Consider the following 234,978-nt stretch of genomic DNA (forward strand, 5'->3'; position numbering starts at 1 on the left):
GTTTCAGGCAGACGGCGGCACAGTAGCGCTGACGTCATCAAGGATCTGCGCGCGGCAACTGATCTCGCGCTGATGGTTACTAAGCGCTCTGCTCAGCCGTTTCATGGGGCTCATGGTCGTCCTTACAGGCACCTATGGCTTACCCTAGCTGTCCTGGAAGACGTGGACCGTAGGACGCTCCTGAACGTTCTAGTTGCTCCCTCCGGCCTCTTTGGTGACGTCATGGAGCTTTTCTCAGAGACGCAGAAAGCGCGCCAAGGCGATGAGCCACGTGATACCCCGTCGCTCACTCCAGTCTTCATCTGCGAGGTTCCGCTCTTAAGCACCTCGTCAGGCTCTAAGATGTTCAAATGCATTATGTCCCCCATGTTCCTTCGGGCGACGATTGCTATGTCTGTTTAAATGCTGTTTGTGTGAGTTCCACAATAGAAGCATGTACACAATCAACAAAAGAGCTTTTCTTTCTCTTACACTCAACACTGTGTCACTCGCCCTGTCTCATAGCAGCGCTGAGCCACAACCCATGATTAAAATGGCCTCGCGAGGGAGCGAGAGTGCCAACACCAAAAAAAACACGGGGTCACCCTCCATGTTCAGATGCATTATGTCCCCCATGTTCCTTCGGGCGACGATTGCTATGTCTGTTTAAATGCTGTTTGTGTGAGTTCCAAAATAAAAGCATGTATACAATCAACAAAAGAGCTTTACTTCCTCTTACACTCATCACTGTGTCACTCGCCCTGTCTCATAGCAGCGCTGAGCCACAACCCATGATTATAATGGCCTCGCGAGGGAGCGAGAGTGCCAACACCACAAAAACACGGTGTCACCCTCCATGTTCAGATGCATTATGTCCCCCATGTTCCTTCGGGCGACGATTGCTATGTCTGTTTAAATGCTGTTTGTGTGAGTTCCACAATAAAAGCATGTATACAATCAACAAAAGAGCTTTACTTCCTCTTACACTCATCACTGTGTCACTCGCCCTGTCTCATAGCAGCGCTGAGCCACAACCTATGATTATAATGGCCTCGCGAGGGAGCGAGAGTGCTAACACCACAAAAACACATGCATCGTGTCCCCCATGATGTTTGTGTGAGTAAAAATTGTGTCACTCGCCCTGTCTCTAACAGCGCAGAGCCACAAACCCATGATTATAATGGCCTCTCGATGGCGCAAGAGTGTCACACCATTACACGACGCGATCCGCCCTCCCGCCAGTGCTTCCAGCCTCGCGGGGGCGGGGCCCTGGTCATAATAAGCCATCCGTGGCTGTAGAGGTAACGCGTCTGCGGTGTCATTTCATGGACGGTAGAAAGGCTATCCCGCGCGTTTCACTGTGGATACTGGGAATATTCACGATGGATATTCTCTCTAATTCAAACGCAGACCTCCCCGCTTCAATGGCGTGGTCCCGTCACTGACTTGCCCCAGAACCGTCCTGTTCTGCGACAGGAAGTTCTCAGTCTGCTCGATAGGGAGCGATAGAGCGAAATTTCCCCTCAGATCGAGCGGAATGCGCATGTTGAATTATTTGGACGATTGGCTGATTTTAGCCCACTCAAGAGATGTGCTATCAGTCACGTGAAAACAATGCTTCACCATTTGGATACGCTGGGACTGCGTGCGAATAAGCAGAAGAGCATGTTTTTACGAGTCAGACTGTAACATATCTGGGAATATGTTTGGACTCGATGGCGATGCGAGCCCATCTCTCTCTAGAGCATTTCATCGACTCTGCGCTGTTTCAGGCCGGGCAGGTCGTTTTACACTGAGGGAATTTCAGAGGCTTCTGGGACTAAATGGCGGCGGCTTCTTCAGTGCGCCATCTGGGTCTGCTACATTGCGGCCGCTACTGTTTTGGTTGTAACTCGAGTTCCGCCGAGGGCGTGGTCTTCGGTCCACAAACACATACGGTCATTCACAGTTGCGTCAGCACTCTGAGACCGTGGAACAGCCCGGATATGTTCAGCCCAGGAGCTCTTTTCTCTACGAACGCGTCTACTTCAGGCTGGGGAGCAGTGCGTCTGGGCGTACCTGCCTCAGGCCTGTGGTCGGAGTCACAGAGAAGGTGGCACATACACCGTTTGGAATTGGAAGCGGTGTCCTTAGCCCTGCAATCCGTTCGGTCGAAATTGGAGCGGTAACTTGTACTGATACAAACCGACAACACGTCTGTGGTCTCGTACATAAATCGCCAGGGCGGCGTGCGCTCCAGAGCTCTATTCAAACAGGCAGCGAGTCTCCTGTTGTGGGCGGACCGACACTTAATCTCCATAAGAGCGTCGCACATCCCCGGTACTTTGAACCGTGGAGTGAGCATGCTTTCGAGGAACGGGATTCCTCAAGGAGATGGAGGCTTCACCCAGGATCAGATCTAATGATTTGGGATGGAGGAAGTGGATTTGTTTGCCACGAGCGAGAACACACGCTGTAAGACGTTTTTCTCGCTATCTCACTCCCCCCTGCCAGGAGATGCTCTGACATCGCGTTGGCCGGAAGCCAGGCCTCAACGTTCCCTCCGGTGAAGATTCTGCCTGTGTTGTGCAAAATCAGGGAGGAGAGAGCGTCAGTTAAACTCGTGGCCCCGAACTGGCTGAATCAGCCCTAGTTCACGGACCTGAGAGAGTTAGTGATGGCTCCCCCATGGCGAATCCCCCTCAGGCAGGACCTGCTGTCTCAGGCGAACGGCACAATATGGCACCCCAGCGCCGAGCTGTGGAACCTTCATGTGTGGCCGCGGCGTGGACCATAATAAGCGGGACGCTCTGCACTCACGAGTGCTAAACACACTTACGGAGACGCGAGCACCATCAAACATTCGCTGCTACGCGCAGAAGTGGGGAGTTTTCACAAAATGGTGCAAGGACATTTATGTTGACCCGGGGACCTGTTCCGTGTCGGATGTTTTGCGCTTTCTACAGCACAGTATGGATAGCGGGAGTTGAAACCATCCACGCTGAAGGTGTATGTGACCGCTAGTGCCGCTTTTCATTCCCCGGTTGACGGGCAAGCGATCGGTAAGCACGCTCTGGTAATCAGTTTTCTCAGGGGAGCAAGGAGATTGTGTACTTCATGGCCGCCCTCCGTGCCGCCGTGGGATTTAGCTCTAGTTTTGAGGGCTCTATCTCTTACTACCGTTCGAGCCCTTAACTTCGATTGCGGTTAAGGAGCTTCCCTGAAGTCTGCCTTGCGTTTGGTGAACGATATTGCATCGGTTTCGGACCTGGCGACTGTAACGTCACTCTCCGGCCGAGACCGGGTTTCGTTCCGAAGACACTCAATACACCGTTTTGTTTCCTGCCCGCCTTATCTGTTGAGCCGTCAGCCTTGCGTGACGCTGATACTAAGAGCGCCGAGACCCTGTTAGGGTTTTACGGATGTATATGAATCGCTCGGCCGCTTTTCGTCAGTCGGACCAGCTGTTCGTTTGCTTGGTGGATGAATTAAGGGACGTGCTGTTTCTAAACAGAGACTTTCTCACTGGATCGTGGACGCTATCGAATGCCAGGGAAGGGTTATCCCCTCAACATCAGAGCTCATTCTGCGAGGACAATATAAATGCTTCCTGATGGGCCTGGTCTAGAGGTATGTCGGTCCAGTATTTATGTTTTGCTGCTGGCTGGTCTTCCCAGAACACATTCGCCAGGTTTTACAAGCTGGATGTACCCTCTGTAGCGTCACATGTACTTTCGGTGAGTTAAGTTTTATTCATTCTGTTATAACCAGCTATACAGTACTTACCATGGCTGCCAACTCTGTGTTATGGTTTAAATGGTTTATGCAGTTGTCACCGCTAAGCTGTCGACTCTGTGTTTACTCTCAAGCTTGAGTGCTTTTGTGTTGTGTCTGCCCTGTTTAGTGCGGGCTTCACATTTATTGCATGAAGATATGCTAATTTCGTTAGGGTCGGAGCTGATGTCTCATTGGTCTAGTTCCGCCTATCAGATGCAAGCACTCTTAGCGACACGGCCATTGGCTAGAACTGTCCTGCTTATGTGTGGGGGTGATTGACTCCGTTCAAGGCTTATCTTCACTGCTCTCACGGCGGGATTTTATACAGTTCCCATATACGTCTTTAGCTGACGTAATGTTGAGTTCCCGCCTCGAGAGGGAACGTCTCCGGTTACTATCGTAACCTCGGTTCCCTGAGAGGCGGGAACGAGACATTACGTTAGCCGCCGTGGTCGCTGTTTGATCAGCTGTGCTAGCGTTCAGTCGTGATTCTGACGTAATTTTCGCGCCCATGCAATTTATACTGCCCGCGAACCTGTCAGTATTTGCATGCTTCGCGTCAATAGCCAGCTGCCCCCAGCTGGCGTTAGCCAATAAGATTTCAGCAAAAGTGGAGAAGGGAGGAGTTCCCATATATACGTCTTTAGCTGACGTAATGTTGAGTTCCCGCCTCTCAGGGAACCGAGGTTATGATAGTAACCGTAGACGTTTTACTACAAATGAAAAACCAAAAAACCATGGTTACTATAGTTAAACCATGGTAACCACAAATTAACCATGGTTTTGCTAAATTAACCATAGTTTAACCATGGTATTTGTAGTAAATCTGTGGTTATACAAATGGTAGTCAACGCACCAAAAAACCATGGGTTACTACAGTTTTACTATAATAGAACCATGGTTATTTTTCGTAAGGGTTTTAGCTTAGCTTAGCATACATCATTGAATCTAATTAGAACGTTAGCATCTTACTCAAAAATGACCAAAGAGTTTCTATATTTTTTCTTTTTAAATTTGACTCTTCTGTGGTTACATCGTGTACTAAGACCGTTTGAAAATAAAAAATTTCTAGGCCGATATGGCTAGGAACTATACTCACATTCTGGCATAATAATCAAGGAACTTTGCTGCCGTACCATGGGTCCCCAGCTGGTTTGTGTAGTTGAAGTTGATTTTTCATCTCTTCAGCGAAGCTCACGCATCGCTGGATCACGGAGGAAGCAAGCGCCGTCTGAAAAAGCATATCAGCAGGACGAGCCATTCTGAAGCTGCTGGCATCGCCGCCTTCCACTGCCGTTCCTGCTGCGCTATCCGGCACCCATATCCTTTATATCCTTATATCCATTTATATCCTGTGTGTGTGTTCGCCCTGCGACGCACACTCACAAAAAGAGCTGCGTCTTTTTAAAGATGCCCTGGTGCGGCTCGTGCAGAGCCCCGCTCAGCGAAGGAGATCGTCACGTCATCTGCGTCTCCTGTCTGGGTGAGGACCATGCAGCGATCTGCCCTCATTGCGAGCTACTGCCTATGGTGACTCTGAGGACTCGCCTGGCATCCTTCTCGAAGCCTGCATCATCCGCTGCGCCGCAGCGCTGTAAGAAGCGCCTACCAGAACCGCCTCAAGCTCGGCCGAGCTCGCCGGTTCCCTCTGCTTCGCCGGCCTCCCCTGCATCGCTTCCCGATGTTCAGCGTCCGCTGCTTGCCGACGCGTCATCTGAGGAAGTGGATCTCAGGCCCGCGTCGGAGGAAGAAGACACGTGCTCTCTGCTTGCTTCGGGCAGTGAGGGTTGGGCGAGCTCCGTGGGTCACTTCTTGCCGAAGCGCTCCAGTTCTGCAGCTAGCCACTCTAGACCGGCCCCACAGAGCTCTCAGTCACGCCCACCGCCTCATGCTGCGTCATCGCGACAGCGTCAGCAACGCAGCTCGGGACCCCGTTCTCGCTCTTCAAGCTGTCGCCCCGCGCCGCGGGAGCCGCGGCAGAGGATTGCGGTGAAGCCAGAAGCCCCGAAAGCATCCTAGCACTGCTGGGAAAGCGCCGGTGTTCGAGTTCCGCTGCGGCCGAGCTCTCACCCAAGCATGCCGCTGTTGCAGTTCCAAGAGTTGTGACTGCCTTTGTGTCCTCTGCAATGCGCAAGCCTGCACGAGTGCCCGCTTGCCTGCACACAAAAGCCGTTATCACGGCTACCCAGATGTTTCACGAAAAGAGTGTTTTTTCTGGTGTTCCGGCCACGGCCGATGGTGCTATAAATGTAGTGACGATGCCCACTCCTCAGAGCCCATCTCCACATGTAAGCACAGCCCTGCACACAGGGCCTGCGCCCATAATTACGACTCAAGTCGGTCGCGCACACTGCATATGTCACCCCGTGGCCGGTGCCGTTGAGGAGGGACCTCCTTTCGCAGGCCAGGGGCTCGATTTGGCACCCTCAACCGGAGTTGTGGTCCCTCCATGTGTGGGCGCTCAACGGTTACCCGCTGATCTCGCAGTGGGAGTGCTAAATACCATCACTCAGGCTAGAGCTCCGTCGACACGACGTCTGTATGCCTCGAAGTGGTCGGTGTTCTCCAGCTGGTGCACAGCTCGAGGTTATTCACCCCTTAGTTGTGAGGTGACGGAGGTCCTCTCCTTCCTAGAGGAGCTGTTGGATAAGGGCAGAGCCCCATCCACGCTCATAGTTTATGTGGCGGCCATCGCGGCGTTTTCTGAAATGGCGCTCGGTCAGTCAATAGGAAGGAATGATTTAGTCATCCGGTTCCTCAGAGGAGCTAGGAGGCTGAATCCTCCCAGACCTCTGTCAGTCCCTATGTGGGACCTCGCGGCGGTTTTGGAGGCTTTGAAGGGTCCCCCTTTTGAGCCTATCCAATCGGTTAGCCTTCAGCATCTGTCGTTTAAGACAGTATTCTTGTTGACTCTCGCTTCGGTGAAGCGTGTGGGTGATTTGCACGCACTCTCGGTGAGCCAGTAGTGCTTGGAGTTTGGGCCCAATGACTCAAGGGTCATACTCAAACCTAAGCACGGTTATGTGCCGAAATCCCTCAACACACCGTTTCGGGCTCAGGTTATTGCCCTGTCTGCCCTGCCGGTGTCAGGGGAGGATAGAGACTCGAGTCTTCTTTGCCCTGTCAGGGTTTTAAGAGCTTATGTATCTCGCTCTGCTGCCTTTCGGCAGACGGAGCAGCTGTTTGTCTCGTTCGGTGGACGTTCTAATGGGAATGGCTGTTTCAAGACAGACTCTATCCAGATGGATAGTTGACGCCATAGCGTTAGCTTACGCTTCCAGGGGCCTTCAGTGCCCGTTGGGCGTCAGAGCACACTCCACAAGAGGCGTCGCCTCGTCGTGGGCATGGTCTACTGGGATCTCCTTGCAGGATATATGTATGGCGGCAGGTTGGGCCTCGCCGTCTACATTTATCAGGTTCTATAACCTGGAGGTTCCCGCCTTGCAAGCAAGGCTGCTGTCGGTATAGTCGAATCAGGGCCCTGAGGGGAATTCTGAGTTCACGAGCGCTATGCGCTGCCGACTGTTATATGGGCAGTATTGCGTAAGACCCGCATTGCCACATTGGTCAGGCCTTGCTTCGGCTGTGTGATGTTATATGGCCGCATCTACGGATGCTGCTAGATATGGGACGGAGGACTTTTTCCCTTTTCTGTCCTGGACTCTCTGTGAGTCCCTCAGGTGACTGTGCACTGTAAATCCTGGGCGTTGCTTCAGGTTTATTGGTGTGTGATCCCTGCGCGCACAGCGTTTTACATTTTGGATCTCCTTTTATAGGTTGGGCCACACCCGTTTCGGCGGGAAGTGGCAAGTGCGAGAGAGCTCTTGTAAGAGAACGTACTCGGTTACTAAACGTAACCTCGGTTCTCTCTAGAAGAGCGAACGAGTACTGCGTTCTCTGCCGTGCGTACGATTTACTCTGGTTCGCTTCGGCGATGAAATAAATCAGGTGAGTAAATCAGGTGAAATAAATCAGGTGAGAGATGTTGCATCAGCCTGCGCTCGATAGGCTGTGCAGTTGCCGCAGAACAAGCCAATGAGCGGAGGAGCCGTCTCGCCTATGGCTGTGTACTGCTGCAAATGCGCTTTACAAAAATACAAAATTAAGGATAATTTTTTGCTTCAGTATTTCGTGAAAAGAGACTTTTCCCGTAGCGTCTTAGCTAAGACGCAGTACTCTTTCGCTCTTCTAGAGAGAACCGAGGTTACATTTAGTAACCGAGTACGTTATAATACATTATAATTCTATTCTATTAATTGTAACACCTTTAAAAAGTATAACGACAAGCAATCAATTTTTAGATGTCACAAGGAATCTTCAAATATTATAATCCATTTTATCTTTGGTTACAGCTAAAAATAGACTATAATGTGCATTCTGGGTATAGTTCTGAACTCGTGTTCCATGACGGCTGTCATCACAGCGCGTGATGGGCATTCAGCGCGCAGCGAGTTCTTTCCGCTGCGGCGCGACCGTGTAATGCACATCATAAATCATGAAACTGAATTTTCTTTGAAGTTCAAAGGAAGTGTGAATGAAAGAAAAAATGTACATGGCAATTAGGCAAAAAACTGTCATCTAAAACTGATAAAATGGCCGAATAAGGGAAAAACAACATGTTTTAAAAACGAAACTGCATAAACTACTGTATACAGTATGAGAACACATATTAACCCCCATGGTTATAAGCCATGTAAGCAATATACGTTTTATGCATTACATCACTGCAAGTGTGTAAAAGGTCTATGTGATGGATACAACCTCAATATTCCCCATTCAGTAATCATGACATCCATATGAAGCAGATACAAACCGTCCAAGTCATTGAACAAGTCAAAGCCTTGCGGTTTAATATGTGCGGACATACCATAATCCATGTTAGAATGATTCATAAACCACCCTCTGAAACTGACCAGCCTGCTGCAGGGGTTCTGCTTCTAAAATCTGGCAAAGCTTTCACAGAACGTCACGTTCATGTTATTTAACCTCTCCACTGACACAGCAATTTCTGTTAAGAGCTCTAACAGATGGATTGAGTCACTGGCTGGATGATAATTCAAACATCATATTATAAAAGTACAGCGCATGCAGGTTACTGAATGGAAATGTACAGTGTAGGTGTAGAGAACATATAGTTTGAGAATGTGCCTCTTTCAGAAATCAAATGACGAATGTGCCTAGATTATGTTGTTTATGATACTATTGAGCAGTGTGGGAATTACACAATCGCTTTCAAGGGGGTCGACTTTAAAAATTAAGGGCACAATCCACAGTCCAAACAAAACCATAAAGTCATAAATGACAGCATTAACAACACAATCTCATGGAAATTCATAACTATTTAAGTTTTGGCAAATTGTACATTTTTATACAATCAGCTAATTCCCCGGTGACAGTTATGTTTAGGAGCTGACCTTAAAGGGTTACTCCACCCCAAAATTAACATTTTGTCATTAATCACCTACCCCCATCCAAACCCGTAAAAGCTGTGTTCAGTTCATATAACCCAGATTGCACATCTGATGCTAGATGGAGTATTCTGAGGACGACACTGTTATTTACTTGGCAGTCTATGAGACAGTCTCAAGCCTCCAGGTTTTCATCTAGAATATCTTAAATTGTGTTCTGAAGACAAACACTGCTTTTATGGGTTTAGAACGACATGAGGGTAAGTGATTAATGACAAAAAATTATTTTAGGGTGGAGTATCCCTTTAATATTTTATTTTTCGGTTGGTAATAATGTTTTGTCAATGTTGCTCTGGTGACCTCCTCAAATGAACATGAACATGAGTAAAAAATAAGAAAAGTACATTGCAACTTTTTATCTCACAATTCAGACTTTCTCCCTTGCAATTCTAAGTTATGCCTTACAATTTTTTTTTTAATTTTTCAATTTTACCAAATAGTTAGATGCTAGATATAAACTTGCAATTATAAAAACTAATATATAAATTGTGAAATATTAACTCTCACTCTTGAGAAAAAAAGGTCAGCATAGTGTGATAAAAAATTGCAATTGCCATTTTTACTTTATATATAAAAAAACAATAATAATAAAAATAAAAAATAATTATGAGATGTAAACTCTGAATTTTGAGAAAAAAACAAGTCAGAATTGCAATACATTAACTTGCAATTCTGAGAAGAAAAGTCTGAACTGTGAAATATACATTTTCAATCGTAAGAGAAATAAGGCAAATTGTGTGATTAAAAAAACTGCAATTAAAAAAAAAAGAATTGAAAAGACAAAAAAACAGAGTTGCATGATATAAACTCAGAATTAAAAATTGTGAGATGTAAACTTGTGTAAACTCTGAACCGTGATATCTTGCCATTCTGACTTTTTTTCTCAGAATTACGAATTTATATCCTGTAAATCTGTGTTTATATCACATAGGCAAGAATGATTTTAGCAATGTAATCTTACATTATACAAGGGCAAGTTGATGTATCATAGGAGTTTGTAGTTTTTAGGATTGTGCTCTGCCTGTACTTAATGCTCATATATCACATTCCTGCTTGTACTTTACAGAGTTAAAGCGGTATGTGTCGGTTATGTTTTGTTATTTACTTGAAATGTTACATTCAAGTCACAAATAAGCTTCTCTGGAGCCAGGAGTCCAATAATGTGGAGTCAACGCTCTATACAAAAAAAAGCGTATTAAAGCAAGATTTGAGGTAATGAAGTCACATGCGGGACCCCACCAGGCCTCTAAGCAAATCACAGCCAGGGGACCCAATTAAAAACACATGTTGCCGACTCATGCTGTTTCTTCATCTCTTCACTTTTGTCCCACTCAGTGATTTCTACATGTATTTCATTAGATTCTAATGCCATTTCCAAATCTTTTATATTTTATTATTAAGTGTTTGGTTTCTCTATTCTTCCCTATCAGTCTTCAGGGATCCTCTGAACAACAGTCTTTTCTGGATTTTAATGAAGAGAGTGTGCGTAATTGACTAAAAACCAACGAAGATGTATCATCCATGGAGAAAAGATTTTCTGCAAGTGACTGAGTTCGATTCACTGTGGTTTTAAAGAGATGAATCCAAGACGTGTCTTGGCACCACAGATGTCCAAAAACAACCCCTCACAGAGTGGGATATGTGTCTCTAAGGGAGAGGAAACATCTGAAATTCAATTTCACATTGTTATTAATACTTTGAAGTGCACAGTCCTGTGTAAGTGACAAAAAAAATCTTAAAAGAAGAGGATCATATTTAAGACATTGCTTTTATTTAGATGCATTCCTTGTGGCAATGCTGATTTTGCAACATGTTTGGATTATGAATTGTTTGTGAAACGTTTTGCAATGTTTCTGCTTTGTGCATCAATTAAAGAAATAATTGATTACTGAAAGTCAATCAAATTCGTTTTTTTACAGTAACATATTCTTATTTAAGAACTACTGGAGATAGCCTTTTGTCGAATCCTGCTTGGATGGAAGTTGGTAATGCGGTCTCACAAACCCAAAACATCTACCTTAACTATTATAGACTGATCTTCCAGTATGTAAATGATCTTTCTCAACCTCCTGCTGTCATTTTCTTTGGAAGTTTATTTATTTACCTTTGCTTGTGCTTTCTTTTGGCCTCAAGACGATATTTTCAGAGGAGATGGTAACCATAACCCTTTGACATCCCAATCATCCCAGCCCAATCATCACTGATCTTTCCTCCAGATTCGGCTCATCTCTAATTCGTATTAATACATTTCTTATAGATATATGACATTAGCTATAACATGCAGTCATAGGAACACAGATCTCTAGAGTTCATTCATCATGCATAGTCCAGCTTCCAAAAGAATCCAGACATTGATATACAACTTTAGCTAACGGTTCTGGACTTTGAATATAGGCTGCTTGCCAAATGTAATCTATAGCTCTGCTCCAGAACTGATCTCACTATGTCTTCTGCCTAGAGAGGAAACTACCTTCATCCTAACCGTCATTAACCTTAAAGATTTAGAAGTTTTCCAAAACACTAATATGCATAAAATACTGTACATACAACAGACATAAATAATACATTTCTATGGCCTTTTCTGTTAAGGATACTTGTAAAGCTGCCTTTAAAACAGCTAAAATGTGTGTGTGTGTGTGTGTGTGAGAGAGAGAGAGAGAGAGAGAGAGAGAGAGACTGAAATGACACACCTCAAATGCTATTTCAGGAATACTCTTCACAAGAATTTAAAGTGAGATGCAGTTTAAGAGCTTATCACTCTAAAATGTACACAGATTTTAAATATTCATCTAATCTATTATACATTTTTGTCACATTAACATCTGCACCAACTGTCACACTGCGTGCTTGTTCCAGACTGGAGTTTATTTGATCTAAAAATGGCATGTTTCGTCACTCACAATCAAAGTCAACGAGCTTCAAGATGCCACAACAGTGCATAGCCTCTGGTTGTAAAAACCACCGAAAATTCAATTCCTGAAGAAATTGGATAAACTCTCAATTAGGAATGTGTTGGTTTGTGTTTTTAATATGTATTAACTCAACAGTCTTAAACTGTTGTACCTTTTAAATGTCGTGTTAGCTAACGGCTTCGTGTTGTTGTATTTAAGTCTATTACAGATATATATATTCACATACGCGTAAAACTAGGGTTGCAGACATACAGTCAGCTTGCTCTTGAGTAATCACAGGCCTGCTGTGATCATTCCAATATGGCAGAAGCCTTATGTATAGCTGCCCATAGAAACAGCCGCTAATAGGGCATCTATGACATAACAGTCTGCTAATACTCTGAGTTGGTTTACATGCTTTGGCAAAGTTACTTACAATAAGTAGAATTCCTAAGTGGACTATTGAAATGAAGTGTAAGCTATAGTTTACATTTAACCAATATCATGACATGTTGTCAGTTTCACTGCTCCAAAATTCTGCTCACTGAGTTATGAAAAGTAACAGCGAGTTTATGTATATGTAATTAGTAGTCTCTTCACCTAGTGCTGAAACATTTGAATCATCGTTCCTTTTATCCCAAAGGAGAATTACTTTTCATAACTCATTGGGTAATATTGATCTATGCACCAATGGGATGAAAAAAGTCCTGTTCCTCATCACTGTACATTAAACATAAAATACATTGTGATTGGCAGTGACTGTGTCACGTTGCACAGATGTTTTGTATTCAGTGTGGACAGATAAATTGGTTGACTCTGGAATCTTGCCGCATCACACTTGGTCATGATCGTGTCAGTAGGGTCTCTATGCTGACTGGGTGAGGCCAAACAAAAATTTGTCTGCCAAGATAACTCAAGGAGAAGATTCCAGACAGAATACTGTTCTCCCAAAGGTCTTGTTCATGTTATCCCAGCTCATTTAAATGGCATAATTTACTTGCACACATACTTGTGTTTGTAATGTGTATTTGGTACATATGGTGGTTGTATTTGTTTTGGAGCCAGTTCAGTGTGTCTTCAGTCTGTTGGGTAGGATTGAACATGGATATGTTTTGGCAAAGCTGCTGTGTCTACTCAAGGGTGCTGAAGCACCATCATATCATTTTTAAGGGCTATTACGCTGTGTTCAGGCATATAGCAGCAATCTGAGGTTTAACCCATGTGTGTACTCTATCTGATTTGCGAAGAACATGAAAAACTCTTTTAAAGTAAGGAGGAAAATGGGTTTTTAAAATCAAATTCCCAAAATCCTGAACCTAATACCAACGTTTTAAAGTGTGACTCATCCAAAAGTTTTAGCCTACACCCAACAAACATGGACAGACATTCAGCCTAGTTTGACTTGATTTTTCGCAATTGGCACATGCAACTTACGTGGCAATCAAGGAAAATATTTTTATTGGTTCATTCATTCCTTGGGTGTACAACAATTCACAATAAAGCCCTATATACATGCATCATTCATTCATTTATTCAACAGAAGAAAGAAACTCATACAGGTTTGTGGGTGAGTAAATGATGACAGAATTTAATTTTTGGATGAACTATCACTTTAATTGACTCAGTAACATCAATAATTCATTTACACCTATAAGTGTTTGAGATGCAAAGTAAGTAATGGAAATAAATGCTGCCATAATAATTCTAATTATTTATTTATGGAAACAAAAACATCAGTTTGCATGATATCAAACTCTAAAAAAAAATCAGGAAAATATATATTCCTTCCTTCATTAGTCCGTAAAGGGTAGTAGATTTAGTGAAACTCTTCATCTCTATCTCTAAAGAAACTATTTCAGCTTTGGATAAATGTCAACTAACATTAATCTGCAACAAATTGATATTATTTCAGTATTTAGTCAGTTTAAAACTCTTGAAAAAAAAAAAAAAAGAATCACAACATGAATTACAATAACAAATCGTCCTCTTGGAATTATAAGGTTCTATCTGCATTCTGAGTAGTTTTTTTGCGATATTGAGCTTAAAAGTTTTTGCATTCCATTCGACTGTGTAGATAGAACCTTATTGTTTTTTAAATAAAAATATAAAAACATAATGTAAACAATGTAAATAAGTTGTCACAGAATAACAATATGGGAATAACTCAATTTTGACAAAAATGTCACATAGAACCTTATAATTCCAAGGGGACGAAATATTAAGATTTTATCCAGTGTATGTTCACAAATATTAATACAATTCCTAAAGTCAACATGAATTGCTGTTTGCAATCCTACATATTTCAGTGTGAAAAACTATATTCAACAAGATAAATTCTACCATCCCAGAATATATGAATATGAAATGTGTTTGCTAAAACAACACTTTAATAGATTTAGCTACTCACATTATCCATTAGCTCACAATTGGTAACTGGTAGGGGTGTAACGGTTCACAAAATGCACGGTTCGGTTCGATACAATACACTGGTGTCACGGTTCGGTTCGGTACGTTTTAGAGACAGCAAAAAGAAAAAGTTGGCAGATAAATTTCCTTGATTTTTAAAAAATGTTTTATTCATTAAAACTAACAAAGTATGTTTTTTTTTTTTTTTTTTTTTTTTACATTGAACAATGATGGAGCTATTCTTTACCCATCTTCTATGGTGTTTTCTTAGCAGCATACTGTATAAAACAAAAGCAGCTCCTTATAAAAAAAAATGAAAATGTTATATTAGTTATGAACAAATACAAAGATTTAACTTTTTATATGGAACTCTATAACTCTTTATATTGAGTGTGTTTTTACTCAATTGGTTCTCTATAGGGCTTATGTTTTTTGGAACAAAGCAGGAATTACGGTCTGTCTGAAATGGGCTCGTGAATGAATATTGTAACGGGGCTCAATTACATTAAGCATGTTCTTAAAACCTACGTTTTCCACTACAGAGTAAGGCGCTCGCTCACTCAGTAGGTACGCGCTGACCAGAAATAGAAGATCCTCCAATAACCAACAGGTCTGGTGTTTGGGTGCACTTTGTATTCCCTGTAAGCTATAATGGTGATGATAGAATCAATGGTAAATATTAAGGTCTCATATCTGCGGCTATAACGTAAATGTAGCCTACCAATCGCCGTGGTGATGTCTTTTGCCCTTTTTGAATCCGTTGGAAATGTCTGTCTAAATGCTGCGGGGATAGTTTGTTGCATGTATGTTTCTCCTTTTTTCCGTCTTTTCCCAGATACTGATTTTTTTTTTGTATTCCCGCTGGTGTAGCTACCCTAGATGCCACATATCGTTGTTTTTTTTATCCACCACTCTCTTGCCATCACCATTATAGCTTACAGGGAATACAAAGTGCACCCAAACACCAGACCTGTTGGTTATTGGAGGATCTTCTATTTCTGGTCTGTTAAACGCATTGGCCATTTTGCAACGAGCCTTCAGCGCGTACTGAGTGAGCGAGCGCCTGACTGAGTAGCCTAACATAAACATATAAGTTGGTGTTTTTTTCTTCTTCGGGGGTGTCAGGGGCGTTGCCTGTTACGTCGTTTGGGTTATTGGGCTACCTAGTTGAAAGCATATCATTATATTTCACAATTTGTTTTATTTTCCAAATATAATTAATTATAATTAATATAATTAAGTCCAACGAACCGTTCAGTCCATAATGCGTACCGTGTACCGAACCGAAAGCCTCGTACCGAACGGTTCAATACGAATACGCATATCGTTACACCCCTAGTAACTGGATATCAAAATTCTTTGGAACGACATAATCAGATGAATCTTTATATATATCTATATATATATATGAATGTCTTTGAAAAATCGGCTCTCCCAGTTCCTTCACTGTACATTCCAGTATTTAAAAAAAAAAAATAATAAAATAACAACAGCAGTATGTTCATTTGAAGAGGACTAAACCCTCCAGCATTCAATAAAAAGAAAATAGACATTCGTCCCTCAGGAGAAACAACACTAACATAAGCCATGTTCATGTCACAGAGGTCATGTGCACATGTGCACACCTTCATTTAGCATGTAATTGGGCAGATATTTATACAGCTGCCTGGAAGTGCATTTGAAATCAGATGAACTAAAAACATAAGAAAAAAAAATACTTTCAAAATAAATAGGACTTTGGCTCAGAGACCCCAACACATGGAAAATAAAATTGTAACAAACCATGGAAATACAAATGTGTTTTTTGAGTCTACACACATCTAGGGACCTTGAGGCACCTTGCTGAGCTGAAAGCCCTTATGGGCCCTTAGGGGTGCGAGAGCTAAATAAACCCTACAAGATGCTGACATGCATCCTGACTGGATTATGCTGTCAACTCAAGTAAATAAACAGAGGAACTCAACACTGTGAAGCAAAACAAGAAACATCTGTGGAGATACTTCTGTTTGATTTTTGGATGTTGAGAATTTCAACTAAAATTGGGCTTTTCAAACTATTATTAACATATTTTTGTCTTTTTTGTCACAAAAAAACACTACTTTTTCAATATTTAATGACAGAATGAAATGCTACAATGTAAAGGCCAACTGTTTCATGTCAGACATCCCATCATAAACTGCTTCAATTCTTTAAAAATCAATAAATATTCTCATTTTGAATAAAGTCATCCAAAAAAGGCTCAAGTGAAGAATCAAAGTGGCCAGTTTATCAGAGAGAAAGCATTAAAGCATAAATACCTCAGAGAGACCTCTGTGTATAATATGATCGTGGCAAACAGGTCAGGGCCGAGAGTCATTGGAATGGAGCGAGGCCGGTGGCGTGAGGGCTAATGAGCGGTCTCAAGTCTCACAGAGGAACTATATGAAGAGATATAAAAAGAAGTGATGCCAGTGGAGCGAGAGAGAGGACCAGGCCTGGGACACTTCATGTTTTGTATGTGGTGCAATCGGCCATGAAGTGGCTGCCACTTGTTTAATTTCTAAATTAATGGACGTTCAATGTGAGCACATTGTGTTCAGTACTAATTTTGTGGGTATGTTTGAGTCATTGTCTAATTTAATTCCTTCACTGGCACCAAAACAACACTGGCAAAAGTTATATTACTAATTCGCCCCACTGCATTTAAAAAAAAATCATGATTAGTGTCCAGAAGCACGATAATCTTCAGAAGCCAAACCACAGTAACTTCATCAACACTGAAGCAGAAAAAAATGATTGCATTCTGATTGATTTGAGATATAATTTCACCCTCTGTTCTCTCTGAATCTAAACATTATAGAGCCAAAACCATTTGTCACAGGGCAGAACTTATTGTAAGAGACCCAATGTGTCTTTGCATGACAAAATAATTATTACTATAAATAGATAAAAGGCTTCAATCTGAGTCACTGTTACTGTACAACATAACTAGTATTCATCCATGGAGAAAAAGGGACAAACTTTGCCTTAAGACATGAAAGCCCACCCCAGCGCATGAAACACAGCTCTGAAACAGATACCAGTGGAACGAATTTCTTTCACCGCCATTGTTCTGCGGTTCTCTAGAACTTTGGAGAGGTCCTCTGTGTTATTCAAGGAGACATTGATCAACATTTCTGACACGCAAGTTCCTGCGGCCAAAGAACAGTGTGTACCAAGATCTGTTTTGCCATTCCATTTACACATTCGTATCCCCAGTGGTGAATGATTTCATCTGCTGATTATTAGAGGCACTTCTTGATGCTTTTGGTCCTTTTGTGAAATCAATCCAGCTTAATTATTTTATATGATGTAACAGTTCACGTGATTTGATGAAAGTGCTAAATGTAGTATGATATTATTGCTGTCAACATGATATTGGCTCTTGCTGTATACTGAGAGCGCAGAGGAGCTGGCAGTAAAATTCAAGGGTTTCTCAAACATGGGTTAGTGGGTTAACGTGGCAATAAGACATACCCATCTGGCTTTTGATCATCAGAACAAGCATCACAGATATGTGGTGGCCTCGCGGTTCTCACGTTCTTTGGCCTGCGCCACAGCCACATTGATGCACTGCAGCCACTCTTCCGCATTCTTCTCATCTTGAGCTTTCAGCACATAGGTTTTGTTGTCAGTGAAGATCTCGAAGGCTCTGGGCAGCCTGCGGTCACGCCTTTTCTTTGCAACCACCTTAACACTTTGCACTTTGCTAAGTTCAATTGTGCTGTTGTCCAGTTCATCCTTCTGTGAGTAACAAGAGGGAAAAGGCGCCGTCAATCAAAGCTAACACTTTATACTCTAACATTCAGGAAGCTTTTCATGGACCACAGCCATGTGCACTGAGCCAGTAGTTTAAATCAGACCCTACACCTCGTCTACAGCTTGGAAATAATCCATGTCTCACTGGCGGTCGCCACAGATCTGCTCTGAATTTTTACACACTTTAGTCCGAGGTTCACCTGACTCCATCAGACCTCGTGGAAAACAAGTACACTTTAGCAGAGTGCTTATTATAGAAATAATATACTTTAAAAGAATGTACTTAAGTGCAACATAATTTAGTGTTGTTGGACTAATTGCATGTTTATTTAAATGAAAACAATTTAAAACATTGTAAATGCAATGAATGAATTTAAGAGTGCTTTTTCGACCCCCTGAAGTAGGACTTAAAGGGTTAGTTGAACTAAACCTTTTAGTACATCTTTATTTGTAAATTAATAATTGCTTCTATTGTCTTTGAAATATAGTACTGCAGAATGTTCTGAAAAGCACTTATTGTGAACTAAAATATACTTGAATGTCATTTCTGTTTAAACTTGAATGTTGTGTATTTAAATATATTTATAATTAAACATTTGTAAAGATGATGTTTCAGTTTAGTACATTTTTAAAATATATTAATAAGCTGCAGTTAAAATTATAATCAGGTCCTTTACATGTGTCAACACATCAAAGTAAGTGTACTTCTTTAAAGCCCGACATACATTTTTCATCATGATTTTAAGATGCTTTAAAGTAAAATGTCATTTTCTCAACGGTTAGGGTGCGTTCACATAATACACAGCTTGCGATGACTAGTCAACTAGTCAACCACTAATCTCTGATGGGATGGGGTCAAGGTTATGGGGTTTTCAGTTGGAGGATCAAAGCATGCATGTCCTCTCTTAATGGTTCCAGTTCTCCTGCTATATTGTTCTGCCAGTCTCTCAACTTGTTTTTAAAGTTTGCCAAAAATGAGGCTTATCGTTGTTTGTGTCCACTGATGAGAATAAGCACCATTAAAAAAAAACACTTACAGAATTGCAGGCAAATTAAAAGCATAATAAAAACAAGATATTGTGAAAAGAGGCCAAATTGTCCTCAAGATCATATTGAAAGAGTTTGTCATGCCTTATAAAATTAAGACTCTGTCAAGAGTTTGCAAAATAAAATGACTATGCATCCGTTTTCCAGCTTAAAATTTACAATAAATCAAGATTTAATATGCTTACATTTTTACAAAAAAGCTTTTGCTGGCTTTCTGTCAGAATACTGTGAGACTGATTGATCTTAGCTTTTTAGTCACTGTTTGCATGTCATGGTTTTGGTTATAAATTCTCTTTTCCACAATCCTACATGGCTCCAAGTTATATAGATGCATAGTAAACTGGCTCTTTGCTTTGTTTAAACACAACAGAGAGATTTTGACAAACCATTTTAGTTTTATTTAGTTCATGTAAATTCCTTCAGGGAATTTTTTGGTGAATCTCAAGATTAAGTGATGGGTTTTTCTAAAGAACTGATCATCTTCCAGAAAACAGGACTCTAGTCTAGACTAATAACATTTCTGGTGAGCAATTAGCTCCTAGAATAAAACATCTAACAGCTAAATACTTTTTATTTTATTTTTTTATTTTATTGCCAGATTACAGAATCAGTTATTATAGATCATGCTCACAATCTATTGCAATAGGTCAAGATTCACAAAAGTTGTCCCGATATTGTTTTTTGAGGATTATTTCATGATTTAAGTAACATGTTACATTCATTTGGGTTATCTGCTGTTTATTCTATTAATGTTTCAGGAATTGATAAAGCATCATTTATTTACACCCAAACAGAATGATGCTGAATAGAGTTCCAGGAAACACTGGCATGTCATTATCTAATGTTACCCCAAGAGATTATATCTGACAAAACCATAAACAAACACACATAGGGCCCTATCATACACCTGGCGCAATGCGACGCAAGGCGCAGTGCAAGTGTGTTTCCTATAGCTTCAGTCCGGCGACGTTCGCATTTTCGCGTCCAGCGCCATGTTGTTTAATTAGCAAATGCATTTGCGCCCATTTGTGCGCCCATGGGCGTGCTGGTCTAAAAAATAGGTGTGTTCAGGCACATTGCTGGTGCATTGCTATTTTAAGGAGTTGAAAATAGACTACACCATAGACCAAATCAAACCTGGTCTAAAGTCTAAAGTCAATGGTGCAGTATTTTTTTGTTATTTAGAGAGCGAGTTGGTAGAAAATGCGCCTCTGAGTGGGTCCACAGTGTGCACTGACTTTGCTTATTACACACAGGGATGAGCATCATACAAACATGCCAAATATTAAAAACAAAAGGAATACAGTGTAAAATAATATTATTGTGTAGGCTACATAAATATAAAAATGTAATGATGGATAGTCATTGCGTGTATTAGAATTAGGCTACCTATTTGCAATTCAGCCTATTACTACTTATAATGATGAATGAAATTGGCTAATTAATTGAACAATCATGCCAATACTGTCACGGTTGGTAAACCGTGATCTCAGGGTTTTTCACTATGTGGGTGAAGTCTGTGTGTAACGCGTCAGCACTGATTGGTTTGTGGGCGTCTCCGCTAATTGTCATCAGCAACAGCTGTCACTCATTACTCATCCCTATATATTGGCCTGTCTAGCGTCTTGTGTTTGTGAGAGCGTTGTTTCATGTAATTCATCTGATGTTTGCTTTCTTGTGTGTTTCTGCTTTGGATGTCCGTGTCTCCCTGGAACCCCATCCACTCTTCGCACATCACCAACAGCATCATCACTTACCTTCAGCTCACTTCCCCGCAGTTCCTGTGTCACCTTCTCCTGCTGCCAACTCATCTCCGCCATTCGGATCCTTCACTCACCTGCATCTTCCTGGACTGTGTATTCCTTCAGCATCATCCGTGTTTCCTCTTTATGTACTGTATCATTCATTTTCATTAAATATTATTAACTCGCACTTGCTTCCTGCCACTCCTTTCACCCAGTCGTTACAGAACGCTCTCACCGCAAAACATGGAAGCAGCGAGCACCACTTCACTCTCAGAATTCATCCACCACAGCGTCAACCGCATGGATCAGCAGCAGGAGAGCATTGTGAACACCGGACGCGCGATCCAAGCGCTGGTGAAACAGGTGTCCGAGCTCACCCAGCAGATCCATCAACTCACATCTCCCGCTGCGCCCACTGCACCGCCTGCGCCGTCCGTCCCCCGGGAGGTCTCCCAGGACCACTTCCGACCAGAGCCGCGACTTCCGGCGCCAGACAGTTACTCCGGTGAGTCTAACTTTTGCAAGACTTTCCTTAACAAATGTTCCATGCACTTTGCATTGCAGCCCCGCACATTCACGACGGAAGAGTCCAAGGTCGCGTTTGCTCTTACTCTACTCTCTGGCAGGGCCGCCTTATGGGGGACGGCGGTGTGGAACAATCGACATCCGTGTTGCACCTCATTCCACACCCTCTCCGAAGAGATGAAAAGAGTATTCGATCGAGCCGCGGCTGGCAGGGAGGCCGCACACCAACTCCCGGACCTCCGACAAGGGAAATCGTCGGTGGCGGATTACTCCATCCAATTCCGCACCCTGGCGGCCGCGTGCCAGTGGTACGAGGAGGCGCAGTGGGATCGATTCCTGCATGGGCTGGCTGACCGTGTTCATAAGGAGATCTACCTCCTCGAGTTGCCCCCAACACTCAACGGTCTCATCGACCTGGCGCTCCGGGTGGACGCCCGGATTAATTGCCTTGGTAAACAAACCAGTCCATCACGCCTCCACGTCTCTCCGGAGTGGAGCCACTTGAGTCGAGAGAACATGGTCGGTCCCGTCTACGATCACGAACCCATGCAGGTGGGTAGATCTCGGCTTTCCCAGAAGGAGAGAGAGAGGCGGAGGTCCCAAGGACTATGTTTGTATTGAGGTGGCTCGGGTCATTCCCTCCATTCATGCCCGTAAAAGAGCCAGCCCGGTAGTAAGTTTGAGGCTAATATCGGGTGGGATCTCCACCGGGAAGTCCTCAACTACATCTTCGACTCTCCTTCCAGTAAAACTGCGGTGGGAGAACCACACTGACGACTGTCACGCCCTTCTGGACTCTGGAGCCGAAGGTAATTTCATTGACTCTCTCCTTGCATGTCACATGAACCTTCCTGTCCTTCCGGTGTCTCATCCCATCCATGTCACCGTACTCAATGGCCAGGAACTCACACACGTCACTCACTACACCGAAGCCATAACTCTGCTCACCTCAGGCAACCACATCGAAACCATATCCTTTTACCTCATGGACTCCCCTGTCGCTCCCATTGTTTTAGGTCACCCTTGGTTGGTCAAACATAATCCACGAGTGGATTGGGGTTCCAACACAGTCATTTTGTGGAGTGAAAGTTGTCATGAGTCTTGTCTGGTTTCTGCGTGTCCTGTTGTGCCTATTTCTGTCTTTCAGGAGGAGACCATGGTATTATCAAACGTGCCCGCAGAGTACATGGACCTGAAGGAGGTGTTCAGTAAGTCCCATGCTGCTTCTCTTCCTCCGCATCATCCCTATGACTGTGCTATAGACTTAGTTCCAGGTAAGTCTGTTTGGGCTCTCCAACTCGCCAGGAGTTTTCCAAGCACTCGTTAATGACGTGTTGAGAGACATGGTAGATAAGTTTATATATGTTTACCTGGATGACATACTGATTTTTTGTTGCATGAGGAACATGTGCAACACGTCAGACGAGTGCTCCAGAGATTACTTGAGAATGGTCTTTTTGTCAAGGCGGAGAAATGCGTATTCCATGCACAGTCTGTTCCCTTCCTAGGGTATATCGTCTCGTCCGAGGGAATACGTATGGATCCTGACAAAGTTAAGGCTTTGATAGATTGGCCATCTCCAGATTCCCATAAGGCCCTTCAGTGGTTTCTGGGGTTCGCCAATTTTTATCGACGTTTTATTCGTAATTTCAGTCAACTAGTCTCACCTATGACCGCCTTGACCTCCCCCAGTACTCCGTTCAGGTGGTCTAATGCAGCCGAAGCTGCATTTACCAACCTCAAGAACCGCTTCATTTCGGCTCCCATCCTAGTAGCCCCTGATCCCACACGGCAGTTCGTGGTGGAGGTCGATGCATCTGAGGTGGGAGTAGGTGCAGTTCTTTCCCAACGTGCTGCCTCGGACGATAAGATGCATCCCTGTGCGTTTTTTTCACATCGTTTATCTCCTGCTGAACGCAATTATGACATTGGTAACAGAGAATTAGCTTTAGAGGAGTGGCGTCACTGGTTGGAAGGGTCATGAGTACCTTTCATTGTTTGGACCAATCACAAGAATTTAGAGTACATTAGAACTGCCAAAAGACTCAATTCCAGGCAGGCTTGGTGGGCACTTTTTTTTGGCCGCTTTGATTTTACTCTGTCGTACCGCCAGGGTTCCAAAAATGTTAAACCAGATTCTTTGTCACGTCTTTTTGATCCTTCCGAATGCCTGGTGACTCCCGAGTGTATTTTACCTGAGAAAATAGTCGTCTCAGCACTCATATGGGAGGTCGAATCAAAGGTCAAGACGGCCTTAGAAGGGGTAACGCCTCCGCCCGGATGCCCACCAAATCGTTTATTTGTGCCGGAAGAGTCACGGTTCGAGGTTATTCAGTGGGGTCAATGTTCTAATGTTGCTTGTCATCCAGGGATAAGCCGAACCAAGGGTTTAGTTAAGCAACGATTCTGGTGGCCACTTATGGCTCGCGACGTCCATGATTTTGTTTTGGCTTGCTCAAGTTTGCGCCAGTGGTAAGTCATCTAACCTCCAGATGGGCTTCTTCAACCGCTGTCTGTCCCTTCGAGACCCTGGTCACATATCGCTCTAGATTTGGTTACCGCCCTCCCGCCCTCTAATGGCATGACGGTCGTTTTGACCGTAGTGGACCGGTTCTCGAAGGCGGCACATTTCATGCCCTTGCCCAAATTACCTACAGCCAAGGAGACAGCGATCACTGTCATTGATCATGTCTTTTGGTTACATGGCCTCCCGGTAGACGTGGTTCTTGACAGGGGATCCCAATTTATATCCAAATTTTGGAAAGAGTTTTGTAAATTGTTAGGAGCGACGGTTAGTCTGTCTTCGGGTAATCATCCCCAGAGTAACGGGCAGTCTGATTGAGCCAACCAAGGTTTAGAGAGAACGTTGCGATGTTTAGTCTCCAAGAATCCTTTTTCCTGGAGCCAACAACTCTCTATGGTGGAGTATGCTCACAACTCGTTACCAGTGTCAGCCACGGGCCTCTCTCTGTTTCAGGGCAGCTTAGGTTACCAGCCACCGGTTTTTCCTAGTCTGGAGTCTGAAGTCATGGTCCCCTCCGCTCACGCATTTGTCCAGAGGTGCCACCGCACCTGGACCAGAGCCCGCGAGACTCTGCTCCGGATGAGGGAGCGCACTAAGGCCAAGGCCGATCGCCACCGGTTGAAGCCTCCCGTATATGTCGTGGGTCAAAAAGTGTGGCTTTCTACTAACAACATTCCACTCCACTCCGTTTCTAATAAATTAGCTCCCAAATTTATTGGCCCGTTTCCTGTCACCAAGATTATTAGTCCGGTGACAGTCCGCCTCAAACTACCTCCAGCGTACAGGAGAATTCATCCCGCCTTCCATGTGTCCAAAATTAAACCCGTGTTTTATTCCAGTATTTATCCCCCCACCGCCGCGACTCATAGATGGGGAACCAACTTATTCGGTAAATCGTATTCTGGACTCGAGACGGAGGGGACGAGGATTCCAGTACTTGGTGGACTGGGAAGGTTACGGTCCGGAGGAGAGGAGTTGGGTACCTGATGATTACAATCAAGGCGTACAATCAAGGGTACCTGCTGATTACAATCAAGGCGTTCCTAGAGGGGGGGGGGGGGGGGTACTGTCACGGTTGGCAAACCGTGATTTCAGGGTTTTTCACTATGTGGGTGAAGTCTGTGTGTTACGCGTCAGCACTGATTGGTTTTGTGGCCGTCTCTGCTAATTGTCATCAGCAACAGCTGTCATTCATTACTCATCCCTATATATTGGCCTGTCTAGCGTCTTGTGTTTGTGAGAGCGTTGTTCCTCAGTTCCTGTGTCACCCTCTCCTGCTGAACTCATCTCCGCCATTGGGATCCTTCATTCACCTGCATCTTCCTGGACTGTGTATTCCTTCAGCATCATCCGTGTTTCCTCTTTATGTACTGTATCATTCATTTTCATTAAATATTATTAACTCGCACTTGCTTCCTGCCACTCCTTTCACCCAGTCGTTACAAATACACACATATATTAACTGACTCATCGCGTGGAGCTATTTGAAAGCCTGCATCCAAAGCAGAGGACTGAAAGATTGACCGGCCACTTAACAGGTTATTTCAGCAAAACATCACTCGTTGAACTCCTCAGTTTAATCAGTGTGTTTAATAAGTCAGTGTATTCCTGCTTGTTCCCAGGGGCGCCCCCAAGGGGTGGCCAGGGGTGGCCACGGCCACCACTGAATAAACTCTGGCCGACCCTGTGGCCACCCCTAGGATGATTTTCAGTGTGTAACCTACTATAAATTTAAATGCAGAATGTAAATTCGTAATAGTTTAAGAAGTGGGGGAAAAGATAAATAAAAATGCAGCACATGCTGCAGCCACCAAAAAAGATCGCAGATTGGCAGCACCGGAGAAGTCCTCCTCCCGTCGCCCTCCCCCGTCCAAACAAATCACAGAGTGTGCACATACGTCTAAATGGTCTAGACTGGTTCGCATACGCATTTGTAGTGCGTTCTTTCACTGGAAATTTAGAATTATCCCATTTTTCAAGATATGGGGCAGAAAATTTATAGATCTATATAGTTTATATAATTTCATATAGTTATTATCACACAAAGAGTTACATGCTTGTTCCGTAGATGATCTACTCGCGCGCTTTAACTTTGCACACGAGCAGATCGTATGCTTCGCTTGAGAAGTGTTCAGCTTTTCTGCCAACAAATTCTGCCTTGTAAATAGCGATCCGCCGTGGCACGAGCGCATCTCGCTCTTAAAGGGAATGGGAGATGAACGTTACGCCCATTACTCATTAAGAGAATAGGGACAACCCATTCCAAAACTGCGCCCCGGCGCACGGACCGTTTTTCCGTCATTAAAATATGAAAATTGGATTTGGACACGTCCTGAGTGCACCTGCATCGTGTGCTTTACACTTTCCGTTTAGATCATTAAAATAGGGCCCATAGTGTGCATAGTTTTCCTTACAGCAAATAAAAAAAATATTTAGTCACAGCCTGAAGCTCAGGAACATTAGGGAGACAAATATACATATCAAAATACAGTAAAAACAGTAATAAACTGTTTTTTTGCAGCTTAATATTTTTGTGAAAATTGTGATATTTTTATGCCAGAATTCTTTGATAAATAGAAATTTCAATTAATAGAATCGATTTGAAATAATATTTGAAATATTATAACATTATAAATGTCTATACTGTAACCTTTGATCATTTTAAGGTGTCCCTACTGAATAAAAGTATTATTTATTTATCTATTTATTTTTTAAATCTTACCCAAACTTCTGAAACGTATAGGGAATACTTGTTTCCACAAAAATATTAAACAGCAAATGAGGGTAAGTAAATTATTTCAAAATGATCACTTTGGTTTCTCTTGATGGTAAGGAATGCATTAACAATACATTCTGTGCATGAGACACTTACCGATTTTCCTCTTCGAAAGAGAAGCTGGTTGCCGGCAAGGGTGAAATAACGTGTTTTCCACCTTTTGATGAACTTCCAGCGCACTTGTTTCTCCTTCAGCTTCCCCTCAATGAGTGGCTGGCCATCCTGGTTAACAACTGAGCACAAAGAGTCAAAATGAAATGTTCAGACAATGTGCTTTCATGATGTTTTCATCAGCCCTGCTTCATTGTATAGACTGAGCAGCATTAACACATTAACACAAGTAAAATATTCTTCTTTTACTGCTCCATCAAGGAAAGTCAGACATGTCAAGTCAAACACTGATATGTTTAGAATGATACGAGGGTGAATACATGAAGAATTTAAATTTTGGTTGGACAAGCCCTATAACATTAGCCCCTTTCACACAGTAATGCCAGCGAATTATCATAAAATTACCCAAATAAATTTCGGTGAAATACACAAAATCTGCTGTTCACAAAAGTAATGTTTCCATGCAAGGGCTAAAGGCTGTAACTTGTTAGGGTTTTTGTCAAAAATTAGTTATTGAGATTTTTGGGACATTTCCCTTATCAAGTGCATAAGAATCTTGAGTCAGTTTTTGTTTTTGTTTTTAGAAAATAAGTTTAGCTATCTTTCCAATTTGATAATATGCTATTTCTGCTATTTCTACGCCACACAATAGTATCCAACTGCAGAGCCCCAGTGCTGATGAATGGAAAAGAGGGCAGGAAAGCACAACACAACTATCAAAGACATCCAAATAACACATTTTCATGGAAAAACTGTAAAAAAAAAAAAAAGCGAACAGCAGAGCGAACAGTACACAGCCTGGAATAATAAGATCATTATGATTGACCCAAAGCAGACTTCTTCTGTCAGAGGCCAGACCTTATATGGAGTCATTCCAGTAATCTTATTTATTTGTTCACAGATAGCATCTAGTTATTTACTGGTAATTTTACAATGGTATTTCTGAAAAGGTCCTTTTCACACACTATCTCTAAAGCGTCATTTACCGGAAAAGATAGCGTGCTATATTCTGCCCAAAGGAAACAGAAATAGTGAATACTCTTCGCTCACACAGCCATCATCTTCTGGACCTACTCCATGTTTACACACATAACCTAACATTTCACAGACAAGGCTTAAGCCTAGTCCCGGACTAAAATGCATGTCTGGGCTGTTTTAACTGAAAAAAAAACTTATTTCAAGATTCACACCAGTAATTTTTTTTTCTAATGCATCTTTATTAAAGCTACTTAGAGGTCCTAACTGAACTATGGCTTAATCCTAACTTAATCTAAGTCCTGTCCGTGAAACCAGGCCACAGAGAGTTATGGGTAAAGTTTTCTCATTAGACGAACAAAAGAGCATTGCTTAGTACTTAGAACCACACTGAAATGTCTGGTGTAGTCTCAGGCACGGTGAATATTTTGTCTCCTGCCTGTGTTTGCTGGGTCTGTCTGAACTACACAATACATTTAACAGATCTCTCTCATGGGTCTATTTCAGTTAAACAGGAAGCTGTGTTATAGCCCTTTCAAGATGGTACAAAGCAACCCATTGTTTGAGTTTCCCTTTTTTCTGCAAGGAAAACAGATGCGAATCTGCAGCGTTTTGATAGCCTGCTTAATTTTAAGCAAGACTGATCTTTGATAATCACCTAATAATTTAATTCTAGGATATAAAATGCACATTCTGGGAATAGGTTAAAAAAAGTGCCTGAAACTCTAAATAATTATATTTTTCTTTTTCAACAAGCTTTCACTAAAAGAATGCACCTATCCCCCAGAAAATGTTGTTCTGTTATTAAAAAAAAAAAAAAAACATAAAACACACTGAATACTAATTCAACAGATTATGTCAAAACTGATGTATTGGGTGTCAGATACACTTGGTACAGTGGTACAGCGAAATCATGTCTGCATTACAGTGCTGGTAATGAGTGATAATTGCATTTGTGTGTTTATATCCCATGAGCAACATAATAATATTGATTATGAATTCCAAATAAATTATTTCCTTGCTCTCTCTGCCTTTCTCTGGCATGCATGAATCAAAGCACCTATATATATGTGTGTGTGTGTGTGTGAGAGAGAACATGAGCAAAGCAAACATAAAATGAATGTTTTGTAAATCCCAGAACATTAAAAACATCTGTGCTGCATTCTGCATTACATTCGTTTGGCTAAAATGATTTCTGTTCTCAGTTTATTTTACTGTGTATATGATACTGTATATGAAAAATGAGTTTGTCTGTTTGTGGTCATGAAAGTAAAACATACACAATGATAAGAGCAGAGGCCAAATCTGATACTCGGCAAGTCCAAAGTAAGAGAGATCCTCAATTGTTTGAGGAATTCTGGTCTTCCTGAAATCATACAATGTCCCAAATCATTGTAGCTGTTTGTGACACACTCAAATGTGCTCTCCGATCACAAGTGAAGTACAAACCTGCAGTAAACAGTATATAACACTAATTTGGATGCAACCCATGTGGAAATCTGGATTTTGACAGTTCCAATTCACACGTAGCACAGAAAGCAACAGCAGCCAATGGGAAAAGAGTTTGGAGCGCTATGTTACCAATACATCAATATATCTTTTGAGGTAAGTATTGTTTATTCCAGTTATCCTACAATTGTAAATTCATGCAACGAGGGTATTGCTAGTAACTGTGGGGGAAGGAAAGCCAGTGTTTATTTTTTGACTGGTTGATGTATGTTATAGATTTTTCTCTGGGCTTTGGCCAGCGCTCTGCTTTACTGTTGATTTAGAGTAACTAAAGAAAGAAACTCTGATAGTCAGACAGGATTCCAGCAACCCCTGCTGAGAACGTGGATTCACTTCTGTAGACTTTACTGGACAGGGTTTCACATATCTTAGCAAAGTTGGAGTCCATCCAACTCCATGTCGAAAACAACACACAGGATAAAGGTTCGAGATTTTATGGGGCTTTGAAAAGGTTAAATATAGGCTATAGTGATATAATATGTAGTGAAAAGGTCACTACATGTTCATGAGGTTTAAATAATTTGGGTTAACATTTTACAAAATAAAACATATGTAAGTTTACAAAATTAGCATTAACATTAGTAATAGCTGTAGAAATAATATTAAACAAAGGTGAAGTTGGGGAGGCGGAGGGTGTGAACTGAGTAGCTATTAACTATATACAGGTCCTTCTCAAAAAAGTAGCATATTGTGATAAAGTTCATTATTTTCCATAATGTAATGATAAAAATTAAACTTTCATATATTTTAGGTTCATTGCACACCAACTGAAATATTTCAGGTCTTTTATTGTTTTTAATACTGATGATTTTGGCATACAGCTCATGAAAACCCAAAATTCCTATCTCAAAAAATTAGCATATCATGAAAGGGTTCTCTAAACAAGCTATTAACCTAATCATCTGAATCAACTAATTAACTCTAAACACCTGCAAAAGATTCCTGAGGCTTTTAAAAACTCCCAGCCTGGTTCATTACTCAAAACCGCAATCATGGGTAAGACTGCTGACCAGAAGGCCATCACTGACACCCTCAAGCGAGAGGGTAAGACACAGAAAGAAATTTCTGAACGAATAGGCTGTTCCCAGAGTGCTGTATCAAGGCACCTCAGTGGGAAGTCTGTGGGAAGAAAAAAGTGTGGCTCCACAAACGCTGCACAACGAGAAGAGGTGACCGGACCCTGAGGAAGATTGTGGAGAAGGACCGATTCCAGACCTTGGGGGACCTGCGGAAGCAGTGGACTGAGTCTGGAGTAGAAGCATCCAGAGCCACCGTGCACAGGCGTGTGCAGGAAATGGGCTACAGGTGCCGCATTCCCCAGGTCAAGCCACTTTTGAATCAGAAACAGCGGCAGAAGCGCCTGACCTGGGCTACAGAGAAGCAGCACTGGTCTTTTGGACAAATTTTGCATGTCATTTGGAAATCAAGGTGCCAGAGTCTGGAGGACGACTGGGGAGAAGGAAATGCCAAAATACCTGAAGTCCAGTGTCAAGTACCCACAGTCAGTGATGGTTTGGGGTGCCATGTCAGCTGCTGGTGTTGGTCCACTGTGTTTTATCAAGGGCAGGGTCAATGCAGCTAGCTATCAGGAGATTTTGGAGCACTTCATGCTTCCATCTGCTGAAAAGCTTTATGGAGATGAAGATTTCGTTTTTCAGCACGACCTAGCACCTGCTCACAGTGCCAAAACCACTGGTAAATGGTTTACTGACCATGATATTACTGTGCTCAATTGGCCTGCCAACTCTCCTGACCTGAACCCCATAGAGAATCTGTGGGATATTGTGAAGAGAAAGTTGAGAGACGCAAGACCCAACACTCTGGATGAGCTTAAGGCCGCTATCGAAGCATCCTGGGCCTCCATAACACCTCAGCAGTGCCACAGGCTGATTGCCTCCATGCCACGCCGCATTGAAGCAGTCATTTCTGCAAAAGGATTCCCGACCAAGTATTGAGTGCATAACTGAACATAATTATTTGAAGGTTTACTTTTTTGTATTAAAAACACTTTTATTGGTCGGATGAAATATGCTAATTTTTTGAGACAGGCATTTTGGGTTTTCATGAGCTATATGCCAAAATCATCAGTATTGAAACAATAAAAGACCTGGGGTGCGTTCTCCGATAACGTTGTCTCTTAGCGCGCTACGAATACTCAAAAGGTACACCTTAACTACAGGTATACCTTTGCTACGTGTGTTCTCCGAACTATACCTTAGGATGTAGCTTAAGGTAAACCTTCTTAAGTTCGACCTTAGCAGTTGCTGTCCATGGTGGAGGCGCTGAATAGGTTGATATCGACGCCTCGATGATCGATTGTGCGCTCTTTCCTTCACAGCGGTATAGGTAAAGTATTGAGAAAACAATGTTCTTTATAAAGAAGCGTTTTAGAAATAGTACAAACTGCATTTATCGGGGCTTATTGAAATACGTACATGCAGAAATAAATATGAGTATGTGTTTATAATTTAGCAAGTGTACAATCCCAAACCCTCACGGCCATAAGTGTGTTAATGTTCTCCACAACGTATGCTGATTATCCACCAGCCGTATCACATTATTGGCGTAAATCGCTCATTTGTGTAATTGGATGATTTCCTCAATAAAAGCGCAAACATGAGAGACATACCGACATTCACTATGTCGGGGAAAAAAGTCCGCAAAATGAGATCGCCCAGCCACACTGAGGTCTTACTCAGCCCATATCCATCCCCAACAACCTCCAGAAAACTCCCCACAGCATAAAAACGAAGAGCCGCCAGCAGCTGAATTTCGGGGCTGAGGGGGTAGCTCCGTCGAGTTTGTCTTGACAAATCTGGGCCAACAAGATGCAAGAGCTGCAGAATTTGCTCCCGTGGCAGGCAAATTTTTTTTACAATGGTCTCTTCTGACATGGTAGTCAGTGGACTAAAATGTTCTCTTATAAAGTAGTTGACATACACTAACTGGCTCCGCGGACGCCGCCGTCTTTGATTTAAAACAAGTACTCGCTGTCTCGCTGCCATAGCTATAAAGTTTGTGTAAACTCATCTTTCTTTATATAGACTCCTAAGCCTTTTCTGTCAAATGGTTCGCCAGCTGATGTGCCTTAGGATAGTAATTAAAAAAGCTAACAACCATTAGTGTATGGAAACTTTATTAATGAAAACACTTCCATACACTGGGTGTAGGCTATAACAACTTAAGTATTTTATGTGTATAATTTTAAAGTAAAGTAAAAATGTAATTTTAATTCTAAATCAGATTTTATATTAAAAGTTCATATAAAATTTTCTATGTGTAATTAAACTGCGATGTAAAAAATCTTTTTGCGTAGTGGTGGCCACTAGCGGTATGAACCGTAAGCAGCGATAAGGTATAGCTAAGAGCGCTCCAGACCAACCTTACGAACGCATGACTTACAGAAGGTATACTTAACTAAGAAGGTTTCGGAAACCACGTATTAACGATAAGGTACTTCTTAAGGTACAACTTAAGAACGACGTAGCGTTAAGGTAGTTTCGGAGAACGCACCCCTGAAATATTTCAGTTGGTGTACAATGAATCTAAAATATATGAAAGTGTAATTTTTATCATTGCATTATGGAAAATAATGAACTTTATCACAATATGCTAATTTTTTGAGAAGGACCTGTATATACACATTGGCAGGAAGAGATAAACATAATTCTTACAAACAATCATTTCGAACTCCATTAAAAGGTGGATTCAGAATAGTTTTCAGGAAGGTTTGTACATAATTCCATTTAACCATGAAATTTCATAGACTACTAAAATTATATCTTCCAGAGTTTCCAAACAACAGTTTGGAGGCAATAAATGACACCCAAACTCTTTTTAGTTCAGTGTTCTAAAGACAATGCTTAAAGATAAATTTGACACAGTTTTTTAAGTAAAATAAAATTTCAATTAAAATCTTTTGAAATGAACAAATTAGACAGGACAGTGAGAGAAAAAGCAACCAACAGCCAGGATGCAACTCACTGCAGACATTTCTGCAGCAAGGTCAGCAGCATCATATTGGTAGTTTTGAAGCTGTATCACTGCGTTCTGTTTGAATTTCTTATTAACTCTGGAGTGCTCTCAAAGCACATAATGTGCTTCACGAGCTGACGACACACCAGACTTCTGTCAGACCATAACACTGCCAAAGTATGTGCTGCCTGTCCAAGCTTATCCTTCCCCAAGTCCTTTTTTCTGTAAACATTCACCTTGCTCTATTAAAAATCAATATGGCTCCCTGCTAATTGAAACTGCACTCAAAAAAATGATTTTTCAGTTTTGTTCACTTTACCTGAACAATTCATGTTGAATTAATGTCATTTTGGCTATTTTTCAGTTCCCACAACATGATTGTGTCATGTTAAACTGACTTAAAACTGTCACTCGTTGGTTTAACATAAAGTTTTCATTTTGAAAGAACATGTTTCAATCAAGTACCTCAAAATAAGTTTTACACTTCCTATCATGCTTTGCACAGGACTGGATATGGGGAAAGAAAATGTTGAAATAAAGTGTTATTTTATGCAGTTTTTAGTAAAATGTGATAATAAGGAGACTTTTTCATGTTTAATGCTCTATTATGTGGGCATTTTAAAAGACTTTATATTGGTGTATTTTGTGCGAGTTACAATTGTGGTGAAGTGTGGAGTTTGTGGTTGGGTTGAGGACCTGCCAAGTTAGCTAAAATTATCCATCCATCCATCCATCCATCTTCTTCTGCTTATCCGGGGCCGGGTCGCGGGGGCAGCAGTCTAAGCAGAGAACCCCAGACTTCCCTCTCCCTAGACACTTCCTCCAGCTCTTCTGGGGGGACACCGAGGCGTTCCCAGGCCAGCCGGGAGACATAGTCTCTCCAGCATGTCCTAGGTCTTCCCCGGGGTCTCCTCCCAGTGGGACGCGCCCGGAACACCTTCCCGGGAAGGCGTCCAGGAGGCATCTGGAACAGATGCCCGAGCCACCTCAACTGACCCCTCTCTATGTGGAGGAGCAGCGGCTCTACTCTGAGCTCCTCCCGGGTGACTGAGCTTCTCACCCTATCTCTAAGGGATCGCCCAGCCACCCTGCGGAGAAAGCTCATTTCGGCCGCCTGTATCCAGGATCTTGCCTTCTCCAAATCCACAAAGCACATGTGGACTGGTTGGGCAAACTCCCATGAACCCTCCAGCACCCTGTAGAGGGTATAGAGCTGGTCCAGTGTTCCACGGCCTGGACGAAAACCACACTGTTCCTCCTGAATCCGAGGTTCTACTATTGGCCGGATTCTCCTCTCCAGTACCCTGGCATAGACTTTCCCAGGGAGGCTGAGAAGTGTGATCCCCCTGTAGTTGGAACACACCCTCCGGTCCCCCTTCTTAAAAAGAGGGACCACCACCCCGGTCTGCCATCCCAGAGGCACCGTCCCCGACTGCCACGCGATGCTGCAGAGGCGTGTCAGCCAAGACAGCCCCACAACATCCAGAGACTTGAGGTACTCAGGGCGGATCTCATCCACCCCCGGTGCCTTGCCACCAAGGAGTTTCTTGACTACCTCGGTGACTTCAGCTTGGGTGATGAACGAGTCCACATCTGAGCCCTCAGCCTCTGCTTCAGCCTCTGCAAGACGTGACAGCGGGATTGAGGAGATCCTCGAAGTATTCCTTCCACAGTCCAACGACATCCCCAGTTGAGGTCAACAGCTCCCCACCTCTACTGTAAACAGCGTTGGAAGGGCACTGCTTCCCTCTCCTGAGGCGCCGGACGGTTTGCCAGAATCTCTTCGAGGCCGACCGATAGTCCTTCTCCATGGCCTCACCGAACTCCTCCCAGGCCCGAGTTTTTGCCTCCCCAACCACCCGGGCTGCAGTCCGCTTGGCCTGCCGATACCTGTCAGCTGCCTCAGGAGTCCCACAAGCCAACCAGGCCCGATAGGACTCCTTTTTCAGCTTGACGGCATCCCTTACTTCCGGTGTAGATAATTTTATCTAGTAGGCAGGACAAAAATGTATATTGTTGACATGGCTTTGTTAGATATATTAGACACAATTAAATGTAGTTAACAGGGCATTATTTTTTAGAGTTGGCAAAATTAAACCTAGTTAACCTGAAAAGATTTTCTCTATTAGGGATGGCAAAACTTTATCTAGTAGGAATAACACATTTTTTTGAAGTCTTGACTAAATGAATTCAGGTTCATACAACAAGATTACAACAAATCATATCAAACAAATTAGATATTGTTGGAACAATGTAATTCAATTTCGTGGAAAACCTTTCCTTAATTTAATTAAGTTCGTTCAACAAAATTTTTTTTTGAGTGTGTCCCACATTCCAAATAAGGTGAAAGGAGCTAGAATGTGTGCTACAACCCTCAGTTAATGAGCGACATTTGCTATTGAGGTTTCAATGAGTTTATTCGCACCTTGGCTGCTGGATAGTGGTGTGTAAAAACATTTCCTGTCTCATTAAAGTGTCTCTTTGTGGCCTAAACATTTGCTCTCTGAAGTAAAGTGGCATCATCAAAATTTAAAGTAGTGTAGCAATCCAATACTCCACCAAACAGCAGTGAACAATTTTAACATCCAACTCCGGGGGTGTAAAATATTCAAAGTAGAAAAACATGAAGAATAACAACCAAAAAGCAAAGTAAAGACCCAAAGCCTAGAAATACTGTCTATTGAGCATAAAATAAGATAATAGAAATACTGATAAATTAGCAGGTTGGTGGGATGAGAATTTGTAACATTACCGTTACATTACATTAGCATTACATAACAATACATAACAAAATTGGCTACTGATTAATTAAGATATAAGCCAGTCATTTAACCACAGATAAGGGATCATCTTAGACACACATTTAAAAAATAAAAATGTTCAATGAACTCAATTAACCTGATCTAAATTGATTAAAAAGTAATAGCTTTCTGTTGTTTGTGTAAAGTCGAATGATCTGACATTTCAATCTCGAAAAAAGATTAATTAGACAAATGATACATTTTAACCAATGTGGTTCACACATTGGAGGGGTGAACATGTTGCTGTGGTTTCGGTAAAATAACAAGTTAGTTAACTAGTTTCTCCAGTGTTGCACACTATGGTGGTTCAGCAGCAAGTTACATCATTGTACTGTACAGGAAACGCACCCCTGTTTGTATTCGTCTCTATATGAATTTCCATACTGGCTATGAGGAACTAAAATGATCCAAACAGATTAATTACATTTCCATTAAAGAAATGTAAATTGATTAAATTTAATAAAATATCATTGTGAAAAAAAGGAATTGTGTTGTATTGCATTTAGCTAGTAGCCACGCAGATCTTTGCTAGTGAAACTAGTCAAACTGCATTGACCTTCTGATGAAACCTATGAAGCAATTAAGCTATCGGCTTACAAGAACACATTGTTTTAGACCTCACTACGCAAACTGCACCTATGGCAATGCTGAGAACTGAGACTTTAAATGCCTATAAATGATCTCAGATGAAACAGACATGCTCCATGTGCACCAATTTACAATACGTTTTATTGTTTTTGGTAAACTTTCAGGCCAGAGACAAAAACCTTCTTCATGCTATCTAATTTTTGTGGAAAGATCCTACTAAAAAGCACATCTGTATGTCTGGAGAAGATTCAAAACAAAGCAACAGTAATTCTAGATGCACTTGAATGGGATCAGAAGCCTCTTTGTCTAAATGATGAACATCTTAATGCTGGACTGATGTAAACGATCTCAGCTACAGAAATGAGACAAACTACCTTCTCCTCTACTTTTTTTTTTCATTCTTCCCATTGAAAGCAGATTTCAGCAATCATAACAGAGGACTGAAGTTGTATGGGACATCTGGAGTCCTGATGTGCTTTTGTAAAATCGTGTAGATGCCAATCATTTAAGTCAGAGAAAGATCAGCTGTAACTCTTTTAAAATCATGACTGTTATTCACTGATAATCTTGCCCTCCAGTAAGCTGTTAACAGCTGTGACCGGATCCAGTCAAGCAAGTTCATTCAGAATCATTCAGACAATTTTTGTGAAACGCATCAACTGATTCATTGAAAAGACTCACCATTACTTCTCTCACACATCAGGGACAAAGTTTGGTTATTTACAACTGTATTACAATTAATTTTCAGATTTTTTCCTGCAACAGTAATAATTTTGGTATATTGTCACAGGTTTGAAAGGGAGTCATTTATTATGTGCATATGTTTAAACAAGGTCTTATTTACCTGTGGCTTTCTCAGGGTTACTGCACATGAAACAAAGCCAGCCACCCTCCTCTTCACTGTAGCTGAACAGGTCAAAGAAACGGACCTCTTCCAGATACATCTGCAAACTGTCCACATCCTGAGAATGAATACAGAGAAGGAGTGAGGAAATCTAGCAGATGAAGCTATTCCACAGCACTGAAGATAGAAAGAGTCATTAGCTACCTGCTCACACAACCGATCTGCTCCAAAACCCAGACCGTGTAATAATGCTTCCTACAAAAATATCTCATTTTGGCTGTATTCTAAGACACTAACAGGTAACCTTTACAAAGTATGCCAGAATGCAAATTCAAAAAGAATCATCCAGAATCTAAAAATCAATGCTTACTGTACTTACTTGTACTATTTGACTCAATAGTTATGTGTGCTTTATGCCGTTTGTTTATTTATTTCATTATTTTTAATGCTGTTAGCTTAGAAAAATGTTAATGCCAAACTACTGGAATTAACTGTAAGCAAGTCACATTTATTGTGCACAAATTTATGTAAAACGATAGTTCCGGTCCTTGATTCTGATTGGTTGAGCCGCGTTCAAAGTTGTTGTAAATTCCACTAAAAACATACACCTTTGTTTACTTCTGTGTAGCTGTTTCTGAGGAACTACATTGTTTGGTGGGAGAATATTGTTTTTATTTATATCATTACAATTGATTTGCTCTGTTTTATTCTGTGGATCCTTACTATATATATGGAATAACCATTTTATAAGAGCAATAAGACCCCTAAAACCGTGGTTTACAGTGATTTTATAACAGCTAAGGGGGTTTTAGGCATGACAGAACACCCCTTAGCTCAGGGGTGTCAAACTCAGTTTATGTTGAGGGCCGGATCGGAGAAAATGTCCCCTTGTGCTGGCTGAATTACCTTTTGTTAAACCCTAGTTTGGTCACAGTTACATTAATATTTACCATACAAACTACAATATAATTTACAAAAAACCTAGGAAAACTTTATTCAAAGATGATGCTAGGTTATTTTAGGAGTGTGCAATAAAATGTCTTTGTCTTTGTTTTTGTTTTGTTGATAGTGATAATTGCCATATTTTGCAGAGTGTGTTTTTGAGATTGCAACTTGGTTGGTTTAAGCCTGTCGTGGTTAAATAAATATGACACTAAAGCCGCCAGTAGGTGGCAGCAAGTCTCCTTCTAAATGAGTAATCCATTGACTCATTCAAAACTGCTGATTCATTTAGAAATGAAGCTAGTGATTGTCTTTATGAACGGGCCACTGAATCATTATCTCTGTTATTGGGCGCGCCAGAAAACACGTCAGCAGCGTTATACGTCATCAGCGCCGTGAACGCCCTCACAACAGACTCGGAAGAGAAGACAATGCTGAATAAAGTCGTAATCTTTTTTATTTTTGGACCAAAATGTATTTCTGATGCTTCAACAAATTCTAACTGACCCTCTGATGTCACATGGACTACTTTGATGATATTTTTCTTACCTTTCTGGACATGGACAGTATACCGTACACACATTTTCAATGGAGGGACAGAAAGCTCTCGGACTAAATCTAAAATATCTTAAACTGTGTTCCAAAGATAAACGGAGGACTTACGGGTTTGGAACAACATGAGGGTGAGTTATTAATGACATAATTTTAATATTTGGGTGAACTAACCCTTTAACTATCATGATATAAATATTAAAAACATAATTTCTTACAGGGCATTTTTGCCCCCATTTCTTGAATTATATTGCATTCATCCAGCACAAAATCTCTCATAATGTGTTTTTGTTTGTTTTTTGCAAAGTTGCAAAATGTCAGCTTGCACATCATTAAAACAACAGTTAAAACAACATATCGCACACTGCTAGCTTATTTACTTTTTTCTTTACTTAGCTGTCATCGCAGTGTCGTTATTTATTACACACATTTACCACAGCCACGAGTTGGGCAGCGGTTCTCAATTCCAGTCCTCGCACTCCCCTGCTCTACATATTTGATATGTTTCTCTTATGGCTTCAGATGTTTGTTCTATTCAAACGTAAGTGCCCTGTGAAGTGGATATCACAGGGTATTCCGCCATGATTCCAGTTCGAAGCGAACGTATATGTTTCATTCAAAGTGGCTAATATTTATGACAGAAGTGCTACTTTGTGAATGTTAAAAGTAACAGCAAGGCAGCTTATTAGGTTTTGGAACTTGGCCAACATGTACACTACACTGATTTAAATATGAAGATTTACATTGTGGAGAGATTCTTGTAGTAAACCACAAGCTAGATTTGAGAGAGTTGTGATAAACTGTGGTTAGCCACTCAAGGCCACGAGTTTTCAAGATTAATTAAGTCTCATAAGTCTTGAAGCGTCTGGACCAATCAGACACACCATTTTTCATTTGATTTAACATTATATTGCATTACATTACTACATTTTCCATAGGAAAGACACATAATGCTCAGCAAAATGGACCCTTCTCTAATCAATTCATAGGAAGACCTTTCTTTGAATGAACACATATACTTTAGGGCATTGTGTATGTTGTTACTGTTTTTGTATATTGTCTTTTGTGTATTGTATATGTTTTATGCATGCTTATGATAGATCACTAGTTAATATAACTTCATCTATACGATGTTTGGTATCTATGAGTTTGTTTTTTCATGATCTAAATGAGATATGTTGATACCTATAAAACACATTAGTATTATAAGAATCTTGAAGGTTTTTCTCTTGAACACCCAATAGTAGCATTTGCACTGTCGAGCTTAAACCGGGCGTGCTAGTGCGTGCCAGGGCCAGTCGCGTTTCCACTGTCACTTCCGGGGCTTGATCGTGCCTTGATCGGGGCTTCCTCGGGGGCAACGGCCAGGGTTTTTTGGCCCGACGAAAACCTTGGGCCAAAGCGGGCCAGCTGGGGCTAGAGGAGTGGTTATGAACAAAGGCGGAGTTTCTCTGCGTCTGGAGAGCATCAGGGCCGCACATCATTTCAGAAAGATAACAGCTTTAACACCAGTATTAAAGACGTTTTAAAATAAGTTGAGTTCAAAAATCACCCTTACTCAGTAGTGAGTGTTTGAAATAACTTGATCCGATGTGGATTATAATTATCTGTCATAAGTCTCGTCTCGAGAGTTTAGCTCCACGTTGCCTATCATAAAAATATAATAATGTTTTTTGTTCGGGAGCTTTTATAAAAATAGAGATATTTTCATTAATTCTAAATGTGATGGATAGGTGTGGCTACAAATAAACAGAAAGACTCGACTGAATAAGCAGGCTATTTTCATAAGCGTTAAAAATAATAAATAAAATAGAAATAAATGTATTTCTATGTGATTAATTTTGAGCCCTGATAAATTAATTATTTATGATCAATGTATCACGTATTCTATAGTAAAACATCAATGCTTTTGAATTTGAATATTTACCAAAGCATGCAAACAAACGGCCGCTTTTATCATGTTCATGTGTGATCACGCATGTTCCAGTGATTTATTTCTTATTAGTTTTCTGATAACTTCTCTTTGTTGGTGAAATGATGGGGTTGCGTGACATTGTTCGTGAGAGGTGTGTAAAGGGCGTGTTTTAGTGATGAGCAGCAGAGCTTCAGGCTCGACTGTGGAAACCCTGCACTATTATGGCCTCTGTGCTACTGGCCCAAGGCTATTAGCCCCACCTGGCCCGCTTTAAGCCCTGGCTCGCACTGGCCCGACAGTGGAAATGTGGCTAATGTAATTTCATATGCAAAAAACCATGCTACAGACAAAGAGTCATAACATTTCCCTCCAAAGTTACCATTCCTCATTGGCTCACTCAAATCCCAGAGGAGTGAACTCGACAGAAGATAAAGGCCTCACATCAGTGACTCGGCTAAATTTGCGGTTCGTATAGATCCTAAGAGGATGAAGAGGATGAGCTAGAACTCTCTTGGATCCCTAAGCACGTGACTCTTTTCATAGCTTAATTTTCAGTTTTTTCTCTAATTGCTTCATTCATCGACGTTACTCTCCTTTTGTATGTACGCATGAGTGTATGAATGTTTGTTTGTTTGTTAGACTAGTTTGTGTTAGTGTTTAGTTAATAAAACTCTTGTGCATAAATAACATGAGTTTCAGATTCTGCCGTGCACATTAATTGTCCCTTTACGATTTGATCCTTGCTACATGCTCTAATGCAGCGGTCCCCAACCTTTTTAGCGCCAAGGACCGGTTTAATGTCAGACAATATTTTCACGGACCGGGCTTTAAGGTATGACGGATAAATAAAAAAAATAAATAAAAAAAAATGATACGACTGGCATAAAAACTGTTATATTGTAAATATAATAATAAACATGTATCCACTGTGTATTCGTAGGCAACTTTATTAGCAGCGTCCTTGTAACATCCCGCCAACAACATAACATGAATAACATTTTCTCTGCCCCCTAACCTAACGCTCACTGACTCTGGTCGCTATGGTGACGTTTAAACATGCCTTAAAAATAATGCTGCATTCCAGGCAGGTTTTTGAGCCCATAAGTCACGGTTTCAAACCACGACTAACGACTTTGTACCGTTCCAGGCAAGTCACGCCAAACTTCCTGAGCGCAAGGAATTGTAGCTAGATTATTAATTTAATTGCAACGTTACACTGTCCTAAAATCTATTTTTCAACGTGTTCAGCTTACATAAACATTGCATCCGTAGGCAATATTATTCGTAGGGGCTGCCATCGTTGTTTCGTGTGCTGTGTGATGTCAGAGCTCGGAACTCGGAGTACATCGATCTAGTACGAGTTCACGGGTGGGAAATCACGGGTTTGACTGCCGTTCCAGTTTACTTTCACGGGTTTAAGGTTGGAAAAACACGGGTTACGGGTTGCCTGGAACACGGCATAAGGTACCGCAAAAATCCTGGTCCTTGAACTTTTAGTCCAATCAGCGCAGGGCTGTGCCACAGTGTTTTGTGTTGAAAATGTAAAATATATATATATAATGAGCGAGTACATCTTGAATCTATTTTCCAAACCGTGTTTTGTTTTGTCACTACGATACACCTATATTAAGTGTTTATATTCAGACTATTTTAGCCTGGTTGGGGTCGGCAATGCTGCAGAGTAGCACAGTACCTGCGTGACTCTCAATAGATGTAAACAGAGAGAAGTAACTCTGGCTACAATGTTCTTCCGCCAGACGCGAGCGCCAAAAGTTACCGACTGCAGCTTTAATGTAAGTTATTTATTCTTTCTTGTACGGCTCGGTACCCAATGACGCACGGTCCGGGCCCGGGGGTTGGGGACCGTTGCTCTAATGCATTATTGGGCTACGGCAAGAAGGTTGTTTTCTGTAGCCATGAAAATATAATTTTTTAAGGTTTATATGAAATTACACTAAATGTTCACTGGACATACAGATTAGCTGATTGCAATTTAATTCTACTACTGTTACTACTGGCAGCTCATATAAATTATAGTAATTAATCATAATTACTTGTAATTCTTTATATACATTTCCCTTTTGAGGATAATTTACTAAAGTCTTCAAGCCAAAGAAACGTTTGATCTGGAGTTATCCTAACATCTGTCTCAAGTCTTGGACTGAATGGACTGAAACAGAATAATGGGATTTACTTGCGTATTATAGAGTCAACAGCACAGCTAGACACCAATGAGAGTCAACATCTAAATGTGCTTACTGACTAGAATTTCCATTGAATGTGAGGGTGTGTGGCCTTTAGCAAGAGCAATCTGCCAAAATGAAGACATACAATGATATTTGAAAATGATGTTTTTACAGGGAAGTGACTATTATACTGAGCTAAGGTATTCTGAAAACAGACGATAACAAACATCACACAGACGAGTTGGGAGAGTTTTTTTTCTCAAAGTTCTTTCCAAAAAATTACAATCATTGGCTTGTGCATTGCCTCCACCCTTAAAAGGAGAGTTCACCCAAAAATGAAAATTCTGACATCAATTTCCCTCATGTCATTCCAAACCCATATGGTATTCATTAATCTCTCTAACACAGATAATGATATTTGTAATGAAACCTAAATAAAAAAAGTCTTGCATTAAGCAAGTTGTCAGGTGGCAGTGGTTGTAGGAAAGGCGCACGATGGAGTGGAACAAAATGATTCCTTTAAAAAACTTCAACACACATACACCATTTTAAATAACATTAATTAAGGACAAGAACAGGCACAAACTCAAATAGGGCAGATAACGAGGGGCAGACAGGTGCTTAGGATAACTAAAAACCAGGAACAGGTGATCTAAATGAACGAAGATGAGAACAGGAAATGAACCAAATGAGGACAGATGGGAACAAACCAACCTCCAGGGAGGCCCGTCCCTTCCCGTGCCGTAACAGGAACATCAGGGAGGGAAGGCAGGTGCCCTGTAGGCTGGTGTAGGACATGAACAGGGCGGAGACAATGAGATCCTCCAGGGCAGATCAGGGAGCTCCGAGTGCCATGGCGGAGCAGGAGACTCAGGCCATGTCAGTATTTGCCCCACCAATTTTCTTGCAGACCTATGAAATTTGGTGGGCACACTGAAGGAGCTGACAAGGGAGACTCTGGGGTGATGATAGATGCAGAGAAACCAGAGGGTAATGCCATATTCATGAACTCTGAATTGCAGGCTGGAGCCGACACTGTAGTGAGCTCTTGGGCTTGGAGCCGATACTGGAGCGAGCTCTCGGGCTCGAGCCGACACTGGAGCGAGCTCTGGGAGGTGCTTACGAGGAGCGGACACTGGAGGGTGCTCTGGAAGGCGCTTATGAGGAGCCGACAGTGGAGCGAGTTTTGGGGGTCTGGAGCCGACAGTGGAGCAAGCTCTGGATCTAAAGCAGACCGCCTTCTCCTCCTTAGCTTCCTCATCTGGCTTAGGGTGAAGGGCGTGGTCAGCGGGCAGGAGTGATAAACATTCTGCGGGTTTGCCACATTAATGTCCAGCGGGCTTGCCAAATAAAAGCTTGGCAGGCTTGACTCCTGATCGGCCAGCTGTCTTTGAAGTGGCCAGCGCTCTACGGATCAGAACCAGCCGCCTTCTCCAATACCGTTCGTCCCCAGCCATCACAGTCTTCTGCAATTTGGTCTTGGATTCTGTCAGGTGGTAGTGGTTGTAGGATAGGTGCATGATGGAGTGGAAGGAAAATTATTCCTTTAATAAGCTTCAACACACGTATACCATTTGAAATAACATTAATCAAAGACAAGGGAGAACAGAACAGGCTCAAACTCAGATAGGGCAGATAACGAGGGGCAGACAGATGATGAGGATAACTAAAAAAAACAGGATCAGGTGATCTAAATGTACAAAGATTAACTAATGATGAGAACTGGAAATAAACCAAATGAGGACAGACGGGGACAAATGGAAACCAACACGTGACACAAGTATGGTTGAGCTGCCGTTGACCATATTTAATGTACATTGATCATTGTTTATATAAGCTATAATTAAATTTGTTTATCAAATAAAGTGACCCTGTCTTTCTAGAAGACTTCATATGGATTACTTTTACTATGACTTTATGAAATTTTGGTTGAATGGACTTTAAGAGGAGGGATAGAAACATCTCATGTTTCATTAAAAATATCTTCAAATATCGTCATCATTCCAAAGATGAAAGAATGTCTTATGGGGTTCATACAACATGAGGTTGAGAAATTGGGATAAATAAAACTTATTGTATCACACAAAGCTATGCATAAAATCCTTCTGTGGAAAACAAAAGATACTAAAAAAAACAACAAATCCCTACAAAGAAAGTCAATGATAAACAAAACCACCATTCATAAAAAAAAATAATAATAATAATAAAATATATATATTGTGTTCTGCAGATGAGTCATGCATGACGAGTAACTGATCTCATGTGAGATATCCCTTTAAGATTATAAAGCTCGAGTCATACAAAGCATTTTTTTCAATTATTTATTTAATTATTCAGAGCTTGGGGGAACTATTCCATTAAGAAGATTTTCTATTTTCTGTGTTATACTCCGTTCACTTCAAACAAATAATACCAGAGTGTAACCATCAGAGTATTCGCTGTCCTGTTGAAGTTTGTCCCTCTGCAGCTACGGTAGTCCTCTGACGTCACCCAGCTAGCCGTGAGTGGCTAAACAACTCATTTGCGTCTAGGTCAGTTCCTATAAAATAGTCTGCACTGTTGGGCTTAGAGAGATTCTCTGGTGTTCAGATACATTTTGTTACTGCTTGGGTATGTGGTTTTCCTGTGCAACGAAGGTATGGTAAATGTTTATATGATGTAGCAAGCTAAGCATTTATATTGTATCTAAGACTGGGCTATTGGAAAATAGGTGTTTGACTGATTGCCAGATGCTTCCGGGTAATCGTGCTGTGTATTACTGAAGGTATTATTTGTGCATTTTACTGATAATCATAACGTGGGTGTCATTGCTGGGACATGCATTTTAATGAGCACATTTGCGCACAGGTCTTGGGCAATGCACCTGCCAGGTCGCTGTACCGCAACTAAGCAGCAACATTAAGAAGGTAAATGTTTGTTTATTGTGTTACGGGTAGATCCAGTGTGTTAGGACTAAAAGCATTGAACGCATGTAAAAGGAGTCTGATTGTGTTGCCCGGACGTAATGCATGACTGTGTTTTATTGTCAACTCTTAATATAAATGTATTTGATGAATATGCTGTGTGTAACAACTGTTATGTAGGATTGTGAAGACTGGCGCAAAGGGCTGTTTTTCCGCTGTGTCAGTTCGTATGTCTACATTGAGGTAAAAGAAAATAATGTTTTTATGAAATGTTTGCGATGCTACAGGACTATTTGTGCATTGTGTATATCAAGCACTAAATTTAATGATTTTGTGTTTGTAGACAGATTGCTCCTGCTGCTTTGCCTTGCCCAAATTAAGTTTTATAGATATCTTTTCTTTTCTTTTTTATTGTGGTTATTTTGCTGTAGCCTCCGTCTACATATCTGTCCGACTGATATGGTATTGGCTGTACTAGTGGTGTATAGTTTTACATTCTCGATCCACTCTGGTAGTGATAACTTTCTTGTAATTTTCTTTCTTTTTCTAGAGTACTAGAGTAGCTGCTCATAAGAGAGGTTCCTGGTTCCGTCCTCGCGCACTGCACCACGTATTGTAGTGGTAATCTGCACTTCACAATATTGATTGAATCATTGGCTTGTAGTGGTTGTGCCTGCCTGTGTGTGTGTGTGCGTGTGTGTGTGTGTGCACGTGATCGTGGGCTACAGTATCCAGAGCACGGGCGGTGAACGTCACTCGTATCCCGGACAGGTAACCTGCCTTGACAGTGAATCAGTATTTTCTAATTAAATTGTTAATCGTATTGTCTCTTGTAACAGCCAATACCAGGTCTAGTCTCTCGTTTTAATACTGTGCCTCCAGTATGACGATGTGACTCTTGTATTATACTATTGTACAATAAAGTTTTGTTACTATTTTTATATTGAAAGCACGTCTCTGTTCAGTTCATCTTTGGTGTATTGCTACGAACCTGCTTGCCTTTAATTAGATAATTAGCAGTTAAGGTGCAAAGTATATCCTGGTGTGAGAGGCACCAGGTGGCGTAGTCAAGAACCTTTAAATCTAGATCTGGTCAAAGATATATCGGGCCACAAAGTGGCGTAGTCGGCAGGGTCCTTGCACACAGAGACGTGTCTTTTTTTTCTTCTCTTTCTTTTTTCCTTTTTTTTTGTCTATGTATACCTTGATTTTCAAGGCATAGTAATAGGTTAAGGGCAAAGCAGCAGTGAGCACGGCGTGGGACTTAAAGGAGCAGTGGGAGGGCCACTGACTACCCCCCGCCTCTCCTGTAACGTGGGCATTACTCTGCAGAAGTAATGGATGAAGTTGAACAGCTGAGAGAACAGATCCGTCAGCTGCAGGCAGACAACGGCCGCCTGCAGCAGCAACCACCGCCGCCTCAGCCGGACAATTCTGCCAACCCAGCTTCCCACGAACGGTTGATTTATCTTCCTAGGGAACGGAAGTGTCCTGTATTTCGGGGTAGGGTGGGTATTGACATTGTTGAGTGGGTGGAAGAGGTGGAGGTTTGTGCGCGTACTAGACATTTGGGTGCACTCGACAAAGCTTACTTTATGTTTGATCATCTGGATGGGGAGGCTAAAGATGAGATTCGCTATAGGGCAAGGGCAGATCGGGAAAACCCAGAAAGGATTGCAAATATTCTCAAAGAACTTTATGGGTGTTCCCAGTCTTATGTTGCCTTACAAGAGTTTTTTTTCTAGAAAACAATTAGATGGTGAATCTTTACAAGAATACTCACATGCTCTCTTTTCTTTGATGGATAAAGTTAAACAGGTCTCCCCTGACTCAGTACCCCAGTTTGACATGCTGCTCCGTGACCAGTTTGCAGAGCATGTTATTGACTCGGATCTTCGCAGGGAATTGAAGAGACTTGTCCGTCAGACCCCAGGGATGTCCATGCTGGAAGTGCGTGCTGCTGCCATCCGGTGGGAGTGTGAGGGCAGGCCCAGTGACTTTAATAGGGGTAGGAGTCATTCAGTTCCCTCTCTTTGTGCTCTGCAGTACTCCAAAACTCAGCCAGGCAGAGCCTCATCGCCCGTTAGTATGGCAAGTTCAGAAATGGCAGAGCTGCGCTCCATGTTGCTGAAGCAACAAGAACAGATCAACCACTTAACTAGTGCCTTAACTACTTTACAGGGAGTAGCTCGCCCAGCCTACCCCAGTCACCCCCCTCTAGTTAGTCGGCCGTCAACTGTCATTTGTAGGCGATGCTTAAAGCCTGGTCACTACGCTCAAGAGTGTAACAATGAGAGAGTAGTAGCTCCTAATCGCATCCCCCAAGCTCAGGCTAATGTTGTCTCAGTTTCTCAGTCGGAAAACTAGCTCCCTTCAATGTGCAGAGCCACACGCTGAGAGGGGATGGTAGCGGCTCTCAGAATCAGGACAATTTTAGTCACCCTGTAACCTCCCTTGTCGCTCAGTGCCCGAAGGTAGCTGTGAGAGTAGGGGGAGTAGTTGTCAGTTGTCTTTTAGACACAGGGTCTATGGTATCTACCTTGGTGGAGAGTTTCTTTGTGCAACATTTCAAGGATAAACTTCAACAGTGTAATTGGTTGCAGCTTCGGGCTGCAAATGGTCTAGACCTACCCTATATCGGGTATGCTGAGCTAACAGTTGAAGTATTAGGGAAGGTAATCCCCCAAAGAGGTTGGCTAGTGGTTAAAGATCCCCCAGGTCAGCCAACCCCTCCACTTGTGCCGGGTGTGCTTGGAATGAATGTTATTCAAGAATGTTATGCTGAACTGTTTGGCCAACATGGTTCTTCTTTGTTTGATCTCCCACCGGTAGTTCATGCTTCACTCCCATGGCGGCACGCCTTGCAGCATTGTCATCGGGTCCAGCTCAGCTCTCTCCCACCCAAAATGGGTGTAGCTAAAGTTAGAGGTAGAAGGCCCATTCATATACCAGGAGGCACTGTAAAATTGGTGGCAGCCACCTGCTCCCCTCACTTTTGTGATGCTCCTGCTGTCCTGTTGGAACCGACTAGCGGCTCTTTACCTGGTGGTCTCCTAGTTTCGCCTGCGCTAGTGCGCGTAGAACAAGGTACAGCTTTTATCCCTGTAGTCAATGTGGGGTTTACACGTGCTATATTATACCCCCGCCAGTCACTAGGGTTACTGGTTCACGCTACTGTTGAGGGCCTTCCTGTGGGCATTTCTGAAGACCAACCGGAAATAGAGGCTGTTGTGGCTAGCATGCAGGTTCCTAATGGGGAAGTCAGGCCTAAGTCAGTGAGGGAGCAGATACAGGCCCTTGATTTGTCAGTGCTAGTGGAGGCTGAGCAAGAACAGATAAGGGCATTCTTGTTAAAACATGAGTCAGTGTTCTCTGCTTTTGAGGGTGACCTTGGCTGTACTAATCTTATCTCTCATGATATAACTCTGCTAGATGACCAACCAGTTAGGCAACGTTACAGGCGTCTCCCCCCTTCTGATTATGATGCTGTTAAGGCCCACCTGCGACAGTTACTAGACAGCCAGGTCATACGAGAAAGTAGTAGCCCCTATGCCTCTCCCATTGTGATTGTGCGGAAGAAATGTGGTGGCCTGCGTATGTGTGTTGATTACAGACAGCTCAACAGCAGGACCAGAAAGGATGCCTTCCCCCTCCCCCGCATCGAGGAGTCTTTGGATGCACTATCGGGGGCTCAGTGGTTCTCCACGCTGGACCTGGCTAGCGGGTATAACCAGGTACCTGTGACCGAACAAGACCGTCCAAAGACTGCCTTTTGTACGCCTTTTGGGTTATTTGAATTTAACCGTATGGCCTTTGGACTGTGTAACGCTCCAAGCACTTTTCAACGACTGATGGAGAGAATGTTTGGAGCACAGCATTGCCAGTCCCTTTTACTATATCTGGACGATATAATTGTTTTTTCTTCTAGTGTCGAAGATCATATACACCGTCTGGATCTAGTGTTGAGCCGTCTACGGAAAGAAGGTCTGAAAGCAAAGCTGGAGAAATGCTGTTTTTTCCAGAAGGAAGTCCAGTATCTGGGCCACCTTGTCTCCCGCGAAGGTGTATCCACTGACCCAGCCAAGGTGTCCGCAGTGGCTAAGTGGCCCCGTCCCACCACCGTGTCCGACTTGAGGTCTTTCCTTGGTTTTGCGGGTTATTACAGGCGATTTGTGGAGGGCTTTTCCAAGCTGGCAGCTCCTTTAAACCACCTGGGGGCACAGCTTGGCGGTACTAAGACCCGGAAGGGCCAAGGGCCACGGCTTGATGGAGTGTGGACAGATGTCTGTGAGAACAGCTTCCAGGCCTTGAAGCAGAGGTTGGTGAGTGCCCCCACTTTGGCGTTCGCTGATTTTAACTTACCTTTTATTCTAGAGGTGGATGCTAGCCACATTGGTCTCGGAGCAGTTCTCTCGCAGGAGCAGCAAGGAAAGATCCGGCCAATCGCCTATGCTAGTCGTAGTCTCAGTCCATCAGAAAAGAACTACAGTTCGATGAAGCTGGAGTTCGTAGGAATGAAGTGGGCCATGACCGACAAGTTTCGGGAATATCTGTGGGGCCAACAATGCACTGTTTGGACGGACAATAATCCCCTGAGCCATCTGGGGACTGCCAAGCTGGGAGCGACTGAACAGCGGTGGGAGGCCGAGCTGGCTGCTTTCAACTACACCATCCGTTATAGGCCTGGTCGTACTAACAGGAATGCAGATGCCCTCTCCCGACAACCTGCAGCGCCACTGGGACAGACCATAGAGTCCTCCACACTAGGGACAGCTATACCAGTTCTTGTACAACAAACGACCAGATGTCAAGATCCACCCCTGGCAATCCAGATGGCTGTCTCGGCCTTCCCCTCCCGCACCCTCGAGGAGTTAAGAAGGTTACAAGCAGCAGACCCCACTATCGGGGCCTTTCTGCCATTTTGGTTGGCACAGGGTCTGCCCGACCCGACAGTGCGTAGGAAATTGCCGGGCCCTATCCGTGTGCTGCTGCAACAATGGGACCGTGTTGTGGGAGCTGATGGACTGCTCTATCGCCGAACATTCCGTCCAGATGGGGGTGAAGAGGTGCGTCAGCTCTTGTTGCCTGCATGCCTAAAGGAGGAAGTCCTACAGCAGCTCCACAACGACCATGGCCACCAGGGAGTTGAACGTACCACAGAGCTGATAAGATTGCGGTGCTATTGGCCAGGAATGGGGGAAGATATAAAGCAGTGGTGTCAGAACTGCGAGCGGTGTACCCTTGCGAAGTCTTCGCAACTCCGACCCCATGCACCCATGGGGCACCTCCTGGCATCTCGTCCAAACCAGATATTGGCTGTGGATTTCACCTTCCTGGAGCCTGCAATGGATGGTAGAGAGCAAGTGTTGATCATGACGGATGTTTTTACTAAATTCACACAGGCCGTGCCCACTAGGGACCAGAAGGCAACAACTGTGGCCAATGTGCTCATCCGGGAGTGGTTCTTTCGTTTTGGGGTCCCAGCTCGCCTACATTCTGATCAGGGACGCAGCTTTGAGAATGCCATCATCTACCAGTTGTGTGCCCTGTACGGTATCCAGAAGACCCGGACCACCCCTTATCACCCTCAGGGCAACGGCCAGTGTGAGCGTTTCAACCGCACGATGCACGATCTGCTCCGTACTCTGCCCATGGATTTGAAGCGCCGCTGGCCAGAGCACCTACCCCAATTAGTGTTTAGTTACAACACTGCTGTTCATCAGACAACTGGCGACTCACCGTATTACCTTATGTTCGGGCAAGACCCCCAGTTACCGGTGGACTTCCTGCTTGGCAGGGTACAAGAGCCTGGGCACGGGCATGTGTGTGAATGGGTCCAAGAGCACCAGCGGCGCCTTAATGTGGCCTTCCAGAATGCCAAGGAGCGTATGCAAGCTGCTGCTTCCAAGAGAAAAGAACTGCATGACCAGAAAATCCGGAGTGAGCCACTGGTAGAAGGACAGCACGTCTACATCAGAGACCATACAACGAGGGGCCGTTCGAAGATCCAAGATGCCTGGGGCGCCACAATACATCAGGTCATCCGTGCACCCCCACTTGGTGGGGTGGTATATTCCGTGGCCCCAACACAGGACCTAAGCAAAGTACGACAAGTACATCGAACCATGCTAAAGCCTGCCCACTTGGATCAGGACCCACAAACACCCAACAGGCCGGTGGAACTGCAGGGGGAAACAAGCCAGTAAGCAGATGGTGACACCCCTGGCCGATGGGTTCTTGTCCGCTCTCGGGAAGAGGTTCCACCTATCCAGCTTGCCACCACTCTTCCAGTGGATGCCCCCAGGCTGGCTTTGCCTGATTCCCCGCATGTCGCCCCCATCACGGACGAGACACTAGCTGGCTCAGTGGCACCCCGGAGAACAGCTCGGACTACTGCAGGAAGACACGCCAACCTACACCACCTCCCAGTGCCAGTGGTGAGTAGGGCAGATGGGGCTACTAACTCTCAAGTACTTGGGTCTAGCGGTAAAGTGACAACGGTTTTCCGTCCTTGGTATTAGGTTACCCCCTTGCATTTTGTTTATCTTGTATTCTTTTTATTAAAGAAAGGCAGAGTTATGACCTATTGAGCTTATCGGCGGGACGCCGATAACAAATCGGGGGGGTAGAGTGTAACCGTCAGAGTATTCGCTGTCCTGTTGAAGTTTGTCCCTCTGCAGCTACGGTAGTCCTCTGACGTCACCCAGCTAGCCGTGAGTGGCTAAACAACTCATTTGCGTCTAGGTCAGTTCCTATAAAATAGTCTACACTGTTGGGCTTAGAGAGATTCTCTGGTGTTCAGATACATTTTGTTACTGCTTGGGTATGTGGTTTTCCTGTGCAACGAAGGTATGGTAAATGTTTATATGATGTAGCAAGCTAAGCATTTATATTGTATCTAAGACTGGGCTATTGGAAAATAGGTGTTTGACTGATTGCCAGATGCTTCCGGGTAATCGTGCTGTGTATTACTGAAGGTATTATTTGTGCATTTTACTGATAATCATAACGTGGGTGTCATTGCTGGGACATGCATTTTAATGAGCACATTTGCACACAGGTCTTGGGCAATGCACCTGCCAGGTCGCTGTACCGCAACTAAGCAGCAACATTAAGAAGGTAAATGTTTGTTTGTGTTACGGGTAGATCCAGTGTGTTAGGACTAAAAGCATTGAACACATGTAAAAGGAGTCTGATTGTGTTGCCCGGACGTAATGCATGACTGTGTTTTATTGTCAACTCTTAATATAAATGTATTTGATGAATATGCTGTGTGTAACAACTGTTATGTAGGATTGTGAAGACTGGCGCAAAGGGCTGTTTTTCCGCTGTGTCAGTTCGTATGTCTACATTGAGGTAAAAGAAAATAATGTTTTTATGAAATGTTTGCGATGCTACAGGACTATTTGTGCATTGTGTATATCAAGCACTAAATTTAATGATTTTGTGTTTGTAGACAGATTGCTCCTGCTGCTTTGCCTTGCCCAAATTAAGTTTTATAGATATCTTTTCTTTTCTTTTTTATTGTGGTTATTTTGCTGTAGCCTCCGTCTACATATCTGTCCGACTGATATGGTATTGGCTGTACTAGTGGTGTATAGTTTTACATTCTCGATCCACTCTGGTAGTGATAACTTTCTTGTAATTTTCTTTCTTTTTCTAGAGTACTAGAGTAGCTGCTCATAAGAGAGGTTCCTGGTTCCGTCCTCGCGCACTGCACCACGTATTGTAGTGGTAATCTGCACTTCACAATATTGATTGAATCATTGGCTTGTAGTGGTTGTGCCTGCCTGTGTGTGTGTGTGCACGTGATCGTGGGCTACAGTATCCAGAGCACGGGCGGTGAACGTCACTCGTATCCCGGACAGGTAACCTGCCTTGACAGTGAATCAGTATTTTCTAATTAAATTGTTAATCGTATTGTCTCTTGTAACAGCCAATACCAGGTCTAGTCTCTCGTTTTAATACTGTGCCTCCAGTATGACGATGTGACTCTTGTATTATACTATTGTACAATAAAGTTTTGTTACTATTTTTATTGAAAGCACGTCTCTGTTCAGTTCATCTTTGGTGTATTGCTACGAACCTGCTTGCCTTCGATTAGATAATTAGCAGTTAAGGTGCAAAGTATATCCTGGTGTGAGAGGCACCAGGTGGCGTAGTCAAGAACCTTTAAATCTAGATCTGGTCAAAGATATATCGGGTCACAAGGTCATCAGTCATTCCAGTTTTCTCAGACCTGAGGCTCAGAGAGATGAATGGAAAGAGTTTTCTTCATCTCCTTCAGCATGGCAGCACATTACTTAGATCAGCTGTTCTCAATTCCAGTCCTCGAACCCCTGCTCTGCACATGTTGTATGTTTCCCTTATAGATTCAGACGTTTGTTCTATTCGAACGCAAGTGCCCTGCAAAGTGGACATAACGGTATTCCGCCATAATTCCAGTTTCGAAGCGAACGTATAGGTTTCATTCAAAGTGCACTGAAGTGTGTGACATGAATTTAAATTGTATTTATTTACAGAGGTATATGATGTCACACTTGTCCGTGTGTGAAGAAGTTGCACAGCGCAAATCCATGACTGAATGCTCCGAAGTGAAGTAAACTTATTTGCAGGGGGTCGTGAGGACTGGAATTGAGAACCGCTGACTTAGATTAAGGTGGGGGACACAGTAAAGCTAACTTCCCCCAGACAATAGACCAACAACAAATGTTTTAGAGAAGAAATTGCTTCAAGAAACCTGTTTCAAATTATAGTAGAGTGGTCAAGAAGAAAACTAAAGCCCAAACAACTTCATGAACTACATGATACAAGTTGTTGGGGACCAAAGAGTAATCCAACACAAGGGGTGGACAAGAAATTTTCACCTTTCCTGTGAATGAATATTTATCTAAGTTTAGAGCAAAAGGAGATGAAACACCATCCATCCTACATCTTATGTTTAAATTCCTGTTCATGCTTGTCTGTAGATAGATGCAGGTCATTATCGAACCCCTGTGGACAGCCTCTCTGGCTAAGAACAGTCGAGTCATCTTACTAGTGCTTTGCCATCACTTATTTCACGCCAACTAAATCAGTGTAAGAATCGAGCAAGAAATTGAATGTGCATTTGATTATTTGTAACAGGGAAACCTTTTTAAATAGTACAAATGGTATCTGATGTATTTTTTTTACAGATGAGTCAAGTACATAGATCTAAATAAGGGCCATGTGTGTATGTGTACATGTTCTCACATGTGGAGTTCAGTAGTGGGTATTTGTGCTGGGGGTTATGTTCCTTATTAAAAGCCAGGCTCAAAAAATCTGAGCTGAAGAGCATTTGCCCAAATCAAGGTAGTGGTCTTGACCTGGTGGTTAACCTAAAATTAGGTTGCAGGTGTCAGGGTTTTTGTCACTTCAGTTGGTCTTATTCTTAGTTTAGTGACTAAGAGCTCATATAGCGTCTTGTCTTTGGTCACGTTCACACAGCAGCAGAATACGGTTGCCAGTCTTTTATTTGAGTCCTTAAAGGGGTCATATGATGCTATTTAAAAATGTCCTTTCTCTTTGGAGTGTTGCAAGCTCTTGATGCATAAAGAAGATCTGTAAAGTTCCAAAGACTAAAGTCTCAAATCCAAAGAGATATTCTCTATAAAAGTTAAGAGTTAACCACGCCTACCTAAACTGGCTCATTCTAACATGCACTGACATGTCTACGTCACGATGTGGGAAGATTACGTTGTCCAAATGTTCACGAAAAGAAGGCATAACTTTTATTCTCGCTGTTAGCCCTGGTGCCATGTCGTGGAGATGCTGTGTTTTTCGTTGCGAAAGCGGAACTACTTTGTTTGGCCTTCCAAAAGAGGACACAACTATAAATCATTGTTTAAGTTGTATCTACAACACTGTTCCAGAACAGTTCAAACTAAATATTCAGATGTGTGCAGCACTATTTTTTTTTAGACTGGCCATAAATCAAAGTCTGTTACATAAAAATGTAGACTGGTCTAATTTGAATGGAAAAAAGACAACCCATTAGCCCTTGGTAACTGCTTGTTGTTCAGACTAGTTCTTAAGTCATTGGGCCCTATCATACACCTGGCACAATTCGACGCCAGGCGCGGCATAAGTGTTATTTGCAAGTTTCAGCCCAAAGCAGTTGTCATTTTTCATGTCCAGTGCCATGTTGGTTAAATAGAAAATGCGCTTGTGTCCACCTGTTTGCCCATGGGTGTGCTAGTCTGAAAACGAGTTGTGTTCAGGCACATTCTTGGCATGTTGCTATATTGAGGCAACTAATAAAAACTTGGTCTAAAACCAATGGCGCAGTATTTATTTATTTAATTTAAAAGATGCTTCAGTAATTTGCACCTATAGAGACCCACATTTAGGCCACGCCTACACCTGGGGGAAAACAATACACTCCTTGTCATTTCTGAATCATAACAAAAAACAGAACCATGTCTAAAAGCTGCTATGTGACAAGATGTAAAGTAAACCAGCTAAAAAACCCAGAAGTACGTTTTTATATACTGTTGACAACCTCACAAATCTGAAGCTGGTTCGCTGATGGTTTAAAGTTTTAAGGAAAAAACAATAATCACATACATTTTTTAAAGTGTAGCTTTATGCTAATTGTATCTCTAATTTTATTTTAATATGTCTTATTGTAAGCATTATAGATAGTTTGTGTTGATTTATCTATTGAATTTTTATAATTTAATATTGTGTCTTGTGTATTTATTGCATATACAAAACACATAAGAAAAATACATTGTTGGTCGGTGCCACATAATGTGCAGGTGTGAATTAGCAGAAGGCAATCAATCGTAACCCTAAAGCCCTTTCGCATCACTGTTGTGTTGCCTGGTTTTGTCCTTTCCTGCCCCATTGCAGATCCAGTGTTTTTGTTCTTATTTTTTACTTTATTAATAAATACACCCTGCACTTCAATCATTAAAACACTCCTTGAGTCCAAACCCGCCCATTACAGCAGGTCTGTTCGGGTAAGGGTTAGGATAACGGTTAAAAGTTCAATAATACATTTTGAGGACTGTGTTACCTTCGAACAATAAACACGTCTGGTTAAACACTTGTCTAAGGCAAAATCTCAGCCTTGGCTGTTTGTCACAGTTGGAAAAATGCTTATAACAGAGACGTTTACAGCAGGAACAGACATCTGTATCAATATAAATATATATTAGATTGTGGACAGGCCATGAGCTGGTGACGTATTTGCACATGTAGACTTTCAAAGATACTCTCAAGATTCCACAATCAGTAGAACACTTGACAAATTGAGTGTAAATGGTAGTTAAAGCTGATGTGTGTTATTGCTTGGATGGTAAAATACTTTTGCCTATATCTCAGTTTAATGTGCAGTGACAACTTTAAGTAGCCATTTCTTAGGTTGATTTCCCACAAGAGTGTAAACACTGTCTCTGCAATGTAATAAAAAAATCTCTATTTATATGAGCAGCTTAGTATGTTGCTTACATAAATGACATCGTACAGCAACATCATTCAGATGGCCAGCTGGAAAGTGTGTGGTTCACTTATAACATACTTTGTGAACTCAAAGCATTCTTCACAAATTAAAGTATTTTTAATTAAACTTAAGAGATTTATGTCCTTACACTGAAAGACCATTACAACAAAACATTGACACTTCAAAAAGTTAATAAAGAATGAATGCACAAACCTACTTGCTTCACATGCAAGAATCAGTGAGGTTTGCTCTAGTGTCTCAGTGGTTGGGCTCCCATTGAAAATATTTGATGTGCTCCATGTTTATGTGTATTGATAAATGTGCATTTTATGTGTTCATTTGCATTTTTCTGTCTTAGAAACTCTGAGAGTTTAGCATGGTAATATACATGACAATGTCAATGTGTTTGGTCTTGACGGAATACATCTGCGAAGATGATGCTGCTGCAGCAGAGCAAATACCGAGATTTACATCCACAGACATGTTGCTGTGACCATGTAAGAAATACTGCTGCACATATAACATATATGAAATAACCTCTATATATAACATACATGAAATTACCCCATAGCAGATCTATACAGGTGGGACTGGGGAAGTGGAGGGTTTCTGAAGTTACCTTGAAGCTAAAGTATTTGAGGGTTTAGCAAGCTCACTGGCTGCTGATATGAAAAGACACCAATCGGCTATGATAGTAACCATATAGTTTCATTACAGAACTTTGTATATATGAGAATACAATCCTAAACCATTTAAAGTGAAAGTATGTCTTCAAATAGCTTAATTAAACTGCTCAATTAGTATGTATTTCTTTTACAATGTTTTATGAACTTTTTAGCATCACAGTTGTGGTGGAATGGACTTTCAATGAAGGAACTGAAATCTTTGTTGAGTCATTCATAAAACAAGAATGGATCATAAAATTGGTTTAATGACATGCCTTTGACTAATACAGAAATTGAACTGTTAAGAAGTCACAAAATTATTTACGAACACTTTCACAAACTCAATCTGTAAACTGACTCAAGATGACTTGAGTGACACAAAGGAAATGATGAGTCAGTCCAGTGAATCACAGAGAAATATAACGCTTTGAGGGTGGTTGGATAATTAACAGAGAGGTCCCCGACAGCGTTTAACAGGCCTTGAAGTTCATTTTCACTATTTTCACTATTCTAATTCAAAATGTTGGGCAATCTGGGCCAGCAAACTGCCAGTGTTGAGAAACAGAGCTGAACAATGAGATTACGCTAAAAGAAACACGTCAACACCAACCTTGACTCTCAAAACCCCATTGAACATGTGCACCGAAAACACTAAGCCCCAGATGTGCAAAAGCGTCAGGGGAGGACAGCCAAAACCATGGGCCCTACTACATACTAGCAAACATGTCATCATTATCCTGTGGAGACTGGAAAAGTAATAGAGGTCCTTCTGTTTGTAATGGATACTATTGCAACACTCTTCCCAGTGTCCTTTTATAAAGCCTCGGTCTGCCTAACACACAACACATGCACATGTACACACACAAGGATGGTAAAGTCAGTAAAACACAGTGATGTGAGGCAAAGGCGCTTTTCTATATTAATAGGTGCAAAGGCAAATTGCTGGTGAGTTTATCTCTCTCTCTCTCAACCCTGCGTGGCATATGACCCGGTGCCTTCTAGCATTTAATCTAATTTCCACTGTCCACTTTGATCCACTAAAACAGGTTTAAACATGATTTTTTTGGCACCAGTCCTCCCACCTTCTATTAAAGCTTACGTTACACTAGCTGACTTGAATTTTTTACCTTAAAGAATGGAAACAAACTGATAAGGGAAGTCGTGGTCTAATGGTTAGAGAGTCGGACTCACAATCGAAAGGTTGTGAGTTCGAGTCTTGGGCCGGCAGGAATTGTAGGTGGGGGAAGTGCATGTACAGTTCTCTCTCCACCTTCAATACACGACTTAGGTGCCCCTGAGCAAGGCATCGAACCCACAACTGCTCCCCGGGCGCCGCAGCATAAATGGCTGCCCACTGCTCCAGGTGTGTGTGCACTTTGGATGGGTTAAAAGCAGAGCACGAATTCTGAGTATGGGTCACCATACTTGGCTGTATGTCACGTCACTTTCACTTTTCATGAAACAAATGATTCTGTTGTGTATTTGGGGAACTGTACAGTTAGCACTCAAACATGATCATATTACTTCCTGGTTCTTGGCCCATTTCGAGTTGGACATGATCGAACACTGGACCGAGTGAGTAGTCCAGGCATTTTTACAGAATTTACAAATTATTCATTCATTAAAATGAAGAATGTAAACCTATGGTCTGTCTACAATACATGCCAGAAATTTGTCTTCGTTCCCTGAGCATATTTTTTTTTTAAAAGCTCGGCAAGCTTCACGGACTTTAATGTATATATTGTATATGAATGGGATGGGTTTTCTTTTTATTATCTTGTACAGTTTTGTAAAAATGATCAAATCAATTCAAATTCCAACCTTGTTCGAACACTGTGGAATACAATGCACAATGTTAAAGTACAATGCTATAGTAAAAACCTGCTAATTTGATTAACAGTAAGATCCCTTACTGTATACAGAGCTAACTGACTAAAATACACAGATTATCAAAGTGAAAAAGAACAAGCCATCTTATAATGAACAGTGAAAAAACGTAAATTGACATTCCCAGATTCCCTATGTGACTTCACATTTGATGGTTTTCGATAATCATGTTTCTTATTTTTTAGTACTTTGTAATATTAACACTGTATGAGTTATTAAAATATTTGTGCTCAATCCATAAAGCTAAAAATGTTGCTATGATATATTTTTAATACTATATTTGTAAATCAACTGTTAATTTGATTTTTTTTTTAAATAATGTACAGTAGTAGTCTGTCATACATATTGAGATGCATCAAAACTGACTGTTACATTATAGCCAGTTTGTGATTTTCTTTAAATCTTCTTTTATTTTTAACTTGTATAAACCAGGGGCTAGTTTCACATTTTACTCTAGTGCATATTTGTCAGGGTAGATTATTTTTCCCCTAAAGTCAAACTCTGTATAGACTCAAACCTTAAAATCATAACCCAAAAAAAAAAAAAAACACACTTCTACCGTTACTAGCCAAGAAAAAAAGACACCTTTTGCAAAGCCCCAATACACATTTGTCTCACTACATGGGGTCACATATGTCTACAGTGTGTCCATCCAGTTTTTTATATGAACTTTTCAATGTTGGCAAAAGCTCTCTTTAAATGTATGCCAGAGAGCAAATCAAAGGAAATGTCAGGGGTTAGGGCATCATTTGGGGGATGTTTACGAGTGCATTCAAGATGGGTTTGCTAGTGTCCTGTCTCGTATTCTTTGCATGTGCAGATGTGCACAACATAAACAGATTCCATATGTGTTAAGTACGCGCAAAGTTCTTCACTGGACGATAAATGACCTCAGATTTAGAAATGGCAGGAAGAAAAGGAAGACAGCATAAAGACACCAGCTGTACTATGTAATTATTCAAAAAATGACATTTACAATGTTTGATAAGATCATCCAAGCACTTGGATTCACATGGCACCATAAAGAGGAAATGACCTAACGTAAACATCCCCATCTCAGCAGCTATCATGACCTCTGACCATCACAGTTTCCATGACATGGCTGTTTTCCACTATGGACGTGGCTGTAACGTAGGGCATATGTTGGGTTCTGCGATGTTAAATATCGACACTGTTAAAAATAGTTTCCAAAATAGTTCTTTTTGCAGTAATGCCATAGAAGAACTATTTTTTTGGCTTCTTCGAAAAACCTTTCAGAAAACAGTTCTTAAAAGGACAGATTTTTTCTTAGTGTGAAGAACATTTTATTTAATGTACCTTTTGTGCAGTGCAAAGGTTCCATCAATATTAAAGGTTATTTATGGAACTGTAAATGCCAATAAAAACCTTTATTTTTAAGTGTGTACTTTATTTTAGGTCACAAAAGAAACGGTTGAGGACTTTACCTTCTTGTGAGGAACAGTTGCCTGGGTCATGGCCAGTTCAAAGCTGTGAGCTCCCGTCAGCTGTGTTTTCTCCCAAAGTTTCCTCAGCTGCTTAACACACTCATCCTGACAGCACAACGCCTCGCTCACTTTACTCTGCACACAGACATAATACACTGCTAGCTTGCCAAGATACTTGCTACTCATAATTATTAGTGTTTGCTAAGGCAAGCATCACACTGACTGCTGCTCATGGTAAGATAAGATTAACCACAAAGCCAAAGTAATACAATAAAGAACAAAGGAACACATTATAATTCAAGTGAGAGAGCTTTTAGTATGCATTTACACTCAGAGACTTAATGCACAGATCTATTTACTGAAGTCCCGTCCGTTGTTATGCCGTCTATTTCAATCATCACAATTTCTGATTCATTCACAATTTGAATACAGCTGTCATTCCCCAAACTCTGCAATGTGAACATAGCAGCATGGAAAATAAAGCCTTTATTGATTTAAAGCTTTGAAATGGTTCTTTTCTCTCATTATTAACCACTAGATTTGAATATATAAACAAAATTCAGACGAATTAAATACCTGTCCTTACTAGTTGGCTGTCACGATATTTTATTATAATGTATATTTAATTTATTAAATATGTCCGATTGTTACCTGCAGTGCCAGTAGCATGATTTGGATCCAGAGGTGTGGCTGGTGGCTACACAGAGAGAAACAGGACTTCCCGTAGAGGCAGTAGTGTCCTTTCAGTGGACAGGAGAAGGACAACTTAGCTACACAGCCACGATGTGAGTCTGGAGCACAAACACACATAAACACAGCAGCATGAATAGCTTATAAGTTCCTTTGCCAGAAATGGAACCTATTTCCCAAAAACACAAAATATCCTAAAATAAACTCCCAGCAGCTAGACTGTAGAGTATTTATCAGGGCATTTCTGTCAGGCACAGTATCGTCAAAATTATAGATACTTAGCATACAGTTTGGTTTGGTGGTATGGTTCTGTTCTGGGCAAAAAACTCCCTGCCCATTCATACAGCCTGTCATTAATGAGCAGGGAGAGTAGCAATAATACCCCGCCCAGGGTAAACAGAACAGATACCATTAATGTACTTAATGATATTTAAGTGTGACATTATTCAAGATAAAGGAGTCTGATTCAACAAGGAATATCAGAAAGCCAAGTCCTGACTATGGCGAAAGGTGGCGTTGGGGATGGAGGAGGGTAATTTGCTCCCGAGAAAGCAAGAAAGCTGCTGAATAATACTGAAAATAGAGCGTATATAGGAATAGGTGTCGTATTCCTATAGGTAGATGTGATCAGCTGAGAGTCAGCCAATGTATGCTTGACTCACATGACCTGCCAGAACTAATGCTTACACGCTTCATTTTTAGACCTGTAGATCATTTGCTTTGTTCTGAAACAATGCTACATTTAGTCGATCTCGGGCTGATTGCCATGTTCATGAATGCCACAATGAACCAAACTAAGGGAAAAAATGCAGTAGGTCCCTAAACAGACAGTCCAAACAAGCCTGATGTCAAAACATCCTTAGTAAATTATGATTAATTATTTTGTCTCATTTGCTATCATTATATTGTTCAACATATATACTAGCATTCCCATCGGTATTGTGAAGCCTATATCGGTAAACTGCTACTCATAACTGTGTCGTTTTGTTCTGTCTATTGATTATACAAATGACTTAAAATCAACCTCTCTATAAACATAATTAATCATCCATTCACTTTGGCCTTCACTGACACTATATGAGTGAGGGAGAAGAAGAGTGAAGAGTTATGTATTTGGGTTTGTATATGCGACCCTGCCAGTGTAGCATCAGCCTGAATGTCCCTCGACTCTCCATATGTGTTTATGAAACTTCACTTGGAGCATAATTATGCTTTAGTTTCATACCATTTTTTATTTTAACTTTACTCAATGACATGTGGATTATGCATCAACTGTTTAATGTAATCAGCGTAAAAAGAAAAAAAAGAGAAGAAGAGAGAAACAACAGTTGGGCTTCTTGGAATAACTAAATCCTGATGGGCTGCAGATAAATGAGTGTATTCTTGTAAAAGAAAATAAGTTCATGGACCAGGAAAGATAGAAAAGACCAGCTTCTTCAAGTCAGAGTAGAATGTGGACAAGCGAATGATACTTCTCGAATTGTGTTGATGTTAGTTTCATCTTAATGACTCAAATCTTTTGACTTTGTTCATTAAAAAGGTTCAGTCAGATTAGTTTATCGACATCCCAGCAGGTGGCAACCAGTGAATGTATTCTTATGAGCAAGTCATTGAATTACTTAATCAACAGTTTTGTTCAAGTCTTTTTTTTTTATTTTATTTACATGTCTACAGATCAAAGGAGAGACTCTAAAATGAGTGTTTATAAACATTATAAACTTTTTCTCCACAATAAAGCAGTGACAATAAAGTCGATGCAATTTGTCCTTTTTGTTGGACAAAAAACTCAAAACACTTTCTGAAGTAGTGAAGAGGCATATTTGTTCAGTGGTTCCAGCCAATGAAATGCTTTTTCACATTTTGTACACTAGTTGTACACTTCAAAAGGGACAGACTAAATGCTAAAAATATATAATAAAGGACTAGCACAGAAGACAAGAGATCTGCTCTCATAATTGGACACTGTTCAACAAATCTTTCCCGAAATCCTTTCTGACAGCTTCACCACTGACTATGACATTAGCTGATCCTCCATGATGTGGTGAGTATGACTGCACTGATTCCCTCACACCGACACAAACATAAACGCACTCACATTTATTCTGCCAGTTCACCAGGTTGCAGACTGATCGATTACCTTACAGTTTATCAGTGGGAGAGCTGTTGAATAATGTGAAGAGGCCCAGGCCAGTGCAGGAGATATGACTTAAATAGCTTTGCATCTGGATACCAGAGCCAAGCTGCCCCTCAATCTGTCTGTCACCCACAGCTGAACTCTAGCGTATCACACATTGCACTGATAAATGATAATGAGTGGTGTTTGCAAAGGCAGGTATCACTCTAACTATCGTTCATGCTAACAGATTTGAACAAAAGCTTTATGAATTTAACTTAAACATGTAACTCATCCTGCACTGCACTATTGACATGAATGATATATCATGCGACTTTTTGATAAGAGGTGTGCTTTCATGCTTTCCTTTGTTTGATTCCCTGCCACTCTTTAGTACATGGTTATCATTAGTTAGTTTGGTTCAGATGTGCACTCCTCATTATCTCAAATATATATTCAGAAACAATGGCCCTCTTGTTGTGATATTAGTCAACTATTCTGGAGTTTTTCTGGAGCAAGCAACACTTTCCTACAATGTGACTGGTAATATTATAACTATAATCATGTTTTACCTGGTAATTCAAACAATGCAATATCTCCCATCAAGCAATTTAATGAAAAACAACAAGTTAAATTTTGTAAATCTAAATATAATATAGAAAAAATTCCAAAATTCCACACTTTTCCAGACTCAAATTTCCAAAATTCTCAGTAGATTTTCAGACCATTTTTAACATAAATGGTTCACAGGAACATTAATTACAGCTTCATATTTGGTATATACAGTGTTGGGGAAAGTTACTTTTAAAAGTAATGCCTTACACTATTGCGTTACTCCCTAAAAAAGTAACTAAATACGTTACTTAGTTACTTTTTATGGAAAGTAATGTGTTACATTACTTTTGCGTTACTTTCACGTTACTTTTTAAATATGAGCAGGGCTTGATTGTTTTTAATATAATAAGTTCTATTTATAGCAAATGTAAAAGCCCTTTCACACCAAAAAGTGTAATGAATAAACCTCAGGCTGAAGGAAAAGTAAATTCACGTCTGTACGGTAGAACACAGGAGAAGAAGGTTCAACACTCTTCAGCAATAAAAAAAAAACAATGAAGCACAATTGTTAGTTTATCTAAAGTCATTTTTTAATTATTAGTATGGTTGAACTGGATCATTAAAGGTCAGCAGCAAAGACACTGTTAATAAAATGGTAATAGATACATTTGTGTTATTTAATATATTTAGTTATAGCAGGTTTGCGTCATATTCTGAGTTTGCATTTCACTGTTTTGATTAATTTTGATGAATACTAAATCTGTTTTGTTTTTTGTTTTTTTGTGAGTGGGATGAATTAATGCACATTCACATTTAGCCTAGAACTACAGTAACATCATGTTCACACAGCGCACACAACGCCTCCATACTTCCGATTTCTCCCAATATGGGAACAGGAGGCTTGTCAGTCAAAAAATGGGAATACAAAGTAACTGGCGTTACTTTTTTGAAAAAGTAACTCAGATATTTTCTTGTAAATTAAAAAGTAATGCGTTACTTTACTAGTTACTTGAAAAAAGTAATCTGATTACGTAACTCGCGTTACTTGTAATCCATTACCCCCAACACTGGGTATATAGTACAGTCATCAGTAAATACTTTTATTTTCTCAAGGGTTTATCCATTGATTTCCTCAAAGTGACAACATACAGAGACACTTAAAAGGAAAAACTGATTTTTGCATTCAGACCAGAAACTAACAGAGCATCTTCTGTTGCAATGGAGAAACAATGACACAAAATGAGCTGATGGCACAATACGGCTGTGTGCACTGTCCTATTTGACAAGTTCAAGGGTCCATAAAGAAGACTGGTACTGTAAAAGAAAGTGTTAAAAATGTGTCATTCTTTAAGGCATTAAGTCATTTTTCAAGGCCTTATGTCTGCTTTAATGCATACTCTGTGGTGGCCAAAAAACGCACCGCGAAATAGGCTGATGGTGCAATAGGTGGCTCAGTGAGCATCATCCTATATACTAAGTTTAATGGTTTCTCGTACGCACATGAAAGCCTGTGTTTTTCTTAATTTTGCAGAGGCTCTGTAATACGGTGCTAAGAATGCTGTGAGAAGAAACCAAAAGTGTCCATAACATGCACTTTTACATTTTTAAAAGTGTTTGACAATCACTAAAGAATCAATAAACAGCTGACATGAAAACACACTTCTTGTATGATAAATTTATTTTCATGAAAAAAATATTTTATAGAAAACTAAATGGGGCAAAAGTCTGGAAATGCTAATATTTTTCCATATTCTGCTTTCTTTTTTTAATTTCCAGACCTGGAAATTACTCAAATTAAATTCCATACTCTCCCAAACTGCAAAGAAACTCTGTAGATAACTTGGCATGGCATCCCAATATGTAATTGGTGTTACATTTCTAACATATTTCAAAATAAGCCAGGAAAATGTTCTCCTCATGTGGCTAAAACAACAACAAAAAACTGAACTAGAAGCTGACCTGAAATTCAGTCTTGTATAAACACATTCATGTTCAAATTCATTCCCATGTCTAAAGTAATTTCTGGATGAGAGTGTGGTAAAACTTGCAGATGTGAGTTCTCCTCCAGCGCTCCTCAAAAATGCAAGGTAATTTTTAACGTGTTGCTGTGTGAATTGCTCTTAGATTTGACAGGTTACCTTCAATGACACAGTGCTCAGGTATGGGGATTTGTTTGATCATTTCCACACAGAAGTTTTTGATTTCTTCCATGTTGTCTCTTAGATGGATCCAGAGTCTATCTCCCTCCTGGGGGTCTCCAACCAGCACCTTTTGCCCCTCAATGTTTGGAGATGTGTCAGGTTGAGTCTCTGTGAGTTTGTGGCTCTCCTGCAGGGTCTTGAGGGCAGGACGGGTCTCTGGGCTGGGACTGGCCTCACAGACACAGAGTTCTGCGCTCAGATCCACCCCTTCTCCCTCTGGACTGCTGTCAGAGTTAATGGATCGTGTGCGTACAGCGTGAAGAGCCAGACTCTTTGACCTGAACATGAGAGAACAGCACGCAAAAAATAAATAAATCTCAGAGTCATTTCATTTATTTTAGGTAACTGTGAGTTATTAAAAAGTGGCATACTCTACTAGAAAATGTAGAATGTATTTTTGCAGTGTTGTATTTAGCTAAATTAAATTTAAAACTTGAAGAAATGCATAACTAAAATTAATACCATACGTGCATACAGAGCAAATTAATGGCAAGTCATTCAAATTCCATACATTCTACTATTGCTTTCCATGTGCAAACATAAAAACGTTTTGCTTTTGGACATCAGAGATAGTCATTTATCTATCGTAAGCTCCATTTCAGCAATTTTGAACTTTTAATATATTTCTAACACAGCCTACCTGTTGAACCTCATCTCTCTGCGCTCGTCTTGTGCTGCCTGACACAGACTGTGGCGTCTCTGAGGACCAGGGGAAGCACCCTCTCCCTCAAACTCCTCCACCTCATCGCCCATCTTCTGCTCGAAAGCCTGGATCTTCACCTGCAGACGCTGGTTCTCAGCAAACATGTCAGAACTAGACTCGGCCTCACATGGCCTGGACAAATCCTGCACCTTCTCCTCCTCTCTGATTAACAAAGATAAAAGCCAAGGGCAAAATGGAAATACAACTGCACTGCTTAGTGTATACCGAACAGTATGTAGTATACTTTTTAAAAACAGTATTTGAAATAGTATTAAAGGTAACACTTCACTTACATCTAACATGTACTGTACTTACAATAGTAATAACAGTTATACATAATTACACAATTACGCATAATTACAAGCAACTAACCCTAATGGTGCATTCAGACAGGGCATCGGCGTTAATGCTTCTCATTTACTTTGAACGGGTGACGTCAAGCGTGGCTGAATTGAATTGTGTGTCCATTGCAATTGCCGTTGCTTGTGGCAGAAATTAAAAAAATTGTCAACTTTTCAAGTGCCAACAGAGGTGTCAGCCAATCAGATCGTCTTCATGCAAATACCTTAGCACAGACAGTAGACAATCATGTTCATGCAACACTGGAAAAGCGATGTGATCACTTTGAGCTTCAGACCTGCCCCCGATGCCCCAGTGAATGCACCATAACACTACACAGTGAAACATTATAATTTTTAACTATGAAAATGCTACAGTAAACACCTGTTAATTGGTTAACGGTAAGTTAACTTACTATATATAGTGAAAATTTGTAAAATCTAACAGGACATTTTAATGTAATTTACAGTGAAAAATTAAAAGGGAAGTTGTGGCCTAATGGTTAGAGATTCGGACTCATAATCCAAAAATTTCATCAACGAAAAATGCTTGTTGACTTGCTTTTTTCCCATGACTAAGACGAGTCGATGACCAGACAACAATAATATCAATAAATGATAACTGTGACTATATCAACATGCAAAATCATTGACAAAAAAGACGAGACTAAAATCTTTTTATATTTTTTTCAAAACTATATCAAAATTTATTTAAATTCTCGTCAAAAAAAAGGAAACAAAATATTATTGTGGACTGATGTACACGCCTCTACTACATGAGCTTACATGTGTGCGGTTGCCAGATATGAAGCAACTTTGTTGGTTGCAATACAATTTCCCATTGCCAACCAACTAAGTTGCAAACAGGTTAGCAACTATGCTTTTGGGAAACGCACCCCAGAGGTTCTCCGTTGAAAGGATACATTTTCTGTGTTTTATTTATTTTTTTGCAATCTGGCAACATTGCGCACAAGCTATATAAGACACATATAAGACATTCAGCTTAAATGAAAGTGTCATTCAGCCAGTCTGTGTTCTGTCATGGGATCTCGACTATTTTGTTTGTGATTGTGGTTGCCGAATAAATGCACTTATTCAAAAGCTGTTGTTTTAAAAGAAACATTGGAATTATTGGAATAGCGTTTATGAATATTACTGTAACAATATTTTTGGTTTGTTTTTGCCAGTTTTCATAATGTAGACAGAGAGAGTGTATATCCAAGTATTTGATATTAATTTATATATTGAATAGCCTTTGATAAATCAGTACACTATTAGAGGTAAAATAAACCGCGTGGATCAATCCATTTTCTATTGATTTGTGCTTATTGGTGAAAATGCATAAATGTAAAAATATATTTTTCAAATAACAATCTTTTCGATTATAATTTTCTAGCACAAAATGTTTTTTTTTTTTATCAGTTTAAGTATTATACAGCATGACGAAAATGTGATTAAATTTCATTGACTAAAACTAGACTAAACAAAAACAGGACAGGGTTGACTTATGTATAGCCTACATGTTGAATACGTGTAACAGTGTTACGTAATCAGGATACAAAAATCTAGTGAAACAAAGTATTCAGATTACGGTTACATTTTGTAAAAAGTCAGGATTACATTTATATCATTTAAAATAAAAAAAATTAGTATTTTGACATAACGCTATATATTTAGGGCTGCATAGTTCCTGGTTCTGTTGACACATGTATGCTTCGAAACCTTAGCACTGCTGGTGCAAGCGCAAATCTACAATTATTCTCCTCAAACGCTGGATGATTTCCTGCTGTGAAAAACGTGTTCATGTCGGGAAATTTCACAGCTATTTAGTTTTCAAAAAGAATAAAGGAAATAACATAGATGTAACCTACAGCGTAATATATGCATGAAGACTCTTTCTTTAACAGAGGCTACTCAGCCAACCTGAATATTTACAGGTACGAGTCCGACTAGCATGGAAATTATCATGTTAGCTAAAATTTATTGTTCGTTTGTGATTTAAAATTCCATGGCGTTCCATGCATGACTGCAGTTGTAAGTTTTCTAAGTGGAAAATGAAGCTGAAAATCTCCACACCCCAGATCAGTCAATGAAATAAAGAAAGATTATAGCATTTCACATGCATTTCGACATGTAGGCTTATTTTAAAATAGACTAATATTTATATGGAATGTATAAACTATATTTATTTTTGCTAGTACATGTTAAAGAAAAAAAAAAAAAAAAACTGTAATACTACACTGTATAGCCACTAGATATCTATATAAATATACGGCCTGTAATATCTAGATGTTGATTTTTATACGTTTCAAATAGTTTTACTATAGTTTTTATTAGTTTTAATTTTAAAGTGATAGTTAAATAAAAGTACTCAGATATTGCTTTTTTTGACTTAGTTACATATTGTGAGCCGTGTCCCGGGCACCTATCAGCGTCGCCCTGGCAACGGAGGAGATCCACCTGCACTCAATCACCGCGGGCTGATCGGCCGTGTGATTCTTCACCACTCCAGTTACTCACCGTTTTTTTTGTTTTGTTCCCTTCTCTGTGTTTCGTCAGGCGGTGACTCCTCCCCCAGCCATGGAGGAACTCCTTAAACACCTGACGGAGGTCAGTATTCGACAGCAGCAAATTGTGGAACATATGGCTACTCGGCAGGGAGAGAGGGAGCGTGAAGTCGCCGCTCTCCGCTTCGCGGCTGCCCAGCGGGTCCCGCTGCCGGATCCCCGCGCTCAAGCCACCCAGCTCCTGCCGAAGATGACCGTCCACGACGACATGGAACTTTTTCTGGGCATGTTAGAGTCCGTAGCCACTCGGGAGGACTGGCCCCGCGAAAGTTGGGCACGGATACTGGCCCCGTTGCTGACAGGGGAACCCCAGCAGGCCTATTTCTCCATGCCAGCGAGCCAAAGAGAATCGTACGACGAAACTACGGAAGGAAATCCTGGCCCGTGTAGGGCTGTCTCCCATCGCTGCGGCCCAATTGTTCCGGACATGGGAATATAACAGCCGGTTGCCAGCCCGTGCCCAAGCCGCCGAACTCAACCGCCTCGCCCATCACTGGTTGCTCACCGGGAACCCCAGCACTGCCCAAGTGGCCGAACGCATCGTCGTGGACCGGTATCTGCATGCCCTGCCACGCCCCCTTCGGCAGGCAGCCGGAATGAGGAACCCGCGGACCGTAGGAGATCTCATCGAGGCAGTCGAGCTAGCGGAAGCGACGTTACGACGAGAGGCTGGGGAGCGAGCACCGCCGTTTCCCCGGAGGGTGTACCAGGAGCAACGCACGCCAGAGGGCAGCCAGCGCGCAGTCAGCAGGCCGGCGGTTCCCGGCGTACAGGAGGAGCCAATGCCAACTGAGCCACCACCCTCACCCAATCACCCCTGGCTGGCAGGCTGTGCAGTTCATCTGGAACCACCGCGACGGCCGACCGTTTACGGCTTTGTTAGACTCCAGGAGCGCCATAAGCCTGGTCCAGTCCTTTATATTTCCCCCACGGGCGGGAACCAAAGCTCGCATATCCATCACATGCATCCACGGTGACACCCAGAGTGTACCTACACGAGTGGTGACCATCTCCACGAAGACTGGCACCGGGCCCCTGGAAGTGGGCGTGGTCAAGGACTTGCCGGTACCCGTGCTGCTGCGCAGAGACTGGCCAGGCTTTGATCAGCTACTCCGCCGAGTCACCCAGCCTGCCAGCCCGGCCGGGAACCGCCCGAAGAAAAAGGACCTCCGCCGAGCTCCCCGACTGTGTCGCGCAGCGGAGAGGGGAGGAGGTGAAACTGCTGGTGGTCCCACACACAAGGACACAGATGGTTATTGAGCTCGCCCATTCCCATCCGATGGCTGGCCACCTGGGGGCGCAGAATACTACCCAACGGATCCGAGACAGATTCCACTGGCCTGGCATGGAGGCGGAGATCAAACGATTCTGTCAAGCTTGTCCAGACTGCCAACGGACGTCGCCTCATACTCCTCCCCCAGCTCCGCTAATTCCGCTGCCCATCATCGAGGTGCCCTTAATTAGCGAATAGCAGGATTAATTTCGTCCGCAGGAGGGAAAAGTAGCCGCCATCCTCTCGGCCCCGAGGCCCACCTCCAAGAAGCAGGTACGGGCCTTTTTGGGATTGGCGGGGTACTATAGGTGCTTTATACCTAACTTCTCACTAGCGACAGCACTGACAGACCTCACCAAGAAGGGACAGCCGGAGAGAGTGAGATGGGGACCCCCGGAAGAGGAGGCGTTCAAGGGGATAAAAGCGGCGCTCACGTCTGAACCGGTATTGCGCGCCCCTAACTTTAACTGTCCCTTCTTGTTGCAGATGGACGCATCCGACACCGGGTTGGGAGCCGTGTTATCCCAAATACTTCGGTGGTCTACATCAGCCAAAAGCTGTCCACAACGGAACAACGGTACGCGGCGGTGGAGAAGGAGGCGTTCGCCGTCAAGTGGGCAGTCCTGGAGCTGAAATATTATGTCCTGGGACGGAAATTCACCCTCATCACCGATCACGCTCCTTTGCAATGGATGGCCCGGGCTAAGGATACCAATGCCCGGGTGACACGGTGGTTCCCAGCCGTTCCAGGACTTCCACTTTGACGTGCAACATCGAGCTGGAACCGCCAACGCCAATGCGGATGGATTCTCCCGCCTGTGGACAGCTTTCGCAGGTCTGTCAGGTATGACTTCCCCCCCAGCCCCCACTTCCCCACTCGCCCGAGGGACCAGGAAGACACTTAGGGGGGGTGAGCCGTGTCCAGGGCACCTATCAGCGTCCTGCTGATAGGTGCCCTGGACACGGCTTCCCCCCCCCCCCCCAATAGAGGAGATCCACCTGCACTCAATCACTGCGGGCTGATCGGTCCCAGCTGAAAGTGCTCAGACGAGGACTACAAAAGCTGTACCCGAGAAGACACGGGTGAGAAAGCTCTCCAGAAGATCGCCAGCTATTGTTGTGTCTCTTATCTCCCCAGAAAGCGAGAGACCGACCAGCCTGCCACCTGAGCACCGGACACCGATTCCCCTTGCACTCAGCCGGCCGGCAAACAGGATCACGCGGCACCGAGGACGAGCACCGGACACTTCTGGCACTTTCACGTTCACAACCACTAATAAATACACCCTCAGGGGCTTTAAACTTTCGCTACAGCCTGCCGTGTGATTCTTCAGCCCGCGACAATATGTAACTAAAAAGTAACAAAAGTAATCCAAAAGTAATCAAAATACATTATTTTTATATTGTGGTACTTGGATTATGTTACTGAATACTTTTTTAATGAATAATTTGTAACTCTAAAGGAATACACTTTAAAAGTAACCCTCCTAACCCTGAAAATGACAAAATTAACACTACCTGACACTTCACATTTGATTTTGTTTAAATAATTGTTTTTCAACAGTTTTTGATTGATTCGCCATTGAATCAAGTATTCAGAATCAAGAATTCCAGAAAGCCATGTACTGTAATAACAATGGTCTATTCCAAACATAAAAACAATTTCTATATAGTTAAAATAAACATAACTGTCATTTTGGAAAAGAAGATGAGTGAGAACAAAGAGAGAAATACGAGATAAAGTAGAAAACTAACAGTTCTATCATGTCCCTTCTATTAGATTTCTGTAGATTTCTCTTTATTCGCCATCTTTCCTACGAAACCTATTTCCCTCATTAGAAAACAAATTAAGTCTCAGAAACAGAGAAATGAACAAAATATTTATATCTGGAGTACATCATTACCTCATTATTCTTTTAGCAATGAAACTGCCAAGACACTGATTAGATGAAATATTTTGCAATGGTTAAGGGTGACATTCAGACAAAGGCCTGCGGATCAGGGAGCTTTTAAACAGAAGTTATTCCATCATAATGAAATGTCAATTACTTCAATGAAACTAATAACAAATACTAAAAACTAAATACAAATACTAAAAACAAATACTGGAACATGTCAAGGCTATTGCAAGACTGAAGCAAGTGGGAAATTATCGGGGCAAGCATAGCCTAATGGTTTGAGAGTCAGATCTGTAACCCAAAGGTTGCGGGTTCGAGCCTTGGTACAGGTAGGGATTGTAGGTGGGGGGAGTGATTGACCAGCAATCACTTTCACTTCCAAAATATGTGTGTGTGTGTGTGTCTGTGTGTGAATACCTGCTAAGTGTACTGTCATCTTCCAGCTTGCGTCCCAACAGTCGCGCAATGGCGGTGAAACTGTTGCTCATGCGGTAGATGTCTTTTACTCCACCTCCCAGGATGGAGGTGTAGCGATCGGTCAGGCAGCGGATTTCCAGCAGTAGTGTGTGATGGGCACTGTGCTCCATACTTGCTAACAGAGACACCAGATACTGCAGCGCCCCGTGAGCCTGGACCTGCACACGAGAGGTAAAATGTGTGTGAATGGAGTGACACCGAAGACTGAAGTAATGGCTGTTGAAAATTTAGCTTTGCCGTCACAGGAAAATTAAATCAGATATTTAAAAGTGTAATTATATGTGATGCGATCTGGGAAAACTGGTCGGATGTCACGCTGAGATGTTTTCAGGAAATTAGAAAAATAGGTTGTATGTAATTTTTTTTGTCAAAAATAGGGTTTCACTCATTTATTATTCTATAACATCTTGTCTATTATCTCTGAAAATATCTTGGCAAAATTCACTTGTTTAGTGCAAAAAAATAGCGATTTATTGCCACAAGCAGAAAAGACTATCTTTCTCTCACACCAGAACATGCTGTGGAGATGCGTTTGCTTGACACCACAAAAACAGTTAACCTATCAACATAAATCACGTGACATTTATAATAACGGTACGGAGCACCGCACATGACATGCAGGAAAAAAATAGTAGGCTAAATCATGTGCACGATTTACTAATTCATTCCCTCATGTACTAAAACATGCACACGACTACGATTCCGTTCCCCCAATTTACTATTTAGTTCACTCGATTTATAAATTGTGTTACTAACAATTTAGTAAATCGTGCACACAATTTATTTATTTTTTCTTGCATGTCATGTGCAGGGCTCCATATAAAGTTGTGTCAATGCACATTTCCTGCCAGTCCTGTGTAAACTACGATCTTGCTCTTTGCAGTCTGCTCAATTGTGGTGATGTCAGTGCCCTAAAAGATGTTATAAAGTACTATTTCACATCCAGAGATGAAGGATCGGATGATGTTACTAAAGAGGAGGAATCCGATGACAGTCTTGTTATGTGCACAGGTGCGCTGCAGTCACTTTTCTTGCCACAAGGTACACTATTCGTCCTATCCAAACATACAAGGGGTGATCAAAAGTTCAGAGACTAGGCCCATCATGATAAACAACGAAAACAGTCCTCTTCAGGGTAACGTTAGTCTGTTTGTGTAATGATGCTGACAGCGATTGTAAAGTAGAAGTGAAAGTGAAACCCGTCTCACTTTAAAACCATTTTTCTCAAAATTCCATTCCTGGAAATCATAAACCTAAGAAGGTAAAATTTCACGTGTTGTGTTTTCCTAGATCGCATCACAAACTTCACAATATTTACTGTATTTTTTATTAAATAAATCCAGTCTTGGTGAGCATAAGAGAGCACATTTTTTACATTTTAAGGACCCCAAACATTTGAACGGTAGTGAATACAAATAAGTAGTTTCATTTTTAACAAAATGAATTCACATTAAATAATAAGATGTTAAAGGTGCTGTATGTATGAACTAGGTATTGCAGTCCAAATTCAAAATATTGGAGATGTTTTTTTTCAAGCGGTAACCTCCCGCTCTCTCTCATGACTTAAACTGTATTGCGTGGACTGTCCACTAGAGGCTGGCCGCAAAAGAGAGTCAATCCCATAGACGTGCAATGTTAAAATTCCCAAGTTATTTTAGTCTATATAGCTAAATTTGACCTTCATGACAACTGTGAGGGGTGTTTTTTTTTTTTTTTTTAATAACTCATCCATTAAAATTATATTAAGCCTTAAAGTTCTGCATAATTAAGGGCTTGGCCAATTGAGTGACAGGTAGATTGCTGCTGCTGTCACCGCCGTCGCGCTAGGTGGGCGTGTTTTCAGCAACCAGCTCCCGCCTTTTTGCCCATTTTCGATTATCCGGGAGATAAAAGATGACAACGGCCACTTCCGACCACTTTAAGCTTCAAAACCGCTATTCGGAAGCTTACGGTGACGTCGTGAACACTACGTCCATGTTTTTATACAGTCTATGTTTTCTTTTCACCCGGACCCTCCTCTTCACACTTAACGCACATGCAGGTTGCCAGATTGAAGACACAAACAGGAACAAGCGCACTTGATGATGAATGAAATTAAATACGCTGTGTCTTCTGCCAACTGGCAACCCGGGGTGCTGAAGAACAATTGGGTAAACTGGCAGTGGGTGGGTTTCACAAACCAAAACAAAGATCGACATTCTGGCCGGAACACACATTTTCAAAGGAGAATAACTGACTGTATGTTAACTTAGCATGTTTCTTGAATATGTGCAAACATATTATAGTATTTTTATGATTCAGTAGAGTCAAAGTCTTACATACAGCACCTTCATTAAATTATATAAATTGTACTTTGTAATGTTAATTAGTTACTGATTGTTATAATCAATAAGTATTCATAAATATTTAAAAAGTTTTAAGAATTTACACTTTATAATAGGTTATAATTTATACTTTTTCAATTTTGAATATAATTAATTAACCCTTTTCAAAAAGTACTATGGTAAAATAGTGCAGTGATCGTACTGAATGATTAACAAATATCTCAAAGTATACTATGTAACATGGTACATTTGAGAAAAATAACATATTTTTTAAACAAACAGTTCATGAATGGCTTACAAAGTACAAGAAAACTGGTAAAAACATTTTTTTGAAGAATTACAGGACATGTATCGCAATAAAACTATATTTCAAAATATGAAGAAAGGTCCAGAAATAGAGTAAGATGACAGAATGATGACTTCCGCGAAAGGAAGTTTCTATAAACGTACACAACAGGGACTACATTACGTCTTGCACAATGGGTGTGTGTCTGGCCGTGACTGTAAGCATATCGAAACACTATTTTCCATTCCTATTTTAAACTAATATGGGGATCTGATTCAAAACATGTTTTTGCCCAAGTCACAGTGGTGACTCAAAGGAAAAACTAAATCAAACTGAAAGAGGGGGATAATAAATGATCATATTGGCATCAGCAATTAAATTCCCCTTTGAAAACATAAGATTTGTATATCATGATGTACTACTAATGTGTCAGAATCTGGATGTGATAGTTTAAAAACAACCATCATCATCATGATATCATATAATTCTTGATATTTGTACTTTTTGATTCTTTAACATCTTGCAATTCTGTTATTCTTTTCCAGGCCATGTAATAAAACATGAAAAAAAAAAAATTTTCTTAGAATTGCAAGAAACAAGTCCAAAATAATTTAATAAATACATACATACAGTAAATACCCCCCCCCCCCCCCCCCCCCATTACATCTATCTCCACATTTAAATAAATATGCAATAATCTCAATCCAGTGAACCTTACATGGTCAAAATAAAATCATCAGAAACATCAACCAGGAAATTCCCCTGCAGAATTCTCTCAACTGGATATAATCCCAACTTCTACAAACATTTCAAGTTGGCGCTTAGGTGGTGATGACTACATGATTATTGCCTTTGATGTCAGGTTCAAGTGTTAGATTTTGCTGAATTAGGTAAGACAGTGGTCGTTACTTATTATTCATGTTGGCTGCCATGCAAATGGAAAACCAAAGCACGCCTACGGTATATGTTCTTGATCCATTTAAATAATTATCAATATGATGTAATTTAGCCTGCTGGTATGTGATAGTGGCTCTCTAAATGGGGGTTTCTACAGTCCTAATGCCAAAAGTGTTATGCAGTCAGATGTGCACACTGAACAAAATTCCTTTATTAAAAAATGAGACGTCACTCATTACATTGATTTCTTAAAGGCACAAAAATGCCTTTTGGTCATTCTTTACATAAACTTAATGTTGAAAAAACTAAATTTAAACACAAAAGGTACAATTTCAACAGTAAAGTGTATCAGGAGAGAGCAATCACAGAATGACAAGATGTTACTTGTAACAATAAAAAAAATATATATAAAAAATTCTAAATGATGAAGCGCAGTTTCTGTTTAAATCAAATGAGGGATTCAAATTTTTGGCATACACACGTAAATTTTACTGGTTGAGTGCATATGTAAACATCTGGTTGTGTTTAAATCTGATACGAGCTTTGGGACAGAGATCAAGTCAAGAGTGCTGTAGACATCAGGCTGAGCTCTGGCTCAATAAACCAACACACTCCATCTTACTGTAATCTCTGTTTACCAACACCACAAATTTGTGTTCGGCCTAATGAGATCACTTTCATCAAAATTATTTTAAACTTATCAGACAAATTTCATACAACAATACCTTGCACAGTTTTCAGTTAAACAGGACTTAAATTTGAGAAAATTGGAAATGGCTTTAGCATGTTCACATGCACAAATATAGTATGTACTGTATGTTTTGTCTGAAAGCAGCCGAAGGCAATGAACTGAATAAGCTCCAATGATAATGGAGAAAGACTGGTATTGTTGCATTTGATATCCATACTGCTTATGATGCTGCCTTAGAAAGTAACTCCCTATTTTAAAAAAAAAAATAATAATAATAACATGCAAACCCTTAAATCTGATTTTTCTTATTTGGATTAAAAAATACTGCATGTGTTTACATACACTGCTGTAGGATTTACATTGAAGCAATTTTCACTCACAAATGATTACAAAGAAATTGCCATTCACACTTAATCAAGTAGTAGCCTGTAGTAGTATTTTATTGCAAAACAAATCAAATAACCTTTGTTTCGTGTACAAATGTTTATTTTGCATCTTATGACGTGGTCAGTAAGAGACTAAATATAACTAAATATTTGATAAAAAGCTCTTCTTACATGCCATCTTTCATTTTAGGTATGTCATTAAGGTAAACAAAATGCTCGCAATAGCTCTGGTGATGTTATTGTTGTGGCTTTCTCTGGATCTAAACACGTGCTGAATTTCTATATTTATAGAAATATGTGAATAGGATTGCAACCTTCATTGCTCATGTGAACAGAACTGGACTGTATTCACTGTGAAAATGAGTGCATTTAAACATATTATTGTAGAACAACAAGAAACAATGCTTGTTTAAGGAGAGCAGCGTGAGTGATGAAGGCAGAGGAGATCTGCCTCAGCACTGTTCTGTAATTACCAGGCGAAGGCGTTTGGTCTGTAAATAAAAGTGATTGATTTGTTCCTCTGTGTGACTCAGTTAAGAGTCAGTTGAAATTTAAACTGAGAACAACAACCTTTTCCCCTTGATGGAGCACAAACTATTCAGCCTGCTTTACACCTCATACTGTATCATCATGCATCTCAAAAGCATAGCTCATCCAAAAACTAATAAGCCATAATTTATGTCTTCCTCGTGTGGTTCAAAACCTGTATGACTTTAGTTCTTGTGTGGAAACATTATGTTTTTCAGAATATTCACTGTGCCCTTTTTAAACAATAACATAGAAAAAAAGCAGTGCAGACATTCTGCAATATATTTTGGGACATGCTGCACAGAATGACATGAGGGTGAAGTAATGATGAGAACTTTTTGGGAGGAACTATTCAGCATCAGTGCATACATGCATTTTGTTTTTAAGCATACCAAAAATATAGTGTAAAAACTTGTGTGCATTTATACATTATTATTTTTTGGTACAGAAATGAAGAAACACTTCAGGAGTTTTGTCACCTGATTGTATTCTACAGGATTTCTGGAGGACTTGTGTGGAAACAAAGCTGTCATGATGCTAAACCCCTTCATGGAAGAAGAAAGCTGTCATGTTTACAACTCTGACAATTGCTTCAACCAAAAGCTGGATTTTCAGAAGTATGCAAAGTTCACAGCATTGACTCTGTGGAAGTAAACTTGCACAATGTTCTTGAATGAATGATTTATTGCACAACAGTAGGGACAATAGCCCCTTTCACACAGTAATACCATTAAATTGGTGTAAAACTACCGGAACGACTTTACTGGTAAGTTCAAAAACGTGCTGTTTGCACAGGCAACAACGTTCCATCTTTTTTTCTGGTAAAGCGCCATTCACACATCAATTTGAATTTAAATTGGCTGGTGCTCCTGGTGTTGTGTTTGTAAACATGGAGGGGTATGTATGCGGTCAATGTTTTTGTTGATGTGTTTACTTTTGTGCCAAACGTTCACATTCATGCAGCTGCTTTTCCCCCCCACAGACATCGTATTATATGACTTTAGACATTTCTTTGACTTCCATAAACAGTGCAGAGTAAATGCGTCATCTGCATCAGAATGTTATGATTGGCCCACAGTAGACGTCTTTTTCCAGCGTGTTCTAAGTATGCGATCATACAGGTTATCTTGTGCTGTGTTCACACAGAGTGTAATTTACTGGCAATGTTACAAATTCCAAATTGCCAGGACTTAATTTACTGTTATTTTAAAAAAAGGTCCTGTTTTTTCACAGATTTTCTCTTAATGGTAATTTACTGGTAATTTACCAGTAAAGACTGTATGTGTGAAAGGTCTGACGCTGAACAAATCAAACTGTGACTGGTTGCTTTACATTTCTGTCAGATGGCCTCTTGGGCGGATCTTAACCAATGAAAGGTGCGATGGACCATCAGTCTGAAGATCTGGTTAAATGACACTAGGATTATGCTATTGCATTCTTAAAAGAGTAATATAATTGTAGTGTGCAATTTCTACATAAGTGGCACCAAATTCAATTGGAATCTGTTTGTTTGGGTGGATAGACTGGCTCAGACATAAAATCATTTGCTCAACCATTCGTGTGAGTCTGGTATGGAATACTGTAGGGCTGGGTATCGATTTATATACCAAATTTTTCATACCTAAGGGGTTAATCAAGGATAAACACTAGCGTTAGGTGTGTTCAACTTAACATAGCGCCGTACAAAGTACATTTGTTTTGAACGGTGCAGTCTGCACTCTATAGCTCTCATGGTACTTTTGATTACATACACCAATTGGTCTGCAAAAGTTTTTTTTCTTTTTAAAGCTAAAGTGGAAAATTAAAGTTACGTTTCAGAAAAGATCTCTGTCCACACTACACGACTGAAAACCACAGTCGAGTTGAGTGTTTGTAATAACTTTTGCAATCAAAGGAAAGTATTTTATGCCCATTTTAAATAAATCAATTCAATGATAAAAATGAAAATGTTCTAAAAAAAATTGTTCTAAAGACGCCAGCAGAATGCACTTTTTTGTACCCATTTTAAACTCTTTTTCATATTGTTACATTTACATTTTTAAAAAAGTGGTCACTAGATTTACATTTTCGTTGGTGGTTTTTTTTTCAATCACTGTTTATGGATAAGATAGGAATTAATGAGAAGTCCCTTAAGCTGAATCCCACCTGTCGCAAAAAGTCATTGACTTCCCTTATGAAACTGAATTTTTTGCAGTGTAAACTCTAAAAAGTGAAATCCAAAAGTATTGTTTATTGTAAACAGCCAGTTTAGTTTTGCTTTGCTTTTTTGTTTTCATTTTCTCTTTATGTAATGCTAATGGTATGAGTGCTTTATTTTCTTTCTTTCTTTCTTTCTTTCTTTCTTTCTTTCTTTCTTTCTTTCTTTCTTTCTTTCTTTCTTTCTTTCTTTCTTTCTTTCTCTATTTCATTTCACAGTGTTTGCAAACTTTCTGTTATTTATTAGTTTATATATAATGCTGCATGATGTATATGCCATGCCTTGTCTTAATCGTTTTTGACATTATATGAGCTAGTTTGTCATTGTAGCCTACTGCTTTTCATTAAGAATAACAATGAATCCATCTTTCAAGCATCAGTTTTAATCTTAAAAAGTGAGAGATGTATAGATTTAAGCACAACAGTCAATAATTTTTTCTTGTAAAGTGTGACACCAGATTACAAATTCGAAGGCAAATGTCAAAGCATCCAAAGCTTGTCTTACAACTTAGCAAAAGAGGAACCCCCGTTCATAATATTCAAATTACAAATAATACTGATGAAAAACAACGGGTTGAATATTAATCTTACTAATGCCACTATCTATCTTATGTTTGATGGTGATACAAACATCTCCACCAAAGAATGTGAGATTATCTATGTCTGTATCATTGTGTAGATGTCATTCAAAAGTTGTCAGGTTTATTGGCTTTAAATGGTCATGATATTGTGACTTTTCTCTGGTTATGAACAGCATGCCACAGATACTCTCCAAAAAGCTTAAACTTTATTTATCCTAGAATATCCCTTTTTGAAGAAATCACATGTGGTTTCATTAATGTATATGCATGTATGCTTTATAAAGTGTCATTGAGGTGCAGTAACATATTTTATTAGTTTACTTTGTTTTATTTTTCCTCATATCAGAGCTGGCTTGAACTAATAAGCAATATTAGTGGTTGCATGGGGCCCCTTGGCCAACAGGGGACCCCATGTCAGGGTTCAGATGTTAATACTCGTTAATAATAACTTAATCAAATTTCAGTCACTTGTGTTAATGTTTGAAACTGAAGTGGCGGCACTATAAAACTGGTACTGCAGAGTAGTAGAAAAAGAGAAACGAAATTAAACAAGATAAGGGTAAGTGTTGGATTCTGAAAGAAGTTGATTTTAATTATAACAATAATGAAGAACAATCACGTACTTAACTTTAAAGAAAAACCAAACAGACAGGGCTTATAAACACCTGAAACGTAATCAGGGAGAACAGAAACAGGTGGGGAGTAATCAATTAACTAAACAAGAAAAGGAACATGGCCAAATAAGGAAACTCAGAAAGAACAGAAGTCCATAACTGTGACATTACTCCCAGCAGGAGAGCCATTGCAGTGCAGGGAGTTTGGGTGGCCATGGTGGATCGGGAGACTTGGGTGGCCCTGGAGACTCGGGCGGCCCTGGAGACTCGGGCGGCCATGGCGGAGCAGCCTCCGAGGCCGCAGCCCCCGCCTTGGCCTCTACACCTGGATCCCAACTGCCCCCCCTCCCAAAAAAAATACTTGGGAAAACTTACAGGGCTGAACTCGAGGCCTGGAGCAGACACTGGAGCGAGCTCTGGGGCTGGAGCCGACACTGGAGCGAGCTCTGGGGTTCAGGAGCCCTCCCTGGGTTTGACCGTGAAACTGGAGCCCATCCTAGGCTAAACTGGGGATCGGGGGCCCCTCCTGGGCTTAACTGGGGATTTGGAGCCATTCCTAGGCTATATTCGGGAACAGAAGCCCCTCCTGGGCTTAACCGGGGACTGGGAGCCCCTCCTGGGCTGAGCTGGGGATCGGGAGCCCATTCTGGGCTTAACTCAGGAACAGGAGAACATACTGGGGTTAACTCGGGAACAGGAGCCTCTCCTGGGCTTAACAGGAGATCGGGAGCACATCCAGGGTGCTCTGGAGGAGTGGGTGGTTTAATGTATATGGGCTTGCCATATTCAACACTTGCGGGCTTGCCACAAGAGTCGCCGGCACTTATGTCTCTGGTGCGGCGAGAGCGGGGCTCGAGGACGGCGGCCCTGGATTTGCTGCATGCGGCAGCCTTGACCTCGCCGCTGGCTGCCGCACTGATGGGCTAAGGGAAACATTAGAGATTGGGGGAAAACTGGCGTGGTTGGGTTTGGGTAGGAGGAAGCAGCTGTTGGAGAGGTATGTGGAGGTTCCCGGCACGGGGTGAGCAGGCGAAACACGGCCCGTTCCTGAGGAGACAGGACGAGGAAATTCAGGTTGCACATTGACTTCGTCCACTTCAATGTCTGAACTGTTTAACCAAAGGACAAGAGCAGATTGTATCCTCGTCCAGCCCCAGCAGAAAACAAGTGCCCAGGAACGATTCGTGACAGCTCACCCGGATAGCGAGCTTAACTAAATCCTCCGTATATTGCTCCAACCTCCGACCGCTCTGCCGCAAACACCTCAGCGCATCCTCAGCCTTCATCTTCTGTGATCGGTCGGTTCTTCTGTAACAATATGTGTCTACTGAGAGAGGACCACACGGAATTCCAAAGAAGTTGATTTTAATTATAACAATAACGAAGAACAATCACGTACATAACTTTAAGAACCCACAAAGAAAAAAACAAACAGACAGGGTTTATAAACACCTAAAACGTAAACAGGGAGAACAGAAACAGGTGGGGAGTAATCTTACTAAACAAGAAAAGGAACATGACCAAATAAGGAAACTCAGAAAGAACACGAGAACAGAAGTCCATAACTGTGACACCCACACATTGGTGGTGGTTTGTTGCATTTTGTAGCTTGTCACTTCTGGAGTTGACAAACAAATTGCCTGTTGCTGATATTATTGAATTGTGCCAGGTTAGCATTCCATTTTGACTAGTTTCTAGGAAAAATTTAAAACAATTAACTGACAAACTGTTTTTGGAAGCTGCTGTAGCATGTTATAAAACACACTTGGTGATTGTGCTTGAGTCATTACAGCAAATAATCTACTTGTGCTTGAGTCATTAGGACGTAAGCAGATGTTAAAAAACATCACTCTTAGGGAAAACATGCAAAGCCAAATCAAAGCTGACAATTGAGCCTTTAACTGGCATGGATAAAAACAGGCACTGTTCAGTAATATTTGCTTGATGCCCCACACTGTGGTTTGCATATGGACTAGCTGCCATGGTTCATCATTCAGACTCGTGTAAATAACCTTCAATTCTAAGAAACGTCCCAAAAGAATTATACAGAGGGCATGAACAAGAGGCAAGCTTGCATGATGGACCCTATACCAAGAGAATGACACACACACACACACACACACACACCATTGTAACAAAGTTCCAAGTTATTCCCTCAGAATTTACATAAAACATACCAGTCATGGAATTAGAGTGTCTTCCATAACCAACTTATTTTAATAACCTTAAAACCTAATATTTAGCTGTGCCCCCTTACAAAAAATAAACATGACTTAAAGGGTTAGTTCACCCAAAAATGAAAATTAGGCCATAAAATACCCTCAGTGTATACAGTATGTATGTATGTATGATACAGGTGTATATGACTTTCATCTTTCAGCTGAATCCAGTCGGAGTTATATTAAAAACGGTCTTTGATCTTTCCAGCTGTTTAATGCCACTCGACGGGTGTTGCAGTGCTTCAGTCCAAAAAGAAGTGAAATAAAAAGTGCCCATCCATGATGGATGATGAACAAATGAAATGAAAGAGTTTGAAAGATCAAAGACGGGGGAACTAACCCTTTAACATTTTCACATAGAGGAGTAACATAATTTGGACTCTTTCCTCAGCATGATGGGGAGTCAAATTAAATGTTTGATTCTATTTTCTTAATATTTACATAAATGTAATGTTGAGAGCATTTATTAACATTAACTATTCAGTCATGTTACCAGAAAAATGTATCAAACAAATCATTCCAATCGCAACACTTAGGAGGACATCTGCAAATAAACAAGCAGACAGGAGGAAAGTACACAGCTAAACATGTCATGTAAAGTTTATGTAGGAATATACAATGATGTGTTGCATCAAAAAACGTCATGTATTTTGCAGTTGTTGAGCAGCCGTGGGACCAATCTGTATGTGTTTTCTGTTGTTTATGCGGATTTAACAGACATGTCACACATCACCAAAAGGGCCAGGGATAAATTTAAATAAAATTAATCTCTTATAAAAGATGTGATAATTTCTTCAAGGTTTGTTGGGAAAGTACAGAAAGTAATCAAAACCAAAAATAAAGTACACAACGACCCTTTCAAGAAGTACTGTGTCTTTATCCTATGGCAATACCACACTGACCACCATATTTATATTCTATGGTTTGGGTGAATCATACAAAAACTGTCAAGCAATGTCACATTTCACCCTGAAAATTAAATGAAAGAAAATTTTTATTTTATTTTACTTTATTTTATATTTTACGGAGCCCCGCACATGACACGCAGGAAAAAATGCGAAAGTGAAAAAGTGAAAGTGACATTCAGCCAAGTATGGTGATACTCAGAATTTGTGCTCTGCATTTAACCCATCCGAAGTGCCCACACACAGAGCAGTGAACACACACCCACACTGTGAGCACACACCCGGAGCAGTGGGCAGCCATTTATGCTGCGGCGCCCGGGGAGCAGTTCGGGGTTCGATGCCTTGCTCAAGGGCACCTAAGTCGTGGTATTGAGGGTGGAGAGAGAACTGTACATGCACTCCCCCCACCCACAGTTCCTGCCAGCCCGGGACTCGAACCCACAACCCTTCGATTGGGAGTCCGACTCTCTAACCGTTAGGCCACGACTTCCCGTAAATAAGGCTAAATCGTGTGCATGATTACTATAGCGTTCCCTCGATTTACTATTCACTCAAATTATAAATTGTGCACACGATTTACTAATTTGTTCCCTCAATTTGCTAAATCGTGCGCACGATTTATCAAATCGAGCGAACACAATAGTAAATCGAGGGAACGCAATAGTAATCGTGTGCACGTTTTAGTAAATTGAGGGAATGAATTAGTAAATCGTGCACACAATTTATTTATTTTTTCTTGCATGTCATGTGCGGGGCTCCGTAATATTTTGCACAATAAATTAAATATATTTTCTCAATTGGGCCCTCAAAAAGGACATGGTTGTGGGCTCTACTCAGTCTCTGGGCCCTATGCACTTTGTCCCCCTTTTTCCCCAGGCTGTGACACCCCTGGCTTTTGTCTACTGGACATGAAATAAGACAAAACAGAAGCTGAATATATTTAGAAAATGTGCTTTCAAAATTCAAAGAAAAACACTATAAATGTAAATGTGGTTGACTGCGGTATATAAAAGAGTAGTATAATTAACTTCTGTGTTTTTGTTTTTTTACTTTCTTGACTTTAATTCAATCCAGCCTTTTTTATCTTTACCTACAACATTTATTTATTTATTCCAGAAGGAGCAGGAACACTTTGAGAAATGCAGATTCGCAGCATGTGGTGCTACGCAGAAAAAAGGGAGCAATTTGGCCTGTCTTGAGCAATTATCTGAGATTTCCCATCCAAAAACAGTCTGATCTATTTTCCATGGTGGTTGAGCATGTGTGTGCGCGCATGCATTTGCACATGAGTTCGTTTTTGTGTGAAATGTTGAGTGGATCACGTTTCAGTGGCGCCTTTCTAAAGCCATGTTAACACTTCTTTTTGGTATTTTTATTCTGCTGTCTACTTTAATTGCCCCTCCACAAATATAAAAGGAAGAATCAACCTTTTCAGCATTCAGCAATTTGGCACATATCCATGTGACTGTTCAATGAGCCAACACTGTCACACAAAACTTTGTAAAAGCAGGGATGTTGACCACATGAAACCAGTTTAGTAAAAAAAATGTCCATTTCCTCAACAGACCTAACCAGAAATCTTATATGCTGTATATATCATGGTCATTAAGAAGTAAAAGCTGAAGACGGTGCCATATTTCCTTGAATATTTTGCTGCTAAGGCATGGGAGCTCTGAGCAGGTCCACTCAAAAAGTAACTGAATTTAAACTTCCTTCAGCGTGAGCCATTTTATCTCCACATGACCCTCATCACAACTGGTCAGACTGTGGTCCATCTCCAAAGCAAACACATTAGGCAACATTGAAAAACAGCCAAGTACGCTGCAGGTATGGGTTTACCAAACAGATAGAGAACAAAAGGATGAATGCTAGAGCTCTTGATGACGTGTTAAAATGATTCCTCGTCCCTCAGCACAGCAAGCAGGTTTGGAACACCTCAGGGATGAGCAAAGCTTAGTAATGCTGACACACCCAGAACTGTGTCAACACTTTCAGGCTACTTAATTAACAAGAAAATGATGACACATAAAGAGAGTATAGCCATTAGTGATTAAATTACTGCTAACAAATCCTGAAGTAGCTGGAAGTGGAACAAAAGCATTATTTACTGCAGGGGAACAACAACAAAAATGAAGTAATTGGTGCCGACAGCCTCGTGGGCAGTGTGCTGACATATAATGTGTGCTTCGGTGTCCCAAGTTCGAGTCCTGGCTTATGGACTTTTCCCGATCCAGTCCCCCTCTCTATTCCCGCTTCTCTTGATAAAGTCAAAAATGCCAAAAGATAAATATATTACAACAGAAAATGAACTACCTCTCAACAACTTCATCTGAGTTTAGATTTAATAGAGTTAGAGATTTGTTAATAAATCCCTATGTAATAGTTTAGGTTGTAGTACTAAATAATTAGTAAAAATTCATGAGTGTAAAAAACCACTTGAGTGATACAGGTATATGTGATATATGCAAAAGAACACAAGAAAGGCAACTGTGGAATAAAAGGGAAAATTAGAAAAGGAACTGAAAATGTTGAGAAATGTAAGGAGAGAAAGAAAAACTGAAATAAATAGAAATAAATAGAAAATATAAGGACAGTGACAGAAACAGAGATTTTAAGAGAGAAGGATAAAAGCTGCAAAAAGAGGAAGTCTAGTGAAAATGTATACTAAAACAGACCGAAAAAAGCAAAGTTCATAGTTTATGCTAATCCTAATTGTTCTAATAATATTGGTATTGTTGATGTTGTTTTGCTGCGTGTTCCCTTTGCCATCATGGATTATCATCTTCTTGGATTTGATTAAACTCTTGTGTAGATGACCTTCGTCTTCGTGTGCCTTTCCTCCATGTTGTGTGACAGTCTTGCTCCATTCTGAATGCATTATTTTTTAGTACTGGCCTTGTAAAATGCGCTAGACTTTTTTTTCAGCATCTCACGCCATGATGGTTTGTTGCTAATTTTAAACGTTTTACACATTAAGAAATTAATTGTTTTTGTAAAGAATCATCTGACTGGTGTACACATGCTAAAATTATGTGACCTGCAATGTTTCACTGAATCAAATATTTTTTAAGGGAATTAATTATTGTGCAGAGTGCTTTCTAAAACTCACTTGTGGTATTTGCACTTAAAAACATGAAGAACAGTGATGCGTCCATTAGAGGGCTACTGAATGCCCCTTTAAAACAAAGTGACAAATAAAAATCATTTTTGACATACAGGAAGTCACAATTGTTTTGTTTTAAAACACTGGAGCAGTCTGATTAATCTTGGGGCAGAATCAGCACTCTGACATACAGTATGACCAAGCGCATTCAGTGTTTAGCTGGATTTGATGCATGAACATGTATTGTGATTTAAATTCCCACCTCACTAGTCAGACCCACTGCCCCATGGATCTTAGCGATGTGTCCCAACAACCAAGGGTTCTTCTGACCCACATTTCTTAGGGTGGACAGGAAGGAAACGAGAGAGGCAGGGTTTGCCTGAGCCATGTTCACCAACACACCCAAGGCAGTGTCACTGAGATCACTGTCACTGATGTAACCAATTAACGATGGCACCAAAGACGACAATACCTGAGGAGACAAAAAGACAAAGCTAAAGTTGAACCCTCATAATGCATTCCAAACACATTTTGACCCGAAATGACTTTATTTTTTATAAAACTTAATATTTTTCTACTAAATCCATATTGTATCTGAAGAGCAGCTTCTGATTAATGAGTGAATGTGAAAAGTTTTTACTGCATTTACCACTTTTTTATTAATTAAAAACTTATTTGAGATTTAAAATTACACATAAACCTCACCAAAAAAGTGATATATATATATATATATATATATTATTTTTATTTTTTATGTTGCATTGGTTTGTCAATAGGTGCACATATTCATGTTTACCAACAAAATTCAGTCCCATGAGTGTGTGAGATATGGAGAAAAGGCAAGAAATATTCTACAAATGTTCCTGACACTAATCTAAATTCACAGATTATATAACAAAAAGTTTTTTTGACACCTAATGGTACGCCATACATAGCCAGGTTTAAAATGACTTTTGAAAAAATTGTTACATTTCAAAAACTATTCCTGTGGCTCAGTGGTAGCACATTGGGTTAGCAGTGCAAAATTTTGTGGGTTCATTTCCCAGGGAACACACATGCTGGTTAAAAAAAATGTACTGTAAGTTGCTTTGAATAAAAGTGTCTGCTAAATGTAAATGTATATATAAACATATTTTGAGGGTATTAAAGCACTTCTACAGTTCTCTGTTGTTCTTGGAAGCACATAAGGACATGTTATCTGGAATCTTCACAGTGGGGATGTAATAAGAATAATAAAAAAACACCACAAACACACTCATTTGGCCCTGAACTTTTCTTTCATCAAAGGTCGCATATGGTTGTAATCGTGCATTGTAAAGTACCACAGCACTCTGGTTGGTGGATTTCAGTGCCGCCCACCCATTAACCAGAGTCCCTGGTTCCTATACAAGTTCACAGAGAAAAACTGGTGAAGACAGTAACAGGAAGAAAAAATGTGGAGCAGAAGGAAACTCATAATCATTCTCCTACTATGGATAGTTTATCTAGATTTATCTGTCTGTTATAGCAAAGCAGGGATGACCTTTAAAATGAACAGTGACTCATAGAAGAACTACAGATCATCAGTGAAATCTTGTGTGTTGGTTGACATTCATGACAAACTGCAGTGATGACTAGAGGCAAATGAGCCACATGGGTTACATGAGCTCTTTTCTCCAGCATGAAATAAATCCAACTACAACCCGAATTCCGGAAAAGTTGGGACGTTTTTTACATTTTAATAAAATGAAAACTAAAAGACTTTCAAATCACATGAGCCAATATTTTATTCACAATAGAACATAGATAACGTAGCAAATGTTTAAACTGAGAAAGTTTACAATTTTATGCACAAAATGAGCTCATTTCAATTTTGATTTCTGCTACAGGTCTCAAAATAGTTGGGACGGGGCATGTTTACCATGGTGTAGCATCTCCTTTTCTTTTCAAAACAGTTTGAAGACGTCTGGGCATTGAGGCTATGAGTTGCTGGAGTTTTGCTGTTGGAATTTGGTCCCATTCTTGCCTTATATAGATTTCCAGCTGCTGAAGAGTTCGTGGTCGTCTTTGACGTATTTTTCGTTTAATGATGCGCCAAATGTTCTCTATAGGTGAAAGATCTGGACTGCAGGCAGGCCAGGTTAGCACCCGGACTCTTCTACGATGAAGCCATGCTGTTGTTATAGCTGCAGTATGTGGTTTTGCATTGTCCTGCTGAAATAAACAAGGCCTTGCCTGAAATAGACGTTGTTTGGAGGGAAGCATATGTTGCTCTAAAACCTTTATATACCTTTCAGCATTCACAGAGCCTTCCAAAAAATGCAAGCTGACCATACCGTATGCACTTATGCACCCCCATACCATCAGAGATGCTGGCTTTTGAACTGAACGCTGATAACATGCTGGAAGGTCTCCCTCCTCTTTAGCCCGGAGGACACGGCGTCCGTGATTTCCAACAAGAATGTCAAATTTGGACTCGTCTGACCATAAAACACTATTCCACTTTGAAATAGTCCATTTTAAATGAGCCTTGGCCCACAGGACACGACGGCACACTGGACCATGTTCACATATTGCTTCCTTTTTGCATGATAGAGCTTTAGTTGGCATCTTCTGATGGCACGGCGGATTGTGTTTACCGACAGTGGTTTCTAAAAGTATTCCTGGGCCCATTTAGTAATGTCATTGACACAATCATGCCGATGAGTGATGCAGTGTCGTCTGAGAGCCCGAAGACTACGGGCATCCAATAAAGGTCTCCGGCCTTGTCCCTTACGCACAGAGATTTCTCCAGTTTCTCTGAATCTTTTGATGATGTTATGCACTGTAGATGATGAGATTTGCAAAGCCTTTGCAGTTTGACGTTGAGGAACATTGTTTTTAAAGTTTTTCACAAATTGGAGAGCCTCTGCCCATCTTTACTTCTGAGAGACTCTGCTTCTCTAAGACAAAGCTTTTATAGCTAATCATGTTACAGACCTGATATCAATTAACTTAATTAATCACTAGATGTTCTCCCAGCTGAATCTTTTCAAAACTGCTTGCTTTTTTAGCCATTTGTTGCCCCCCGTGCCAACTTTTTTGAGACCTGTAGCAGGCATTAAATTTTAAATGAGCTAATTAAGTGGATAAAAGTGTAAAATTTCTAAGTTTAAACATTTGCTATGTTATCTATGTTCTATTGTGAATAAAATATTGGCTCATGTGATTTGAAAGTCTTTTAGTTTTCATTTTATTAAAATTTAAAAAACGTCCCAACTTTTCCGGAATTCGGGTTGTACACCCTTTTAGTGAGGATTTGCTTAATTCTCTCATTTTTCCTCGTAAGAGACTTCACCTTTGAATTGGCAGTGGTTAAGAGGACGGAGAGAGGATCTGGTGTAGCTGGGAGGGCAGCTGACAGGACGTCCTGTGAGAAGCAGGATTCCCAGCCTCTGTCAGGATGTGAAAACCACTGACTAGTCTTTATTAATACTGTTTGCTTCCAAATCACTCCATAAACTAGCAACACTGGGACAGCGAGAGCCTGGGGCATCTCCTCTCCCAAATGATTTCTGATTTACTATAGAAGGAAAGTTATTGATGAACCTGTCTTATTTGTTTATCTATTAATCCATTAATTAAAAAAAAAATCTTTCATGAATTTTTATGCTCCTCTATGCTGGGTGCTGGTTCAGTGTTGTTTGAATAACTGGTATGAGTCATATAGTTCGCCAGCAGAACTTAGCTGGTGAAGCAGAAATATATGACCACGTACACTCACCTAAAGGATTATTAGGAACACCTGTTCAATTTCTCATTAATGCAATTATCTAATCAACCAATCACATGGCAGTTGCTTCAATGCATTTAGGGGTGTGGTCCTGGTCAAGACAATCTACTGAACTCCAAACTGAATGTCAGAATGGGAAAGAAAGGTGATTTAAGCAATTTTGAGCGTGGCATGTTTGTTGGTGCCAGACGGGCCGGTCTGAGTATTTCACAATCTGCTCAGTTACTGGGATTTTCACGCACAACCATTTCTAGGGTTTACAAAGAATGGTGTGAAAAGGGAAAAACATCCAGTATGCGGCAGTCCTGTGGGCCAAAATGCCTTGTTGATGCTAGAGGTCAGAGGAGAATGGGCCGACTGATTTAAGCTGATAGAAGAGCAACTTTGACTGAAATAACCACTCGTTACAACCGAGGTATGCAGCAAAGCATTTGTGAAGCCACAACATGCACAACCTTGAGGCGGATGGGCTACAACAGCAGAAGACCCCACCGGGTACCACTCATCTACACTACAAAAAGGGAAAAGAGGCTACAATTTGCACGAGCTCACCAAAATTGGACAGTTGAAGACTGGAAAAATGTTGCCTGGTCTGATGAGTTTCGATTTCTGTTGAGACATTCAGATGGTAGAGTCAGAATTTGGCGTAAACAGAATGACATGGATCCATCATGCCTTGTTACCACTGTGTAGGCTGGTGGTGCTGGTGTAATGGTGTTGGGGATGTTTTCTTGGCACACTTTAGGCCCCTTAGTGTCAATTGGGCATCGTTTAAATGCCACGGCCTACCTGAGCATTGTTTCTGACCATGCCATCCCTTTATGACCACCATGTACCCATCCTCTGATGGCTACTTCCAGCAGGATAATGCACCATGTCACAAAGCTCGAATCATTTCAAATTGGTTTCTTGAACATGACAATGTTCAAGAAAGTCTTCACTGTACTAAAATGGCCCCCACAGTCACCAGATCTCAACCCAGTAGAGCATCTTAGGGATGTGGTGGAATGGGAGCTTCATGCCCTGGATGTGCATCCGACAAATCTGAATCAACTGCAAGATGCTATCCTTTCAATATGGGCCAACATTTCTAAAGAATGCTTTCAGCACCTTGTTGAATCAATGCCACATAGAATTAAGGCAGTTCTGAAGGCGAAAGGGGGTCAAACACAGTATTAGTATGGTGTTCCTAATAATCCTTTAGGTGAGTGTATATACCGTACTGTTGGATTAAAATATACTGCGTATCATGGGTCTAAATTTCATTTAACAGTTGGGGAGGGAACAATAAACAAACTTTCTTAGGAGCAATTTTTTGAAGGGGACACAAATAATACAGCCATTAAGTTTAAAATAATGACTTTATTCAACAATTTCTTATCTTCCGTGCCAGTCGATGTGCATTCACGAGAGTACCATGACCCATGTGTTCTCAGGGTACATACAGTAATCATGCAGTTCAATTCAATACCTTTTAAGATTTTTTTTAAGACCTCATCGCCACTCCAAGTTTTAACTGGTTACATCGGCGACACTTTAACTTACACTTACTATATATTGATCGTAAGATAGCACAACTAAACAGAATTACTTGTGATAACTCCTTATCAATACAACATAATTCAGAAGTGGGGAACGAAGCACAAGAGAATTAACTGAGTGACTAACCCAATGCAGCCCAAGAAACTAGAAGTAGAACAATAAACAAAACAACTGACAAAACTTACTGAGGGGAGAAAATAAAGTTCTCCTTGCTAACGGGGCAATGAGTTCAGTACAGTATATTCAAAAGATGTATTTGTAACATCAACACATAACTTTCTGACAAACATCTGACTTACGTCTGACATCTGACTTACGGAGTGCTTGATTTGTGGCAGACTTGACAGAGTTTCAGTAATACTGCACCTGATCGTGTCTGAATGATCATGGAAGGTAAATTGATCACACCTATTACATAATTTTAATTGTGCATCAAAAGCCCATGCCATTAAAAAAAGCATGTAAATTTCCAAAATATTAAAATGTCAGTTCTATCCCTAAAATACATATTTTACACTCACTGTTATGCACATTTATCATAAACACAGCTCAAATGCTTCCTACTAGTGAGGCCAAAACATTTAGCACAGTTTTATTACCAGTAGAATGCAAAATGTTTTAGTGCAAGCATTTCAACCAAAAAACTGTGAGCACTCATTTAAAGGGAGTGTTGATAGCAGCGCCCTGATGCATGAAAATTATACACAATATTAGAATGTTTGCGGGAGCAGATAAAAAAAACTGCGGGAGTGGATGGGAGCATGCGGTTATGCTCAGAGATTCAGCAAGAGCGGGATCAACAAGCCCCATGCTATAACGCAGCAGCACAGTCACTCAGTGAGCTCTGCAACAGATGACGTAATTCTTGCAAGATTCCATAAATTAACTACACAGAACGCCACTGTTCAGACAAAAGTACATAATGAAAAAATGATACAAAACTTAATACCTTGGAAAATAGCATTTAAGAATTTTGTTATATTTTTTAAGGGCCTTAACTTTCTCTGAATTGATTTATCAACTTTTAATATTTTTTAAGACCTCGCGGACACCCTGGCTCTGACATACAGTAGGACCCGGTGCACTGTCTTGTTTACACGCAGAGGAATGCATACGCATGTGTCGTGGTACTGTTGTGAAAATGTGTGTCAAAGACTAACATGCAAGAGAAGAAATTGTTAAATAAAACTGTTATTTTTGTTTTCTTTGTGCACAAACAGTATTCTTATAGCTTCATGAAATTAAGGTTGAACCACTGATGTCACATGAACTATTTTAACAATGTCCTTACTACCTTTCTGGGCCTTGAACGTGGTAGCTGCGTTGCTGTCTATGCAGGGACAGAAAGCTCTCGGATTTCATCAAAAATATCTTAAGTTGTGTTCCGAAAATGAATGAAGGTTTTACAGGTTTGGAATGAAATAAGGGTGAGTAATTAATGACAGAATATTCATTTTCGGATGAATTATCACCGTAAAGATTAAATAAAAAATCCTATTTTATGATAGCCTCTCAGTGTCTATGATGGAAATGGCTTCAGACTTTGGCATCTCGGAATGACAATATTAATACCTGAAAATAGTACAATTTTTCATTGAACTGTAATTTCTTATTTCGGTAAATGTGAATGAATAATGTCTAAAATAATGCCTCATAATCTTACCTAATCTTACTACTATTCAAGCATCCAATGTTTTCACTGATGAGCTGAGTGATAAGCATGTGCTTATTACCCAATGCAAAATTGGCTGCCCCTCAACCCCCCTCAAAAAGCATTTCAGATTTCTGTTTCTGCCAAAACTGTGGTTTCCTCTTCTCTTTTCCAGTAAATTTGTCTTCAGTCAGAGCCAGGGGGAGCCAGCAGTTTAGGATGTGCTTTCTGATATTTCCCCATCTATTTGGCGGCAGCTCAACTATACTATCGCTAGAGGTGTCAACCATCAAACTGTTTAACCGTGTTTGACCTTGTACTGCAGCTGTCTGCTTTAAAATAAATGCTGAATCACTCACTCCATATTCATTTATGTACCCACCCCTCCACTCCCTTGGTGACCTTCGAATTCTTTTAAGGTTCCCCAGAATAACTCACCTTGACCAGACTTCATCATCAAACACCACATTCATTGTTTTGCACACTCATTTGTCTCTCCTTCACTCACCAAGGGGTGATGCTCAGAGATCATCTGCAGTAGTCTGAGCAGGTGCTGTCTGCCGGACTGGTCCAACTGGGACATCATCGCCGTCAGTTCACGGATGTGTTGATGGATGGGCTCTGGCTGTCGTGGATACACAGATGGCAGCACTCTCAGCAGCATGGCATTACCTATCAAAATCAATAATTAATCAATATAGTGCACTTCTCATGTACAAAAGTGATCATTGTATGAAATAAGTGTGTGAACAGGAAGTGAAAAGACACCATGATGCCAGATCATGTAGTTGAGGGGCGAATGGAGGGCACCACTACCAAAAAAAAAAATCACAGCAGAGAGTTTCAAGCAGCAGACAGTTATAACAAAATGGGGCAGTCCAAAATCCACTTGAAAAACAAACTAGATTTGCATGCAGAGGAAAACGATCATTTACAGTACACCTAAATTTATCAATAAAAGATTGTATAACATTTCAAAATTTCCCCTTAGATGTTATGCAAATGGCCCTTTGAAAAGTTTACTGGAAGATTATGGTAAACAGACTTTGATTAATTAGTGTACCGATTTCCATGACCCAACTGTTACTAACACCCTGATTTAATGTCATGAGCAATTTTTACAGATCATCCTGTTGACTGCAAAAAAACCACAACAAAAAATATGGTAGGAAACTCCAATCCAACATCAACAACAAATCTAATCTCTGCTCGGGCAAGCCATCTAAGTCAGGGTGTTCGGTTAGCAGACATAATTATGTAAATGAGATGTTTTCCATGGCTCAGGGGGACATTCAGGATTGCAGAAGACCTGCCCACCTGTTTCTACACACAGCGGGCGATGGTAATGAAGGATTAGTGTTATACATAACCTCTCATAATGAGACAGCTGGGGAAACGTTGCTGGCCCTAGACAGTTAACAAGAAATATCGACAATCTTTTCTTTGCCAGGTGTTTTGGCAGAAGCTATCTCTAGATACCTTTTAAGAGAAATATTATCCACTAACAAGCACAACTAAAAGCTAGTAACCATAAGTTATGCAAGATATAGCTGTTTTCCTAGAGTTTTTCAACATACTGTACACATGAATGAGATCTTTTCCTTCAGTCATAAGTGCTTGAATCAAAACAGAAAAACACAGCTGATCTGACAATATGTTATTATAATTAATGTCTGATGTAGTTGTAGATCACTATAGTTTTTTAATAGTTTTTATATACAGTATATAATACATGAAGACATTACAGTATATTATTGTGCCAGATGAGTAAAGTATTGAATACGTATTAGATTTTTTATTAAGTTATGGTTTGTTTTATTTCCATATCACTGAATCCATCACTATCAATTCATAACACCCATTTTTATAGCTGACTAAAGATTAACCAAGTAACCAAAAGTAAGAATCCCCCTTGAAAAGCAATCCATTCTCAAAAGGATGCCTTAAACCACTTCACAGTTGTTTTTAACTGTATAATTCTTGTCTGCACAGCATCTGTTGTAAATGTATCATTGCATCCAGCATGAAATCTTCCTTCAAATCAGCAGTAAGCATTTTGTTTAGTACGACAAATAAAGTGCATTCCAATTGATTTCAAGGGAATGATAAATCTACAGGTGTTTATATTAATATTTCCTTCCTGCTCAACCCACTTGTTGGGTGTAGGTGTCATCCTAAAGCTGACCTTCCACTGTTAGGGTAAGTTTGTATTGTCCAGTAACCTTGCCCTGAGTTCACATTCAGATATGCATCAATACTTTTTGCACCAGTCATCAAGAAGTAGACACCCTCAGTGGGGAACCACATTACTGTGGTTGATCATCATCTGAGGTATGAAAATTCATGCTGAACAGAAAATGCGATTGGAAATTCTGGACTGATGACTAATGTAAAGCTCACATTCTGGGAAGATTTGTTGGCATGCTGATGTTGTCGCAAACCTGGCTCACATAAGCAAAAAAATTAATGTCGACCTCACAAAGGGTACGTCATGGGACCTTTCTGTTTCCATAGAGAAAATAAAGTTCTCCTTGCTAACGGGGCAATGAGTTCAGTACAGTATATTCAAAAGATGTATTTGTAACATCAACACTTATAACTTTCTGACAAACATCTGACTTACGTCTGACATCTGACTTACGGAGTGCTTGATTTGTGGCAGACTTGACAGAGTTTCAGTAATACTGCACCTGATCGTGTCTGAATGATCATGGAAGGTAAATTGATCACACCTATTACATAATTTTAATTGTGCATCAAAAGCCCATGCCATTAAAAAAAGCATGTAAATTTCCAAAATATTAAAATGTCAGTTCTATCCCTAAAATACATATTTTACACTCACTGTTATGCACATTTATCATAAACACAGCTCAAATGCTTCCTACTAGTGAGGCCAAAACATTTAGCACCGTTTTATTACCAGTAGAATGCAAAATGGGTGTGGAGTCTTTGTTTCTGAGGAAATGTGCGTGACTGTGAAATTGGCGCCTTTTATTAGCACCAAAATTACAGCAAATTTCTGACTCAAACCCCAGCACCCCACAGGAAGCAAAAAACAGAATCTCAGCCTTTCTGACAAGACATGTTTTCTTTATGATTTGTCGTCCTTAATACTCTGTTATCACAAACAAAGCTTGTGGACACATTATTTCTACCCAGTACAAACCCAAAACAATAGATGAAATATTTAAATGTACAGTAAAGCACATTATTCAATAATAAGATTAAATAAGAGAACATGTGAATGAAGAAGAGGATTTCTGTTGCTTATAAAAAGTCCAATCAACTAATCAGGATTTTAGGGTTAGGTTTTTAAAAAGTGGGTCCTATTAAGCAGATCCTAATTGAGAACCAGAAGCATGTCTGGTTTTCCAAGACTGGGATATGGACTGGAGAAAGGGAGTGGATATTAAGGCTTGGATTAATTACTGTTATAAACATGAGCCACGTCTAAAAGGCAAAGGTGGAGGTGTTGCTTCAATTTATAACAACGTTTTCAGGATTTCTCAGAGGGCAGGCTACAAGTATAACTCGTTTGAAGTAATGGTACTTCATATAACATTATCCAAAGAAACAAATGTTAATGATAAATCCCCTGTTATGTTTGTACTGGCTACTGTATACAGGCCACCAGGGCACCATACAGACTTTATTAAAGAGTTTGGTGATTTTACATCTGAGTTAGTTCTGGCTGCAGATAAAGTTTTAATAGTTGGTGATTTTAATATCCATGTTGATAATGAAAACGATGCATTGGGATCAGCATTTACAGTTGTGTTCAAAATTATTCAACCCCCTAGAGACTGCAGTACTTTACAAATACAAGCTTTTCTGAAGATCCAGGATCTAATAAAACTTGCATCTATAACAGTTCACTGGCATATTAAAAGTGATATTGTCAATATATAATGTAATATATTTGAGTTATAAGATTTTTTTATGATACTGCTATGTCATAATTATTCAACCCCTATTCAACATTGCTGTTTTTAAATCACTTATTTGCATGGTGGGGAATAAAACCGTCTCAAAACACAATTAAGCCTTTAGAAACTCTATTAAAAACAGAATTAGCTTGAGCTGTTACACATACAGTTTGGCCCATGCATGTATTGAAGTTCAGTAGCAAAAATGTCAACAGAGATCTCACAAAAGCTAAAGAGAATAAATATCGTAGTACTTTAGAAAGGCTAAGGCTATATGAAGATTTCCAAGACATTGAAAGTTCCTAGAGACACAGCTCTCAGCCTTATTCCTTAGCCTAAAGTGTGTTTTACCAGAAAATCTTTGAGGTTGTGGAAGAAAAAGCACAATATCATAAAATGTTTAATCAGAGCAACTGAGAAAAAACCTGCAATGTACAGCCAAAGACTTGCAAGATGACCCGATGAAAGGAGGAAAACAATTTCAATGCAGTGTGTAAGAAAAACACTAGACAAGTATGGCCTTCATGTTGAGACATCTTGATAAATACCACTCTTGATCAAGAAGAACAAAAAGTCAACTTGAACTTGATAAAATTCATTTGTGTGGACCTGTGGAGCTCTGGAGGAATGTTTTATGGAGTGATGTGACCAAACTGGAACTTTTTGGACCAATGGATCAGCGGTATGTCTGCTGCAAAAAAAGACAAGGCTCATAAGCAGAAGAACACCATCTCCATCCTCAAACTTGGAGGTGGATCAGTCCTGTTATGGGGTTTCTTTACTGTAGAAGGAAGTGGAAATCATGACTGTATGAAGGACATCATGGATTCTTTAAAGTGTCAGGCCATTTTGACAAGAATTGTGATGCCTTTGGTGCAAAAACTGAAGCTGATGATCAATGGACTTTCCTGCAGGCAGTCATACCAAAGTCCACATCCAAATCTACTACTGCTTGGTTCAGGGATCAGTCAAAGAATGTACTTGAGTGACCTGTTTAGTCTCCAGGCTTAATTCTCATTTCAAATATCTGGTTGAATTTGAAGAAAGCAGTGGCAATATGAAAACCAAAGACTATCAGTGATCTGAAAGCTTTTTCAGGTGTGGAATGGGCCAAAACTGTAGTAGAGAGGTGACAGAAGCTTCTAAACACTTACAGACAGCGTTTATAGGTAATTTTAAAGAATAAAAGATTCTGCACAAAGGGGGTTGAATAATTTTGAACATGAATGTTTAGAGCCAATTCGAATTTTATCATGATTCATCAATGTTCCATTCTCAGAATCACTCAAAAGTCTATTAACAAACTTTCTCTAATACTTTACTGATGCCTTTGTTAAATTGATTTCATAAAATGTTGTCCTCCACAGCAAATTGTCTTGCAAGTCAAGGGGGTTGAATAATTTTGAACACAACTGTATAGACATTCTGAAGTCTATTGGTGTTAGACAACACGTTTCAGGACTTACTCATTGTCGAAATCATACTCTAGATTTAATACTGTCACATGGAATTGATGTTGATGGTGTTGAAATTATTCAGCCAAGTGATGATATCTCAGATCATTATTTAGTTCTTTGCAAAATTCATATAGCCAAAATTGTAAATTCTACTTACAAGTATGGAAGAACCATCACTTCTAACACAAAAGACTGCTTTTTAAGTTATCTTCCTGATGTATCCAAATTCCTTAGCATATCCAAAACCTCAGAACAACTTGATGATGTAACAGAAACTATGGACTCTCTCTTTTCTAGCACTTTAAATAAAGTTGCTCCTTTACGCTTAAGGAAGGTTAAGGAAAACAGTTTGACACCATGGTATAATGAGCATACTCGCACCCTAAAGAGAGCAGCCCGAAAAATGGAGCGCAGCTGGAGGAAAACAAAACTAGAGGTATTTCATATTGCTTGGCGGGAAAGTAACATATCCTACAGAAAAGCATTAAAAACTTCTAGATCCGATTACTTTTCTTCTCTTTTAGAAGAAAACAAACATAACCCCAGGTATTTATTCAATACAGTGGCTAAATTAACGAAAAATAAAGCCTCAACAAGTGTTGACATTTCCCAACACCACAGCAGTAATGAGTTTATGAACTACTTTACTTCTAAAATCGATACTATTAGAGATAAAATTGCAACCATTCAGCTGTCAGCTACAGTATCACATCAGACAGTGCACTATAGACCCCCTGAGGAACAGTTCCACTCATTCTCTACCATAGGAGAGGAAGAATTGTATAAACTTGTTAAATCATCTAAACCAACAACATGTATGTTAGACCCTATACCATCTAAGCTCCTGAAAGAGGTGCTTCCAGAAGTCATAGATCCTCTTCTGACTATTATTAATTCCTCATTGTCATTAGGACATGTCCCCAAAACCTTCAAACTGGCTGTTATTAAGCCTCTCATCAAAAAACCACAACTTGACCCCAAAGAACTAGTTAATTATAGACCAATCTTGAATCTCCCTTTTCTGTCCAAAATACTAGAAAAGGTGGTATCCACACAATTATATTCCTTCTTAGAGAAAAATGGTATATGTGAGGATTTCCAGTCAGGATTTAGACCGTATCATAGTACTGAGACTGCTCTTCTTAGAGTTACAAATGATCTGCTCTTATCATCTGATCGTGGGTGTATCTCTCTATTAGTTTTATTGGATCTTAGTGCTGCGTTTGACACAATTGACCACAACATTCTTTTGCATAGACTTGAATACTTTGTTGGCATCAGTGGAAGTGCATTAGCATGGTTTAAATTGTACTTATATGACCGCCATCAGTTCGTAGCAGTGAATGAAGATGTATCCTATCGATCACAAGTGCAGTATGGAGTACCTCAAGGCTCAGTACTAGGGCCGCTACTCTTCACGCTTTATATGTTACCCTTGGGAGATATCATCAGGAAACATGGTGTTAGCTTTCACTGTTATGCTGATGATACTCAGCTCTATATTTCTTCGCAGCCCGGTGAAACACACCAATTTGAAAAACTAATGGATTGCATAGTCGATATAAAAAACTGGATGACGAGTAATTTCTTACTGCTAAATTCTGAAAAAACAGAGGTGTTAATTATAGGACCTAAAAACTCTGCTTGTAATAACCTAGAACACTGTCTAAGACTTGATGGTTGCTCTGTCAATTCTTCGTCATCAGTTAGGAACCTAGGTGTGCTATTTGATCGCAATCTTTGATTAGAAAGCCACGTTTCTAGCATTTGTAAAACTGCATTTTTCCATCTCAAGAATATACCTAAATTACGGCCTATGCTCTCAATGTCAAATGCAGAAATGTTAATCCATGCATTTATGACCTCAAGGTTAGATTATTGTAATGCTTTATTGGGTGGTTGTTCTGCATGCTTAGTAAACAAACTACAGCTAGTCCAAAATGCAGCAGCAAGAGTTCTTACTAGAACCAGGAAGTATGACCATATTAGCCCGGTCCTGTCAACACTGCACTGGCTCCCTATCAAGCATCGCATAGATTTTAAAATATTGCTTATTACATATAAAGCCCTGAATGGTTTAGCACCTCAGTATTTGAATGAGCTCCTTTTACATTATAATCCTCTACGTCCGCTACGTTCTCAAAACTCAGGCAATTTGATAATACCTAGAATATCAAAATCAACTGCAGGCGGCAGATCCTTTTCCTATTTGGCGCCCAAACTCTGGAATAACCTACCTAACATTGTTCGGGAGGCAGACACACTCTTGCAGTTTAAATCTAGATTAAAGATCCATCTCTTTAACCTGGCATACACATAACATACTAATATGCTTTTATTATCCAAATCCGTTAAAGGATTTTTAGGCTGCATTAATTAGGTAAACCGGAACCGGAAACACTTCCCATAACAACCTATGTACTTGCTACATCATTAGAAGAATGGCATCTACGCTAATATTTGTCTGTTTCTCTCTCGTTCCGAGGTCACCGTGGCCACCAGATCCAGTCTGTGTCCAGATCAGAGGGTCACTGCAGTCACCCGGATCCAGTACGTATCCAGACCAGATGCTGGATCAGCACCTAGAAAGGACCTCTACATCCCTGAAAGACAGCGGAGACCAGGAAAACTAGAGCCCCAGATACAGATCCCCTGTAAAGACCTTGTCTCAGAGGAGCACCAGGACAAGACCACAGGAAACAGATGATTCTTCTGCACAATCTGACTTTGCTGCAGCCTGGAATTGAACTACTGGTTTCGTCTGGTCAGAGGAGAACTGGCCCCCCAACTGAGCCTGGTTTCTCCCAAGGTTTTTTTCTCCATTCTGTCACCGATTGAGTTTCGGTTCCTTGCCGCTGTCGCCTCTGGCTTGCTTAGTTGGGGACACTTCATCTACAGCGATATCGTTGACTTGATTGCAAATAAATGCACAGACACTATTTAACTGAACAGAGATGACATAACTGAATCCAATGATGAACTGCCTTTAACTATCATTTTTGCATTATTGACACTGTTTTCCTAATGAATGTTGTTCAGTTGCTTTGACGCAATGTATTTTGTTTAAAGCGCTATATAAATAAAGGTGACATTAATTACTGGTGGTCATAAGTTCACTGTACTTACAGTAGTTGCTTATAAGTGCTTCTGTCACTGGATAACCTGACATCACTGGTGAGCTGCCTAACTGGCCCTAGCTTTTGAAAATCTGATGACAAATGAGAAGCACTGCAGGTAAAGACAAGAGATTCTGTCGCACAAGAGATTATCGTATGCTCAACCAAACACTCTTTTTGGTAGTTGCAATTTTAGGTATTTCCTAACTTTCAACTTCATCAGAAATATGACAACAAAAGTAAGGGTTAGGGGTAGGTCTGAAAGATTAAGGTACAAGTTAGATGAAGGAAAAGGGGCCGCAGGCAATGTTTACAGAGATGGGAAGTGACAATGTGTACTTGCACTTAAGTAGATTTTTTTCTGGTAACAGTACTTTAACAGTAATTTATTATTTCTGACAACTTTTTATTAAAATTTTTGCACAGATATCTGTACTTTCTAGTTCTTACATTTTCAAAACAGGCTCGCTACATTAGTTTTTATCTGTATTATCGCCATTCGATATCTAATAAATCATGAATCGGTTAGTCTTGACTGGCAACGCTCCGATTTTTTCTGCCAAAAGGTTGTGATCAGTAATCAGTGCGAGAATCGAGAATGGAAAAGCAGAGAAGCAAAACTTCTGATCTGTTCAGGCCTTTCTTCATCTGTAAATAGGCTACTGTAGTTTTGTCTTTGTTTAGCTCCTTAGTACAAATTTTGAAACTGGATTATGCGTATTGCGCATAATTCTACACATAATAAAACCATGGTTTATTTTAATAAGGGAAAAATGTGACTCATGATAATGCAATAACATATTCAATATTAGAATTTTTCTATAAAGATATTGTCATGGTGTAGTTATTGTTGTACTAATTTGAAATAAAAAAAATATTTAAAAATATAGTTATTTTGCACGGATTTAAGGATTTTAAACTTTGATGCGATGGCCATACAAAATCATAGTGTCCATGGTTTCAGAATTTGTTGTGGGTGTATGGGATGATATTTTTCACGGCCTGAAATTTCCTCCCATTCTATAATAATAATAATAACTCATTACATTAATATAGCACTTTTCAGCTTTTTTCTGGATGATGCAACGGCAGCCATAGTGCTCCAGAAAGCCCACCACACACCAGATTATTGGTGGAGAGGAGCCAGAGTGATGAAGCCAATCAGTAGATATGGGGATTGTTAGGAGGCCATGATGGTCGGAGGCCAATGGGCGAATTCTGCCAGGATGTTGAGGTCACACCTTTATGCTTTTCGAAAGACATCCTGAGATTTTTAATGACCACAGAGAGTCAGGACCTCGGTTTAACGTCTCATCTGAAGGACGGTGCTTTAGTGTCCTCATCACTATACTGGGGTGTTAGGACCCACACAGACCACAGGGTGAGCACCCCCTGCTGGCCTCACTAGCACCTCTTCCAACAGCAACCTATAGTTTTCCCAGGAGGTCTCCCATCCATGTACTGACCAGGCTCAACCCTGCTTAGCTTCAGTGGGCTGCAGGGCGATATGACTGCTGGCTTCTGGCCCTGTGGTTGTTCAGCCTGGATACATTCATTAGCTAACAAAATTTGAAATGTAAGTATTATTTAGTATTAATGTATTAATATGATGTTTGACACTAAACAGGTAGTATTGGCTACTTTTTACTTAAGTACATGTCAGAGCCCATACTTCTATACTTTAACTTGAGTAAAAAAAGTGTAATCAGTACTTCAGTTTTTACCAGAGTATTTTTAAAACATGAGTATATCTGAACTTTCTACTTGAATGAAGGATATGTGTACTTTTGCCATCGCTTAATATTTATAACAGACATTAAGTGTCAAGGTTAAAACTAAGGGTGGGATTTAGGATTTGGGATAGAGACTAAGTGTTTGATTAGTGTTAAGCTCTTGAATAATATTTAATCATCAATTTCCCTCTGATTTTAGTGAAAAGTTATAGTAAAGATTTACTTTAACTTTTAAAAAATTCCAGGACATTATTTAAATATTTACTGGTTCTTCCCCTCTTTCCCAACATCCTCCCAATATCTCTCTCTCTCTCTCTTTGCCTGAGTTGCAGGAGCAGTACAAAAATTAGACTACCCATACCTACAATGAAGAATTTCTCACTGGAGCTAACTCTCTCTCCCCCACCTCTTTCTCTCTCTCTTTCTGAGCACAATGTTTATATAGACCACAGAGCTCCTCTATCAGGCTCAGTTCCCTTTCAGCTGCAGTTCACCAAACAAGCAGGAGTCCAGCCAACCGATTGCTCAGCATCCAACAAGGAGGGCCACCAGAGAGAAAAGAGACTATTATACACAAACATTGAGCCTTGTTCATATTCCCACATGGCCAGCACGTCCAAGCGGACATTCCTCCAGGCCATGTGTCTGGTGGTTTTACTGTCCACAGCAGTACCTGCGAATTATGGGCATGATATCAAGGTAAGCTTTGGAGAAGGTTATTTCAACGAGATAACTGACGAGGACCAGCTGGTAGGTGAGTAACCGACAATAAATAAAAAAAATGTATGATTGTGATCATTACTATTAGCTGTGAGTTACAGAGACATGCAAGTGTTGTCAGGACTAATACATTAAGAGTGTATGTGGGGACATGCCTTTCAGACAGGAGTTATATTAGCAAGGAAAAAAACAAAGTAAACAATGTGACTCACTGGGATCTTGTGAATGCACAAATTAAATGAGAGCTGATCATTATTTTTAAATTGAGTCTTCTACATTAGGAGTGAACATTTTCTCATGAACGACCCAAGGTTATAAATAAATGTCATGTTTTGAAGATATGTTTCAGAGCGTTCAAAATATATATATATTTTAATCATGTGAATTCCTCTTCATCATCCTGCAAATCATCCTGCAAATCATCCTGCGTTCCTCTTCTTTCCCTTGATTTCTCTCTCAGAGGCGACCCCAACACCTTCCCCTGAACCCTGCAGAAGTCCAGTCTTCACTAAGTGGGATAAGCTCTTCACAATGCTGGAAAATTCCCAAATGAAAGAGAACATGCTCCTGCAGTATGCCGATGATATCATCAAGGTTGAGCTGCAGAGTCTGAGAGGAGAGCTGTTGCAGTTTGTGGCTCAGTACGGCGGCTCTTGCACATCTGCGGTTGAGAGTATGGTTCAACGGGCTGGGATTCAAACAGAGACGCGTCTGCAGAACGCGATGGACCGTGTGCGAGAGGTCTCAGCTGATCAGTACGTGCAGCATGATGCAGCCCTGCAGCAGCTACTTGCTGCCAGCGTTAACCAGGCTACACGAATGGAGCGACTGGAGAGCAGCTGCTTGAAACTGGGGGCAGCCAAGAGCTTCCAGGCCCGACATCTCATGCAAGATGTGACTGAGACAGAGAACGGAGGAAGGCTGCACAAGACTCTATCAACCATCTCCAGCGAGCTGCAAACCATCCGGGAACAGCTCATTCTTTACACCAGATCAGTCTTTGCCAATAGCCTTCCATCAGGTGAGACATCCAAGTTATAAAAAGCAAAAGTTGTCAATATTTTTGCCACATTATTAAGAGCAAAATTATTATACTAGAATTCAAACTGGGAAGGGTGAAACACACATTTAGATAGGGCTGGGTGATAAAACAATAACGATAATTATAGCAATATAAATTTCCTCGATAAAACTATGATAAAAGTTTGATACACGAGAAGTGCTGTGAGATCCAGTGTGAAGTGCTTGAATTCAGCAAAGAACATAAATGACTCTGTGAGTTAAACTAGTTTAAAGCCAGATGAAACAAACAGGAGAAACACTGTGCACAACGATACAGACAGAAGGCTTTTCAATATACAAATTTACCATGGATTTACTGTAGTAACACTAACTGCACCATGGTTTTGTGGCAGAAATGTGGGACATTAATAACAAATTTTATTATATAAATAATGTAGATATGTATTAAATGTTAAAAAGGAGTAATGGAATACTACAGTATGTTTTGTGATTAAGCTAAAGCATTTGTGCATTCATACTAAATGTATTTAGAGTACTGTTTTTCATACAAATACCTAGAACATTTTTACCATAGTATTTTAACCATGGTTATCATGAACTAAATGTATGCTACTTGCGAAGACCAATGGTTAATTTTAATCAAACTCAAACAGTCAGAATAATTACATTTCACCATATAAAAATGAGGTTGTTTCAATTTTTACAGATGTTACTGTTTGTGACAATGAACATACTTTTTCATCTGCATCCTAACTCAAGCTACTGTAAAATGAGCATTTCTAAGAGATACAACTGTCATTAATACTGCAGCCTGCACTGCAAACTGTGCTGAAGATGTGCATTCTCAAAGTCAAGCAACAAAAATCTGATTCATGATTTGAAACAGTTTCACTCATTAGAAAATGCAAAAACTAAGAAATTAATTTTTCTGTTATTTATTTTGTTAAAATAACTGGAAATAATTATGAAGCACTTAGGATTTTTGGCCATATCGCCCAGTCCTATATGTAGATTTATGTCATAGTTTCTAAACAACAAAACATCATGCACCAATTCCAACACCCCTTGCAAGTATGTAGTTTTATATAAGTTAATCATCTGAGCTCAGTCTAGATAGGACTAAAACAGACCGCCAAGGTGACGATTCTGGTTTGGTGCTGTAAATTTTGAGCTGTAAATCTGCGTTTTATGCAAAACACATTTTACGATCAAACCATTAGCCAACTTAGCTGACACAAACACAAAGCATGTCAACTCACACAACCTCTGAGCAGACCACCATCACCCCAAGGTAGGAGGTTGATACCCCCAAAATCTGATAAATGTTTAACCCCCCAAGACATTCCCCAAGTTCCTACTGAGTTGGGAAACAAACTTTGTTTGCATCAAGAGAGCTTTCACCTTGTCAGTAAGCCGGATACAGTTTCTAGTCAGCTTAAGATAAAAATGATTTAATCTGTGAATGCCCATACCTCCTGCATTAAATAACTTTGTAGAGGTAGAGTAAATGAAAGACAGAGGGAAGTACTGCATAATTAGAAACAGGCGACCACACCAAAGGCTCCAGGGGGGAAATAGAACCAGATTAAACTGTTTAGAGAATGACTTACACTCCTTCCATCCTTCCAAAGCAGGAAACCCAAGATAAATGTAATGGAAATAATGTAAGCTACAGTAGGAAAGGAGAGCCATGGCCTGTCATAGCAAAGCAATCACCCACTGAAGAGAGAATGTACCAATCTCAATAACCAAGTCCCCTTCAATCGATTTGTTTACAATCCTTCCACTGAAATTCAGTTTCTTCTGGTCGAAGGTCCTCTCAATTGCACAAAACTGACCCTCCGTATAAAACATGTTCATTAAAGCATGAACTTACAAAAGACTTCTGCACTGGGATGAGCATAGTTGGGTTCTACCTGACTAAATTCTCCTCGTATTTAACAGTGAATAAATAATAATTTAAAAAAGCACAAGGAAAATTAGTCTCTTGATTTTTGTCACTCTTTTGCAAGGCTCAGCAGAAGTAAACCCTGGACAGGATTCAAAATGACTAAATGTTTACATTGTAACTCATTACTTTGAAAGCCCCCAATAAAATATAAAGTATGCGCTGAAAAATGACATCACAAAACACTGACCTTTAAATCATTTATATATTTTTTTACACTTTGTGATGAACCCTCCTAGAAAGATTTGTGTGAAGGTTATTCAAATACAATCATAAGCCTTCAGTGATTCATTCGTATGCATCTATTGATGGGTGGAGGGGTCTAGTGGTTCTCCCTCTGAGGGTAACAGACATCATAACAGATTAATTCTGTTCCTTTTAACAATTGATAAAGTTTGTTAACACGTTCCCTTTCCCTCTCTCAATTCTTCTGCCTTTCCAGGCTGCGACACTGGGCTGCTCTTCCCCACACGTTCATCTACAGCTCATGTTGAAGTCTCACCCAAGACACCCTTCCAGAACAATGCGGTCACCATTTGCCTGTGGGCGAAACCAACTCAGGTGCTCAACAAGACCATCCTCTTCTCTTACAGTACGACTGGCAATGCCTACGAACTCCAGCTGGTGTTGAATGGACAGAGTGTGTTCTTTACAGTTGACGGTGAAACCCATTTGGTGGAAGCTTCAGGGGCAGCCCAAGAGGGTCAGTGGGTGCACATCTGTGCAGTCTGGAGCTCACAACAGGGCTTGGCTTCACTGTGGGTCAATGGTCAACAGGCTGCAAGCTCTCCTGGAGTGGCTGAAGGTCATGAGCTACGCAGCAAAGGAAGCATACTACTGGGTCAAGAGTATGGACGTTCCTTCAGGCATCTCAGTATCCCAGACACTTTTGATGCGGACCTGGCCTTTACAGGGAAGATGACTGGAGTGAACATGTGGGACCGTGTTTTGAATTCAAAGGAGATATCTCAGCAAGCACGGCTAGATGGGAGTGGTTGTGGCATCCGTGGTAATGTGGTGGAATGGGGCGTCTCTGACATTGAGCCAAAAGGGGGTGTCAAGTTAATATACTAAATTTCTATACTGTCTTAAGCACCTGAGCCCTGTAGACCAATCAGCTGAGCTCCTACGAGCACATATTAAGAACCTGCTTTGCTACACCTGCACACAACAATAATTTTTCTTCTCTTAGATGTGCAAAAAATGTTATTTAGGGCGAACTGGCTTTAGTCAAACAAGTTAAAATAGTTACACTGCTGCCATTGGAGGGACATCATATATATCATTTTTATTACAAACTGTTCTGTTTTACAATGTTTTCAATTAAAACTAAGTGGAAGTAATTTTTGTTAAAAATATATATATTATGTATTGTCAAACTATTTATCTTGATTGGTAATGTTTACATTCAGATTTAATGTTTAATCTATTTAGTCCATTGTTCTTTTTTTTCTTATGGATTTTTCAAACTGTAGGCTCTGTTACATATCTTGTGATGGACATTTTAAAATATGTTGTTATATGAGTTCTGCGAATAATAACTTTTATGTCTTTGGTTTGTTGTTTTACCAAAGGATGCTTGCTATGTTTTGATAATGGAACTGTGGAAAATGTTTACAAATTGTGACTTTATTTTTATGTTTCCGCTGATGTGATAAAATGTATTATAATGTTGTTGTTTTTTATTTTACTTTTTTTTTTTTGTTAGGCTAAGATGAATGTATAATGTACATAGATATTTTTCCGAGGGTTGCGAAAAAACAAACCATAATAAAAATGTAAAACTAAAATGACAAAAACATTGTCATCCAGGATCTGCTGAGTGAAAAAGAGATTGATAGTGTAGATAGAGTGTTTTAGTTCATAGCACATAACCATTAATTGTAATAAATACTGTATGTCGTTATTCCATACATTATGATGGATCATGATTCCATAACCAATGGCTAAACCTTTCTTAAATTAAAACTGTGCAAAGAGTTTATCAATGAGACTGTGAAAAAAATGTCAGTAAGAGATTGTGGCCTTGTCCCAAATGACAAATAAAGTTTACTTGTGATGACTGTTCCATAACCGTAAAGTCAGCGTGACTGTAGGTTGCTCCATTAATCATTTTAAGTTACAGAAGGGTGCTCACAAGCAACCCTTTGCAGCCACTATGAAAGTGAGGACTCACAACAGTTTAAAGGTATGGTCACATCCACTGTTTTTACACAACTGATTAAAGTTAGTCATGTAGATTAAACTGCAAAGACCAACAAAAAGTTAGTTGGTTTGAAAGTGATTCACTCCTGTGAGCTGTGCTTCATTCACTGCTACACTACTGACAACATACAATGGACCTTTTTTGCTTGCACAATTCTGCTGAAATTTTGGTAACGTGACTGCACCATATCATTTGAAACAGGGTTAGTGAATCTGGTATATCGGTTTTTTCCTCAACACTAAACAACATTCAAAACCCACTTTACTTCCACACTGTGACATATTCAAATGAAATGCTAAATTAAAAGAAGAAAAATACACATTAACAAAAGGTAAGTCACTTTTCTTTGAAAAAATATGCACAATGATAATGATGAGACTCGTACAATAAGATTGTATATTTAAAAAAATCAAGTAAATCGGTTAATTGAAAACGAGACAAAACAGTACGGGCCACATTGAGTGTCTGGTATTTTACACGTATAACATGCAACATAACCAAGGATCTGGATGACACTGGTCACGGGTCAGTGTGAAAGAGAAACAAATCATTAGCTTAGCAAAAGCACTCAGGCCACAGACCGATTAGTGGATCCAGATGGTGGTTTAGGAGACTGCATTCTTGAAGGGATATTTCTAATAATGAGCATTGCTGGAGGGAGTCTGGGAGCCATTCAAAAGCTTTAATGATTCAAAGATGCTCTTTTACACCTCTACTTTTCCTGCTCCTGAAGTGAGTGTGCACACCAGGGGAGCGGTGTCTCTAACACACTCCAGACCACTACAAACACTCATCGTACCTCCAACATGACTTCAACATGAGACCCCTGTGTCTACATACTAAAGAAACATGAGAGCTCATGGTGAAACACCTACATAGCTCAGCAAAGCATTTTAAAGAGTAAATGCTTGTAAACGTTGTTGCCTGTCCTGCTGAAAAGAGCAACATACAGCATGATTTGTTATGGTGGTGGTGTCCCAACTAGCCTTCTACTCTAATCAAGTCAAAATGGTATTTTGAGTAGGGTAGGGTTACTCACCACCAATAGCCAATAAGCCAATGGTCATGGTCTTCTTTTTCTTTACTTAACATTGTAAATGTTTGATTTTCAAAAAACCATTTGACATGCCTGAGCATCAATAGACCATGAAAATTGTAATCTAATTGTTGCACCAATGAAGTAGTTGTTGGATCTACCCTTCCTTCTGCACCCGATGGTACCCCACAAAACCTAACCTGAACCCCATTAACTCACCCCACTTCCTGCTTCCTGCTTCAAGGACTGTGAAGAGGTTGCATGTGATTGGTTTTCTGAGAACCCATGGGAAGTAGGAGCAGGGTGGTATTAATGAGAGAAGGGGAAAGGAAATTGATTAGGAGGACAGACCCCAAAGGGAAGCTTGAGGATGGACATGTCTGATCTATTCAATTCTATTAATCCAGTTAGCTGGTCATCTGTAGTTGCTCTGCTGTAATGCATGAAATATGCAGAAACCACAAAACCTAATATGCTTATACTGGAAATAAAGACTGGGACTGACTATTACTGTAAGTTAAATAACTGTCATGCTGAATTTCGGCAAGCAAATGTAGGCCACTAAATTCCTTGAGAGCTGAATATCCTGATGTTGTCTTTCTTGTCCTGTGTTGTGTTATGTAGCTTCTGAGAAATGGTGAATTGGGTAAGTGCTCTGTTTTCTATCTCTAGTGCGCGCTGGATTCATTCCAGAGGTTCTGCTAACTCACGTATCGGCTTTCTTCTCCCACTCAGCCCTCTAGAGTGGTGTGATGGTACAAGATGTAATCAAAGGAGGCCTGAGAGTATATGCATAGGGCATACGGAAACCCAAACATAACAATGCAAGCTGCTTCACTGTAGAGGTCAGCCAATTGTTGACTGTACCTCGGGCTCCAAAAACCTGGGCAACTGTTGAGAGGAAATTGAGTTGTCATAACAGTTTCAGAGATTTCGGCATGTGGACTACAGTATGTTATATTATTTGATAACTGTAACCTCAATTTTAACAATGTAATTAATTATGGTAGTTTATTGGCATTAATTGAAAGATCGGTGTTTGCATTACCTTTGTGTTTTTATTTTTTGTTTTGTGAAAGAGCTGTTGCATAAATAATTATCTGTCTATAAGCAGCGCAATATTTTTACGATTTATTTTGCATTATAAGATATTATATTAGACATTATATTAACAAATATTTAAAGTAATGAATTAGTTGTATCTTTTTACAGCTTTGTTTTTGTTATTATTTAAAAAATATGCTTGATGCAAAGTTAATTTAAATATGTTATGAAAACTGATGTATGTACACAATAATAATAACGTATGTGCAATATAATAATAATAATATATATATATATATATATATATATATATATATATATATATATATATATATATATATATATATATATAAACATTTGAGAAATATATAATTTACACACTTACATAATTGGTAATGGGAAAAAAGACATTGTGTAACTAGATGTGTGTACACAACATGAGTTTTACTTACATTTCGTGAACAGTAGGGATTACGGTATTTTATTCATTCACAGACACAAACATAGCCTATGTAAGTTTCAAATGCTCTGGCTCAGTTAACATTTAAAGTATAGTAATAATAGCAGTGTAGATCTTATTTGAATTTGAAGTGATATTATAAATTCTGTAAACATGTATAGAAGGTAATATATGGATTTCTGTATGTTCTCTGCACTGGCGTATAACACAACCAGAAGTAGAGATGGCGGAGATATGCAACTAGCCCATTTTGGAATTGTTGCAGAATATATCCAATTTATATCCTTATCTCTAACATGATCAAGTTACACCAACAATACATAACATTTCAGTGTTTCAGTATTTATTCTGTGGTTCGTTTAGAAGGCATCTGCAATATTGTTGTCCTCTGGTGGACCCAAACTGTATAAAAATGAGCTGAGGTCAATGTAAACTTGACCACACTATTCCCTAATGAAGCCATATGTGTTCTTTGCCTCTGATGACTCCCAGGCTGACCCTGCCTTAATGACAGAACTTTAACACAATAAGTAGAACCACACCAATGAGATCTTTATCTTCTATGGGCAACGATTTGTGTGAGTTGAGTGTTTGAACAGCTGAGTGTATTTTGGCACATACACAATGTTAAATATACCATCCATTCCTCGTATGACAGACCAACTCTTGTTGGTGCAAAAAAAATGCAAATCTTTCATTCAAAAACACTCAATAACATGTACTTCAATCAATTTAGAACAGCAATGGATTTAATAAAGTTTGCTTCATATCCCAATATCTGGATATCTCAAGTGACCCATTTAACTGTGTGGTTTTGGGACCAGAAACCAGAACCCAACACTGTGGGTCAAGAAAACCACACGTCATCTACACAACGCCGAGGCTGTGGGTGGCACGCTAGCACTATGGAAACTAAACAGTCACTGGTCTCTGTGTGTGGATATTCTTGTAAAGACACAAAGGGACCGCTTCTCGAATTACCACAAAGGCAATGAGGTGCACAGTCTGGAAAGCACTGAATCATGAGAATATGATGGTTTTATACCTTCCATGACTCACCATACTATTCTATTGCGTAATCGAATACAGCACAAAGTGATGGTGACATTGCCAAGTAGGATGTGTTCCTGGATCAACATCTGTTATAGGTCCTGGAACAATATTCTTGTCAAACAATCAGCCATAATTAAGCCTAACAATGAACTACCCCAGCCTAAAAACCCAATTCTATACCTAACAATGATTTCTAAATATGATCAATGCAACAAGTTCATCTGTCTGGAATAAATGTGAAACGAGTGTACCATGACACACAACCCATCAGAAAATATTTCATGTTCATTCGGGGCCTTCTCACTCCCTTCTAACTTGTCACATATTTACGCTTGGTCAGGATCCCTCGGCATCACTAGCCCTCAGGCTACCCCTTCAGTGAAGCATGTAATTATTGCATGTGTAAAAGTGTAAATTTAAAGTGTATAAATATTCATATTTTCATAGATATTGTGCATCTAACCCCACTCCTACCCTAAACCTATCCACTTCTTAACAACATAAACACTTAACAGGTGTGTATTGTATACATATTTATTTACAAGTATTCTTTAATACATCAATATGTAATTTCATCATGGTCATATTAAAATGCCTGTGTATGATGCCAAAGGTTTCTCATTGAAAGCAACAGAGCATCCTGCTCAACTCTGCAGGACAGTGGCCCTCCAGGACTGAAGTTACACAGCCCTGGTCTATGGCATGTTAGTGATCTATCCTAATGCCTCCTATCCCCCCTGGACCCCATGTTGCCCCTACCTCCCAGCACGCTGCGGGTGATGGCCTCTGTGTGTTGGGCCAGGAGTTCAGCTTTAGCAATGGCAGCCAGTGACAAGTAGCTGGACATGTTTCTGCTCAGCTCTTGGTTCCCCTGCTGCAAGAACCGCACTGCCACAGGAACCGCTAACGCCATCACTGGAGGCCTGTTGTAATTCTGAAAAAAAAAAACACAATAAAATCAAACCAAACCAACTTTAGACCTGTATCTCAGATCACAGATTCTTTCAATTAACTGTAACCTGTTTACTAGTTACGACCAATACAAACTCTGAAGCCTGAATTGAGAAGTTACCAGCGTGTGCAAATTTTGACCAGTGTACGCCAAGACCAGACAATACCGATCTTAATAGATTCAGAGAGTGATCACATAAGGACTAGCTGGCTGCTTAGTTAATTTAATAAAAATAATAAGAGATACTATATAAGGCATGGAAGGCAGCAGTTAACATTTCAAACGACTGAACACGGAAAGCAGGTTATGTGAAATGTTCTGCTGCCCCCTAGAGTGGAAGATGTGAACATGTCAGGTTGAAACATGGAAAATCAGATGGATATCAAAAGAAATGGAAAGTTGTTTTATCATGAAGAATTAAGTTTTACACTACTATAAAATTTGATACATGTGCCCAAAATAAAATAATTCATTTTATGTTTAGTGCCATAATTAAGGAATTCCTAAAAAAAAAAAAATGTACACAACATGAGCATGATTTACAATTCTTCTTCAGCGAATGTAAAGATTTTCCTTTACTGTAAAAAGCACGGTCATTTACATTCTTGCCTAAAGGGAAAAGGTCCTTGAATATCAGAACTAAAACTTTAAAAGGCAAACAACTTCCAAGAACCCAAGCTAGTTATATAACACCCACTTGAATATGTGACTGCTGCTCAGATCAAAGAGCCCTTCCACAAATAGTTCTGAAGAACTCAGGCATAAGACTGTTCAAGCTGCAGTCCTCTAATGAATACTGATTTTCACCACTACCCAGCATGCTTCACTCTAGCACAGCCTCTCTCTAAAGCCCTGCTCTAAGATTCATGTGCAGCTTATTATATAAGTGTGTGTGTGTGTGTGTGAGAGAGAGAGAGAGAGAGAGAGAGAGAGAGAGAGAGAGAGAGAGAGAGAGAGAGAGAGAGAGAGAGAGAGGAGTCATTAAATGGAATGATGTGATAAATGCACTGGAAGGAGAGTGAAGCAAATATCCAAAGAAGGAGGAGAAACTGTGTCATGCCTATTTAAAATCTTTCTGAAACAGTAATAATTAAAAAGAGATTATGGCTCGTCTGCCTGAGACTGAGCATTACTGTTGCTTCAGAATTTACAAATATGGGCCCTTTCACAATTCTGGGGTTCTCAGAAGCAGAGCTCATCATAATTGTAGACCCAGCCTCAGAAGTCAGCACGAGCGATGCATAAGACACACAAAATGACTTTGGGAGTTTTGAAGTCATCGTCTGATGGGTTGATTTTTACAGAATGTCCAGGAGATGTGCTCGTCACATTCTGACAAATAGTTTCTGTTATTTCAGAGACATCGACTTGACATTTTTACACCCCTAAACATGAAGCTGAACAAAACAAACTGTGCCAATGAAAGTTGAGATGGAGTCCAGACCTTCTGCCGTTAGTCGGAAAATCTGGGTGTGTGAAAGTGTCATAAGTGGGTAAATATTTAGAGCAGTGAACGGGAGACAACAGCAAATATGAGTTTTGCATTTTGCAATTGCTCCAATGGCAAAAGAAGAAAAGGTTGGATTTTGACCATGCCTATTACCATGAGGAATCCGGTTATGTTTATAAATTTAGGGAAATCATTCAGGGTCATTTGTGTTACTCCTACCTGCAAGATGCAGCTGGTGATGTCGGAGGCGATCTTGGCATGGGGTGTGTCTTCATCTTTGCCCTGCGGCTGGAGGTTATGCTCGAGACAAGACTCCCACAGGGACACAAGAGCTGCTCCGTGCCTCTCAATCGAACCTGTTTCCCTAATGGCTGTAGTGATGCGCGTGATGCAGATCTCCACCACCGCTTGGTCATTGTCATTGGTCAAATAGTCCTGCAACCAATCACAAATCACATCACAACTGAATGAAAGAAATGTGCATGAAATCTGTGCCATATACATTGTGTGACAGCAGAAATCAAACGGTAGAAATTCTATAATGCTATTTATACTGAAGGTATATATGCATGTCTAAAAGAAAAATATAGTTGACTCTGCAAACTGCTTTGATTAAATATGGCTCATTCAAACAGATTTATAATGTATTACTGTTTTTACCTCTTTATTATACAACATGAAGTTATTTTTCTCTGATGCAAGATTTATCATTCATTTACTATAAATATTATGTTTTGGTTTGCATCCATAATGTTTAAATAAAAAATAAATAAAAAAAAAAATCTAATAAGATAAAGTTTCCTCCTATATTTCAAAATTCAGTGAATAGCTCTTCTTACATGGTTATGTAATATATAAAACATTAATGGACTGCCATCCATCCACTGACTGTTAAGCTACAGAGTATTTACATGCAAACAGCTTTATTCAGAGTTCTGAAAGCACACACAGTATCTTTAAACTAGAAAGTTATGTAGGAAATATTTTCTTTGTGGTGTGGCATGTTTGGAATAATAATGTTATGCCAGTGACTGTGGAAAGGAGGACACTGTAGGCCCTGGAGAGAGAAATACAAGAGAAGAGAGAATGAGAGAAGGCTACCCCTGAGACGTTGGATGAGCCCAAATCTGTTTACAAAAGCCAGCCAGAACAAAGAAACCCAATGAGGCAAGAGGAACTGGCTTTATCACGCTCAGTGACACCAACATTCCTTCTGAAGCTCTCTCATTTAATTTGAAAATACACTAAGTGTGGAAATGAGGGGTCACCTTATTCAAATGATTCAGATTTGCAGTGCTGAAGAGTCAGTGATCAGCCAGAACATGCCATATACTCTCTAACTTCACTTTAACAGCATAACATCAACAAGGCATTTGATCGGCAAAGGACAGACAGGAAGGAATGTTACTTCCCCCCACTGAATATGACTATTTTTGTTAGGGATTTGGATTTTTTGGCCAGTAGTGTTTTTCCTTTTTTGTGTGTCTGAGAGTTACTATGCATTCCTCTCTGTGGCTAATTACTGAATATGGATCACCTGCTGACAATCAGTTTTAGCCTGTGTTCTGCTCTTGCGTCCAAACAGCAATAATATTATTATTTTTATTAGCTTTATTAAATACATCTATAATTGACTGTAATTAAATTCTAATGTTGCATTTTAAAATTGTTAAAACATAAGCTCTGGTCATTTTTAATCAATATGGATTATTCTAACAGACTATCACACAACATAAGTAAATGCAACAACAGCCAGTCAGTGCATGTCCATTATAACCCTTACGGAAAAGAAGTTTATTCAAGTGTGCTATTAGTATACTTCTTTTAAACTAAAAATAAGAGTTTGTATGTGAGATTTCTCCTAAGAAATATACTTAAAATGATATTTAAGTATACTTGACTTACAAAAATTCTAAATATATTTGAGCTATACTCCTAGAATCCGTGTTTTCATTATTATATGGTAGAGGGCGCTAGTACACATCTTCTGCACAGAATTTCCACAAAAAAAACACAAGTGAAGAAGAAACAAGAAACACCAGATACTAACACATGTAATCTAACACGATCATCCTACATGAAACATCATCAAAACTGTAACGTTATGGAATAAATTGTCGACCGCTGAAGAGGTAATAATTACAGTCAAGCTTTGGGGTGTTGATCGACTCCATCTACATTTTGATTATCTTTCTGAAACCAATTCATAGTCTTTTTTCAGCTTTTTGTTCATAATGTTATTTCTTTATTTTTTATGAAACTTACCCACATTAAAGTGTTTAAAAAATAACACATGAAGCTAGAATAAAGTGTTTTTGTTTATAAGCAGATACCCTGTTCTTTCTTTGGATCTTTTGTATGTTCAGATATTCAAATAACAAAATATATACAAATTCAAACCTAAATAGGAACATAGTAGTATACTTAAAGTATGATGTAAAGTTCACTTAAAGAGAACTTATGAGTTTGCTTGCAGTATAAAACTACTAAACTAGTAGTTTACTGAGACTATACTTCAAAGTGTACAAAGCATTTAATTAGTAAACTATCAGTATACCTATAAGTTCACTTTTAGTTTAATTGCAATACAAACTACAAACATAGAGGTAAACTAGTTGTTTACTCAAAGTTTGCTACTGTTATACTTAAAAGTACACTTAAAAGTATACTTTTATATACTAGAAAGTGGGCCAATTTAGTCCCAAGGAGTATTGAAACAGTACACTTACAAGTATACTACTAGAACACTGATATTTGTATACTTGCTACATAAAGTATATTATACTTGAACTTTACTTAAGTATAATTACTAAAATAAACTTGAAGTGTTAATGTTAAAGGAGCTGTATGTAAGAAATCTATTTCAATTAATCATAAAATGGCCCTGATGTGTCACTAAACATTAAGAAATCATGTTCATTTCAAATACTTATATCACTGACAACAGTAGTCCGGCCAGGATATTGTCATTTAAAAAGTGGACTTGCAGCCCTCAACTGATGTTGATGTTGTCATTTTGTGTTTTGCCCTGACGCGCCTCCCTCCACCTATCTACCAATCATGAAGTCAGTAGTGTTTCGGGTTCCGTGTTGCCAGCTTTGCTGTAACCTACCCTAACTCCAGTCGGATAAAAATGTCTAATGTTACTAAATCAAAAAGACCTCGTTATAATTCAGAAATTCATCATGACAAAGTCCGAAATAAAACCAGAATTTGTATTAGAGATGCTTTTGAAAGATGGAGACGGCTGAAAATGGAGAAGAATTTGAACACAGACGCCAACGTTGCTAATTTTCTCCTGGACAGGTAAGATTCATCTATGCTTGGCTAACTTGTACTTGATGTCAATGGACATTTCATATATTCATGACAGTCGAACAAAGCTATGCATGTTTGTGCAAAGTAACATAACGTTAGCTGACATGGACATATGCTAACATTAGCAATGCATTATAGGAGCCCGTTTCTCTGTCATTATGCTGAGACGCAGAGGAAAACAACATTAGCACGCCCATTATGGCAATTTGAAACGTAATTGAGACAGTAGCCTAATGTTACCTCAGTAAAAATTATTCGTCATTTGTTCTTCACGTATATCGTGGACTAAGTTACACATGCTGCAAGTTGACCTGTATGACCATTGCTAATAATGTAATTTAGTTACTCTAACAATATTTTCTGATGGAACTGATGACAGATACATAACGTTACAAGTTAGACTAACCGCTACCGTTCTGTCTGTCACGTACGAGCATACATCTTTACGATTATACTGTCACATACGAGCATAAATCTTTACGATTATACTGTCACATACAAGCATACATCTTTACGATTATACTGTCACATACAAGCATACATCTTTACGATTATACTGTCACATACGAGCATACATTTTTACGATTACACTGTCACATACAAGCATAAATATTTACTATTATAGTTAACTAATGACAATTAGTACATTTTTTGAATACATAATTACTTATCAAAATATCTCTCATGAAGCATAAACATAATTAACAGAAAAAAAAATTACTGTGTACATCTGTTCGTCACTTGCCATTGGAAGCTCATTGAAGCTGCCTACGTTTCTGCTGAATCCTGCAGCTTATCTGGCAACCTCGAGACAGGGGGTAGGGGGAGGGGATACACACTGCTCTACAGTATTTTTATAGTGATTGCAGTACCAGTTTTGGCCACAATCCTACATACAGCTCCTTTAACGTTAATGGTTTTTTTCAGCATCCTAATATATGAGGTCAGTCCATATGAACTTCATTTCCACAGCTGTTCTGAGATTCACTTCACAAGCTTTCCCCCATTTAATAATAACAAAATAAAAATAAAAACTACCATCAAATACACACAGAAACTCAAAGATCTTTACACAAAGTGCCTAAATAAAAGTTCGGTTTAACTTGAAATTATGACAGAAGTATATTTCTATTGCCTACTAAAATGCACTTCTTATTGTTATTATTATTATATAATTATAATTATTTTTTAAGGAATATCTGTCACATTGATAATGAAGGATCCAAAAGCAGAGATGAAAAATAAACAGTCTTTAATGGAATAATCTTAACAAAGGCAGTCTGTCGTATAAGCACACAGAACTGGATCTTGAAATTATGAGCAGACTCCTGTCTGAGGATTAACAAAGCAGGGCTTCCTTGAAGCAGGCAGTAGCAGCACAGGAGTTGAACTCAGTCAGGTGAGCACCGCAGGTTCACTCACTCATCGGTACAGCAGGAAACAGAGACTACAGGAAAACTTGACTGTTCCAGACAAACAAGACAGAATAAACATGAGTACAATTCTTAATACAAGCTAGCAGCAATACGAACGTGTGACATACAACAATAATCCGACAGAGAAACAACTAAAAATAAAACCAGATAAAGGGTGAACACTCAGAGCAAAGTAGGAACAGGTGTCAAAGCAAATCAGCGCGAGCGCTAATAGTAATGACTACCAGGGGAATAATGAGGTGTGTGTGAGTGTGTTTGTGTGTGCGTGTGTGCGCGAGTGTGTGCGTGTATGTGTGTGTGCGCGAGTATGCGTGAGAGAGAAGAGACAACCTGACTCATGACAGTACCCCTCCCTCAACGAGCGTCACTAGACGCTCGAAGAAGGGGCCTGGCGGGACCGATAAAAGTCATCAATCAGCGAGCGGTCCAGGACGTCCCGGGCTGGAATCCACCGCCTCTCCTCCGGACCGTACTCCTCCCAATCCACCAGAAACTGGTGGCCACGCCCCCAAGGGTGAACATCGAGGAGCTTGCGGACTCTGTAAATAGAGTCCCCCTCATCAATAGGAGGAGGGGGAAGGACGGGACGAGCGGGAGCACGAATAACGGGCTTAATACAGGACACATGAAAGACCGGGTGAACACGACGCAACTGACCGGTCAATCTAAGCTTAACCGCGACTGGACTGATGACCTTAACGATAGAAAAAGGTTCTACGAAACGAGGCATGAGCTTGCGAGACGTCTCCTGAATAGGGAGATTGCGGGTGGACAACCACACCCTCTGACCGCAAATATATCTGGGAGATCTAATTCTGCGGCGATTAGCGGCCCTACGAGTACGCTCCCTGGTCTGACATAAAGCAGCTCTCACCCTCCAGGTACGCTTGCACCTCTGAATGAAAGCCTTGACGGACGGAACTGAAACCAGCAACTCTTGTGCTGAAAAAACAGGCGGCTGGTAACCGACACAACTCTCAAACGGGGATAACCCAGTGGCAGACGAAGGAAGAGAATTATGGGCATATTCAGCCCAGGGCAATTGATCGCACCAAGACGCGGAATTCTGAGCGGTGAGACTACGCAACATGCGACCAAGAATCTGATTGGTCCTCTCGGCTTGCCCATTGGTCTGTGGGTGGAACCGTGATGACAGACTGGGGGAAGCCCCAATCTGACGATAGAATTCCCTCCAGAACTGAGAGGTGAATTGAGAACCTCTGTCAGACACAATGTCCAAGGGAAGACCATGGATCTTAAAAACGTGATTCACCATAACCTGCGCAGTCTCCTGAGCCGACGGTAATTTAGGAATCAGAATAAAGCGCGCAGCTTTAGAGAAACGATCCACGACGGTGAGGATGACCGTATTACCAGCTGACGGGGGAAGCCCCATGACGAAATCCAACGCAATATGAGACCAGGGACGCGAGGGAATGAGAAGTGGTCTGAGGAGACCCGCCGGGGGACTGTTATTAGACTTGGTCTGGGCGCAAATGGGACAAGCCGCAACAAACCGACGAATATCGCAAGCGTACCTCTAACCCCGGGGTGGGCGACTAATTTAGAAGAGTGACCCCAGCGAAGCACCGTCGAACGCGCTACTTCTGGGACATACAACGTTCCCTCCGGAGCGCGGGGTGGTCTCGAGATGCGCGGAAGTGCACGCTTTACCGCTTGTTCCACTCCCCAGACAGCTGTCCCGACCACACAGTGCCGAGGCAAAATCACCTCATCGGTCGAGGAGCCCTCTGAGGAGTCGAACTGCCGAGAAAGAGCGTCAGGTTTGAGATTCTTGGAGCCAGGTCTAAATGAAATAGAAAAAATCAAAGCGATCAAAAAATAAAGCCCAGCGGGCCTGACGGGAGTTCAAACGTTTTGCATAGCGAATGTACTCCAGATTGCGATGATCCGTCCAGACGATGAATGGAACACTCGCTCCCTCTAGCCAGTGTCGCCATTCACCGAGCGCCAGACGGATCGCCAAGAGCTCCCGGTTACCAACGTCGTAGTTGCGCTCCACGGGCGACAGACGGTGGGAGTAAAAAGCGCACGGATGAACCTTGTCATCCTGGGAAGAGCGTTGCGACAAGACAGCTCCTATCCCAATGTCGGAGGCGTCGACCTCAACAATAAATTGACGTTCAGGATCAGGAGTGATCAGGATGGGTGCGGAGGTAAAAAGCCTCTTAAGGTGATCAAACGCATCCTGAGCAGCCTCTGACTAAGCAAATCGAATCTTGGACGAGGTGAGAGCGGTAAGAGGAGCGGCAACCTGACTAAAATTACGAATAAAGCGCCCGTTAAAATTTGCAAATCCCAGAAACCTCTGGAGCGTGAGTCGAGACTCAGGAACCGCCCAATCGAGAACTGCCCGGACCTTATCAGGGTCCATACTAATCCCCTCCGCAGACACGACCGAACCGAGAAACGTAACCGACTGCGCATGAAAGACGCACTTCTCAGCCTTAACATAAAGGCGATTCTCTAAAAGACGCTGCAAGACACGACGAACGTGTTGAACATGTACCTGGAGAGATGGAGAGAAAATTAAAATGTCATCCAGGTACACAAACACGAAAACATTTATCATGTCTCTCAAGACATCGTTCACTAACGCTTGAAACACAGAGGGGGCGTTGACCAACCCGAACGGAAGGACCCGATATTCAAAGTGACCGACAGGGGTGTTGAACGCGGTCTTCCACTCGTCCCCCTCTTTGATGCGCACTAAATGGTAGGCGTTGCGCAGATCTAACTTAGTAAAGATCTTTGCGCCCTGTATGATCTCGAAAGCCGACGACATAAGGGGCAAGGGATAACGATTCTTGACCGTTATGTCATTCAGCCTTCGATAATCGATACAAGGACGCAAAGACCCATCCTTCTTTTTGACAAAGAAGAACCCTGCGCCGGCGGGAGACGAAGAAGGAACAATGATTCCCGCATCAAGAGACTCCGTTAGATATTTCTCCAGAGCCTCTCGTTCGGGCGGCGCAAGGGAGTACAGTCTACCGCGCGGGGGCGTGGTGCCGGGAAGGAGATCGATCGCGCAATCGTACGGACGGTGAGGCGGTAGAGAAACCGCCTGGGAACGGCTGAAGACCGCCCGCAGATCATGGTACTCCTCCGGGACCCCAGACAAATCATCAGGTTCCTCCTGAAAAACAGAAATAGAAGACACGGGAGTAACAGCAGAAACCAAACAATTAGAATGACAAGATAATTTCCATGAATGAATAGACCCCTTAACCCAATCTATCTGTGGATTATGAAGAATAAGCCAGGGATGTCCTAAAACAATGGGGGTGAAGGGAGATTGAAAAGCATAAAAAGAAACAGTCTCCTGATGATTACCGGATACCGTCAAACTAACCGGACTGGTGACACGACGAACTGAGGTGAGCTCTCTATCATCCAGGGCAAAGACAGATGTTACATCAGTGAGATCGATCAGAGGGATCTTGTGTTCACGAGCCCACCTCTCATCTATAAAATTGCCCTCTGCCCCGGAGTCAATAATCGCGAGTCCAGTAACAGAGTGACCAGCCCAACGAAGAATAGCAGAAACTGTGGTTCGAGACCTTAACGATGAGGAGATGACAGAAGCGCTCACCAGTACTCCTCTGTCTACTGGCGAGCCTTGGCTTTTAAACCGCAGCGGAAGCAAAGTGGCCGGCCATACCACAGTAAAGGCACAAACGGTTCACTATACGGCGCTGACGCTCCTCCGGAGAAATGCGCACGCTCCCCAGCTGCATGGGCTCCGCGTCAGGCTGGTTTCGGACGGGAGTTGCAGCAGAAAAGGTCTCACCAGAAGTGGGGAAAGAGCGAACTCGCCGTCTTTGCTCAAAACATTTATCCAAATGGATGGCCTGGTCGATAAGCTGATCGAGGTCCGTAGGCGCCTCTCGCGCGTAAATCTCCTCCTTCAGGTCTAAATTCAGTCCCTCCAGGAAGCGAGCGATTAAAGCAGGTTCAATCCATTCACTAGTGGAGGCAAGGGTGCGAAACTCAATCGCAAAGTCAGCTACAGATCTTCTGCCCTGGCAAAGAACAGCAAGCAGACGAGAAGCCTCACTGCCGAAGACGGATCTGTCGAAGACCTTCAACATCTCCTCCTTAAAAAGACGGTACTTCTTGCAACATGCAGACTCAGCCTCCCAGACCGACGTTCCCCACTTGCGTGCTCGTCCCGTGAGGAGAGAGAGAACATAAGCAATGCGAGCCCGGTCCTCCGCGTACGTCTGGGGCTGAAGTGAGAAGACAACCTCACATTGAATGAGAAACGCTCTACATTCCGTTGGCTCACCCGCATAACAGGACGGACTGTTGACCCGTGGTTCCGATGCCTGTTGACGACTCTGAGACGCGGCTGATTCCTCGTAAAGATGATGTAAACGAGCAGACAGATCGGAAACCTGGGCTGAAAGGCTCTTCATCGCCTCATGAGCGGCAACCAGCTGCTCCTCATGTCTGCCAAGCAAGCTCCCCTGTATCTCGACCGCTGTTCGGACCTCCTCTGCTGGATCCATGCTTTGGTCGGATTATTCTGTCACTTTGATAATGAAGGATCCAAAAGCAGAGATGAAAAATAAACAGTCTTTAATGGAATAATCTTAACAAAGGCAGTCTGTCGTATAAGCACACAGAACTGGATCTTGAAATTATGAGCAGACTCCTGTCTGAGGATTAACAAAGCAGGGCTTCCTTGAAGCAGGCAGTAGCAGCACAGGAGTTGAACTCAGTCAGGTGAGCACCGCAGGTTCACTCACTCATTGGTACAGCAGGAAACAGAGACTACAGGAAAACTCGACTGTTCCAGACAAACAAGACAGAATAAACGTGAGTACAATTCTTAATACAAGCTAGCAGCAATACGAACGTGTGACATACAACAATAATCCAACAGAGAAACTACTAAAACCAACACCAGATAAAGGGTGAACACTCAGAGCAAAGTAGGAACAGGTGTCAAAGCAAATCAGCGCGAGCGCTAATAGTAATGACTACCAGGTGAATAATGAGGTGTGTGTGGGTGTGTGTGTGTGTGTGTGTGCGTGTGTGCGCGAGTGTGTGCGTGTATGTGTGTGTGCGCGAGTATGCGTGAGAGAGAAGAGACAACCTGACTCATGACAATATCATACAACCAAGATATTCTTCATCCATGTTTAAATTTATACAGTTCTTTTGTGCAGTACCTTATTTGAGAAATCAAAAATACAATGTTTTGTTGTAAATTAATTGTTATATTTTCATTTGATTACATTTGAAAAGAGTTAATTGTTTAAGTTTTATTACATTATTTCATTAGACACCGTTTTGATGATAAATTTGTATTAAATCATAAAACATAGAAGAAAATGGAAAAAATGGAAAACAGAATTTATGGAAAATTACATGGATTTCATGGAGACTCAAATTAAAGGTCCAGCCCTAGATATAAGGGACCCAACTCACAGTGCTTGCAAAGATCTGCTGGCTTGTAAAAGAACACAGTGCCACACTTTACTGAGAAATATGTGCATCAGTAAATATATTTAAATGCAGCCTTTGGGATTTGATAAGTGCACTAAGCCATATTACATTCTCACAAACATGTATGTTACCGGCCAGCCATTTCATATGCTTGCCAGCGCCGATGTTCACTGACGCTTAGCAAGTGTTCATTTTTGGATTATTTAAATTAACTGTAATCTACAATGTGTACATTGTAGTATTTGCTTCATTAAATTAAATTTATCTCTCGTTCTCTTATTCTCTCTATGAATGTGGCTGGGGGGGGCGTGGTTTAGCGAAATCTGCAGCGGGAGAGAGAATCAGGAGACGAGCGGTAAGTGAGTGGTTTGGGCAAAAATTATCATCACCTGTTTCTTGTTCTAGTAATTGGCGTGGAGAGAGTATAAAACGCCAGGAGAGTCGGAAAGCAAGCGAGAGAGAGATGGACTGCTGACCCAAGCCGGAAACGGAAACCAGAAGGAGTGAAACGAAACGAAACGAAACTAGTGTTGACGTGTCAGAATAAGAGTCACCATTTGGGTGTTTGTAACTTTTTAGTTCTTTTTGTTTATAATAAACCTGTCAGCAGTCCAGCCGACCCCTTTGTCCTCTTCCTTCCATCCCACGAACTTTGCTACACTGGTGCCGAAACCCGGGAGGAAGTAGGACCGTCGCCGCCGCCATGCAAAGTCCGGCCGCCACGCCGCTTGCGGATATCATCGCCTCCCTCGCGGTCCTTCACCGCGAACAACACCAGGCCCTGCTGGACCTAAGGACGGATCAGGAGAGGCGTTTCCAGGCCATTGTCCAGGCCCAGCAGGAGGACCGCGAGAGGTTCCGGAGCAGGATTGATCGGGAGGTTCGCGCCGAGGCCGCCGGGCCGCCCGCCGCACCCATGCACCTACCGCTGCACAAGATGGGGCCCCAGGATGATCCGGAGGCCTTCCTGGAGCTATTTGAAAAGTCGGCAGAGGCCTGCGGGTGGCCCCGAGAGCAGTGGCCGGTGCGCCTCATTCCCCTGCTCTCTGGAGAGGCCCAGGTGGCTGCCCAACAACTTCCGGTGGCGAACCTCCTGGTCTTCGACGACCTAAAGAGGGCCGTCATCCAGCGGGTTGGCCGGTCGTCCGAACAACACCGCCAGCGGTTACGGTCCCTGGACTTGGGCGAAGCCGGTCGACCCTTCGCGATGGCCCAACAGCTCCGGGACTCCTGCCGCAAGTGGGTACTAGCCGAGGGAAGCAACGTGGAGCATGTCGTCGACCTGGTGGTGCTGGAGCAGTTCATCGCTCGGCTTCCCAAAAAGACGGCCGAGTGGGTCCAGTGCCACCGGCCCACGTCGCTGGACTCGGTCATCCACCTGGCGGAGGACCACATGGTGGCGTGCCCAGGGGTCGGCGCACCCCCACCTACTAACTCTCTCCTTCTCTCTCTCTCCCCCCTCTCTCTCTCTCTCGCCCTGTCCCTCTCCCTAGGTCCCGTCCACCCGGCCCTCCTGGGGCCACTGGGGCGGCGGGCGGGTCTGGGCTGGCCTGTTGGCGTTGCGGGGACCCGGAGCATTTCGTGGACAGGTGTCCAGTGATGGAGGTGGGGACAATGATCCGGGTCCCGGACGTCCCACAGGTCACCCCCGGTCAGGCTGGCAAGTACCAAATACCAGTGAGTATCAAGGGGGGTACATATCCGGCCTTGGTGGATTCAGGATGTAACCAAACCTCAATCCATCAAAGCCTGATTCAACCGGGGGCATTGGATACAAGCCGCGTGGTTAAGGTGTGGTGCGTACACGGGGATGTGGTGGAGTATCCAGTTGTCCCAATTATGATTCAAATTCGGGGACAAAAGCATAGTGTGGAGGTGGCGGTTAGTCCCCACCTCCGGCATCCGATAATCTTGGGAACGAATTGGCCCGCGTTTACGGTTTTATTGGGGTCCTTATGTGTGGATGCCTCTTGGGGAAATAAGGCGCGGAAGGAGACCGCGCGGGTACAGGTGGGGGAATCTGAGCCAGGACCGCTGAGTTCTGCTTCAGGGGAACCGAACGAAATCGGGAGACTGATTCTCTCGGAGCGTGATGACTTTCCTCTGGAGCAGTCTCAGGATGAGACCCTAAAACATGCGTTTCAACAGGTCCGCCAGTCTCTCGATGGCCAGTCTCTCCAACCTGCCCTCCCGCTCTCCTATCCGTATTTTGCAATTTTAAAAGACCGGTTGTATCGAGTGACCCAAGACGCTCGGACAAAATTGAATACAACCCAATTGTTAATTCCAAAGGGCCGCAGGGAAATGCTTTTCCAAGCGGCTCATTCTAATCCTATGGCGGGCCATTTGGGACAGGCAGCAACACTAAATCACCTCATGGCCCGTTTCTTTTGGCTGGGCATTCATGACAATGTGCGCAGGTGGTGCGCGTCTTGTCCGGAATGTCAGTTGGTAAACCCACCGGCCGCCCCAAAAGCGCCTTTGCGCCCTCTTCCCTTAATGCAGGTCCCCTTCGAGAGAATTGGTATGGACCTCATCGGGCCATTAGAGCGATCGGCACGAGGACATCGATTTGCATTAGTCATAGTTGATTATGCAACACGATATCCTGAAGCGGTGGCCCTCCGCAACATTTCCGCTAAAAGTGTTGCGGATACCCTGTTTCGTCTTATCTCCCGGGTGGGGGTTCCAAAAGAAATCCTCACCGATCAGGGCACGGCGTTTATGTCACTTACGCTACGCGAACTGTATGGATTGTTGGGCATTAAGTCGATTCGAACTAGCGTCTATCACCCACAAACCGACGGCCTGGTCGAACGATTTAATCGCACACTTAAATCCATGATCCGTAAGTTCGTTCACGAAGACGCCAAAAATTGGGATAGGTGGCTAGAGCCCTTGTTATTCGCTGTGGGAGAGGTCCCGCAAGCCTCCACGGGGTTTTCCCCCTTCAAGCTTCTCTATGGACGCCAGCCCCGGGGGGTGCTCGATGTACTGAGAGAAACTTGGGAGGAGGGACCATCTCAGGGCAAAAACGAAATTCAGTATGTACTGGACTTGAGAACAAAACTCCACATCAAGGGAGAATTTGTTACAAGCCCAGGACTGCCAGAGCCAGCTGTATAACAGGGGAACTAGGTTACGCAAATTTGCACCGGGAGAGAAAGTACTTGTATTACTCCCAACATCGAGCTCCAAATTAATGGCTAAGTGGCAGGGACCGTTTGAGGTCGCACGACAGGTCGGAGATCTCAATTATGAGGTAATACGGTCCGATAGGAACGGGTCCCGTCAGATCTACCACCTCAATCTCCTTAAAAAATGGAATGAGGCGGAATCAGGGATGTTGGCAACGGTGATTGGCGGAGAGGATGATCTCGGGCCAGAGGCGAATATCAAACCACAATCCCTCGCCCTGGCTCCAGGTGGAGATCACCTCTCGCCGTCCCAACTCACTGATTTAACGAAATTGCAGGCAGACTTTGCCGACGTCTTCTCGGCCCTACCGGGCCGTACTAACCTGATTCAGCACCATATCGGGACCGAGCCAGGCGTGGTAGTTCGCAGCCGGCCGTATCGTTTACCGGAGCACAAGAAAAAAGTAGTTCAGGCTGAATTAGGCGCTATGCTCGACATGGGGGTAATAGAAGAATCTAATAGTAACTGGGCGAGCCCGATAGTTTTAGTTCCGACAACGGACGGCTCAGTCCGGTTCTGTGTAGATTACCACAAGGTGAATGCGGTGTCGAAATTCGACGTGTATCCAATGCCGCGGGTTGGCGAGTTGCTTGATCGGCTAGGCACGGCTCGCTTTTGTTCAACATTGGACTTAACAAAGGGGTATTGGCAGATCCCCTTGTCTCCATTTTCCAGAGAAAAGACAGCTTTCACAACGCCGTTTGGTTTACACCAATTTGTTACCCTTCCGTTTGGCTTGTTCGGGGCCCCAGCTACCTTTCAGCGCCTCATGGATAGGATTCTGCGGCCCCATGCTGCGTATGCGGCTGCCTACCTGGATGATATCATTATATTTAGTAATGATTGGCAGCGGCATATGCAGCATCTGAGGGCTGTCCTGAGGTCGCTGAGGGGAGCGGGGCTCACGGCCAACCCAAAGAAGTGTGCGATTGGGCGTGTGGAAGTAAGGTATCTGGGCTTCCACTTGGGGCATGGGCAGGTGCGTCCCCAAATTGATAAGACAGCCGCTATTGCGACCTGCCCACGTCCCAAGACCAAAAAGGAGGTAAGGCAGTTCTTGGAGCTGGCGGGATATTATAGACGGTTTATTCCTAATTATTCGGACCTCACCAGCCCTTTGACTGACCTTACTAAAAAGGAGGTGCCAGATACGGTCCAGTGGACAGAGCCGTGTCAGCAGGCCTTTACTCAGGTCAAGGCTGCTCTGTGTGGCGGGCCATTGTTACACTCTCCTGATTTTTCTCTCCCTTTTCTGTTGCAGACAGACGCGTCGGACAGGGGGCTGGGGGCAGTCCTGTCCCAGGAGATAGAAGGGGAGGAACGGCCGGTGCTGTACATTAGCCGGAAGCTCTCGAAGAGAGAGGCTAAGTACAGCACCATCGAGAAAGAGTGCCTTGCCATCAGATAGGCCGTCCTCACCCTCCGCTATTATCTCCTTGGACGGGAGTTCACCCTCTGTTCGGACTATGCTCCGCTGCAGTGGCTCCACCGCATGAAGGATAACAACGCGCGGATCACTCGTTGGTATCAAGCTCTTCAGCCTTTTAAGTTCAAGGTGATCCACAGGCCGGTTGTTCAGATGGCGGTGGCCGACTTCCTCTCCAGAAATTGGCAGGGGGGGGGGGGGGATGGGGAGCTGCAGGCCGGATGGCTCCCCGCCTGAGTCGGGCGGTGGGGGTATGTGGCAGGGGGGGCGTGGTTTAGCGAAGTCTGCAGCGGGAGAAAGAATCAGGAGACGAGCGGTAAGTGAGTAGTTTGGGCAAAATTATCATCACCTGTTTCTTGTTCTAGTAATTGGCGTGGAGAGAGTATAAAACGCCAGGAGAGTCGGAAGCAAGCGAGAGAGAGACGGACTGCTGACCCAAACCGTAAACGGAAACCGGAAGGAGTGAAACGAAACGAAACTAGTGTTGACGTGTCAGAATAAGAGTCACCATTTGGGTGTTTGTAACTTTTTAGTTATTTTTGTTTATAATAAACCTGTCAGCAGTCCAGCCGACCCCTTTGTCCTCTTCCTTCCATCCCACGAACTTTGCTACAATGAATTTAATAACAGTGTTTTGATGGAATCGTTATTGTATGACAGTAAGTATAGTTTTTTGTATAATAGTAACAGGAATTTTGAGGGGAATGTGCTTTCATCGTCATAATACCACAATACAAAAACAAATTCATTTATTTTTGTTTAACTTCTCAATTACTTTAGTGTCTTGAATTAACTTTTTCAGTTATTTCATGTAGAGCAGCACAGTTCTGGATACATTTAGAACGAAAATGTGTCATTTAAAATAAAGATCGCAATTCTGAATAGACAACTAAACCAAGTAACATGTAATTTACTAGAGATTCAGATATAATGTAAATGTAGAAATAGCCAAATAATTTGGGCATTTGAATCTAAATTGCAATCTTTTACTGGTTAATCCTGCAACTCTACCATGTCACCAAAAATGGTTTCCTGTAAAAATGATATCTGGACCATAAAACCCAGAGGAATGACGTGATGAAACAGACAGAGGGTCTGATTTACTTCTTTTGCTTTGGGTCTTCTTTGCTCTTATTCCTGTGAGTCTTAACACACTCTGACTGCTCTGGCCAGCAGGTGCACTGGTTGCTCTAGCTCTGGCCTCTCGGTTGTCTTGATGAGAAGGTCCAGGCTGGTCATCATGTCTGGATATCTCTCTAAGTGATAGTGGAGGTGACCGAAAGGAGAGGATATCATGTGAAGAGTCAGTCTGGTGGTCTGATCTGCTCCTTTTCCATTCTCTGCTTTCTGATCTTCCGGAAGTCTTCTTTTTTCGTTTATCACCCTGCGTCAACACATCCTGGCTGCTCTCTTGTTCTCTTGACCCTCCAGCTTCGGCCTCTCTTTTGTCTCGTTGAGAAAATGCAAGCTGGTCAACATCAGTGGACGTGCCTCCAAGTGATTCCCCAGAGATGAGGGAATCATGAGAAGAATCAGTCTGGTGGTCTGATCTCCTCCTTTTCCATTCTGTGCTCTCTGACCTGCCAGAAGACTTCCTTTTTCTTTTACCGCCCTGTCTAATCTCATCCTGACTGACTGAGCTTTGCAGGTCTGCAGGTGCCCTGGATCCTCCAGGACTGGCCTCATGGTTCACCTGATGAGAAGGTCCAGGCTGTTCGTCATCCATAAGTATCTCCCCACGTGGTGCTGGTGGGTTATTAGTATACAAAGGGTAAAACCCAAGGGTTGAGGACTCACGCAGCATGCACAGTGATGGCCCAGACATCTGTTTGCCAGGTCAGCATGGACACCAAGGGGTTGTATTCAGTGTCAGGTCTCCATAGATACAGTAAGAGTTCCCTGAGAGCTCTTTGGGTGCGCAGCAAACCAATACTTGGGTTAAATGCGGTCATGTAGAATAGAATATACTTTATTGTCCCCTAGGGGAAATTTGTCATGGACTCAAAAATGCATAGTGCATAGAAGCAGCTGCCATTACAGGAATTAAAAAATACACATAAACACACCAAGTTATTGCACACTTCTTAGACCTATCTTTTGCAAATCATAAAAATCTAATTGAAATTTTGATTTAAAATTTTGATGGAGACTGGTACGAAGGAAAATTTAAAACGATTCAGCTTAGTTTTAGGTATTCTATATCTTCTGCCAGAAGGCAAGAGCTCATATTCTATATTGAGGATTTGGGACGGGTCCAGCAATACTCTCCGCGCCTGCCTAAGTACAGATTGCTCGTAGATGGACTGAAGGGAGAGCTTTTCAGTCCTCCCCATCACCTTCATAGCAGTCTGTACCAGGCACTGCGACTTTGACTTAGACTGTGTGGAGAGATTGCCGTACCTAATAACACTCTCCATCATTGCTTGATAGAAAATAAACATAATGTTCTGGCTGACACCAAACACTCTTAATCTGCGTAAAAAATACAGTCTTTGCTGTAAACGGGAAGAAACATAATCTACATGGTCACTCCAGCTTAAAAGGTTATCCAGGTGGATACCCAGATACCTGTATGAGGTGACCTGTTTGATCTCCTTCCTATGAATAGACAAGGGGGTATGATCCCCCACCGACAGAGGGTCAAACACCATCTCCTCAGTTTTATTAATGTTAATGGTGAGATTGTTCTCGTCACACCACCTAACAAATTGTTTAACCTCTGAAAAATACAGTGATGAGTCTGAATTCTGGTGAAGCAAACTAAGAATGGCAGTGTCGTCAGAAAATTTAAAAAACAGGTTTCCCGGAAGACTATTAGTACAGTCATTAGTATAAAGAGTGAACAGAACTGGTGAACTAACACAACCTTGTGGTGCCCCCATACTGATACATTTTGATTCAGAAGATGTATCGTTAATCCTAACATTTTGGAGTATATCTGTTAGGAAAGAATAAAACCATTTAATAATAGACGGATTAACATTCATCTTAGTCATTTTCTGTAAGAGCAGATGAGGCCGTAGAGTATTAAAAGCCGAACTAAAATCAATAAACAGAAGGCGTGCATAGGCCTTCGGGTCTTCCAAGTGTTTGTGAGTTAGGTGAGTGATGCTATTAATTGCATCATCTGTACTCCTCCCTTGCCTATAAGCGAATTGGAGTGGATCTAGTTCAGTGTTGACTTCAGATTTCAATATGGATACTATGTATTTTTCAAAGCATTTCATGACAAAAGAAGTTAAAGCCACTGGTCTGTAATCATTGTTTTCTGTAGGACAGGATTTCTTTGGAATGGGAATAATGGTCGATTTCTTCCAGAGGGCCGGTACCAGATGGGAGTCTACAGACTTCTGAAACACCGGGCACCATGCAGGGGTTAGCTCTGCAGCAAAGGTTTTAAGGAGAAAAGCAGATATGCCATCCGGACCTGCAGCTTTCTTTTTACATACCTGGCTGAAAAGTGACTGAATTTTGAAGGGATCAACCACTAGCCTAGGGCAGGGGTCAGTTGTAAGTGACTGTAGAACATTATTGCATTCCAAAGAATAATCCTGTGTATCAAACCTCATAAAGAAATTATTAAGTTCATCTGCTTTACTCTGCTCATCATGTGTTGCGAGACCCTTTTTAAGTGTTGTCATGTTTGTAACAGATTTCATGGAGACCCAGAGTTTTTTAGAGTCCAAAGAGGCAAAATTCTGTTCAATAACATCCTTATGTTTCCTTCTTGCATCCCTTAACAACTTATTAAACTCCCTTTGATTTCCCTTTGATTTCAACCCCAACCTATCGCCATTCCTAAAAGCCATTTTTTTCCGGTTAATACACTCTTTTAACTGTCTGGTGATGTACAGTATGGCTTATTATTAGGGTAGATTGTAATAACCTTCTTGGTGGCCACGCAATCCTTACATAATTTAATATAATCCGTAATAGTGTCAGTGGCCTCATCAATGCCCAAACTGTGGAAAACGTTCCAGTCTGTACAGAGAAATGAACCCTTCAGTGTTTCAATACTGTCATTAGACCACACAGTCACTGTCTTGGTTACTGGTTTACTACTCTTCAAAACAGTCTTATATGTAGGTATTAGATGGAGTGTATTATGGTCAGAGTTTGACAAAGGGGGCTTTGAACTGGCCCTGAAAGCATGTTTTATATTACCGTAACATTTGTCCAACACTTTGTTATCTCGGGTGCCACACTTAACGTATTGTTCGAATCCCGGAAGGGAAAGTTCCAATTTAAAGTGGTTAAAATCCCCAAGAATAAAAACCGGGGCTCCCGGAGTGCATTGCAGTTGATCGTGAACACAGTCTGCAACACGAGCTGCAGCTCGGGCCGCATTCCCGCTGGGTGGCACATACGCTGAGCAGATTATAATATTGCAGAATTCTCTCGGGAGGTAAAAGAGTCTTAAGAGAAATACACAGAAATTCAATATCAGGGCTGCACACAGTCTCTCTCACAGAATAATTCCTGCACCAGCTGTCATTCACAAACACACAGATACCTCCTCCTCGACTTTTCCCCGAAGTTATATCCCTGTCTGCACGGACAAGGGAGAACCCCTCCAGCTCAATCAAGGAGTTGGGGGTATCTTTGTGGAGCCAGGTCTCCGTTAATACCAGCAAGCCCACCTCACGGTATTCAAAACATACTTTCATGTTGATACGGAGCTCCTACATTTTATTTCTAAGAGAGCGAACATTGCTCAGAATCATACTGGGCAGCGGAGGTCTGCTGAGTCCCCCCATGTAACGTGGTAAGCGTACTTCTAGGTGCATTAACAGGCCATGCTCGTCTTCGAACTCTACTATAAACACAATTCCTGGAAAATCATCCCTATTAATATCATCCTCCCCATCGTGACCGACAGGAGGTTCAAACAGTAGGATGTGTAGCTGATGGAAGATATTATTAATGTCACCTTGATCCATGTGAACTAGACACTAAACGGTTACTGTGTAATGTGAACTAGTATTTTAACTTCAGGTGTCTGAATAGAATATCCAATACAATTTAATGCTGATATGAGCCTCTGAAGTTCATCTGCTCAATGTATCGCTTGTGCTTGGAATTCTTGCTATTGTGATGACAATTCTGAGAATTCTAAAATCTCTTGTGGCGAGTGGGGCAGGGCAGAGGGATGTGGGAACAAGGAGGGAGGCCGGCAATGATTGGGAAATCAGTGACACCTGCGACCCACTGCCGGTCTCGAGTCCCACGTAGGAGATGGAAGGATATAAAACTGAAGCGACGACAGTGAAGGATGAGAGAGGACCAGGCCTGGGCTTTTAGTTTTGGTTTTATTTTGTGCGCATCAGTCCTCCGTGAGGGGCTGGTGCGCTGTTTTGTGTTTATTTTGTGATTATTAAAGTTTCAGTTGATTGTCCGCCGGTTCCCGCCTCCTTCTTCCGGATGAATACGAAGGTTTTATGCATTACATCTCTGTTTAAAAAACAGCAAGATCTGTACAGATATATTCTCCCACAATTCTGAATATACATGCCAAATAACATGACATTTACTAAAGAGATTTACTAGAAGTTCTATCTTCTAAAATAATGTATTTTTTTATCCTTAGTCCAGTTTGGTTTATGTTTCTTGTTTTTAGTTTTTTTAGTCTATACATAATGTGTCCTGCAATCTAAGGTGAAAACAATGAGAACATTAACAATGATTCAGTACAAATATATTGTAATGATTCAGTACAAATATAATGTAACTGGCATGACAGGAACCTGTAACAGAGTAATGCAAAAAACTTTGGCAAAAAAGAAAATGATCACATGAATTATGATTAAAATACTAAACAGACAAAAATAAGAATGTACTATTTTGGGATCAGAGTACTCACTGGTGAACAGGATATGACTTTGATTTCCTCCAGGGCTTGGGACAGACAGTCTTCAATCTCGCTGTGATCCAGAGAGAAGAGGTCTCCTGCACGGGACAGGTCTCTCTGTCCCAGCACTAGACGGAACAGCTGGTGCATTCTGGGACAGGCTCAAACTTGAGCAGGCTGCCCCTGCCCGGTGTTACCACGATGACTTGACATGCTCCTGAAATACACCCGATATACATGCATCAGACTAACACCTACAAACTGGATCGAAGTAGAGAAGAAAGACAACTATGAGAAAGATGAATTAAGGGAAAAAAGGAGACAAGAAGAAAAAGACATCATTGCATTTAAAGTTCACTGATCTTTGTAAATTTTTATTTAGGGCAGTAGAGTTATACTTAGACTTACAAAACCAAAATGATATTCTTTAAAGTGCCTCTATTATGCCATTTTTTAAGGTTCCTGATATTGTATTGATATTTGTTTCTACAAAAGGATTACATGCATGCAATGTCAAAATCGCTTTTAGTTCAGTATTTTGAACACTCTATAGAAAATACAAACATCTATTATTTATAATACTTACAGGTTGTGATTCAGTGGAACCAGCTGGTCCAAATAAATTGGGTACTGAGCTATCTTTAAAAAACAAGCGTTTTGTGAGTCCTGCACTGAACTCCCTGAGATTAGATCTGTAAAATGATGGGAACACACACAAAAAATTGGTACAGTTGAAAAAATGTATTATGACCACTGATTCTTTCCTGCCTCATATGTTAGAAGTGAAAATAAAATGAGTGTATTTTCAAGATGATGTTAAGCACAAAAACAAGCTACAGTGTTTGAGGTCGGGTCAAGTTGTTAGCAGCCTTCTGGCCAACGCAGAACATAGACGGGCATGATGGAAATGTGTTACCCTGTGACATGTAGCCATCATGGAAGTAGGATTCAAATTACTGACGACTTGTTTTGGCTGTTCAGAGTCAATTCTTTCTTTTGGGAGACAATAACTTTATTTATAGCACCTTTGGCTTTACAACTTCGCAGATCGTTTACATTCACATACAGCTACATAACACAATGCATGAAAGGTAATATTTGAAATGGCATAATAGAGGCATTTTAAAACTATAACATTTAAATAAAAAAATAAAAAAATTGTTCACCAAATAATTATATTTTTAAATTATGTGTTTTTTTATTGCAAATATTTGATTATATGATATTTTTATTAAAATATTTTAGCAAATATTAAAAAAAATTAAAAACACTTGTTAATTGAAATAAAATAACATTTAACTTAAATAAAATAAAATATAATAAAAAAAATTGTAAGAAATTTTATTTAAAAAGGAATCCAGAAAATTTTAAATAGGGAAAAAAGGTGATCAAAAAAAAATTAAACAGAATAAAATAAATGTATTTGGGAAATAAAATTATAATACTAATACAGATACATACAGATACTAATACATAGGGCCCTGGAATGGACAATTGGCATTCCAAGAGTACTTCTATGTAGTCCAACAACGCTAGGACATTTCACTGTTATATAACAGCTCACCTGTGATTCGGCCAAAGTCATGAGACTGCATGTAATCACAGCTGTCCTGATATTTAGAACAACATCACGACTGTGAGTGATATGATGTGTCCACTCCCCGCCAGAAGCAACAAATGAACACTTCTCTCTTTCAAATACTTATCACTTAAAGGCTACCTTAAAAAAAATTTAAATACAGCATAACAAGGTAAATAAGATGAATAAGTGAAATCAGTACTTTCATTTGAACTATTCTTTTAAAATATTATGAATGCATAAAAAAATCATTTAGGACTCTAGATTGAGCCTGGATGGAATTCCAGGCTGTCAAGCTTCCTGTTAGAAAAATGTTCTCAGAAAACAATTCTGCCAGTGTTTTCCTCGGAGTTAATCTGTAATGTGTTAAACCCATAACTGCCGGACTCCATCACTCATTAAAGAGTGTAAAATGTCACACGTTCAGTCCCAAACTCTTGAACATGTGAACATGGATCACTGCGAGAACGGATGTGTTCAGTCATGTCTCAGGAAGGGCTATAGTATCGATTTTTACGGATTGATCGGTCATTAATTTATCTTGGTAATATCTCAAGGTTACAAAATCATGCAGCTTTCCTTAACGGATTTATCCGTAGAAATATTTTTTCTGGGTTTCTTATGTACAGAACTGAATGTGGAAGTGTAATGGACGTTTGTCATAGGAGATGGGGGGATATGAACACGTTATATGACTGACAGTCATACTGACTGACAGCCATCAGAGAGGCTAAGAGACATCACTCCAGGAGGATAGCCCATCAATTCAGTGACAGCAGAGACACTAGTAGCCTGTGGCAGGGGATACAGACAATTACAGACTACAAGCCCCCACCACGGACCTGTGACAACAACATCTCTCTGCTGAATGAGCTGAATACCTTCTTCGCTCGCTTTGAGCAACAAAACAGCACCACTCCACAGAAGACTTCACCTCCTCCCGGCGACCAGGTGATGACGCTGACCCCAGACAGAGTGAGGAGATCCTTCAGCAGGATCAATGTACGCAAAGCTCCGGGTCCTGACAACATCCCTGGGCGTGTACTGAGAGACTGTGCAGCAGAACTCACTGATGTCTTCACAGACATTTTCAACATCTCACTTAGTCAGGCTGTTGTTCCCACATGTTTCAAAACTACCACCATCATTCCAGTTCCGAAGAAGCCATCTCCATCCTGCTTCAATGACTACCGTCCTGTTGCACTTACCCCAATCCTCATGAAGAGCTTTGAACGGCTAGTCATGCTCCACATCAAGTATTGACAGAAATATTACACTTGAAAAACACTTTAGGTTTACAATTTTTTTATATTTTAAAATGAAACAATATGTTATTTGAACAATTACACTTTCTTGAGCCATCAATGTGGCAATATTTGATTTTTATTAATTAATTAGAATTCCAAGCACCACAGAAGTGCTCGTCCCTCAGTCATGTACAGAGGGAAAATGCTTTATTTTGAGGTCAAAAACAGTGTTTTCTTCCATTTAAAATACAACAATGTGTCCATAACTATCAAATATATGATGTAAATTACATTAAAAACAAAATGCTAAATAAATATTATAAAATATATAATGAAAGTAGTGGTCCCCTGGAGTTGTGTCACTGGTGTTACCGTTTAACAAAAAGGCTCTTATTTTGAAATAACAATCACACTGATGACATCACTCGACTTCCTTCTTCCAATTTCCTGGAGATCTATGAAGAGAAGCCCATGGTAAGTCCACTGTCTCTTTTCAATTATCAGAAATCTTCTCATTTATCTCATGATTTCATATGAAGCTTTTAGTTGAAGTCACTGGTATGACATCTTTTATTGTTTGGGCATTGTAAAAAACTAGAATACAAATGGATTAAACTACTAAATTTAGTGAGTATACCATGATTGACAACATGTGGTTTGATACCTTGCAGCAGCCATTTTGTAAAATGCAGTTTATATGAAAATTTCACTGGTGTTACTGTCACTGGTGTCACCTCCCTTATGGGTAAATACATGCACACAAAAAATAAAAAATCATTAAGCTGTAATTTATGTGTACTCATAAAGTCAAAGGGTAATCTAATAATGTGGTCTAAGTTTAAATGTTAGAAAAAGAAATCAATTTTAAGAGATCTTGCCATACCAAATGTGGACGTTTCTGTAGATGACACGACTGTGGTGCGTCTCATTAGCAAAAGAGATGAGACAAACTACAAGAGCGAGGTGAGCCACCTGGCTAGGTGGTGCAGTAACAACAATCTCTCTCTGAACGTGGAGAAGATGGAGATTGTTGTTGACTTCAGTAGAGCACACACTCAGCATGTTCCTCTGACCATCAATGGTGCGACTGTGGAGAGAGTAAGCAGCACCAAGTTCCTGGGTGTGCATATCACAGAGGTGTGTCTCTGCCCTCCCTCCAGGACATTTATGGAATCCGTCTCACTCGCAAAGCCCTCTACATCGCAGGTGATCCCACCCACCCGTCACACAGCTTCTTCAGTCTGCTGCCCTCAGGGAGGAGACTGCGGAGTCTCCAGGCCAGGATCAGCAAACTGAAGGACAGCTTCATCCACCAGGCTGTCAGGAAGCTGAACTTGCTCCCGAACTTGCCCCACCCTGTCCCTCTTCTGCCCCAGGCACCACTGAACTTTGAAACCCCCCGCCAGATCCCACATCCCCAGATCCTTCTACCCTCTCCCCCCACTAACATACAACCCGAATTCCGGAAAAGTTGGGACGTTTTTTAAATTTTAATAAAATGAAAACTAAAAGACTTTCAAATCACATGAGCCAATATTTCACAATAGAACATAGATAACATAGCAAATGTTTAAACTGAGAAAGTTTACAATTTTATGCACAAAATGAGCTCATTTCAATTTTGATTTCTGCTACAGGTCTCAAAATAGTTGGGACAGGGCATGTTTACCATGGTGTAGCATCTCCTTTTCTTTTCAAAACAGTTTGAAGACGTCTGGGCATTGAGGCTATGAGTTGCTGGAGTTTTGCTGTTGGAATTTGGTCCCATTCTTGCCTTATATAGATTTCCAGCTGCTGAAGAGTTTGTGGTCGTCTTTGACGTATTTTTCGTTTAATGATGCGCCAAATGTTCTCTATAGGTGAAAGATCTGGACTGCAGGCAGGCCAGGTTAGCACCCGGACTCTTCTACGACGAAGCCATGCTGTTGTTATAGCTGCAGTATGTGGTTTTGCATTGTCCTGCTGAAATAAACAAGGCCTTCCCTGAAATAGACGTTGTTTGGAGGGAAGCATATGTTGCTCTAAAACCTTTATATACCTTTCAGAATTCACAGAGCCTTCCAAAACATGCAAGCTGCCCATAACGTATGGACTTATGCACCCCCATACCATCAGAGATGCTGGCTTTTGAACTGAATGCTGATAACATGCTGGAAGGTCTCCCTCCTCTTTAGCCCGGAGGACACGGCGTCCGTGATTTCCAACAAGAATGTCAAATTTGGACTCGTCTGACCATAGAACACTATTCCACTTTGAAATAGTCCATTTTAAATGAGCCTTGGCCCACAGGACACGACGGCGCTTCTGGACCATGTTCACATATGGCTTCCTTTTTGCATGATAGAGCTTTAGTTGGCATCTGCTGATGGCACGGCGGATTGTGTTTACCGACAGTGGTTTCTGAAAGTATTCCTGGGCCCATTTAGTAATGTCATTGACACAATCATGCCGATGAGTGATGCAGTGTCGTCTAAGAGCCCGAAGACCACGGGCATCCAATAAAGGTCTCCGGCCTTGTCCCTTACGCACAGAGATTTCTCCAGTTTCTCTGAATCTTTTGATGATGTTATGCACTGTAGATGATGAGATTTGCAAAGCCTTTGCAATTTGACGTTGAGGAACATTGTTTTTAAAGTTTTCCACAATTTTTTTACGCAGTCTTTCACAGATTGGAGAGCCTCTGCCCATCTTTACTTCTGAGAGACTCTGCTTCTCTAGGACAAAGCTTTTATAGCTAATCATGTTACAGACCTGATATCAATTAACTTAATTAATCACTAGATGTTCTCCCAGCTGAATCTTTTCAAAACTGCTTGCTTTTTTAGCCATTTGTTGCCCCCCTGCCAACTTTTTTGAGACCTGTAGCAGGCATTAAATTTTAAATGAGCTAATTTAGTGGATAAAAGTGTAAAATTTCTCAGTTTAAACATTTGCTACGTTATCTATGTTCTATTGTGAATAAAATATTGGCTCATGTGATTTGAAATTCCTTTAGTTTTCATTTTATTAAAATTTAAAAAACGTCCCAACTTTTCCGGAATTCGGGTTGTATGATGACATGCACCAGTCACTTTGTGCAGCATTGGTCTGCTCACTACCTCATTCAGCATGGAACTGACGTCATTCTACCACCTCTTCAGTCAGTTAAATAAAATAACTGCTCTTGAGCCCTTTGTCAATTTAATCAGACTGAATAAGCTTCTTTTTTACACAAAAAATCTTTTATCTGCACTGTATGTTCATTTCACTGATTTGCACTCTATCTGTCATGTGCCTTGCACTGCTCTATTTAAATTTATTTTTAATTTTATTATATGTCTTTTTTACATTCCCTTATTGTATAGTTGTATCTACATTTTATATTTGATCTAGATTTTTTGGCTCTACTGTTAATGTTATCTGTATGCACCGGGGGTCTGAGAGTAACGCAATTTTGATTCTCTGTATGTATGTACTGTACATGTGGAAGAACTGACAATAAAGCAGACTTGACTTGACATATGAGCAGCAAATGAGTTTCCTCTGAGTCAGAACAGTGATTGCGGAAGAAAAAACACAGGCAGACAGCGCTGAAAGCAGCTAATGCTTATCAGTAAATCAGTGGGAAATTCATAGAAATCATTGAATAGTATCGATACTGATAGTATCAAACTCAAGGTATCGGTATCGTATTGATATCATAACTGTATCGATAATTAACATTTTTAATGATACTCAGCCCAAGGCAAGACTCAGCAATGAACAACAATCTGGCAAAAATAAATAAAAAATAATTTTTGGAAGAAAAATGCCTGTCTTGGGCCTCTTGTATGTTCTTTCACAAGTCAGTGATCCAAACGGATCATAGGTCCTGCCAATCAGAAGGCATTATGAGTCGCTGAGGAGGTGACAACACAGATGCACTTTACACCTGTCCTCGCGTTCCAGAGCTGAGCTTCGCTAGGATACCACAGCAAGAACACTCAGGGACCATTCGGAGGTCTGACCAAACCACTAATACTCAAATATAATCTGAGCAAGCACAACAGGCTCCTGGTCTGTCAGCCTCTATTTAAAACAGAGAAAATACATTGTCCAACTGCTGATGCAGCAATTACACTTGTCTCCCTCCACAAAAATGCTTTTAATCCACTTGTACATGTTTTATTTGTAAGTCGAGTTATATAATGGTACAAATGTGACAGTAAAAATGTGACAACTGACAGATATTCATAGTGCCCTTGTATAATTTTTTTTTTTAATTTTCTGAATTCTGTTTCGATGAACTTACACGTTGGTAATCAAAAAGCATCTCTAATTAACTGCAATAATTAATCTTACACAATTTAACAACTATTAATTAAAAGTAACAAAAAAATTACATTTTACGGCCTTATGAAATGTTTAATTTTTTCCCCCAAATTCAGTATTTCTGTTTTAATTGTTCTGGATTCCATTTTAATGGTTGAATTACATTTTAATAAGCAAAAAAAAATATTGACAGCAAATCAGAATTCACCCAACCTTTAAGAGCTTGTGCATTTAAAGCAGCAGATGACCAAACTGAAGCATGTTTATAATAAACATAATGTTACTGTGCTTTGGTGTGTATGCTAATATAGTAAAAGTTGTTGTTCTTGGTGTTAATGGGTCTTTAATCTTTGATTGGTTTTCATTAGTCTGTAATGATTGGTCTAATTTTCATAAGAGTAAAAACTATAAAAATCTAACTTTAGTCTAAATGCACAAACACATGAGGACATCCTGGTTTGTAAATGGATAGCTCTGTTTGTGTTGGACAGAAAGCAGGTCACTGGGTCTGGTCTCTTAAACAATCACCCAGTCACAACCCAGTTACAATTAATCTCCAGGTTACGGCTCAGCAATCTCAGGAATGCAGTCTTTAAAAACATGCTGGCATACACACGCTTCAGTGCACACATGCATGCACTATGATACAATGGCAACACATGCAAATTGCTAGAAGGAAAAGCAAAGCACTTCAACACATGGCTGTTCAGACTGATGCACAACAAATATTTCAAAGTTGACTTGTGTACTTTTTTAACCCTGCTAAGCATGACATAAAATAATAGTCAGAATTTTATTTTATTATTTATTTTATTTTATTTATTTGTATGTTGTTTGTTATTTGTTTTTAATGGAAAAATGTATCGAACCTTTAGACCAAAATACTGCAGCTATATATATATATACAGTACAGACCAAAAGTTTGGACACACCTTCTCATTCAAAGAGTTTTCTTTATTTTCATGACTATGAAAATTGTAGATTCACACTGAAGGCATCAAGGGCTATTTGACCAAGAAGGAGAATGATGGGGTGCTGCGCCAGATGACCTGGCCTCCACAGTCACCGGACCTGAACCCAATCGAGATGGTTTAGGGGTGAGCTGGACCGCAGACAGAAGGCAAAAGGGCCAACAAGTGCTGAGCATCTCTCGGGGAACTCCTTCAAGACTGTTGGAAGACCATTTCAGGTGACTACCTCTTGAAGCTCATCAAGAGAATGCCAAGAGTGTGCAAAGCAGTAATCAAAGCAAAAGGTGGCTACTTTGAAGAACCAAGATTTTGACATATTTTCAGTTGTTTCACACTTTTTTGTTATGTATATAATTCCATATATAATTCCACATGTGTTAATTCATAGTTTTGATGCCTTCAGTGTGACTCTACAATTTTCCTAGTCATGAAAATAAAGAAAACTCTTTGAATGAGAAGGTGTGTCCAAACTTTTGGTCTGTACTGTATATATATGTGTGTGTGTGTGTGTGTATGTAAAAGTAGCATATTTTTTAAGTATCATAGTTGATACATTAAAAAACTGACAATTACTTACCCAAAAGTCGATTTTCCCAAAAAAATCACTGCTTCTTTACGCATTCCAATATTTTAAAAGTTCTTACATTGGAACATAACGTCCACACTAGAGACTTTTATAGCTAGTTTATCATTTGTGTGAATTGTGTCATTTGTGAATTTATGCACAGTATTTAATCATTACTTTTCTAATAGGTATTTATGTAAATAACATTTAGAATATGTAATGAATAGCAGTATGTAAATACTGATACAAGAAAAAACATAAGTAATTATATTGATTTATTAAGATATTTAGCTAAATTTCATGGTGCAAAGAATGTCCATTAATGTCGCAACCAGGCTAAGTTGTAGCTTTCGCACAGCTGGTGCAACTGGCCCTTGGAAACAATGCCGAACACCCTAACTACCACCTAGCAACTACCTAGCAAGTTGACGCCCACTCAGCATAGCCCAGAGGAAAATTCCTTATACTTCGGGTAGAAAGGCAGAGCATGTCATGTTTATGACCATTGATTGCTTGGGAGTTTGACCTTTATAAAGATCACTAACTAAATGTAACCAGTCGGGGAGAGAGACTGCCTAACACTGAGTCTTTTGTATTCTTGTCCCCCTCCTCTACTGCAGTAATGGGCACCTGCTGATCACCTTATGGAGATGCTCAGGCTGCCGGGAGCAGATAGAAGAACATCCTTATGATCATCCCATTATACCAATTCACCCAGTCTCTCTCCATCAGACCCACACACCACAGAGTCTGATCACAACACACGGTTTGTGTATGCCGTCCCAGACAGGGTGGGAGTGGGTTTCCCTCCAGGCTCCTGGTCAAAGAGAGGCTTTGTGTGGCAGGGCTGAGGGTGGGAGCACAGTGCCCATTCATACATTCCTTCACCATCGCAATTAAACCAATGCAGCCTGCCAGATAATTGTCCTTGAAATTGTACCCCTCAAGGTCAGGTATTTGAAGCAGAGCCAAAACCAGAACTGATTTCTGCTTTGGTTGTTTTTGTTGATTTGTTTGGAGAAAAGAGGATGAGGATTAAAGTAAAATGTAAGCTAGTAATGTAAGAAACAACTAATAACTTTTTAGTTTTCTAAGTTGGGTGTTTTCTGTTTGTGTTCTTCACATTTTAATGGTTTAATTATTTTTTCTACAATCGAAATCAGTGTCTAATCAGTTTAGACATTTTTTTTTTTTGGAAAACTTTAACAATTTAACAACTTACCAGTATTGTAACATTAATAGGGCCCTGAAACGGGTTTTTGAAATTGAAATGTGTTTTATTTTTTCATAAATTCAGTTATTTTTTTATTTTTCTGGATCCTGTGATTTATGATTTAATAGAAGATTTTTATCAAAAAATGGTGGTAATCAAATAAATGCATACAACTTTAACAATATTTTTTTACTGAATTTAATCTTTTATTAAATTTAAAATTAAAAATTCCTTAATTTTTTTGGCAAACAAAACGCTGCACAACAGAAGCTTATTCTTAAATTCAAAACACTGAGGAGGTTAATAACTGCATTATTATTTGTATTATTACTTTGAGATGTACATTCGACTGTATAATAGTATGGCATTTCTGTCATAATTTATTAAAGTTAAACCAAACTTTTATTTTGGTGTTTGTGAAGACCTTTTAAGTTTCTGGGCCCTATTTTAACGATCTGAAACGCAAGTGTCAAAGCGCGAAGCGCAAATAACTTTGTGGGCGGGTCTCGGCGCTGTTGCTATTTTCCCGGTGGGATAAATGGCTCTTGCGCTCGGTGCAAATCTAAAATGGGTTGGTCTGAAGTAGCTTCATTATTCATAGGTGTGGTTTGGGCGTAACGTGAAATGAACCAATCAGAGCGTCATCCAACATTCCCTTTAAAAGCAGGTGCGCAAGTTCCATTATGGAGTCGATTTTTTTTTCCTGGTTCTTGACGGACAAACCAATTTGTCAGATGTCCTTATATACATATATGTCTTGCCACTATTGGGCAAACAGGTCTGATCCTTAATTACTACAATTAGCCAGAATAATTTGTAAGCTAGATTTATGCCTATTTTTTCACATCTTCGTGCCACACCACAATGATTTCCGTCATCTCATGTGTTAATCTTTTTTTATTGTAACAATTTATGATTTGCAAAAATAACTGTTGCATCTGTGTAGATTACATGAGCAAAGTGTATGCGCGTTGTGCACGCTATACATTATGGTCAAGCATGCGCCCTTAAAATAGCATAATGAACAACGCGCAACGCGCCACTGACTTTAGATTAGGTTTTTTCTGGTCAGTGGCGCAATTGTTTAATGGAACAGCAAAATAGCACCAGGGATTGTTTGCGCCGGAACACGCCTCCTTTTTTGCGCTGAACCGCCCAGGGAGCGCAAGTTCATTCACTAGTTTAGCGACGTGCTTCTGTGGAGGGAAAAGCGCGCTTTGCGCGGGTGCAAAATAGGAATGACACATGCGTCGGTGTACAAAGTCAATTGCGCTGGGTGCAAGATAGGGCCCTCTTTGTGTATAATTGCCACAGTCCCAGCTCTGGAGATGAAGTTTATATGTTCATGTCTGAAGCTGAACTTTCCTCCCGTTTGCTTTCGATTTGCACGGACCAACCATCACACAGAATACACACGATCATGCAGCATACAAATGCACACTTCACAAGATCTCACAACTGGATTTGACCAGTCTGCAAGGTTTGTGAAATTAAATGTTTATTAGACAGTTAAAGATTTAAAGGGCTCATCGGATGAAAGTTTTATTTTTTCCATTTTAAGTGCTATAAATGAGTGTCTGGTGCATCTACCAACATAAAAAAAGATCCCAGTAAATTTGGTTTTGTAAACCTTCAGATTTCTCTTCCCTTCTGACGTAGGAAGGTGTTCTTATTATAATATTAGCGCCCACAGCTGCTGACTGGCACTGCCATATTAGCAAAGACCCCGCACTGAGTGAGCCGCACACAATCCGTCATGTTTATCTTCCCGCTAGAGCATTTAAAAGTAGCATTCAAGTTAGAAATGTCTTCTTATTAAAGCTATAAAAGTTATTGGGTCAAGAGCAGTGATTGATTTTCTGTTTTTATTTTATTGTTTGGGTCATATAACAGCATAGACAGCAGAAGGTGCTGCATATTATGCTGCTGTCACTAATTTTAATTTTTAAAATCTAATCTAATCTAATTTTAATCTAATTTTAACATGCAATTTCTTTCCCAGTTTTTTTACCTTAACAGAACTGACTGTTTTTGTAGCGTTTTTAACATAACTTTGTGTGTATTTGACTGTTTAAGCACAATGAGACATGAAAGAGAACTTAGTTTAGTACTCACATGTGTGACAGCTAGGGCTGTAGCTATCGAATATTTCAGTAATCGAGTATTCTACCAAAAATTCCATCGATTAATCGAGTAATCGGATAAAATGTGTTTTTGCTTAATTAAAGTGCAATATTAATTATGCAGGATAAAATAAGACTCCTGGGTCTTGTGACGGTCATGGAGGGACCACACGTTCAACATGGACGTTAATACACACACATACGCACAAACACACACCAAGACTGTTTGGTGATACAAGAGTTTATTGTAATTATTGATCAGAGAGTGAATGAAATACCTGTAAACTATGTGTTTTGTTCCCGTGTATCGTTTGTCCCGTGATTTTTAGAGTCCTGGCAAGAAACAATGGCAGGAATTATTGGTTCTGCTTAGGGTGGGAATCTACCATGTATTAATTGAGCGTGGGGGTTTCAGGGGCAACGTGGCCGAGTTGATGCTGTTATTTCCTGTTTAATGTGAACGAATTAATAACATCAAAGTAGATTTATTAAGTAGAACATCAAGCCAATATGTTTGTTTCAGACTCTGTATATTTAAGGGAACATGTGTAAAGTGTTTTCTGTGAGTTTGTCCCTCCACATGTGGTAATGGTGCTGGCCACCAGTATAAATGTGAATGTCTTTGTAATGGAAGGTAGTCTGTGTTTGTTTCTGCAGTGGAGAGTGTGGCCTGAGGGTTGCAGGTATTTTATTCACTCTCTGATCAATAATTACAATAAACTCTTGTATCACCAAACAGTCTCGGTGTGTGTTTGTGCTTATTAACGTCCATGTTGAACGTGCGGTCCCTCCGTGACCATCACAGGCCTCTTAAAATGAACAACTAAGTTTCCTTTTTTAGAAATTTTTTTTTTTAAATGCATAGATTGCAATGCATACATCATAAATAAACATTTAATTCCGTGCCATTCCGCGTTAAACTGTAAATTCCGTTTTTATGACTGGATTCCGCAATTCCTTCCGCGTTTTCTGCATCGCGGAAATCACAGGGCCCTAGTTGTGGTATGCCAGCTCTATCTTGCAATGGACACACGTCACGACGTTCTCTTTACGTTTGCCTGCGCCCTCAAATCAAAACACTGCTGACTCCTTGCAGTATGCGATTTCGGACGCAGCGCTTGTGTCTCCTTCTGCTTTGTGGGTGACGTAAACGCGTTGTGTCACATTAAAAAAATCATTGCGAAAGAACCTGACGTGAGATTTAAAATAAATTAAAAGAGGCTTCGAGGCAGAGGAATTTGCCTTGATCAATTTTTGTAATCGAGTTACTCGAGTTACTTGAGTAATCGTTTCAGCTCTAGTGACAGCCACTTTCTGTACGTGTGCTTGGATGTGTGTGCTCAGAAAACACCTTTGATATGGCTTTAAAACACATGATTTCAGCACGATATACATGAAAATCAAAACCAAACAGATGTTGTTTGGCAAGAGGATTAAAGGCACAGCCCAATTCTGGAAAAAGGGGCTGCAAGATACATGCACAACAGTGTGTTTCTGCTTCCACTCAAAATAGGCATTTTCAAAATGATATAATAAGTTATCAGTGAGGTATTTTGAGCTGAAACTTTATAGCCATTTTCTGGGGACACCTGAGACTCATATTACATCTTGTAAAAAGGGGTATTGGTGCCCTTTAAATGATATAAATGTGTAGTTGCTGAATGATGACCGTAAATGAGAAAGTATTATAATGTTTGCTTTTCTAATACTATTAATACAAAAGCAATCATTACAATACTTTTTATCTCTTTATTTAACAGTTCTATCTGATTATTAGACAGTGTTTTATCCATATATAAACACTATTGTGATATATATATATATATTACAAACAAAAATACAAAAGCATTAATAAAAGGCAATACAACATTGAAATGTAATTAGAACACATATATTTGGCTCACAGTACAGTATAAGCAGGGCCGCTGCTGGCCAAATGGGTGCCCTAAGCAGGACTGTATTGTTGTGCCCCCCTTCCTCAAATATGATGATGGGAAAAAAACACCTACTATAGGGGTGAAAATAGAACTTTAATCAAATAAAAAAGTAAATTAATACAACAATTGTATCTCTCGACATTTACCTATTGCTATTACTTTATCATGACTCTAATTTATTTTATAGTATTCAGGAATCATACAAAAGGAAATTAAGCAATTTTACTATGATAAAACCATGGGTTGTAATATGCATGTTTTTGTTGAAGAAATTATAAAGGCTGTGTCAATGAAAGATTAAGTGAATATTTGAATTAAATGTTTGGTCAGTAGCCAAAACAAGGATCTGATTGTCCTGTAAGTGTAACAGCAGCAATTACATGGCATTTGGCTCCCTTTGCAGCTTTTTGTAATAACATGTACATACATTGTTTATTTTGTATTTGCCTACATTATGTATTGTGTTATTATTAACCAATAATTATTGCCTCATGTTTTTATATATATATATATATATATATATATATATATATATATATATATATATATATATATATATAATGCATTTTAAGTCATTTTAAAGGCTATTGATGGCTGAGGTCTGTTTTTATAGCAACAACAACAACAAAATATTACAGTATATTAATACTTCTTGTAAATTATTATTTGAAGTAACAAAACATGGTAAATTTGCAGTTACCATGGCTACAAGAACGATGAATTGTGGTGTTATTGTTAAAACCATGGGTAATTTTTGTAAGGGAACCTGAAAAAAAAAGAAAGAAAGAAAAACCTTTCACAGGAATGTGCCTGAAAGTGATAAACGGGCCTAGTATTTACCTAAATGATTTATAATTTAATTTAATATATATAAAAATGTATAAGGTGTGCATTGTAGCTGACACCTAAATGAACACATTACAATTGTTTTATGACTGCAAGTCTTTCTCCTCAAATGCTATTGAGCTTAAAATTTGCGTTTGAGCTCATGTGAAAAAGTAGCATAATTTACATGTGATTTACAGTTTATTTGAATAAATATCAACATTCAATTCAATTGTGCTTTATAGCTGACACCTAGATGTCCCTAAATTTGAGACTCTCAAATGTCCAACGTCAAGCCAACTTTATGCCTGCCTCAGTTATGAACATTCAGCCGCAAACATGAGGTGCGAGCTGTTGCGAGCGCAGACGGGAGAATGGCGCATGTTTTTTTTTGTTGTTGTTTTTTTTAGCAATTGGGATGTTGCCCCCTCTGGGAGTTGGTGCCCTATGCAGACTGCGTACGTGCAGGGAGCGGCGGTATTAAGTATAAGTTTAATTAGGATAATGCTAATAATGTTAAAAAGTATCCTAAAATAGGCTTTATTTAATATTTAATCAAATTATACTTCTTATAATAATAAGATTCTTATAAAAAATAATTTCTAATTTCTGTGCAGAATAAACAGAAGGCAGATAGGCACATGTTGATTCTTACCCTTTGACACATTTTTGTTGCAAAGTGGATCACAAATGAAAGAAAAACACTACTACACTGAACTACACAGGAGCTCCACAAAAAAAGAGAACATTATAATTTGCTAAAGATGCTCGTGAAGGAATCAGCATGAACAGCTAGCAGAGATGTTGCATCATTTATGGCCCGCAGTACTGCAGCTGCTGTGCAGGAGTGAATGACACAAACAATGCTGGAAGCTGTCAGCTACTTGTATACTACACATGTAGTAAAGATACTCACACACATTCCTCGCAGTGGCCTCATTCCTGCACACACACATCCACACAACACTACCATGGCTAAACAGACAAGTTCCAGCTTTGGCATGGGAACAAATATGGGAAAATATGATATTCCAAGAAAACACATCTCAGAATTGTCTAAGGCTACATGAGCACTGCAGGTAAATATGGATGCCACTTCTGTCCTGAGTGTTTCCTCTCATTCTGCACACACAAAGTTTGTTAAGTTGTAGAGAACTTAAGTGTGTAGAGAATTTAAGTGTTTTGGCCTAGGTTCAATCCATCAGACCAGCAGAGTACTGTGAATGCACCGATATACTTTAAGCAAAACTGAAGATAGGCATCATTTAAACAAAATCTGACCAAAACAAAGTCCATTTGGAATTCATTTTCGGACAAACAGCTTGCAAAGTAAACAGTTTCTTCTGTTCAGTTCGTCTGGGGGAACTGCGAGAAAAAACATGAACACACTGGAGTACTGTTTTATGGTAGAAACTGACATTGTAATCCTAATTGAAAGCGACAGACACTTTTTGTCATGGGTAATATTGTAAAGATGCTTGCTGTAAAGTAGTGTTGGGCGATATGGTCATTTTTCAAATCGTCATATCGTCAGCCCGTGAGATCGACGATACACAATATTATCGAGCATGGGTGGAGTAAGAGAGAGACTCTTTGTTCTTGTCATAGCATAACTATTGGGTGTTTTAAACCATGCAGGTGCGCGAGAGAGAGCCTATGGAGTCACCAATAAAATAAAAAAAATACTTTCAAACATACTGACTGATTTAACTAACGTTAAATATAAAAATACTGTATTTAAAACAGCTAGTTCATACATAGTCGTATATCGGACACATCGGACGCAACTGTCATATCGCACGTCCGCATCTGCGCAGGGAAGTTATCAGATTAAATGTTCTGCAAAATCAGTCAACGGTGAAAATCAATAGCAGATTTCATTTAAAGTCCAACAGTTAAACACTAATATTGGGCATAAACGAACATTTAAATATAAAGTATTTAAAACAGGTAAGTTGATATATTTGTAGTATAGTTGAATTGAACTGATGCATTAGTCATACAGCGCTCCGGACCGCGCGCCTCATGATGACTCTGACGCACCGTCACAGAAACAAGAGATGCATTCTAACATAACTGTGGCATTAAACTCAGTTAGTGAGGGCTCGTTTAATATATTGCGCATACAGTATATAGGCCGTTTAGATTACTTGTTAAAGTGCAATGAAATACCTTATATCTGCAGATGATGTACGTCTGTTTGTGGATGGAGACTTTGTAACGGCCAAAACTATGTATTTTGCATGCATCACATTATAGTGCGGTGTGCATGAAAATAATAACAAGGCGGCAGATTGAATTTATTATCCATAGTGGTTCTCACGTAGTCCTTCTACGTCATCACCACATAGTGTGTTTTATAAGTTAAGTGATCAGTCTTTAAGAAAAGGACTACGTGAGAACCATGCACTATGGATGATAAATTCGCTCTGCCGCCTTGTTAATTATTTTGTCTTTACTTTATTTGTGACACCAAGAAAGAGTTAATCTCTCATGTATGAGAAGAGCGTGTTGCCGTATACCAGCCATTAAATGTGTGGGACACTAACTCCTCGTTTTCTATCTCTTTCATTTCATGGATTTAACGAATTATCCGAGTCAAAGCGTTACAACTTCACCGACTACATGCTCTATTCCTCCTGCGCGTGCGAGGTGTGTGTGTGAAATGCGGGCAGTGAAATTAAGTGAAATAGCTGGGCAGTTTAAAAGCCGAATTATAATAAGCAGCCTAATAAAAATAAAAATAATAGTTATTATTATTATAATCTAATATATTAATAGGAAAATGAGCCTAATATTGTCTTGATTATCGACAGAGAATTCTGCTTATGTCGATATCTCTGACGATCGTCGATACACGATACTATCGTCTATCGGCACAACCCTACTGTAAAGCATAAAGTATAACATTGTGAAGTATTGATAGCTATCCACTAGGGGTGTAACGGTACGCAAAAATCACGGTTCGGTACGTACCTCGGTTTTAAAGTCACGGTTCGGTTCATTTTCGGTACAGTAAGGGAAAGAAATGCAAACATAAATATAAAGCCTACTGATAAAGGACACCGTCAACAGTATTGAAGGCAAAATAGACTATGTTTGACTGGTGCAATATTTGAAAATCAATAATTATTCATTTATATTTTAAATTACATTTATATCTGAATTTATGTCAACCTATAGACTTTCAAACATCAAAGTGTCATGAATTAATATGTATTTGTGTACAAAATGACATATAAACATATTTTCCTATTATATTTTGCCTGGAAACGCTTCCAACACACTTGCGTGTCGCGTGAAAAATAGGCGTCGGTTCTATTTCTAGCATGCACGCGTTTTTTTCGCGGCTCGAGCCGCGCCTAAGATGCGCGTCTCACGCAGGCAGTCTGCAAGCTCTAAACTGTTAACATGGGAGCCGAATTAAAAACGGACACGCCACGCAGCTGAGACGCTTGCGCGACGCATCCAGTGTGTCGCCAGCCTTAGAATCAGCTGCATTAGAATTCCTCCACTTAATATGTTCGTTTGGAAACATGAAAATGTACTTATGTTTCGCGCACAAAATATTGCATTCCGTCATTCGGTACACACGTGCACCGTACCGAAAGCCCTGTACCGAAACGGTCCGGTACAAATACATGTTCCGTTACACCCCTACTATCCACCTTATGTTCCCCAGAGAGGGCACTGCCATTTGTAAAGTCATCCAGTGTCATCCACTTCCAGCTATATTTAGCCATAAAAAACAACTTGTTTTGCCGTTTCGATGTAACGATTAACCGCAAAAAAACGTTGAAAATCGATTCAAATATGTGATGATTCAAATCCGTTGAGATCCTAAACAAATTGCAATTCAATTATTGGTAGGAGTTTATATAAATGTATGTCTGGGGAACTTACTGTCTTTAGAAAAGTTTACGGTAGATGGTATTCTTTTTTTCATCTTTTCTCTGTATAATGCATATTAAAGTTCATAAGAGCAACACTGCTTTGTTTACAGCGGAAACCAAGGAAACGCTCTAAGCACCACCTGCTGGCAGAGAGTGAATCTGCGTCTCGTTCAGATCGCCTGCTGTTTCTGTTTCATACAGACATTTTATGTATAGTTTCACAAAACTGAAGTCAAACCATTCTGTTTTGCTTCAAATTTCGAAATTATACATCTTATACAAATTATACAATTATATATCTAATTTAGATTAAAAACTGTTCGTGTTGCATGTATGCAGCATCTTTGTTTGGATCATGATTAAATTGCAGTGGTTGCCTCTCATTTTAAATGGAAAGAGCAGAGACAAAGCCTTATTTTGTTTATATGAAGAGATCTATTTTGTGATATTTATTTTATTTGGGGCTTTTTTATTTCAATTTAGTTTTATTTACATTTACATTATATTTAAATTTTGTTATTTAACAGATACTTTTATCTAAAGCGACTTACAAATGAGGAAAGTAGAAGCAATCAAAACCAACAAAAGAGCAATAATATGCAAGTGCTATATTAGTATTCCAAGCAATAATAAAGGACACATTTAATTTATAATTTGTCTTAAATCTCATTTTGTAAAAAAAAAAAAAAAAAAAAAAGTGTGAATCGAATCGTGAGTTGAGTGAATCGTTACATCCCTAGCCGGTACATTATAAAGGAATACTAAATTCTACTTCCAACCCTCTACATTGCGAGTAAATCACTCACATATGCGACTAAATCTTCCCTCTGGGCGACTAAATGATGTCTAACATTAGCCAATGGCTAATACAGTAGATTTAACTCACCAGTGTGTGAATTGGAGGATAAGTTTAGCACAGATATATTTTCACTCTTCAAACTCTCTGAGCACATCAGAGTTTCTCTCTCCGTCAAGTAGGGCTGTCACGATTATGAAATTTGGCTTATGATTTAGTCACCACTATTGCGATTAATTGGCTGTAGTAGGGCTTTGGCAATTATCACGATTAATTGTCTGTTTTTAATGTCTTTCTTTCATTTCAGTTATGTTATCTTTTAATCTTTTTTGAGTTATTATTTTGCAGTGTAAGATTACATGGAGTATTCCAGATTCTAAGGTTGGCCAATACTGACCCAACACCAGCTCTATTTTTTTTTTCATATCAACACTGTGTTTGTGGAACTAATGTTTTTTTTTTTTTTTTTTTTTTTACCTTTTGTTAAACAATTAACTAAATACTCACTTCCTCATTACAGAGAAAATGTACATTTGAATAAAAATATATAAGATGTGAAATTAATCTAGCTGACGGTTTAATTTTGCAGCAAAAACAATATATTGAAAAAAATCTTCGGTGTACATTATACAATTTAAACATGCTGATTCTGTATAACTATTTGTATTCTTATAAAATACATTCATGAAAATAAGACAGAAATCATAAATCAAGATGTGAAATCAAGTTAAAATGACAAATATGCATTCATACATGATTACAAAGTACTAATTCTAATTACTAAAGTTGTATTATTAAAAAGCTTGATTATCATGATATATTATAATGCTTGACTGATTTTAAGTGTATACTTTCAGAAATGGAAAAGGCTGCGGCATTTCACAAACATAAGTTTCATATAACTTTACTCCAGTTAGTTGTAATGTTATTAACTTCTACTTTGCTTTTCTTCGTGAAAACGCGAAGAACTGTTCGAGAATTCGGTTACAGTCTTATTAGAAAAGAGCTAAGTGTGGCTCGAACACATTCCCTCCGATGATCAACTCAGGGCTGATCGGTTTAATCGATTCAGTGAAAAAGCCAGACTCGATTCACGAACTGTTTCCAAGGCGACGATCGCTGGAATGCGCGCGGAAACCTTGCAACATCAATTACAATTCAAGATCACACCGTGCTTTATCATCCTTCAGGACTGACGTTACACAGCACAGTGTGCACCGCTAAATGTAGCATTAACGCCATAATGATGCACACTTTATTTAGGCTAGTATTAATTTTGCATCGAGATCCTTTGCACGTGATCGTGTATTCAGAGTGAACGCGACCACAACAGTAAGCCCTAGTCTAATTCTGAGCACAACGACATAACGTTACATAAATACACTGAACCATGATTGCAGGCATAAGGATGTGGTGTTTCTCGCACCCCTCTGATCAACTTTTCCCGGGACGAGCTGATGTCAAAACACGTCCTCAAGCCTCATATGAGCAAATACAGGCTCTCAAAATACTCAAGGTCACTCACCCGGTTTCTGTCCACCAGTGCGTGTCTTTGCAGCGGATATAAAATCGAGAATGGGAATGTTGTTTTTCGGAACCGTCCAAAGCGAGATGCTCGCTGTTTCTACACACTTCTCCCGCAGGACGCAGGTTTATTCGCAGCCGTTTCTCCGCCGTGTGGACAGATGCTGAAACGTTTAGCAACAGGTGCATTTCTGAGGTCCCCCAGGGGACTGTGTGCGCCACATTCATCTTTCCCCCGAAAATCTTGAATATTTCCACAAGTTTAACTATTCATTGCATTACTGTGTTAACCTAACTGAGACTTGTTATAGCACTTATATATCATTGCTCTTTTTGTTGTTTTTGATTGCTTCCACTGTCCTCATTTGTAAGTCGCTTTTAAGCGTCTGCTAAATGAATAAATGTAAATGTAATGCGTTGTGTTTAATAACATTATGTGGTGGGGATTACAATGATTCCTTTTTCTTGACTCGATGTTTCCTAAACAGTCATTTAATATTCTTCTTTTTTTTTTTGCATAATTTCACAAAATTATAATATAGGCTGTTAACCCTGACTTTTCCTTGTTAACACATAGCATTGTATTTTATACAATCTCAGTCGAGATGTTTCCTTGGTGAACAAGTTCACTAAAACCTTGAGGAACATATCGACACGTTTTTATTGGTTTATCTTTGTTCAGGTCGTTTTTACATCAGTTTTAGACATGCAATAATTCATTTGAGTGGGAAAAATAAAGGCATACTTAAAAAGTTTTAAAAATCCATTTAATATAATTATTTTCTTTTAAAACGCACTGGTTTAAATATCCATATTTATTAAACGAAATTGTTATGACTCAGTCTAAACATGTCAGTGTGAGAAAACAAATTTTGAATGATTGATTCATGATTATAAAACCTTTGCAAAAGTAAGAGTAAATATACAGTTATTCTTGGTTTGTTACTCTTAATCTATTAATTATAACTATTTATTATTCTTGAATTAATCCTATTTATTGAAAAACGTTTAGTTTCGCAGGATTTTCACAAACTTTTGACAGGACTGGAAGAGCTGAACAATGCACTTTGATTTTGTTGATCACAAAATACGCATAGGTCAAATACTGTTGTTGCATTTCTGCTGTATTTATATTTAGCTTTATTGTAAATTTATTTCAAATATGCAAATGTGTACTCTTAAATCTCCTATAGCGATGGTATTCACTTAGCAAGTAATTCTCAGTAACATGTCAGACACAATTGCAATGGAAAAGTACTGGATCATGGATTTATTCGTTATGTTTCTTCCCAATGAAACCTTTGCATGAATGATAATACACACAGACACCCCAGCTTTCCGTTGGATGTTTCTGTGTACTTGAAGCAGGACAGAAATCAAGATGTCTGGCGCCCTCCTGTGACAGTGAAAGGTAACGCAACCACTTCCCACCAGTCGATGACGTTTAGGAATTAAATTATACATTTCAATAAAACTGAACAAACATATTACTTAACACAAGTGACCCCGACTGTCGTGTTAATTAAACTTCATTATTGTGAGTGACTACAGCTACATTTAAGTGCTCCAGTTAGCTTTTCTTGTGTGTTAACTTACACCTGCTACAAAATATAAAATGGCTCTTTAACGTTTCAAAGCAAATAAATTAAGACTGCCATAAAATTATTATTAACACTTGTCTTTATATTATTTCCTGATGTTTTTGCTGCCATTTTAAACGCACATCCGAGACGATGTAGCCCACATGGAAGCAAATAATCAGCACAAATACTGCCAGTGAACTGCATTCACACATCTGCGTAATATCTAGAACTAGCAAAATTGAGATATTTCATCAGGGTACTTTATATAATAGACTTTTATAGTATCTTACACTTCACTGACTGAAGGAAACTACTCATTTGTTAATTTTGGACTTTACCCAACACAGACTGGAGCTTGGTCAGTAAAAGGACAGACTGAGTCAAACAATTACTTTATTTATGTTCAGGTAAAAACATGAACCTGATGCAGTAAATTATTGCAGATCTTAGAAACCAGCACATGAACAATGAGGACAGGAGCGCGCACAGCAGCACCACCTCCTGGCCACGGACTGAAGTGCACACCACGGTTTGTTCCAAGCCAGCAGTGCCAAAATAAACTACAGCAAGAGAAAAAACAAAAGAAAATAAAAAATAAAAATAAAAAAGGGCAGGCAATCCCACCTCAAACCGGGTGTGAAAGCTGCATATAAACTTTATTTTATTTAATGAACTTTTTTGAATTATTATTTTGAAATGCTATCTGGCTATGAAACCATAAAATAAGACCAGCCAATTCTTTTAAATGAATTTCTTGTGCTCAGCTACATTACGGGATTAAAGCCTGGCTTCACCAGCCAAGCAACTTCAGCAGGCCCATCATTAAGACCTCCAGTCCCCAGAAGTCCAGCAGAGGCACACTAACCATAGAGGAGTCTATTTATCCAACACAATCGATACATCTTTTTCAACATGGAGCTGACACTTTAGGTGAGATGTCGGCCGGAAAACAATTTCAACTTGGGTTAAAAAAACAAAAACAAATAATAATAATTATAATAATAATATAATAAAGATACTACACTTCCAACTCTACCCGCATTCAACCAACTTGAACTCTCTTACACGTTCAAAATTCTCTCAAATGAAAAGGAAAAAAGTGACAAGAGGAGAGAGAGAAATTAGAGTGGAACCAAAATGTAACCAGACTTCGGGGGGGTATAATACAGAACAGAGGGGAAACTGGGCAGGAGAGCACACAGCTATTCTATCAAATCTGTCAAATAAGCAAAATCTGCAAATGTTTGTCTGTACAAATGATCTTTGGAGCTATAGGAACCCTCGCCGTCTTGATGGATGCCCCCACCCCAACAGGAACACACAGTGATGATGTCATTCACCAGGAGAGAAAAATACAACATCCCTTTTTTTCTTAATACATCAGACAGCAACGCAAGTTTTAAAATATCACCCAGGTTTTCTCCTCTTTTTTTTTTTTCCGGCTTGAACATCTCTCACTTACTGATATAATTTTATAATGCATTTATTTTTTTACATTTTTCTTTAAAAAAAATGTTTTCTCTCTCTCTCTCTCTCACACTCTTTTTTTTTTTTTTATCTGATGAGTCACATAACACCCTTTCCCTCCTGGTCAGGAGTCAAAAGGAAGTCTCTTATGTTCTATCGTTTAGTTTCTGCAAGCTGCTTTTATTTAAACAAGTAGGCTGTACATATTTTGCCTCAATGTGGGTGTTTTAAAAAAAGAAAAGAAACAGGGCAGGGGGGAAAAAATGAAAGAGGAAGTCTAAAGGAAGAAGTCACGAATTGTGTGGTTCTGCAGTGAGTTGATTGAAGGCCATTTTGAGTGAGAGGGTGCGGGAGGAGAGATCAAGACAGATGGAAAGACTGCTGGCCCTCGCGCGCAGCAATCAACAGTTTCTCGCGCATGATCTCGATGCTGGAGTAATCCGGCAGTTTCAGGTAGTTCACACACGTCATCACCGACGGGAGGAAGTCGTCCGGGTTCTCTGTCGACTCGAACGTCTTCCGAACGATAGTGAGGGGAGGGTTTAAACTCCGGAATCCTGAGAAGAAAACAGATGGAAGACACGTTACATGAGAACATCTTCCTGAAGGCTGATACTCCGTGGATAGAAATGGTTTCTCACCTCCGACAGGAAGTCTGGGGCTGCCCGTGACAAACTGCAGGAAAAGTCTCTGCTGCTCTGCATCAAAACTGCTCAGCACCTCAAACAGGAACCGCACTGCACGGCTACAGACACACAACAAGATTTCTGAAAGAGTTTATGCGACTATAATTCATGTTGTGATTAAGCATCTATTGGTTTTGTTTAGGCTGGAATACAGTACACAACATGAAAATATGTTCAGATTTTAAAACACAAGGCATCAAACACTTGGTTACAGAGAAAAACTGCTCAACGTACACCAAGGCTCACACACTACTCCAGATCAAGACACACAGAGAAACACTGCTAGGAGGTACGTGACAGATAAGTGCTATAATTGGCTCAAAATATGAAGCATAATTGCTAAACTGGGCAGACTGAGGGTTAATATTTGTTTTTAATGCCTCTGAACACGACAGAAAAGTCCTAGCATGTAGCCCTATGGTTTCGGGATTTTTCTGTACAAAATCTTTTGTTTGTATTTTTTTCTCAGAAAAGTGAATAACTATATTAACACTTCCAAACATTTTTACGATTTTAACTAGTCAACTTGAAAATGTATGATTCAAATAACTTTTTTTTTCATTAACCTTATAGTTTAGAAAAATTTATATTCCAAGTGCACCACACATGAAGTTGATGTAAATGTTAAATCGCTTTTTAAATATCTTTAAATATAAAAAGATGCATGCACCTACATTTACATCCTGTACAATCTTGTCTTACATGCATGTTCAAAAATACATGAAATGTCATACCTGCATACATTTTTTCATTCGATTGTACTGCTTTTCCATTGTTTACTGTATGTAAACATGGACGTGTTTGACTGTTGCGCTCGCGTCTCTTTCACGAAACGGCATTCTAAAACCGAGGTGCACTAGTTAAAAGTAGTTAAACCCCCATCTTCCTGCATTTTTTCCTATTCCACTGCCCGTGTCGCATCTTTGTCAACACAAAAGCGCACTCTCTGTGAATGGCACCTAAGCCCCTTTCACACTGCACGTCGGACCCGGCATATTTCCGGAACATTGCCGGGTCGCCTTCTGTGTGAATGCAAACACGTCCCGGGATTGATTCCGGCATTGAACCCGGGTCGGGGACCTAGTAACATTGCCGGGTTCAACCTGGGACGAGCGATGTGTGAACAAAAGCCAGATCTAATGCCATGTCGAAGTGCTGACGCACGTTATCGCGCGGCTGTTTTGAAGGAAGATCAACGTTCGCGACGAATAAAATATGTGCAAACTGTAATGAAACAGAGATCAGTTAGTTCCTCACTTTCCGCGCTGACGCCGAGATCGTTCGCTTGCTTCAGTGAAAGTATAATGTGCCTAACGTTTTCGACTCGTACATTACACGTCACACCCTGATGTCACGTGTCATTACAGGATCTTTACGGGTTGTGTGTGAAAGCACGCACATATCCCGGGTAATCACTGGCAGTGTGAAAGTGCAAAATCTAGCAACCCGGGAACAATTGCCGGAACACTTTACCGTGTATTTGCCGGAATGGCAGTGTGAAAGGGGCTCTAGTGATATATTCTACTTATGGTCCTTCACTGAGCGCGTCGCGAGCGAGCGGTTAATGACGTGCGATGACATGCGGCTGGATCATTCTTTTGTCTTTACTATTAACATTGGCATACTGTCAGAGTGTCTAATTCTAACGTTTGATAATATTTCTATTCAAAATTAATATAGTAGTAGTAATTTTCTGGCCAATATCTGCAGACTGGCTTTGACTTTGGTCAACCAGCATCAGCTAGCGTCGACTCCTTCAGACTGCAAATCAGGGCAAAGGTCCTGTAGTGTATTCCAGCCGCTGCAGGCATGACTTTGTACCTGTCATGTGTGTAGCCGTGGTCCGGTCTGCAGCACTCCATTAGTGTCTTCACATCCCAGGACTCTGACTTACTGCCACATAACAACTGATCCAGCTGGAAAGGGAGAGCACATGGAAATAATATTTTTTTATAATTGAACTAAATACAAACTTCATTGCAAAACCACCAGTTAAAAAAGTCACAAACTGCTTGGGGTTTTTTATTTCCTGAGGTGATCTTGCAATGTTAGTAGGATTTTTACATTGGTGTTTCATTCATGTCAGTTCTCTAAACTTGTACACTCTTTAAATGGGTGCATCTCCTTCAAGATTTCAGTGTAAATTCTGACTGGTGTTTTCGTATAACATGTATTAAATATTTCAGGTGGAACTCTTTTGAAAACGTTCACAATGTCTTTACTATCACAGCTGTTGTTGTCCCATTGCATAAAAGGTTGCAGCACAACGTTATAGCAAAAAAACATTTCTGCAAAGACATCGCAGAGAATTTCCTACCAATATTTCTTTTGAAGTTTTAGATATTTATTTTAGATCTTTTTCAATTATAGCCACTGTTTTTGTTTTTACCTTGAAATATCAATTAGTTCATTAGTTAATATATATTCACATAGCTAGAAATATGAGATAATGTTCTTGTTAACGTTTACTAATGAACTTACTAAACAATCTTAATCATTAACATATGATTATTTCATGTAAATTGAAATGCTTACAAATGTCAGTAAACTTAGTTCATATGATCTTCATTTGTTACTCTTTTGTTTGTTGTGTAGAGCTCAATTTATACATCTTAACAAATGATCTATTAATTATTTGTTCATGTTTTGGCAGGACTCAATCAAAAGTAGAAACTATTCATCATGTGTAAATGTTATTGAACGAATACTAATTTAGTATCTTTATGGACTTTTAGCTACTGTAACAAGGTTTGTGTCAAGGGTGGCTGCTTGAAATTAGCTAAAAGCTTGCTCAAGACATAACAGATTGTAATTTTTGTGCAAAAAAAAAAAAAATTGCCTCAACACATATTAATACATTTAAAAAGGATATTCCTTGAATCATAAACAAATGGGAAAACAATTCATAAAAAATAAATACTTGTTCATTTATCAAAACAATATAATATAAACAGATTGAACTGTGTTCCCTTATAGTAATCAAACTGACCCCTGTACGCTTGAACCAGCCCTTAAACCCCCCCATACCACCAATCCTGTCCCTAACTTTACCCGTATCACACCTCAATAGCAGCTAAAGTGTTGTGCAATAACACAAGCTTTTAATCATTTTATAACATCTGTAAAAATCATTTGTAGATTTTCAATAAGTGCTTGATCATATGGAATAGAAAGTTTAATGACTTTTGTATTTTAACTTATATGAAATAATTATTTGTTTGAACATTTCTAATAAGTTTATTAGCAAACATTGACAAGCACATTATCTCACATTTCTAACTCTTTGAATATGTATTAGCTAATGATCATTATATAGCATTATATAATGTTTGTTAATTACTTATTAATGAAAGTTATTATGAAGTGTTGCCAAAATGACTGACAGCTCCAGTGATTATAAGGGGGGAGCATTCTTTGATTGCTTTCTGTATATAAATTAATCAGATTAATTGCATGTGATTTTACTGAAAATAAGAACAGTGTGAAGTTGACAGCTGTCACTTGCTTGATTTACTGACTCAAACAGCAATACATGACAAGTGTACAGTACACAGTCATTACATATCAAAACAATGTCTACTTGTGTGTCAAAAGAAGCGGGAAATTCTGATTTCTTTTAGTTCATGTTCCCTTTGGCACATCATTTAAAACAAGGGCTGGGTATCGATTCAGATGTTCCAGATCGATTCGATTTCGATTCACAAGCTCTCAAATCGAATTGATTTCGATTCTCGATTCAAGTCAATGAATATAGATTTAATACAAATACTATGTATAAAAAAGAACAGTGAACATAAGTTTACAATTGGGTAATAAAAAGAAATTAAGAGCCACAAACCTGTATATTAAACTCTATTATTTTATGTACACTTGGGTACATTAAAACAGAACCCATCTCTAATTTTCTAATGCATTATGTTAAATAAATACAAGTTTGACGCAAGATGAAAAATGCTTTGTTCTTGTCCACAACACTATCGTCGTCGTCTTGCTTACGAAATCTAAAATGCTTCCATACCTCTGACTTTTTATCTGAAGGTGGCATCAACGTCGACAAAGCACCTGAAACCCTTTAAGTCAGTGGTTCTCAACCTTTTTTCCCACCGGGCCGCATTATGGTCCAAGTACAAGTCTCGCGGGGCGCACAAACATTACGTCACCAATACAAACCAACCTGATTTATAATATTATAGCCTAAATATTATGATATCTAATCGATTAGATTCATTGAAATAAATAATTCTACTCCCCATAAATAACACACCTGATTCTGTTGGGAGCTGAACAAATTTGTGAAATTCGGCTAGATGTAGTAACAGCACAATGAAGCTGCGATTGTAAAGCCTGTGTTATAGTTTCCGCATGAGCAATCCAGACGTGTACACGGTAAGCGTGGACACGGACTTCTTCCATTTATACTTCCAAAATCGTACGCTGATGCTCTGCAACAAACATGTGAACTAACAATTCCCCAGAATCATTGCACATCGCTGTCTTTATATTCTTTATTGACAGATTGCACCGGTTCGATTGGCAATGGGCTTCTTCACACTGCCTGAACATGTGCAATTGTGCTTTTGAAGACTACTGATCACTCGCACCTGTCCGCGCGGTCGTCTGCTCAGAGCCTCGGCACACACTCTACGATGGCGATTTTAACTTCACGCCTACCTAGCGGTCCATAGCGGACGCAGAAAGTATATAAGAGGCTTTAAGATGCAGAATATGGAAAAAAATCGATTCATGGTCTTTGATTCGACCACATTTTAAAAAACGATTAATCGAAAAAGAGATTTTTTTTCCCCAGCCCTATTTAAAACCTGTACTACAACTGTGCAATTAGAAGAATAAAGCCAACAAATGCAGCAGGTATCTGATGGCTGTTAAACTGAACGACTAAACTGATCAAAGGAGAGTAAGTGCTCACCTCTTCAGGATAGAAGCACTGCAGATGTTGCAGAGGGAAGACCGACTCAAATCCTTCCCTAAATGACTCAAACTGCCGAGACACACCTTCATTGAGCGTCCAGTAGACCACCAACTACACACAGATCGAACAAGAGGTGATGAAGTTAGAGCGGTTTGTTCAGGTTACATTAATGATGGCGTGTCAGGTTATTCAGTCCCCTACTCTGAGGTATTCCTCCAGGTTGTGAATGGTGACTGGCACGTCTTTGCCCCCTTTCTTCAACTCGATGTTTGGGAATCCAGGCAGAGTGAAGTCCAGGCCCAGATCTTCCACCGAGCAGCCGTTCATGTTGAGACTCTCCAAGGCCTGCTGTAGGGTCTCCCGTGTCTGACAAATACAGATAGTTACAATACAACACAAAAAAACTTTCCAGATGTCGGTTGGTTTTGAGATGTTTTTGTTTGGGGTTTCATGTCTCTGAAGGGTCAGTGGCTTACATGTGATCTGTCCTGCTCTATTCTCTTCTTCTGGCGGATGATGTCCTCCAGGTGATGGATGGATTTGGCGACACCAGGATCAATGTTGACCAGATCATGGGAGCTGATGGAGGATTCATGCCTCAGCATCCACTTATAGAATGGCAAGCCTAGAGGCAAGTCCAACTAGAGACAAAAACACATCTAAATTAACAAGTGTCAATGACTTGATTCGGGTATAAAGCAAAAATAAATCCTGAGCCTGAACTTTTTTCAGACAAAGCATAAAATCACTGTGGCAACTTTAACATTTGAAAGGATACTATGGCAAAGTTATTGCTTTCTTCATTCAGACTGATTTTCTTTTTCATGAATATATGGTTCTGTGCAAACAAAAACCAGAGTTGGAGCTGATGCTGGGTAAGTGTGTGTGTGTGTGTGTGTGTGTTGCAGTGATGATGTTAGTTAATGTATTACTGTTTTACCAGCAGAAGAGGAAGGTATGGAGTCATATTTTCACTACTAGGGCTGTCACTTTTAGTTCGAAAATCGATTGCACAATCGATCGGACCAACCAAAAAAAGTTTCGAAAATGAAAATAGGGGAATCGATTTTAACCAAATATGTACACTATTAATTTTAAAAGAATTAAACAATTAAAAAATTTAGATGTAACAAAACTCACAAACAAGCAGAAAAAGAAAATAAAGAATTCCGAAAGTGCAGTATGCCTTGCGAAAGTTAGACCGAAAATACCAGCAATTTTACGCGCCTATAAGACTCAGTGACGTCGAAAGTGACCTCTTATGCTGCGTTCACGCCGAACGCGAATAGAGCGTCTGGCGCGAATGATTTCAATGTTAAGTCAATGTAAAGACGCGTTTACGCGCATCTGGATGTCTCGCAGCACGGTAGACGCGAATTCGCCTCATTCGCGCATCTAGTTACAGGAGATTCTGAGTTCTGAAAAGGACCATTGCAAGCTGACAGCGACCGGCTTTTGTGGTGGAAAATTAGCAGTAATACCCCCACCTTGCGCAGCTGTACCCGAGTGTCGCTGGGACATCAGTGCGGTCGGAGCGCATCTTCTCAACAGCTGGACATATAGTGAATAAAAAACGCTCTGCTCTGGACCCCGAAAATGTTGATCCACTTGTTTTCCTGTCCAATAAATTTGTAATGGCCCTAGGCTTTTTGCACATTTCATTATGCCTGCCTAGTGCCGCCTAGCCTAAGTGTCGGTTACGTTCAATAAAAAAAACACACATGGCCTGTTCTCAAGTCCATTTAAAGTTTCATTTTTTGACCAGTTGTTTGAAATGGATTGAATCATTATTTAAAATAATCTTGGAGATTTTTGAATTGCCTAAATCATAAATGCAGCCGGGTTGAAGTTCTTTTATGGCAGCCGTCCCCTCTGCATATATATTTTTTCGAGAATGTTGCACTCCTGTTGCTGTTTGTTATTCTGCACAAAACTAGAGCCAATAAACAAGAAATATTGCTGACTTCTGCGTTTCCAGCGCTCTCTTTACGTTCGTCCGTTATTTGATGTTGAAAAAGGAAACGTCTTTTTTTTTGGCATAGAAAATCGATTTTACAATCAATTCAATGAACATGTATGTCTTAAAAATCGAAAATGATTTTTTCACAAAAGTGACAGAAAACATTGTCACTTTTCACTACACTATTATCATCTAAAAAAGACTTCACAATAATGATACTATTCCTTTATCTATAAAAGTTTGAAAAAATAAGTTCACTCAAATTCCTCTTAAACTTTTATCACACTTGAAATACAAATGTAAGAAGGCAGAGAATGAGTTTGTAACTATAACTTTGTGATGACCGGCCACCTTTTTACAGAATCCCAAAAACGTTCACACTGACAAGCCAACTTTTTTCAGGAGCGGGTGTCTTTTACAACCATCATTTACTCTGATGTGATATTGTTTGGCAGTTAAAGCTACACACTAGGTGGTCTTCTTTCCGTTTTATAATGGTGGCAACCATCATGTGTAGTTTTTACATATCAATATTTAAATTTTTAATACCATGTCTTTGTCTTTGATAGTGATATATTGCAACACCCCTGATTTAAATAAATCAATGTAAAAAATATTCTGAGATTGTAATGAACAAAAACTTTAAAGTGCCCCTGTTATGCCATTTCCAATACTGCCTTTCATGCAGTGTGTAATGTAGCTGTATGTGAATGTAAATGATCTGCAAAGGTTTAAAGCTGAAAGTGCACGATAAATAAAGTTACTTTCTCCCAAAATAAACTTTTTTTTTTTTTTTTACAGCTGAAACGAGTCGTTAAGAGTCGAATCCCACCTCCATGACGGCTACACGTCATGGGGTAACACATTTGCATAATGCGCGCCTATGTTCTATGTTGGCCAGCCGCAAACAACTGGATCCCACCCACAAACACGTCATTCTACTGACAACTTGCTTCTCTAATCTCTGAGAGTTCAATGCGGGATTTACAAAATGCCTGATGTTGAAAGATGGATCAGAATTCTGTTTATTTGGACCAGCTGCTCAACTGAATCTCAACCTGTAAATATGATAAACAATAGATGTTTCAGAGCATTCAAAATACAGAATTATTGAAATGGGCGTATCATTTCTGAAAAGCGCTGTACGCTGTAGACCAATAACAACAGACTGGGCCATCTGACCAATCAGAGCAGAGCAGGCTCACGGGAAGGTGTTTAGACTCAATCGTTGAACTGCTTTGAATGAATCGTTTGAGAATCATTGGAAAATTAGGTGATATTAAATGCATATTTTGAGAAAACACAAGCGTTTTTGACCTTGCAAGCATGTAATCCTATTGTAGGAGACTCCCAAGACAATATTAGGAGGCGTAAAAAATGGCAAAATAGGGGAACTTTAAAAGGCTGAAATACTTAGAAAAGGCATAAAAATATATGAAAGGGATTAATTTAATATGTCTGAAGTAGTGAATTAATTTTTCTTTATTGCGCTAAAATTAAATTAAGTAATTTTGTCATGAGTAAACATACCAATCTGAAGTCCATGATCGCTTTAGCCATGAGTTTCCCAAGAAAACGGAACTTCATTTTGATCTTGGCGATGTGAGCTGGTTTGGTAGTTCGACCAAATGGTACAGCAAACAACCCTCTGGAACTGAACATATACTTGGTACCCTCCTGACTCCCTGCTCAGAGACAGACAGACAGAGAAGAGCCAAACTTAGTGAACAGCAGTAGAATGCCATTTGCTTTACACTGGAAAGATTGCACAAAATTATTTTGATTAATAAATCACTGTTACCTTTAGGGTTGGAGAGAGTGACTTCCTCTCCTCTCCAAAGACCCAAATCGGCCCTCTGCAACTCCTGAGACACCAGAGCATAGAACTCCTGTGTAGGGCCGAGACCTGTTCCCACCTGAGACACAGAGAGAAGACCGATACAAATCAAACAAGACTGACAGAAAAGTGGACTCTCAGCAGAAAGACACACACTTATTCAAACTTACACTGGCTGAAATACGCTCAATGGGCTTGTAAAAAATAACAGTAGTGGCGATTATTATTTTAACCACATCTTAAACTCGAATAAATAATTGAAATTTGGATTGGTTCTGAAAAATTTGAATTGAATTATTATTATTTATTTTGCAGTTCAGATTAAACAAATCACACTAAAAATAGTAAAACATACAAAAGTATAGGATTTAGAATGACAGTGAGAACGAAACCATGTGTATAAGTGATTAATTGGTGTTTTAACAGAACATAAACAATGTTTACTAGCTGCACAGGTTTAATTGCACACTGTTTTGCATTCTAAGCACTGCCACTAGGGGCACCATAGCCATATTTGCATAAAATATATATTACAGTCAAGTTTTTCTTTCAGGCACTACTGTCATGGTGAAGTAGTGGTTTGTAGAACATCTTGCTGAGCAACTTAAATTATCAGTATGTTTATAGCAAGTTACCAGAATAACACTTCCGCAGGACCACTGTAACACAGTAACGCAAGAAAGCACACAATATGGTTGAAATGCACTGGTCAAGAATTTGTGTCTGTGTATTTATGTAGATTATGTTTCTGGCCTAATCGTCAGTCAAGCATACCTCGTTCTCGTATTGAATTTCCAGCATGGCTCTGGAACTCCCGAGATCTTGCATTACTGACTCTGCTTGCTTCAGGAGCTCATCACGGTTTATCGTTCTCTAGACATACAAAACAAAGAATATTAGAAAGTTGTTTGTGAAAACATACCTCTGGCTATGGTTTTATGAAGCAATTACAGCTTGCAAATGCTTAAACAGAAATTTTAGGGCAACCTTCTTCCTATCAAGGCGTGGAGCGACACGGCTGTCTTGTGAGTCCGACTGGTTAATCTCTGGGTTGGTGTCGAGCAGACGCTGCATGGCGCGATCGCGGTCAAATGCAGTCACGTAGAAAAGCATCTGCCGTGTGTCAAACGGGAAGAAGAATGGACTAGAGGAGAGAAGATTAGAGGTGTAAAAAGTACAGAACAGACTCCAGAAGTTCAAGACAGCATTGTTAAAAATAGTAAAATGAAGAGTTTGCAGTACCAGGTTTTGCCGAGCTCAGTGAGCCAGGTGGGAATGTTCCCTGTCATGATGACCAGCGGATCCTGCAGCTGTCTGTTGGCCTTTGCTGTCAGTTTACTGTTGATAAATTCACCATTGGGAATGATTTCCTTACATGCAGCATTCTGGGAAAAAGATACAAAGGTAAGAAGAAATCTACACTGTTTGGGTGTTTTATTATTGGGTGAATCTCACTGAAACACATCCAGGCCATATTACACACCAAAATCAAACATGAAAAAAATGTACTTTGCATAAAAAAAATAAAATTAAAGCTAATTTTATATTGGCTTATTCTGATAAAGGTCCCGTTATTGTACCTGTGCTTTTGTATGAATGGAAGTGTTCTTGAACATAGTACTCACATCGTACAGGTAGAACCAGTATCTACTGATGGAGTGCAGGACCCTCAGCAGCAGAACCACCTCCATTGAAGGGTCATCAAAAGTGATGCCCTCTGGAGGATCACTAATGAGGTATGACTCTAAAAGGTTTGTCACACTGGGACACACACCCTCTGGAAACACACAAACACCATAGTCTCGATAAAGATAGATTCCAGTGAAGTTTCTTATTGATCTACTATACAGCTTCTGCAGGTTGTCAGTACACAAATGCACACAATATCTCCCTACCATGCCACAGTTCATCCTGTTTCTTGGCATTTCGAGGGGAGGTTTTAGTGGGAGCTGTCTGTGCACGACCCCTCTTCCCTCCAACAGCGTCTTTACAGCCCTCTTCATCCTCTCTGACTGGCTTATACCTGCATTACACAAACATGCATTAACACATTCTGAATACAAAACAGGGAAAATAATATGGATGCAGATGTACATCACATCCATGGAAAAGGCCTAACATTAGTGATCGTGTAGTTTAAGGCATGTAAGTTGTCTACCATATAGTGTGTGTTTTGGTCCAGATGCCAGCCCGCCCAAGAGGATTTGCTTCATCATCTGTGCTCTCTCGCTCATCCTCGGCCTGTAAGCTGAACTGCCTGACGGCCTGATAAACAGTCATGTTGTACGGCAGTAGGTGCTCTCCTATATAGAACTGCAGTCTGTGACGTACACACCCAGAATTCAAGAACTGGGCAGCCTTTGGGAAACGGTTAGAGACCACAGAATTAAAAAAAAATAATAATAGCATACTGATGACAGTTACTAAGTAACCATTCTCATGAAAACAATAATCCGTACCAAAGATTCATCAATCTCATCATCGGAACCATCATCATCACTGTCTTCATCCTCCTCCCTGATCCTTCCATACCCTGTGGAGACAGTAAAAGTCAACCACCTAGTCTGAGAACTCAGAAACAAGAGAACTGAGAACATCACGTTCCAATTCTTGTGTGTATACCTCTAACCACAAGGTATCTCTCAATAGCCTGTACTAGGGCCAAGGGGTCAATTTTGACCGGCCCGCCCTTCCACTGCTTTACATTGGTGCAGTCTGGGTGTCTTTGCAACTGGCACTTCAGCTGATGTGTGTTAAAGAACTTGAGGGCTTGTGAACCCCTGCAAACAAAAGAATAACAATTAGCAAGAGAACAGCTATTTTTTTGCACTAACACAAATTTATTTGTAATTATCTCTTTTTGTTTTCATCCATAAAAAATAAAGCAAGTTTATACTACCATTTTAACTGCTTTAAAACATAATTTTTTACACCAAAAGCCAGACTCATTCATTAATTATATAATATGATCATTTAGTTTGAATCAATAAAAAAAATAATTAAAAAGTAGAATAGGAAAACCAAAGACAAATGGATGTATTTACAACAAGAGCATTAAAGAAGATAGCACGAGGGAATTACCTGCTTCCGTTGCCATTCCCACTGGGAAAATCATGCACTTTAACAGGAAACTGTTCCATCTGACTAAGGCAGTTGTTCATCTTGTGCACCAATGCCAGCAGTGGGCCATTCTCTGTCAGGTCCAAACGCCCCAGAGGTTCCTGCCCTGGTATCTGAATCACATAAACAATGAGTCACACGGATCACACCAGTGACTACTACAAAATTAACCTAAAATTAACCCAATTAACATGTCAACTACATTCAGCGCTAAGGGAAAAGTGTAACATGGTTACAAAACCTAGTGAGCTGCCTTGCACACACTCTCACTCTCTCTCTCTCTCTCTCTCTCTCTATATATATATATATATATATATATATATATATATATATATATATATATATATATATATATATATATATATATCTACAATTAATTCTGGAATTAACGGTATATAAAAGGCACAGAATATTTCTGTGTCAGGGATGCTTTTGGGGTAAGCTGTGCCAGTAGCTCGACATATAGTGATTAATAGTATTTGGATGAAAAATTAGAAAGAGAGAGACGGGAAGCTGTATGTTTTTTCAAGTGTAAAAAGGTTGACAGTGTGACCGACCGGGCAGCCGAAGAACACATGCAGGAACCTCTTGATTCTCTCATCTCTACTGGTAGTGTCCCGTTCACTGTTTGATGTCAAATACAACAACAGCTGCTTCACAAGCCCACTGTGCTGGATCTCGAAGGAGGACACGTCTGATTCAGATACAATAGTGCTTATCTCCTCTAGACACTCCACACCACTGTCAACCTGAAATGTGCATAAAAACAGTTTGAGAAAATTAATGCCTTCCACTGTATGACAAAAAAAAATTGTCAAATATGGTTTTCTCTTTAAACAGTACACATTAAAAGTGATAGCATGTTTTGAAACATTTTAAAATGCTGTCTGTGTCTATGGTTGAAACACTTCTTTGTAATGGCTACAAATGCTAACTTTGTGTCCAGGGTTACCTGCGAGTTCAGCTGTTCTGTGGCAGTGCAGAGTCTTTGCAGGACATTCAGTGCAGGATTGCTTCCATCCAAACTCTCTGAATTAAAGTAACGCTCCACAAATTTGCTGGCTTGTTCCTTTATCCAAGCCTTTATCTTATCCCTGAAATGTCAATGTTCAAAAGTTGATAAAAAAAAATAATAATCCTGAAAAATATACTACAGGTAACAAAATAGTTTTTAACACTGATGAGAAACATACGCATAAACATACACACAAAACAATATGTTGCTTTACCTGTTGTTTGAAACCGAGTCCTTGGGCGGCACTCGTGCCAGACCACTGACCCCTGCAGTGCGTGAGGGCTCTGAGTTGGAGCTGTTAGTCTGATTCCCCAGTTTACCCCAGGTCTTGGGATTTAAACTGGCCAGGAAAGAGGACTTGGGGGACTGTGTAGTTGTTGGGCTCTTAGCTGTGGAGGAGATGCACAGAGTGAGGAGATATTATAATCATGAGGTGAGTAAATTCAAGTGTAACGAAACATTTGCAATTCTTAAACAAAAGAAACTAAAAGCCACTAAAAAGCAGCTGAACTCGAAGGCTCTGACTGTTTTTGGGATTAAAGAGAACATCAAGTGTCCAAATACTTTTGGCACCACTGTAATTCTCAACACAAGGGGTTCTATGTACCCTGATTATCCACTTTGTCTTCGTCTCTGGGTGGGGAGTACTTTGGACGCCTTGGTCCTCTTTTAGGAAGGCGCTTTCTTTTAAGAACATCACTCAACCTACTAGAGAACAGAGGGATCTATTTTTAAACTTTAAATGGTAAGACATTAGTTCCCAAGTCTGCAAACTCTCGATCAGTAACAGTGCGTGTGAGAGTAACTCTATACCCCTGTGGACTGAGGTCCAGCGAGTCGTCCATGCTGTGCTGGAAACTGGGCGAGCCTAAGTCGGGTGTGACATTGGAGGCAGCTGTAGTGGTTGCTGTTGTGATGGTGGTGGTGCAAAGACTAGCTGTGCCGCTGGTGCACGCTTTCGGAGGGCTGGTGAGGAACACCTCAGATTCAGCTAGGTTCTTTACCTGGTGCATTACACCTGAACAGAACAAGAACAATAAAACAGCAGTGTTGGGTGTAATGCATTAATATTATCATTTTTTTTTTTTGCAGGTGATGACGTAATGTTGGGAGACAGGCTTGTTGTTTTTCAGTAATCCTGCCACAGCTAGTCATTTGATTCTGTGGAATAACTTCTACAGAGGTTTGGTGTGAAGCTTATATAAAAACCAGATCCAGTACCTTCCCGCCTGAAATAAACACTGAAAACATCTGGAAGCTTCTGCATGAGGATCTCAGCCATCTGCAGAGAGCCGACTACAATCTTCAGGTCCTGACTGGACAGCATGGAAGCTATGTGGCTACAAACAATTCAAACATTTGCACATATTAGCTTAGAATTATTCCACTTTGAAACCATGTAAGCATTCTTACAAGCTTAACGTAAGCCACATATCTTCACTTAAATGGACAAATTTAATTAACATAATTGACATCATTATACTTTAAATCTTTACTAATTTTTATAAAGTAAAAATAGGTTTTGTTCAGCCATTCACACAGAGCTCTGCACTGACTGACCTAGACACAGCATGGTTGCGCAGTACATCTTTAAGCAGCTCTGCATCTGCGAAGTAGATGATCCGGAGGATGGCTCTAAGGCACTTGTGTCTGACGGCAGGCCCGGCTGAGGAGCTGTACACCTCATACAGAACCCCAAACAGAGTCTTTATGAAGCACTTGGCCAGCTCTGGGTCCTCTTTCATCAGCTGAGCTCGTGCGTCCTCTCGCCGCACCTCAAAGTGCCCCCCTGTGAAGACGGACAGTTTTACTCCATTTATCGTTTTAAAACATTTTATTCTCACAAAATATCCTGTATAATTCGCTAATGTGCCACATTTATAAAAGTAAAATTAGATTCCCTGTTTATGGATTTCATTGTTTGTGTTTGTTTCCCACTGGTCAAAATTATTTGACCATAAAGTCTGTCCAATACATCATATTTGCTGATGAAATGATGCAGATGGGTGTTTTGAGGACCTTTTTTTTTCTCAAGTCAGAATTATTTGACAGGTCAACTGCTTTTACTGGATTTCTTGTACATTATATATTTCATATTAAAATAAAATAAAAAAAGCATGTGTTAATAGTGCCAAGTGGGTTTTTGTGTGTGTGTGTGCATTTTAATTTATCTTAATAATTAAAGTCATTACAGGTCTAATAAGTTTCAGCACTATTTTACATTTTTCATTCATATTGATTTTAAAAACGACTGCTGATTACTTGTTTTCTGCCATATTTTCCGATTTTATCTAAAAAAAATTGAAAATACCTCTATTTGATAGTTTGCCACAAATGTGGTAAGGGAACATAAAGAAGAAATTTTTCCAGAATATTTAGTGTAATATGGGTTTGGCATGTACACCTGTGTTGGAGTTGGCCAGAGGGTTGGGTTTTCTCTGAATGGCACGGGCAGTGCCAGTGTCTTCATTTATCTGCTGCATAGAGTTGAAGTCGATTGTGTAGACACGGCCAAGTGTCGACAGACTTATCTCGTCTTCTCCGTTCTGGTGTGCAGTCTGAAAAAAGTGAGCAATTAAGATCGAATGGGGATTCTGAATCATTAGCTGGTCTTCAGAATGCCACGCTAACTACGTCAACATACTTCAATGATGCGGCTGTCAATGCGGTTGTACGGGTGCCACAGGCCCCTATCATCTCTCCACTGCCAGATGGCGCCCTCTGTGGTCTGGGCACTGCCTTTCTTCAGCATGGCATCAACCGCAAAGATGCCCTCTCTGGGCAGACATGGCATCAGCTCACTAAAGCAGAGATACAAAAGAGTTACCAGACACACTCATTATGGTTTCCTCTGCTGAATTGTGAGCAAAGATGACCATTTTCATTTTGGAGTGAACTAATCCTTTAAGCTTCAAAACTATTTCTCCAATCGGAGTCTCTATTAACTCAGAGCATGTTAATCAGATGTCACGAACAGAACCACACAAATCAAGGAGAGGTTTATTAAAACAAGACGTACCAGATGAGTGAGGTGAGTTCATAAAGCTCCTGGGGGCTTCTGGGAACAAGGTCAATCTGCTCTTCACAGCTCCCATTAGATGCTCCACAGAGCAGGAAACGCAGGGTCTCTGCTATATCTGAAAACACAAAACACACTCAGTCGCTCAATAAACATTTACTTGGAGTTGTAAAACCTGCCACGAGTCGTTCATCTTGATATGTGAAAAAAACAAACTGCTATCAAACACCACATTCAGTGTTGGTGTTCATTTCTTAATAGAAACTAATTAGTGCAAGTGACTTACTCTGTTTCATGAGCTGCACGGCCAAGCACGGGCAGTTGGAGCACATGAGAGAGAACATGCGCACTACCATGATGAACATGCCGGAGCTGAGCACGGGTGGAGTGAGCACCAGCAGCTGCTGGATGTTGGTCAGCAGGTCCCGTGATGCCACCTGCTGTAACAGGTTCTGTGACACAAGGACACACAGGGCAACAGTTCATGAGGTCATGCTGAATGCACAATAAAGTGTCACATACCAGAGTAGGTACAGTACAGCCAATGCACAAACAAGTTCTTCTGACTCATTTGTTTAAAGTGTATAAAAATTATTAACCTTAACCTTTTTTATTTTGATAACAGTATGCGATAACTCATATTAAGTGACTTTTCATTATTACTATTGAAAGAACCATTTAAACAAAGCAAAGCAATTTGTAAAAACTGCTCAGACAAAGATTTAAGGCATCATTTCTCACCTCCTCATGCTGAAAGTTGTCCACCAGCCTGGCAAAACAGAGACAAGTGCTTTCGACAGATTTTTTATCCTGTAAACCAAAATTCATAATAAAAATGCTGATTCATCTGCGTTAAAGAGTTGTGTTGATTTTATTGTTTACACCCAGCATCTGGCTGTCAATCAGTTGTGATTCACACCAGTAACACTACGGTAAACATACTGCTTGTTTGTGTTACAGATCCAGACATGACATCCATTTGTCTGCTCTTATGAATGTGAATGAGATGTGTGCTGTGTTTCAGCTCATCACCTGGTGTGTGAGTCTCTGAGTGAGCAGGGGCAGAGAGTCAGCGACGAAGTGAAACTCGTCCGGCGTGATGCTCTGGCAGCAGTTAGCAGCGATGGCTAATGCGTTCCTCTGAGCATTGATGCTGAAGAACTCCAAGTACAGCAAACAGTCAGCCAGACCTCCCTATAGATAAACAGTTCCAAAAAACAGCAAAGCTTTAATGGATTGTCATTTTCTGTAATAAAATAAAATGGGCACAAAAGAATAGATTCTACATTCAAAGCACATCTGTGTCCGCGCATCTACTCTATATTAATGCGTGGAACATTTTGTGCTAACTAAATTATTACAATTAATTCAGTTTGACTAGTGTCTTATCATATTGGTTGATCTAGCATTTAACACAACACTCAGGCTACGTTTACACTACACCGACGTAGTCAAAAACAGAAAAGTTTTCCTAAAAACGTTTCACATATACACAACAACGTTTTCAAAACGATTTGCGTTTATAAATATCCGCGAAAACATAGAATCCCGTATTGGGCGTTTTCAAAAACGTGGACTTTGAAACCGGTTTTCAAAAATATGCGTTTTCAGTCCCCAAAACGCTGTTGTCGTGTCAACGCGCAGGCAAACTGCATTAAAAATGTGCTGTTTTTGCCTGAAAACGTTGTGCAAACCGCTCCTCAGAAAGCATCAGTACTCACAGCCTGTAAGATGGCTTTGCTGTGCCTCCGTGACAACATTTCCAGGGCGGTCAAGGCTTGCTCTGCCACATCGATAAACTGGATGACCTGAAGCTGTGGACACAAGGGAAACACAGATTTGAGACAACAAACATAAAAGACACCTCTTTTAAAGATGACCTTTTTCATGAGTGGCTAACTTCTTCACATGTGAAATGTCTATAATCGATGTCTATAATTATATTATGATTATTTCAAAAGAAAAACCTGCACCTTTAATTATGTCATTCACATTATTGACAGCCAGGTCTTAAAGGAACAGCGAGGTGCCATTTACCTTTTCCAGGAAGACAGGGATGGCGTCTACCACCACAGCCGAGGAGCGCGGCAGAGCCTCCATCATGTAGGTGAGGGCGCGAGACGCATGATTCATCTGCAGGAAGGACACATGGGGGGAACAGTTATTAAGTCACTCAAATTTTAAGTGTAAAAATTGATATGCCTGTGAATAGATGGTTATAATCATTGACAGGTGATAGATTCTCTGCAGTTGGTCTTGATCGGCGGTTGTTTTGACTGTGCATGCACCCACTCACAGAAGTTCATAATACTCACAATATCAAAATTATGCTCCATCTGTAACAGTGTGATCTGCAAAGAGAAGAAGAGAATAGGATATGAGGTTAAGAACAGAAAGACAAGAGAGCATGCTTGACTCTCCACACAGAGAGGAGGTTGTTTATCTCTCAGATTATGAATTTTAGAAAAAAGAAAAAAGGTTCTTAAAACCCTTAAAAAAAAAAAAAGATTTTAGACCTTCACAAATAAAATGAATAAAATTTGGGTAGAGTAGACTTCCTGTCTAATAGGGCAATTCTTGGACAGAATAAACTAGAACCAAATGAATTCCAGATGAATTTCCTGATGCAGGGAGAGTACTTACCAGGGCAGGTACGACGCTCTTGACGGGGAATCCTCCCAGTGTCTCCTCATTGCCCATCACTAGCAGCTGGCACATCTCTATAGCAGCCTGGAGCTGCTGGGATTCGTCTCCTGCAGCCTGAAGCCCCTGCAGCAGCTGCTGTGCCTTTGAGCCTGCAAGTGCAGAGAGAGACAGAAGACAGAGGAAATACTCAATCATCCCACAGAAATGACACAAACATAAGTCAATGTCACTCACTAGCTCCACTCCCGATGGTCCTATGAAACAGCTGAGACATACGGGGCCCAAATGGGCCGAACAGGTGAGGAGGAAGGCCCCTGGCCTCCAGTAGAGCTGTAGAGAGAGAGAGAGAAAAGAAAAGTGTAAAACCTTACACACAACTATGTATTTCTGTTTCATTATGCTTTGATGTAAATTATTAAAAAAATGTATATATATATTGTGAAAATAATTAGGCGAAAAAAAGAATGTTTAAAGTGCACTACTAGTATATTATGAAGAAGAAAATTAGAAAAAATGTATTTGTACTCCAATCAATTAATACTCTAATCACAGTAAATAATATTGAGAATTGACCCATTTGAACTGCTAGTGGCACCATAACATCCTATACACAAGATTTTTATAAATATATATATAAATGTAAGCGATTAAAGAGATTAAATTACTTTTATAAAAAAAAAAGGTTACACATAAAATGTTTGCATTTTCAGTGTAATTAAATACTCCCTTTTATCTACTAAAATTAGATTCCATTTTAATCAAAGTAAACTTGGCTAAAATGTATTGACATGAAATAGAAATCAAAAGAAAATAAACTAAACCTATCTCTTCATTTTATGTTCAGATATGTGCAATATATAACAAACAATACAATACAATTATATTCACAAACATCTAAAAAAAAATTTCTCTTTGGATTAATGGTATAACAGGTAAAGCATACATACCTTGCAGTCTTCCCATTTCAGAGTCATCTGATTCACTCTCTCCAGAGGTGGTCATGCCAACAGCTCCAGCCAGTGAGCTAGACGCTTCACAAGAGAGAGAAAATGAGCATAGAAGGGACAAGACATAGAATAAAACATTTCATGCCGACATTAAGACACTGTCATTGTGCTCAACACATACAATATATAGTAAAATCTCATGGCACTGCTGCTCTCTTACCTGATGCCCCTTGTGGTGTCTCCTCTGTACGCGCGGCTGATGAATTGGCCCCATCCTGGTTGTTGTCTGAGTCGGCCATTTTCTCCTGTCGGCGAGATTCGGCTGCCCCGCGCTTGCCCAGGCCTGAGCCTCGCCGACTAGAACGAAAAAAAACAAGGAAAGAGAAAGTCCAATATTGTTATTAAAATGTGCATATCCACACATACTACACTGAAATGATGCCAAACTATCAAAAATAACTATTTACTTTAAAGAAAATGTCCATAGCCAAACAGCACAGAAACAACCCAAACTAACGAGTGCGTTTAAAGCGATGGATGACATAACTGTAGCACACACTCATGAGAAACAGAGCGTTACCATCGATATGGATGCTAATATTTTTATCCATTATATTTATCATTGTTGGTGTGACTGTGTAAACTCAGATGATGTGCATCAAAGTTTTAGAGGAAAAAAGGGTTTCAAACAGCCCTCATCTCTGCCGCGCAGCATTGCTGACGCACACCTGATAAACACAGCTCAGTTGTGCAATGAGAGATTAAAATGACGTGTGAAGTGAAAGAGCAGAAAAGCAGCATCTATTTCATGCACAACTTAAACGACAACAGGTAAAGCTGTCAGCTGTGTGAAAATTGGCAATATTGTTAACATTTTTCGTTTATAATCATTAATAATATGGCTCCTTCTTAACAAGATCTTAGGTCTATGCTGTGCTCTGTTAATGCGTGAACTTCATTATTTCAAGTGCACTTGCTGTCCAGAATCGCAAAAAGCTTTGTGCCTTGTTACTTTTTAAATAAACAAAGTATCAGCTTTAAAATGATTAAAAATTCAAAACGTAATACAAACAAATACAGTTTTTTGGCACTCTTTAACGCGGCAGGCACGATCACTTTAGTTCAAGCGGCAAGTGACCCATTTAATCTTTCTCTTTCTACTATAGTACATAATGAACATGAATTAACATCAAAAGATGTTATTTTAAAAGAAAGCCTACAGTACAACTTCCTGAAATGTCTAGTGTAAAAGCTCATTCAGTGTTTCAAACTGCGGAAAAAGCTTGTAAACATTGCAACGTAATATACATTCACCTCAATAACCATTTGGTTTCCATAAGCTCATCAGTCAGCTAGAAAAATAACTATAAAGAGGATAGTTATATTTAAGTTCTATTGCAATATTTATATTTTTACTTAACCTGCTGTCTACAAGATTTAACTGCTCCTATAAAATTACATTTTACTAATTAAGAAAAACAGACTGAAAGTGTAAAAAGACATACACTCTTAAAAATAAAGATGCTTAAAAGGTTCTTCACAGAACCATTTTTGGTTCCACAAAGAACCATCCAGTCAAAGTATCTTTAAAGAACCATCTCTTTCTCAACTTTTTATAATCTTGTAAAGGACATGTAAAGGTTCTTCAGATGAAACCATTTAGACAAAAAAGGTTCTTCTATGGCATTGTGAAGCAACTTTATTTTAATGGCAACATTTACAGGATGCATTGAGGAGAAACCCAAACTTCACTCAGTGGCAGAGTGATGCTTACAGTCCATGATACTGGTACAGATTCGGTGTAATAAACAATGTGTGAATATATTTTAAGTTGGAGAAGACATTTAGTTCCCACTTTAAGTGAACCTTATTTCCAAGATGGATTAAAAAGTCAAGAAAAGATGAGACAAACACATGACAGTATGATTGAAATGTTAAAATGTAAAATAAATAATAATAATAAATAAATAAAACATGTTTATTCTGTGGCGCACAAGAAATTATATGGCACCTAAGTTTTTTTTTCTTATAAGAGTCAAAGGCTCCTTACTAGATTTTTTTTGATCTAGACAGAAATCAGAAATCATGCTGATTTGTCCGCAGTGAAGTTCAGCCAAAGCCTTTTTGGGGGGGGGGGGGGGGGGGCAAGTTAAATTACATTTGAGCTACAAGGTCTGAAGAATGCCTGCTGAAATCCCTGGAGCTACCAAGGATTTTGAAATCTTGCGAGCCCTGAATTATAATCAAGATAGTCCAAAACACTGCACCTAATTTCTTATGAGGATGAACTGGAAGTTCCAGTAAAGTAAGTAACTGAAAAGGAACAACCATGTTCAGACACCACTGTTGAGCAAGAGGGGAGAGGGGGTAAATCTAAAGGTGCTGTCACATTAGCATAATGGTCCAGTGTATATTGTTAATAGCGCAGTGATGCATTAAGCATAGCTCACACAGAAGTCACGTTCAAACCAAGCAGCTGTCTGTTTGTCAACGCAACATTCACGAGAGATGTAGGACGTAGGTGTTGCATAAGCTCCGCTAAGATATGATGAATGCAGAAATGCAGAGGAGAAAGCAAATCAAAACACTGGTCACAAAAAGTCTAAAACAAGGATTTTTTTTGGATGCTTTTGATTTAATATTTTATAATTTGTATTTTTGATTGCACTTTCTGGTAATTATAATAATTCCCATCGGGTAAGCAGGAGCCTGTGTTGTTTGCATTGCTCCCTTCCTGCACTTAAGTGCAAACTGTAGTTTTGATTTGAGCAATTACCCTGCTATAGGCTATTGCCGCTGCTATTTAGAAGGTCGCAACAGCTGTTTTCACTTTAGTTTCTTAGACTGTGTATTTATTTGATGTCTGTGCGCCCTCCTTTGGTTAAGACCGACAAGAGTAAAGACCTGCAACTTTACCTGCATGACTGCACAGAGCAACGGAACCGGCAACGCACTTAAGTATAATTTTTATCTTCCCTTTACACACACTCTTTTTCTGTCCTCTTTTTCCCCCCTCTATCCTGTGTTTCCAAAACATTCCGGTAGTCTTTCGACAACGCTATAACATCACACGCAGACAGCAACGCAATCTTGATTACCTGCATCCTATCTGTATATCCTCTACTGCACCTCTTTCTTTCTCTGTGGGCCTCTGGAACTGTCAGTCAGCTGTCAACAAAGCAGACTTCATTTCTTCTTTTTCTTTACAATCCACACTCAGCATCTTAGGATTCATCCAGAAGACTCAGCTACCCCAGCTGCTCTATCAAACAATTTCTCTTTCTCCCACACCGCCCGTCAGGTTGGTCAGGGTGGGGGCACTCTTCTGCTCATTTCTAATAATTGTAAATACTCAACACACTCACCCTTTACAATTATAACTCATTTCAATCTCATGTGATTACGGTTACAGCTCCCATAAAACTCCAGATTGTGGTTTTTACCGCCATCCTGGGCAAATTCTAGGCACCTTCCTAGAGGAGCTGGATGGGCTACTTTCCTCATTCCCGGAGGATGGCAGTCCACTTTTAGTCTTTGGCAACTTTAACATTCTATCTGGACAAGCCTTATGCTACAGACTTCCATACTCTCCTTGCTTCATTTGATCTCAAATGACTTGACTTACCACAAATGCAAAAATTAGGCAACCAAACCTGACTTAATGGGGTCATATAATGCAATTAAAATTTTTCCTTTCTGTTTTACAAGCACTTGGTGCATAAAGAAGATCTGTAAAGTTGCAAAGCCTAAAGTCTCAAATCCAAAGAGATTTTCTTTATAGAAGTTAAGAGTCAACCACGCCCTCCTAAAACGACTTGTTTAAAAAAGATTTGCATAATGCCGCCCAAATGTTCACACAAAGAAAGGTGTAACTTTGATTCTCGCTGTAGTATTGTTGCTGCTGTCATGTCGTGGAGACGCTGTGTGTTTTATTGTGAAAGCAAAACTACTTTGGTTTGGCCTTCCAAAAGAGGACACAACTAGAAATCAGTAGTTCAGTTGTATTTATAACACTGATCCAGAACAGTTCAAACCAAATATTCAGATGTGTGCAGCATTTCTCTGATAACAAATGCAGACATGGTTGTGTTTACTCAGTGTGATACGCAATGCAACAGGAAAAAAGTAATCAGTAATTCTGTCCCCACTGGATGCAGCAAATGCCTTGTTTATTAGGGCTGGGTAAAAAAAAAATCTATTTTTCGATTAATCATTTTTTAAAATGTGGTCGATTCAAAATCGATTCTCAAAGGCCATGAATCAATTTTTTCCCATATTTATTTCCGCAGACATTGAACGTAAGGATTAGCGTTAATCTAGGTCACTCTCTTATGTGCCTCGTGCGATGTTACCAACGAACCTGTCATTCATTCATTCATTCAGTTTAAAGCAGTGGTTCTCAACCCGCGGCCCGTCACGAATTCAAATGCAGCCCACCATATGCTGAACACACACACGCACAAAACTACAGCTCTAATAGAAAATCGAATCGAGAACCGAAATCGAATCGATTTGGGAGCTTGTGAAACGAAATCGAATTGATCTGGAACATCTGAATCGATACCCAGCCCTATTGTTTATAATGTTTTATTTTTTCTGGTTTTGTCCAATCTCGTGGGGGGGGGGGGGGGGGGCACAGCATCACAGTATAGTAAGGGGCGTAACATTTGTCACACGCTTGAGGTATTCGACTATAGATAGCTGGCCAATCAGATAGCTGGTCAATCAGAGCACACCTCACTTTTCAGAACAATGAGCTTTGTAAAAATCGAAACGTTTCAGAAAGGAGGGGAATATAGGAGAAACAATAATGTACATTGTGGTAACATTGCATTACACCAAATACATAAAATAATGCGCAAATGGCTTCAAATCACATGGCATCTGCATTATAAGCGAACTGCATGCACTGTTGACACAGGAATTGTCACTTGCACTATCGAGACAGTGTCGCATTGTCACTAAAGTGTTCCTGTGGCTCAGAGCATTGCGATAGCATCGCAAAAGGATGTGGGTTAAATTTTCAGGGTACACACATACTGGTAAAAGAAAAAAAAAGAACATCCTGTATGGTTATGACAGTGAGGAATTCTCCCACTGGTTAATCGAAGCGTGATCCACTATCACCGTGGGGGCGGGGCATTCCATCTTTGTAAATAGCGCCAATTCTGCGTAAAGCAATTGTTAGTTTTTAGTTCATTTGAATCTTACCTCTTTTCCTCACGTTTCTTTGCTTAAAAGCACTGTGTGCATTTTACTTTCACTTTTGAATTAGCGGCTTGAATGCAACAACATACAAGGGCAAACTCACTTTACCATATATATATATATATATATATATAAATAACTTATTAACAAAAATACAATACACCATGTTATAGGGCAGGCTATGTCTAATATAAATTAACAAATAAAGTTTAAACAGGTATAAAAATAGGCTAAATAACCATGTATAATATATAGCCAAATAAATAGGAAACGCAGAACATTTTATTAGCAAAATGAGTAAGAAAGCTGGAGGCACAGCATACACCTTGATTTCAAATAAAATAAAAAAATGACAAAGTTTAAATAAAGTAAAAACCAGCAAACAATGTGGAACCAATTAAATAAGAAACAAATGTTTAAAAAAGCTTCCAAAATCACATTACATAAACGACAAAAAGTCAACAGGCTTTTCAAAATCCAAAATATTAAACCGGTGCCTTTGTATTTCGTTTCAAAACTAAATCATCCACCATCATCTTGTCGGTCTCACCTTACTCTTCTTGTCAGTCATCTCTCCTCACTTGGATAAATTAAATCTGATCTGTGATGCGACTGTCGTTCGGCACACTGCATTGAGCAGCCGTGTTCAGTTTTTAATTGTAGTGTCTGTTCTTTTACTTAACTACAATGATTTTTATTACTCTGAAAAAAAAATGACAGTGGGGTAAACCATTAAGCACTCGCTCTCCTGGAGACTGTGAACTTGCTCATGCACACCCGCAGCGCACACATATAATGCCAGGTTCACATTACTCTGTTTGCAGTGTGTATGTGGTGTGTATTTTTTCCATGCTCATGTTAACAGATTAAAGCGTTCACTGTCCAGCAGTCCAGCAGTGCGTTCCAGTAGGTGGTGCGTCTGCAGGAGTGCAGCGATAATTTCTGCACCAAGTCTATTTTTGACTTGCTGCAAGCACTGAATTAAAGTAACAGGGCATTGTTTCAGTAAATATGAACATGCCTTGACAAAAATGTAGCAATTACACCATAAATGCATATAATTAAAGTATACTGTGTTTATAATGTACTACTGTAGGTTTAAAGGAAAAGACCACTTTTAGATAAACAAGGCAATCATTTTAAAGTTCTGAATTAAAGTTCTTTAAAAACCACAAGATTGCTTATAATAAAGATTTTGAAATGCAAAAGAAAAGGCAGTATAGCTGACTTTGTCAATGATCAGATTTAATTTAGGATCTTTTTGATAACATTAAGAAAAGTAGTTTAAATGTTTTGCTTGAGCAACTTAAAGGGGTCATATGATGCTTTATTAAGGATTATTATTTTGTGTATTTGGTGGAACAGAATATGTTGACATGCTTTAATGTAAAAAAAAAACATTATTTTTCAAATGCTGTACATTATTGTAGGTTCTCTATGCCCCGCCTCTCTCAAGCAAGTAGTTTTCTACAAAGTCCCTCCTTCCGACAAGCTCAGTCTTCTCTGATTGGCCGACTGACCCAATGCATTATGACAGTGACAGTTCAAGCTCGAAAGGGGAACAGAGTGCCATGACAGACACAGTGGTGAAGCTCTTATGTTTTTGCATTACGCAAGCCACAGAAGGTTAAGACAGCTGACTCCACTTTGTGACCCTGTGTCTTTCTCTCTCTCTCTCCCATAAAATGCGTTGTTGTTCTGTAGTTACACACACAGTTTCACCCAATCTCATGTTAATCTTCAGTATCTATAGAGCAGTACTGCATCCTTCATATCTCCAAAAAGTCTTTAGTTTTATCATATTTATAAAAGAAAGATACAGCTTTACGATTCTTTCCGGAAAAAGCCGAGCTCCCGGAGGCACGCCGTGGGTGTAGCTAAAAAGTGATGAGCACTTGAGCGCCGAATGCCAATAAAGCAGACATGTGATGCCGTTTCACTTACATCTCAGCAGTTCTGAATCATGACCGGGATCTTTTATAGCTGGGACCGCTCCATATTTCAGTATCAAACTATATGTGCTAATCCAGTGTCGAACTGGGACTTGTTTAGAAAACTTTCATCAACAAACATACTTGTGAAACTCTGTTGCTGCCCCAGAAAAACAAACTGTATCCACTGTTAACACTGGGTTCTTTAGGAAGTTGAACAAAGTTATCTTTCCCTTACAACCAAAAACTCACTTCTTCTGAGACACTTCTCTTGAGCAAGTCCCATGCAGCGCTGCCGCCAGATGGAGCTCATTGATGGGCGCGATCCCGCTCTTCCGGAATAAATGCCCATATAAGGAGTTCCACCCGCATATACCTCATGAAGAGCCAATATAAAAAAATACATTAAAAAAACTCTCCAAAACTTACTAACCAGGAAGTAAGATTTTTGGCACAGAAATACTCAAGTCATACGTCTAAATAGTTTTTTTGAAACTTTGTCTATGCTTAGCGTGAGAATCAAACTCTTTAACAGTGTAAACAAATCTGAATGCATGAAACAGCATTGTACCCTCCCCTTTAAAGATTCCTAAATGCATCTACTTTCGGAAGGCCAAATAAAGTGCTTTTGCGTTCGCCTAGGTACACAGCATCTCCCTGATATGGCTGCTTCAACACTAACTGCGGTTACTAGTCTTAACTTTGATAAAGAATATCTCTTTGGATTTGAGACTTCAGTCTTTGCAACTTTACAGATATTCTTCACGCACTAAGAGCTTGTAACACTCCACTCTACTGTGTAGAAAAAAAAGAATCACAATGTTGAAAAAACATTTTAAGTAACAATGTTTGGATTTAAAATCAAAATAATGGATAAATGTTGTGTTTGTAGTAAGCAGCCATGGATCAGTTGCAGACTCCTGTGTGAAAGCACTGGCTGCTTCTGCACCAATTGCATACCGCACATAGACTGCATATGCACTGCAAACAGAGTACTATGTGTGAACCTCACATACAGCTAATGAAATCAGGCTTGTGCTGTGTTGTAAGCTATTGTGCAACTATTGTGCAACAACACTTGCACAACAATATTGTGCACAATTTATACAAAAATGCAGTGCATGATCAAACATTTAGGTGAGAAATATATATTTTAGAAAAATGTTAAATCCCCCCCCCCAACCCCTAAAATGAAAAAAAAAAAAAAAACTTTCACAAGAGTCACTTTAGAGTGGAATTCATTTTCAAAAATGAAATTCAGGCCCTGAATAAATGAAAAATAAAATAAAAACATTGATTGGATCATCACTAGATATAATTCTACATAAAAAAGATCGACGATACACGATCTTATAATGCATGGGTGGAGCAAGAGAGAGACTCTTTGTTCTGGTGTTTTAAACCGCGCAGGTGTAGAGAGAGAGCCTATGGAATCACCAATATTCGAAAAAATATACTTTCAAATAAAGATGCACGATCATGATTTTTCATGGCAGATTTTTTACAAGCAAACTGTCCGATTCCGATACAGATTTTTTTTTTTTAAGCAACAAACAAGAAAGAAGGAAAGTATGCACAAACCAAATGTTTATTTGGTATTTAATAGGCCAAACTGGCTTTTGGCTATTGAAGACAATAATGGTAACCATCTGAAATTAACGGCAGTACCTGCACAGTAAGTAGCCTACATTCAATACAAACACAGACGGTACACACATCAGCATTTAGCTTTTGTTTTTGAATTGGGTTGAAACTACATAGAACTGGCCTTAAATTAAAAGATTAACTGTAACCATGTGAAATTAAAAGCAATAACTGCATAGTTCTACAATCAACAGACATTCAATAAGATGTTTCTTAATCAGCATTCAGTATTTGTTTTAGTTTCTTTTCTGGAAGCACCAGCTGCTGTTTGCTTCCTGCTATCTGTGCCTCAGACGTGAAGCTCTGCACTTCCAGTGCTGAACAACTGTCTGTTTCCTGCGCACAGATTTCGAAATACTTCCACAACAAATGACATGATAGCGTATGATTACAATGTAGTCTGTGCACACGCGCGCACTTCCATAAAAACCAGCCGAAAAAAAGACCAAAAACCGTCCGATTGCGATCGCGTATTTTAAGCAAAAACCGTCCGGTTCCGATTTATGGCCGGTCAACCGGTGCATCCCTACTTTCAAACATACTGATAAACTAACGTTAAATATTAAAAAAAATGTATTTAAAACAGCTAATAGTCGGACTCAACTGTCATATCACGCATCCTGTGACAAATTTGCCACATCTGCGCACGGAAGTTATTAGTCTACATGTTCTGCAAAATCAGTCAACGGTGAAAATCAATAGTAGATTTAATTTGAAGTCCAGCAGTTTAACACTAATATTGGACATAAATGAACACGTTAAATATAAAGTATTTAAAAAAGGGAAAGTCATTTATTTGGAGTAAAGTTGAATAGAACTGATGCACAGTCATACAGTGCTTCGGACAGCACACCTCATGATGAGACAGAAGCACCGCCAAAGAAACAAGAATGAGATGCATTCTAACTAAGGCTTTTAATTTATTTTAAATATCACGTCAGGTTCTTTTGCAATGATTTTTTTTTTATGTGACAACGCGTTAACGTCACCCACAAAGCAGAAGGAGACAAGCATTTGCCGAAATCTCATTCTGCAAGGAGTCAGCAGTGTCTTTATTTGAGGGCACGGGCAAACGTAAAGAGAACGTCGTGGTGTGTCTCTATTGCAAGATAGAGCTGGCATACCACAACTAGGGCCCTATGATTTCCGTGATGCAGAAAACGCAGAGGGAATCACGGAATCCAGTAATAAAATTTACAGTTTAACGTGGAATGGCACGGAATTTGCCAAATTTTGAATGAATTAATCAAAAATAGGTCATAGCACTTACATCAAATCACGATATGGACTAATATCGGAAAATATTAAGCCGGAACAGTCTATTTAAATATGAATCCTGCATGTTCTGCGCGTCTCTGTTAATGAATGGAGCAGAAGCGTGTCTTCCATTATTAACACACTGAAGCACGCATGACGCTCCGGTAATTTCAGCATCTGCTGTCTCACTAAATAAGACGTGAACACATGAACAACATCTCCAGAACTGCACTGACAGTCACTTCATGAGCATCTGACCATTTGATTTGAGAAAAACCAGCGTCACATCACATACACAGAACTGTAAAGGTACGTCAACCCGTCAAAATAAAAGTCCGGTTAAAGACTATTGTTCAGCAGAATGTACATAGCCTACTAAAAAAAAAAAAAAAAATCACAATTTTTTCTTCCATGTTTTATTTTTAATAGTAAATCCTCTTTGTTTACCTAAAAGTTAAGTTAATTTTCAATAATTAAAAGATAAATTAAATTAATGTTTTATGTGTTTAATGTCCATCTCAGAAAATGCTTTATTTAAAACTCCAACTGAATGGCACTTAATTAATTTGTCAACTTTCTTGTCATTGTTCACAGTACAAGTACAGACAGAGAAACAATGGGTAATATTTAAATGTTTATTTTTGATGTATGCATTGAATTCTAAGCATTTAAAAAAATAAAAATATTTTTTTTTCTAAAAAGGAAACTTAGCTGTTCATTTTAAGAGACCCAGGAGTCTTATTTTCTCTTGCATGATTAATATTACGCTTTCAGCAAAAACACATTTTATCCGATTACTCGATTAATCGATGGAATTTTTGGTAGAATACTCGATTACTATAATATTCGATAGCTACAGCCCTAATTCTAACATAACTGTGGCATTAAACTCAGTTAGTGAGGGCTCGTTTAAAATATTGCACGTATATAGGCTGTTCAGATTACTTGTTAAAGTGCAATAAAATACCTTATATCTGCAGATGATATACGTCTGTTTATGGATGGGGACTTTGTAACGGCCGAAACTATGTATTTTGCATGCATCACATTATAGTGCGGAGTGCATGAAAATAATAACAAGGCGGAAGAGCGAACTTATCATCCATAGTGTTTCTCAAGTCCTTCTACGTCATCACCACATAGTGAGGGTTATAAGTTAAGTGATCAGTCTTTAAGAGGACTATGTGAGAACCACTATTGATAAGTTCGCTCTGCCGCCTTGTTATTTTGTCTTTATTTGTTACGCCAAGAAAGAGTTAATCTCTCATGAATGAGAATAGCGCGTTGTCGTATAGCAGCCTCTGAATGTGTGGGACACCAATTCCTCGTTTTCTATCTCTTTCATTTCATGGATTTAACGAGTTATCCGAGTCAAAGCGGACAACTTCAGCGACTACAGGCTCTAATCCTGCTGCGCTCACGTGCATGTATCAGTCTTTGCTTTCATCTTTCTCTGCTAAAGTCCATACTGCCAAATCATCATATTTCTATAACAAGATCAACAGTGCTCCAGACACTCCAATTCTTTTCTGTACCCCTCCACCACCTCCTACCACTTCTATAACAGCTAATAATTTCGCCACATTATTCACAGACAAACTAGAACAATCACTCGTCAATTCTCAGCCCTACACAAACACACAGGACCTCAAACCAACTACACCCACTGTTGAAACTCCCATGGTCTCCTTCAGTCCCCTCACTGAGGCAGAAGTATCAAAACTTCTCTCCAGCCATCCTACAACATGCCTTCTAGACCCAATCCCCTCACACTTTTTCCAAGCAATCTGCACTCCTACACTCTTAAACCCCTTTCACACTGCACGTTGGTCCCGAAAAATTGCCGGATCGCCTTCTGTGTGAACGCAAACACATCCCGGGTTGGGGTCCTAGTTACATTGGCGGGTTCAGTCCCGGAACGAGCTCTGTGTGAACAAAAGCCAGAACAAATGCCGTGTCGTAGTGACAACGCATGTCATCGTGTGACTTTTATCAGGTGTTTTGAAGGCAAATGAAAAAAACGTGCAAACTGTAATGAAACCGAGATCAGTTAGCTCTTCACTATCCACGTTGAAGCTGAGATCTTTTGCCAGCTTAAGTGAAAGTTAACGTGCCTAGCGTATTCAACCTGTACATTACACGTCACATCCTGATGTCACACATTACGGGACCTTTACGGGTTGTGTGAATGTACTCCCATATTTCAGAAATCACTGGCAGGACGAAAGGGGCAAAATCTAACGACCCGAACAATTGCCGGGACCCAATACCAGTGTATTTTCCGGAATCGCAGTGTGAAAGAGGCTTTACTAGCACTCACACACATCTCTCCACACAGACAGCTACAGACCTGTCTTTCTCCTTCCATTCATAGTGAAAACCCTTGAACGAGTCGTTTACAACCAGATATCATGGGGGTTTTTTCACAGAAAAACAAACTGGATGCTAACAAGTGAGATTTCAGGAGTAGCCTTTCAACTGAGACTACTGTCAGTCACATAAGCCTTGTGGATTGCAAAAGATGATTCCAAACCATCAGTTCTTATTTTGCTGGATTTACTGACACTGTCAATCATCAGATCCTCTTGTCTGCCCTCTCATCACTGGGCAATACAGGGATTCCACTTAACTGGTTTAAATCCTATCTCACTAGTAGGTCTTTCAATGTGGCCTGGGGAGGGGAGGTATCCAAAGCATATCAACTGGTCATTGGGCTTCCTCAGGGATCAGTTCTTGGACCCCTCCTCTTCTCCATATATACTACATCACTGGGTCGCATCATACAGGCACATGGCTTCTCCTACCATTGCTATGCTGATGACACACAGCTCTCCCTCTCATTTCAACCAGATGATCCAACAGTAGCTGCACGGATCTCAGGCTGCCTGGCGGACATCTCGGCATGGATGAAATAACTTCACCTACAGCTCAACCTCAAAGACTGAGCTTCTTGTCTTCCCTTCCACTCCAACTCTACAGCATGATTTCACCATCCAGCTAGGTTATTCTTTAATTACCCCATCAACTTGAAAATCTTGGTGTAATCTTTGATGATCAGCTGACCTTCAAAAACCACAATGCAAAGACTGCTTGATCTTGCAGGTTTGCATTGCACAACATCAGAAAGATCAGGCCCTTTCTAACGGAGCATGCTGCAAAACTTCTTGTCCAGGCTGGACTACTGCAATGCTCTTCTGGCTGGACTTCCATCAAGCAGTCAAACCTCTACAAATTATTCAGAATGCAGCGGCATGACTGGTCTTTTGTGGGGAAGTCATGGCATAATGGTTATAGAGTTTGACATGGCCGGCAATGCCATGACTGAGGTGCCCTTGAGCAAGGCACTGATCCCTCAACTGCTCCCAATGCGCCGCAACATAAATTGGTGCCCACTGCTCCTGGTGTGTGTTCACTGCTGTGTGTGCGCACTTTGGATGGGTAAAATACAGAGCACGAATTCGGAGTATGGGTCACCATACTTGGCAGTATGTCATGTCACTTTCACTTTCAACGAGCCCAGAAGAGCCCATGTTTACACCTCTCTTTATTTATTTGCACTGGTTAACGGGTTCAAGCTACTTCTACTCAAGCTATTGATGCTTGCATATAGAAGAGCCACAGGCCCAGCACCTGCCTACTTCCACTCACTACTACGAATCTACATCCCTTTCAGAAGTCTGAGTTTTTCTCCTCATTTATTCCTTCTCTTTCTAGCTTGTACTTATTTGAACAATGCCTGAAACTTGGTATTATGAGCACTTCCTGTGTCTGTTTGCCTCTTTAAGAAGAATCACTTTATGTATTCCCCAATTGAAAGTCACTTTGGATAAAAGCGTCTGCAAAATGACTAAATGTAAATGTAAACAATATAGGCCATCTTGACCCCCACTCACTGCCATAATAAAGTTTGGAAGAGCTAGGAACATTTTTTACATAATGCCGATTGTATTCATCTGAAAAAAGAAAGTCAGACAACAAACAGTGCTAATATACACTCACGATACGATGTGTTACTACCAAAAAAAAAAAAAATCCTAACCTTTATTCTCCATACCGAAATCCCAGATAGGATTCATCTTTTGTTAAATCATTCACGTTTGTGTCTGGGACACCATGAGCACAGAGACTGTAATTTGTAATATGAATAAATTGTGCTCATAAATGCAGATAGTATTACCCAGTGAAACAAGTAGAGACTTGGACCAAGAAAACAGCTATCCTTACATCAAGACTTAACAAGTGGATTGCCTTTCAAAGCATACTCTGCGGCTCAAAACACGCACAGTAGAAAGATTCATACTGCTCCAGTATGTTTAATTTTTCTCCAAAGGTAAGGAGCAATAAAACAATTTTTGTACTCATTTAAACTACAGCTGTATTTCTTAATCCCCTTACACAAGCACTTGTCAATGCGAGAATCTATTGTAGTTGCCATTCTTGCTCTATTGTCTCACTTTCTTTTCCAATTGTGAGACAGCCTGAGCCAATGTTGTCAACTTGTGGACTTGTGATTTGCAGGTTGGGCACATATAGTTTTGTGCATACTGTGTTGATAACGAAACTCACATCATGTATACTGTGCACATACACACACACACAGCCTAAACATGTATTGTTTAGCTTGTGCATGTTCTAGATCAGTAGGCGGTTCTGGAATTGAAGAGGCTGGCGGTTCAGTACCTGGTGCTGGCACAAGAGCCCGTGGTCTTCTGACGTGTGCTCCTCCGACAGCTGGGGAGCTCTGCTGGGGGAGACTCACTACGCTTCTTAGTGGACTTCCTCAAACCTAAAAAGAGAAACGTAGAGCATTAAACTCAGATTAATCAGAATGAAGGGAAAAGAGAGAGAGTTAAGGGATAGCAAGCCTAAATTAGAAGCCAGTCACTGAGAGAGGATCACAGGAGAACAGTGCATTTTAATCACAAAGATAATTAATTAATCGGTTAAGTAATTTCTTTATCAAAAAGCAATACTAAATATACAAGAGAAAAAGAGATAGGTCTCAAACTAATTAGTTTTCTTGTTAGAAAAATCTTTTAGAAAAATCAAAAAAATGCTCAAACATGACATACGCCTTTACTGTCTTCTTGGAAGGCATTTGTAAGAGGCAAAAATCAACAGACAGCAAGGTAATTTGGAACAAGACCTAGAGACCACACAGTTTCTAAACACATTTTTTCTGCAACATGAAATTAAGAGTTATTTGGACAATAAACCCTCTTAAATGTCTCTCTATGTAGTGATGTGTGTGTAAAAATCTTGTTTTTGATATCCTTCATATTCTGTGTGCTAGTCAGTTTACAGGAGTGATAGAAATTACTCTATTCCATTAAGTTTAAATTGATTTTTAATAGGGCTGGGCAAGTTAACGTGTTATGTTAACGCATTAATTGATTAACACATTAATCGCACGTTAACGCAGTTTTTTTTATTATGAAAGTTCACTGCTCACTGGCTCTGAATACATATACAGACAAATCATGAGTCACAGGAGGGGATGCTCCCGAACAAATTATTTAAGCTAAGCATCAACATTCACAAACAACTGTCCACTGTTATTTTTTACAGAATAGAATGCAACAAGCTTGTAATCATGACTTTAAGTTGGAAACAGGAAGTTTCCGATAGCACGTGAAGACAGCAGAGAGGCGCTCCCACTCAGAGACACAGTGGAGTGAATATTTTTGTTAACTTTGTGGTTTATTATTTTGAGTCGTATGGGATGCAGTAACACAAGTCCCTCTAACAATATATTGCTTTACAGATCTGTCGCTTTTGCCGCTCAGAAATATTCACGCAATCATGCAGCATGTATCAGAAGCCAAAGGCTGTCAATCGGTTGACCACTAGTCTCTTGGTATCAACTTGTTTATTACACTCTTGCATAAAGTCAGTATCACATTTGTAATCATGCTGATTTTAGAAGTGAAAACTGGCTCTCTTTTTTTTGATCGGTAAAGCTCTCTCTCCAAGATCATTCTTTATTCCCATCATCATACTTCATTTGTAAATAAATGTCTATGTTTTTGAAGGACTTTATCTTCTTGCCGGGGTTTAATGTTGTTTTGTTACTTGCTACCAGCTGTCTGTGAGAACAAAACACAGGTGTAGAAAAAACTATAAGTAGTTTTTAACGCACACAGTAACTGAAATTTAAAACTGTTAAAAGAAAGGCTCAATAACTGTTGCACAGATATAATACACTACGCATAAATTTCTCTTCCCTTTGTGCTTTGCACTTTTTAATGCAAAACGCTGCGACTCGGTCTTGCTTCAAGCACATTATTCTGCATACCGGATGCTCATATTGTAAGTACTTCATGCCGCACTGTTTTTGTTTTGTCCTATCAAATCGATCATATGTTGTTGCCTTTTCTCTTCATGGATGAATCCCGGTTTTTACTGTACAGGGCAGATGGTAGACAGTGTGTATGGCGTTGTGTGGGTGAGTGGCCCATGGTGGCGGTGGGGTTATGGTATGGGCAGGTGTATGTTATGGACAACAAACACCAGTGCATTTTATTGATGGCATTTAAAATGCATAGAGATACCGTGAAGAGATCCTGAGGCCCATTGTTGTGCCATTCATCCACGACCATCACCTCATGTTGCAGCATGATAATGCACAGCCTCATGTTGCAAGGATCTGTACACAACTCCTGGAAGCTGAAAACATCTCAATTCTTGCATGGCCAGCATACTCACCAGACAACATTGAGCATGTTTGGGATGCTCTGGATCGGCGTATACGAAAGTGTGTTCCAGTTTCTGCCAATATCCAGCAACTTCACACAGCCATTGAAGAGGAGTGGACCAACATTCTACAGGCCACAATCAACAACCTGATCAACTCTATGTGAAGGAGATGTGCTGCACTGCGTGAGGCAAATGGTGGTCACACCAGATACTGACTGGTTTCCGGGCCCCCCAATACAGTAAAACTGCACATTTTAGAGTGGCCTTTTATTGTGGCTAGCCTAAGGCACACCAGTGGAATAATTATGCTGTCTAATCAGCATCTTGATATGCCACACCTGTGAGGTGGATGGATTATCTCGGCAAAAGGGAAGTGCTCACTAACAGACAGATTTGTGAACAATATTTGAGAGAAATAGGCCTTTTGTGTACATAGAAAAGTCTTAGATCTTTGAGTTCAGCTCATACAACATGGGGGAAAAACAAAAGTGTTGCTTTAGAATTTTGTTCAGGACTTCTAAAATTACTGTGCACTTATTTAAATTTTGCTGCCAAATTTTCCAATAACCTAGTTTATGATATATTTTGGTCATAGATTATGAATATACATATACATACATACATATATATATATATATACACACACATTATATTAGGGCTGGGCGATTTTGCCTAAAAAAAAAATCTTCGATTTTTAAAGAAGTTCGGGTTTGATTCGATTTTCGATTTTTTTTTCAATGCACTTAAAAATGAATGCAGACATCAGATATAGTGTCAAAAGTGCAACTTTATTGCTATGATTGTCCTCAAGAGTTAAAATGCGTAGAATCCCAAAACAAAAAGTAAATGAGGCTCTGTCATTCAACAATTTCAAGCTTTAACCCAGGTTTAAGCAAAAGTGCAACAACTTCACAGTAGCTTAAATTTTCTGTTCAAGAAATCAGATAATTACAAATTTTGTAACATATAACATTACAATTAAAAAAATAAACTCTTCTCAGTATAGTGTGAATATAAAAAATGAAACATGCCTGTGGCAGACATATAGCCTGCTCAAAGAGTGAACAAATGTAAACTTTTATCTATAACAACAAAACACGTGAACAAATGTAAACTTATCTATAACAACAAAACACGTGAACAAATGTAAACTTTTATCTATAACAACAAAACACGTGAACAAATGTAAACTTATCTATAACAACAAAACACGTGAACAAATGTAAACTTTTATCTATAACAACAAAACACGTGCTTGTTAGATCTCTGAAACATTGTGCATGCTCATTCTAAACATTTTTTGCAAGAAAGATGAGCCTGTCCACAACCTCTGGCTTAAGGCAGGCCCGGTTGCAGGTAACTATTCCCCCACCCACACTAAATACCCTCTCTGAGGAGGCACTAGTGGCTGGAATAGAAAGATATTTTTTAGCCAGTAAGCTTAACCTTGGAAAGTTGGGCTGATGCAGCTTCCACCATTCAAGAGGATCTGTGTCTGTCTGTGGCAATATAAAACGTGATCGCCTCTGTAATCGCTTTCCATCGCGCTCCGTTCTTATCATAAGGCACACAGTTTGTAAAGCTCTCAGGAAGTGTAGTTTGCTTTTTAACGTTAGCAGGTGTGCTAGAGGAGCCGTTTTCGCTACGGAGCCGGCTGCACTTCTCCCATTCTTTGCGATGTTTATTCCTCAGGTGCTGGAAAAGATTTGTTGTACTACTGCTTCCAGTAGCAACAGCCTTGAAACATATTTTGCAGCAAGGCTTCGTCTGTGTTTTGTATGCTGCATCAAAACCAAACCAGTTCCAAATTACGGAATTACCTGTGCCTTTCTTTGGAAGTAATTCTCTGCTAGTGCTACACGCTGCCATGTTGTTTTGACTGTGTTACGCGCTTCTTTTACCTTCTCTATGGTTACGCGGGGCGGGGGCTGGCTCACATCGCGCTACGGTAACGCACAAGGACGAAACGCGGAAAAGTCCGAAAAAACTATTGTGGGAAAAAACTCGAGTTTCCAAAATAAAAATCGTTTTAAACTACAAAATCGATAAATAAAATCGATTTTTTGCCCAGCCCTACATTATATATATATATATACACACACATTATATATATATATATATATATATATATATATATACACATTATATATATATATATATATATATATATATATATATATATATACACACACATTATATATATACATTATATATATAGTTTATTTTCCTTTATAATGAAGTAGTCTGTATTTAGTCAATTGTGAAAGAATGATTATCAGTTCCACAAACAGAGATATTAAAAAAAAGGGCGGATCGAAGCATCCCTATTTAATATATAACTTTACTGGCCGATGAATGCATAAAAGAGAACAGCTGGAAATAAAGTAATACAACTAGTGCAAGTAAGAAATATCTTGTGCAAATGAGATTTAGGAGCAAAAAATTAAAAAAATATATTAATTAAGATTATAGGACACTTAAATTTGGGTTTGTTCCTCACACAAATCTATCATAGTCATCCAGACCTGATTGGGTAGCATTGGGGGAAATCACATTACTTCAGTTTTTCACAAATACAATAAATTTATTATAAATTTCCTTTTGACCAAATGTTAAAAACCTTTTCACCAAGATAAATGTTTGCTAATTTTTTTGAGTGATGAACATTTGAATTCACACAAAAATAGCTGTTCAACATTCTCGTGCTGTTAATGCATCAGAATCTTTTAAGGGGAGGTGGTCTAATCTCTTCTTCATCATGCTGAGAAGAAAACTGGCCAACCAGTAAGATTAGTGTGTTCACATGCTCAGAGCTGCTGCTGCAGCACATACTACAGCCTAGTGGTGCTCGCAGAGGAAGAATTCAGAATTGGCTCTCATCTCTGCAGCCTTGCAGTTGGTGTCATTTAATAAACACCATAGTGAACACAAATCTTACTGGCTGCTTGAAAATTTGTAAATACTGTTTGACTTCCTTTTATCTCCATGACAAGTGGGTGTCAGAAACCTAAAGTTGTGCAAAAATGTTTTACCAGGGTAAATTGTATTTCTGCTTCTCTAGAAGCGCCAACCAATGACAGAAAGTGAATCTTTAATTCTATATTTACATACACTATTAAAAATGTTAAACGTTGCTTAGTTACCATAACCAACCTAGAGTTACACAAGACATGAGTGGTACGGTAAATTAAAACTAAATTGCTTACTACACTTGAAGTGCCCATCTGATAAACAGTATACAGTCACAGTACCCAGCCATACTGATCATAGAAAGAAAGAGAAGGGAAAATAAAAGAACCTTTAAAAAGACCTCTGACAGCGCTTTCCCTCTTAAGCCAGATGAATCACTCACACCTTTAACAGCTCCTGTCTGGGGGTCAAACCCTGACACTGAGGGTCTATTCTGGGCAATGCACTGCCCCCTTGCCCTTTGGCAGAATGCCCTCCCATGACTCTTCATTTCAGAGACCGTCCTTTCATAAATCAACCCAGCCTGACCTACACAGGATGACCTCTCGTACTCAAGATAATCACCTCCAACAGGCCTTCATAGAACACTTTACAGCAACCCTTAGTGGAAATATCAGGAACAAGACGAAACATCCAAACAATACAACTGACGTGATTCTAAACATCCAACCGATAGCACTCATAAACCTAAATACCCATACATGCCAGCGTCCTGACCCACCTCTGGGGCATTATGATACTCCAAAGCTCTGCTAGGCTAATCTGCACAGCAAACTAACTACACCAAAAGCCCTTCCTACCTCAGCATACATCCAGCCGCGACTCTTGTCCGTACAATACTGTAAGGCAGCAGAAGGCTGGTATTTTTAGACCAGTACACTGGCACACTGAATTGGACTGAAACCTGAGCCAGCTCCCCCTACCATGACCAGAGCCAAAACCCCATCCGCTATTACTGGGGCTAGAAATGATCACAATTACAATGATCACGCCTTTCTTGAAGGCACCGATTTGTGGAAGCAGCCCTGCTAAGAGTATCAGCCCTCAGGTTAAGGATCAGCTGAAATGTTTATAGTAAAATACCTGCAATTTACCAAGCCAGAGATGTTCAATTTCATGAAACCAGTCAAGAGCACACCCAAGCTATATTTCACCCCAGAATTAAAAGAAACAAAAAAAATGTCAATATATAAATATGTTTGCAATACACATTTAAAAATAATTTATACATCTACATTATTTTATGCTAATGTTAATTTGAAAAAAAAAAAAAAAATTGTTACTAAAATGTTTTTTTTTCCAATTACAACTTTGGTGTGAAAATGTGTTCAATTCTGATTAAAGTAACACCCTTAACAGTCTGAAAAGTAGGGTACATGTTTATAAATAATTTATCTTCCTCTTTTCTTTTTGATTCTGGGCTAAAATATGACCCAGATTGAGAAAGTGATAAGATGAAAGTAAATAGGAATAATACTTAATTTCAAAACAAGTAAGCTTTGTAAGGGTTCTCGAGTTACACTATGGGCCCGTTTACACCTGGTCACTTAGTGCATTTTGATGCTATCCCGATTGGGGAAAGACCAGGTGTAAATACCCTCCGAAACACTTTCGAGATGGATTTAAATAAGATCGCTCAAACTGGACAAGTGTAAGTGCATCTGGTAGAAGGGGTGTAACGATCCATCGATATAAACTGATACATCGATTAAATGTATAACAATATGATGTATCAATGCCACATGTAAAATATCGATATCTGTAGTATAAATAGGCACATTATTTTGAGACTGTCCACATTTTCACCAATGTCCATCAATGCAGTACCGCTAATGCATGCATTCTTGTTCAAACTCGTGTGTAGGGACAATAAGACTGCCTAAAAGGGCGAGCATAAAAGACGCTCGGTTTAGTTGACAATTTTCGAGTACTTGTGAGAAGTTTTCAGAGCACAGTGACATATGCACACATCCAAAGCGTAAAAAATAATAAAATACATTAATGTCTTTTTTCCTACAACTTAATGAGGATTTACATTATTTTACACATTGCATATTTTAGCAGAGGAGCCTGAAAGATATATATTGACTGTCATCATATTTTAAGATTACTGACCTTGTGTGTCACTTATTCATTTTTCTTTATTATTTAAAAAAAACGTGTGGGTCTATTTTTTTTGTTGTGAATGTCCCAACTGAGGAACAGGATGTGAAAATTTTAGATAAAGGTTCATGTTATGCGTTTTGGTTGCATTTGTGAGTTAATAAAATCTTAGAATCTTAGTATCTGCAAATATCGTATCGCTAGGTATGAGAATCGATATCGTATTGTATAACGACAAACCATCCGATTTACACCCCTATCTGGTAGTTGAAACCTCATACGGAAATTTTACTACTCCCAAAATGTGAAAAACATGTGAGTGTTTTATAGGCTATATGACATTTTAGTCAGATATTATGGCGCTAATGCAACACATATCGCCACAGACGATTATCTCTTCAGCAAGCCGATGTGCTAACTGAATGTGTGTATGTGTGCTTGTTGTGCTTGACATTGTTGCAAAAAAATATGCACTAATTTATTGGTCACCTTTTTTTTTTTTATCGGCCAATATTTGTTTTAAGTCTGTGATTGGCCAATCTAAAATCAGGACACATACTATACACATACTATACAATGCAACTCTAATGACTAAAGGGACGAATCATTCGCGACTTCACCAATTCATCAAATATGCTGCAATTCAGATGAATGTGTTTGTTTTTTCTAACAACATGAATATTAACAGTCCAACACTGTTTTTTTTTTGCATGCATGCATGGTTAGACCTTTGACTGATCACTTGATCAGTTTTGGAACTTGTAGTTAGAAGTTACATGTAATTGATATGGTTTAAATTGTTTAGCATATCACAGCTGTGTGTGACAAGGTGCACTTACAGCTTAAACCAGACTTGAGATGAAATAGCAGGGTTTCATGACCTATTAACCTGTTAGCCAGCACTGTTGCTAGAAATGCAGCATTTACAATGAATTACGATGCAAATAAGTGCGGATGTGCTGATGGCCACTTATACAGATGGTAATAACACAAATGTGCCATAAAGTAAATAATCAACTCTCCCTATTCATAGAGACGCGTTCACTTTGATAGCCGTGATCATTCAGTAATAGCGAGCTGATTTGGGCTGATTTGCACTCAAACAGATGGTAATCATGCAGATACATTCACATTCAACATAAAACACACTCTCACATATATAAAAACTGTTGAAAAATAAAACAAACAAAGAAAAAGGCGATAGCTATAAGTTCCGCCTCCATCAGCTGACAGGTGCGTCAGAGCACACCTGTCAAAATTCAAATAAACAAAAATTCAAATACACTATCTTTCGCCTATCTTTCATTCATTCTTTTTTCCGGTGGATCGCCTCATTCTGTTTGTGACACTGTACGCTGCAAAACCATGCCGTGTTTTTACTACCAAGACGCAGTTTCCGACCGTGAGTTATTCCATAACGGTCGCAAACAGTTCTGTCGCTGAAGAACTGAAACATAAACAAAGGAATTATGATCCATATTACAACGTTATTGCTTCGTTGGACTAAACGTGCTTCATGAGATGTCGTTCAGTGGACCCTTACCTTTCTAACTACACCGGGATTTACAGCTGTGGATGTGTTTATGACTCCTTATTACGACGGATCTGGTATGTACAGCGTTTCTAATGTTCATGTTTTTTATGTGTACTGCTTACACAAATGTAGCAAATACAGTCTTTATAAGCTTTCCATTGAAAAACAGCGATCTGTCGTCGATGCTTGAGGCTTAAATCTTTATAAATGATACATAGTTTGTCAAGATTAAATTTGTCCCGTTTCATTTAATCTATTCATAAACACTGACACGTGCAAGTTGAGAGGCTTTCAGGACGAGGGCGTCGGGGAGCTGGCTAAGAGGTTAAAACATGGTGACTGGCATTGGCTAATAATAGTGTCAAAACATCAGTGATGGCATCTTCCTCAAATTTCCTGATTGGTACAAGCAAGGTGTCCTTGCAAGGTGTATTATGTCCCCAAGTGAGAAAAGGATTTCTCTGATGTTGTGAGATCTTTCACGTTGTTGATTTATGCACAATGATATCACAGTAAGAGTGCCTAAGATGATTCTTTTTATTATATATTTTACTATAAGGTTACTTAAATGTTTAAAAGCAATGTTTTTTTTTTGTTAATTGGAAAGATTTCCATGCTATATTGGTTACATTTATCAATAAATGATATCATTCATTTATCATTTATAATCAATATAATTAAAATTGTTTTCACAAACATAAAAAAATAACTAGTTCCAATAGTTTTTTCCCTATGGTACTAAAACTGTTATTTTGTATAGACCACTGACATTTTGGTATCGTGATACCAGTTGTCTCAATAAGATTGCCTACACACACCAACCTTCAGATGTTTAGTCTAACTTGTGAATCCCTTAACATGAATTAGAGCTTGTTAACTTGTTTTAAACTTGGACCATTGCTTTAAAAATACAGAAGCAGTTTGGGCACTCACTTGCTAGTTTAGCCTGCAGTCCGGAGGGCCCAGGCTTAGAGGAGGTCTCAGCCTTGGCCGATCCTGGCAGGGACAGTTTGGGCTTTGACAGGTTGACTTTGGAATTGAAGCGGGATGTCCAATCAAACTTGGATGAGCCAGCAGCCTTGCTCTGCTCTTTATCCCGGCTGCTCCTTCGGGGAGAAGGGGAGGATGCAGAGCGTGACCGCCTGACTTTGCTCTGGTCCTTGCCCTGTTTTAGCCGGGCACCCTGAGGGGCACAGCTGTTGGCGCCTGTGGCAGCCGAGGAGGAAGAGGAAGAGGAGGATGAGGAAGAGGCAGAGGAAGAGGAGTCAGTCACGGTGCTACACCCAGCTTTGGCTGAGGCGGCCGATTTGGACGCCAGCTTGGTGGGTTTGGCTGCCCGGCTGGCCTCGCTGCGGGGTGGCAGGGGGCCTGCCGCACTGCTAGAGCTGGGGAGGGATGAAGGAGAGGAGGATGAGAATGAAGAGGCGTCTGCCTTCTTGCGCTTTTGAGAGGGGGTGATCGAGGCCCCACTAGGGCCTGTATAAGATGTGCTCTTCTTGCTCAGGGCTCTGGCGGGAGCCGGCTCGGCTGCTAACCTTCTCTTTTTGGACTTGGTGCTGACAGACGCTGGAGCCTTCCTTGGCTCTGTAACTTCAGGTGAGGTTGTGGGGGCCGATGGCCCACTGGATGAACTCTCAAAAAGGTGGCTGGACACTGCTTTGGGTCGCTTGGCCGGGCTGGGTGAAAAGGTAATGTTGAGCTCTGAAGCGGAGCTGCGTTTGAGAGCACGGGTGCTGCTGCCCTCCCGTCTCAACTGCTCGCCTGAAGAACCTGCTGCTTCCAAGTCTGGTTCTGGAATCGAGTGTGAACCCACGGATAGAGAGAGGATGTTCCTGTGAAAACAAACAGGAAGGGGAAAGACCTGAGCACCCAAGACAGAGCAGTCATTACATGGTGAACGTACGACACAAAAGACCCACACGCAATACAGGAGGAAAAAGGGATACCTTCGAGAGGCGTGGCCGCGGGTGGAGCCGACGGCAGAGCTGGGTGGGGCTTTGGAAGCCTTAGAATTAGATCTTCTACTTTCAGGTGGGGAATTTGCTTTTTGGTTTACTTGCTCTGGCTGCAACCTGGAGAGGTTGGGAAATTAAACAGCAAAGAGCAGTGTGGGAAGGGAAGCAGATGAGGAACACCTCAAATTCAACTTCATGAGCTGACTACTGCTGAAGTACTACAGCACTTTCTACACACCAGTCAGCCCAACGGCAATAAGAAACAGCAATCATTACAAGTTTCTAGCAAGGCATTTCTCACAAGTTGAGAGCATCACCCTGGGTAGGACAGCTAAACTATTAGACATTTGGCCGTGTCGCTGGAGGACATAAAGAACTTGTTTGAAAGACAAGGGACAAAAAAGTATCCCCACAAGTGCCGAATGTCTGTGAATCAGGCCTAAAAGAGACATAATTGGTCAGTCTTGTCTGCACTGCTTTTCAGCAAAGGTGCCGTGCTACTACTGAATCTATAGCACCATAGCAAAGGAAATTATATTTTAAGTTGAGAGTTTGCAGTGTGAATCGAATGCGACTACAGAGACAGACATACATTTCTACTGTTGATATAACATAACCAGTATAGCTTGCTTCCTGAACAAATGACTCTTTTTAGTTATCCCTTGAGATCACGAGTTATCGGATTACACTAACGCTCAATATTTTCGGGTCAGTACATTTTATCTTTTTTTTTTTTTTTTGAAAGAAATGAATACTTCAATAAAACCGAAACACATTAAATAGATCAAAAGTGGCAGTATTTATAATACAACAAAGATTTCCATATCAATTCAATACAGTTATTGAACTTTAGATTCAAAGAATCCTGAAAAAATATATCAAGGTTACCAAAAATAAATAAAATAATAATAGTTAGTATAGTATAGTATAGTATAGTATAGTATAGTATAGTATATATATATATATATATATATATATATATATATATATATATAGCAGCACAGCTGTTGTCAACACTGATGTTAAATGCTCTGTTAAAATAAAACTGTTAAGGAACCATTACAGACGAACTTAGTAATGTTTTGTTTGTGTTGCACTGGTCAACAAGACACTTAGTGATGTGTCATATAGGCAGAAAATATTTTAGTTACTGATGCCATTTTAAAAAAGGGCTAATCAGTTAGACACAGAGCGAAAGCGACTTACTGAGATTAAATGGAAAGGTCATGTGACCTCAACATTGTAACTGCTGCACAAATAGAATTTTGCAAGAACGTCTGCTCTAGATACAGACAGGTAGATATAGTTACACGTACAGACCTAAACAAAGGCTATAATCAGAACTTTAGTGTTAAGTTTGCACATTGCGTACTCACCTTCCCGCAAATGTGTGGTCTATTGGCTGGGCCGCGGCTGTGTTCCTCTGTGAACGGCGCAGTGACCCCCCTGGATTGGAATTAGGCCGGTTGGACATTGGCACCTCTCTCCTGAAGGGACATACCCTTTCTAGACACTACCATTCACTGGTGACAAAGCATAGAGAAAGAAGGTTAGTTATGTTGTGTGAACGTTTTCCATGTTCTTGTGAATTGAGTTGGGAGCCGTATTATCATCTCTTTATTTTGCCCTCAGTGAAATAAGAACTTTAAAACAAGAGTTTGACAAATGTTTGATATACTGTTTATGCACCAAAAGTGTTACATAGTAATATCTGGGATATTAATGTAGAATTTTATAATATTATATTAATGTTAGGGCTGCACGATGTGTCGTTTAAACATCGGTATCGCGATGTACGAATCCACGATAGTCACATCGCAGGATGTGCGATGTAGGCTGTTGTAGTTGATCCGTTATTCATTAACCGTATGGGCCAGCTGCTCCCCGGCCCTTGACGAATGTGATTCGCAGATTAATTGCACAGCTTAACCATCATAGAGTGAAAGCTTATCATTTGCATGTGTTTTTAAGTCCTGTCAGTTTAACAGGGTGCATATAAGAACGAGCAGAGAGAGAGAGAGAGAGAGAGAGACACAGAGAAAGAAAGAGAGAGAGCGAGAGAGCCCCGGCCGCGCGCGCACACTCAACTTCACCGTCTTTAAACAACACGAGCGCTGTCTTGCTCTCTCTCCCTCGCACATATTAATCAAAATCAATTGACACGATGGTGTCGAAAAGAAAAAAGCTATCCAGTGATGAAATGTTTTCTCTGTTGTCAAATCTTGTGCGATATCCTAAACTGCAGAGATAATCACACAATGCTAATGAACTAATGATTCATTTGAACGGATTAAATTTAATGAAAACAACAGTTTAAACAACTGACCTGTCCAACACTGAACTCACGAGACGTCTGAATTGGTGTATAAAAAAATCTGTAACACTTTACAATAATGTTCTATTTATTAAACTATTTAACTACATTAAAATGTACTAATACTAAACTGCACTTCTACAACATTGTTAATTTCAACATTTAGGCTATAGCCTTCATTGTTGAAATCAAAAGTTTTACAGTATTTGTTAACATAGTTAATGCACTGTGAAGTAACATTACCAAACAATGAACAGCTGTGTTTTTATAAACTAAGATAAACAAAGATTAATAAATATAGTAACATAAGTATTGCTCGTGGTAAGTTCATGTTAGTTAATATGTTAACAATTCAAACCATATCTTAAATTTACTAACAAATAATTTACTCTTTAAATCATTTAAAATGAGAATGTAAGTGTGCTCACCCCATTTTTGTTTGTAAGAAAAAATTTGATTTCATATCGCAATATATATCGCGGAAAAATTTAATATAGCAATGTCCTTTTTTCCCCAATATCGTGCAGCCCTAATTAATGTAGACATGTTTTAAAATTTATTAAGGAAGTAACGGAATATAATTACACAAGGCTCCAGACTCATTCTTCCCACTGGACACACTTATGCGACTAACTTTCTCAGTTGGTCGCATGAGCACATGATTTGCTCGCATTATTTAATTATTTTGCACTACAAGATAGGATTAATCAATGAATGCTGATGAACTTTTATCTTAGTTTATAGTTATATGGAAACGAAAGTGGTTAACATTCCACCCATTCTTTTTAATTATTTTTTATATACAAGCAAATTATCAATTAATCTCTATTCTGTCTGGTCAAAAAAAAATCATTACCAAATGCACCTCCCGTTTCAGTAATGCAAAGCCAATAGGAACTCAATATCATCTTTTGAATCACAGACATGTACCACAACATCTATGGCTCCACAATTCATAAAAGATCAATGACCTTACTCACATACGCCACAGCACCACTGCACAAATAATCCATAAAGACACCAAGAAAATGATGAGAGAGAGAGAGACACACACAATAGAACAAAAGATTTCTAAAGAGACACTGAAGGAGAAATGGACAAATTCTAAGGAAAACCAAACACTAATATGATTTACTTCTACACTGACCAATCAAATTTGTGTTTGATGCCCATTTGCTTAGTAATGCATGACGGCATCAAGCTTGAGGCGATTTGAAGACAACAGCATATTGACAGGCCTCACAACATGCAGTGAGATAAGAAACAAGACAGAATAGCTGAAGAGGGGGGCTTTGTGTCCTCCTCAGCTCAGTGGTAATGAACAACACTACACATCAATCACTACGACATTGCAGAGACACACAATCCCAGCACACCTTTATCTTGTGAGTCTGTGAGATGGCATCCTGCAGGACAACCACTTAAGTGGGGGTGCATGATTATGAGAACTAATTTAGATGAAAGACTATGACAAACCGCATCAGTGGACTCTAATAGGGATAAAGACTCAAGCCTAGATCTACTCATAAAAAAATTTATCCGTGAAGATTTTTTAGAAACAATAGGGCCTTTCACACCAAAGGAACCTTTTCATAGTACCTGAACTAATTGTGGAACTACCCACTTCTGTATTGCTGGAACAGGGTGCTATTTAAGTACCGGACTGCCTTTTTCAAGAACCAAATTGGCTCCTACTCCGGAGGAGGGTCTAACCAGCTCAACTGGAAATATCCGTGACACAGGAATACATTGATTGGTCAAACGCGTTTGATAACGCCCTGACCCGCCATGATTTAAAATGCTGTGTAAACATGGTCAACTTATTTTGCAAGTATAATGAACAGCGATAAATGGACAGACGCTGAAGTGCAGGTACTTGTAGCAAATGTAGCACTGCATGCTGTCATTGGAGATTCTTAGTCCTCCTTTCTGTTCTTTCAGTTGCTTTACATATACATCGACATTCCACGTCTATTTCTGTGAAACTCGTGAGACAACCAAAACACAGCTTTTTTTTATTTTTTTTAATGGATACTCCACCCCAAAATGCAAAATGCTGTCATTAATCACTTACCCCCATCGTATGCTGCTTATGCTCTTCTGTATCAAGGATGTGCTGTTTCTACATGTATTTCTGCTTTGATTAAAAAAAAAAAAAGAAAACAACGCACCCTTATTGTGCGGCTAACACAAGAGGAGCATAAGCAGCATACAGTGATATTCTTTGCTTACAAACAGTATTCTCGTCGCTTCATAACGTTATGGTTGAAACACTGATGGCAGATGGACTATTCTGACAACGCCTTTCATACTTTTTCTTTGACAGTGCAGCTTACTTGGCAGTCCATGGGACGGTCACAAGCCTCCAGGTTTTCATTCAAAAGATCTTAAATTGTGTTCCGAAGACAAACTAAGCTTTTACGGGTTTGGAAAGACATAGGGATAAGTGGTACTTAAATGGTACTGGGAAATAATTTGTGCAAAATCATCCCAGTACTTTAGTACTGTACAATTAGTTCTGGAACTAGAGCGGTGCGAAAGGCCCTAATGAGATTGTGTTTAGAAAAGACTTATGAGACTAGACAATATGTGATGCATTATAGTCCAATCAAAACTATGCCCTTGAGTTCACAATTATCAATGATTTTTGTCAGCTTTCATAGAATGTGCAGTCATTAAGTCAGAAATGCTCAATACTTTATCTTCTATAGCAACTCGTACAGTTCTTCTAAAAGTATTGCCGTTCATGTGTAATGTCACTTTTCTTATGTTGAATATAAAAGTTATTTTGAAGAATGTACAATAACTTAATCTGAAGCCCCCACAAATTAAATATGGTGAAATGTGTTCAACTGAGTCTATTACAAAACTCTTTACCGCCAGGAAAAATCAACTTCTAAAACCCTGACAAATGAACCAATAGATTTTCATAACAACATGAGCCACTTAAAATGATTAAAGTTATCAAGGTTACTGATATTCAAAACGGTAAACAAGCACTGCTTTGTTTACATGATTTCGTATATCTCATATCTTTGTTTCAGTTTTAATATATACTATTGATAGCTGCTGATATAGACGGGCAATTCCTTTCACGCATGTGCACATGTTAGCTTGCCATTGACTGTAGTCTGATATTGGCACAGATTCTGTGTAATAAAAACTTCAAGTTGGAAAAGACATTTAGTTCCCACTTTAAAAGAAACTTACTTCCTAGGACATTTACAAGATGGATAAAAATGCAGATAAAACATTTGCTGCGACATTCAGATGGTATGGTCAGAATTTGGCGTAAAAAACATGAAAGCATGAATCCATCTTGCCTTGTTTCAACGGTTCAGGCTGCTGGTGGTGGTGTAATGTTTAGGGGTTTTTTTTGGCACACTTTGGGCCCATTAGTGCCAACTGAGCATTGTTTAAACACCACAGCCTACCTGGGTATTGTTGCTGACCATGTCCATCCCTATATGACTACAGTGTACTCATCTCCTGATGGCTACTTCCAGCAGGATAATGCACCATGTCACAAAGCTCAAATCATTTCAGACTGGTTTCTTGAACATGACAATGAGTCCACTTTACTCCAATGGCCTCAACAGTCACCAGATCTCAATCCAACAGAGCATCTTTGGGATGCGTTGGAACAGGAGATTCGCATCATGCAGCAAATGCATGAAGCTATCATGTCAATATGGACCAAAATCTCTGAGGAAAGTTTCCAACACCTTGTTGAATCTATGCCATGAAGAATTAAGGCAGTTCCGAAGGCAAAAGGGGGTCCAACCCAGTACTAGCAAGGTGTACCTAATAAAGTGGCCACTGAGTGTATTTTTCACTGCATGAGAACATAACCAGTGGCATGAGCGCCAAAGTTTGTCAGACAGAGCAGTAACTAAGAGGAAAGGGTCTAATGGCATCACTGCAGCTGCTGTTAGAAGTTCTGGTTGCTATTGAAACAGTCAGCATCCTGAGACAGTGCATGTGCATTGGCTGGTCTAGACTAAAAAAGAAGCTATTTTTAACACTAATGGAGCACAATAAACAAAATTTATGTGGCAGTCATTGTCAGATTTCCAGAATATATCCAGACTGATTAACAGCTAAAAAATTATATTTCGCATACAAATTCTCAAACACACATGCTTGTCTTGTTTCTTGGAAGACCTGCAGACTAGGATTGTCTAGCAATATATCGATTATCGCAGAATCACTGTATTCGTGATATTATCGTATCATGAGCCGTGTGTTGTGATACGTATTGAATTTTGAGGTACCCTGCGATTCCCACCCCTACTATACGTGCAAACAGACGACAACGGATAAAAATGTGCCTTCTTGCTCGAAGCCATGCTCTTTTGTTTGCCGTCAAATGGCTTACCACTGCAGTGTGTATCCTGTCACAAAATGAGACAAAAAGTTCTACATGACGGCAAGTGTGATTTAAGGTATGTACATGTCTTTACTGCACTCCAATAATGCGACTAAAATAGGAATACTCCTCGTCTTAATTCAATATTGTGTTTACTTAAAGTATGACTTTAGCCAGATTAAGGTAAACAAAAATATGTTTACATGATAGATACTTATTGTCTTAATTGTGTTATTGTTGTCCATGTAAACGTACTCAGTGATATTAAAAGATCAAATTCAGTACACACCTTATTGACGATGCGTGCTTTATGCAGGCAAGCAAATGAGCCCAGAATATGAATGCAATGCACTATGGAAAACATTTAATATTAAACTTTGCACATTGCATTTATATTTTGGATTCATCTGCTTGCCTGTACAAATTATGCATCATCAATAAGGTGAACAATGAATTTGGCCTTCGAATATCACTGTCTTACTACATTACTACTTAATGCAGAAAAACTGAAAAAAAAAAAACTGGTGGTCAGAAAGCCTTCTTTGCCCTCCATGTGGGTGTTCCTGTAAGGGTGTGACGTCATGTGAAAACTATGAATAGGCTAAGATACTCAACTTAACTTTCCCAAGAACCAATTACACAATGGCTACATTTAAATGCAACCAAATAATCCATTTGTCATCAGATTGATGGCTCAATTTGACTGAAAAGCCTTCATGTAAACACCTTAATCGATCCAATTGAGCATAAATGGACAAATATTATTTCTGCTGTTAAAAACAAATAAACACACAGTGTAAGAGAGTGGTACAATTTTATAATATATATTTTTTTATATTTTTCTATCTGTTTGTTTTTCAAATATTACATCTCATGTTAGACTTATTATTAAAAAGAGGTGAAGCTGTCTGCGCAGGCTACTGTTAGTCAAACACATTTAGTTAATCTAAATAGTCAGTAGTCTTAAAGATGCCTGCTCCTACAATTTCGCTTGCTTATAATTGCCACCGACTCCATGCTGGGAGGAGAAACAAATGGATTTAATTACTTTATCCCTGTCATAACCAACACAGGATCAGCTACACAGCCCAAATCAAATAATCAAAAAAAATGAAACTTGTCCTGAGGCCTGCTGAAAGAATAAGATTTTCATATACACCTTGTCTATTTATCAATCCATCAAGAATTGATTGGATCATGAAAATTTGTCTTTATGGACAGTTGATTAGATTAGAAGTTCTCAACTCCAGTCCTCTGGACCCACTGCTCTGCACATTTTGTATGTCTATCTTATCAGACGCACTCAGTTCAGTTCATGGATCTCTTTCCTAATGAGCAGATATCAGAATCAGGTGTGTTCAATAAGGGTGACATGCAAAATGTAGGGGGTCCCCAAGACTGGAATTTAGAACCAGTGGATAAGAGGGCTTAAAAAATAAGGGTCAAAAAGGAACTCAGTTTCAGAGGTGCAAGTGATCACATTCTGATGAAAGAAAGAGGAAAAAAAAAGCTCAAATGTGCTCTGATGAAGCCGTTTCTTAAAGCCAGGAACTGTATTAAGGAAATAGAGACAATTTTACTTTCATGATGACTTTACTGGTAACTCAACTAACCAAATTATCAAAAACACAATCTATTTTTAAAAAGGAAATTGCCTAGATTATGTTGCTTTTTAAGTCAATTGACCATTAGCACACTCGTGCTGCATAAAGCTTGCTCATCTTCACATTGAACTAAGGTTTTTCCACATTTGCCCAAATCTAAGTGTTGTACACTTAAAACACTAAAAACAAAGAATCTGAATAGTTTATAAAAAATAAAATAAAATAAAAAACCTTCTGCCCACGCCATATACTCTGGATGTTAAGAAATTTATCTGCCAAAGCAAGATTGTCAAATTTCCTGTTTAACCCCCATCTCCTTCACACCTATCCCCTCACTGGACTCATCTTGTCAGCATGAAGGTAACGGCAAAGACTATGTGAACTTACCAGCCGTGTGCAAATGCCCCAACCAGCAGCCTAGGGCGACAAGAAGGGGGACAATAATGGGGGTTAGGAAGGAGGGGTGAAAGGGTGGAAAAAAAGAGTTGATTTTAATCAAATGTGTTATTCCATTTAATGATGACATCGTAAAATCATAGATGAATTAAATTACAACTGCAGCCTAAGCTGGTGGCCATTTTGTTCAGTAATACAGTCAAAATCAATGCCATATGTCATTCCCTGACAATATGCAAGACATTTTACAAAGACAAAGAACTAATCTCAAATAAAAAGTTAATTAAAATACTGAATAGACTTAGCTATAGCCTACATCTAGATGCCTTTAAAGATTATAAAGAGACCATATTCAGCTACATAGGACATGGCTAGAACACATTTTAACAAACTTATTTAAAGCATTACTAATTTTGCCCCTTCAACTCACTTCTTTTATATGAACACATTCACTATTCAGGTATTGTAAATAAGTATACTGCTTTTGTATTACATAAGAGGAGATAAGAGCTTTGTGTTGCCGTTTTCATTCAAGACCACGTCAATGTCATTATAGACCGAGTTTTTATATCCATATTACCATTTTACGAGTGAACATATGTATATGCAATACATACACTAACAGACGAACCGAATGTCCGAAAGTAAAGCATAAAAATAATGTCTAGGTCGTCTGCTCGCCAGGTTTTGAAAGACAGGAATATTTATGTTCACTCGAGCCGACAGGCTTTCCTCTTCACAACGACACCATCATTAAAATATACTTCAGCAAACTAAGCAACGTCCACGACGTTTCAACTACTAGACGCTAAATCCACGATTCCAAACTCAAACTCTTAACGTCCAGAACAGAACAAGAGAAGCGTTCATTTCGACCATAACGCCTAACAATAAACGAACTGACCCCAAACATGTCAAAAATAACCAGTGCACACTACAGAGACTTCTACTTCCCTGAAGAGAGGGTGAACTTACATCGAACATTCCTTCAAACGACCATAAAACAAAACAAAGCCAACATTAGATCAAATCAAGCGCAGTTGTGTGCTGCTGTGTGTGTGTGTGTTTGGACTCTTGACGTGAAAATACGACATAATTATGAAGGCCGTTTCTCACAACAGGCCTGAGCCGATCCTTTTGTTTATTTTGCCCAGTCCACGAAACAAACTCCTATCAGCCGAGACCCACTAAGTGTCCGTTCACGAGCACATCACACGAAACGTCAATTCACGGGAAGAAGTACGTGTGCCTTTCGGTACAAATAAAGGAAATACAGCAAGATTGGTTGATTTTCGCACTCCGAGGCCTTACACACCGGTCTCGCGTTTTTGTGTCACTGCATAGTCGCTTTCCTCATTCAAATCAGCTAAGATGTTCCTTTAATATCGCATACACATATAAACATACTGTTGCAAAGCACCACCGAAAACAACACCAGATGAAGAGTGTTTTAAAGTTACGTTATGTTCACTGAGTCAAAGTGATAATCATGACCAGCTAATGCTAGCCTTCACGCTAGGCATGCTAAGTTAAACAAAACGATCTAAAACATCAGAGCACCTAGCTACTCATAAATAAACAACGCGTTTAAAACTGATAGACAGCGTGAAGTAGTTTCAAGTGCCGAATAAGAAAAATCATCCAATTTTGTCTTAAGCTGTTATTTGTATTAGCACTGTTAGCACGGCTAACCGATGCTAATCTGCTGAAGGGACGAAACGTGACAAGCGACTATCAACAAATAACCGGTATTAATTACAACAGCAAAGACAAAACACAATATAATGTGAACAACCAAAACAATAGTACTAAACAGATAACATTTTCTACCGTTGTTGTCAGTATTTGGCCTACATATGGTAAAGCTAAAGAGCAAAGCCGGTCTCCTGTCGACGTGTATGAGACGAGATCAGGTCAAAGTGACTGAAGACGTAAACAAACACCAGCTCCAGCAAACTACACGAATCAACATTTCATCCGAACACGACTGGAGACCACATTAAAATCATCTCTTGTGATGGATGCAAACTTCCTCCGTTTTAATCAGACATTTCGTGCCATTACCAACAGATAAAGAAGGTGAAATAAACAGAAACATGTAACGTTATTCGTTTCTCGTTACCTTCTAGTTTGTGGGCCAAACTATCATAGTATTAATAATATTTAGCAAATCTCTAAATTGGCCCATTCCATAAAAAGCTAACAGAACTGCTTAGTTAACGTTAGTCGTCATATACGTTGTACTACTCAGATGCTGATCTCTCAGTATTATAAATGTTTATAATTCCTGTAACGTTATTTTTTTCCGAAGGGGATGTAAACGAGTCTCAATTCCCTCTCGATACCTCACAAAGGTTATTAAAAAGGATTCGAGTAGTTTGTTGTATCTACCATCACATGAACGCCATAAAGCGTTTTCTTTTATTACATAAAACTGATACACAAAACAGAAATAAACCAAGGGAACGGGAAAAGGGCTCGAGGGATGATAACTGGAAACCATTTTTTTCTTTCGTCTGGCTTTTCTCACTCATGTTACACGACTGATTCACACGAAGGGCTGCGATGCGCATATGATGCAAGACGCTTCCCAGAAACTGAAGTTAAATATATATGAGCATATTTTGGTGTTGTTGTAATTACCTATGTTTTTTTGTCCAGTGTTGTAGTAGCTGTTAGACTCAGTGCAGCAGCAGCTTTACCTTCATCAGCTGAGCGACCTGCGAACTGCCGCATCACTTCCGCTCCCACAGCGCTGCGTGCTTCCGCCACGCACTACTTCCCACACCAAAGAACAACGATTACGACAATAAGTGGCGCAGGAATGCCTTACCAACCACGGTGCCGACGATGATAACGGCCTTTGGAGTTACTGAACACGGCTCGTTTCATCATTAACCCAGTGTTTTATGAATAAATCAATAGCCAGCAACGTACGTCAGAATTTCATAATATCAATCCGCCAGTTCGTGAATCCCCCCCCCCACCCCGCAACACACACATAATTTTATGCAAACTTTTGAATTAAAATTTTAGAATTTTTTTTAAATAGTTTTTTAATACTTCTACCAGTGTTATCGCACAAAAGGATGTATTTGGAAGCACATTAAATTACAATTCTTCTGTAATCATTGTAAGGGACAAATATTTTAATGTGGAGGTCGATTTTTGCATTACCTGCATTGCAAAACAACAACAACATAGGCCAATCCGATCAGCAAAATTGATTATGATTTTGAATATCGTCATCAGTCATAATAACATACCAAAAACAACAAGTGTTTATAAAAAAAAATTCTGGAGACTTTTAAATTTTTTGAATGATTCAAGATTGCAGGGTAAAGATCTAGATTACATTATTCTCCATCTTAATTATGTGATTTGAGTTGTAATCATGACTGTCATCATGAAATACAGTACAGACCAAAAGTTTGGATACATTACTATTTTCAATGTTTTTGAAAGAAGTTTCTTCTGCTCATCAAGCCTGCATTTATTTGATCAAAAATACAGAAAGAAATGTAATATTGTGATATATTATTACAATTTAAAATAATTGTTTTTAAATTTATTATACTTTAAATTATCATTTATTTCTGTGATGCAAAGCTGAATTTTTAGGATCATTATTAGAAATCATTCTAATATGATGATTAATTATCAAAGTTAAAAACAGTTCTGCTGCTTAATATTTTTTCAGAACATAAAGAAAAAAAAACATACAGAAAAAAAAGAAGCTATGTTTTTAAAATTAAATATTTTGTAATAACAATATACACTACTGGTCAGTAATTTGGGGTCAGTAATTTTTTTTCTTTCTTTTTTTTTATAAAATCAATACTTTTATTCAGCAAGGATGTGTTAAATTGATAAAAAGTGATAGTAAAGAAAATATATTATTAGAATATATATTATTAGAATTTTTTTTTTTATTTTGAATAAATGCAGTTCTTTTGAACCTTTTATTCATCAAATATATTAGACAGCAGAACTGTTTCCAACACTCATAATAAATCAGAATATTAGAATGATTTCTAAATGATCATGTGATAGACTGGATGTTACATGTGACACTGAAGGCTGGAGTAATGATGCTGAAAATTCAGCTTTGCATCACAGGAATAATTTTTTTTTTTTAAGTATATTCAAATAGAAAACTATTATTTTAAGTTGTAATAATATTTTAAAATATTACTGTTTTTTCTGTATTTATGATCAAATAAATGCAGGCTTGATGAGCAGAAGAAACTTCTTTCAAAAACATTAAAAATAGTAATGTTTCCAAACTTTTGGTCTGTACTATATATATATATATATATATATATATATATACAGGTCCTTCTAAAAAAAATAGCATATTATTTTCCATAATGTAATGATAAAAATTAAACTTTCATATATTTTAGATTCATTGCACACCAACTGAAATATTTCAGGTCTTTTATTGTTTTAATACTGATGATTTTGGCATACAGCTCACGAAAACCCAAAATGCCTGTCTCAAAAAATTAGCATATTTCATCCGACCAATAAAAGGAAAGTGTTTTTAATAGAAAAAAAGTCAACCTTCAAATAATTATGTTCAGTTATGCACTCAATACTTGGTCGGGAATCCTTTTGCAGAAATGACTGCTTCAATGCGGCGTGGCATGGAGGCAATCAGCCTGTGGCACTGCTGAGGTGTTATGGAGGCCCAGGATGCTTCGATAGCGGCCTTAAGCTCATCCAGAGTGTTGGGTCTTGCGTCTCTCAACTTTCTCTTCACAATATCCCAGAGATTCTCTATGGGGTTCAGGTCAGGAGAGTTGGCAGGCCAATTGAGCACAGTAATACCATGGTCAGTAAACCATTTACCAGTGGTTTTGGCACTGTGAGCAGGTGCCAGGTCATGCTGAAAAACGAAATCTTCATCTCCATAAAGCTTTTCAGCAGATGGAAGCATGAAGTGCTCCAAAATCTCCTGATAGCTAGCTGCATTGACCCTGCCCTTGATAAAACACAGTGGACCAACACCAGCAGCTGACATGGCACCCCAAACCATCACTGACTGTGGGTACTTGACACTGGACTTCAGGCATTTTGGCATTTCCTTCTCCCCAGTCTTCCTCCAGACTCTGACACCTTGATTTCCGAATGACATGCAAAATTTGTCCAAAAGTCCAGTGCTACTTCTCTGTAGCCCAGGTCAGGCGCTTCTGCCGCTGTTTCTGATTCAAAAGTGGCTTGACCTGGGGAATGCGGCACCTGTAGCCCATTTCCTGCACACGCCTGTGCACGGTGGCTCTGGATGTTTTCTACTCCAGACTCAGTCCACTGCTTCCGCAGGTCCCCCAAGGTCTAGAATCGGTCCTTCTCCACAATCTTCCTCAGGGTCCGGTCACCTCTTCTCGTTGTGCAGCGTTTTTTGCCACACTTTTTCCTTCCCACAGACTTCCCACTGAGGTGCCTTGATACAGCACTCTGGGAACAGCCTATTCGTTCAGAAATTTCTTTCTGTGTCTTACCCTCTCGCTTGAGGGTGTCAATGATGGCCTTCTGGTCAGCAGTCTTACCCATGATTGCGGTTTTGAGTAATGAACCAGGCTGGGAGTTTTTAAAAGCCTCAGGAATCTTTTGCAGGTGTTTAGAGTTAATTAGTTGATTCAGATGATTAGGTTAATAGCTTGTTTAGAGAACCTTTTCATGATATGCTAATTTTTTGAGACAGGCATTTTGGGTTTTCGTGAGCTGTATGCCAAAATCATCAGTATTAAAACAATAAAAGACCTGAAATATTTCAGTTGGTGTGTAATGAATCTAAAATATATGAAAGTTTAATTTTTATCATTACATTATGGAAAATAATGAACTTTATCACAATATGCTAATCTTTTGAGAAGGACCTGTATATGTATATATATATATATATATATATATATATATATATATATATATATATATATATATATATATATATATATATATATATATATATATATATATATATATATATATATATATATGTGTGTGTGTGTGTGTGTGTGTGTGTGTGTGTGTGTGTGTGTGTGAATGTCATCCATAATTGTAGAGCAGCTAGCTGCAGTGTTTGTTGGCACCAGGATTCTGGAGTACAGTTTTGCTCTGTGTGCCGGGCATTGACTACCTGGAACGTTTACCTGACAAACCGCTGCTTAAAATCCTTTCCTACATATACTTCCAGGACATTGGCCACCTCAGCCAAACCTCAAGAAGGTTAGGACGATACCCTGTCCATTTCTCCTCTGCTTCTTAAGGGAAAGTTAAGGTTACATGTCAATCAGATCATATGTAACTGATTTTTCAAGAACATTGTAAGAATGTAGTGATTTACTAGAAGTGGTTGCAGCAAAGGAAATCGTCAATATTGCTAATAAACTAACCTTTATCCTTTAAAGTTTACTTTAGGTTGTAACTTGTCCAGCATTATTTGGGTTACTGAAATTAATGAGTGTGATAATTCATTGTTAATCTGTTGATGTGCATGTGTTTCCAGCTGTGTAACTCGGATGACAAATGGAAACAGGCAGTGCTGGGTCACTCTGATGTGATAAATGAAGACATGGAGATGGTGGGAAAGGTCATGGGTTCTTTAAATTTGGCAATAATAAAGAACATGACAGCATGGCCTGCCCTGCAGAGGAAGAAGATACAGCCAGTGCTGGATATTCATGAGTTATTAAAAACAACTTTCAGTCAGTCAACAAGAAAATCATATGATCTTAGTGTTTATTTTCATGCTTGCATGTACTGATAAAAAGACAAGTTATTAAAAATGTTTAATTCAGCTTGTGCTGTGCTATGACTGCCAAAATATTAAATTTCCAAGTTTCTTTTTAATGTATGTAATCCATAATTATTCATCTACCTCTTCAGTATTATAGATATTCACTATTTGTGGTTTTAATATGTTCAATTCACTAAATACCACTTTTGTCGCACTCTAACAGCACGTATACCCTCTAGTGGTGAGTGACTGTTTGACTCTGTTCATTAACTGCGATGTGGAAAGTGACCAGCAGATGGTGCAAGTTAATAAAGTGAGTGAAGTGCAAACCAATGAAACGTGCTTTCACTCAGGCCTAGTAAACATAAAATCACTCAAAAAGATCCACTCTTTGTTTTACTTTTTATTTTAAGTGCATGTGGTTTTGAAATTAGAAGTCAGAGTATTTTTAAGGATGATCTATTTAAAGTAAAATATCTAATGTTGTCTTAAAAACATTCAAGATACAAAGTTAGCCAATTTCTGTATAGACCCACATAGCTAACATAAATAAAAATACAGTTCACTGACATTGTGATGAATTGTCCAATGTAAAAAGTTCCACAACATATTTTTTAGTTAAATATATTATAGGACATTTGATGGTTTTTGGTATGGGGTCATTTTTTAAACATATAAGTCGCATAGGCTAATTGTTTAACAAACAAGCCCAAATATGCCTGTACTGCATCCAGTCAGTCATCACTACGTTACTAAGCACACACACACACACACTGCAGAGGCGCTGGTGCTGATGTAAACGTTGATAACCACACTTATCATGAGGGATCAGCAGACAGACGTTATGATTCATGAGTGACAAGCATTTTTTTAGCGCGATATGTTATTTGACTTTTAATGTAATGACTGTTTAAGTATAACAATATAAGTTAATTAAAGAGTGGATAGTGACTCAACTCTCTAAACATGAATTATTTAGGAGTGAGATGGCAAGAAGGCTCACTGCAACTCCGAAATCAGACCACATCTGAATTAATTCATCAAAACCAAAACTGAATATGTCTGTTTATAGGATCCTGTCTTTTTTTCTTTTAAACGGTCCAGATTGATAAATCCTTGAAAATTGCTAGACTTGATCGGTTTTGACTTGATCAGTTTTGACTGTGCAAAGAGCCTTATAAATAAGTATGTATCAATGAATGACACAGTTTTGACTGTCATGAACGAGTGTGAAATACTTACTAATTAAGTTGCTGTTTTCCTATCAGTTGGGCACTTTTTGCATTTAAATTAGATTATTCTGTCTGCTGACATTGAAAATGGATTCATGTTCCGCCCAGCCCTGAATCTCCTGCGTCTCCATTGGTGCCACCCAGCCCAAGTTCTTCTGTCTTCCCTCCCAGCCTCCCCACCAGCTCCACCGGGCTCCCTTGTCCCTCCGGCTCCGCCTTGGTCAGTTGTCGACCATCCGCCGCCTCGGGACTCCACTCCTCTGACTTCACCTCACCACTCCATCCCTCCAGCTCTGTCAGGCTCCTCCTTTGCTCCGGCTCCACCTTCATCCTCAGTCGCTCCAGCTCCGCAGCGGTCTTCTGGAGCCCCGCCTCCACCTTGGTTGCCTGTGCCTTCAGCTCCGCCTTGGCCCTCTGGATCCTCCATGTCATCCTGGCTCTCCGTCTGCTTGGCTCCATCTTGGGCTCCTCATCCATTGGTGCAGTCTCCGTCAGTCGGCCCCCTGGTGTTGTCGCCTCTCACTCTACCATGGTTCTTCCCACCGTCGACTCCACCGTGGGCCACCATCCTGGCTGTCCTCTGGAGCTCCATCTGGCTCCTCCCTCCATCCACTCCACCCTGGCACTATGGTCTATGTTCCCTCTCCATTGCCTGCCCCACGCCCACCTCCTGAACCCCACCTTTCCTCTGCTGGACTATTTCTGTCGGTGCAAGGACGCACCGTTCCGGGAGGGGTCGAAATGTCACAGTTATGGACTTCTGTTCTTACTGTGTTTACTTATTTGGTCATGTTCCTTTTCTTGTTTAGTTAATTAATTAGCCCCATGCCTGTTTCTGTTTCCCATTGATTACGTTCTCAGTATTTAAAAATCTGTGTTCTCCATTTTTGCTTTATCCACTGTTAATGTTTGAAGATTTAGATTTGTGTTTGGTTGTGCCCTTTCTCTCCTGTGGATAATTAAAATAACTATTTTGATAGCTCCTTCGTGCGCTTTGATTTACAAGCCAACAGGTGTGACACCTAGGAAAAGAGACTAAATATCATATATTTTTTCTTATATAGAGAATGCATCATGTTTTAAAGGGTCATGTGATGCGATTTAAATTTTTCCTTTGTCTTTGGAATTTCACAAGCTCTTACAAGATCTTTAAAGTAGCAAAGACTAAAGTCTCAAATCAAAAGAGATATTCTTTATGAAAGTTAAATGTGCAGTATGGAATTTTTGGCCACCAGGGGTCACTCAATCAAAACAATAACATGAGACGTACTTTGATGACGTCGGGAAAGAGCGTAGGCTCATGGGAGTTGTTGTTCATTGGAACACGCACTCTGTCGCTCCCCACATTCCTCACTCATTTTAACTGAGGCCGGCGACACACTGGATGCGTGGCGCAAGCGTCTCAGCTGCGTGGCGTGTCAATTTTTAATTCGGCTCCCATGTTAATAGGTTAGAGCTTGCAGACTGCCTGCGTGAGACGCGTGTCTCAGGCGTGTCTGAGGCGCGGCTCGAGCCGCGCGGAAAATGTGTGCATGCTACAACCCGAATTCCGGAAAAGTTGGGACGTTTTTTAAATTTTAATAAAATGAAAACTAAAAGACTTTCAAATCACATGAGCCAATATTTTATTCACAATAGAACATAGATAACATAGCAAATGTTTAAACTGAGAAAGTTTACAATTTTATGCACAAAATTAGCTCATTTCAATTTTGATTTCTGCTACAGGTCTCAAAATAGTTGGGACGGGGCATGTTTACCATGGTGTAGCATCTCCTTTTCTTTTCAAAACAGTTTGAAGACGTCTGGGCATTGAGGCTATGAGTTGCTGGAGTTTTGCTGTTGGAATTTGGTCCCATTCTTGCCTTATATAGATTTCCAGCTGCTGAAGAGTTCGTGGTCGTCTTTGACGTATTTTTCGTTTAATGATGCACCAAATGTTCTCTATAGGTGAAAGATCTGGACTGCAGGCAGGCCAGGTTAGCACCCGGACTCTTCTACGACGAAGCCATGCTGTTGTTATAGCTGCAGTATGTGGTTTTGCATTGTCCTGCTGAAATAAACAAGGCCTTCCCTGAAATAGACGTTGTTTTGAGGGAAGCATATGTTGCTCTAAAACCTTTATATACCTTTCAGCATTCACAGAGCCTTCCAAAACATGCAAGCTGCCCATACCGTATGCACTTATGCACCCCCATACCATCAGAGATGCTGGCTTTTGAACTGAACGCTGATAACATGCTGGAAGGTCTCCCTCCTCTTTAGCCCGGAGGACACGGCGTCCGTGATTTCCAACAAGAATGTCAAATTTGGACTCGTCCGACCATAAAACACTATTCCACTTTGAAATAGTCCATTTTAAATGAGCCTTGGCCCACAGGACACGACGGCGCTTCTGGACCATGTTCACATATGGCTTCCTTTTTGCATGATAGAGCTTTAGTTGGCATCTGCTGATGGCACGGCGGATTGTGTTTACCGACAGTGGTTTCTGGAAGTATTCCTGGGCCCATTTAGTAATGTCATTGACACAATCATGCCGATGAGTGATGCAGTGTCGTCTGAGAGCCCGAAGACCACGGGCATCCAATAAAGGTCTCCGGCCTTGTCCCTAACGCACAGAGATTTCTCCAGTTTCTCTGAATCTTTTGATGATGTTATGCACTGTAGATGATGAGATTTGCAAAGCCTTTGCAATTTGACGTTGAGGAACATTGTTTTTAAAGTTTTCCACAATTTTTTTACGCAGTCTTTCACAGATTGGAGAGCCTCTGCCCATCTTTACTTCTGAGAGACTAAGACAAAGCTTTTATAGCTAATCATGTTACAGACCTGATATCAATTAACTTAATTAATCACTAGATGTTCTCCCAGCTGAATCTTTTCAAAACTGCTTGCTTTTTTCGCCATTTGTTGCCCCCGTGCCAACTTTTTTTAGACCTGTAGCAGGCATTAAATTTTAAATGAGCTAATTAAGTGGATAAAAGTGTAAAATTTCTCAGTTTAAACATTTGCTACGTTATCTATGTTCTATTGTGAATAAAATATTGGCTCATGTGATTTGAAATTCCTTTAGTTTTCATTTTATTAAAATGTAAAAAATGTCCCAACTTTTCCGGAATTCGGGTTGTAGAAATAGAACCGACGCCTATTTTTCATGCGACACGCACGCGTGTTGGAAGCGTTTCCAGGCAAAATATAATAGGAAAATATGTTTATATGTAATTTTGTACACAAATACATATTAATTCATGACATTTTGATGTTTGAAAGTCTATAGGTTGACATAAATTCAGATACAAATGTAATTTAAAAAATAAATAAATAATTATCGATTTTCAAATATTGCACCTGTCAAACATAAGTCTATTTTGCCGTCAATACTGTTGACGGTGTCCTTTATCAGTAGGCTTTATATTTATGTTCAACATGAAGTATAGATATTGTTGTCATGAAGACAAGAGCCTGGTCTGTCAGCGGTCTCCCTCTATGTCAACTACAGCAGCAGCAGCCGCCACGCTCCTGACACGCAGCAGAGACGCCACGCAGCCAGTGTGTCACCGGCCTTAGTATTTTGACAATCACGTATTTTCGAACAGAGAGATATATGAATTATCAGACCCCTATCAAATCAATATTCCATCTAGCTAGTAGTAATATATGTTAAAAAAAACACGGTTGCCTTTCGTTAATAATTATAATTAGGCTACGTTTATATTATGATATCGAACAAGATAGTGAACTGCATTTGAAGCTACTTTATCCAGCTAGATATAGAACACATGTAGATTTACATTATACTCTCCATGAGAGCTAGTCCGTCTGCGTTTTACACAAGACATCATCGTTTCACAAAATATACGGATAGATATAGTCAGCTGAATGGATGCATACCTGTTTATTAGAATGCAAGGATCTCTCTGTAGTTTCAGCTTGTCCTGAAGCTCTCTCTATCTTGGAAATGCAACTCCAATATTTACCCGTGTCTCGTTTCTTCTTCGTCCCAAAACCTTCTCAGGTCATTTATTTCACCCGTACGTTTGCGCTTCACAGAACGTGCAGGCAAAGCATAATCATGATCCATAACTAAGTTATTGATTGAGGTATAAATACGAATATAAACAATATAAATATAAAATATAATAGTCTCGACCAAGGCTAGCTACTACTTTTTCTTCTTCGTCTCGTCTTTGCTTCTGTTCACCTTTGTATTTGGCGGTTCCGCAGGAAGTTAGATAAACTAGAGGGGTCAAAGTTTATATGACGCCATAGACGGGCGACAAAACGGAAATAAAGAAACGTGCCGTGTCTTCTAATTAAACTATAATTTTCTCCGGATTTTAAAGTTCGTGGAAACTGTCGGGATAATGTAAGTACACAACAAAAAAAAGTATATAACATAGATATAGTGATATCTGCTATTTTTAAAGCAGAAAAATTACATATTGTGCCTTTAAGAGTCAACCACACCCCTTAAAACGGCTCATTCTAACATTCCCCCACATGTCTATGTCACGGTGTGGGAAGATTTGCATAACGCTAATGTTCCAAATGTTCACGCAAAGAAAGAAGGCATAACTTTTATTCTCGCTGTTGCCGCCGCCATGTCGTGAAGTTTCCATGTGTTTCTTTAAAGCGAAACTACTTTGTTTGGTCTTCCAAAAGAGGACACAACTAGAAATTAATGGTTAGGTTGTATTTACAACACTGTTCCAGAACAGTTAACCCAAATATTCAGATGTGTGCTATGCATTTTATTGAGGATGAGGACTGTTTCCTGAACCAGTAGCCTGTGGAGTGCGCAGTGCGTCTGTGGCACAAAGGCTGTTCTATAAAGTGCAATTACAACTTACAATTCCAATGGGCAATTACAACTTTGAAAGGACTGGTGCTTCTGACTTACAGCATACGTTTTTCATATTTCAAGTATTTGCCACTGATGATTCAAACGCGAGTCCTATCACAAATGCAGACATGGTTTTATGTTTCCACGGTGCGATACACAACACAACAGGTAAAAAGACAGTATAGGTCATTATAAACAGCAATGCATAGCAATGGCGTAACATTTCCATCACATGCTTGAACCATTCGGCCAATCACAATGCACTGGATAACTGACCAATCAGCATACACCTTGCTTATCAAAACGATGAGCTTTGTAAAAATCAACACATTTCAGAAAGTCTTGGCATAGAGGAGAAACGATAATGTACATTATGTGGAAAATAATGTGTTTCTTGAACCTTAAACCGCATAAACACATTGCATTGCACCAAATGTTCTCTTTAGCAACATTATATGACCCCTTTAAGAATTTTTTTATATTTATACTTGAAATAAGTATTTGTAATTTGAAAATATTTAAACATTGCATAAGCTTAAAAAGAGGAAGGAGACCAAAAGAAACTCTGGGTTTACAGAATAAAACCTGCTCCTGACCAGATTAGGTTACTATGCTAATTTACCAAGAGGTTTAGTTTTGTCTTTTACTGGAACAGAAAACCGTGAGTTTCCCATTTCTGGGGATAACAAACTCTGAGTTTTCAGCAGCCAAGTGTTTAATGCGTAAACAAACCTGTGTGACTATAGCAACCTGGGATTATCAGAGATGGGTAAAATTTTTTATTAACATTAAACATTTAATTTAATATTTGTATATTATTATTATTATTATTATTATTATTATTACATTAACTTATTAGAGCTATATTTTTATATTTATTATTATATGTGACCTTGGACCACAAAATCATATGGGTCAATTTTTCAAAATTGAGATTTATACATCATATGAAAACTGAATAAATAAGATATCCATTGATGTATGGTTTGTTAAGATGGGACAATATTTGGCCGAGATTCAACTATTAAATCTGGAATCTGAGGGTGCAAAGAAATCTAAATATTGAGAAAATCATCTTTAAAATTTTCCAAATTAAGTTCTTAGTAATGCATATTACTAATCAAAAATTACGTTTTAATATATTCACATTAGGAAATTTACAAAATATCTTTATGGAACATGATCATTATTTAAAGGGTAAGTTCATTCAAAAATGAAAATTATGTCATTAATGACTCACCCTCATGTCGTTCCAAACCCGTGAGACCTCCGTTCATCTTCAGAACACAGTTTAAGATATTTTAGATTTATTCCGAGAGCTTTCAGTCCCTCCATTGAAGCTGTGTGAATGGTATACTGTCCATGTCCAGAAAGGTAATAAAAACATCATCAAAGTAGTCCATGTGACATCAGAGGGTCAGTTAGAATTTTTAGAAGCATTGAAAATACATTTTGGTCCAAAAATAACAAAAATTATGACTTCATTCAGCATTGTCTTCTCTTCCGGGTCTGTTGTGAGCGCGTTCACAACACTGCAGTGATACTGGTGACGTACGACGCTGCTGACGTGTTATCTTTGTTATTTGGCGCACCAGAAAACACATCAGCAGCATTGTGAACGCACTCACAACAGACCCTGGTGTTTTTATTACCTTTCTGGACAGTATACCGTACACACATTTTCAATGATGACGAGCATTTACAGTAGGCTATTATTTACAAAAGTATTCAGATCGTTAAGAGATCAAAATGAGGAGAAAAATGAATATAAACCAATATAAAAATATAACCAATAATAATAGGCTAACAATAATAATAGTAATAATATTAATAGATATTACTGGAAAAAGACGATCAATTAATGGACTTACAAGACTATGGAATGGATAAAAATGTTTTCTTGTAGGCCTATTTTATATTATGCACTCTGTGAAAAAACTTTTTATCTAATCCAACATCTAATGTTGTTAAATAAATGTTTCTTGCATTTTTTCAGTATCATGTGTGTCACCATGATGGGGTTTAGTGTTTGTGTAAAAGACACTGTGCACCATTAAAGATATTACATGCCCGAAGTCTTCCAGAGTGGAAATATTTTGTCCAGGCTTCCAAAATCAACAGTTATTGGATTTCACTGGATATGATGACAACAGTGTTTCACCAGTGTTCAGTAACTTGGATAATTATTTGTTTCTTACATGATCTAAAATTGACCTAATCTGTAATCCCCACCCCCTTAGTTACTGTTGCTTACTCGGACAAAGAGTTGCTCTTACAATGACAGCTGTCAGTGTGAAAAACTTGTCCAGATGTTTTTGATAAATGTTGGGTAACAAGATTAATTTTGAAGTGTGGCTTTACAGATCACAATGCAAGCAGGAGAAGCTACATGTGATGGTTGTCATGATCATGATCGCAGATGACAACATCCAGGATTCATGTAATGCAGGGTAAGATTAAGTTGATTAGTTTAGGAAATGGAATAAAATAAATTTCATTGCCCATCCTCTCAAGTTACCTGGAATCAGTGATACAAGTACCCCAGGCACATTGTTTTGCCATTTTTGCAGCATACACACACTCTGATACTGCCATTTTCTGCCTACACTACATTTCCATAATTTTCAAAAGATTTTTATGTGATGAACAGATGAATATTTAAGTCGTTAAATTCACGTTGATGTAAACTCTTCTCTCCACTGTGGCTGTCTGTCATCCTCCATTCGGCATTCATTCTGCACGACGCATTCAGTTAAGCCAGTCAAGACGATGAAAATCTATCCAAGATGATTCACTGTTCCTATAATTATACTTGATCTGTAGATCAAGATCTGTGGTTTTGCATGAAAGGAGTTTAGTGCTGTTTCTAAAGCATGTTTTTTTCTACTGGATGTCTATTAGAGATCTCTATAGAGATGTCACAACTGGTCAAGGAGGCAAACAGGCAGATTCAAACAAGCAGGTGAGTTTATTACGGCAACTTAGGAGAAGCTTCCAACTTAGGAGAATCACAACTGAAGTGATCAATGGAAGCAAGAGCTGAAACTTCTAGTCCTTTAAAAGATAGCAGAGGCTTCCAGGATCTACAGGCTGACAGGTAGGCAAGGGATCCACTTGAGAAGCTTGTAACCTTGAGACCAGCCAACGAGTGACTGTGGTGAGTGTGGATTTGAATGGTGAGGTAAGTGGATGCTAGTGTCCTTGATCAGTAATCAGGTGATTGTGAATGGTTGTAGGAGGCTGGTTTGGCTGGTGAGGCAGGTGATTCTGTGACAAGACCACTATGAATTGTTCTTCTTGCACACATTAACTGAAATATAAACTGTTAAAAGAAGAGGCTCAATGAACTATCGCACATATATAGACTACTGTATGCATCAAAATCCTCTTCCCTTTGTGCTTGGAACTTTTCTATGTGGAAAGCTGTGCGGGATGCACTGTAAAAAAAATTGTGATTTTAACAGTAAAAGACTAAAAATGCTACAGTAAATACCTGTTAATTGGTTATCAGTAAGTTTCCATACTATATACGGTGAATAACAGTAATTACATTTAATGTAATTTTACAGTAAATTACAGTTTTTTTGAAAGTGAAAAAGAAAAAGTAATTGTAAATTGACACTCCCAGAAATAACTCCCTGTTTTGAAATAACTGTTTCAACTTATTTTTTTTTACTTATCAGTTGTGTACATTAGGGTTTTATCTTACAGATATTAGTACTTCAATATGCTGGTTTATTAACATTACATCAGTTAATGAAATACAGTTTTTTACAGTGAATTTAAGTTAAGTCTGTAAAGCCTACGGCCATATTTTTAGCGGCGAAATTCTGGCAAACACAGTTGCTGTTATTTTACCGTAAATGTCACATACTTTTTTTTACAGTGTGCACATTAACGCTTCGTGCCACTCCATATAGGAGCCTTTCATGTTATAATACTTTTGCGCAATGAAAGATTATTAATAGCCTTTCTTGTTGTCTTATCTATCATATTCATATATACATTTAAAAGAGATGTCTTTTAATTTTATAGTATATTAATTGATATATAAATATATTACTTGTTTTTCATAAATGTATTTTACAACAATAATGTTGAATAATGAGCAATGTTTAACATTTTACCAGATTTAGCCCTACACTTACTCACTTTTATTTGTTCATGTGGAGGAAATGTTATTTTATATTCATATTATTTGCTTTACTCTTCTAAGGCGTGTTCTTTCTTTATTATGTCTAATTAACATGCTTAAGTTTGTCATGAGATAGATGAGACATAACAGGAAATCTATGTGCAAGAAAGCGTGAAATGTTATGTCAGCTTTTTAGACATCCTGGATTCTTAGAAATACATCTGGAGAACATAGTTAGACACCTTAAATGGACAAGTATGTTCACTATGCATTGTGATCGGATGAGATAAAAGCATCCACATTTGATGAAGGTTTAAACGCTGAGTAGGGTTTTTGCCTCTTCGTCACACTCTGCAGCCAATATATATGACTGGTTGACCTTTCTTGCAAGAAAATAAATCTTCAAAAGACTTTTATCTCATAAACCTTTATGAGTATTGTGCATTTTTCTAGAGTAAGTAGAGTATTTTTCTTTGCAACTGAATTATCCGCCGCAGTATTTTGTCATAGATTATGATTGTATAATCATTTGTTGTTTTTCTTCACAATGAAGTTTTCTTTTATGTGGTAGATTGTGTGTAACATACAAATGAGTGATGATCAGGTTAACACACTGAGGTGTAGAAATTCTGCACTGATTTAAAAAAAAAACTGTGCAGGTATCAGATCAGTATCGGTTCTGAAAAAGTGGTATCGAGCCAGCCCTAATAAACACCATCAAACCAATGAAAGCATCAGATCTTCTAATGTTTCTCTATGGTGCTGAAATCTGGCCGGTCCCCGTGCAGATGATAATCAACTTCAATTGGCTCATCTGTTTTCGAGGGGAGGGGATTACAGATAAATCAGTTAGTTGAAAGGTGTTTTGCCTCTAACTTCAGAAGCATGAT

The 234,978-nt window shown here is 39.9% G+C and overlaps 3 protein-coding genes across 7 annotated transcripts; 1 reads left to right on the forward strand and 2 right to left on the reverse strand.

Annotated features, from left to right (window-relative positions):
• Positions 1-17,190: 17,190 nt before the first annotated feature.
• Positions 17,191-160,100, reverse strand: LOC132155915 (ventricular zone-expressed PH domain-containing protein-like). Its single transcript, XM_059564687.1, has 14 exons — positions 159,944-160,100; positions 138,992-139,196; positions 118,495-118,710; positions 116,633-116,807; positions 96,657-96,820; positions 89,467-89,676; positions 74,415-74,632; positions 67,859-68,083; positions 67,156-67,496; positions 62,311-62,450; positions 61,660-61,794; positions 37,698-37,815; positions 26,991-27,127; positions 17,191-18,262 (listed from the first exon to the last, which is right to left on the reverse strand). Exons 2-14 carry the CDS (start codon positions 139,127-139,129, stop codon positions 18,026-18,028), a joined length of 2,454 nt encoding a protein of 817 aa, XP_059420670.1. The 5' UTR covers positions 139,130-139,196; positions 159,944-160,100; the 3' UTR covers positions 17,191-18,025.
• ptx3a (pentraxin 3, long a) lies at positions 106,830-111,886 on the forward strand. Its single transcript, XM_059564678.1, has 3 exons — positions 106,830-107,137; positions 107,564-108,124; positions 110,517-111,886. Exons 1-3 carry the CDS (start codon positions 106,987-106,989, stop codon positions 111,146-111,148), a joined length of 1,344 nt encoding a protein of 447 aa, XP_059420661.1. The 5' UTR covers positions 106,830-106,986; the 3' UTR covers positions 111,149-111,886.
• Positions 160,101-161,901: 1,801 nt separating the features above from the next.
• LOC132155911 (E3 ubiquitin-protein ligase TRIP12-like) lies at positions 161,902-219,877 on the reverse strand. Of its 5 annotated transcripts, none has more exons than XM_059564680.1 (43): positions 219,777-219,877; positions 217,125-217,154; positions 209,827-209,973; positions 208,442-208,567; positions 207,429-208,327; positions 197,873-197,978; positions 183,373-183,509; positions 183,153-183,236; positions 182,440-182,535; positions 182,203-182,354; positions 181,875-181,910; positions 181,597-181,692; positions 181,281-181,373; positions 180,592-180,753; positions 180,301-180,369; positions 179,846-180,011; positions 179,560-179,677; positions 179,185-179,341; positions 178,945-179,098; positions 178,101-178,329; positions 177,762-177,880; positions 177,354-177,558; positions 177,148-177,248; positions 176,755-176,929; positions 176,478-176,619; positions 176,083-176,274; positions 175,487-175,638; positions 175,028-175,185; positions 174,865-174,938; positions 174,564-174,763; positions 174,301-174,428; positions 174,031-174,182; positions 173,648-173,790; positions 173,393-173,549; positions 173,180-173,278; positions 172,370-172,484; positions 172,099-172,253; positions 169,085-169,249; positions 168,810-168,974; positions 168,606-168,719; positions 165,500-165,594; positions 163,634-163,737; positions 161,902-163,549 (listed from the first exon to the last, which is right to left on the reverse strand). In XM_059564680.1, exons 3-43 carry the CDS (start codon positions 209,922-209,924, stop codon positions 163,353-163,355), a joined length of 6,285 nt encoding a protein of 2,094 aa, XP_059420663.1. In that variant the 5' UTR covers positions 209,925-209,973; positions 217,125-217,154; positions 219,777-219,877; the 3' UTR covers positions 161,902-163,352. The 5 variants fall into 5 exon arrangements, with proteins under 5 accessions (XP_059420663.1, XP_059420665.1, XP_059420662.1 ...); XM_059564682.1 differs by lacking the exon at positions 219,777-219,877 and adding an exon at positions 218,964-219,077 and having other exon boundaries at positions 177,148-177,245; XM_059564679.1 differs by lacking the exon at positions 219,777-219,877 and adding an exon at positions 218,964-219,076.
• Between the last annotated feature and the right edge of the window lie 15,101 nt (positions 219,878-234,978).

This window comes from Carassius carassius, chromosome 13, assembly GCF_963082965.1.
Source record: "Carassius carassius chromosome 13, fCarCar2.1, whole genome shotgun sequence".
Lineage (NCBI taxonomy): Eukaryota > Metazoa > Chordata > Actinopteri > Cypriniformes > Cyprinidae > Carassius > Carassius carassius.

What these genes read in the sequence shown, in the direction of transcription:
- LOC132155915 (XM_059564687.1), bottom strand. Translation starts at nt 139,129, where the DNA reads ATGCACCAGCTGTTCCGTCTAGTGCTGGGACAGAGAGACCTGTCCCGT. An exon ending in TCTCTGAGCATCACCCCTTG is followed by an intron (nt 89,677 to 96,656) that starts GTGAGTGAAGGA and finishes TTGTCTCCTCAG; the next exon opens with GTATTGTCGTCTTTGGTGCC. An exon ending in AGAGAGATGAGGTTCAACAG is followed by an intron (nt 67,497 to 67,858) that starts GTAGGCTGTGTT and finishes TCTCATGTTCAG; the next exon opens with GTCAAAGAGTCTGGCTCTTC.
- ptx3a (XM_059564678.1), top strand. Translation starts at nt 106,987, where the DNA reads ATGGCCAGCACGTCCAAGCGGACATTCCTCCAGGCCATGTGTCTGGTG. An exon ending in TGACGAGGACCAGCTGGTAG is followed by an intron (nt 107,138 to 107,563) that starts GTGAGTAACCGA and finishes TTTCTCTCTCAG; the next exon opens with AGGCGACCCCAACACCTTCC. An exon ending in TGCCAATAGCCTTCCATCAG is followed by an intron (nt 108,125 to 110,516) that starts GTGAGACATCCA and finishes CTGCCTTTCCAG; the next exon opens with GCTGCGACACTGGGCTGCTC.
- LOC132155911 (XM_059564680.1), bottom strand. Translation starts at nt 209,924, where the DNA reads ATGTCCAACCGGCCTAATTCCAATCCAGGGGGGTCACTGCGCCGTTCA. An exon ending in ACTGCAGGCTAAACTAGCAA is followed by an intron (nt 197,979 to 207,428) that starts GTGAGTGCCCAA and finishes TTCTCTTTTTAG; the next exon opens with GTTTGAGGAAGTCCACTAAG. An exon ending in GACACCACAAGGGGCATCAG is followed by an intron (nt 183,237 to 183,372) that starts GTAAGAGAGCAG and finishes TCTCTTGTGAAG; the next exon opens with CGTCTAGCTCACTGGCTGGA.